Genomic DNA, 288358 nt, shown 5'->3' with positions numbered 1-288358 from the left:
ACCATTGTCTAGCTAGCAGTTAGGTTGTACTTGCCATTGCCTGCCCATTTGCATTCTTGGTAATGGGTTTTAATATCATTTCCATTGAGTTATGTCACTAGACGTGTTGAGTTTAATTGCTTTACAATTTTTTCAGTAATTACAGTATCATTTGCTTTGAAATATAGAATTACTTGGGCATGAAAATACAGCAGTAGGACATAAATTTAATGCTATTCATTAGGGGCATAACTTCGCGATTTGATGCAAAGAAATACAAAAATGCTTCATGAGACTTTAGAGAAATTCCCATCATAAATAGATGTTGCCATTTTTGATTTTTGTTGCATCCTTTTTAAATTGCCTAATATACTCCAAGCAATGTCACTCTAGGCAGGAGAAATTTCCAAGTCACTTGGAAGAGAAAACTTCAAAGGAAAAATAAGCTGCTGTGACCAGATAATGTGTCAGGCAATATATCGTAATTTAATTTGTGACATACTTCTCCCATAATTGTTTTAATATGTCTTACAAGTGATGCTGTCTTAGATTTGAAGAAACGTGGCATTTGCTTCTAAGCAACCGTAATTTCAGGCATTATCTAACATATTTTACTCACATATATGATTACAGACCTCTTATGCTTTACAGTCTTTTAAAATTATGTTAAGTTCACAACATATTGGAAAAAACGATTCATATTGAAAAACAACATATTGGAAAAGACAATTTATAATTTTTTTATGGGGAGAAGTATAGTTTTAGGTTGTACAATAGCACAATGAACTTACAAGCAAACTGTAAACAAAGACTGAAACACTAGGGATTTTTTTCTTGAGCTGCACTGACCTTTGTGAATTGTTAAATATAAAGATTTTTCTGCCATGAATTCAGTTGTGATGATCATACACAGAAAATTATGATCAGAGGCTAAATATAATCCTTGCATCAGCAATCTTGATAACTTTTATAACTTTCAATGAGTTTTCAGATTCCTAAGGAAATATTCCAGGTTACTCTCAAATTATGAAGTGTTAAACACTGTAGTACCAGAGTAAAGTAGGCATGGTTCTTACCCACCTATTAAAAATAAGGCTTAGGTGGTAAATTGTGAAAAACTGCTTTCTAACATATATACTTTTTAAATAGCCAACTCTGCAACATTTTCTCAAGAGTTGCTTTTCTGTGCTTTGTGCACCAGTTATTTTTCTTCATATGCACCGAAGAGTTTTTTGCAATTATTGGCCAACTTTTACTCCTGATTTCCTTTGTAGAAGATTGATTAGCACAATCAGTCACTGGAAAACAATTTTCATCACCAAAGGCAGCAGCTTTCCTCTCTTGATTAGCAGCCCTACTGCAAGTTATTCAGCAGAAATAGTCTGTAAGGACGCTGCCAGACAACCATTCTGATAAGAGAAAGAGGACTGAACCTGAATATTGCTGACAGTATCTCAGGCAGACAAATGATCAATGAAGCCGTGCTGCCTCGTGTTTCTGTGACATTCCTCTTTTATTTAGAGATCTGGGCCTTCAGTACTGGTTTTTGTCTTTCTCCTTTCTGTATGAATCTTTGGGTCTTTGAGGACACACATTTGTCTGTGATTTGTGTGAAAAGAATGAAAATGCCTGTTATTATCACTATCACAAGCCACTGATTCCATATATATATATATATATATATATATATATATATATATATATATTCTGCCACCCACACTAAAAGCAGTGTCTATCTGAAGAATATGTCAAACGGAATTCAGTTGAACCAGATAATTCTCTGGTTGTTGGTTTTTTTCCCTTTCAATTATGTGCTATTATTTAGTAGCGCTGTTTCCATTTAAAATAAGTTTAGGGAGTAAATATTTATGTTGGCAGCAGAATGATAAAAGGAAAAGTTCAATAATTCGTATCTCCTAATGCTTGCTTTACTTTCTCTTCTCAGAAGGAAGAACACATAGAAAAGCAGGATGATAGAATGGAAAATAGATTTTGCGTTCATGCCTATCAGGTTAAAATCTCCAGCAGGCCTACTTAATAGCTATGGGGCTTTGAACAAGCCAATTAACAATTTGGAACCTCAGTTCTCTCATCTGTAAAATGAACACAATAGTAATTACTTTGTCAGGATTAGAAATGGTTATATACTAAATGTACACAGAGCTGCATTAGATGAAAAAAATAATTGACCATCCAAAACCAATTGTATAGCCATTTCAGTTTTCAAACCTTAGTCTCTAAGGAAATGGCTATGGATGTTTATACTTTTTGATAATCAACGCAGCTTAACACCCTTTTTGTCTTGTATTGACTCACAATATCACATGCATGGCAGCAGGAACGAAGTCTTTCCCTTCCCACTATTAAAATGCTTCCAAACTCTCCAAACCCCAAACCTTCATACAGTCAAATCCATTCTGTCTTCACCACTTACTCTTTGCTGGGTTCAATATAGTTAAAATGTATCCATCTACTATCACCCTTTATCTTGACCATTTTTCAGATTCTGCCAACCAAAGGCCCCAGAACTCTAGGCACAGAGTTGAACTGGGGAGTGGATTGTGATACTTTTTAATTAAATATGTAATATCCTCCAACCCACCGCCATCTCTCTCCCTTTCATCTCCTTGTTGAATACGAATCAAATTTAAAGCGTTAAATTCCTTTGTTTTCTGTTTTGCAGGATATTAGTGAAGGTTCCTCGGGCTATATTAATCCCCTTTATTTATAATTTCCATCAATGTGACAGCAGAAAGCAAAACCAAAGTTTTACATATTACAGAAAACTTAGTACTGATTTAGGCACCCTGTGGGAAAAAATACTGAAAATAGTATGAAGCATTTTTGAGATTGGGACCTATTTTATTGATTGACAGGAAAAGTTCCACTAAATGTATATCTGAATGGACTAAGGCTATGTTTAAAAATGGGTAATAAGGCCAGAATTTTACTTCACAGATAGAAAAGTTAAAGTTTTTTTCTTTTTCTTTTTTTTCTTGGAAGATTAAGAATGGATGTTATTAAAAAAAAACAACCAAACCAGGGATTCTGAACAATTGTGCTTTACATTCACCTCTTTTATGCTTTGGGCCATTTTTAGCTAACACTTTCCACTTCCAGAGAAGATAGGTACAATGTACCAGTCAATTTACTAAATTACAAAATAAAGCCTACTTCATGTATCATCACATATGAAAAAGCTATTAAGAGCTAAGATTGGTTACAGCATAACTTCATCTGAATTACCATGATAATTCAAATTTAAATGGTTCCACAACAGTTTTGCAAGGAAGGAAATGTATGGGGGGGGGGGAATAGCCCAACCTACAACAAACTTAAATTTATGTACTGTCAGCTGTTTGGAAAATGCAAAACTGGACCAAAAGGGAAGCAAGGGCTGTAGAAAATTTTCTGACTGTTTGAGGTTATTATTGTGTATTTTTGCTAATAATGAGTAAAACTAATTTTTACTACTAATAAAGAAGCCCTATCATTGCTTCTTTATTACAATATGTGTGCAATCAATTTCTTAAAATGTATAAATTTAATTAAAAATCACCTGCTGAAACTATGATACTGTTACTCATACTCACCAAGTGGTTAGCATCAGTAGTATATTGCATGCTGACAGAGCTGTGTGTACTGCTCTCAGCCATCACAGCAACCTTTGTACAAAAGATTTATATAATTAATAGAGTGAGTAATATACGATACATATATTAATAATAAGTGTTCTAGGTGGTACAGTTTTAAATTTACAGAGCCCTATTCTTCACTGTAGTAGCAGTAACACAATCAACTGTATGTAGATGTGTGGATGCAAAGGCAATAAAAATTAGACCTGCAGTTTTGGACTTTGTCCCATGAAATTGCATCTTGATCTTACATCGCTTTGATGCATGGAAATATTAGAATCAGATATTCCTTCTGATGATCCAATGGGAAAAGACATTTCAAGTAATTTAGACTTTGACTTGCATGAGGAAATTTATGTAGGTAGTGTCTACTAGGAATTTTATTCTAGAATTCTAATGCTCCTAATTGACACTTCTTCTCTCATTAGACAAATGGATATATTTCCTGACACCTAACCCTTTCCAAAAAAAAGTGTGTTATCTTATATATAATGTGTTTGACGTCCTCAATTTCATAACCTCTTCTAGATTTATGAAAATAAATTCCATCCATTGTTGTCTTTGGAGCTAATCTTCATAAACAACAGAGTAACCTCCTTAAAAATGTGAACCGGATCATGCCATCTTTCAAAACCTTTCCAAGGATTTCCCATTATACCTAACGTAGCATCTTGAATCCTTTGGGAGCTGACCTCTACCTTCTACAAACTCTCTGCACTCCACTCCCCTGCTAACGCCATCCCTATGCTACTCACTCCTGATCTTCTTCCACGTTTTCCAACACCCAAGTTCTCATCTCAGGGCTTTTGTACATTTTCCTCTTTGCCATTTCCATGTCTGGCTTCTCGTAATTGAGGACACACTGTAATGATGACTCTCAGAGAAGCTTTCCTGGAATTTTCAGTGGAAATTACGTCCCCTGTACACTTTAAGAAAACAAACTTACACTTTATACAGCACTCATCATGGCTCTTAACTGTGCCTTATTTATGTGATAATTTGTTTGTCTCTCCAGACAAGGAACTATGGAAGTGCAGAGGCTCATGTATTTCAGTTAGCATAGTATCCTCAGAGGCTAGCACACTGCCAGCATATCTCAAAATGGATGAATCGATGCTGTGTCAACTGTCCTATAAATGGGCTGGAAAAATTCAGTCAATGGATCTGTAAAAAAATCAATATAAATGTCTCCCCCTCCTAGGCTCTTTAGTCCATATGGATTTTGTTTTGCTATTTTTCTTATTTAGGTGGTTATAAGTGGTGGTTATAGAAATAGATATTAGTAAGCTCTTAATTGTTTTCAATACTAGAATAAGAAAATACAGTAGTCTCCCATTATCCAGTTTTGCTTTTCATGGTTTCCGCTATCCAGAGTCAACTTTTTTTTTTTTTTTTCCTGAAGCTGGAAACGGGGAGAGACAGACAGACTCCCTCATGCGCCTGACCGGGATCTACCCAGCACACCCACCAAGGGCGATGCTCTGCTCACCAGGGGGCGATGCTCTGCCCCTCCGGGGCGTCGCTCTGCCGCGACCAGAGCCACTCTAGCGCCTGGGGCAGAGGCCAAGGAGCCATCCCCAGCGCCCGGGCCATCTTTGCTCCAATGGAGCCTTGGCTGCGGGAGGGGAAGAGAGAGACAGAGAGGAAGGAGGGGGGGTAGAGAAGCAAATGGGCGCTTCTCCTATGTGCCCGGCCGGGAATCGAACCCAGGTCCCCCACAAGCCAAGCCGACGCTCTACCCCTGAGCCAACCAGCCAGGGCCCAGAGTCAACTTTTATTCAAAAATATTAAATAGAAAATTTCAGAAGTAAATCAGAATTTTTAAATTATGCACTGTTCTGAGTAGCATGATGAAATCTCTGGCCTTCTCACTCCACACCGTGCAGGACATGAATCATCCTTTTGTCCAACATGTCCACACTGTATATGTTACCTGCCTATTAGTCATTCAGTAGCCATCTTGGATGTCAGATTGACTATCACAGTATTGCAGTTCAAGCAATCTTTATTTTACTTAATAGCGGCCCAAAGCCAGTCACATAACTTTTATTACAAGCTTTTATTTAGTTTTATTATCTCTTTATTTATTACAACTTTATTGGCATAATTGTTCAGCTTATTATTATTCTTGTTAACCTCTTACTGTGCCTAATTTATAAATTAAACTTTATCATAGATATGTATGTATAGGAAAACACATAGTATATATAGGATTTGGTACTATCTGTAGTTTCAGAGATCCACAGGGGGACTTTGAACATATCCCACATGGATAAGGGAGAACTACTGTAGTATCATTGGGGGGAATATCGTTCAATTCATGAGTAGAGGGATTCAGTAATTGTCAAGAGGTCAGAGTGCTATTCGGGGTGGGAGAATTGAGAAGAAATCTCATGTACCTAGATGATGAATAGATTTGAAGGATAAACATATCTAATATGAAATTTCAATTTACTTCGATATATCATACTCATATTATTCAATAGAATTCTTAAAATAATATCTTGTTCATTTTTGGTTTGAGGCTTCAAGAAGTGGGGTATGAGTTTCATATTAGGTTTTTTCTTAGGGTTGAATGAAAGGAACAATTCTGAGACACAGAGTAGAGAATAAGAACTAGTTGAAGACATCCAATTAGACCTGGAATTCCTCTTTTTACTTTGACACTTCTACCAGGAATTTGTAAAAATATTTGATGGGACATTGAACTATCTACAAAGGATTGAGACCAGTATTATCTAGATTTTCGAAAGGCCTGCTAGACCATATACCTAACAAAGAGTTTAGGGTTGTTAAGATTAAGGGAATCATAGAGTTGACCAGGATTACAAGTATAACTTCTTAGATATAAACTCTAGACATGATGTTAGTAATATTGTCTAAAAATTATTTGATGATTCAACTAACACTGTGACATCTCCGCTACAAAATATTCTGTAATCCTATTAAAACCATATGAAAACATGTGTAAAAAGTTCTTTTAGCTCTTTACTCCTTTACAGTTTTTCAGGCTCCAAGAAAGCAGGAGTCTATATTTGTTATTATGTTTTGCAACTATAAATTTAAAAGTACTATATACAGCAAGGTAAACAATATAATGCTTTTGTACTATACATAGACATGCACACAAACAGATATACACATACATACATACACACTATATATAGACATATATAGATGTCTGTGTATACAAAAATATGTATACAGTACATATATAGAGATATATATTTATAGATATGTGTATAAACATCTATACATATATGTGTATATATATGTGTGTGTATACATATCTATACATAAATGCATATCTTATATAAATAAAAACATAGTGGAAATATTATAAATTACTCCTCCAAATAACTTCTAAATGTATAGGCTATTAAAGCTATCACTGAATTTATTTAACCATTTAAAGTAAAATATGAATCTTTGCTCTAACATTTGTTTTAATTAATAGCTTTAAACTATTAATTTTATATTTTTAACATTATAATATTAAAATTAGAAACACTAAGTATCACAGAAAATTAGAAACACTAAGTGCAGTTAAATACCTTCACAATCTCAACTCTTTTCTTGCTAAACATTTAGCTTATTTCATTTCTGTTTTTTTTTTCCCATTAAGTTTGGTGTTGGTTTTTGCTTCCATTTCTTTTCTTTTTCTTTTCTTTTTTTTTTTTTTTTGCATTTAAAAAAGTGTGTTTTCAATGAAGAAATATATAATCTGTTTACAATATAATACTTGAAAAATAAAAGGAGTATAGATAGTATAAGGCAAAGCCAACCCTAGTTATGAGGTACTATATATATTATGTGAAAGCAACAGTCTGATCTCTAGTTTATGAAAACTAGAATTAAAAAGTCACTGTAAAGAAATGTCCAACTTTTCTGCTTGGCAAAGCTTGGATGTAATTTTATGAAATGTTTAATAAGTTGAATTTTTTCTCATTCTGTAAACAAAATGACAAGAGTAAATCAGTGCCTGGCAATTTCAATCTAAATCGACAGCTACACAAAATAACACACACTGTACATTTCGCCTATGAGGAAAACCATATATTTTTAGGCAGTGGGGCGGGGGAGGCAAAGTGACTACAGAGAACAAAAATGTGAGAAAAAAATAGTATGTATTAGGCAGCATAAAGCACTGGGGAAAAGATAGTCTAAGTTAATGCATCTCCGAAGTGTGTAAAGACTATACACCAGCTTTGGGAAATTAATTTCAAAAGCTAGAGAAAGAGTTTGAATAATTGCAATTTAACATTGTAGAGCCAGGAGCCACGGCCAGGGCCACTATCACAGCAGCCTTCTGGCCTATGCAGGTTCGCATTGGATTCGGACAGTCGGTAAAGAAACAACGGAGCCACAAACTGGTGGGCCATCGTCTTTAATCTTAGCTTGCACCCGGCAGGCAAGTAAAAATACACACTGGGCTCCAAAAGCCACTCACATTCAGTGCTCACAAAGCCACTGACTTATCCGAGTTTCCTAGAATCAAAGGTTTCTAGCTCACCAGCCTTATTCTCCTCAGTTCCCCATCTCCTTCCTTATCCCAGATACAAACTCTGTACAAACTGGCATCTCACTCAGCACTCCGTCATCTTGGCTGCTTTTCCTGGCCTACCCCACGTGGCCTCCTTCCGCTGCTGGCTCTACTCTCTCTGCTCTCTCATGATAATCTCAGGAACCAAGAGCCAAGTCCCATTCTGCCCCCATTTTATAGTGTAGCTTCACAACCTCTAATCCAATATACAAAATAGGGAAGTCTCTATACAAAGTCACTTCTCTGAGGCATGATTGGATTGTACCGCCCCACAGCAAAAAGGGTAGAAAAGGCTTAATCCCAAAACCAAGCCCCAGGCTACAAGGATTCTCAACACACATTAATATCACCTGGGCAACGGCCTCTTTAACAAAGTGAGCATAATACATTTTATCTGCCCAACAAACATGAAAAATACACAAATGATAAAGTAGAGTACAATGGAGAATTTATGAAACGTTATTTGAAAAAAAATTGTTCATTTTCATTGTCAAGATTAAGAAAGAGTAACTAAGTTTATCAATATCTGACATCCTTCATACTGTTGTTAGCAAATTAATAATAGACTCCTGGCTCTGCATTTACTAATTAGGACTTTCTAACAAATGCTGATGAGCCTAATGTTGGGGAAAGGAAAATTTCCACCTTCCCTTAGTTCTTCTGCTTGGCTGAATAATTAAAATGACACAAGACAGATTAACAGGAGAAAAAAACAATCAAATTTAATTACTCATGTACTTCGGTGGTTCCATACAAATATGGAGCCCAAGGACAAATAGGGCAGTTGAGACTAATAATGCCATTCTGAAACTAAAAAGAAAAGGAGTTAGTGGTCTGGACTTCAAAGTGTATAAGACAATTCACAAAGAGATGGAAAAGCAGTTGTTAGATAGATAAATACTTCCTGGGTGTTGGTTTTTAAATATAATATGTATGTTTGCTTGCTTATAGTTTGTATTGGGTGTGGGGGACAGGCTGTAAGCAGGCCCTGTCTTTATAGCCTAAGGCTGTTTTAAGACTAACTTTTCCCCACACCCTTGAATGATTACATGATAGGGGGTGGTGCACTCTTATGAGGAATCCCATTATGCCTCACACAAGTGACTGTATCAGAGACTTCCATTTTTTGTATATTGGATTAAAGGTTTTGACTTCTACACTCTAAAATGGGGGCAGACCGGGAGCTTGCTCTCTCTCCATTCCTGAGATTAGCATTAGAGAGGAGAGCAGAGAAAGGCCACGTGGAGGAGGCCAGGAGAAGCAGCCAAGATGGTGGAGCGCTGAGGGAAAAGCCAGTTTGTACAGTTTGTGCAGGGAGAAGGAAGGAGATGGGGAATAGAGGTGAATAAGGCTGGTGAGCTAGGAACCTTTGATTCTAGGAAACTCGGATAAGTCAGTAGCTTTGTGAGCACTGAATGAGTAGGTTTTGGAGCCCGGTGTGTGTTTTTACTTGCCCGCTGGGTGCAAGCTAGGATTAAAGATAATAGCCCACCAGTTCTTTTTTTTTTTTTTTTTTTTTTTTTTTTTTTTTTTTTGCCCATCAGTTCTTGGCTCCATTGTTTCGTTACCAACTGTCCTAATCAAATGCAAACCTGCATGGGCCAGGCGGCTATGATGGTGGCCGTGGCTACTGGCTTTACACTGGGCCATCTTTAACAATGGAACATGCAAAATACTGATCAACAAAGGGGTCTTGCTAAGTTACTCTGGGTCTATCACACACAGTCTGTATTAAACCATAGTTATTAGTGATCATAGTTGTAAAGCCAATGGCCAAGGCCATCATCATAGCTGCCTGGCCAGTGCAGGTTCACATTAGATTTGGACAGATGGTAATGAAACAACAGAGCCAAGAACTGGTGGGCTATTAGCTTTAATCCAAGCTTGTACCCAGCAGGCAAGTAAAAACACACACCGGGCTCCAAAATCCACTCATTCAGTGACTTATCTGAGTTTCCTAGAATCAAAGGTTTCTAGCTCACTAGCCTCATTCTCTTTTGTTCCCCATGTCCTTCTCTCTGCACAAACTCTGCACAAACTGGCTTCTATTTCAGCACTCTGCCATCTTGGCTGCCTCTCCTCTCCTCCTCGTGGCCTTACACTGCTCTCCAACCTGTTCTCTGCTCTAATGCTAATCTCAGGAACCGAGAGAGCAAGCTCCCGGTCTGCCCCACTTTATAGTGCAGAAATCAAAACTTTTAATCCAATATACAAAATAGGGAAGTATCTGATACAAAGTCCACCCCACATCAAAAAGGGTGGGAAAGGCTTAGTCCTAAAACCAAGCCCCAGGCTACAAGGATCCTGCCTGCCCACAGCCTGCCCCAACACACATTAATACAATTAAGCCCATTCCAAGCATAAAGGCAACTAATATCATCACCTGGGTGATGGGCTCAGGAGGACAGTGCCATCTTTAACAAAATGAGCATAATATATTTTATCTGCCCAACAAGGGGGAAGCTCAAAGTTTCTTCCTGAGTGTTTTGTTTCTAAAAAATAACCAGCTTAAAGCCTGACCTGTAGTGATGCAGTGGAACACTGAGGTTGCAGAGGATTTGAAATCCTGGGCTTGCCGGGTCAAGGAACATGTGGGAGTTGATGCTTCTTGTGTTTTAAAGTATGTACCTTAATTCCGTGGGTTACGTAGAGACACCAAGGCAGGATACAAAAGAAATTTTAGGAGATTTATTAATAAGGTGGCTACATATGACTTACATGGGGTATAGCTAACCCAAATCGTACAGCCTCGAATATAGCTCTGAGGCTAGTTATATAGACGTGATCACATACAGATTGGGGGAGCATAACACAATAGTTAATTACTAACAAGTTTGCAACATTCATCTATGAATAAAAATACATATTATACAATACATTTTAAAATAAAATATGTATTTCTGATGGCTTTAGGCGACCCCTGTGTTTTAGTCGTTCGACCCCCGCCGGGGTCGCGACCCACAGGTTGAGAACCGCTGATCTATAGAATCTATTAAAAAGAAAAAGCATTGCTATATATGAAAATTTACAAGGTAACAATAGTGAAAAATGTCGTTTTACATATCAACACAGTAGCGATAAATGTCGTTTTACATATCAAAAGACATTCCCAGATCTTCTAGTGTCTCCCCCCCCCCCATCCCTGTCCCCACAGCCAAATGGTTAGCTTAGGATAAGGAGAGAGGCCAAATGAAAATACCCTAGGAAACCTAACTATCTACTCCCCGCTTGTTTAGTTTACAAGTTTTTATACATATAAAAGATTTCAAGAGGAATGATTATTATAAAGCATATAAAATGTTATAGAATGCAGGTTTTTCAAGCAAGGGGGAGTGGTCTTGTGATCCCTTTGTCTAGAGGTAGATACATCAATCACACAATTTCAGGATGGGAGGGGTTTACATGATGTCAGAGGATAAGCATTTGTAAATTGCCCATTAAGGAGAAAGAAAGGTGAGAGAAAAGGGCTACTTAAATCTCTCTTTCCTCTCCCTCATTCCTAGCTGGCTGTTTACCTTCTTCCTCACAGGTGTGGGGAAACGAGGGGGTCCAATTCTCCTTCCTCCTTCCATTCAAAACCTAGTACAAAAACCTCTCCATTTACAATGTAACAGCCCTTCCTAAGCAGGAATGTCATCGGCCATCTTGAGCTGGGATAAATCACACACAAGTATAAAAATCATATTTACAAAATCTCTTTGAACACTTGGCCTAAATCATAAAATGCTTTTAAAAGCCTCTTAGTAAAAGGAGGTTTCTATCTCAGTACATAGTATGTCCTTGTAAGCCAGGAAGCTCCCACATTCCTCTCCCTCCATTCTCCACAGAAAGGACAGGGCAAGAAGCCTGACTTTTCCTCTTTAAAATGGCATTGCCAATACTAACTTTTACAGTTCTTTGGCACCTTATCACACTTGCTCCCCTCTTCTCTCTCTCTCTCTCTCTCTTTCTTTTCTAAAAAGAATAAAGTAAATCTTAAAAAAAGAAATACTTAATGTAAGGTATTTCCCACCGAGGAAAATACTGGCTGAAAGTTGTCTTTTTTCAAAATGCTCCTGGGCCGTTTCTTTTGGCAGTCATAGGCATGGGCCTATAATAAGGTTCCTCATTAGACCTTCCCCCATTGCCAACCACCTCACAGTCTGACCTTTTATGTTAGATAGGGGTGCAGCTATTCATCTGGCTACTTCCTACTGGTTAGGGGCTTTGTGGGGAAGGGAGGTTGGAAGGTGGTGGCAAATTCCCTGTGGGAAGGAAAGGAGTAAGAGGAGGATCTGCAGGGCCCAATTTTTTAGTGAGCCAGAGACGAGAGGGTCCCAGTGGTTCTGACTGCCAGTGGTCCTGTATGGAGGCAAGCTTGAGGCAGGAAACATGGTACGAAGCTGTTTGCCCTAGGAGCTTGGCTGCGGTAGGAGTAGTCGGTATTATCGTATGGGGTCCCATCCACTTGGGCTGTAGGGAGCCGGGTTGGAGTTCTCTAAGAAGAACTTTATCCCCTGGTTGGAGGGGGACTGCTGGATGAGCTTCACTTGGACCCCCATGGGAGGGAGAGTCTAGTCTGCATGTTCCCTAAGAAGATGGTGGAGTAAAGACAGAAAGGGGAGGTACGTGGCAAGAGGAAGGGGGTTGACAGGTAAGTTGTGATTGATTAGGAATGGTTTACTGTAAACCAGCTCAAAGGGGCTGAGTCCAGTGGGGTTTCGCGGGGTTGCTCTGATTCTGGTGAGTGCCAGGGGGAGGAGGTTCAGCCAGGAGAGTCTGGTCTCAATAGAGAGTTAAGTTAGTTGACCCTTCAGGATGCCATGGACCCTTTCCACCTTACTTGACGATTGAGGGTGATAGGATATGTGGAGCTTCCAGGTGATGTTGAGAGAGATGTGACCTGCTGGACTACTTGGGCACTGAAGGCCGGGCCGTTGTCTGACTGGATGGTAGTCAGCAGTCCAAATTGTGGGATGATGCGTTCAATGAGAATGGAGGCAACAGTGTCTGCTATTTCTCGAGAGGTGGGAAAGGCTTCTATCCACCCTGAAAAGGTATCAACAAAAGTTAGGAGATAGAGTTTTTTGTGACGGGGCATGTGAGTGAAGTTAATTTTCCAATCTTGGCCCAGTAAGTGCCCCCTCAGCTGATCAGTAGGGAAGCGGGAGTGAAGACTCCCTTGCGTAGAGGTTTTGGAACAGATTGTCCATACTGCGTGTACCTTTTCAATAGTTTGCTGGAGACGTGGGAAGAAAAAGAGAGATTGCAAGAACTGAAAGAGAGCTTTTGGCCCTATATGTAAGGATCAGTGAATATCAGAAAGGAGAGTTTCAGCCTGTCCTTTTGGTAAGGCAATTCTATCTCCGAGAAATATCCATGCCTGGTTGCACACACCTCCACCTTTTCTGAGGAGGGCCTGTTCTCCCTCAGCAATGTAGGAAGGTTTCAAGGAGGTGGAGAGAAACATGAGAGGAGTGGGGGAGGTCCCCGTGGTGACCATAGCATCAGCGAGGCAGTTCAAAAAGAGGGCCAGATTTTCCTCAGGTCCTTGAGTGATTTCTCTCAATTTGTCATAGTTAACTATCTTTTGTTCTGCGCTCTGAATACCAGCTATGAGACATTCAATCATTTGATCTCCTTGCCTCCTACCTGTTTGTCCCGTCTGGAAATCCCAGCTGGGGTTTGTGTCAGGAACCACCTATACCCCAACTGACATTTGGTAGTTTGTGAGGTGAATCTGATCAGTATGAGTCTGTGCTGCCGTCCAGACTGGGTCCCGTTCGTCAGGAGTAAGGGTAGAAGGCATGATAACATAGAGATCATGCCAAGTGAGGTCATATGCCTGAGTGAGATATTGGAATTCCTTGGTATAGGTGATAGGATTAGAAGACAAGGAAGCCAAATGCTTTTCGATTGCAAACAGATCAGAGAGGGAAAAAGGAACATGAACCCAAACAACTTCCACTCCAGCCACCTTGCGGAGAGGACAGAGAAGGCTGTCTCCCTCTTCTGGCTTGGAGCGGGATCTGGTGTGAGCACTGACAGGAGAGGAGAGAGAGGGACTGGTATCTGCACGCAAATGAGAAACAGGATCCAGCAAAGGGAAAGGAGGACCCTGATAGGGTGGAGGGGGTCATGCAGGAGGGGAGAGAGTTCCTCAAGGGGGTCAGCAAAGGAGGAAAGATCATGAGCGGAAGGTTTAGCTGAGGTTTCTCTGGCTAAAAGGACCTGTGCGGTAGAACAGGTGGCACAGAGATTAGGATGGGAGCACAAATACCAGAAGCCCTGAATATAAGGGATCTCTGACTATTTCCCAGTTCTCTGGCAATAGTTCTGTAAATCGGTGAGGGTGTTAAAGTTGAAAGTCCCTTCAGGAGGCCACCTGGTCTTGTTATCCAGTGGGTATCATGGCCAGGCCACAGTGGAGAAGATCAATTTCTTCTTCTTTAGGGAGGGATCTATGTTTGAGAGATTCTGGATAATGCACCGTAGAGGTATTTTTGAGTCAGGTTTAGATTCCTGTGCCCCCATGGCCGCCCTCAGCCTTGGGATGATCAGAGATGAGAATTGGCATCCCACAACTCAATCTCTGGCCACTGGACAGTCAGGCAGAGTGGGAATGTCCGGGATGTCTCCATGAACACACACACATTCAGAAAGGGTAGGAGGTCCCTGATGCAGCTGCGATTATGGACAGGGAGTCTCAGAGCTGGAAAGAACTGAGGGGAGGCTGGAGGCAGGGGACTTATCGCACCATGTGCCAAAGTGGGTGGGAGGTTGGAGGTCCTGGTCTTCCTCAGAAGGAAAGGGGAGAGGAGTGGCCCTTGTGGGCTCAAGCTCCTCCCGGGTTTCGGCACCAAATGTAAGGTATTTTCCATCGAGGAAGAAAGAAGGATGTAGCCACCAAGTGTGGACAAGCAAAAGCTTTATTTAGAGCACTCCTGGGCAAGGTTCACTGGTCTGCAAGACAGGGGCCAGGGAAGTCGCACAGCTTCTCCCACCTGGGGGGGAGTAATTTATAGTGCTGGTAGGGTGGTGGTGAGGTGATAGGTCATGGCGAAATTTCATTGGCTGACAGAGAGTTGTCTTTTTTCAAAATGCTCCTGGGCCGTTCCTTTTGGAGGTCATGGGTGGGGATAGTTTCTCATGTGACCTTCCCCCATTGCCAACTGACCTCACACTTATTAAAAATATAACCAGCTTAAAATAATCAATATCCCAAAGAGGCATATTTTGGGGTGGAAAACTTTGCTCTCCTTCACTAGTTAAGGGAAGTCACCAAATAATTAATCATTTTTTAGTAATGTCTAATCTTTCACTCTCTGTTCTCCTTTTAATAGCATTTGAAGAAAACAGGTTGAGTTGGAAGATATGGCTTTTGGCCCCTGAAGTTGTTTTGACCAGTTAAATTTCAGTTTTATTGCATGCATATTACAGGAATAGGATTTTCAAGGAGACCTGAAAGGTCTGTACTAGATATTTTCTGAGAAGCTAACAGTGAAACCCTTTAGTTTTTAGATGAGTCATATTTTTCTTTATATAAAGTTATTCTTTTATTTTTGTTTTCTCATGCCCACTCAAAACAAGACCATGAGCATCTTCACTTTTTTTATTCTCTTCTGCTTTTGTTTTCTTGGGATGTTCTTCTTTATGAGGTGATCGTTTTCTTTTTTTTTCTTTTTTTTAAGTGAGAAGAGGAAGATAATGAGACAGACTCCCACATGAGCCCCAACTGGGGATATACCCAGCAACCCCCATCTGGAACCGATGCTCAAATGAATCAAGCTAATTTTAGGGCCTGAGGCTGATGCTAGGACCAACTGAGCTATCCTCTGTGCCTGGGACTAATGCTCTAACCCAGTGGTAGTCAACCTGGTCCCTAGTGCCCACTAGTGGAAGTTCCAACTTTCATGGTGGGCGGTAGTGGAGCAACCAAAGTATAAATAAAAAGATTTAACTAGAGTAAGTTGTTTTATAAAGATTTATTCTGCCAAACAGCAAAAATCCTACATAAAGTACTTGGTAAGTAATTATTACTATATGCTTTAACTTGCTGTAACTCTGCTTTATAAATTTTATAAAGTAAAATTACTTCCCTACTTTATAAATCGCCATTACTGTGGAACCGGTGGGCGGTTAGGAAATTTTACTACTAACAGAGATAGAAAAGTGAGCGGTAGGTATAAAATGTTGACTATCCCTGCTCTAACCAATCGAGCCACCAGCTGAAGGAGAAGAAGAGGGAGAGAATAGGGAGAGAGGGAGTTAATCAGAAGGTTGCTTCTCCTGTGTGCCCTGACTGCAAATCAAACCTGGGATGTCCATACACCAGGCTGACACTCAATCCACTGAGCCAACTGGCAAGGACAGAGGATATTCTTTTCATGCATACTATAGGATTAGGTATTTTCATTGCTACAGTCTCTAAAGCTCTTCTTGGTAGTTAGCTTACCAGACATGTTGAAGAATGGACTATAGGCTTTGGTGGTGAAATGGTTGAGTGGCAGTTTGAGGAATGTTTACTTTCGATGTATGCCCTGAATTTTCACTGGAATTTACTTGTGGCATAGAAACTTCAATAGTCGGTATGTTGGTCACACATGCTGCTGTTACAACTGGAGCAAGACTGTTTCTGTCCTGGGGGTTGTCAGAACAGTTTGATGGAACAGTCTTCAGAGCACTAGTAGTTTAAAGAACAGGCATGTAGGTATCACTGTTTTTTGGTAAGTAGAGTCTACAACACTCAGAGATGTCAATCTGACACCTGTTAAATGATTTTGCCTTTTATGAAGCACATAATTAGGTAGTAGTTGAAGCTGATTTGTATTTACATGCCCCTGGATGAAATCTGTGACATGCCCTTTAGTTTTTCCAGTCCCTCTTTAAATAAATACAGTGTGTCCGTAAAGTCATGGTGCACTTTTGACTGGTCACAGGAAAGCAACAAAAGACTATAGAGGCCCTGGCCGGTTGGCTCAGTGGTAGAGAGTAGGCCTGGCATGCGGGAGTCCAGGGTTCGATTCCCATTCAGGGCACACAGGGGAAGCGCCCATCTACTTCTCCACCCCTCCCCCTCTCCTTCCTCTCTGTCTCTCTCTTCCCCTCCCGCAGCCCAGGCTCCATTGGAGCAAAGTTGGCCTGGGCGCTGAGGATGGCTCTGTGGCCTCTGCCTCAGGTGATAGAATGGCTCTGATTGCAGCAGAGCGATGCCCCAGATGGGCAGAGCATCGCCCCCTGGTGGGCATGCCGGGTGGATCCCGGTCGGGCGCATGCGGGAGTCTATCTGACTGCCTCCCCATTTCCAACTTCGGAAAAATACAAAAAAAAAAGACTATAGAAATGTAAAATCTGCACCAAATAAAAGAAAAACCCTCCCAGTTTCTGTAGGATGATGTGGCAACGTGTGCACATGTGCAGATGACGTAACACCGTGTATACAGCAGAGCAGCCTACAGCCATGCCAGTCGAGATGTGGACGGTACAGAGGAAGGTTCAGTGTGTTCTGTGGCTCGCTAAATTCCAATCCGTGACCAAAGTGCAACGTGAATATTCGCGCGTTTATAATGAAGCGCCACCACATAGGAATAACATTACTTGGTGGGATAAGCAGTTGAAGGAAACCCCGTTCTGGTAGGCCATCAGTCAGTGATGAGTCTGTAGAGGCTATACGGGATAGCTACCTAAGGAGCCCTAAAAAATCTGTGCATGAGCCCACATCGAACTGCACTGAATAGGTATGAAACTGGGAGAGTTTTCCTTTTATTTGGTGCAGATTTCACATTTCTACCATCTTTTATTGCTTTCCTGTGACCGGTCAAAAGTGCACCATGACTTTATGGACACACTGTATATATCTGAATCTCTTTAAAGCATTGACAAGTTCAATCTCATCCCATGACTTAGCTTCAGTCTTGTCTAGTGTTATTTCAAATGCCAAACATATTCAGAATTAAACTTTTCCTTAAGCACAGCCCTTCCTGAGTACTAGAAACCTACAGAAGGAGAAGGAAAGGAACTAGCTTCTCTTAACCATTTGCTAATTATTACATGGTTGACCTTAGTGCAGTGGTGAAAAGGGCAAGAGTTTAGTTGCCCTAAAGTGGCTGGGTCAGTTGGATTTGGTGTTAGGGCACTCTGGTGATAATATATTTCCAGTTATGCCTTTTCCCTTCCTGTTGGGGTACATTTATGGGGTCCTTAGTAATTTTCCTATTGGAGACCACATACTTCAACTCTTTGGTGAGGTGAATGCCTTTTGTCTGGCTGGCTGTATATGACTTAAGGCTTGGTCCCTGGGCTTTTAGCTGTTTATAACCTACATAAAGGGAGTTCTCAGGTTACAAGTCTTGACACAGGATGTTTCAAGTTTATGATGCTCACTCCCATAAAAATTTTAAAAAATTGAGACGTGAGTGTTTCAGCTTACAGCATGATACTTTTTTTACACTAATTTTTTTTAGCATTTCTGTTACTGTGGTACAATGTACAGTACAGTATATTTATGTCCCTTTCCCTTTTCTGTGTCTTTGTTGCATTTTTATGTTCTAGATTATGATTTTACAACTGTGTTAGGATAGGTAAGTGACTTAGGCTAGGGTGTGTTTCGACTTACACCAAAATTCGGCTTACGTCTCTGTCATAAGAACAGAACTGTGTTGTAAACCGAGGACCCCCTGTACCTCTAATCAATCTTCTGGATTGGAGTAAATATGGGAAAAACCCAGAAAGAGTCCCTATATACCTCTAATCAATTATCTGGATTGGAGTAAATTTAGGGAAAACCCAGATTAAATCCCTTTCTCAAAGTCATATTTGGTCCTCAGGAAACCTAAACCTCTGGCCCACATGTGTTGGAAGAGGAGCTGGCTCCTAGGACATCCCTCTCCACTCTGCTAGTTGCAAGAGGCAGTGCCAGCTGTCAGGGTTCTGGGAAGGCTGCCTCAAGATTCCCCACAAAGGCATATGATTATTTTGAACCAAAATCACCTAAGAAGCAACATGAGAAAGGAAGAAATCTTTGACTCTTCTCTGTCCCTCCAAAATCAGAAGATAAATTTCCATGATAGGTGTACTCCCCATTCCTGAAGGGCTAAGAGACAACCTCATCACAAGAGTTATACAATCTACAGTAAAAAAAAAAAAAAAAAGTCTATATGAACAAACTTTGTTATGCCATTACTAATTTGCTTCCTAAGCCCAAACCTTACTTAGGTTCCTCTCTAATGAACACTGACTTTCTTTGTTCTGTCAATTTCTCACAGATTGTTTCTTTGTTTAAAAAGTGTAGAAAGGTGCCTGGTTTGATCACTTCTTTGTGCCTCATTTTATAATCTGAGCATTATATTGTGATTCTCTTGTGTGAAAATACTAAATTTTTTTCCCTCCTGTTAATATGGTTTTGTTTCAATTTTATTAATTATTGGTCTAGCCATAAGAACTAAAGAAGGGTAGATGATAAGAATTCTCTCCCCATGCAAAACAGCCACAGAGCATGCCTTGAGAATTCATAGGCAGAAGTCAGATGCTTGTCCTCTTGTTCTTCAAGCTCTTAGAAAGACACTTGAAGGTTTTCTTGTAGATCCCAAAGCTCCTCTTATTTGAGTTCAGGAGAAGTGAAGCACAGTACAATGAAATTTTCTTGAAATAAATCCTCTCACTGCTGCATATTCCATACACCCACCGGAGTGACTAAAATGAAAATGAAAATACTAAGTGCTAGTGAAAATGTGGGGCACCTGGAGCTCTCATACACTATTGGTGGGACTATAAATTGGTATAGTTACTGGAAAATGCCTTGGCATTATACACTACCCCTAAATACATCTATTCTCTATGACCTAACAATCCTACTCTTTAGGAATATATCTAACAGAAATGTACAAATATGTTCAACAAAAGTATGTTTGTAGAAGCCATATTTGTAATAGCCCCAAACTGAAAATTGTCCAGTTGTTCATCAATAATAGAAAGAAAAGATAAATGGAATATAGCACACAATGGAATGCTATACAGTATTGAAGGTTGCTTATTCTGCAAATGCACACATTAAAATATTAGGAACATGATGTTGAGCAGATGAAGCCAGGTACAAGAGTACATACTGTATGACACCATTTATATAAAATCCTTAACTTAAGCTAAGTTACTCTGTTATATTGGAGGTTGAGAATAGTAGGGTGACGCCTAGGACAGTGGTAGTCAACCTGGTCCCTACTGCCCACTAGTGGGCGTTTCAGCTTTCATGGTGGGTGGTAGCAGAGCAACCAAAGATAAATAAAAAGATAGATTTAACTATAGTAAGTTGTTTTATAAAGATTTATTCTGCCAAACTTAGCGAGAATCCGACATTAAGTACTTGGTAAGTAATTATTATTATATCCTTTAACTTGCTGTAACTCTGCTTTATAAATTTTATAAAGCAAAGTTACTTCCCTACTTTATAAATCACCATTACTGTGGAACCAGTGGGTGGTTAGAAAATTTTACTACTAACAGAGATACAAAAGTGGGAGGTAGGTATACAACGATTGACTACCCCTGGCCTAGAAGGAGCTTGAAGGAGGAATTTGTGATGCTGATAATGTTCTATTTGTTGATCTGGTGCTAGTATTATGGCTAAATTTAGTTCCTAAAACTTTTATTGAGCTATACACTAATATGTGCCCTTCTTTTTTGGATATAAAATTTCAGTAGGAATTATAAAACAAAGCAAACAGCAAAAATGAGATTATCTTAATTTTTTAATCTCACTCATTTATCTGAACTGCAGATCACTGCTCTATTCATGCTAGAAGACTCAGCTTTGGGCCACCCCCTTTGCAAATTTGCATAGATGAGCCAGCCCCTTTGGCTTTAGTGTGGTTACCAGGCAATTATTATTCTCTTTTCAACCTTTGTGTCCTCATTCTGATCTTATAGGAAGACTTGCATTTATCATCCTGTTACATGAATGATACATTTGGTGCAAAGCTATAGAAATCTTGAGGACTTAAATGAAGACTCTGCACATGTTCATTGGCAGGTACTGTAGATCGCAAAGGTACCAAAGCCTTAAAAACAGTAAAACCTTACCAAACGATACCTGAAATGATAATTGTTTTTACATTAGCCTTGAAAGTCACAATTCCAAATGCTTTCTGCCAAGACCTTTTGGTAATATCTTTATTAATTCACATGGGGTATGGATTGATGTGGCAATAAAGCTGAATTGGGAGGGCTTTGTATAAAGTGTTAGAGGAGAAAAGAGATTTAATCTACATTAGTCTTTGTTAATTTTTTTTTATCATGATGCAGGCAGAAACTCTGGAATTGGCAAACATTTAAGATTTTTTGAGTCAGATTGCTCTTTCTCATATCTACACATACCCTGGACCCCAAAGAGGCTGCATCTATTAAAGTAATACCCAAGTAGCAGGATATTTGAACAGACTCTCTAAAAGACAATTATTAGTCACGGGCATGAAAATTTTTGTTTCAAGTTAAACATGGACAAATTGTTTTCCATTTAGCAATATCAGCAGCAACATGTGATATTATCAAATTTCGAACATCCGCAGCAGCATTAGGTAATATAATTTACTTACATATATGCATATATGTTGTATATGTACCTATATGCATATATGTGTATGTACATACATTTTATATAAAATTTACAGGTAGAAATGGCCCTTCCAACACTTTAAATTTAAAGAGAGAGAAAGCGTATTGTCCATAATTTTATCTTTTACTTAAAAAAAAAATCAGCACAAAATGACTGTTTTATTGAGTTGCTGTTGTTCTGAAAAAATATGAAATTGAGCTTCTGATCAATCTTTAGCAAAGAAATTTGGTAAGGGAACATAAAGACAGTGGTCTTGGGTTTTTCAATTACTTTAAAAATTGACAAATACATTAATCTCAGAAGACCTTGGTAGATACTATCTGCATGGTATTCACTGTTTTGTTCAGTGCATCACATATCTGCTGCCAAGCTAATGCCAGAGTAAATTATTAATAATTATTTTGCTCCCTTTCAATAGCTAGAACATGGAATAATTTCTATGCTTTTCTAATATGTAGTTTATTAGAAAACATGCAATTTTGGAAAAGATTCTCTTATAACTATCTGAAATTATTATCATGATTTATGTGACCATTTCCAAATGGGAACAATTTTAAGATATACCAAAGAAAATAATGGGATTCTTAGACTTTTCTAATTCACTATATTATGAAGCAATAAAAGATGTGCTTTATAGAACTTACTTAGAATCTTACAAAGCATTTCAAGATGCTTCATACTTTAAGAGAAGTTAATTATATAGAGCTAATGTTTATTCTGTGTTAGTTTTCTTACTCATATTTTTAATTTTTTTTTTTTTTTACAGAAACAGAGAGAGAGTCAGAGAGAGGGATAGACAGGGACAGACAGACAGGAATGGAGAGATGAGAAGCATCAATCATTAGTTTTTCGTTGTGCGTTGCGACACCTTAGTTGTTTATTGATTGCTTTCTCATATGTGCCTTGACCGCGGGCCTTCAGCAGACCGAGTAACTCCTTGCTCGAGCCAGCTACCTTGGGTCCAAGCTGGTGAGCTTTTGCTCAAAGCAGATGAGCCCGCGCTCAAGCTGGTGACCTTGGGGTCTCGAACTTGGGTCCTCGGCATCCCAGTCCAACACTCTATTCACTGAGCCACCGCCTGGTCAGGTCTTACTCATATTTTTATACTCTTATCATAAACCAATTTTATTTTGTGGTCAAAGACAGAGAAAGGGACAGATACACAAGAAGGGAGAGAGATGAGAAGCATCAATTCTTTGTTGTGGCACCTTAGTTGTTCATTGATTGCTTTCTCATATGTGCCTTGACCAGAGGACTACAGCAGACTGAGTGACCCCTTGCTCAAGCCAGCGTCCTTGGGCTCAAGCTGGTGAGCTTTGCTCAAGTCAGATGAGCCCACACTCAAGCTGACGACCTCGGGGTTTCAAATTTGGATCCTCTGCGTCCCAGTCCAATGCTCTATCCACTGCGCCACTGCTTGGTCAGGCCATATACCAATTTTTAACAACTTTATTCAGAGATATTTATATTGTATATAATTCTCCAATTCTAAGTGTATACTTAAAGTTCTTTTAGTAAGTAATAGTGTTGTGCAACCATAACTACAATCTAAAATGATCCCACCTGCCCATTTAAGTTCACTCCATAGTCTCACCCCCAGTCCTTGTCAGTTACTAACCTGTTTTGTGTCTCTATAGATTTGCCTTTTCTGGGCATTCTATGTTAAGTGAAATCATACAATACATGATGACCTTTGCTATTGGTGTCTTTCATTTTTTTAAAGATTCAATTATGTTGTAGCATGTAGCAGTAGCTCATTCTTTTTTGCTGCTGAATGTTTGATTTGATGTATCTACCATATTTCATATATAGATTCAGCAATTGATGGATATTTGGGTTATTTTTAGTTTTTTGACTATTATATAGAATGCTATATGAATATTTGTGTACAAGTCTGTGTGCTCATCCCTTTTGGGTAGATACTTAGGAATGAAATTGCTGAATTGTACTGTAAATTGCTCCATCCAATATCATAACTTAGACAGCTATGACATTTGCCCTTTCTACTCATTTCTCACCAAGATAGCTATTGTTTCAGACAAAGTCTTTGCATGTAGTTTACCAGATCAGGTCAGCCTCCACTGGTAGTGAAGCTCCTGATGATTGTGGCTTGCCCACCCTAGAATTACTATCCAAAATGAGCTGAGTAAGGGGCAGAGGAAGAAATGGAGCAGGCACTGATGAAAATGCCATAGACTTACACTGTTTGTAGCTGAAGCCCAAATTTCAGCTGTTTTTTAAGCATAAACAAATGATTCGCAGATAGTTGTATGCCTTTGGTTGATTTCCAAACAACACTGAAATAATTTTTTTTGACAATTGTGTCCAGTTGTATCATTGTGTGTTGATTTGCTTGTCTCCTGACTCTACCATTCTGGAAGTCTTGTCTCTTCCAAATACCAATTTCTTTTTTTAAAAAACACAAAGATATCCAGGCACCTTCTTCAGAGATATATATGTATACATATAAAGTTTACTGAGAATCTTATACATTTTTTATAAAGAGCCTTAGGAAAAATAGTTATAGAGAGTGGGTAGGCTAGACAATATTAGTTCATAAAAATATACTAAGTTTAGAATACAATAAAATATAAAGAACTTCCCACATGTCATGCTACCTCCATGTAAAAAAAAATAAACATGAATCTTACCTCGCACCAATGATGAAGCAACACTTAATGTTCTTACATTAGTTTAGAATTCTTCCTTATCCTATTCCCAAGTTCTCCACCTGCACACACACACAGACACACACACACATCTTTCTATTAATAGTGACAGTTAATTAATCATGTATGTGATTTCCAATGGCTAATGTGGATTACCTCATTAATGTCAGTAGGGCTTCATACTTGCATAATACTGGCATGTTTTTTCTAGGAAGAAAAGGTAAGAACAAGAAGTGTTTAGGCTTCACTGCTGAGCTCCCAGAAGCCATTTAAAAATAGACAACTAATGTTCCCTTGGAAATCTCTCGTTATATGTCTCTCTCTCTCTTTCTCTCACACACACATGTGTGCACACAGTTTGTCAGTTAATTGCCTGTAGTGAAAGTTAATGTTCTAAAAAAAAAAAAAAAAGAAAGTTAATGTTCTAATAAACTAGGTGTTAACTGGTGTAATTAATGGTATCATGTAGGTTATTGCCATTATAAGTTTTACTTAACAATTTAGAAAATCAATAACATATTAAGCAAAAATTAGGCTCTGGAAGAGTTCCTTGGCAAACGGTTGTTTTCTGACAGATTGTGACTGAGTTTTCTGCTTCTTGGAAGGTGGAACATGTTGTGCTGCCTTAGTAACTATTAAGAGTTTGTGTGTATGGCAATATATATATATATATATATATATATATATATATACACACAAAATATATATATGCAGGCATCAATGAGCCATAGAACCGTATCTCAACTCCCAGCATGACACTGCTCATTTGTAGATCTATAGATTAGGGAGGAGGCAGGGAAGGGGAGGGTGGCCAAAATCCAAGCCTGATGCTTCTTTCCTTTACTTTACTCACACACAAACCCATTTATTCATTAAAGATAAATAAATAGCAAGCAAGGAATAAGGTGACATATGTGGGAGTTGTTCTTTTTAAATGTGAGTTTGCTGTCTCCAGTGATCAGGAGTAGTGCTAATCTGGCGAATATGATCTTCATGCTGTGACTTCTACTAAACATTGCTGCTTATAAACATCATCTTGAATCTGCCAGTTAGAGAACCACAGATTCTCAGAAGACTTAGTGGCAAGACTGTGCACTGTCTAAATATAATATATTCCCTTACCTGAGTTTATGGAGAGTCAAGTTAGGCAGAGAACAACTGGAAAATATTTGTGATGACAATAAATAGAAAAGAGCTGATGTTGTCTGATCATTCTTGAAAGAATGAGTTCATGGCCTATACAGAAATGCATGCTATTTGTATTGGGATCTCCTACCTCACACTCCAAGGCCCATCATTAAGTAAATCTGTAGGTTTTATCCTTTATGCATAAAGCCAGAGACAGATTAAGGTCTGTTGAGGCCCCGGGTGCAGAAGAAAATATTGGGACCCTTAAAAAAAAGAGAGAGACAGGAAAAATAAATATACATATTAACTATGTTTTTAAATAAATAAAAAATATTATGTACTATTGATGTTAAAATTGCACATATGAAACCAAACTTGGTGTCATTCGAAAAAAGTGTACAATTGGGTTTTCGCCGGGCCCTTCAAAAGTTGGGGCCCAGGGCATGCACCTAGTGCTCCAGCTATTAAATCACCTCTGCATAAACCTCATTTTATGTTTACTTTTCCCTCTTCTCTACTATGTGTTCTACAGAAGAAAGTTGTTAACATGAACACATATCTTATTAATGCACCATTGTGACAAGGTGACGGGTATTTATGAAAAGATCAAGTAATGTAGAATGAAAAATGTTCACCTGGGAGACAGAAAACCTGTGTTCCTCTTCTAAGCTTGTGACTGAACTATTGGGTAACCATGAGGAAATGACTACATCCCTGTACCTAAAGTTTCTCACATGTACAACAAAGAATTGCCCCCAAGATCTTAGCTAGGTCACCTCCAGTATAACATTGCATTTCAGTGAGCACTGTGTAATTTCTATGGGCTAGTCACTATGCTGAATACTTTCCTATTTTATTTGATCTTCACAGCATCCTTGTGAGGTATGTATCATCACCCCATTTCACTGCTTGGAGAGAAAAAGGAATGTGATGTCGACACAGCTTGTAAGTGGCTTGGATAGTGCTCTGTATTCTAATGTCTATTCTGCACTGCTCAACTGACTGAAAATATTGTTAATGGGCAAAGCTTTTGTCATTAAAGATACCCCTCTAGGGCCTTGGATTTAAGATCTAATTCCTGAGAGGTGGTACTAGATCTTATATCAATATATTGAGGCGTTTGGGTACCAGTTGATTATTAGCCACTTCTCAGACCTTCTCCTTGTTGCTTTAGACATCCTTCCTCACTACCATATAATGCATTCAGCAGCTAAGGGGGCATGCCTGCAATTACCTAGAGGACCCTCTTCAGCATTCAAACCTGTTTCTATTTTGCCTGGAAACTACACTGTAATACTGGCTTTAAATAGTACCCTTGAAATTACCATCAGAGCTACCCTTCTTTCCTTTTACCTACAGGGCTAGACAGGATGAGCTGATTTCAGCCCTAAGATGCTTTTCAAAGCTGCTGTAGAGGGTGAATGTAAATTTAGAGTTGAAGTTAATTTGTCTGAGTTGTTCCAAATCTGCTTCTTAAGTTTTTTTGCCTGGGTTCTGTCACGGTTACTGTGATCCTGTCTGGGGATCTGTCTGGGGATTTAATAGGAGACTGGGTTCAAGTATGCCTGTTCTTGCCTTATCTTTTATATGTGCCTGACATTTCCTCCCCTTCTGACTACCAGGTTTTTAGATCTCTTCCTTGCTTTTATTTTCTTTCTGACCTTACCCAACACTGATTTTTGGTAGAATTCACTCCCTCTTTGGTGGATTTGGCTGCTCTGAGGCCCCTGAGTTATGTTCTACCTGAGGTTAGACAGTAGTGGGGAGATGTTACCTGCAGATGGGTCTGTCCATCTGAGAAACTTTCTCAATTTCATTTTGGGACTTGAAAATATAGAAGTGAGAAATCTATGAAGTGTTTTCCAGTCTTACTAATATTGTATTTACCCTACTATCTTAAAAGTAACAACAGTATTTCCTTCTTCTCCCCCCCCCATTTTTTTTGTAATCCAGTTGTTACCACTCTTCACCTTACTTATTTGTCTTGCTTATTGTCTGTCTCCTTAGAACATAAGCTTTATTAGGGTAGGACTTCTTTCTTATCTTGTCCATTGATGTATCTCAGGTACTTGAAACAACGTCTAGCATAAAAGTAGGTCCTTGGAAAATATATTTTTTTAAATGGTGACCGAATGAATAGAACCAGGCCTTAGTGTCTTGCTGTTTTTAACAATTAAATTACAGAAGTCATTTTCTAATAGTTTTAAAGCGGAATGAACTAAGAAGAAACAAATTACTGTATCAAAGTAGACAATAATTTGTGGATAAAGTTATTACCTAAACTAGACAGTGTTGTGCTTCGTCAGGGCACTGGCATATTTGACTGAGTGCATAAATTCTGTGAGCTGAGTCAGTGGGGGGCAAGAGGCCAGAGTCGCTATTGTCCTAATTACTCATCCTCCAAACCTCATGGAATTGGCCTGTAAATACCATACTCATCAGCTTCACAGACTTCTCTGCACAGATGGTTTCATTTGAATTTGAGCTCTCATGCCCATTTCTAGGAGGTTTATGTGGATGATCTTTGGCATGCCTGCCTGTTTTGTGGAGCTAATTCTCCTTCAGGAAGATGCATGCCACACAGGCAATGGAAGCTAGAGTTCAGGTTCACTCCTTCCTTTGCCGCGTCCGAGGCTAACTGCCATCAAGACAGTTTCATGGAAACATTTTTATTTTATAGTTGTAGAATTTCCTTTGAATCAATTATTATCATTATATTGATGATTGTAATCAAACCACAACAAAAATTCTTAAAGTAAGTAGTCTTAAGAAAAACACAGATGTATACATTACCAGCCAAACTCACAAAAATCAATAACAAGTATTTACCATGGTCATTTCTGATATAAATGGACAGTGGATCAGTATTGTAAAAACCTGTATTTATTTCTTACATTGTGGAGTGGTACTAAACAGCCCTGCCTCTTCATCAGGATATTGCTTCCTCATAGCCTCTGCTACTTTGATAGAAAGATTTTGTAACATAAACTCATGTTCAGATCATGGTAAGGTAGTAAGGAGAGAGCATCTGACTGAAGACTCATTAATCCATGAATAGCCCTGTAGCTATGTGGTTTGGTAGGAAAATTATGCCAACCTGATTTTTTCTCAAGAGTTTGAACACAGAGAGTCAGAAAGAATTTATCAATCAGACTGGAGGCAGAAGCTAAAGGAATGTGGTGATACTATAAAAGCTAATATTTATTGAGTCCTTACTATGTGCCTGACACTATCTAGCATATTACATGGGCTATCTTTTAAATGCCCATAACAGCTCCATGACCTAGACACTGTTCTTAATTTGTAGGCCTATGGAAGGTAAGTTACTTCATTATGTAATAACTGGTGGGGTCATGATTCGAACTGAGGTCTACATGATTCCAGAGCCTCTTCTCTTAATCACTGCATGACGCTGACTACACATGAGAGTGAACTGGTAAAGGCCATGTTATAGTTAAGAGGGAAGAGAACCCATAATAAGCAAATAGAAAATGCCAGTTTTCTGGGAACAGAAAACAGAATAGAATGGACCAAAAGGAGCAAGGATAGTTTGTGGAAAAACATTTTTCAGGTGAAAGAAAACAGAGGCTGGTCTTAAAAACTGGCTTAAGTTAGAATGGTGTTACCTTGTTATGTCCAATTTCAAACCACCTGTACCTTAATCTACATATTACTTGAGAAATTCTCTTTTGCTGATAAAAGAATCTTAAGAAGTTGTATGTACTAATCAACACCATAGTAGTCTACTTTAGAAGGAGAACAAACACAGTTATAACATGTGTGCTTCAAGTGTCCAGTTCTTTCCTCCTGTTTCTATGCTCAGTTTCCAACGTGTCTCTCTCAGGAAGACTGACATGGAGGTGGGCCCCAGGGAGCCATGGCAAGAAGATTTGATTCTCATTTCTTGTTTGGATATTCCCCCAATGGATGGGGTCTTAACAATGAGGAAGACTGTAACCTCAACAAAGCATCCAGAAACCAAGGCCAGCTTTGTTGTTGTTATGCCAGAAGACTTCATTCAGTGCCTCATTGTGGTGACTCAGGCTCTTCCTAGAAAAACCAACTTGTGAGGAGATCCCAAGCCTACAGAAAAGTACAGTTCTGCTCAGAAGGAGGCCTACATTTCCTGACCTAGCAAGGGAAATCAATCACATATGCATATATGCCATGCGCTTCTGTTGGGAAGCTTTGATTCTGGGAGGCCATTCAACCAAGAATGTGTGTTTCTCACAGTATACACAAGCAGCTCTCCTTTGTCATGAATGTTGCTGAAACTCAAGATTGAGGAACCCAGGAAGTTCTCGGATGAACTCTGAACTCCTAACATCCATTAATCTAAGAGCCCTCTCTACTTATGGAATAAGATTTTGACCTCCTACAATGAAGTTCCCTGTGAATTCCTTTTCCTCATGTTTAGATCCCTTCATTTTGTTTATTGCCTTCACTTTGTTCATTTGACAAGACTGGGTTAGGTTTTAAACTTATCATCTGGAGCACCTTAGAATCCTGTTCCTTTTAAAATTATAAATTAAGAAATATTCTATAAAAGAAAGACTAGAATTATCTAGTCAACGATTGAATTGATTCTTTTCTTTTTACAAGGTTCCAGTAACCTCACATCGATTAAATGGCAACGCACTTAATGGTTGGAAGGTGCTATGATAAAATAGATCTCTAAATGTCATATGAAAGCAGGGCTCTCCAGAATGTCCTGAGATATTCCCTGGGCTTGTGTGTGTATATGTGTCTGGGGATAATATGCATGCTGGCTTATTATAAAAAGTAGAAGAAACTGCAAAATTCTTCTCCATTATTTAGATTATGAATGGTTGATCAACACAACGACACTATCCAATCCATCAAAAGACATTTTTAAAAATCAAAGTAATAAATAATTAGAAGAATACAGGACATGGTTTAATTTTAAAATATATTATTATACAAGTAAAACCTATTTTTGTGAGTTTAAAGAGTAATACATTTGTGTGCTGTATTTTTATGTGCCATGAGTACGTGTTCTTTTTATTTTTTTAATTCAAGTTTATTGAGATTGATTTAGATACTACAGAATTCATCAAGTTGGGTCCCGTAGCTTGATGAATTTTGACAAACATAAAGTGATGTACCCCTACTATAACCATAAGCTAAAGCACTTCCCAAAAGCTCCTTTATGCCCCTTTGTAGTCAATCCCCTCATCCAATAACCAACACTGGTCTGATTTCTGTTCTTATAGTTTTGCCTTTTCCAGGATGATATCCTACAATAGAATCATATAGTATGTTAGCCTTTTGTGACTGGCTTTCCTCACCTCAAGGCATTTTAAATTCTTTCATATTCTTGCCTGTACTAGCACCTTCCTCCTTTTTAATGCTGAGTAGCATTCCATTGTCCAATGTATCATAATTAGTTTAATAACTCACCAGTGGAAAGACATTGAAGTTATTTCCATTTTTTGGCTGTTACAAACAAAGCTACTGTGAAGATTGGTGTATAAATTTTTGTGTGAACATGTTTCGTTTCTCTTGGGAAAATACCTAAGAGAGGGCATTAATTTTATTTTCAAATGAATATGCATACATATAAAATAATACATCAAAACTGTAATTATATGTATGAAAGAAGCTATAACATCCACTATATAATTCCATTGTCGCAGATGAGACAAATTTATTCATTAGCTGGAAACGCTTAATTGTTACATGAACTAAGTTTTTCATTTTTTCAAGAATAACATGTATTTAATGTTTGATATTTGGGTCCTGCTGAAATTTTCAGAGAAATAATTCCAAACTTTCAATGCACCTAAGCTTTTCAAAGTTAAGATATATTATTTTTAACTTTTCTGAGAGGAGGGGAGATAGACAGACAGACTCCCGCATGTGCCCAGACCAGGATCCACCCCACAACTCCCATCTGGGGTCGATGTTCAAATCAAATGAGCTGTCCTTAGGACTTGACGCCAACACTCAGAAAAATTGAGCCACTGGCTGAGAGAGGGAAAGAGAGAGAGGAGGGGGAGAGGGCGGGGAAGAGAAGCAGATGGTTGCTTCTCATGTGTGCTCTAACCAGGAATCAAACCTGGGACATCCATAAGTCGGGCTAATGCTCTATACACTGAGCCAGCTGGCAAGGGCCAAGATTTTGCTCTTGTTTTTATATTTTAGACAGGTTTAATATGTGTTACCTGAACCAGAAACTTGCTCGTTTTCAAGGACTTTAAATTTGACTTTCAAATATTTGAAAACTTTCTTAAAACAATACATTTTCAGTTGTTTTTTTATAGAATAATAAAAATTAACCACTTTTTTTTTTCCATTATAAGCAGAAGTCCTAAAGATAAAAGTTGTCAATAGAGCAAAAATATAAATTTAGATTTATTATCCTTTAATACAGGGTTGACAAGCAATGTGTAGTAGTGAGAAATTTGAGTGAGTACCTGCCAACTCTTAGTAGTTCATTACTTCACCTCTCTTATTTTGGAATTTGGATGAGGGGTGGACATATAGACTTATCTAGACCAATCAAATGTTCTTCCACAGAAATCTGGATTGAGAGTGAGCTAAGGCTCTTTGTGTGGGTGTGTCTGAGTCATTATGTTCAGGGACTGTGAGACAGCTATTTTTTTACTATTTAACTGAGAAGCAGAGAATGCTCATCTGCAAGGAGGTTTAAAGCAGATGTGCAGAGGAACCAAGAAGTGAGATGAATGCTCCCAGTGACTTTCTTAGTCCTGATGTTAGTCTGCAGATTCCAATAGTTCATAAGGCCCAGAACAGTCTTTTTCTTGTGATCTGTGAAACATTTAAAGAACAATTCTTTTTTTAAGTGAGAGAAGGGGAAGATAGAGAGACAGACCCCTACATGTGCCGACCAGGATCCACCCAGTAACCCTCATCTGAGGCGGGTGCTTGAATAAACTGAGCTGTCCCCCATGCCTGAGTCCAGCACTCAGACCAAACAGCTATTGTCAATGCCTGGGGCTGACACTCGAACCAATCAAGCCACTGGTTGTGAGAGGGAAAGAGAGAGAAAAGGGGTAGAAGAAGGAGAAAAGAAGCAGATGGTCACTTGTTTTGTGTGCCCTGACCAGGAATCAAACCCAGGACATCTGCCAAGCCAGCACTCTATCCACTGAGCAAACCAGCCAGGGCCAAACAAAGTTGTTTTAACTGAACTTGATATGGTTTCTGTCTGCATCTTGTAGCATCTTAGCTGCAAACATTTTCACAGCATTACTAACTGGCTGTAAGGCAATTTTGCCTTTAAAAAGATAACAGATACAAACAGTAGGGTGATTTCCAGAGAGAAAGAGGAATGGAGAAGGTAAGAGAGGGTAAAGAGGTGATAAAGGGTACTGGAAAAACTTGACTTGGCTTATGAACAGACAATAAAATATACAGATGATATGTTATAGAATTGTATACTTGAAACATAATTTTATTAACCAATGTCACTCTAATAAATTCAATAAAAGGATAAGATAACTTGTTGACAGTTTGGTCTTTTCTTTCTTTCTTTGGTTTCATTTTTCCACAGATACATCAACTGTCTTCAGCGGACCTAAGTTACTAAAGATAGTTGTCAGGTTAGTTTAGTTTCCCCATTGATGAAGTTCTTTCAGATATTATATTATATTATATTATATTATATTATATTATATTATATTATATTATATTATATTATATTATATTTAAATCTTAGCTAGCTAGCTATCATAATGGTTTATACAGTGATGAGGAGATGTGGTGGTGGTCTTAAAATAGCATTTCTTCCTGATGACTATGATTTGCCCCAAGAGTTGGTTTCTTATTTTGGAACATACTACATCGGGAAGATAAAGAGAGGCCGAGGGATCTCTTTGAGGGTGCAGAGTTGAATCCACATTTCCATAGAATGAAGACATCTCCTTAGGTACAATCAACAAAATAAAATCAGTTATTTATGCTGTATTGCCTTGAATCTATACACATTTTAAATGTATGCAAATATTTTGTATTTTATAATAAGGTCTTCCTAATTTTGTTATTTATTTTTCATGTTTAATTATTTTCTTTTTTAATGTCCCCCTTTTTTTAGCAAGAGGGAAAGAGGCAAACAGAAGGACAGGAAGGGAGAGAGATTAGAAATATTAACTCATAGTTGTGGCACTTTAGTTGTTCATTGATTGCTTTCTCATATGTGCCTTGACTGGGGGACTCCAGCAGAGTGAGTAACTCCTTGCTCAAGCCAGCGACCTTGGGCTGAAGTCACCGACCTTGAGCTTCAAGTCAGTGACCTCTGGGCTCAAGCCAGCGACCATGGGCCATGTCTATGATCCCACCCTCAAACCAGTGACCCTGCACTCAAGCTGGTGAGCCTGTGCTCAAACCAGTGAACTCAGGGTTTCAAACTTGAGACGTCAACATCCCAGGTTGACACTCTGCCTACTGTGTCATCACCAGTCAGATTTTAATGTCCCTTTTTCATGTGTTGTGATTTTAGCCTTTTTTACAACAAAATTGCCTTACAATCAATTAGTTATGCAGCAAAAATGCTTTGGGCAAAGATATCTACAGCAAAGATGGTTATGGCAAAAGTGCCTAGGAGTAGTTTCTGTCACTTGCCTTCAAAGAACTTCTAAGTATTAGAACCAGGGTCTTCCACTACACTCCTCACTAACTAGTAATGGGATTAGATAAGAGTCTCACATTCTTTAGGCTCTGGTGTTTTCTGGGCTTGGTATATAAGAACAAAGGATTTGGTGTCAGTCAAAACTGACTTCAGATGTGGATTTTACCACCTTTCTGTGAGTTGAGGAAAATTTAACTCTTTAAGTTCAATTTTTTTCTACTGCAAGATAGAGATAAAATATGTTAGAGTTTCTCTGAGACTTTCATGAGGAAATATTTATTAAAAAAAGGTAATTTCTATTGTATAGCAAGGAGCCAATAAAGTAAAATCAATAGTTATTCTATAAATCTGTAAGTTTTTTCTTCCTTCTTTCGTTTCCTCCCTCTTTTTCATCCTCTCATAAATATCTTATTTTTTAATGTGAAAAGTCTGGTGTTGAGAATACTTCATCTGAATAAAGGTTAAACACACACTCCCTGAAAGAACTGGAATTCTCACTGGGAAGACAGACTCATGAACAGAGTCATGCTGTCACTTACATCAGGTGCAATAACAGATGTGTATAAGAGAGTACTCATCCATAAGACAAGCTAAGGAGTGATGCAGCCAGATTTCATATAGTCTTTTCCAAATTTCATCACCAATGAAAAACTAGATGTGGCACACAAGGGGTGTCGTTGGTAACAGCATTTCCTGACTTGAAAGCCTGCGGGGTAAGCTCTTTATGAAGTGCATCTTGATATCTGGCAATGCTAATTTAGTCCCTGAGGTCAGATATATCCTGATGGTGTCAAACTCCTGGGAAGAATTAGTCTGGGTTGTGGGCTGCTAAGGTTCCTGACCTAGCCATTCTAAAAATGACAAAAGGTTACCATATGGTCAACAGGCAAATGACCAAATGGTCTCCGATAGGCTTCCTCTAATAGCCTGTAAAATTCACTTGATCTTTGTTGTTCCAAAGGCAAACATTTTCTTAACTTACAACCTAAGGCCTGTATTCCAATGACAAGTGCCTGTTGCTCAATTTCAGAGAACTCTTAGGCAGCATTCAAACAAATCAGCAACACGGGTCAAACTAAGATTGATTCCATAAAAGTTCACCTCTAAACTAAAGTGTTCCACTTCCTATACAATTAATAATGAGTGCTACATTTTGGTGGCCTTTCAAATAAAATAAAATTACTCTTTTTGTCTATTCTCTGTCAGAAGTATCTTGCTCTACCTATCAGCTTTCTTCCAAACATGCTGACATTGGTGCAGAATTATGTATATGAAATAAAAACAGGCTTGTCCACATGGGTCATGGTGAATGTGTCTGTTTGTCCAGTTGCTGGTAGCAGCTTCACATATGTAGTGCCCACCTTAGCCTGCCCATAGTAACTCCAACTCCAACATTCTCTTCATAAACTCTCTAAGAGTTCTCTGTAGAACAGCACTGAGCTGTTTCTGTTGATAGTGGCAGTAACTTGAGGGAAAGAAATTGGTCTTTCTCATTTGTATCGTAAGAACACCTTGTAGGCAGTTCTGCTTCTACACAGTACTCAATGAATACGACTGGCAGAATCTCCTCAGGGGCAAATTGGGGATAAAAGGTTGGCTGCTTCTGCAGCCTGTATTTCTTCTTGAGGCTCCAAAGGGGAAATTGAACTTCAATGAAACTGGAGCTTCATTCTTCACTTTTCAGACTGTTTCTTCAAGTCCGTGTAGCATCTGCAGCTCCGATGGAAATGTGGATGCCTGACGACTGGTGGCTGCAATGACTTTATTAGTCTGAGAGATCCTGGCATCTCTATCCTGCTTTGGAAGCCATGTACTTTATTTTAAGCACAGCTCAGGGGAAGATCTCCTATTTTCCTTTTCTCTTAAGAGTGACTATCATTTCTGAGTCAAATGGTTCCTCTGAAAAGTATGATTTAGTAAATCCTTATGTTTTTTGTGGGAGCTGTTTTATAGGAGTATTGTGGAAAATCTACTGGAAATAATGAAATTCATCCAACAAAGTTTCCAGTTATGTTCTATTTCAACAGTCAAGAAGCCTGTGTCCCTGCCAGTGACGTAGGCCTTCTCAGAGTCTATGGAGACTACCTCATCCTTAGTTAGTTATATAAAAGGAAATTAGTTACTGCAGATAGTGGTCTAGATATATAAACCCCCCCAAAATAGGTATTGAATCCCAAATTCTAATGAGAAGCTAAGCCAGTTTAAGTTCATTTCTTCATTCTTCATTCAGCCCTTTCACTTGAGCCCTATGAAGAAAGTTGAGATGTATTAATTACAGATTAAAATGGTAGCAGCTCTTTCACATTTCCTTTCATGTCAAAATACACCATATGTAGGAGGCAAGGGTTCTCGTTTTTAATTGATGGTTCTCATTAATAATACTGTAAATCTATCACTTTCTACAAAGAATTTCAGTGTGTTTTATCTCACTTGATTTTCACAACAACATTACAGGCAATACATTCTATGGGAATTTAATTTCACTTGGTGGTTTCAGTTCCAGGAAGGCTTCAAACAGAAGATGGAATTTGAGTTGCCCCTTGTGAGAGGAGGCATGAAATGTACTTTTCAGTGAGAAGACTGCATCTCTCTACATCTGAGGGCTGTAGACCCTCACACAGTGCTGTCCATACCAATGCAGGTGCACAGTTCATACCTCCCTCTTCTGCCCTTTCATCCTTTCTCATAATGGATGTGCAATGGCCTTTCCTCTTGCAACTATAACCCCTGCCCCCAGGCCTCTTCCATATGGGACCGTGGCAGAGGATTGTGTGGGGCTATGCCTAGACAGGGAGTCCAAAGGCTTAAAATCCAACCTCTAACCCTAATTTGCAATAGCTGTACAATATTTGACTATTTTAACTATTTAAAAAAGGAGGGTGAGGCCCTGGCCTGTTGGCTCAGTGGTAGAGTGTTGGCCTGGCGTGCAGGAGTCCTGGGTTCGATTCCCGGCCACAGTACACAGGAGAAGCGCCCATCTGCTTCTCCACCCCTCCCCCATCCTTCCTCTCTGTCTCTCTCTTCCCCTCCCGCAGCCAAGGCTCCATTGGAGCAAAGTTGGCCGGGGCACTGAGGATGGCTCTGTGGTCTCTGCCTCAGGCACTAGAATGGCTCTGGTTGCAACAGAGCGATGCCCCAGATGGGCAGAGCATTGCCCCCTGGTGGGTGTGCCAGGTGGATCCCAGTCAGGTGCATGCCGGAGTCTGTCTGACTGCCTCCCCGTTTCCAACTTCAGAAAAATTAAAATAAATAAATAAATAAAAAGGAAGGTGATTGAAAAGGTGATCCCTTTAGTGACTTCCTTCAGTGTAGGGCTATTTACAGAGATGTGAGCAGGGTTAGGGAGGGATGTTGAGGCACCCAAGGACCCGCAATGACAGAAGCCTTTACCACACCTGAAAGGAAAGACATTCTGGCAGCTGGATGAGAGAGGGGGCTTTGCGGGAGGGATCACTCACAGGAGCTTTACCTGTGGAAGTGGACAGTCACTGACATAATTGCCTTGGTCAGGAAGAGGTGAGAGGAGTAAATCCATGACCTTGCTTCCTTCCTGCCCTCCAAACTGCCACTGACATTTCCCATTGGCCAGAAGCCAGGGCACAAGGAGCCCAGATGATGTGCATGGCAGGGCTCAGCCTACGGGGACACAGAGAACAGCAGAGAATGACTTTCAGTGGGTGTAGGGACAGTTGGAACATATCCCCCGAAGACCTTATATCATGAATTGGTCATCCTTTTTGCAAAGTGACAAGTTCTAGCTGTCATTTACTTACTTCTTTATTCATTTAACTGGCCTTTCTTTCTCCTCTATTCACAAATGTTCTCTGGTTATCAGTCCTCTGATAGAGTATCTGTTTTGAAAACCAGCCATTTGAAATGTGTTGTTTTTTAAGCCTATGTTTTTAAAATTTTACAAATAATATTGGGTGACTTCTCTCTTCAAGCCTTCCCAAGGGACCTGCCTCGTATAATAATAGAACAAATGGTTCTGTCCGTGGTTGGGGATGGGGACACAATTGACATATAGATTTTCATGTGGTTTCCCCTGAGAATGTCATGCTATGAGGAGCAGTGCAGCTGCCAAATGGAAAGGCAGGGAACCAACAAAAGTGCCCAGTCCGTAAAGGTGAATTTGGGGAAGCTGTATAGCAAGGACCATGCAAAGTGAAAAAACCCCCCCAAAAACAAACAAGGGACACATCATGCAGTCAAAGTGGAGAATAGGTTTGGAGGGATAAGCCTTGAGCCCCCTGTGCTATTCCCCACTTTTCACAGGAGACTGTTTCTGCCTCGAGATGCTACGGTTTCAGACCATGTGCAAGAGGTATGTGGAGGCGTCCACGGTGTCCACATACGTGACTAGCTAGTCAGGGAAAACAGGAGGGAAAGGGCACATACGTACTTTCTACTCAGGTCTTCAGTGCTCATGATGCAGTGGCTACTGAGATCTGATTTAATGTCACTCTAGCCAGGGTAGTAAGCTGTGGTTTACGAGATATCATCCGGGTGATTCCAGGACAGGTGTCCCTGTTCCCAACCACCTTCAACATACAACTCTCCCATGCCCTCTCACCCCTTGTTACCTCTCCTCTACCTCTGTAAAGTTCCATATTATCACCTCCCGTAAGGAAAAAGCACCTGAAGTTTCCTATTCGCATGTATAGATGCTGGGCTGCATGGGGTCACAGATCAGCAAACACTCAAATCTGGAGCATGAATAGTTTTGATTAGTGAGACACTACCTGCTGTGGTATGGAGAGAATATGACACAGGCAGGGACACTACAACTGGAGAGGAGAGGCAGATATTGTACCTCAAACTCGGGGTAGCCAGGACAATAAGGACTTGACTCTCAATGGACAATGGGACGTAGAGATTAGAGACGGGGAGGAGCTCTGACAGGACGAGTCTCCTGGAACTCCGCTGGGCTCAGCTATCCCATGGCCATGGAACTCACAGGGACACAGTCCAGCAGTGGGGCCTCTGAAACAGACCTGAAAAGGCAAACACATGCCTGTTCAACCTCATCCCTGAGTCAGTCACCTACTGGGATTTCTGAGCCCTGTGTTCTCTTGTGTCCCTTGGTGCTGCATCACCCTTATTCTTTTGTGATGAGCATCCTCCCTCTCCTTTCAGGAGGTGTTTGGGGATAAACAAACAGGAGATCTGTGAGCGTCCCTTAAATTCATGTGTTGCATTGTCATATCATGTGGTTTGTTTAAAGCCACGTGGGGCTTGAGCAACCTGCCCATCAGATGGCATGTGCTTGTCTAGGGCTTAAATGTGGGGTGAAGTTAGGAAGCAAAGCAAAGCACAAGAGCCTTTTCCTTTCTTGAGAATCTTTGTGCTTGCATGTATGTGTGCATGGGTGTGTGTCTGAAGGGAAAAGTAAGGTCTTCGAACTTCACGTATATAACTAGTATCTTTTCAGGTTACAATTTGATACATGACCAATTTTTTAATCCTTTTATGGTAAAACAAAAAAATATTGGAATGTCAATACTCTATTTTTAAATATCGTAACCTATTAAAATGAACAGATTAAGAATGAGCTAATTACACTGAAGTTGTTAAGTGTTGGCAGTCTGCTCTACACACCCTGTTGTGGTCTTATGAAATACAGAATTGTAGAATTGCTTGAGTTGATATTGATAAACTTTTTGTTTATAACTATGATTTATAAATGCTAACCTTTACCTGAGTTTAAATGCAGTTTCTTTCTTTTTTTTTTTTTTTTTTGCTTATTTATATATGTAATTTTTCAGGTAACTTATTTATATATCAAAACCTAAAAATTTCTAATTTACTATTTGGATTTACACATCCCTGACTTTATTAACTTCTTGATTTATAAGCAATGGACCAAAAGTCCCACTTGATAAATGCAAAATTTTCTCCTAGATTTATGCATCTAACCACGAGCCCTGCTGTAAATCACTGTCACGTTTGCAAATGTTCCCATTAGTTAGTGCTTTGGCTGTCTGATTTGAAAACACCTTCTCTCTTTACTATTTAATTCTGATTTATCTTTTTAATATATGGCACATTCTGATAATTCGTTACTACCAAGAATTGATTTATAAGGGCACTGTAATAAATTTTATAACATAAATTTTCAAGGCTTTGAATTAAGTATACCACATTTTTGAAAGATTTATGGCTCAAAACAATTCTCAGAAGCAAGAAGTAAATTTTAGATCCTACATAACAAAACATGGAGCATTGGTCATAAGACTGTTTGTCTTTTCTCTGTGTACTGTCTTTCCACCGCTTGCATTAAGACTTCCCTTTTTAAACAAGTGTGTATAGTTTATTGGTTGGACTTAAGCAGACTTCCAAGGGCAGAAATATTAGTGTTTGAGCTGAACAGATTGATATGATTACTATGTACTAAGCCTCTTGTTGAATTTGGGGGATTGGGGCTGCAGATTTTATCTTGGTTATCTCTTCTCTCTGGGCTTTTCATCTGCTGGGGTCACACTGGTCCATGTTAGGACTTAAACACCTGCTTGGGTAGCTCAGAACACTTGCTGGGCAGCCTGTTAATTACATATCTGTTGAAGTCATTCATGTTTCCCTAACTAAGGCTTTAAGGACTGATGTTTATTAGTTTTATGCCCTTGCCTGTTGGTGACTGAACTGCTGCCCACGGCCAGCGAGAATTGCTCCCACAGGGGATCAGGGCAAGGCCTGAGGGCACTGAGGAAGGTTTAGCATTTTAGAATGATAGTGTTCTCAGAGTTGTTATGCACAATAAAGGAAATGGATTATTTTCCTCTTGCTTATATCAAATCTAGAGGTGTGTGCTTCACATTGTTCCTTAGATTTATGGATTTTATGTTTATAATTTTCTGGAGGGGATAAAATTACTGCAAATATTTCATCTTCCTGAATTTCCAAGAGCTGAAAACTAAAGCGGGCAATTAAAATTGTTACCATGTACCCTCTATATTGCCCTGATATTTATAAGAATCTGGGAGATTTGGGGCAAGAGAAAGATTATAGGTGGACATTTTATAAGGCAGTAGTTAGATTTGACCATAAAACATTTTTTTTTCTATAAAGCATTTTTAACAACACAATTTTTAGAATAAAGTTATATATATGATTTCATTTATATGTGGACAAATTAAACTGGCAAACAAAATAGAAACAGAGACATGGATACATGGAAGAGACTGACAGCTGTCAGAGGGGAGGGAGGTTGGAGGACTGGATGATAGAAGGTGAAGGGATTAAGCAAAACAGAACAAAACAAAAACCCAACCATATATATAACACATAGACATTGACAACAGTGTGCTGATAGCCAGAGAAGGAAGTGGGTAGAAAGGTAGGTGAAAGTGGGCAAAACGAGGGGAATGGAGACAAAGACACTTTGGCTGGGGCGATGAGCACATGATGCAATGTGCAGATGCTGCTTTATTGAGTTTCTCACCTGAACATGTACCCTAATAAATTCAATTAAAAATAAATATTTTTAAAAAAGATCTCCTTTGGAGATATTTCTGAGCCAGTATTTGGACTGAAATGGAGTATGTAGAGGAACAAAGACAATGTTCTAGATGTCCAGCACATGGTTTGTGTCTTCAAGGGCAAGTCAAGGAAACAAGGCAAGATTAGAATATTAAATAGTTAATAAATGACACAAGATTTTTACTGCGAGACCCAGGGCTTCATCTTGGTTTCCCTGCTGAGTAGCTATGTGAGCCACACTGCGTATCATGTCAGTTTTTCAGGGTCTCAGTTCTTCTACCTTACATAAAGAAACTGAAATATTCAGTGAGTACATTTTATGTCCCAAGCATTGTCAAAATTATTGGAGACTGAGTGACCAATAAAACTATAGTCAACTTCGTGGAAGTAAAGCCTAGAAAAGAAGGGAGAAATATCTGTAAGTAATGTTTAAAAACAAAATTTAACTGAATAAAGGTCAAATTGGCTTTATTAAGCAATTCATGAATTGGGCAGCATGCCATCTAGCAATTAAAAGAGTGCTCCTAGAGGTTGTACAAAATGGAACGTTTTTACATGAAGAAGAGAGGGGTAAAGAAGCTATTAAGAAAATAAGAGAGACCCTGGATTGTGGTGCACACAATGGATAGAGTGCCATCCAGGAGCACCAAGGTCGCAGGCTTGATAGCTGGCTTGCCCATCCTGGGGTGACAGACAATCCTGGGGTTGCTACCTTGATCTGAGTGCACCAGCCACATCCCCCCCAGACCCCAGATAGAGCTGACCTCCAAGAGCAGGGGCTGGATCCCAAGGGCACTGGCTTGACCCTGGAGGTCATGGTTTGGAGCCTTACTCAGGGCACAAATGAGAAGCAATCAGTGGCACAACTAAAGTGGAACAACGGGTTGATGCTTCTTTCTTCCCTCTGTCGCTTTCAAAAAAATTTTTTTTTTAGATCAGGGCATCTTATGGGGAGAAAGGAATGGCAAGGGTTTTTATCATGTAGATTACTTCTTCTGTTCAACTTGCCCATGTAAAAAATTACCTCACTGACGTTGACCAGGAAATTCCGACTGGTTGACTATTCTTATGTTTCTGGGAGAGGTTGAGACAGCAATTAGGTCAGATATTAAATCTGGGTTTGGTCATGGGCTTTCAGCATGAATGATGCCATTTTGGGCCTGTAGTTTTCTCTTTAACGCTAATAAGGTCATATATGTTAGAAAAATTTAAATAGTGTAGAAGAGGAAAAAATACCTAAAGTTCCTTTCAGCCTTGTAGTATTAGCGATTTTGTGATAGATGCTTATAAATCCATAGGTGAATGTTATACACATTACTTTTACTTGTTCATTTACTTCACATATAAAAGCTTACCTTTACATGTAGAAATTATACACAGAAAATATCCCTCCTATTGTCACAATATTTTTGCAGAATCATGTTATTAAACTAGGTAATTAGTGCATAGATTCAGTGTTTCAAACAGGAAAAAGTGGGAGAAATAAAATTGAGGCAAAGAAGAAAATGAAGTATAAAGAAAAAATAATATCTGATATTTATTTTTTGCATGCAAGAAAAATGGCAGTGGTGTACCCCATTGCAATATCAACATTAGATCACGATGGGCAAGCATTTTGGTCATATTGTAACTGGAAGAACCAGTAGTTGTCAACCAAAAAAAAAAAAACCCAAAAAACCTCCAAAATAATTTTATAAAAAAGAACTTCATTGCAAGCCACTAAGCAAAGACACATTGAGGGTCGCTTCCCAAAGCTGCATGTTATGGAACAAAGGATCTGATTCATCTTTATTCAGGGAAATCATGCCTAAGTATCAAGGTGATATTTCCTGCTCTTGTGCCGTTAAAAAACATGCCTATATATACATCACATGTTCAAAATGGCAGAAAAATCTCCATCCTTGGGAGGAGATTTTAGTATTATAATAATAAGGGCATAAGAAAAAAGTTCACGAGGAGGTCACTAGAAGGTCTTTCAAGCCATTTTGGATGGCCTCAGGCGATCTCTGATTATCAAGCCCCTAGTGCTGCAAAATGCCTGGGCATATTTCTAAAAAACAGTGCTGGCAACCATCACTGTCAAGAATGGCGTAGGTATGAAAGAAAATTTAAGTCTCATCTTTTCTGTTAAACTTTTAGCAAATTACAGAATATGGTTACATAAAACTTACAATCAAAGAAAGTTATGAATTCTAAATAAAAGTTAGTTTATCCTAGACTATATGTATGGGTTAGTTACAACATTGTTATACCTTAAAATATGAATGAATTTGGTAAAATAACCAGGAACTGGGTTTCTTTTCTTTTTTATTTATTTATTTATTTAAGTAAGAGGAGCGGAGATAGGGAGACAGACTCTCACGTGTGTCTTGACTGGGATCCACCTGGCAAGCCCCATCTGTGGCCAATGCTCTGCTCATCTAGGACTGATGCTCACATCTGAGCTATTTTCAGTGCCAGAGGTAGAAGCTCCATGGAGCTATTCTCAGTGCTTGGGGCCAATGTGCTTGAATCAATTGAGCCATGGCTGTGGGAGAGAAATAAAGAGAGAGAGAGAGAGAGAGAGAGAGAGAAGCAGAGGAGAAGGAGAAGAGAAACAGATGACTACCTCTCCTGTGTGCCCTGACCAGGAATTGAATCCTGGACTTGCACACACCGGGTCGATGCTCTTTTACTGAGCCAATCAGCCAGGGCTGGGTTTCTTATTTTGAACAATATTTTAGGTGAACAATAGGACCATGCAGTGATGCCTCGAAGAACAACAACTGACCAAGAAGTACTGTCCTCCCGAGAAGGTTCTGGCAGTTATGAGTATGTGAAAATAGAGTTTATTTTTGTATTATTATTTATTGTAGTATTTTATTATGTATGTGTATTATAACTGTAAACCTACTTTTGCCCACTCTTGTATTTGAGCATTACAGACCTTTCCTGTAGTTGTGCTTCCTCCTCTTTTATGGAAAGATTTGGGATTACCTCATCTTCCTGATATTACATAACACATATTCCTCAGTGCTTCAGAGATACAATTGTCATGGATTTAGCCCCTCAAAGTTGGGTGTGTTCAAATTCAATACCTGCTTTGCTATGACCATTGGAGGATTAACCTAATTATAATGTTTTAAAAATAACTCTCACTGACACTAAAGCAAATTTCCAAATGACAGCTTAAATGAGAAAAAGAAATAAGTCCCTTCTTTACATTAAAAATAGGAAACTTTAAATTAAAAGCAAAAAAAAAAAAAGGTGGTTTTATACCTAAACTTATTCTGGACTGGTCTTTAAGACCACAAATATATGTGTGCATTAAAGCAGTAGTCCCCAACCTTTTTTGGGCCATGGACCGGTTTAATGTCAGAAAATATTTTCACGGACCAGCCTTTAAGGTGGGACAGATAAATGTATCACGTGACCGAGACAAACATCAAGAGTGAGTCTTACATGGATGTAACAGAGGAAATTTGGTCATTTTTAAAAAATAAAACATCGTTCAGACTTAAATATAAATAAAACGAAAATAATATAAGTTATTTATTCTTTCTCTGCGGACCGGTACCAAATGGCCCACGGACCGGTACTGGTCTGTGGCCCGGGGGTTGGGGACCACTGCATTAAAGTACTCATTTTCTTTGTATTCAATATCATTCTACTTTCTTCTGAATTCAATACATTTATTAGACATAAGCATTTTGAATATATTCATGAAAATATAAGCATGAAAACACAGTTACCAAAATGACTTAAAAAATATCAGGTGGCAGATGACCTTTTCGATAGAAAGGAACAATAGTAGCTAATAAAGCTGTCAAGTAGATATGAGAAATTCACTGCTTTCTGCAAATCTAAGAAAAAGGGCATTTTTAATTATTCAGTACATTGATGTTCAGGAAAAAATAGATTAAGGGCATCTCATTTTATGAGAATTTAATTCAATTTATATGTTGTCCTTCTCTACTATCTTTCCCATGAGGCCTGTTTAACTATAGATCTGTGTGAAAAATAGCTACTTTCTTCCTTCCATTAGTGTTTCTTCCTGCCACAATCATCTCATATAGCCCACGCCTCATCTAGTGACATCAGACGCATTTCAATTCAGGATCATGGTTTTCCTGATAAAAAGCAAGACAGCATTATAAACAAAATGATGTCCATCTTCTGACAAGATGTTTGTGGCACAGACATGTACTTGGGTTTGAATATGTCCTGTTTAACATTTTAGTACGTAAGTTGAATGTACTCATAGAAAGGATGTATGTTTGTTAAATGCATGAATGATGCAGAAATGGAAGAGTCAGCTGATATATTAATAGATGACAGAATCATGGGTCCAAAAGATTTTGACAGTTTGGAAGTATGAGCTGGAATTAGCAAAATAATGCATTTATATCTTGCAACTTCTTCACTCAAGATAAAAATAATCAATTGCATATATTAACAAGTAGGAGACACCTTGACAATTGGTAGATTATAATAAAGCAACCACCACAGCAACAATAACATCAGCAGCACAAAAGGAACCTGAAATTTTAGTTGACTTGAAGTTAAATATGAGTCACTAGTTATAAGCCTACTGCCATGAAACTCAACAAAATGTGATAAGCTATATAGTAAAAGTACTTTGGGGGATGAAATGCATTCTAGAAATGCTCTACTAGAATATTCTTTTTTTTAATGTATGACCTCCTGAACTGCAGATACCTTATTTGTCAGAGGAAACCAGCAACACTGAATACAAAAATATAAGGAATTAACACCAGAAATTCTGATTATCTGTTTCTTCCATAGCTTCTTCATTTACTGAAATGCCTCACTTTGCTAAACTAATGTGGAACTAATAATGACTACTTTTCAGGGTTTGTGTAAGGATCAGTTTGATAGAGAGAATAAAATTGCATTAAAATCCAATATATATCTGCTGAATATTTTAAATTATATCTTTCTATAGTTCTATCCTTAGTAGGAACATGTTAATATTTTAGCACACATAGGGAAACAGGGTTTTTATACTCTCATATACTGTTGGAGAAATATAAATTAACCTTGGCGACTTTTATGTAACCTGCAAAATTTTCAGTGCACATGTTTTTTGATCAAATAATTCCATTTCTGTTTATTTTTCCTACAGAAATACTCAGACATATACACAAAGATATATATAAAGGTTATTTTTCCCAGAATTTTTGTAATAGTAAAACATTGGGAAATATTTAAAAACTAATTCATTGGGAAATAGCTCAGAACTTATAAAAATCCATGTATAGAAATACTATGGAATACTATGTCATTTCTAAAAAGAATGAGGTATACTGAGAAGGAAATATTACCATGAAGAAAACGTATTACAAAATTATACTAAAATTGATTCAATGTATGCAAAAATTAACTTTTTTGAGTATGAAGAATGTACATATTTTATATGTGTGTGTATATATGTATATGGCAGACACGTATCCACAGAGCTCTCACATTTTACACTCTTATATAAGCTTTTGTTTTGGACTATCTTTCAATGATGTTTGTACAGCAAATACCCTTGGGAGACAGAAATAGTATCTTCCTCTGGGGTAGGAGGCAGAGGACAGAGGTATTTTTATTTATTGATTTATTGATTATATAGAGAGAGGCAGAAAGAGAGAGAAAGAAACATAGCTTTTTTGTTCCACTTATCTATGCACTCATTGGTTGGTTCTTGTGCGTGCCCTGATGGAGAATCAAATCTGCAACTTTTGCATTTTGGGACAGTTCTCTAACAAAATGAGCCACTCAACAGGGGCAGAGGACCGATGTTTTTAGCTCCTCAGAATAAAAAAAAAATGTTTCTTTCAGAGTAAAGTCTGAGCTGGTTCACAAAGAGTCCCTTATAAAAGATTGTGGTTTCCTAAAGTCAGGTTTCCTCATGCATTCAGATGTTACCTTTGGTTACCTCTGTGTGCATCTGTTGGGGAGAGAGTAGTGACCAATTTTTCTACCTAATGTAATAGAGGGAGTAAATCTTAAATTCTAGCCACTTTATGCATAACTATTGCATTGGCTTTACCTGCTTACATCCAGAGGGCAGAGCTAGAAGAAATCGTTGAGATTGAAAACTAAGAGGATTCTACAGTCAAGGACCACCAAAGAACCCACACTGAGACTGGTAGTAAAGGCAGAGACGCAGAAAGGGCTGCCCCACTCCTGGGAGCGAGCAACAGCCGGAAGGGACTCTTGCAAAAGGGAGGGTTGCCCAGCAAGTTGTGGGTCCTTAGCCCCGAAACCAGAATCCCAGCCTAGAACCCTGGAGCCTGGAAGGGGCTAATGGACTATATTTGGTTGAGAAAGGAGCCTAAATACTGTTTGAGAGGAGGCAGAACTCTCAGACCCAGGCTCTGTATTAAAGGGACTGCACAGAAAGCCTTGTTCACAACCACTTTCCTGGAGCTCCAGAAGTGGAGAGCTCTGGGAGGACTGGAGTTGCCAGGGGAGAAAGTGGTCTCAGAGGCACAGGAAGAGACACTTTGAGGGATGGACACCCTAAGCCCTGGGCTGAGACATTCCCCAAATATAAAGTGAACATTTTTCTTGGGAACAGCATCACCAGCAAAGGGAAGAAATTACCTCATCCAATGGAGGCTCTCCTGCCCCAGTTAGAATAGAGGAGGTGCTTAGACACAGGTAGCATGTTAGGAACACAAACAGTGAGTGCAGAGGTCTAAGCTACATCACTCCTTGTGCTGCTGAACGCTTGCCAGAGGTGGGCAGGCCAGAGGCAGCAGGGCATGGCTGCATAAACCAGGGTGCAGCTGCAGAGGCCAGGGTGGTTGAACAAGTGCCTGTGAACTGGCCCATGGAGGCAGAAAATGCAGTGGCCACTGCAGAGGTCCGGGCTTCCACACAGTCCTACCTGTGGCGTGGGCACACCCTTGCTGGGGGCAGAGGCCCAAGAAACAGTGGAGAGGGTTTGCACAGATGTGTGAGCCTGCCAACCCAAGAAGACTTAGAAATAACACAACTGAAAATTAGATGCAGACAATGCCAACCCTAGACTTAGCTAGCTTCATAAACAACACACCCAAATGAGGAGTGTATCACAGAGAAAATGGGAAGACAAAGAAACGCAATCCAAATGAATCAACAAGAGAAATCCCCAGAAAAAGAACTGAGTGAGATGGAAATAACCAAACTATTGTATGCAGAGTATAAAATAATGATTATTAGAATGCTCAAAGATCTTAGAGCAACAATGAATGGACATAATGAGCACCTAAATAAAGAGATAACAAACATCAAAAAGGACATTTAAATAATAAAGAAGAACCAGTCAGAAATGACAAATACAATATCAGAAATGAAGACTACACTAGAAGGAATTAAAAGCTGACTGGATGAAGCAGAGAATCAAATCAGTGATTTAGAAGACAAGATAAATGAAAGCATGAAAGCAGAGCAGAAAAAAGAAAAGAGGCTCAAAAAGTCTAAGGAAATTCTAAGAGAGCTCTGTGACAGGGGTTCCTGAAGAAGAAGAAAAAGAACAAGAGAGAACTCGTTTGAAGAAATCATAGCTGAAAACTTCCATAATGGATGCAAGAAAAAGTCACATAAGTTTAAGAAGCACAGAGAATTCCATTGAAGAGAAACCCAAAAAAACCTACACAATGGCACATCATAATTAAAATACCAAAGCTAAGAGATGAAGAAAAAAATACTAAAAGCTGCAAGAGAAAAAAAGTCAATCACCTACAAAGAAGCCCCCATAAGGATGACATCCATCTTTTCACCAGAAACACTTAAGGCCAGTAGGGAATGGCAAGAAATATTCAAAGTAATGCAGAACAAAAGCCTACAACCAAGATTTTTTTATCCAGCAAGGCTATAGTTTAAAATTGAAGGAGAAATAAAAAGCTTCCCAGACCCCCTCCCCAAATATACAAAAAACCTCAAGGAATTTATTACAGCCAAACCAATCCTGCAAGAAATGTTAAGGGGCCTCTTGTAAACAGAACAAAGGGGAGAAAATATAGTAAAAAGGAATGTACATTTAAAGAATAAAATGGCAATAACAATCACATGACATAGGGTAGCTGCATAGATAAGAAAACAGAACCCATATATATGCTGTCTACAAGAGACACAACTCAAAACAAAAGATACATGTAGACTGAAACTAAAAGTTTGGAAAAAGATATTTCATGCAAATGGAAATAAAGAAAAAGCAAGTGTAGCAATATTTATATCTGATAAAATAGACTTTAAAACAAAGGCTATAGTGAGGGATAAAGAAGGTCACTACATAATGATAAAGGGAGCAATCCAATAGGAAGATATAACCATTATAAATGTCTATGCACCTAATATAGGAGCACTTAAATATATAAAGCAGACTTTGATGGACATAAAGGGCGAGATCAACAGCAATACTATAATAATAGGGGATTTCAATACCCCACTAACATCACTAGATAGATCCTCAAGAAAGAAAATTAACAAAGCCACAGCAGACTTAAAGGACACACTAGATTAACAGGATTTGATAGATATCTTCAGAACCTTTCACCCTAAAGCAGCAAAATATACATTCTTTTCAAGTGCTCATGGTACATTCTCTAGGATAGACCACATGTTAGGGCACAAAAGGGGTCTCAACAAATTTAAGAAGATTGAAATCATATCAAGCATCTTCTCTGATCACAATGGCATGAAACTAGAAATCAACTACAACAGATAAACTGAAAAATACTCGAACACTTGAAAACTAAATAGCATGTTATTAAATAATGAATGGTTTAACAATGAGATCAAAGAAGAAATAAAAAATTCCTAGAAATGAATGAACATGAGCATAAAACAACTCAAAATTGATGGGACACAGCAAAAGCAGTGCTGAGAAGGAAATTCATAGCATTACAGGCATACCTCAAGAAGCTAGAAAAAGCTCAAACACACAACTTAACCCTGCATCTAAAGGAACTAGAAAAAGAACAGCAATTAAGCCCAGAGGAAGTAGAAGAAAAGAAATAATAATGATCAGAGTGGAAATAAATTATATAGAAGCTAAAAACAATACAGAGGATCAATGAAACCAAGAACTGATTCTTCGAAAAGGTAAAAAATATCAACGAACCCTTAAGCAGATTCACCAAGAAAAAAAGAGAGAGGACACAAATAAATAAAATTAGAAATGGGAATGGAGAAATAACAACTGACACAACAGAAATACAAAGGATTGTAAGAAAATAATATGAAGACCTGTATGCCAAAAAATTAAGCAAACTAGGTGAAATGGACAAACTCCTTGAAACATATAATCTTTCAAAAATCAATCTGGAAGGATCAGAAAACCTAAACAGACTGATTACAACAAATGAGATCAAAACAGTTATAAAAAAACTCCCAATCAATAAAAGCCCTGAGCAGATGGCTTCACAAGCAAATTCTACAACATATTCAAATAAGAACTAACTCCAATCCTTCTGAAACTGTTTCAAAAAATTCAAGAGGAAGGAAGACTTGTAAGCTCCTTTTATGAGGCGAGCATAATCATCATTTCAAAACCAGGCAAAGACAACACAAATAAAGAAAATTATAAGCCAATATCCCTGATGAATTTAGATACTAAAATCCTCATCAAAATATTAGCAAACCAGATCCAGCAATATTTATATATATATAAATCATACATCATGATCAATGGGATTTATTCTGGGGAGGCAAGGTTGGTATAATATTCACAAATCAATCAAAGTGATTCATCACATAAAAAAAGGAAGGAGAAAATCCACATGATAATATTAATAGATGCAGAAAAAGCATTTGATAAAATCCAGCACCTATGATCAAAACTCTTAGCAAAGTGGGAATACAGGGAACATACCTCAACATGATAAAGGTCATCTATGACAAACACACAGCCAACATCATACTCAGTGCACAAAAGTTAAAAGCAATTCCCCTAAGATCAGCAACAAGGCAGGGGTGCCCCCTTTCACCACTCTTATTCAACATACTTCTGGAAGTCCTAGCCACAACAATCTGAAAAGAAGAAGAAATAAAAGGCATCCAAATTGGAAAAGAAGAACTTAAACTATCATTATTTTCAGATGATATGATACTGTATATAGAAAACCCTAAAGTATCAGTAAAAAACTACTGGACCTGATAAATGAATTCAGTAAGGTGGCAGGATATAAAATTAATACTCAGAAATCAGAGGCATTTTTATACACTAACAATGAACTGTCAGAATGAGAAATTAAGGAAGCAATTCCCTTCACTATTGCAACAAAATAAATAAAGTACCTAAGAGTTAATTTAACCAAGGAGATTAAAGACTTTTACTCAGAAAATTATACAACACTGATAAAAGAAATCAAGGAAGATACAAACAAGTGGCAGCATATACCAAGTTCATGGATAAGAAGAATAAACATCATTAAAATGTCTATGTTACCCAAAACAATTTATAAATTCAATGCAATGCCAATTAAAATACCAATGACATACTCCAAAGATATAGAACACATACAGTAGTATCTTGAGATACTAACAGACCAACATATAAATTTTTTATTTTATTTTATAATTTTATTTTTTTAATGGAGTGACATCAATAAATCAGGATACATATATTTAAAGATAACATGTTCAGGTTATCTTGTCGTTCAATTATGTTGCATACCCATCACCCAAAGTCAGATTGTCCTCTGTCACCTTCTATCTAGTTTTCTTTATGCCCCTCCCCCTCCCCCTTTCCCTTTCCTTCTCCCCCCTCCCCCGGAACCACTACACTCTTTTCAATGTCTCTTAGTCTCACTTTTATGTCCCACCTACATATGGAATAATGCAGTTCCTGGTTTTTTCTGATTTACTTATTTCACTTTGGACAAGACAGGGTTGTCCACTCTCTCCACTCTTATTTAATGTGGTACTAGAGGTTCTAGCCAGAGCAATCAGACAAGACAAAGAAATAAAAGGCATCCATATCGGAAAAGAAGAAGTAAAGGTATCACTTTTGGCAGTTGAAATTTTTTAAGATATGAGCTGCAACTCGGTCCATATTTTTGTTCGACATCCGAGTGAAATTCCGAGATACGAGTCATGATTCAGGAAGCTGCCACTAATTGGCACATTGGTGCACGGGTTCAGTGTCTGCAGTTTCATATACGAGTTGACTGACTTACTAGCTTGGTTATAGAATGAGTTAAATTTATATCTCAAGGTACCACTGTATTCCAAAAATTTATATGGAACCAAAAAAGAACAGGAATAGCCTCAGCAATCTTGAAAAAGTAGAATAAAGTGGGAGGTATCACACTTCCTGAGATCAAGTAATACTACAAGGCTATTGTACTCAAAATAGCTTGGTACTGGCATAAGAACACATATATAGATAAATGGAACTGAACAGAGAACACAGAAATGAACCCACACATTTATGGACAATTGATATTTGACAAAGGAGTTAAGATCATACGATGGAGTAAAGTCAGCCTCTTTAACAAATCGTGTTGAGAAAATTGGACAGCTCTCTGCAAAAAACTGAAACTAGACGACCAACTTAGACCATTCACAAAAATCAACTCAAAATGGATTAAAGACTTAAATGTAAGTCGTAAAACTGTAAGCATCTTAGAAGAAAACATAGACAGTAAGTTCTCTGACATCTCTTGCAGCAATGTATTTGCTGATTTATCTCCACAGGCAAGTAAAAGAAAAGACAGGATAAACAAATGGGACTATATCAAGCTAAAAAGCTTTTGCACAGCTAAAGACAATATGAACAGAATAAAAAGACAAACCACACAATGGGAGAACATATTTGACAATACGTCTGATAAGTGGTTAATAACCAAAATTTATAAAGAACTTGTAATACTAAACACCAGGAAGATAAACAATCCAATCAAAAATGGGCAATAGAAATAAATAGACATTTCTCCAAAGAGGACATACAGATGGTCAATAGGCAGATGAAAAAATGTTCAACATCAATAATTATTAAAGAAATGAAAATTAAAACCATAGGAGATGTCACCTCACACGTCAGAATGGCGATCATCAACAAAACAACACATAATAAGTGCTGGCGAGGATGGGGAGGAAAGGGAACTCTCCTGCATTGCTTGTGGGAATGCAGATTGGTGCAGCCACTGTGGAAAACAGTATGGAGATTCCTCAAAAAATTGAAAATCGAACTGCCTTTTGACCCAGCCATTCCACTTTAGGAATATATCTCAGGAATACCATAGCACTATTTCAAAAGGAGACATGCACCCTTGTGTTTATGGCAGCATTGTTCACAATAGCGAAGATCTGGGAACAGCCCAAGTGTTTGTCAGTGGATGAGTGGATTAAAAAGCAGTGGTACATATATACAATGGAATACTATGGGACCATGAAAAAGAAGGAAATCTTACCTTTTGCGACAACATGGATGGACTTGGAAACTATTATATTAAGTGAAATAAGCCAGGCAGAGAAAGAAAAATATCATATGACCTCACTCATTTGAGGAATAAAATGAACAATGTGAACTGAGGAACGGAATTTAGATAGAGGAGGGATCAAAGAGACCAGAGGAAAAGAGGACAGAGGGAAAGGGGATGATAGGATGGGATAATCCTGAAAGGAAGGGGGGAGGGCGCTGTGGGGAGGGTGGAACGAGAGATGTTGAGGGAATATGGGGGAGGGAGGATGCATTCAGTGCGACACTAGAATCTATGTAATCACAATAAATTAAAATCAAGAAAAAAAAAGAAATCATTGAGAGGAAGTTACAAAGGAAGGACATATAATTTGGAGTATTGAAAGGAGAAATTTTCAAATGTTAAATGAAATAAATAGATAACTTTCCAATTAGTGAAAAAAACCTTCGATTGTGGGGCCCTTTACACCAGAAGGCTTCTCAGTCTGTTTGATTCTGGACTATTTTACCTCTAGTCCAGGGGTCGGGAACCTTTTTGGCTGAGAGAGCCATGAACGCCACATATTTTAAAATGTAATTCCGTGAGAGCCATATAATATGTTTAACACCAAATACAACTAAATGTGTGCATTTTATGTAAGATCAACACTTTTTAAAATTAATTTTAGTTGGGTGACTTTGATAAATCAGGGTACATATGTTCAGAGAAAAAATCTTGATTATTTTGACATTTGATTATGTTGCATACCCCTCACCCTAAGACCAACACTTTTAAAGTACAATAAGTCTCTGAATTCTTTTTAATAATGTTGTTATGCTGTTGCTAACCAATGATGAATAAAGTACTTCTTACCATTAATGCAACTTCTGGTGCTACATGTTTTTGCTGATGGCTTTGTAGTCTGGTTGATACGTGGTGAGGTTAAGCTTCATGCAGGCATTGAGACTTCCATCTATTAAACGTGATAGTAGGTTAGTCTTAACATTCTTTAGATGTGAGAAAGACTGCTCACATGCATACGTAAAGCCAAACATTGTCAGTACAGTAATACTCACATGCTGCAGTGTGTGGTATGTGATGGGAAGCGCGTTCCAAGTTTTGACTATCAGCTGGTCTGTGGGTTGAAGTTTTTTCATTTCTTCCCACTTGCGTTTGCTCGCCAACTCTGCTTGCTGTCATGCAAGTGTTTCCAAATCTTCCTTCAGTGACTTGAACTTATTCACCCACATGGCTGAGGCCTTCATGTCAGCAGCTTGTAGCTCAAAATCTCTGACGGAGACACCGGGGATGTAACTCAGGTCGGCGCTGTCCACTGCACACTCGTGTGAATGCGTGATGAACTTAAAAAGACGAGTGCACTCAAAATATTCTCCAAAGCACACTTTGAATGACTGCAGGAGATTAGATGTGAAGCCCGCTAGCTGCTGGAGATCAAGATGTTGAGCAGGGTCACTTGCTGTGCGTGCATCTTTAAACTCTCCCAGTTTTTCAAAGTGTAGTAAATGACCTGTTTCAATGTCGGTGATGAAGAGTTCCAGCTTGTTTTCAAATGCAAACACTGCTTGTTGAAGGGATAAGACTGTATTTCCAATGCCTTGCATTTTCACAGTGAGCTGGTTCAGATGTTCAGTCATGTCCACGAGATATTAGAACTTCAGGAGCCACTCAGTGTTAGCTAACTCAGGATGCTCAATGTTTTTCTTTTCAAGAAAAGTCCGGATTTCACTCAGACAAGCCGCAAAACGACTGAGCACCTTCCCTCTTGACAACCAACGCACATTGCTTTGCAGAAGCAGACCAGGATAATTATTCCCAACTTCATCCAGCAGTGTTTTAAACTGGCGATCATTTAAAGCTCGGGCAACAATTAAGTTGACCATCTGAATGACCAGCGACATCACCTCACCAAGCTTCTCGCCACACATCTGAGCACAAAGCGCCTCCTGATGTAGAATGCAGTGAAAACTTAGGATGAGTCTCTTTTCATGTTCAGGAAGAAGCACTACGAATCCTCTGTTTTTCCTCACCATGAACGGAGCACCATCAGTACACACCAAAATAAGTTTATCCATCAGTAGATTTTTTTCTTTAGCGAACTCAGTGAAAGACTTGAGTAAATCCTCCCCTCTTGTTGTCTCTTTCATAGACAAAACAGCAAGACTTTCCTCACACAGTGTATCACCAACAGCAAACCTTGCAATCACATTGAACTGGAATAAATGGCTTATGTCTATTGACTCATTCAAAGCGAGAGAAAAGAATGGTGCTGCATTTATGTCCTTTATTTGTGTTGCCTCAATTTGATTTGCCATCATGATGGTATGATTGTGAACAGTTCTTGCTGACAGAGGCTGTCTTTTATTTCTTTGATTACCTTGTCTTTATCCAAAAAGTTGTCAAAAAGTTCATTGGCAACATTAAGCAAGAATGTTTTGGCATACTCCCCATCTGTGAATGGCTTTCTGTTTCTCACAATTGCTAAAGCACCAGCAAAGCTAGCCGAATTCCAGTCACCTTGTTGGGTCCAAACACGGAGTTGCTGCTGACTAGCTTGCACTCTGCACAGTAGCTCTTGACATGCTTTCTTCCTGCTGTCCCCTACTGGATATTTTGATGCAAATGTAGTATGGTGTGTGTCAAAGTGCTGCTTTATATTTGACTGTTTCATCGATGCAATTTTTTCATTGCATATTAGACACACTGCAGAACCTGCTCTCTCCACAAAGGCTAATTCCTCGTCCATTCCTGATGAAAAGTACGATACTCCTCATCTTTTTTTCTTTTAGCCATCTTCTTCGTCAAAAGGGTTTCTGCAATTAGCTAGCTGACTACTTGATTAAAAAGAGGGATGTTTACTTCCTGACCTCACAACAACCAATATACATTACGCATTATCCAATAAAAATTTGGTGTTGTCCTGGAGGACAGCTGTGATTGGCTCCAGCCACCCGCAACCATGAACATGAGCGGAAGGAAATGAATGGATTGTAATACATGAGAATGTTTTATATTTTTAACGTTATTATTATTATATTTTTCTTTGTGTATTTTTCTGAAGCTGGAAACGGGGAGAGACAGTCAGACAGACTCCTGCATGCGCCTGACCGGGATCCACCCAGCACGCCCACCAGGGGCAAGGCTCTGCCCACCAGGGGGCGATGCTCTGCCCCTCCGGGGCCTCACTCTGCCGCGACCAGAGCCACTCCAGCGCCTGGGGCAGAGGCCAAGGAGCCATCCCCAGCGCCCAGGCCATCTTTGCTCCAATGGAGCCCTGGCTGCGGGAGGGGAAGAGAGAGACAGAGAGGAAGGGGGGGGGTGGAGAAGCAAATGGGCGCTTCTCCTATGTGCCCTGGCCTGGAATCGAACCCCGGTCCCCCGCACGCCAGGCCGACGCTCTACCGCTGAGCCAACCGGCCAGGGCCACATTATATTTTTTATTAAAGATTTGTTTGCAAGCTGGATGCAGCCATCAAAAGAGCCACATCTGGTCGTGAGCCATAGGTTCCCAACCCCTGCTTTAGTCCAAAGGATCATGGAGCCTACCAAGTAGTTTGGTAGTAGTACTCTACCCTGAGGTTCAGGGTCAAAGCCCCATTGAATAATAAAGGATCTCTGTATTTTCTGCGCTACTTTTGAAACTTCCCTATAAAGGTGATAGGGAATATCTTGCTGGGCTAGGCAGGTGTGAAGTAATTCTGAGTCCTAGGCCCAGCATTATAACACCATATTCCTAACAGGACCTAAGTCATTTCTGTTTATCAACAAATATTGAAAGGAATACTGGTGAAGATTATCTTCTATTGGGCTGGAGAGGTTAGAGTGGAGGCCTTGCATGAAGTGTCAAACAAAGTAGTTCATTTATAGAAGAATTATGTTTTGTTTTAGCTTCACATACCACAGATATTAGTAAAATTAACTTTAAAAAATGAAGGGAGGAATAAAAATTTAAATGCTTATCTGCAAACACATACATCTTAAAATGTATTTTGTTGTGTTAATGTTTTATAAACCAAATTAGAAGTGAATTTTGTGTAAAGGAGCTTTGAAAGATAAATATCAGATGAATTTCAAGTATGTTTCAACATCATTTTGTCAAAAGAGTAATAGCTTTGTGTTAACAGCAGTAAGCAATACACTAGTTTGTTTCCTTCTTGTGATTTTTTCATTCTTCCTTTTCCCTATGTAAAAAATAGCCATAATGTCTGCGTGTTTCTCAAAGTAATTGTATTGGAGTTCTGACCTTTACCATTGGCATCTTTACCTTCCTTTTGAGCCTGTTTTCATTTCATAAAGACATCATGCTATCAAACTCTCCAGACAGAGAAATGGGGATGGCTTGTCGTCCTCCAGCAATATTAATAGACTCTTAATACCATTTGTTAACTTTTTTGGAAATACTAAGCAATGATTTACAACTCCCTACTCTGTAGGGCCTTTGTTGAGCAGTCACCCAGATGGCTTGAAACACTATCAAACAATGCAATGCAGGATGCAAGGCTATGGACCTCATGAATGTCTTGCAGCCTTTGTGCACTTAGGACAAGGCATGAAACATCCATAAAAATGAGGATAAAGGAAAAAAATAATGAAACCCAAACTTGAAGCCTGTACTTCAGAATTCTTGAGAGTAAAGCTGTACAAACAAAACATAGCCTCCAGTTTTGTAATGTGATGTTTAATTGGAACTGAAGAAATAATATATCAAATAAGCACATTAAAGGTAAAATAAGATTATAGATATCCTCATATATGAACACATACATTACACATGCTAAATATAATATATGCAGTCATTCCTCCTTGGGGTGGTATTCAAAATTTAGCATATTTTAGGGAAACGATCATCAATCTTTTTCTAAAAAGGGACAGATAGTGTATAGTTTATGTTTTGCAAGCTATAGCAAGTCTGTATCTCAACTGCTCACCTCTGGTGGTATATCTGGAAAGTAGCCATAAACAATATGCAAGTGAATGTGTGTGGCTGGGTTCTGACAACTATTTATCAACCTTGATATTTGAATATCGCAATTTCCATATCATTAGATATTATTCTCCTTTTAATTTTGTTCAACCATCTAAAAATATAAAAGCCATGCTTAGGTTGATGACTACAAAAACAAGAGATGAGCTGGATCTGGCCCTTAGGTTATAGTTTGTTGATCCTTGCTTTAGAGGGTCAAGATCTGTGGGATAAAATAAAATTTTATGACATCTAATATTTGGCAGTATTTTAGTTTGAGAAAATCTCCAATACTTATTATAATTCACTTATTTTAAAGGATGTGGCTATTTTAAAAAGCTAAACTTATCACGAATTAGGTCTGTATCTTAAACGTTTGTTTTCTCCACAGTTTCTTATACAGCATGTTTCTCATCCTCTGCCAAGCTTCCAGAAATTCTTACTATTTTGTACCAGAAAGACATCACTTCCATTTGAAATTCAATAATATGCATTGAAAATAACTACAATAAACAGCTATAAACTTAGATTACTAAATAAAACTAAAAACAAAGAAATCCACATTGTGTCTTTATCATATAAATGTCAGTACACTTGACTTTCCATTTGTGAAACAATTCTTACTATTTAACCACCTCCAGGCAAGTTCTGTTCACCATAACCTTCTCATTGCTGGAGTTTTAAAGTGAAAACAAACACTTGGAGCCTGATCTGTGGTGGTGCACTGGATAAAGCATAGACCTGGAACTCTGAGGTCGCTGTTTCAAAACCTTGGTTTCCCTGGTCAAGGCACATACAGGAGTTGATGCTTTCTGCTCCTCCTCTCCTTCTCTCTCTCTCTCCTCTGTAAAATGAATAAATAAAATATTTAAAAACAAAAACAAAAAAACCACTTAAATTAAAATTAACATGGTATTAACCTAGTCCCCCAAATACAAAAAAAAAAAGAAAAGTTTGAAAGAAATCAATGGCTCAAAGAGAAAACAAGAAAATGTGAAATAAAATTTATAAATTGTAATACTGTTAATTAAAGGCATGTGTTTACTCTTCTTGTGTTTCTTTCCTTCTTTTTTCCCCTAATGGCACTTGTATTAGTTATCAGTCACTGCATAATAAATGATCATAAATATAAAGGCTTAAAACAGTGCTTTACTAAATGGTACTCTCAAAACATAGCAGCTTACTTCTTTAATACCAGCAGGAGACTTTCTTGCTCCAGTGTGTTAGGAGGGAGTCTTATGTACTTGACATAAATAAGGGAGTGACTATCCCATCACCTTTGCTATATTTTATTGACTTGAAGAAAATTACAGGTTCCAGCTTATCTCAAGGGAAAGGGATTTTATAAATACATGACTCATTGAAGGTCACTTTAGGGTATGTCCACTACAATACTACCAATACTAAGCTATAATGAATTATCTGTGTGACTCAAAATTAGTCACATTAGAATGATATTGGAGTATGCCCTTAGAGAGTGGCTATACACTGGTCCTACAACATAATCTGTAAATATTTCTTCTTTTTTTTTTTTTATTTCTGAAGCTGGAAACGGGGAGAGACAGTCAGACAGACTCCCGCATGTGCCCGACCGGGATCCACCCAGCATGCCCACCAGGGGTGGATGCTCTGCCCACCAGGGGGCAATGCTCTGCCCCTCTGGGGTGTCACTCTGCCTCAACCAGAGCCACTCTAGCACCTGGGGCAGAGGCCAAGGAGCCATCCCCAGCGCATGGGCCATCTTGGCTCCAATGGAGCCTTGGCTGCGAGAAGGGAAGAGAGAGACAGCGAGGAAGGGGGGGGGGGTGGAGAAGCAAATGGGCGCTTCTCCTATGTGCCCTGGCCGGGAATCGAACCCGGGTCCCCCACAGGCCAGGCCGACGCTCTACCGCTGAGCAAACCGGCCAGGACCTGTAAATATTTCTTAAGAGCTCTCCAATTAGAATGCAGAACTATAGATCAGATTTTCTCAGTCCATGCACTATTGTTATTTTGGTGGGACAGTTTTCTGTTGTGAAGCCATGCATTGTAGGATGCTTTGTAGTATGTCTAGCCTCTACCAACTTCATTATGTGACAGTAGTGCTCCCTTCATTAGTTTGACAACCAAAGATGTGTCCAGATATTGTCAAATGTCCTCTGGGGAGAAAAATCATCCATAGTTGAAAAGCACTGCTATTGATAATTCCGGTCTACACTTTTGTAAGAGTAATCTGAGCCATTCTTAGAATCATTGAACCCTACCACAGGAATGCTCCAGTGATCTTTAGCATGATTTCAGAGAACAAAGAGAGAAGTAAATGAATTGAGGATGTATTTTGAATATTTTTAAGGTGTAGAAGGGAAAGAAATCTAAGGAGAACATATGTCTGGATTGGTTAGACTTATAAATGGTAATACTATTAACTGAAAAGCGGTATACAAGAAGAGGCACACATTTTAAGGCTATATAGGGGAAGAAAAGAAAAGAAAGAAGGTAGGAAAGAAAGACAATGACATGCAAGAAGGTAGGAAAGAAAGACAATGACATGCTGTATTTGCCTGGTTTATGGAACATCCAAGTGGATATATGCAACAAACTGTTGTATATATAAATCTGAAGATCTGAGATCTAATAGGACCAAGGGTGATTGGTATTTAAATTGTAGTTAAAAGGAAGAAAAGGGTGAATAAAATCAGTAAGATGTAGCATGTACAAGGAACAGAGCAATGATCTGGATAGAACTTTTGGGATATAAAATATAAGGTAGGAGGTAGGAAGAGAGAAGTCAATTATAGATTTCCAAATAGGAAAAATAAGAGTTAGAATGAGAAACAGAAGAAAAAGAGAATGATACTTTGAAATTAAAGATAATTGATAGTTTCCAAAGAAATGTGATAACTAGTACCAAATTTCACATCAAATTCCAGCAAGATATCTATTAGAATTGACAGTATGAAATCCAGTTTCTTGGATTTTTTCATGTGATGTCTGGAGGGGTATTGTTCAAAGCCCGCTGAAGTCTCTTTATTTGATGGTAACTTGCTTCAGTCAGGCCAGTTCATACTGACATCTCTCAAAGCCCCTGCCATAAAATAATACTACACAATTTTTCATTTTATCATTGTTTTAGCACATATTTTGGCCTTCAGTTCAAAGAAATCTCAAAGTAGTTGTATAACTCCTTTTGGTCAACTTTTGGCCAGAGTTTTACAGAGACCTCCATAAAGAAAGTCTTGTGTAAAGCTTACTTAAGACCTTAGTTGTAAAGGGCAGAGAGAGAGAATCAAAGTTTAAGACTGCTGATTTCTAAAGAACACTACTGATTTTTAATTCATTGTTCTTTATTCTTGGCCATATATCCATGTATATACCTTTAAGTGTTTGCATTCCAGTAGTCTTTATAGGAGCTGCCAAGTGTTTTATTTGGGTTTTTATAAGAAAATAGTATGTGTTTCTAGAAATGTATTATTTTCAATCTCAGTTTTTAAAAATCCAGTCATTTGGCCCTGGCCAGTTGGTTCAGTGGTAGAGCATCAACCAAATGTGTGGATATCCCAGGCTTGATTCCCAGTCAAGGCACACAGAAGAGGCGATCATCTTCTTCTCTCCCTCTTCTCTCTCTTTCTTTCTCTTTCCCTCCTGCAGCCATGGCCCAATTGATTTGAGCATGTTGGTCTGGATGCTGAGAATGGCTCTGTTGAGCCTCCACCTCAGGCACTAAAAATAGCTTGGTGGAGAGCATGGCCCCAGATGGGCAGAACATCGGCCCCAGGTGGGGTTGCTGGGTGGATCCTGGTCAGGGCACATGCTGAAGTCTGTCTCTGTATATCCTCACCTCTCACTTAAAATATATAACCAGTCATTTAATTGAATAAATTATATATGCTTATTATATTAATATTACCAGAGGGTCTAACATAAAATTCAAGGTCTCTTCCTCAATCACACTCTAATTCCACCCTTGCAATGTAACCATTGTTTGGAATCTCATGCATTTTATTTCAATCTTTCCTCATGTAACTGTTTAAAACCAAATATATCTTTATGCAGTTGGGAATGAAAAAATAAATTTTATAAAATTAGTATGATAAAATACATATTATTGTGCATCATTTAAAAAAATTAACTGTCAGGCAGGCATATCCCTTCAAATCAATACATCTGGTTCTACCACATTTAATGTGTGGTATTTCAAAGCATTGATGTGAAGTTATTAATTTAGTCACTTATCCATTGATGCATATGCATGTAGTTTTCAATTTGTTATAAACAATGCTTTAATACTAGTTTATATCAGTATATTCAAATATTATTATAGTGTTTTTTATATTTAAAATGTTGTGCCCTGGCCAGTTGGCTCAGTGGTAGAGTGTCGGCCTGGCGTGCAGGAGTCCCAGATTGATTCTCGGCCAGGGCACACAGGAGAGGCGCCCATCTGCTTCTCCACCCTTCCTCCTCTCCTTCCTCTCTGTCTCTCTCTCTTCCCCTCCCGCAGCCGAGGCTCCATTGGAGCAAAGATGGCCCGGGCGCTGAGGATGGCTCTGTGGCGTCTGCCTCAGGTGCTAGGGTGGCTCTGGATGCAACAGAGCGACGCCCCAGAGGGGCAGAGCATAGCCCCTGGTGGGCATGCCAGGTGGATCCTGGTCGGGCGCATGCGGGAGTCTGTCTGACTGCCTCCCTGTTTCCAGCTTCGGAAAAATGAAAAAAAAAAAAATGGTTGTTATATTAATCTAGCTATTCTTTCTGTCTTCTTTTACTTTCTGGACCTCCACTAATTTTTATTGGCTTCTGAGTAGATTTTACATCCTTAGTTCAGTCATCTACCAATCATAGCAGGCTTTAAAGGTTGAGTTTTAAGATTAGATATTGTTTGAAATTATTTGTTGCTAATATTCTTAGTTATTTAAACTTTTCCCTATGTTTTGGTATTTCTTTTTTTTCCAAGGAGAGGAGGGAGATAGAGAGACAGACAGACACCCATGTGCACCCTGACTAAGATCCACCCTACAACTGCTGTCTGGGGTTGTAACCCAGCAATTTTTAGTGCTAGAGGAGGAGAAACCAAGGAGCCATCTGCAGAACTAGGGGCTGATGCACTTGAACTAATCAAGCCATGGTTGTGGGAGGGGGAAAAGAGAGAAAGAGAGAAGGAGAGAGAGAGAAGGTGGAGGGGGAGGAGTGGGGAAGCATATGGTTGCTTCTCCTATGTGCCCTGACCAGGAATCAAACCCAAGACATCCACACTCTGGGCCAACACTCTACCACTGAGCCAACTGGCCAAGGCCTGTTTTTGTATTTCTTGACGTACCAGGTGTTTACAGTACCACTAGCTTATGCCCAGGTAACCAAGATTTTCCAATCTATAGCACCTAAAAACTGTATGTGTTTAGTGCCTCTAGTGTTAATGTAAAATCTGGGCATAGATAGTCTTACTGAAATAACTATGCTAAAATAAAATCCACTCCTTTCATTGATTTTAGCTGCTATCATTTATGTCACTCATTATGGAATGCTTTGGAAGAATGTAAATACTTGGCTAATGGTTTTATTCTGCTACAATATTTTTCAACCAGTTTTTACATTTTAAAAGGGTTTCTTTCTTATTCTTCATCAGATTTTAGGAAGTTGGAGAGTTTATCAAAGGCTATAATATTAGAATACTGGAAAAATAAGGTCCCAGGAAACTGAAAAAATTACTTAAAGAAATCCTGCTTAGAATAAATATTTCCTGTGTCACTTCCAGAATCCACTTTTACTATGTTAAATTCCTTGATGTGGTCAGGTATTCAAATCTTGAAAATCTATTGGAATTTTCAGGAAGACAAATCTCCTTGATGCTCATTCATTCTTTTTCATGCCACAAAATTGGTAATAACTGGTTCTTAGTACAATTTAAATATCAGATTTTGTGTGGAACATAGGAAGAACTGAATTACATACTATATTTCTCTTTAATAATTTTTTTTTTACAAAGACAGAGAGAGAGTCAGAGAGAGGGATAGATAGGGACAGACAGACAGGAATGGAGAAAGATGAGAACCATCAAACATTAGTTTTTTGTTGCGACACCTTAGTTGTTCATTGATTGCTTTCTCATATGTGCCTTGACAATGGGGCTACAGCAGAATGAGTAACCCCTTGCTCAAGCCAGCAACCTTGGGTCCAAGCTGGTGAGCTTTTTGCTCAAACCAGATGAACCCGCCCTCAAGCTGGTGACCTCGGGGTCTCGAACCTTGGTCCTCCGCATCCCAGTCCAGCACTCTATCCACTGCGCCTGGTCAGGCAATATAATTGTCTTTATGTAAAAGATCAAAGAGCTCCGACTTGGGCTCTAGTTGGAGTATTTACTATCCATGGTCAAATCATTTAACCTCTTTCAGGCCTTCGTTTCTTAATATATAAATTCAGAGGGAGGGAAATAGATTGTCTAGAGAAGCACCTAACTTTAAATTGTATTACCTTTTAATTCTATTGAGGATAGAATCTCATTAAATTTGGACCAGTGGCATTCTCTTAAAATGAAAATGTCTTAGTATGATTGCCATTGTAATGTGCAAATGTTCTGAAATTAAATCAATAAAGTGAAATCCTTGATGCTCTTTTGTATGCATGGTTATACTGTGTGATGTTAAACAGCTGTTGTATTATATCCTGGCTGTAGCCCTTCAGTTCTGGTTGAAATAACTCCTGTGAGTATACTGGGAAATAAGGCTAATGCATGATTCAGCACCTTTATAAATCAAAGATTCTATTACAGGCAGAAAATAGCCCAACAATAGCTATTCTGTTACACTTCAGTGCCATTATAAAAGAAGAAATACATCAAGTGTAGGACATAGGTCCTCCCTTTTAATTCTGCAATAAAATAAAAATGATGTGTAGATTTTAGTAGTTTCTTCTGTCCAGTGGTTAGTGCATTGACACCTATGTTGAGTGACATCTAAGATGTGCCTCTATTATTTCAGAATATCAATTCTCTTCTAAGCTTTGGTAAAGAAACTGACTCTACTATTATAGAGTACAGTAGATTGTTTTTTCAATTTAGCTCAATTGGAATTTTACTTCTCAATGTCTAAAAGGAAACAACTGCACAAAATATATATGCCTTTCTGTATTTCTATATAACATTAGTTAATTTGATAAATAAATTTTGTTATATAAAATTTTAGGTGTAAAATGTTCTTAAAGGCATTATTGTTGTGTCCTCTAGTACTACTCATCCAGTTACACCCAAAAGCCCCAGGCTTATGTTTCATGATATGAAGATGAGTTAGGGCCTTAGCCAGTTGGCTCAGTGGTAGAGCATCGGCCCGGTGTGTGAATGTCCCATGTTTGCTTCCTGGTCAAGGCACACAGGAGAAGTGACCACCTGCTTCTCCACCCCTCCCCCTTCTCTCTCTCTTTCTTTCCCTCCTGCAGCCATGGCTCAATTAGTTCGAGCACATTGGCCTTGGGTGTTGAGGATGGCTCCATGGAGCCTCTGCCCCAGGCTCTAACAATAGCTCGGTTGTGAGCATGACCCCAGATGGACAGAGCGTCAACCCCAGACAGAGGTCACCAGGTGGATCCCGGCCAGAGCTCATGCAGCAGGAGTCAGTCTCTCTATCTCCCTTCCTCTCATTTGGAAAAAAAAAGAGAATAAGAATAAGAATAAGAATAAGAATAAGGAGGAGGAGGAGGAGGAGGAGGAGGAGGAGGAGGAGGAGGAGGAGGAGAAGAAGAAGAAGAAGAAGAAGAAGAAGAACAAGAACAAGAACAAGAACAAGAACAAGAACAACAAGAAGAACAAGAAGAAGAAGAAAGATGAGTTAGATATTTATCCTTAATGTTTCCTCCACCAACAATTTTAGGTCTTCTCTATAGTAGGTTGAGTAAGTCGTTTCATCTCAGTCAGAATTTCAAGCTTACAAAATTTATTTGGTATAGGTAATCAATTAATTTTTAAAAAGGCATGATATTAATAAATTATTTAATGAATAAAATCTGCTCATTACAGATTAGACCATCACACATTAGATGGCAGAAACTATCAAAAATAGGAGTCACCCATTACAAAATTTCAAAATTTATATGATAGAAATCAGAAGAGATAGAGCTAAGCCCAATTTATAGAAAATTGTAGGAGACGCAAGGGTTTGAGAATAAAATTGTGAGAGATGGGGGTAAAAATAAGTACTCTCAAAATTATAACTCCCAGCAGGTCCTAATCTTGTGGTTACCTTGATTATTTCATTAAAATCGTTCAGTTTTGAATGCTTACATTAAAATAATTTAGTTTTAAATGTAGACATTCGGAATACTTTATGAGAAAATAGTGTTTTCTTGAAAATTGTTAGACTATGTCTACTCTCTAAAAATAGAAATTCATGTGCTACTATGTTTTATTTTTGTTCTCTTTTGCAGTTAATATTTATGAATATAGAAACTATTTCTTGTTGTCCCTGGACAGCAACATACTTAACTTCTGTTCTTATTATGAGCAGGATAAATAATGTTTTTTGTTTGTTTGTTTGTTTTTGTATTTTTCTGAAGCTGGAAACGGGGAGAGACAGTCAGACAGACTCCCGCATGTGCCCGACCGGGATCCACCCAGCACGCCCACCAGGGGGCTATGCTCTGCCCCTCCAGGGCGTCGCTCTGCCGCGACCAGAGCCACTCTAGCACCTGGGGCAGAGGCCAAGGAGCCATCCCCAGCGCCAGGGCCATCTTTGCTCCAATGGAGCCTTGGCTGCGGGAGGGGAAGAGAGAGACAGAGAGGAAGGAGGGGGGGGGTGGAGAAGCAAATGGGCGCTTCTCCTATGTGCCCTGACCGGTAATCGAACCTGGGTCCCCCATATGCCAGGCCGACGCTCTACGGCTGAGCCAACTGGCCAGGGCTTAAATAATGTTTTAATGTCAACTTAGAAAGTGGAATTTACACATGTATCCTAATATTTCAATTAACATTTTTATATGATAATAGATTAAAATAATGTACTTGGCCAGTTGGAGGTATTGTCTTAGGATCTACATAAAATTAACCTGACACATTAAAGTAGTCCTCAAGTATCTAATTCCAAACAATATTATTAAATAGATAGGCATGAAATAATTTAGTAATTTACAACTAGAGTTGACTTCACTGTTTCATTTTTATGGTGAAATAAATTTATTATTTCTGAAACCCAAAGACATGACACATTAACATACCCTCAGTGAACTAAAATGAATCCTACAGGTCACTGCTTGACTTTCTGAGTTAAAATTGCTTTCAAAATCTTATTATTAGCACCATTGCATTGGAGACTTCTAACTCCATTACCATAGAGGTGAGATTTCATAATGGCTTGTTACTTTTCAAAATGAAAAGTTTGAAGCATAGACCATGTTGAGTAGATCGATTTTACTAAATTGAAAGAGAGATTGAGCTCACTGCCAGTAACTTATCTAAAAGGCAAACTTCAAAAATTTACAAGTTATAGAAAAATGCTGGAAGAATAATGTAAATGAATCACTGGCATATTTAAGGATGAAATGTTTTTTAAATAAATTGCTGTGTTTACGGTTGGCTCATTTACCTTCTATAAAACCCTCTTAATTTAGAGCTCCCAAATGATGGAGGAGAATAGATGAGAAGACCCACTTCTGTCATTTAATTTTACTGACAAATCTATGCTCTAATTTCTTTTCCTCATGCTGTTTTCCAAATGTCATGAGATTAGAAAGCTATTTGTTTTTACTCAATTTTAAGTGTTTATGCATATGAGAAATGAATTGCATTATGTGTGTGCACACCCAGTACATCTCCAAGGGAAACAATGGCAAAAATAACTTACCAATCAACAGGTTTGAAATCTAATAGAAATGTTTTAGATGTAATGCAGTCCTTTACCATGGTGTTGAGTGAAACATGTTTACTTACCTCTATTTCTTTATTCCTTTTCATTTCCATATGAAAAATAAATTTTGTTTTAATCTTTTTTTTTAATTTATGTGTGCATTAAATCAAGAAACTCTATGCTAGAACTTATGCATTTTGGGACTGATAGAATACTGCTATTAACTCAAAACAATGCTTATATATTGTCATAACTGTCTATCAACAGAGTAAAAAAGATTATATATTATTCTTGAAGTAGAATCTTTAACAGGGCTTGGTTTGTTTATTATCCAAAATAATTTCATCACTCTCTATCATACTTTAACTAAATATCTTTCTCTGAATAGGATAATTGAAGAATTACTTTGTTTAAATAGAACATCTTGTTTCATTAAGGAAACTAATTTCTGCTCCTCAGAAATCTTCAACTGAACCTCTGGCAGTATTATATACAAAATTTAAAAAGGAAAAAAGAAAGGTGTGTCTTCCTCATATTTAATTTTCTTATTTTAATTGTATTATTCCAATTTAGGAAATTTACTTTTAAGCTACATCTGCATGGCATAAAGTTGAAAAAAATTACTTGAAATTATCTAATAGATTTGAATTTAAATAGAAAATCTAAGAAAAAAATCAGATATCAACGTCCCCTATTTGGAAGACATTACATCCAGCCTAGACTAAATTGTGATCCTTGCACAGAAATCTAGGCAGCTGAGGAACTGAGATAAGGTGAGAGAGTTCAGAGTTTGCCACCCCAAAATATGCCTTTTTTGGGATATTATTTTCAGCTAGTTACTTTTTAAGAAACAAAGAAATAAAAAAGATCCTTTTACCTTCCCCTTACTGGTGTAAAAGAAATCAGATAAAAAAAACTTGCTCCTGGAAGGGAGACCATGTTATGGCATAGTGTGAACTAAATCTGACAGATGATGAAGAATCCAGTAAAGTCTGTTTCACTCCCCTTTCTATCCCATTGTTCTGGGTAGCCCAGTAAAAATTTGTTTACCACATCTTTGCTCTTTCTTCTCTGTGAGTGGCCTACTTTCCCTTTGAAGCCCCAGACCCTGCCTCTGTATCCTTAGTCTAGAATGGCATGTAAAGTTCAACTGCCCATTGTGTCCTCAGGTCTCATATTCTCATGGACTCCCTTATGTTCATACATAATAAATTTGGTTATTTTTTTCCTGTTAATCTGTCTCATGTCAATTTGATTAAACCAGCCAGAAAAATGTATAAGGTAGAAGGAAAATTATTTTTTCCTCTCTAAAAAGGCAAGAGGAAGAAACTAGCAGAAACATTGGGAAAATACTGCAGTAGAAGTTTTGGTGCTTACTAATCATGAAGAAAAATTTATGGTGTGTTGAGTTCATAACAAATGTCAATTAGGAATTTTGACAGCAGTTATTTCTAGCACATTTCCTGTACCTGTATTTATCAGTAATTCAACTTCAACTTCTTTTATTTAAATTTCAAACTTCTTCACAAACACTAATCTTCTATAAAACTGGTGTCTCTTAAGGTTACTATATATGGTGTGAAGACTACTTATTGCAGAGTGACCAGTTTCATCCACGCTGGTGCTGGGCTGCAGCCACCAGGATGCACATACAGGTATTGTGTGGGCCAGCAGCTTCCTGCCTCTATCTCAAGGATAATTGCTTCTTTTGTAACATGCTTTCTTGGATGGCTGGTGACCATTGTGCAGGCTTCCTGGCTCATAGTTTCTTATAAAAGAACATTTCAGGAATATGAAGCTCTCAAATCTGTCTGCAAGTAGGTGACCATGTATTCTGGTTTGCCTGGGCAGTCCTCATTTGCCCCTATTGTTGCTATGTAATTATTCACAGTGCTCTTTCTCACTGTATATAATAGGCTGAATAACACCCCATCATTCCATTTACAGGTCTTGCCAGAAAGGCCAAGCCATTATTAGAAGTTTGGAACAGTTAACCTTACCCCTCACCTTTTTGGAAAGGAAGAAAGACTGATGATTGAGTTAATGATCAATCATGCCTACATAATGAAACCTCCATAAAAATCTCCAAAGTATGGGGTTCAGGGAGCTTCCAGGATGGTAAACACATCTACTTGTTGGGAGGTGGTGTATGCCAACTCCATGGGGACAGAAGCCCCTAAGCTTTTTTTATACTGTGCCCTCTATGTATCCCTTCATCTGGCTGTTCCTTTGTATTCTTTAAAATATCCTTTGTAATAATGTAAATTGGCAACAAAAAGTAAACTGTTTTCCTGAGTTCTTTGAGCTATTTTAGCAAATTATCAATCTTAAAGAGTGGATCATGGGAACTCCTGATTTTTAGCCAAGTTAGACAGAAGTTGTGATTAACCTAGGAACCTACTAGTTATAACTGGCATCAGAAGTGGGGGGCAATCTTGTGGGACTGAGCCCTTAACCTATGGGGTCCTTGCTAACTCCAGTTACTATCAGGTTTGAACTGAATTGCTGAACTCTCAGCAGGTGTTGGAAAGTTGGACAGTGTAGGGAAAAACACACATCTGGTGCCAGAAGTATTGTGTGTGAGTAAAGGAAAAGTGTGCTTTTCCCTAGACACAAACTTTAACAGCTATTTCTTGATTTATCCGTTTTAGCAAGTACTCTCAGCTTTCAATTCAGAAATTGAATATGCTGATTAACCTCTGTTTCCTTCTTTAGGTCCAATCTCTGTCTCTCTGTTCTGTTCTGTGTCTTAGGAGGATGACCTTTGTGAACTGGATCACTAGAGCCCCTTTATTCTTTGGTTGATGATTGCATTTTGCCAATGACAGATATTGGAAGGAGATTTAAATTCAGGAGCACAGAGAAGTCAGGTATCTATTCCTGGTCCCGAATTGTCATTCCTTGTCAGATTACAGTTTAATAGTGGTTGTGTTTTCCTACCTGTGGCCATCACTCATGTTGGGGGGCCCTTTCCAACAGTTATAGGTCTTACCAGTTCCAGTAACACTGGTTTTTCTCATGTTTGCTCTTGTAAGGCTATGAATAACTTCCTACTGCTGTTAGTCTCTAGGTGCATCACCACTTCTATTGGGTTCCTTAATCCTCCCCTCGACCTTATAGTCTTTCCATTAAATTCTCTTCAATTACTTTTTGAATAAGCTATCTGTTTTCTGTAGAAACCATGACTAAATATACAGCTTCCACATTTCTCACACACTTACCCTCCTCCTCCCATTCTTTCAGCATAATCATTTACTAGTTCGAATACAACCAAACAAAATATATATATGACTAAAGAAAAAATATAGATCCTAGCTGGTGCCTCAGTGAATAGAGCATCAACCCAGTGTATGGACACCTGGGTTCGATTTCCAGTCCCAGCACACTGGAGAGGTGACCATCTGCTTTCTTCCCCCTTCCACTCCCCCTCCACTCCCTTTTCTCCTTCTGCAGCCAGTGGCTTAATTGGTTTGAATGTTGGCCCTGGGCACTGAGGATAGCTTGGCTGGTCCAAGCACGTCAGCCTCAGGTGCTGAGGATAGCTCTGTTGGTCTGAGCATCTGCATGGGTGCTGAGGATAGCTCAGCTGATTTGAGTATTGCCCCAGACAGGGGATGCTGGGTGGATACTGGTCAGGGAGCATGTGGGAGTCTGCCTCATTATCTCCCCTTCTCTCACTTAAAACGAAAAAAAAAATTAAATAAGTATTTAAGCAGAGGGAGTTTAATTCAGGGAACTGACTACTCAATTTATGGAATTTGGGGGAACCCAAAACTGGAAGGAGGTCTGGCAACACAGAGATTACTATCAGCAGGAAGCAATTACCACCCCTAGGTTAGCAGGACAAAATCAGTGTGGTGTTACTAGTGTCCAGGGCCCAAAATTACTTGGTAAATGTTGGAACCATGGCAGGACCATCTGGGAGGGCCACTGGAGGAAAGAAGGAGATGCAGACATTGCCATAGAAGCCAGCTGAAGCATACAGGAAGCAGAAGAAACCTAGACTCTCGTTATTTCCTGCCCTCCAATCTTGCTTATGTGCCTCCCAGTGGCTGAACCAACATGGATGGCAGAGGCCAAGTACACTTAAATATGTACTTTGCAAGAGTCATGCCTCTGAGATGCAGAAAAATTAACCCAGTGAAAATCTAGGGCATTTGAACTATTTTCTGTAGGGTGCCATTGAATCCAGGTTTTGACAAACTGTTAGATCCACTTTCAGATGCTTCCTTCACCTTCCCCATTCAATGCCAAATCTCAGGTGAATTTACCCATATTGATAAATTTTACCTGATTTAACCTTATGTTCTATTTTTTTCAGCCCAGCAAAGTTAAAATTCACTCCCACAATACTTCCTGATTTCTTGCTTATACAAATTAGCAAGAACTTGAAATTACATTGGATGTAAGTGCTATGTCCTCCCCAGATCTTGAAATTCTCCCTGGGCCATGATAGAAACGAGTTTTCAAGGGCAGTGTGGAGGCAATGTGAGTGGTGGGGTTTGCTCTTGGGGAGTTCTTCATTCACAAGGCAGCTGCCTCTGTGAACTCATTAAGGGTTCTTTTATTCCCTTTTTAAATCAACTTTATTTTTAATATCCAGAACCTGGAAACAACTTAAATGTTTATCAACAACTGATGCATAAGCAATTGTATTATTATATTCATACATAGTGAAATATTTTATTTCTCAGCAACAAAAAAGGAATAACCTATTGATATTCTCAACAGTAACAAATCTCAAAAACAATTATGCTTACTGAAAGGATGTAGAAAAAAAGTAAGTACATATTTATATAAAAAGATAAGTATTAAGTTTATGTAAAATTCTATAAAATGCAAACCAACATACACTAATGAAGTCCACGCTTAATATCATTGATAGATTCCTGGTAATTGTGGCTGTAAGCAAAATGACATACAACTAAACAAATTTTGCCATACATTAGTTAATATAAATAAGACTTAAGGTCCTATGACATTTTTCTTGCCACAAAAACATCACCAAACTTCTAAACAAAGACCAAAAAGCTTCTAAAATTAAACACTGAAATAAATGTGAGCTTTACATACATTTAAGAAAGATTAATAATAACAAGTAAAAACATTATTTTCCAACCCACTTATTCTAGTTCAGAGTTGCAGGTGGCTGGAGCTTATCCTGGTAGCTCAGGGTGCAAGGCAGGAACCAACCCTGGACAGGAAACTCTCCCATTGCAAGGCTTACTCACCCCCACACCTACTTGGACTATGACAATTTAGACAGGAAAATTCACCTAACGTGTACATGTATGGGATGTGTGAGGAAACTGAAAAATCCCATGCAGACATGGGGAGAACATACAAATTCCACACAGTCATTAGTTGGGAATCAACTTTTCTTTTTAATCAACATTATATCAAAATAACGTTGAACAAAATTACATTATTTAAGTACTTGTTATATTGTGAAATAAAACAAACCAATGGTTGCATGGGGGTGAGGGATCAGGAAGGGTAAGAAGAGAGCATTGAGAGGTCAAGAAAGGACAAGGAGAGATTAAGGGGTGTGAGAAAACAGTTTGGGGTAATGAGATGTTGATTAGCTTAAGTGTGTTGATGGTGTTACAAGTGTACACATGCCAAAATTTAGAAAATTGTATAATTTAAATATGTGCAGTTTACTGTATTTCATTTCTATACCAATAAAACTGTTAAGAGATTAAGTAGTTATACATAAAAATCTGGATTTTCATTTCTCCTGGAAAATCAACCAACTGTATATTGACTCAAACATCTCCCACTTTCTATATTTTGGTAGGGTCAGCCCTGCCTCAGTGGCAGCAAAAGCTGGAGATCAATTAAAATCAATTCTACTCAAACACTGGCTGGGTCACAGGACCCACCTGAGACTTCAAGATCTCTCTTCTCTGCCCTGGGGTTCCTGCTTGTGCAGCAATGGCCATAAGGTCAATAGCCCAGGGAGGTACAGGAATACAGAAAACCTTTAGATTATTTATTTTGACACTGACCTCAGCCACAAGAGATAAAGAAGTCTGTAGGTCTTGAGAATTTCTGTATATCTTTAACCCACAAAGACATGGTCACATGAAATTTGTGTATGCCCTTGCCAGCAGATGCATACCTCTAGTTTGCCACAATCTCCATCATTCCCTACTATTAATGTTTCTATACACAGTGTTTATATATATCTGAAAGGTGTATTTTATTAATTTTATTTTTTGAAATATTTTTTCTCTAAATAAAATACAAATGTAATAGGATATAATCAGCTTGACCAGTGGTGGTGCAGTGGATAAAACAAGGGTGTTGCTGGCTCAAAACCCCAAGGTCGCCTGCTCTGAGTGTGAGCTTGTCAGCGTGAGGTCACTGGCTTGAGCAGGGAAATCGTCAAAACGATCCCAAAGCTTGCCAGCTTGAACTCGCTGGTGTGAAAAACACAAGGTCACTAGCTTGAACAAAGGGACACTGGCTTGGCCTTGGTCAAGGAGCATAGAAGAAGCAGTCAATGCACAAGTAAAGTGAAAGTAACTACCAGTTGATGCATCTTATTCTTTTTCTCCCTTTCTGTTTCCCTCCCTCTCTCTGTCTCAAAAATATTTATACATAATCAAAACTATTTTAGGATTTATAAGTAAAACAATATTTACCAGTGTTATTCTTACTAAATGTTAAGGATTACATTTTTATAAAGTAGAAATAAGATTTTTATTAATAAATCTGAACATCAGGAAAGACGACAACATGTTATGCACTAAAACAAGAAATATATTAATTATGTTTCCCACTTAGCCACTCTAGGTCTTATCTGCCCATCAAATTTAGACTTAACAGGGGTCATGACTTCTGGGTAGGTTTTGTGAGGCAGCTACACTTCAATAGTGTTAGAAAAATGTGAAACATCCTCTGGGAAAAAGGGACAACTCATTCTGTTCCCAGAAGCTCTGGATGTTGTCATACCAATTATTCCTCAACAGGGTTAGCATAAGTCTCAAAGGAGAACCTGACATCTAGGTCATAAGGTCAGCCCCAAAACACCGGACAGTTTTTCTTAAGAGTGCTTAGCCAGCATTGCCAATTAGATGAAGAGCTGTTCCCGGTCATCCTGCTATTTTTTCTGAGGCACATAAGTTAGGGACCCCCGCAAAAGAGTTTCTACCTTCATGCCAACAAAGCCCATTGATTACTTTTTACTTTTAACAACACTTTATTTAACCTAACATATCCAAAATGTTATCATTTTAACATATAGGCAATATAAAGATTATAAAGAGATGTTTTACATTCTCTCTCCTTTTTTAAAGTATAGTCTTGAGAATCCAGTGTTCACTTTATACTTATAGTATATCTCAGTTCAGTTCAGGGACATTTCTAGTGCTCAATATTCATATGTGGCTAGTGCCTACCACATTGGATGGCACAATTCTTCTAGATATTTAGTTCAGCCCAGAGTCCTAGTTTTCTTCCTAACTGTGGAAAAGAACACCCTTGTAGGTGTGAAGGGAAGAAATGAGCTCAGTGAGTGATGACCTGTTTCACAAAAGCCCATTTCTTTTCTCAGTCAACCCCAAACAGTGAACAGAACAGAGTAAAAGCTTGAACAGTAAGGTTTTTTTTCACTGCACAAATCAGATCAGTGTGAGGTAGGCAGTTCCAAGATTGGGTGATTTAGCAACTATCTCATGTGGAGTCTATACTGTTTTTGAAAGCAGAAACCTCTGGAAAATTGCAGCAGACTCCAGCTCTTCTTTTTGGCAGGAGCTAGATCATGTCCATACTAAAACCACCAGGAGTTAGGGAATGAGGAACTCCAGTGGATTCAGATCATTGATGATTCTGTCAAGGAAACAGGAGGGACAGTGCAGGTCTGACTTATTTGAGTACACTGGGATGACTGATGCACAGTGTAGAAACCGACTGCTGGCAGAAATGAGATGGTTTCCGCAATAAACATTGGCAATAACATAACTCAGGCCAAGGGAAGGTCCTGGGAAGGTTAGAAAGTATAAAGCATCTCTGGCCAATTGGCTCAGTGATAGATTGTCAGCCTGGCATATGTATATCCCAGGTTCAATTCCTGGTCAGAGCACACAGGAGAAGCGACCATCTTCTTCTCCATCCCTCTCCCTCTTCCTTCTCTGTATCTCTCTCTTCTTTTCCTGCAACCATGCTTGTTTGGAGCAAGTAGGCCCTGGGTGCTAAAGATGGCTCCATGGTCTCACCTCAGGTACTAAAAATAGTTCAGTTGCTGAGCAATGGAGCAATGGCCCCAGATGGGAAAACATCCCCCGGTAGATCTTGGTTGGGGTGCATGCAGGAGTCTCTCTGCCTCCTTGCTTCTCACTTAGGAAAAAAAAAAAGAAAATGTAAAGCATCTTTTGAAAGCTTCACACTTGTAGTTATCTGCATTGTGGATACCTGGATATATAAAGTTCAATTTCTGGTGTTGATTTCATTTTAAAGGCTACTTTTCAGAGTCATAATATGTTGAGCAAAGAGAAAGCATGATACTAGTTCTTAGGGCCTCTCTTGAGTGTGAAGGTTCTGGTGCTAAATGAAGTTAAACAATGTAAAGAGTCACCAAAAACGGTTATTCTCATGAGGTCTTTTTTTGATGTGAACTTTTCATTTACCACACAAGGTGGAAGTGTCTTATGTAGGCTCTCCCACATTTGCTGAACACATAAGGCCTTGCTCCAGTGTTTTGTCTGTGGTGTATGATGAGGCTAAAGTTACCAACAATGAGTTTCCCATATTCTTTTCAATCCCAGGTCTTACTCTGTTGTGAACTTTCTTGTGTTGAGTAAAGTGGGATTTAGAGAAATAGCTTTTCCCACATTCATTCATTCATTCATTCATTCATTCATTCATTGCATTAGTAAGGTGTGGTTGCACTGAATTTTCTTATGCGCTTTAAGGGAGGCATTGCAGCTAAATAAATTCCCACATTCAGCGCTGGCCAGTTGGCTCAGTGGTAGAGCATTATCTCAGCGTGTGGATGTCCCAGGTTTGACTCCTGGTCACACAGCACACGAGAGAAGCACCCCTCTGCTTCTCCAACCTTCCCTCTCTTGCTTCTCTCTCTGTCTCTTCCCCTACTGTAGCCATGACTCAATTGGAGTGTGTTGGCCCTGGGGGCTGAGGATGGTTCCATGGGCTCTGCCTCAGGCACTAAGAAGAGCTTGGTTGCTGAGCAACTGAATAATGCCCCAGATGGGCAGAGCATTACCCCCTAGTGGGTTTGCTGGATGGATCCGGGTCTGGGCACATATGGAAATATGTCTCTGCCTTCCCTCCTCTCACTGAATAAAAAAAGAAAAAAAAAAGAAAAAAATTCTCCACATTCATCACTCTTAAAAAACTTGTCTCTAGTGTGGACTCTCTGGTGATCTCTAAGTGCATATCTATTGTAAAAAGCTATATCACATCTGTTGCAAGGAAAAGGCTTGTTTCCACTGTGAAGTTTCTGGTGCTGATTAAGTGTGTTTTCGCAGACAAAGGTTTTGTGACATTCACTGCACTTATATGGTTTCACTCCAGTGTGAATTTTCTGGTGCTCAGGTGAGACTTTCTACCAGAGGTTTTCCCACATTCAGTACACAGAAAAGGCCTTAATAATCCCACGTGAATTTTCAGGTGTACTTCAAGTTTGGACCTACAGGTAAAATATTTTTCACATTTACTGCACTGATACAATATAACTTTGAGGTTTTTTTTGTGTAATGTAAAGTAAGAGTGGTTTCTTAAAAAATTGCCATATTTGCTGCACTCATAAGGCTCTTTTTCCATCTGGTTACTCTGGTTATGGCCACATTTGTCTGTGGCTAAAAAATTGCCCACAGTTACTGTACTTGTAATCACTTTGTTCAGTGCAAAAGGCCTCATCATAGCGCTCCAACATGGCTTCTCCGCATTGTCAATGCCATGGTGTTGGACAAATCCAGAGCTGGCAGAGAAGTCCTCCCCACCTTTCCTGCAAGTGAAGGCCTTCTCTAACACTTGACATTTGCAACTCCTATCAAACTGGGTCTGGCTCTTTTTCTTACTACAGTAGATCTCTTTATTTTGCTGCCTTGGGGTTTGGTCAAGGTTTACACTGAACCAGAAGGTTCTGCCACATGACTCACATGGGTATGACGGCTGCCCAGGGGATGTTCCCTGCTGGCTAGCCAGATGCAAAATGTCTTTTAAGATTGGGTTACATGCCTGATCAGGCGGTGGCACATTGGATAGAGCATCAGACTGGGATGCGGAGGACCCAGGTTCGAGATCCCGAGGTCGCCAGCTTAAGCACGGGCTTATCTGGTTTGAACAGAGTCACCAGCTTGGACCCAAGGTCGCTGGCTCGAGCAAGGGGTTACTGGGTCTGCTGAAGGTCCACGGTCAAGGCACATATGAGAAAGCAATCAATGAACAACTAAGGTGTCACAACGAAAAACTAATGATTGATGCTTCTCTTCTCTCTTCGTTCCTGTCTGTCTGTCCCTATCTATGACTCTCTCTCTGTCTCTGTAAAAAAAAAAAAAAAAAAGGGTCGCACATGTGACACTGGTGACCCTTCTGGATAAAAGGAGCCACCTTGAGACTTCTCATATGTGATATTCTAACTGAAAAATCCCTCTCAAAAAATGCATTTTCATCCTTCACTCTATTCCCACAACCAGGGCCAGATCTCCCTTGTATTATCGTTGTACTGTCTGGAGCTATGTCTACCCTGTCAGGAACATGGGGTTGTCTCACTGGCCTAGGTCGGGGATAATTATAGGGTGTCTGCACAGTTCAAGTCCAACTGAGGACTCCTATTGAAAGCTCCTCTGCATCACAGGATAGTACAGCTGTCTCTGAGCCTTATCAAGTAGCTTCCACTCCTCTGGGATAAAGCTAATGTACACATCATCGGAAGTCACAAAATTTTGGGTAGGGTTCTGTGCTGCAGTGCCAGCTATTGCTACAGTACCAAGGCCCTGAGAGGGTGAGCTTCTGCTAGCAAACTCGAGGCCTGAGGTCATATAAGTTTGTGCTAGTTAGGAACAGGAAGTCTCATGCAACTCAGAAGTCAGTTGAGAAGCACTCAACCTAGAAACTGCCCTCTGCTGGGTGTAAAAGAGCCAAAGAAGAAGGCTCTGCCTCGTCTCTTAATGGAAAAAAGGGTCTTTTTTTTTTTCTGAAGTGAGAAGCTGGGGGGCAGAGAGACAGACTCCGGCATGTGCCTGACCAGGATCCACCCGGCCTGCCCACTAGGGGACGATGCTTTGCAGATCTGGGCCATTACTTCCTTGCAACTAGAGCCATTATAGCACCTGAGGTGGAGGCCAAGGAGCCATCCTCAGCGCCCAGGCTAACTTTGCTTCAATGGAGACTTGGCTGTGGGAGGGGAAGAGAGAGACAGAGAGGAAGGAGAGCGGGGAGGGTGGAGAAGCAGATGGGCACTTCTCCTGTGTGCCCTGTCTGGGAATCGAACCTGTGACTTCCACACGCTGGGCCAACGCTCTACTGCTGAGCAAACCGGCCAGGGCTGGAAAAAGGAATTTTTATGGCATAAGACTGAAAGTCCCACGTGACACTGTCTTAAATTTAGCCTTAGATTGGAGGGACGGAAGATGGCTGCACTGGCAAAGATGATGAGGTAATTTTGAAGTTTATAATTTTCAACTTCATTCAAATCCATACAACTATCTACATTCCAAATGTCATAGTCTCATTTTCATTTGCATCTGTAGTTAATAATGTCCTGATATTATGAATTTTTTTTCTTTTTTTCTAAATGCCAGGAGGGGAGACAGAGACAGAATCCTACATGCATCTCTCCCGGGATCCACCCGGCAAGCCTCATACCAATGATCTGTCCATCTGAGGCCATTGCTGGGCAACTGAGCTATTTTTAGTGCCTGAGGTTGTCCCTCCAGGGAGCCGTGCTGAACACCTGGGGCCAACTGACTGGAACCAATTGATCCATGGCTATGGGAGAGTAACAGAGGATGAAAGAGAGAAGGGGGAAGGGAAGGATTGGAGAAGCAGATGATTGCTTGAGCCAACTGGCCAGGGCCTGAATTGTTTTTTTCTTTAGTGTATCTCGTTGTTTTATGTGGTAGCTATTAATTTTTATTTCCTTGTAGTTAAGCACTGTTAAATTCCTTTTTAGTGCTCTTTTCTTGGTTGAGTATTTTGAATTGGTTATATAGATGTTCATATTTTCTGCAAATCATATCTTATTTCATACTTTCTAATTTTTTAAATCAATTCTCTATGTTTTACTTTTCTCTCATCTTATTACAATTGTTAGAACCTTTAGAACAATATTGATAAGTAGTGATGGTAAGAGGTGACTTTTCTAAATTTAATATAAATTATTCTAGACTTTGCATCTTATACTGTACATGTATTTGTTATAAGTATCTGGTGTTACATTTATAGAAGTTCTTTGCCAAGATTATTTATTTTTTTATCATGGATGATTGCTAGTTATCATTCAATGGTATGATATATTGACATATAGTCAGTCAATTGATTATATGTATTTTTATCTTTAGATATATTATTTTAGTGAATTAGCTTTATTGATAAATTTTCTTAAATTGGGCTCTCCTTGCAATTTTGATATTAGACCCTTGGTCATGATGTCATTATTATAATGAAATGTTGATTATGTTTTGCTGATATTCTATTTAGAATTTTTGCTTCAGGGTTTATAAATTTGATTAATATATGTTTTTACTTTCTTGTACTTTTCCGACTTGGGGGCCCACCATCATTGCTAACCTCAGAAAATTAGGAATTATCTGTTTTCTGTTCTACATATTAGAATAGTTTTTGTGCAGTTGAAATGAATTTTTAAAAAATTTACTGGGATGGTTTTGGTTTGCAAAACCATATAAGTTTCAAGTGTATAACTCAATACAACACCATATGCCCACTGCATTGTGCACCTTCCACCCCTAACAAAGTGTCTTTCCATCCCCATCTCCTCCATTTTGCCAACCTCCACCTACCTCACCTTTCCCTCTGGCTATTGCCCTTTGTTGTCTGTGTCTATATATTATGTATGTATTTTTTTTGGCTAATCTCAAATACCATGATATCACTTCTATGTGGAATCTAATGGACATAACAAATGACGTACAAAATAAAAACAGAGATATGGATACATGGACATATGTCAGAAGGGAGGGGATAGACAGAACTGGATTAAATGAAATTTAAAAAAAAATTAGGATATCTAATATCTTTTTGGTTGAAGAAATTTAACTACTCTGTATTTGATTTTTGATTTTATGATTTTTTTCTTGATGGCCACTTTGCTGTTTCGTATTTCCCTAAAATTTTTCCATGTTATCTAAATTTTTATATATATACTTATAATGTTGATCACTGTCTTATATTATCTTTACCTTTATTCCAGTTTTATTGAGGTATAATTGACATAAAATTATATATTGATATGTTTAAAGTCTGTAATGTGATGAGTAGACATACATAGAGGGGGACAAAAGTAGGTTTACAGTTGTTTGTATGGAAAATAATACAAAAATTAACAACACAAAGTAAACTGTATTTTGTGTACTCACTGCTATAAACCTACTTTTGCCTCACCCTGTGTATAGGGTGAAATGACTCCCACAATCAAGTCAATTAACACGTTCATCATCTTAAGTAGTTACTTTTTGTGTGTGAGTACAGTGAGAATGCTCAAGATCTGTTATCTTAGAAAATATAATGTGTAAGATACAGTATTATTTTAAAATATTTTTCACTTAATGATTTTAGATAGTAGAAGGAATAGAGAGAGAGAGAGAAAAAAAAAAGAGCGCGTGAGAGAAACATTGATTTGTTGTTCCACTCATTTATGCATTCATTGGTTGATTCTTGTATGCACCCTGTCCAGGGATTGAACCTGCAACTTTGTCGTATCAGGATGATGCTCTAACCACTGAGTTAACTGGCAAGGGCCTCAATACAGTATTATTAAGTATAGTACTATGCTGTACATTTGATCTCAAGAACTTATAACTGAGTTTTTGACCCTGTAACCAACATCTCCCTATTTCCCCCATTATCTAGCCCCTGGCACCTACTATTCTACTGTCTGTTTTCATGAGTTTGACTTTTTTTTTCTAGATTCTGCATATAAGTACATACAGTATTTGTCTTTCTGTGATCGTCTTACATTTTTAACATAGGTCTTCCAGGTTTAGTCATATTGTTAAACATGACAGCATTTCCTTTTTTATGGCCAGATAATATTCCATTGTATATACAGAATACATTTACTTTATCTATTCATCTGTGATTGACATATAGGTTGTTTCAGTAGCTTTGCTATTGTGAATAGTGTTGCAGTGAATATGGGAGTGCAGAAATCACTTAGAAATACTGATTTCTTCCTTTCCTTTTAAAAAAAATATCCAGAAACAGAATTTCTGGATCATATGGTATTTTATTTATAGTAGTAATTTAACAATTACACAAATTTTTCATTATTGATGAGTTTATTCACACTTTCTTTCTCTTTTTAAAAATTTTTATTGATTTTAATTTATTGTGTTTACATAGATTGAAGTCCCCACCGACTATATCTCCCCCACCCCCTTGTTCCCCTTGAGACCCCCTTTGTCACCTACCCCCAACTTCTTCTTCCCTTCCCTCCAGGATTTGCTGTCTTGCTCCCTATAACACTGTGTTATGTATATATAATTTCACAAATCTCTTTCCCTTCTCTGATCCCATCCTCTCATCCCCTTTTCCTCTGACTGCTTTCCCTCTGGTCCCTTTGATCCCACCTCTGCCTCTATTCTGTTCCTCAGTTCACACTGTCCATTAGATTCTTAAAATGAGTGAGGTCTTATGATATTTTCCTTTCTCTGCCTGGCTTATTTTAATTAGCATAATAGTTTCCAGGTCCTTCCATGTTGTTGCTAAAGGTAAGATTTCCTTCTTTATCACAACTGCGTAGTATTCCATTGTGTATATCTACCACAGCTTTTTAGTCCACTTGTCCACTGACGGACACTTGGACTGTTTCCAGATCTTGGCTATTATAAACAATGCTGCAATAAACATGGGGGTACATTTCTTCTTTGGATCAGTAATTTGGTGTTCTTAGGATATATTCCTAAAAGTAGGATAGCTGGGTCAAAAGGCAGTTCTATTTTTAATTTTTTGAAGAATCTCCATACTGTTTTCCACAGTGGCTATACCAGCAGTGCAGGAGGGTTCCATTTTCTCCACATCCTCGCCAGCACTTATTATGTGCTGTTTTGTTAATGAGCACCATTCTGACAGATATGAGGTGGTATCTCATTGTGGTTTTAATTTGCATTTCTCTAATGATTAGTGATGTTGAACATTTTCTCATATACCCATTGGCCATCTGTATGTCCTCTTTGGAGACGTGTCTATTCATTTCTTTTGCCCATTTTTTGAATGGATTGTTTACCTTCCTGGTATTGAGTTTTACAAGTTCTTTATAAATTTGGTTATTAACCCCTTATCAAAAGTATTGTCGAATATGTTCTCCCATTGTGTGGTTTGTCTTTTTATTCTGTTCATATTGTCTTTAGCTGTGAAAAAAGCTTTTTAGTTTGATACAGTCCAATTTGTGCATCCTGTCCTTTATTTTACTTACCTGTGGAGATAAATCAGCAAATTATTGCTGCGAGAGATGTCGGAGAGTTTACTTCCTATGTTTTCTTCCAAGATGATTATGGTTTCATGACTTACATTTATGTCTTTTATCTATTTTGAGTTTATTTTTGTGAATGGTGTAATTTGGTGGTCTAGTTTCATTTTTTTTTTTTTTTTTGCAAATACCTGTCCAATTTTCCCAACATGATTTGTTAAAGAGGCTGTCTTTATTCCATTGTATGCTCTTACCTCCTTTGTCAAATATCAATTGTCCATAAAGGTGTGGGTATATTTCTGGATTCTCTGTTCTGTTCCATTGATCTATATACCTGTTCTTATGCCAGTACCAAGCTGTTTTGAGTACAATGGCCTTGAAGTATAACTTGATATCAGGAAGTGTGATACCACCCACTTTATTCTTCTTTTTCAAGATTGCTGAGGCTATTCGTGTTCTTTTTTTGGATCCATATACATTTTTGGAATATTTCTTCTATATCTTTGAAGTATGCCATTGGTATTTTAAGAAGAATGGCATTGAATTTATAGTTGTTGTTTTTTTGGTAATATAGACATTTTAATGATGTTTATTTTTTCTATCCACGAACATAGTATATGCTGTCACTTGTTTGTATCTTCCTTGATTTTTTTTTTATCAATGCTTTATAGTTTTCCGAGTACAAGTCTTTAACCTCCTTGGTTAAATTTACTTCTAGGTACTTTATTTTTTTGTTTCAATAGTGAAGGGAATTGTTTTCTTAATTTCTCTTTGAGAGAGTTTATTGTTGGTATATAAAAATGCCTTCGATTTTTTTTTTTGTATTTTTTTGAAGTTGGAAATGGGGAGGAAGTCAGACAGACTCCTACATGCGCCCGACCAGGATCCACCCGGCATGTCCACCAGGGGGCGATGCTCTGCCCATCTGAGGCGTTGCTTGTTGCGACCAGAGCCATTCTAGCACCTGAGGCAGAGGCCATGGAGCCATCCTCAGTGCCCAGGCCAACTTTGCTCCAATGGAGCCTCGGCTGCGGGAAGGGAAGAAAGAGACAGAGAGGAAGGAGAAGGGCAGGAGTGGAGAAGCAGATGGGCGCTTCTCCTGTGTGCCCTGGCCTGGAATTGAACCCAGGACTCCTGCATGCCAGTCTGATGCTCTACCACTGAGCAAACTGGCCAGGGCCTTTTGATTTCTGAATATTAATTTTATATCCTGCCACCTTGCTGAATTCATTTATTAGGTCCAGTATTTTTTTTGACTGAGACTTTAGGGTTTTCTATATACAGTATCATATCATCAGCAAATAATGATAGTGTTACTTCTTCTTTTCCCATTTGTATAATTTTATTTCTTCTTTTTGTCTGATTGCTGTGGCTAGGACTTCCAGTAATATATTGAATAAGAGTGGTGAAAGGAGGCACCCCTGCCTTGTTCCTGATATTAAGGGAATTGTTTTTAATTTTTGCCCATTGAGTATGATGTTGGCTGTGGATTTGTCATAGATGTCTTTTATCATGTTGAGATATATTCCTTGTATTGCTATTTTGCTGAGCGTTTTGATCATAAGTGAGTGCTGGATTTTATCAAATGTTATTTCTGCATCTATTGATATTATCATGTGATTTTTCACCTTCCTTTTTTTATGTGATGAGTCACATTGATTGATTTGTGTATATTGTACCACCCTTGACTCTCCAGAATAAATCCCACTTGATCATGATGTATGATTTTTTTCATGTATTTCTAGTTCTGGTTTGCTAATATTTTGTTGAGAATTTTAGCATCTATATTCATCAGAAATATTGGCTTATAATTTTTTTTCTTTGTAGTGTCTTTGCCTGGTTTTGGAATGAGGATTATGCTTGCCTCATAAAAGGAGCTTGGAAGTCTTCCCTCCTTTTGAATTTTTTGAAATAGCTTGAGAGGGACAGGAGTTACTTCTTCTTTGAATATTTGGTAGAATTCTCCTGTGAAGCCATCTGGCCCAAGAATTTTGTTTGTTGGGAGTTTTTTGATAACTGTTTCAATCTCATTTGTTGTAATCAGTCTGTTTAGGTTTTCTGATTCTTCCAGATTTATTTTTGAAAGATTATAGGTTTCTAGGAATTTATCCATTTCACCTAGGTTGTCAAATTTATTGGTATATAGTTTGTCATATAGTATTTTCTTACAATCTTTTGTATTTCTGTGATGTCAGTTCATACTTCTCTTTTTTTTAAATTCTAATTTTATTTATTTGGATCCTTTCTCTTTTTTTCTTTTTTTTTATTAAATTTAATGCAGTGACATTGATAAATCAGGGTACATATGTTGAGAGAAAATATCTCTAGATTATTTTGACATTTGATTGTGCTTGTATACCCCTCCCGCAAAGTTAAATTGTCTTCTGTCACCTTCTATCTGGTTTTCTTTGTGCCCCTCCCCTCCCCTCTCTTTTTTTCTTGATGAGGCTGGTTAAAGGTTCGTCAATCTTGTTTACCTTTTCAAAGAACTAGCTCTTGGTTTCATTCATCTTTTGTATTGTTTTCTTTTTTAGTCTCTATGTCATTTCTTTTTGCTGATCTTTAATATTTCCTTTCTTCTACTGCCTCTTGGCTTTGTTTTTTGTTCTTTTTTTTCTAGTTCTTTTAGGTGCAGAGTTAGATTATTAATTTGAGATTTTTCTTGCTTATTTATTATTATTTTTTTATCAAGTGAGAGGCAGGAAAGTGGAGAGACAGACTCTCACATGTGCCTCCAGAAACCCTCATTGAGGACTGATGTTATGCCCATCTGGAGCTGCTGTTTTGTTGCTCAGTAACTGAGCTATTTTATCACATGAAGAGAGGCTGTGGTGCCATCCTCAGTGCTCAGGGCCAACTTGCTCATTTGAACCATGGCTGAAGGAGGAGAACAGAGAGAGAGAGAGAGAGATAGAGATAGAGAGAGAGAGAGAGAGAGATTTAGAATGTAAAAAACTAGAGAAGCAGATGGTTGCTTCTCCTGTGTGCCCTGGCCAGGACTTCCACACAGCAGGCTGATGCTCTACTACTGAGCTAACCGGTGAGGGCTTTTGCTTCTGAAGGTATGCCTATAATACTATGAACTTCCTTGTCAGGACTGCTTTCACTGTGTTGCCATGACCAGCATGAGGAACTGAAGATCTGAGTGCGGGCAGCGGAGCATTAAAGAAAACATGTACATAGAGTTTAAACCAGGTGGGACACCGTGCTCTGAGGGAGACACAATAGCACTGAGCCTGGAAATCCCGTTTATTTTATATACTTGAACAAGATGGTATTGTGCTGGGCATTGGAGTTGATCATTATGTAACTCTCTATCCTACAAGCATATCAGGACATCCTGAGCCTGCAGTAGCAATGCGTGCTTGCTGCCTTGCTTCTGGCATCAATGCCATGACCTTGCCTTACCAGGTCACTCAAGGTCGAGCAGGTCCCATCCTCTGCTCTCAGCTGCACGTTGGCCAGACACATTCAGATGCAGTGGCTTTCTACACTGTCCCATAGCTTTTGGGTTGTTGTATGTTCCTTTTCATTTTTTGCAGGGAAATTTTTATTTCTTGCTTGATTTTACTGTTAATCCATTCATTATTTAATAACCTGTTATTTAGCCTCCAAGTGTTTAAATGTTTTTCAGTTTTTCTATTGTAGTTGATTTCTTATTTCATGCCACTGTGGTCACAGAAGGTACTTGATAAAATTTCAATCTTCTTAAATTTACTGAGACTTGTTTTGTGTCCTAACATGGGGTCTAAACCAGAAAATGTACCGTGAACACTTGAAAATAATGTATATTCTACAGATTTAGGGTAAAATATTTTGAAGATGTCAATTAAATCTGGTTGATCTAGTGTGTCATTTAAGGCCACTGTTTCTTTGTTGATTTTCTGTCTGGAGGATCTATCCATTGATGTTAGTGGGTTATTAAAATCCCATACTATTATTGTACTGCTATCAGTCTCTGCCTTTATGTCCATCCAAATCTGCTTTATATATTTTGGTTCTCTTATATTGGGTGCATAAATATTTACATTGGTCATATCCTCCTGTTGAATTGCTCCCTTTATCATTATGTAGTGACATCTTTGTCCTTTATAGCCTTTGTTTTAGAGGCTATTTTCTCAGATCTCAGTATTGCTACCCCAGTTTTATTTTTTCATTTTCATATGAATGGAATATTTTTTTCCATCCTTTCACTTTCAGTCTATATGTATCTTTTTTTCTGAGGTGGGTCTCTTGTAGACAGCATATATATGGGTCTTACATTGTTATCCATACAGCGATTGAGAGAAAATATCTCCACATCCTTTAGACAGTCGATTATACTATATACTCATCACTCAAATCAAATCATCCTCTGTCACCCTATATTTTGTTTCTCTTTAATCGTCTCTCTTCCCCCGGTAACCACTGCATTTTATCTATGTCTGTGAGTCTCAATTTTGTGTTCCACCTATGTATGGAGTTATACAGTTCTTAGCTTTTTCTGATTTACTTATTTCACTCAGTATAATGTTATCAAGGTCCAGCTATGTTGTTGTAAATGATACTATGTCATTATTTCTTATGGCTGAGTAGTATTGCGTTTGCATATATATACCACATCTTCTTTATGCAATTCTCTATTGAAAGGCATTTTGGATGTTTCCATGTCTTGGCCACCTTGAACAATGCTGCGATGAACATGGGAGTGCATGTCTTTTACCTACCCATGTTTTCAAGTTATGGGGGTATATTCCCAGTAGAGGGATTGCTGGGTCATATGGTAGTTCTATTTTTAATTTTTTAAGGAACCACCATACTTTCTTCCATAATGATTGTACTGCTTTACATTCTCACCAACAGTGAATGAGGGTTCCTTTTTCTCTGCAGCCTTTCCAACACTTTATTACCTGTCTTGTTGATAATAGCTAATCTAACAGGTGTGAGGTGGTATCTCATTGTAGTTTTGATTTGCATTTCTCTCATAGCTAGTGAATATGCACATTTTTTCATATATCTATTGGCCAATTGTATTTCTTCTTGGCAGAAGTGTCTGTTCATGTCCTCATCCCATTTTTTTATTGGACTGTTTGCTTGTTTGTTTCTGAGTTTTGTGAGTTCTTTAAATATTTTGAATATTAGCCCTTTGTCTGAGCTGAGTTGGCTGTTTGTTTTGTTTCCAGTTTCTTTTGCTGTGCAGAAGCATCCTAGTTTGATGTAGTTCCATTTATTTATATTTGCTTTTACTTCCCTTGCCTTTAGGGTCAAACTCATAAAATATTCTTTACAGCCAAGGTACATGAATTTAGTACCTATGTTTTCTTCTGTGTAATTTATTGTTTCAGATCTTATATTTAGGTCTGTGATTAATTTGGAATTAATTTTTGTTCAAGGAAACAAACTGTAGTCAAGTTTCATTCCTTTGCATGTGGTTTTCTAATTTTCCCAGCACCATTTATTGAAGAGGCTCTCTTTTCTTCATTGTATGTTTTTGGCTCCTTTATCAAACATGATTTGAACATATATATATGTGGTTTTATTTCTAGGCTCTCTATTGTGTTCCATTGGTCTGTGTGTCGATTTTTCTCCAGGTTCCATGCTGTTTTGATTATTGTGGCTCTGTAGTATAATTTGAAGTCAGATATTGTAATGCCTCCAGCTTTGTTTTATTTCCTTACTTTGGTTATTCAAGGTTTTTTCTGGTTCAGTATAAACCTGGTGATTTTGTTTTGTTCCATTTCTTTAAAAAATGACATTGGAATTTTGATGGGAATTGCAATAAATTTGTATATAGCTTTGGGTAATATGGCCATTTTAACTATATTTATTTTTCTTTCCATTTCATTGTGTCTTTTTCCATTTCCTTTAATAATGCTTTGTAGTTTTCCGTATATAGGTCATTTACATTCTTTGTTATGTTTATTCCTAGGTATTTTATATTTTTTTGTTGCAACTGTAAAAGGGATTATTTTTTTAGTTTTTTTCCCAAAGTTTCATTGTTGGCATATAAGAAAGCAATTGACTTCTGTATGTTAATATTGTATCCTGCGACTTTACTGTATTGGTTTATTGTTTCTAATAGCTTTTCTGTGGATTCTTTGGGGTTTTCTATATACAAGATCATATCATCTGCATAAAGTGAAACCTTTACTTTTTCTTTCCCAATATGAATACATTTTATTTCTTTTTCTTGTCTGATTGCTCTGGCTAGAACTTCCAGCATTATGTTGAATAGGGATGGAGAGAGTGGGCAGCCTTGTCTTTTTCCTGATTTTAGAGGAAAAGTTTTCAGTTTTTTACCATTTACTATGATGTTAACTGATGGTTTATCATAAATGGCTTTTATTATGTTGAGGTATTTTCCTTCTACACCCATTTTCTTGAGTGTTTTTTTTTTTTTTTCTTGAGTGTTTTAAACATAAAAATATGTTGTATTTTATCAAATGCCTTTTCTGCATCTATTGACAGGATCTTGTGGTTTTTGTTCTTTGTTTTTTTGATATGTTGTATTACATTAATCGTTTTACATATGTTGAACCATCCTTGTGTTTTGGGGATGAGTCCCACTGGAACATGATGAATTACTTTTTTAATGTGTTGTTGTATTCGATTTGCTAGTATTTTGTTTAGGATTTTTGCATCTGTATTCATTACAGATATTGTTTTATAGTTTTCTTTTTTTGTGTTGTCCTTGCCAGGTTTTGGTATGAGAGTTTTGTTGGATTCAGAAAATACGTTTGGAAGTATTGTTTCTTCTTCAATTTTTTGGAAGACTTTGAGAAGGATAGGAACCAAATCTTCTTTGAATGTTTGGAAGAATTCACTAGTATAACCATCTGGCCCAGAGTTTTATTTTTGGGGAGGTTTTTGATAGTTGTTTCTATTTACCTCCCTGCTTATTGGTCTACTTAGGCTTTAAAATTGTTCCTGATTCAGGAACAAGACAGGGTTGTCCACTCTCTCCACTCTTATTTAATGTGGTACTAGAGGTTCTAGCCAGAGCAATCAGACAAGACAAAGAAATAAAAGGCATCCATATCGGAAAAGAAGAAGTAAAGGTATCACTTTTTGCAGATGATATGATCCTATACATCGAAAACCCCAAAGAATCCACAAAAAGACTACTAGAAACAATAAGCCAATACAGTAAGGTCGCAGGATACAAAATTAACATACAGAAGTCAATAGCCTTTCTATATGCCAACAATGAAACAACTGAGAAGGAACTCAAAAGAATAATCCCCTTCACGATTGCAACAAAAAAAATAAAATACTTAGGAATAAACATAACAAAGAATGTAAAGGACTTATATAATGAAAACTATAAACCATTGTTAAGGGAAATCGAAAAAGATATAATGAGATGGAAGAATATACCTTGTTCTTGGCTAGGAAGAATAAATATAATCAAGATGGCTATATTACCCAAAGCAATATACAAATTTAATGCAATTCCCATCAAAATTCCAATGACATTTTTTAAAGAAATAGAGCAAAAAATCATCAGATTTATATGGAACTATAAAAAACCCCGAATAGCCAAAGCAATCCTAAAGAAAAAGAATGAAGCTGGGGGCATAACAATACCTGACTTCAAACTCTATTATAGGGCCACGACAATCAAAACAGCATGGTATTGGCAGAAAAATAGACACTCAGACCAATGGAACAGAATAGAAAGTCCAGAAATAAAACCACATATATATAGTCAAATAATTTTTGATAAAGGGGCCAACAACACACAATGGAGAAAAGAAAGCCTCTTCAATAAATGGTGCTGGGAAAACTGGAAAGCCACATGCAAAAGAATGAAACTGGACTACAGTCTCTCCCCCTGTACAAAAATTAACTCAAAATGGATCAAAGATCTAAACATAAGACCTGAAACAATTAAGTACATAGAAGAAGACATAGGTACTCAACTCATGGACCTGGGTTTTAAAGAGCATTTTATGAATTTGACTCCAATGGCAAGAGAAGTGAAGGCAAAAATTAATGAATGGGACTACATCAGACTAAGAAGTTTTTGCTCAGCAAGGGAAACTGATAACAAAATAAACAGAAAGCCAACTAAATGGGAAATGATATTTTCAAACAACAGCTCAGATAAGGGCCTAATATCCAAAATATACAAAGAACTCATAAAACTCAACAACAAACAAACAAGCAATCCAATAAAAAAATGGGAAGAGGATATGAATAGACACTTCTCCCAGGAAGAAATACAAATGGCCAACAGATATATGAAAAGATGCTCATCTTCTTTAGCTATTAGAGAAATGCAAATCAAAACGGCAATGAGATACCACCTCACACCTGTTCGATTAGCTGTTATTAGCAAGTCAGGTAATAGCAAATGTTGGAGAGGCTGTGGAGAAAAAGGAACCCTCATACACTGTTGGTGGGAATGTAAAGTAGTACAACCATTATGGAAGAAAGTATGGTGGTTCCTCAAAAAACTGAAAATAGAACTACCTTATGACCCAGCAATCCCTCTACTGGGTATATATCCCCAAAACTCAGAAACATTGATACGTAAAGACACATGCAGCCCCATGTTTATTGCAGCATTGTTCACAGTGGCCAGGACATGGAAACAACCAAAAAGCCCATCAATAGATGACTGGATAAAGAAGATGTGGCACATATACACTATGGAATACTACTCAGCCATAAGAAATGATGACATCGGAACATTTACAGCAAAATGGTGGGATCTTGATAACATGATACGAAGCGAAATAAGTAAATCAGAAAAAAACAGGAACTGTATTATTCCATACGTAGGTGGGACATAATAGTGAAACTAAGAGACATTGATAAGAGTGTGGTGGTTACGGGGGGGAGGGGGGAATGGGAGAGGGATAGGGGGTGGGAGGGGCACAAAGAAAACAAGATAGAAGGTGACAGAGGACAATCTGACTTTGGGTGGTGGGTATGCAACATAATTGAACGACAAGATAACCTGGACTTGTTATCTTTGAATATATGTATCCTGATTTATTGATGTCACCCCATTAAAAAAGAAATTTACAAAAAAAAAAAAAATTGTTCCTGATTCAATCTAGGAAGATTGTATTGTTCTAGGAGTTTATTCATTTCTTCTAGATTTTGAATTTGGTGGCATATAGTTTTTCATAGTATTCTAAAAATATCCTTTGTATATCTATGATATGTGTGGTAACTTCTCTTCTCTCATTTTGGATTTTGTTTATATGAGTCCTTTCTATTTTTTCTTTACTGAGTCTTTTCAGGTGTTTGTCAATTTTGTTGATCTTTTCAGAGAACAAACTCTTAGATGTATTAAGTTTTTCTATAGTTTTTCTGGTTTCTATTTCATTTCTCTTTATTTTTTATTATATCTTTTCTTCTGCTGATTTTGGGTTGCCTTTGTTTTTCTTTTTCTAGTTCCATAAAATGTGATGTCAGGTTGTTTACTTGGGCTTTCTCTTATTTTTCCATATAATCCTCTAATGATATGAACTTCCTTCTTATTACTGCCTTCACTGCATCCCAAAGATTCTCATATATTGTGTTGTCATTTTCATCTGTCTGTATATATATCTTTGATCTCTTCTTTTATTTCTTCTTTGACCCAGTCATTTTTTATTTTTTTAAATTATTTTTATTTATTTATTCATTTTAGAGGAGAGAGAGAGAGAGAGAGAAGGAGGGGAGGAGCAGGAAGCTTCAACTCCCATATGTGCCTTGACCAGGCAAGCCCAAGGTTTTGAATTGACGACCTCAGAGTTCCAGGTCGACACTTTATCCACTATGCCACCACAGGTCAGGCAACTCCAGTCATTTTTTAGAAGTATGTTGTTTTATTTCCACATTTTTGTGGGTTTGTTTACTTCTTTTTCAAAGTTGAATTCTAGTTTTAAAGACTTATAGTCAAAGTATGCTTGGTATAACTTCAATCTTTCAGAATTTGTTGATGTTAGTTTTGTGGCACAGCATATGGTCTATTCTTGAGAATGTGCCATGTACACTGGAAAAAATGCATACTCTGAGTTTTTGGGATGAAATGTCCTGTAGATGTCTATTGTGTCCATTTGTTCTAGTATTTTATTTAAGGCTGACATTTCTTTATTCATTTTGTGTTTGGATGAATGATCTAAAGCCATCAGTGGTTTATTGATTACACTAAGTATGATTATATATTTTTTTTGGTTTGTACTTTTAGATCAGTTAGTAGATGTCTTATATATTTTGGTTCTCCCTGGTTAGGTGCATATATAGATATATTAAGAAGTGTCATGTCTTCTTGATACAATGTCGCCTTAATCATTCATTATAAAATGTCCATCTTTGTTTTTGATTACCTTTGTTGTCTTCTAGTCAGCATTGTCAGATATGAGTATGGCTACTCCTACTTTTCTTTGGATATTATTTGTTTGGAGAATTGTTTTCCAACCTTTCATTTTGAATCTATTTTTATACTTGTAGCTTAGATGTGTTTCTTGAAGGTAGCATACTGTTGGGTTTCACTTCTTGATCCAATCTGCCACTCTGTGCCTCTTTATTGGTGAGTTCAATTTATTTACATTTAGTGTAATTATTGACATTTGAGGAATTCCTATTGCCGTTTTATATACTGCTGTCTTGTTTGGTTCTTCTTTTTTGTTTTTCGGACAGTTGTTTTTGTTTGGTGGTATTTCATACTTCTATCTTCTGTTTCTTCTTTTTATAAACTATGTGTTTCAGTAGTGGCATTAGGTTATTAAAAGAAAAATTATCATATTTATTAGAGTCCATTATCTCATGAGTGCTTCTGCATTCCATCTTCCGTTGTTACTGCTGATCTTTATCCTCTCCCCTTTTATGTTATTGTTGTCACAGATTATCCTTGTTTTTATTGTGTTCTTGTTGGAGTTTTTACTTGTAGTTTTGTTTTGTTCTTTGTATCTGGTCAGATAACCCCTTTAGTATTTTCTGTAGTGGGGGCTTTTTCGTGATAAATTCCCTCATGATGCTGTTTCTCTTCAAGTTGTCACAGAGGTCTCTTATAGTTTTCTTAGCCTTTTTAAGCCTCTTTTCTTTTTGCTGTTCTGCTTCTGTCCTTATGTTTATCTTGTCCTCTGAATTGCTGATTCAGTCCTCTGCTTCAGCCTACCTGTTGTTAATTCCTTCTAGTGGAGTCTTCATTTCAGATATTGTATTCACTATTTCTTACTGCTTTTCTTTTTATGGTTTCAATGTCCTTTTTAATGCTTGCTTTGTTCTCATTGTGATCATCCACTCTTACTCTAAGATCCCTGAACATCCTAATAATTATCATTTTAAATTGTGTCTTGCAGTTTGGTTACTTCTATTTCATTTAGTTATTTTCTGGGGATTTCTCTTGTTGATTCATTTGGGTCATATTTATTTGTCTGCTCATTTTTGTCTGTGCATTAGGTATCTCTGCTCTGGCTCCCAAATTTGATCTGGCATCTTTATTAATAAGGTGGGTTCAGTAGTATTAATCTCTAAGCCACCTGAGCTCCTAGCTCTAGCAATGTTTCTTGAGGGTTATATTTATCCTCTTTTTGTATGTGAGTCTTGAATGGAGTTGGCCTTCTTGTGGGTATAGTTAACCCTTCAGGCTTGCTGGCTTTAAGGTTCAACTTTGATCTCATGTACTAGGCACTGAGCAGTGTTTATCTTATGGGGTGTTGTTATTCTCATCAGTGCCTAGTGCCTTCTGAACTCCTTCTTTGGGCATGCCACTTGTGGGCAAGTTGAGTCAACTATTGGTGCTTTTGCCCAAACACTACTGATTGTGTTGATTCTGGGTCCTCTTGGGTGGTGTTCTGGTACAGTTTGATGTTAGACTGTTTTTAACCCACCATGGGCCATTGTTCTGGAGCTACTGCTCTGTTTCCTATTTTATCTGCTTTTTATGTGCCTGGGTGTGTATGTGGGAGGAGTGAAGCTGTCTATAAACATTGATATCCTCTTACTGACAGCAAATTCAAAAAAACCCAAGTTCTTTATGATTTGCCTCCACTTTTCTGTTCTTTTACCTAGTCTTCACATAGTCTTCTGTAGATAAACTGTAGAGTGAGCACAAACTGACCTCACTCCACCAACCTGTCAGCAGTTTGAATGAAGTATTGGTGTGTAAGGGCAGCTGACATTAGGATGTCATAATTATTTGGACCCCCTACTTTGGGGGTTTCTTAATCAGGAGGTCAGAATGGGAAAAATAGCCCCTACTTTAGAACTTAATCCCTCAGCCATGGCTGAATTTTCCAATTCTATTTGTCCTCAGCATGGTGTGCAGCAGGTTCACTTTGGTTGGGGTCAACAGTTCCCTCTATAGAAATTCTTTCAGCTGGAGAGCCCCTGGTCTCAAGGAGAAAGACTGAGAGAGTCTTACATTGGAACTGATTGTGTACCCCTCAGAAGGTGGCTTAACTCCTTGTCTAGTCCCATTAATAGGCTCCAATGAGCTTATTCTTTGAATGTTTGTGCTATAAATCTCTCTCCCTTCCCCCAGCAAAGCAGGACATCCAGGACTTGGATTAGCTGAATGTGAAGCTCTAGTTCAGGGGTCCCCAAACTTTTTACACAGGGGGACAGTTCACTGTCCCTCGAACATTGGAGGGCCGCCACATACAGTTCTCCTTTCACTGACCACCAATGAAAGAGGTGCCCCTTCTGGAAGTGCAGTGGGCGGCTGGATAAATGGCCTCAGGGGGCCACATGCGGCCCATGGGCCGTAGTTTGGGGATGCCTGCTCTAGTTCATCTAATGTGTAGGATCTGCTGTACATGTGTTAAGCACAGAAAACTTAATCCCTCTGAGCTGGGTTTGGTGTCTGAGGAACTCTCCTGATGAGTGTGCTGCTAGAAAGACTAGTCCTACTCTGATTTAGTTTGTAGCTGGCCACTGGATGTGTTAACCCTTGGCCTCTTAGGAGGGAACCTGGTGCAGACCAGTGTAAGACACTTCCCATGACTGGTCCTCAGAAAAATTTTAGGAGCTATAAAAAATTTGTGGTTGCCTCTGTTGTTCTTTGATGCACATGGAAACACCAAGTTGCATACCTAGACTGACTTTTACCAGCACTGGGCCTGGGGGCAAGTCAGCAAAAGGCCCAAGGTTTCCTGAGAGCCACCTCCTACTGCTTCTGTCTGCTGGATATTTGTTGGGCTTGGGCCCTGAAAAAACCTCTGGTAGAGTCTAGTGCCTGAAGCAATTCAGGCATCAGGAAAGCTGGTGGGTCTGGCTCCCACACCAGCACCCCACATGTCAGTCTGTCCTGAATTTTTTCAAACCTCGGTAGGGTGTGGCCACCAGGAGTCTAGTGGGTGTGGCCTCTGAAACCCAGAGATTTGGCCTGCCCACAGTCTGGAAAGTTTCTCCTGAATCTCCTTTGAGGCAGATACACCAGTCATTTTTTTGGGAAATTGCAGGGGGGGAGCTCTGGTCTCAATGCCAGACAACTGAGTCACTGTCATGCCCCCTTCTTTCTGGACAAGGCTGCTTACTTCTCAGCAGGGCCCAATCTCCATAGGGTAGATAAAGAGAGATTCCTGAGGGCGGGGCAGTTACTTTTCCCTAGTCTGAGGCCACATGGATGAGACTGCTCCATCCAAGAAATATTATGACTACAGTATTGGTGAAAGATTCAGCACAGGGGTTCAAGTGGGTGTCCCCACTACACTGCTCCTGAGACCATCAGTTTCACAGTCTCTTCATACAACTAGTTTTCTCAACTCTTCCTTCACCAGAGCTGTGAACAAGGCTTTAAGCATTGGCCCTTTAAGAGAGTCCTTGCATTTTTGAGAGCTCCCGTCTCTTTCTAGCAGACAGAAACCTCGCCTCTTTTCACTGCCATATACTCTATGGGCACCTCTTACAGGCTCTGGTGTGCTAGACTGGGGTGCCGGGCCTAAGTCTTAGGACCCACACCTCTCAGGGAAAATCTCCCCACAAGTAAGAGTCCCTCCAGATCCTCAGGTGCTGTTCACTGCTGAGAGCAGTGACAGCCCTTTGTGTGTCACCACCCTTCTTACCAATCTTGATGTGGTTTCTTCTGTGACTCCTTGGTTATATACACCTCTTCATTTACTCCTAAATTGTTTTTTTTCAGGATTATTGTTCTTAAATTTAGTTATAACTTCAGTTTGGACCTGGGAGGTGGCAAATGGAATGTCTGTATACTCCATCACCATCTTGGAATCCCAAAATTTGATTAATTTTAATGTCCCCCTCTTCCCACATGCAATGACTATCTGATTGAATAAGTATAATAAAGGGTAGAAATAAAATTCAGAATGAGAGGAAAATATTTAGTTCTTAAATATCCTATTCCTTTCCTGGTGCTAACTGCACTCTGTTTCTTTTTCATGACCTGTTCTTTCGCGACTACACTTCTTTTTCCTACTCTAACCCAATCAGTCACTCTGAAGAATTAAAAACTAAAACAAAATATTCATGACTTTTATAAAATGGAGATTTACCACACTGATCATTCAGCAGAAGAAATTGTAAAATGGAACTTTTAATATTTTAAAACCATTTGGGTTACAGTCCGTATGAATGATTCTCTTAGTGTAGAAATTGGTGGAGAGATGATGACCCTGGAGAATTTGCACTGAGAGCCATGGGAGGAGGACATGTAAGAGTAACTTTTAATTGCATATTTAATTAACTTTGCAGCCAAACGAACCTCACATTTTGTACTAAATACAATTACATAAATATTTAAAAATATTGTTATCTAAAGAAGTTACTCATACTATTTTATGGTATTATTAGAATCATATAATGCCTATACTTTGTATTCTTTTGACAGTGCTTGAGATAACCACTACCCTGCCTTATAAAAGAAGAGTGGTAAGAGATAAAAATAAAGGATACATATCTATCAGTATTTTTAGTAATTTATGATAAATAACTTTACCAATTATTCACTGAATAGCTTTCAGACATTATTTTTGAAACTATCAGATTAATAATTATAATTAATACAGCTAAGATGTGCAATTTTAAGACTTATTGCTTTTCCAGTTAATTAGATATTAATGTAACTTGCAACAAATAAAGTCAGTGATTTTTCACATATGTTTTCAATTTGAGTAGCACTAAAGAAATTGATGTTTTAGAGAAAAACATTTCTGTATTTTTCAGGGGTTCTTGTCATAAGAAACTTTTAAATATGTCTTTCACGGATTAAAAAGTTAACATATTCAGAAAAAGGCATTGGCTTCTATAAAAATAGAATCCAGCCAAGGTCTTGTGTATAAGGGGAAATAGAAAGATAATTTTAGATGTTATAAGTTCAGAAATAATCACTGTTTAATATGAGAGAAAGCACAGGTATTTTCTCAGATGCAGAAAATAGACCAGGCAGTCATTTGCCATAATTAGTGATGATTTGGGGTGAAAATAGAGAGTTCTAAGGGCACATGGGAGTTAAAGTCTATAAGAAGTGCAGCTCAGCTCTTTATGAGTACATTTTAGAATTATGTAGGTTACAGTGATGATTCCAAATATAAGCTACAAAACATCTGGTAATGTTTAATGCCACAGCCCATCTGCTGCCATCTTAGCTGGCATTACAAGAAATAGTGTCCGGTTCACAGGAGGGGAAAGTCCTACTATAATGATCAGAAACTACTTTTCTGAATTGATCCTAAAAGAAGTAACCCAGAGCAACGATGCAAACAAGGAATTATTTATTTATTTTTACGTAGGCCAAGTTTACAAAAATTGTCTGTGTTGTAAAATTTATATAATTAAGAAATAAAAACAAAAAAAATTATGACCATGCAACTCCTTGACAACAACCTGAGCATTTTCTAAGAATTACCTTGTTATAGGCAGAGCTGGTGGTTCAGGTGAGGCCTGGAGCCTATTATGAGTAACAGGAGGGTGCATGGCTTGTTGTCATCCATGCATGGGGCAGTGGCTTGTCACATAGTTGCCATTTAATACTTCACAGTGCTCAGTAATGAAGGTAGTATTAGAAATAATTAAGAAAACTGTCTTTGGGGATTAAAAGATGGTAATAGAGTAGGTAGACATTCCAACTACCATCTCTGAGGACCAAATTAGAGTTTCAACTAAATTTAAGAACAATCATCTTGAGACTAAATGAAGAGGAGCCCATAACCAATGAGTCACAGAAGCCACATTGAGACTGGGAGGAAGGGTGGATATGGGGAAAGGGCTACCCTGCTCCCAGAAGCAAGCGCTGGCTGAGGATCTAGAGGGACTCTCAGCTGTGGGGAGAGTCTAGGCCAGGTGCCCCAACCTAGAGCCCTAGAGCCTACAAGAGATGCCCACATAGAATTTGGCAGTGAAAAGAGATGAGGTATCTGTCCGCAAGAAAAAGACAAGAGCTCTTGGAGGCGTAGGCTCCATCTTAAAGGGCCCACCCAGAAATTCTCATTCACAGCCACTTACTCAGGGCTCTGATGAAGGGAGGGCTGAAAGGAATAGAGTTGCTGAGGAGAGTGTGAAGCTAGAGGCCCAGGTAGAGACACTGTGGGGGACTATAAGGCCAGGAGCCGTCATCGTGGCCATGTTCATGCAGGTTCCCATTGGATTTGGGCAGACGGTAAAGAAATGGCGGAGTCAGAGGATGGTAGGATGGTGGACCATTCTGTTTATTGGTGTCTCAACAAGACAGGCAAGACACAAGAAAAGACAAGGGAAAAGCAGAAGACTTGCTTTTCTCATGAAGTGCAAGGGATCAGGGAGGCCCCTGCAATGGTGACAGCAGGAACAGAGAGAGAGAAAGCTCCCGGTCTGCCCCACATTATAGTATAGAAATCAAAACCTTTAATCCAATATACAAACAAGAAAGTCTAATACAAAGTCACTTATCTGAAGCATAATGGGATTCCTCATGAGAGTGCACCACCCCACATCATGCAATCAGTCAGGGGTGTGGGGAAAAGCTTAGTCTTAAAACTAAGCCTTAGGCTATAGTGACCTGGCCTGCTTACAGCCTGTCCCCCACACCCATTAGTGGGCGGGAGGGACCAGGTTGACCAGCACTGCAAAAGTGGGCAGTTTTTATAAAAAGGTTTGCCATCACGGGCCTGGGGGAAAGCAATTTCCCCACCATCAGGAATCCCTCTTGAGACTGGGCCATTCTGAGAAGACAGGAAGCAGGAAGCTTGTCAGTGACTCAGTTTTCTGGTGTTGAGGCCAGAGCTTTCCCCACACACTTCTGAGTCTATGAATGGTGCTTCCACCTCATGGGAGACTCAGTGGAAACTGTTGGAGAGTGGGCAGGCCACACCTCCGGATCACAGAGGCCATACCCACTAAACTCCAAGTGTTACAACTTATTGAGGTCTGTGAAAAAATTCAATACAAGCTGACACCAGAGGCTGAGGGGCAGAGCCATACCCATCACCCTTCTTAATCCTTGAATTGCCACAAACTCTAGCCTCTATCAGAGGTTTTTTTTGGTGGCTGAGCCCAACAAGCAGCCAGCAGACTGAGGCTGCAAGAAGCAGACTCCGAGCACATTGGGCCCTTTGCTGACCTGCCACAAGGCCCAGTATGAGTAAAAGCCAGTCCAGTTGTGCTGCTTGGTATTTCTATGTGTATTTGGGTCCAGCAGAGGCAGCCACAAACTCTGTATTGCTTGTAGCTCCAATAAGGTTGTTGAGGGCCAGTCACGGGCAGTGTCCTGCACTGGTCTGAATGAGGTTCCCTCCAGGGAGGCTGAGGTCCAGCATATACAGTTGCCAGCTGTGGAGAAAATCAGAGCAGGTCCCAACTACCCTTGCAGGCAATGTGTACAAAGGGAGGGCTCTTTGGACACTGGGCCCAGCTGAGGCAAGATCCAATTTCTGTGGCCAGCACCTGTATAGCAGCTCACACATGCATTGGACGAGGTGGAGCTTCACAGTTGGCCAGGCAAGGTCCCAGATATCCTGCCCTGCAGAGCTAGGTTCTACAGGGGGAAGGGAGAGAAGCTTGAGGCACAGACATTTAAGGTGTGGGTTCCTTTTCCCTGGAGCCTATTTTTGAGACTGGTTAAGGGGCTTAGCCACTTTCTGGGGGGGGCACAGTAAGTTCCAGTAGAGGACTCTCTGGTCTTCCTCCTTGAGTCCAGGGACTCCATAGCTAAAAGAACTTCTGCAGAGGAGAATGTTGACCCCACCCAATGTGAACCTGCTGCTCACCTCACTTGGGAGAGATAGAAGTGGAGTATGCTGCAGTGTCTGAGGGATTAAACTCTGGAGTAGAGGCTACTTTTCCTGTACTGAGCTCATGACCAAGAGACCTTTGAAGTATGGGATCCCACTAACATTGTCATCCTGAGTTTAGCTGGCCCAATACACTAAGCTTGTAACCTGTGGAGGGGTTGGTGGGGTGATGCCAGTCAGAGCCCACACCACAGTTTTTCTACAGAAGACTCTGTGGGAAGACCAGACAGCTGCAAGAGGAGGTGGAGCAGCTGAAAAATGGGGGCAAATCTTATGGAGCTTGGGCTCATTTATGGAGTTGCTTTCAGCTCTAAACAGGAGGAAGCTAATCCTTATACATGGATTGGCCTCTCCTACAATACCCAGGCAGAGAAAAGGCAGACACAAAGAGCCAACAGAACAGTAGCTTTAGAAGGGTAGACCATGGCATGTTACAAACAACAGCTGATGCCAACTCATAACCTAACCCTGACCAATAGGACCCAGAACCAATACAACCAGTAGTGGGTAGCAGACCACACTAACATTAGACTTAGCTAACTATACAAAGAGCACACCCAAATCAGGAGTTCAAGAAGCATCAGAAATTGCTAAGAATAATTACACCTCATAAGACAGACACTGCACAGTGTCTCATACACGTGATAAATGTTGACCCTTATAACCAGCCAGCCTGCAGGAATAACTCTTCTCATGAAAGGGCCAACTGCTTTCAAGACTCACATACAACAGGAGGATAAATATAACCATCAAGAAGCATTCCTAGAACAAGGAACTCAGGCGGTTTTGGAGTTAATATCACTGAACCAACCTTCTTCAGAAGGCCACCATAACAAATTTAAAAGTCAGAGCAGAGCTGCATAATACACAGATAAATAATTATGACCCAAATTAATCAATAGAAGAAACCCCAGAAAATAACTAAATGAAAAAGAAGTAACCAAACAACCAGACACAGAGTTTAAAATGATGGTTATTAGGATGCTCAAGAATCTTAAAGTAAGAATAGATGATAACAATGAGAATTTAAACAAAGGGATAGTAAGCATTAAAAAAAATCAAAATAAAAAAAAAACAGTCAGAAATGACAAATATAATATCTGAATTGAAGACTGCAAAAGAAGGAATCAACAGCAGATGAAGTAGAGGATCGAATCAGTGATTTGGAGGACAAGATAGACATAACCACAGAAGCAGAGAAGCAAAAAAAAAAAAAAGGCTCAAAAAAGCTGAGGAAACTATGTGACAACATGAAGAGAAACACCATCGGCATCATAGGGGTTCCTGGAAGAGAAGAGAATAAACAAGGAAACAAGGGATAGACACTGTGTTTGAAGAAATTGTAGCCAAAAACTTTCTTAATTTGATGAAGGAAAAAGTCAAACAAGTTCAAGAAGCACAGAGAGCTCCATTTAAGTTGAACCCAAGAATGCCCACACCAAGACACATACTAATTAAAATGCCAAAGTAGCCCTGGCCGGTTGGCTCAGCGGTAGAGCGTCGGCCTAGCGTGCGGAGGACCCGGGTTCGATTCCCAGCCAGGGCACACAGGAGAAGCGCCCATTTGCTTCTCCACCCCTCCGTCGCGCTTTCCTCTCTGTCTCTCTCATCCCCTCCCGCAGCCAAGGCTCCATTGGAGCAAAGATGGCCCGGGCGCTGGGGATGGCTCTGTGGCCTCTGCCCCAGGCGCTAGAGTGGCTCTGGTCGCAACATGGCGATGCCCAGGATGGGCAGAGCATCGCCTCCTGGTGGGCAGAGCTTCGCCCCTGGTGGGCGTGCCGGGTGGATCCCGGTCAGGCGCATGCGGGAGTCTGTCTGTCTCTCCCTGTTTCCAGCTTCAGAAAAATGAAAAGAAAAAAAAAAGCCAAAGTAAAGAGACAAAGAAAAAACACTAAAAGTTACAAGAGAAAAGCAGTTAATTGCCTACAAAGGAGCCGCCATAAGGCTGACATATGACTTCTCAGCAGAAACACTTCATGCCAGAAGGGATTGGCAAGTTATATTGAAAATGATGCAAAACAAGAACTTACAACCAAGACTACTCTATCCAGCAAAGTTGTCATTTGAAATTGAAAGAGAAATAAAGAGTTTTCCAGAAATAAAGGCTCAAGGAGCTCATTACCACGAAACCAGTACTGCAACAAAAAAAAAAAGTTAAGTACCTGGTATAACAAGAGGAAGAAAAAAAAAGAAATAAAGAGAAAGAGGATTATAGGTTAAAAAACAAAATGGCAATAAATAAGTACATATCAATAATTACCTTAAATGTAAATGGATTAAATATTCCATTCAAAAGACATTGGGTATGGATAAGAAAGCAAGTTCCATATATATGTATTCTATAAGAGACCTACCTCAGAACAAAAGGTACACATGGACCGAAAGTGAAGAAATGGAAAAAATGTTCCATGCAGATGAAAATTAAAAAAAAAAAGCTGGGGTAGCAATATTGATATCTAATGAAATAGCTTTTAAAACAAAGGCTATATAGTAAGGCACAAAGAAGGTCACTACATAATGATAAAGGGAGCAATCCAATAAGAGGATATGGTCATTGTAAATATTTATGCACCCAGTATAGAAGAACCAAAATATATAAAGCAGATTTAGATGGACATAAAGACATAAAGGGAGAGATTGACAGCAGTACAATAGTAGTAGGGGGTTTTAGTACTCCACTAACATCAGTGGGTAGATCCTCCAGACAGAAAATCAACAAAGAAACAGTGGCCTTAAATGACACACTAGATCAACTAGCTTTAATTGACATCTTCAAAATATTTCACCCCAAAGCTGCAAAATATACATTCTTTTCAAGTGTTCATGGTACATTTTTTTAGGATAAATCTCATATTAGAACATACAAGTCTCAATAAATTTAAGAAGATTAAAATTCTATCAAGCATCTTCTCTGACCACAGTGGCGTGAAACAAGAAATCAACTACAACAGAAAATCTGAAAAACATTCAAACACTTGGAGGCTAAACAGCATGTTATTAAATAATGGATAGAATAACAATGAGATCAAGCAAGAAATCAAAAATTTCCTTGCAAGAAACGAAAAGGAACATACAACAATCCCAAATCTATGGGACAGATCAAAAGCAGTCATGAGAAGGAAGTTCATAGCATTACAAGCATATGTTAAGAAGCAAAAAAGAGCTCAAATAAACAATCTAACCCTGCACCTAAAAGAACTAGAAAAATAAAAACAAATAAAGCTCAGAGGAAGTAAAGGAAGAAAATAATTACATCAATAGCATAATAAATAAGATAGAAACTAAAAAAATAATACAAAAGATCAATGAAACCAAGAATTGGTTCTTTGAAAAGGTAAAAAAGATTGAGAAGCCCTGGCCGGTTAGCTCAGTGGTAGAGCATCGGCCTGGCGTGCGGGGGACCCGAGTTCGATTCCCGGCCAGGGCACATAGGAGAAGCGCCCATTTGCTTCTCCACCCCCCCCTCCTTCCTCTCTGTCTCTCTCTTCCCCTCCCGCAGCCAAGGCTCCATTGGAGTAAAGATAGCCCAGGCGCTGGGGATGGCTCCTTGGCCTCTGCCCCAGGCGTTAGAGTGGCTCTGGTCGTGGCAGAGCAATGCCCCGGAGGGGCAGAGCATCGCCCCTGGTGGGCAGAGCGGTGCCCCTGGTGGGCGTGCCGGGGGGGATCCCAGTCGGGCGCATGCAGGAGTCTGTCTGACTGTCTCTCCCCGTTTCCAGCTTCAGAAAAAACAAAAAATCAAAAAAACAAAAAAAACAAGATTGAGGAACCTTTAAGCAGACTCATCAAGAAAAAAGAGAGGACCCAAATAAATAAAATTAGAAATGAAAGAGAAGTAACAACAGACATCAGAGAAATACATAACATTGTAATAAAATACTATGAAGAAGTATATGACAAAAAATTGGACAACCTAGGCAAAATAGATAATTTTCTAGAAACATACAATCTTCCAAATCTGAATCTGGAAGAATCAGAAAACCTTATCTGGCCCATTACAAGAAATGAAATTGAAACAGTTATTAAAAAACTCCCAGGCCCTGTCTGGTTGGCTGAGTGGTAGAGCATTGGCCAGATGTGTGGATATCTAGGCTTTAATTCCCAGTCAGGGCACACAGATGAAGCACTCATCTGCTTCTCTACCTCTCCCCTCCCCCTTATTTCTCTCTCTCTCTCCCTCTCTTTCTCTCTATTCTTCTTACAGCCAAGGCTCCATTGGAGCAAGTTGGCCTCAGGCACTGACGATGGTTCCATGGCCTCCATCTCTGGAGCTAAGAAGAGCTTGGTTTCTGAGCAATGTAACAATGCCCCAGATGGGCAAAGCATCACCACCCCCTAGTGGGCTTGCCAGGTAGACCCCAGTTGGAGAGCATGTGGTAGTCTGTCTCTGCCTCCCCTCCTTTCACTGAATAAAAAACTAAAAAACAAACAAAAACTCCCAGCAAACAAAAGTCCTGGACCACATGGCTTCACAGGTAAATTTTACCAAACATCCAAAAAGAAATAACACCTATTCTTTTTGAGCTATTCTACAAAATTCAAGAGGAGGGATGACTTCCAAGCTCATTTTATGACGTAAAAATTATCTTAATTCCAAAAGTAGATAAAGACACTATAAAAAGAAAACTATAGGTCAACATTCCTGATGAACACAGATTTAAAAATTCTCAACAAAATATTAGCAAATGAGCTCCAGCTATATGTTTAAAAGATTATACATCATGATCAAGTGGAATTTATTACAGGGAGGCAAGGCAGGTACAATATTTGCAAATCAATAAACATGATTCATCACATAAACAAAATGAAAGATAAAAATCACAGGATCATATCAATAGATGCAGAAAAAGCATTTGATAAAATCCAGCATTTATTTATCTTCAAAACACTCAGTAAAATGGGAATACAGGGAACATACCTCAACATAATAAAGGCCACATATGACAAATCTATAGCCAACATCACACTCAATGTGTAACAATTAAAAGCTGTTCACTTAAGATCAGGAACAAGACTGGATGTGTCCTTTCACCATTCCTATTTAACATAGTTCTGGTAATCGTAGCCATAGCAATTAGACAAGAAGAAGAAATAAAAGGCATCCAAGTTGGAAAAGAAGAAGTGAAACTGTCATTACTTGCTGATGACATGATACTGTACATAGAAAACCCTAACGTCTCAGCTATAAAACTACTAGGTCTGATAAGTGAATTAAGCAAGGTATCATGATATAAAATTAATATTCAGAAATCAGTGTCATTTTGATACACCAACAATAAACTATCAAAAAGTGAAATTAAGGAAGCAATCCCTTTCACTATTGCAACAAAAAAAATAAAATACTTAAAAATACATTTAATTAAGGATGTAAAAGACTTGTACTCAGAAAATTATAAGACATCGTAAAGAGAAATCAAGGAAGATATAAAGAAGTAAAAGCAAATACTATGTTCATGGATAAGAATTAACATCACTAAAATATCCATACTGCCCAAAACAATCTATAGATTCAATGTAATTCCTATTAAAATACCTATAGCATACTTCAGAGATCTAGGACAAATACTCCAAAAATTTATATGGAACCAAAAAGGGACCTGATAGCCTCAGTAATCTTGAAAATGATGAACAAAATGGGAGGTATCACACTTACTGATATCAAGTTATACTACAAGACCCTTGTAATCAAAACAGCTTGGTACTGGCATAAGAAGAGGCACACGGATCAATGGAAAAGAACAGAGCATCCAGATATAAACTCACACCTTTATGATCTATTAATATTTGACAAAAAAGGCAAGTAAAGACTATCTCTTTAATAAATGGTGTTGGGAAATTGGACAGGTACATGCATAAAAAGTGAAACTAGACTACCAACTTATACCATTCACAAAAAGAAACTCAAAATAGACAAAAGACTTAAATGTAAGTTGCAATATCATAAAAATCTTGGAAGAAAACATAGGCAATAGACTCTCAGATATCTCTCATAGCAATATTTGTGTTAGTATACCCCATGGGCAAGTGAAATAAAGGACAAGATAAAAAAATGGGATTATATCAAACTAAAAAGCTTTTGCACAGCAAAAGACACCATTAACAAAATTAAAAGACCACCCACTCAACAGTAGAATGAATTTGTTGATACTTTTAGTAAGTGTTAATAACAAAAATTTATAAAGAATTCCTAAAACTCAATACCAGGAAGGTAAACCATCCAATTAAAAGATGAGCAAAGGACCTGAATAGACACTTCTCCAAAGAGGACATACAGAAGACCAATAAGCATATAAAAATGCTCAATATCACTAATCAAATAAGTGCAAATTAAAACCACACTGCGATTTCACCTCACACCTGTGAGAATGGCTCTCATTAAGAAATCGAGGATGTGGAGAAAAGGGAACCCTCCTGCACTGTTGGTGGGAATGCAGACTGGTGCAGCCACTGTGGAAAACAGTATGGAGATTCCTCAAAAAACTGAAAATCGAACTGCCTTTTGACCCAGCTATTCCACTTTTAGGAATATACCCCAAGGACACCATAGAACGGCTCCAAAAGGAGAAATGCACCCCCATGTTTATGGCAGCATTGTTCACAATAGCGAAGATCTGGAAACAGCCCAAGTGTCCGTCAGAGGACGAGTGGATTAAAAAGCTTGGTACATATATACTATGGAATACTACTCAGCCATAAGAAATGATGACATCGGATCATTTACAATAACATGGATGGACCTTGATAACATTATACGGAGTGAAATAAGTAAATCCTAAAAAAAACTAAGAACTATATGAATCCATACATAGAAGGGACATAAAAATGAGACTCAGAGACATGAACAAGAATGTGATGGAAACAGGGGTGGGGGTGGGGGGAGGGGGGATGGGGCGAAGAAGGAGTGAGGGGTTGGGGGAGGGGAGGGGCACAAAGAAAACCAGATAGAAGGTGACAGAAGACAATTTGACTCTGGGTGAGGGGTATACAGCACAATCAAAGGTCAAAATAATCTGGAGATGTTTTCTCTCAACATATGTACCCTGATGTATCAATGTCACTGCATTAAATTTAATAATAATAATAATAATAAAAGAAATCAACACACAACAAGGGTTGGTGAGGTTGTGGAGAAAAGGGAACCCTCTTGCACTGCTGGTGGGAGTGCAGACTTGTGCAGCCACTGTGGAAAACAGTATAGCATTCCCTCAAAAAATTAAAAATGAAACTGTGTTATGACTCAGCTGTTCCACTTTTAAGAATATATCCTAAGAATCCCAAAACTCTAATTTGAAAGAAGATATCCACACTGATGTTTATTGCAGCATTGTTTACCATAGGCAAGATCTGGAAACAACCCAAGTGTCTGTCAGTGGACTAGTGGATAAAAAAGCTGTGGTACATATACACAATGGAATAGTACGCAGCTGTGAAAAGGAAAGAAATCTTACGTTTTGTGACAGTATGGATGGACTTGGAGACTATTATGCTAAGTGAAATAAGCCAGGCAGAGAAAGACAAATATCATACAGTCTCATATGTGGAATATGATGAACACAGTAAACTGAAATACAAAATAGAAACAGAGGCAGGGTCACAAAGAACAGAGAGAAAGGGTGTTAGGGGACAGGATCAAAGAAGGTGAAGGGATTAGCCAAATTATTTATACATAACACATAGATACAGATAACAGATAGCAAGTCCCAGAGGGAAAGGAGGGATGGAAGTACAGGGTGTGGTGGCAAAGTGGGTGAAATGGCAATGCAATAGACCTTCATGGGACATGAGGGTCATGATGCTGGGGGTCAAGGGTATTCTATTGAGTGAGACACTTGACACCATGCTAACACAATAAATTAAAATTAAAAATTAAAAAGAAGAAAACTTTTTTCAGCTCTTTGACGGTTTCTGCTTTCTTTCTTTCCCAATACTTTTTTTAAAATTTATTTTATTTTATTTATTCACTTTTAGAGAGGAGAGAGACAGAGAGGGAGAGAGAGAAGAGAGAGAGACAGAGAGAGAGAAGGGGGAGGAGCTGGAAGCATCAACTCCTATATGTGCCTTGACCAGGCAAGCCCAGGGTTTCAAACCAGCGACCTCAGCATTTCTAGGTCGACGCTTTATCCACTGCACCACCACAAGTCAGACCCCAATACTTCTTATTTAGTTGAAACAGCTTAGTGAATTTCACATCTTCCTTTTCTGGTATGTGACATTTGAACTCTGCTCAGTATGTCAGTAATTCTCATTGGTTTTTCAGTTCATTTCAAAGTTTATTCTTTCCTGAATTTTGAGCCAATAATTACTGAGAACCTATTACTCCTTCACTATGGGGCAAAGAACGATCCTTCTTCACAAAGAACATAAATAATTAGAATTCAAGTTGGTATCTCAAAAAAGGAGGGGGTGGCAAGTGGAAATTTAACAATGAGAGCTTGCCTCCACTTCGTGAGATTAAAGGTGGCTTCGGGGCTTCTTAACTAGACCTTAAAAATGAGCAAAGCACTGACAAATGTATGTGGCAGAGTTGCTTTGACTTCCTATGTTTACTTCCTTCTGTTGAATGAATGGCATCAGTCTTTAGTCTCTATTGTCTAAACCCACTTGTTATAGCTACCTTCAATTACTGACAATATTTTGTTTCTATATTCCAAATAAATCTTTCATTTTCTTCCTTCATAAGACTTCTACCTTCACTTCCCCAGCCTAAGACACAATCATCTTTTAGACTATTCCTGTATCCTTCTCATCTGTCTCCTATATTCAGTTTTTCCACCACCCTACAGTCTTTATACACTTGCGAAATGATCCATCTTAAAAATAAATAAAATTATGTCACTCCTCTGCTTTCAATTCTCCAAATATTCTCCATCACACTGAGAATAAAACTCATATCTTTGCCATAGTTCATAACCTTAGGACTTGACTTCTGGTTACTCTGATCTCATTTTCTACCTTCTTTCTTGAAACTGCTTAGTCAGGGTACCTTAGCCATACTGGTTTCCTTGCTATTCCTCTAATTCAGGGGTCAGGAACCTATGGCTCGCGAGCCAGATGTGGCTTTTTTGATGGCTGCATCTGGCTCACAGACAAATCTTTAATAAAAAAATAATAATGTTAAAAATATAAAATATTCTCATGTATTACAATCCATTCATTTCCTACCGCTCATGTTCATGGTTGCAGGTGGCTGGAGCCAATCACAGCTGTCCTTCAGGACACCACCAAATTTTTATTGTATATTGCATAAGGTATGTGGGCCATTGTATGGATCTCATAGAATTACATTTTAAAATATGTGGCGTTCATGGCTCTCTCAGTCAAAAAGTTTCCCGACCCCTGCTCTAATTCCTCAGGGGCCTTTTACCTTCTATTGGTATGCTCTCTAAACTGAACCCTCTCCTGGTTTCCTGCTGTACATTCAATCTGCAGTGGAGGCTTGTAATGGGGGTTTGTGGTGTTCTGTGTAGGTGCACATCTTGAAGGGCTAGTTATAAGAGCTATAAGTGAGCATGGTAGTGGAGGCCAATGACAGAAGACAGGGCCTTATCTGGGCCCTCAGTACTGTCTTTCTCGGGTGGGAGAGGTTCACACTACAATAGAAGCTGGTGATGTGAGCTGAAGCAATGGTTTGCAAGTGCACAGCTCGGGGGGGGGGCTAGCCCTGATCACTTGCAGGGCAGTGGGGGGTCAGCTACTGAAGTGTAGGCTGTCATCTTGCACTCTCACAGCTGCAGAAGCCTGAGCTAGTTGCCAGTATTGTTCCTGGGTTCCCTCAGGGGCTGAAGGCAAGGCGGTAGTGAGGAACTCAGGAGGCTGGCATCAATGAACGTGAATACCAGTGAGGTGAAAGTTGATTAAATCTGAGGGTAGTGTACTGTGGCTGTGTTAGCTGCAGGTTTCATGAGTGGTGAAATTTTCTGGGTTTGTCTGCAGAGAAGGTTATTGTGAAAAGCAGTGGTTCCTGCTGTGTCTGCTATTAGTAGCTCTTGCTTTTCTTCCTTGTTCTTCACTATCTCTATGCATCTCATCTTTCTGGTCTGAGTAAAGTTAACCTAAAGCAAGGCCATTGTGCAGTGCCCCAATAGGCTGGAGAAACTGATTGCTCACGCCACCCTTTCTTTCCTGCTGAGGGGAACTCTTCCTAGTTGGGAAGTTTCTCTTGGCACTGAACAATTCTAGCTTGGGGGATGGGGTGATGCTGGCAAAACAAAACTGTCTTCCTTCTCTTCTTATGAGATTATTCTCAAGATTTTTGTTCGACTGTGTTGCTTAAATATCTTTTTTGTTTGTTTGTTTGTATTTTTCTGAACCTGGAAAGGGGGAGAGACAGTCAGACAGACTCTCGCATGCGCCCGACCGGGATCCACCCGGCATGCCCACCAGGGGGCGACGCTCTGCCCACCAGGGGCAGATGCTCTGCCCCTCCGGGGCATCGCCCTGCCGCGACCAGAGCCACTCTAGCGCCTGGGGCAGAGGTCAAGGAGCCATCCCCAGCGCCCGGGCCATCTTTGCTCCAATGGAGCCTTGGCTGCGGGAGGGGAAGAGAGAGACAGAGAAGAAGGGGGAGGTGGAGAAGCAAATGGGCACTTCTCCTATGTGCCCTGGCCGGGAATCGAACCTGGGTCCCCTGCATGCCAGGCCGACGCTCTACCGCTGAGCCAACCGGCCAGGGCCTCTTAAATTTCTTAATGGGACTCTAGAGATCTCCTGATCTGTTTTTGTTTGTGATACATATTTCACTGTTGATTTTTTTGAGGGGGGAGGATGAATGTATGGAGGCTGGAGTGGCCTATATCACCATTTTGGCGATGCCACTCTTAAAGGTGGAATTTGAATGTTTGCAAATGTGAAGGAAAAAATAATATAATTTATTTCTAAACATAATTAAAAAGGACTTCATCTATATGAATCTGACTTTTGACAGTGTGGTGATTTGCTTCAGGCATAAAGTGGGAATGATCATCCTCTACTAGTCAATGATGTCTGCCTTTCAATATGTAAATGGTAACTTTTATAGTAGAATGTGTTTTTTCTTTCTTTTTTAATTTGAATTATTATTTTTATTTTTTTACTCTTCAACCAAAGTAACAAGAAGAGTGTCTGCGTCAAAGGTGTTTGGATGGACAGATGAGTGGATAGAAGCAGATGTAATGACTCTTTTGATGATGTCTGTTTTCTCAGTGGAATAGCTAAGAGTAAGCAAAAGTGACTACTGGAGATGTAAAAAAAATTTTAAAAATGATATAGTTGATTAGATGAGTTGGAAACTAAATGAACTAGGAAAAATATTTTACTGATCTGAAAAATTCAGTGATGAATGAGATAATTTAGAAATATTGCTCAACTTATGTTGTCCAAGGTTATTTCATTATTTTGAAACTTCAGTGAAAGCTAAAAGGCTTTTCAAAGAAATATTCCCAGAATATTTTTCTGTGCTTCCAGAGCATTACCTGAATAGTATATGCTTATATGTAGAATTTTAGAGAGATCATGATTGGTCTTTCAGAATCACTACCTACTAGTCATGTAGTGGTTGGTGTCATGTGAGAGAGACCCTGCTAAGATGAAAATGGTATGTAGACCATAAAAATCATCTAAGGGTGTGATAATAAGGATTTGGACTAGATGATGGTAGTGAGAAAAGGAAAGAAATTATAATAATAGTAACACATTTTATATCAGGCACTTTTTTTTTTATTTTACAAAAAAATTAGGTCATTTTTTAAATCATTTCAAGTCTATGACATTTTGTACTATTTTCGACCCTTTTTTTCAGATGAGGAAACAGAAGTACAAAGTATTGCTAGGAGAATCCTAACCCTGGAAACTCCTGTTAGAAATATTCCCCCCAATGAGTCTTACTTAAGCCCCTAGGTGACTTTCCCAAAAGAGCATAATTATTTAGTGGCAGAGCAGGAGATAGGGTTCACATGCCCTCATTATCTTACTCTCTTTCATGACCAGTATTGAAATTGGCAAAATTCAGTGCATTCTACATGGATTTCCCTGAAGCCTACTTCAGGGCTAGTCCCATCTCTGCAGAGGGTGTCCCACCCTCCTAGAATTGCAGAGGCCAGCCAGTTGAGAAGCCAGAGTGCTCACCTCATCAATCAGGCTTTTCCAGACACGGTACTGTGTTCTACTTCTCTTCTCATGTCCAGGAAGCCTACAGACACCCCATTCCTCCATGTTTTATAAGTTATACTGAATTGCAGTCTTTCAAATCTCTTTTTTTTTCCCATGGGGGTTAGGGGCACCTTCTGTCTGTATGGCCCCATCTGTCTGGATCTCTTGTGTACTGGGACTTTCCTTATGGTTTGGCTTTTAGAAGTCTAAACCTGAGACCCAGCCTTAGCTAGTTCTTGCCATGTTCTTTGCTGAACCTTTCTTAGAATCGCCCGAACATGTGAGTGATATGTTCATGTTTCAAGTGAGCCTTGTCTGTGAATGTGAGCTTTGCCCTTCTTTTCCCTTGTGTAATCCAGCAGTTTATTGGGAACTTGATCTTTGTCTAAAATTAGAAAGAATTTGCCAAGGGTCAGAAAGACTACATTTGTGATTGCTGGTCCCATTTTGAGCAGACTATGCTATTTCATTCCCTCATGACAATCCCACTTCCCAGTACTCCCTCCCTCCAATTTGTTCTCTCTGCTCCTTGGATGTTCTTTTATATATAATTTATTGGGGTGACATTGACTAATAAAATTATAAAGGTTTAAGGTATCCAATTCTATAATACATCATCTGTATATTGTATTGTAAGTTCGCCATTTCAAGTCAAATCTTCTGTCACCATTTGTCCCTCCTTTACTCTCTTTTACTTCTCCCCACTCCCCTTTTCCTCTTGTAACCACACTACTGTTGTCTGTGTCTATGAGTTTTTTTCTTTGCTTAATCTCTTCACCTTTTACACCCAGCTGTCAATCCCCATCCTGCTGACGGTTGTCACTCTGTTCTCCATACCTATGAGTCTGTTTCTATTCTGTTAGTTTATTTTGTTCATTAGATTCCAAATATAAGTGAAATCATATGGAACCATCTTCCTCTGATTGGTTTATTTCACTTAGCTTGATACTTCCCAGGTCCATCCATGCTGTTGCAAAAGGTAAGATTTCTCTCTTTTTCATGGCTGAGTAGTAAAATGTGAATCTGATCAGTATGCTTCAAAACAGAATAGCTGAAGTACACATTTTAACATTGTTTACTATAAGATTAAAAACATAATAAGGAAGGTATATTTATTCCAATTCCAAAATGTCTTACCATACTTAATTGTAATAAATGGACAACTTTTTTAATGCAATTTTGTTGTTTTTACTCAAAATAATTTCTAAAGCCCAAATGGTTTCCTGGCTGGGTCCATTACTGGAAATTATTCTAAACATAATGCTGAGCTAAACATGAATATAAGATGTGAAAAGACAGTATGTCATTGTGTAGATTGGGATGGAAAGTGTGCTTTTACCCAAGTGTCTAGTAGTTTCTATTAGAGAGAAGAATAAACTATTTGTTGATATATTTAAATTCTTTTATTCTTCAGTTTTTTTAAAATAAAGTCAATATCTGGAGTTAACAATAGACTTGATATACTTTTACTTGATTAATTAATTAAATATCCAAGTACAATAAACTTTTTGAATATTAAATAAACATCTCATTTATTTTTACAATCTGATTTATATTTGGTTATTCCAAAATAAGGTCTTATGACTAGGAAAAATCTTAAGCTCTATTTTTTATTGATATAAAATAAGTTTGTGATATTATATAAGTTTCAGATGTACATTGTAATTTGATGTCTGTATGCATTACAAAATGATCACCATCAAAAGTCTAGTTGCTATCTTTCATCATATAATTGACCCCTTTCATCCATTTTACATCCTTCCCTGACCCACTTTCCCTCTGATAATCACCAATCTGTTCTTTGTATCTATGGATTTTTTTTTAAAGTTTTTTTTTAAATTTTATTTCATTTTTTTTAATTTAATTTTTTTTTAGTTTATTCATTTTTAGAGAGAAGAGAGAGAGGACAGAGAGACAGAGAGAGAAGGTGGGGAGGAGCTGGAAGCATCAACTCCCATATGTGCCTTGACCAGGCAAGCCCAGGGTTTTGAACCGGCGACCTCAGCATTTCCAGGTCGACGCTTTATCCACTGTGCCACCACAGGTCAGGCCTCTATGGATTTTTTTAAATTTATTTTTTCAGGGTTTTTTTTTTGTTGTTGTTGTTTTTTAGGTTCCACATATGAATGAAATCATATGGTACTTGTTTTTCTCCATCAGACTTATTTCACCTTCAAGGTATATCCATGTTGTCATAAATGGTAAGATTTTATTCTTTTATATGGTTGAGTATATGTATATCACATTTCCTTTATCCATCCATCCATCGATGGACATAGGTTACTTTCATATCTTGGCTATTGTAAATAATGCCATAAGGGTACATATATCTCTTTTAGTTAGGGTTTTTATGTTATTTAGAAAAATACCCAGAAGTAGAATTGCTGGATCATATGGTAGTTCTATTTTTAGCTTTTTGACAAACCTTTATATTGTCTTCTATAGTGGCTGTTCCAATTTACTTTCGCACAAGCAATGCACATGAGTTCAGTTTTCTTCACATCCTCAGCACTTGTTATTTCTTGTCTTTTTGATAATAGTCATTGTAACAGGTATGTGGTGATATCTCATTTCTGGGTTCTCTATTCTTTTCTATTGATCTATATATCTGTTTTTATGCCAGTACCGTGATGATATGATTACTAAGGCCTTGTAGTATTGTTTGATATCAGGTAATATGATAGCTTCAACTTTGTTCTTCTTTTTCCAATATTGCTGAATATATATATATATAATTTATTATAGCATAATATGAATATTATAATATACTATATACTATGTGTGTGTGTGTGTGTGTGTATATATATAGTACCATATATATTTTGGGATTATTTGTCCTAGTTCTGCAAAATATGACATTGATATTTTGCAAAGATTGTATTGAATATATAGGTTGTTTTAGGTAGTATAAACAATTTAATGAAGTAATTCTTTCTGTACATGAACGCAATATAAGCTTCCATTTATTACTGTCTTCTTAGATTTCTTTCTCAAGTGTGTTATAATTTTCTGAGTAAAGGTCTTTTACCTCCTAGGTTAAATTTTTTTTTCCAGGAGTTTTATATTTTTGGTACAATTGTAAATAAAATTGTTTTATTAGTTTCCCTTTCTGATAGCTCTTTTTTGGTATATACAAATGCAACCAATTTCTGGATATGTATTTTGTATCCTGCTACTTTACTTAATTCATTTTTCAGTTCTAGTAGTTTTTTGATGGAATCTTTGGATTCTCTCTATAGAGCATCATGTCATCTGCAAATAATGAGAGCTCACTTCTTCCTTTCCAATTTGGATGTCTTTTATTTCTTACACTTTTATGACTGCTGTGGTTAGGACTTCTAGTACTATATTTAATAAGAATGGTGACAGCAGACATACCTGTCTTGTTCCTGATCTTAAAGGAAATGCTTTTAGTTTCTTCCCATTAAGTGAAATGTCAGGTCTGGGTTTGTCATATATGTCATTTATTATGTTGTAGTATGTTCCCTCTATTCCCACATTGCTAAGAGTTTTTATCATAAATTGTTGCTGGATTTTATCAAATGATTTTCCTGTGTCCATTGATATTATCATGTGATTTTTTTGTGTCTGTATGTGTGTGTGTGTGTGGCAGAGACAGAGAGAGAGTCAGAGAGAGGGACAGACAGACAGGAGGGGAGAGAGATGAGAAACATCAATTCTTTGTTGCAGTTCCTTAGTTGTTCATTGATTGATTTCTCATATGTGCCTTGACCGGGGGGCTACAGCAGACCGAGTGACCCCTTGCTCAAGCCAGCGACCTTGGGCTCAAGGTGGTGAGCCTTGCTCAAACCCGATGAACCCGTGCTCAAGCTGGCGACCTCGGGGTCTCTAACCTGGGTCCTCTGCTTCCCAGTCCAATGATCTATTCACTGCGACACTGCCTGGCCAGGCTATCATGTGATTTTTAAACTTTATTTTGTTTATGTGGTGTATAATGTTAATTGAACTGCAGGTATTGTATCAACCTTGCATGCCAGGAATAAGTCCCACTTGATCACAGTGTATGGCTTTTTTAAATTGAATTTATTGGGGTACAGGTTAAGATATGAAACACAATAAAGCATCATCTACACACTGCATTATATGCCCATTGCCCCAAGCAAAGTCTCTTTCATCCCCAATTTCTCTCCATTAAACCCATTTCCTTCTACTCCATCCCTTTTTCCTCCTGGATATCACTACACTGTTGTTTTTTTGTTTTGTTTTGTTTTTTGTATTTTTCTGAAGTTGGAAATGGGGAGGCAGTCAGACAGACTCCCGCATGCGCCCGACCGGGATCCACTCGGCAAGCCCACCAGGGGGCGATGCTCTGCCCATCTGGGGCATCGCTCTGTTGCAATCAGAGCCATTCTAGCGCCTGAGGCAGAGGCCACAGAGCCATCCTCAGCGCCCGGGCAAACTTTGCTCCAATGGAGCCTCGGCTGCGGGAGGGGAAGAAAGAGACAGAGAGGAAGGAGAGGGGGAGGGGTGGAGAAGCAGATGGGCGCTTCTCCTGTGTGCCCTGGCCGGGAATTGAACCAGGGACTCCTGCAGGCCAGGCCGATGCTCTACCACTGAGCCAACCGTCCAGGGCCTACACTGTTGTCTTTATATGATATGTGTGCATGTGTGTGTGTGTGTGTATATACACACAAACATATATATAAACATACATATATAAATACATATATATACATTTGTTTACATATATGTATATATATATGTATTTTTTGCTTAATCCCTTTACTTCTGTCATCCATTCCCAACTGCCCTCCTCTCTCATAGCCATCATCAGTCTGTTCCATGTATCCATGTCTCTGCTTCAATTTTGTTCATCAGTTTAATTTGTTCATTATATCCCACATGCAAGTAGTAGTTTCAGGAAACCTAAAACTTTATTTTTGCTTTTATTCATGTTTGTGTAAATTTCTGCATATGCATGGAGATAATTTTTTTCCCCTCATCTGGGAACATATTTAATAGATGTACTAGCTTAAGGCTGGCATTGGGTTTCTGAGATGTGCATTTCCTTTTTCCTTTTCAGTTAATCTTTTAGTTCTAAATTTTGCCTGATTAAATTAGAATGGAAGGTTTTACTTGAGGCTGACTCACCAACACAGAGTTTATTTTAAATCTTAACCATTTAGCAACAGTAAAATAACTAAACTACCTCTTATGTTGGTGGTCTCTATTAGTCTCTGTTCCTGTCTGTTGTTCATTCCAGGTTGGGTTCTTTCTTCCTAATTTCCAATACCTGACAGATCTTTCTCACTCTTTACCTTTCCTTTATCACTAGTCTCAGCCAAAGAAGGGTTTTTTGTTGTTTGTTTGTTTGTTTCACTTTGAGGAAGTAGAAAGCTAGAAGAGAAGCTATTAAATTATTTTTATGGATAACTTCAAATATATAGACTTTGAATAAAAATGATTCCTGCTTCTTTTTTTTTGAACCTAGATGTTTGAAATTATAAAGATAGTGCTAGTGGTTTTCCCATGGCGGGTGGCGGGACTGCTACTCTGGCTGCAGAGGTCTGATCACTCCAGGGCTGGTGCTGGGTTGGGCTACTATAGCTATAGGTATGCTGAGTGCTCTGGGTTAGTGCTAGGTAAGGTTACTATAGCTGCCTGTAGTGTGAGGGGGTGTTGGGTTTGGGGGGTACTTATAATAGTATGCGGGGTGGAGCAGTCCAGACCAGTGGATGCCTGGGCTCCTCTGGTAAACAGTGGATGGGGAGGTGAAGTGGTCTCTGCCCTAGAACCACAGAACTCTATCTCTGATTCTCTTAGCTCATCCTCAAGATATCTTCAACAGAGTCTATACCACAGGCTCAGGCAGCAGACTCCTCTATAGGGCATGGGCTTGGGTAGGGTGACAGAGGAGCCAGGGAGTGAGGCTTGTTTAGTGTCCCTTGGCAGATTGAAAGGGAGTATTTCCCCAGGAAAAATGATGTCTGTGGGAAGTGTGTGAGAGAGACTCAGTACAGGGATCGGGTGGGGGGTGTCCCTTCAGTTCTCTTTCTGGAGCCACACAGCCCAGTATGTTCTTGTGAGACTGTAGTTCACACTAACCTGCCCTCCCTCTGCCAAATCCCAGGGTGAGTGGCTGCAAAGGAGATTTTTGTGTATTGTCTCTTTAAGAGGGCAGTTGAGTTGCTAGAGCTTCCTGTCATGTCTCTCTTTGTTAGACAGAATCCCTGTTGATTTTCAGAGTTGTATGTTATATGGGTACCTCTTCTCAGCTCTGTTGCTGTGGGCTGGAACCTGCTGTGAGATTGAGACCCTACATCCCTCTGGGGTCTTTTACAGCTGAGATATCCCTCTGAATTCCCAGCCATCACAAGTGGCTGTGGGGCTAGCATTTTACACATCTCTACTCTTCCTACCACTCTCACATAGCATCTTCTGTAAATTCTTGGTTTTAAGACTTCTGTTCACTTCATCTTCAGTTGGTTATTCAGGCTGATTTTTCTATAATTTAGTTGAAATTCCAGTTCAGGGCTAGGAGGAGGTAGGTGTAACATCTATCTACTCTGCTACTATCTTCTTTCAGCTTTAATCTTATGGTATCACTGTCACATATGCAATTTGTCATTCAAGGAAATGTCATTATAGAATGCATAACTGTAGTTTGAAATCAAGAAATATGATACTTCCAGATATTTTTTCAAGATTGCTTTGGAAATTCAGGATCTTTTGTACTTCCATAAAAATTTTAGAATTATTTTTTTCTTCCCGGGTTCAATCCTTGGTTAGGGCACATATGAGAAGTGACCATCTGTTTCTCTTCTCCATCTTCCTTTCCCTCTCTCTCCCCCTTTTATAGCCAATGTCTCGATTGGTTCGAGTGTTGGCCCTAAGCGCTGAGGAGTTCAGTTGATTTGAGCATCGGCCCCAGACAAGGTTTGCTGGGTGGATCCTGGTCAGGGTGAATGCTGGAATCTGTCTCTCTATTTCCCCGCCTCTCACTTAAAAAAATTATTTATTCTACTTCAGTGAAAAATGCTATTGGAATTTTGATAGGAATCACATTGAATCTGCATATTACCTTCGGTAGTATGGACATTTTAACATTATTAATTCTTCCAATCCATAAGCATGGAATATCTTTCCATTTATTTGTGTCTTCTTCACTTTTCTTTATCATTGTCTTATAGTTTTTGTATATAGGTCTTTCATCTCCTTGGTTAAATTTATTCCTAGCTTTTAAATTATTTCTGGTGCAATCATACATAAGTATGGTTATTTTCTTAATTTCTCTTTCAGATAGCTCATTATTAATGTATAGAAACTCCACAAATTTCTATATGTTAATTTTGTACTCTACAACTTCACCAAATCCATTTATTAACTCTACAACTTTTTTGTTTGTGTCTTCAGGATTTTGTCATGTCATTGTCTATCATGTCATGTCACGTGCAAACAGTGAGCGATTTACTTCTTTCTTTTTGATTTGGATGTATTTTATTTATTTTTTTCTTCTTACTTGCTATAGCTTGGACTTTGAATACTATGCTGAATAAAAGTGGTAGGGAGTGGGCATCTTTTTCCTTTACCTGAGAGGAAAAGCTTTAAACTTTTCTCTATTGAGTATGATGTTAGTTAAAAGTTTTTCTTATATGACCTTTATTGTGTTGAGGTGATGTTCCCCTTTTACTCATTTTGCTGAGAGATTTTTAAAATCAAATTAGATGTTGAATTTTTTCAAATGCTTTTCTGCATCTATTGAGGTGATCACATGATTTTTATCTTTCATTTGGTTATTGTGGGTGTATCATGTTGTTTGATTTACAGATGTTAACTCATCTTTGCATCACTGAGATAAGTTCTGTTTGAACATGGTATATGATTCTTTTAATGTATTGTTGAATTTAGTTTGCTAATATTTTATTGAGGATATTTACATTGATTTTTTATTGAGGATATTGGCCTGTGATTTTCTTTGGTGGTGTAGTTGTGTGGTTTTGGTATCAGGGTAACACTGGCATTGTAAAAGGAGTTTGGAATCATTCCCTCCACTTCAATTTTTTGGAAGAGTTTGAGTATAGGCATTAAATATTTGAATGTTTGGTAAAGTTCACTCACTGGTGAAACCACTGGTTCTGGTTGCATTACCTAGAGATGTAGGAAATAGACTAGCTCTTAAATATTTTTACCAATTGACCCCTTTGTTACTTTTAGGACAACTGAGCAGAGTCCTGAATTTTATGGTTTGTTGCAGATCACTGGCCATTTTCTTCAATTTCAAGACTACAAATTGCCAAACCAAATTTGGAAAATAATAAACTGATATGGTTCATTTCTTGAAGAGAAAGTTTTCTATGACATACTCCATTTTTCTTAAAGCTAGTGTATTTTTATGTAGTCAGGAGACATTTTTAGTGAAAATGATCTATTTATTCACTAACTACATCTCCTTGACCTCATAATTATCAAAGAAGAAGGACAACACAAATTCAAAGCCTGGAACTCTAGTTTGCAAATTTAAAGAAAGGGTGCAATATTCTGATTATACAGTCCTTCCATGCTAAGGGAAGCATATGTTCTTTTTACCATAAGCAAAACTAGAGTTTTCTGGTAAACATATAAATATATATACAACATGGGGCCTAAAAAATGAATATAATCAAAATATTTTTGAAATAATGCTTGATTTTATTAGTTGTGCCAGCTTATTTCTAAGCCATAGTAGGGCTTTATTCTTGTGTAACTACAGAAGATGCTATAGATGAGGCTAAAGTCACCATCAAGTTCCCACATATTTCCCCCCCACAAAGTAAAAAATGAAATTAAAAATGAAATTATATATAAATAAAATTTAACTCAAATTATTGGCCAAACTTGATATGTGCTTTAACAATCTGGATTCTTACTTCACTTCCTCCCCAAATGGAATTCCATATAAAGCTAGCTTTTTTTAAAAAAATAAAATAGATACATTGGTAGATTACTATCATTTTTGGACTGTTCAATATTATCTAAAACTATTATTTTAAACTTCAAACCTATTTATCTTACATTGATAACAAAAATTTGGAACAATCAATAGTTCAAGTTAATGTTTCTAAGTCTTAAATGTGAGCTTTCTAAATAGTTGTCTATAGTGAAATTATTTTAAAATTTATCATATTAAAGTGGATAAATATCAAATTCTTGCCTCTTGCCTCCCTTCCTTTTGAATTGTTCTGAGTATGTCATTATTTTGAGTTTCATATAGTCTTTCAGCTAGTATTCTCTTTTGTTTTTGTCACAAAAGATCAATGAAAAAAATGTCTTGAGATGGAGGTAGGTAAAGGAAAGGCACATTTACAGAACTAAATTTTCAATTCCCTGGTTGTATATTTCTCTAGTTCACCATCAGGTTTTTGTTTCTTAATTCAGTGTTGCAAAAAATATCTATTCCAATTTTTAAAATATGTATCATGGCAGCAAAGATATAAATTTTTAGATATTTCTTCTAGAGTTCTGATTTAGATTGTACCCAGACCAATAAAATGTAAACTCTGGGAGACTTATAACGCAACACAGAGAACAAAGTTTAAACTTCAGAGAAGCCAAGTTGTACCAGATCACATAGCAGTACTAAGAGAGGCACGCCATCAGAGTAGGTTTTCAAACTGAAATGAGAAAGGACTGTCATTATTTGTGTCCACTGAGTACTTATAATATGTAATGGACTGTAGTGTGGTCAGTGAGTCATACAGAATTGAGAAAGATGTGGTTCCTGCACTGGAGGAGTGTAAAATCTCTTGGAGGAAGTGTGTATACTTGCAAATAACTCAGATAAATAAGATATAATGAGGTGCAGAAAGTGAATGGCTGGATGTGCACTCTGAATAAAGAAGAAAAAGTCTTCAAGGTTCCAAATTGAAACATTGTTGTCATGACAAGATATTAAAGAGACTGTGTTTAATGCTAGATATTTGTATCAAAAGTTTTCTGGAAGCTGTGGGGTACAATGTGGTAGTAACTAGCCACATGTGGCTGTTTAAGTTTAATCTAATTAAAAATAAAAATTCAGTTCCTCACTCATACTAGTCACATTTTAAGTGCTTTTTATGGCTAGTGCCTACTATATCGAACAGAACAGATATAGAACATTTATATCATTTCAGAAAGTTCTATTGAACAGCAGTGTCCTAGAGCCTCTTTTTTCTATATTAGAGATTAACTGAATTTATTACTCTGGACATGTGATTATTCAAAATACTGAGAGGTCATGTCATTTTATAAATTGCAAGACTCACATTTTTAAAAATATGTGGAAATATTTTTAGAATCTAAGAACAGATGAGTTAAAAGAACAGGAAATATAAATTGTCTAAAAATGTATCTATTAACTTAAAAATTTTTAAGTATAAAGTATGACTATGTAATTTTAAAAATGCATATATTTCAGATATTATAAATATTAATCAGATATTATAAATATTAACATTATTTATAAAATAGTCCTAATTTAATAGAAAATTATCCTCAGCCAAATATAATTGACTTCGAGATGAGACATAGCACTAATGTACTTGACTGTAATGAACATGATTGTTTCCATGGGAACATTCCTGGAGTGACTTCTCTCTAAAAGGGATGTTCAGGGCAATTATACAGAAGATTTGGTGGTATTTATGCAGCTGATCCAGATTCCAATCAAGAGTTGATTTTAATTTTATTTATTCATAAAATTTTAAACTACAATAAAAGTAAAATGTACCTATATGCATTGCAACAAAGTAGAATATATAGCTTTATAATGCAGTGGTAGTTTTTGGAAGAATTAACACCAGCAGTTACAGCAGAAATTTGCCTTGGGCTGGCTGGATGACAGGAGGCAATCTGCATTTGCATGGTGTCTGGATGGAACAAATTGGTAGAAAGGAAAGGTTGGAGACAATTCTTGTAGGCCACGTCATGGACACTTTATATGGAAAAGTGAAAAGATTGTGTATATAGCAAGTAGAGCCTTCAACCAGAAGAGTAGCATTCCAGAAAAATTTCTGTGATTCAAGAGTCAAATGGGACACATATATAAAGTTCAGCTGGACCTGGGAAGAGGGATATCTAGCCAATAGTCCAGAGGTTAGTCTCCCTCTACATGGCTTAAGGATTGTTACCTACCAAGTCTTTACACAGTAAAAAGTAGAGGTTGACATTAGAAATCTTACTATGTATATATTTTGTAATTGTACATATTTTATGAGTAGTTTGATATTTAAGTAGCTCCCAAATCAAGTTATAGTTTCAATCATTATCACAAATCCTTTTGTCATCTTAAGGTCTTTATTTTAATCAGAGCCCCAAACCCAGATATAGTTCTTCAAAAACATGATGGTGAAGCCACATACACAGTGAAGCTGAAATAGATTCTGATACATTTAATTAGTACAGCACCTCTATGGGAATATACCATTATTATTCAGGAATTACAGATGTGAAAACCGAGGCCTCGCTATATATATTAACCTTTTGCCTGAAGTTACACAATATGTGACAAAACCAGAAACGAAACTACATTTTACCTGATTATAAAGAAAGTGTGTATGCTAATCACTACAATCTATTCTTTTCTTTCTATGTAGCAAAAGGAGAAAAATATACGGTTAAAAAAATAGAGTCTCACAGGCCTATTGTTGATGTTCTGATCCTCCCTCCAAATTTTCTGCTACCTGAAAACACCTGCAAAGTAGAAAGATATTAAAATATTCTTTTTTATTTTCATGGTCATTTGGGGAAGGATTTGACTGTTTATGAAAATGTGAAACCCTGTGTGAGGATTGTAATATTACGTTGAAAGAAATTACTTTATACACATAAACATACACACACTACTTGGGCATACAATTATATTATATATATATATATATATATATATATATATATATATATAAAATAGAAAATATTTGTTACAAAATGTTATCTACACAACATGAGTTCATTTATTTAAAAAAAAATTTAAGTGAGAGGAGGAGAGATAGTGAGAGAGACTCCTGTAGACAAACTGACCAGGATCCACTCAGCAACCTTTGCCTGGGGCCAATGCTTTGCCCATCTGAGACTGATGCTCATAACTGAGCTACTTCTAGTGCCTGAAGCAGAGGCTCCATGGAGCTATACTCAGTGCCCCAGGTGACACGCTCCAACAATTGAGCCATGGCTGCAGGAGGGGGAGGGAGAGAGATGAAGAAGGGGGTAGGGGAGAGGAAGCAGATGGTTGCTTCTATGTACCCTGACCAGGAATTGAATCTGAGACATCCACACACTGGGTCGATGCTCTACCACTGAGCCAACCAGTCAGGGCTGGCAGCCAAAGTCCATTTATATAAGGGATATGATGTGTAAGGCAGGGGAAAAAAATTCTCAAGGGAAATATATTAAATATTATTATTATTATTATTTTGTATTTTTCTGAAGCTGGAAACGGGGAGAGACAGTCAGACTCCCGCACGCGCCCGACCGGGATCCACCCGGCACGCCCACCAGGGGCTGACGCTCTGCCCACCAGGGGGCGATGCTCTGCCCCTCCGGGTCGTCACTCTGCCGCGACCAGAGCCACTCTAGCACCTGGGGCAGAGGCCAAGGAGCCATCCCCAGCGCCCGGGCCATCTTTGCTCCAATGGAGCCTTGGCTGCGGGAGGGGAAGAGAGAGACAGAGAGGAAGGAGGGCTGGGGGTGGAGAAGCAAATGGGCACTTCTCCTATGTGCCCTGGCCGGGAATCGAACCCGGGTCCCCCGCACGCCAGGCCGATGCTCTACCGCTGAGCCAACCAGCCAGGCCATCAAATATTATTAATGGTTATTAATAATGGTAGAAGGACTAGAATTGATGTTTAATTTTATTGTGATTATCTTTTATTTTTCCAAAATTTTATTACAAAAAATTTCAAACATACTGTAAAGTTGAAAGAATTTTACAGTTTTATTTGTTTATCTTTTTTTTTTTTTTTTTTGTATTTTTCTGAAGCTAGAAACTGGGAGAGACTGACAGACTCCCGCATGCGCCCGACCGGGATCCACCCGGCACGCCCACCAGGGGGCGATTCTCTGCCCCTCCGGGGTGTCGCTCTGTTGCGACCAGAGCCACTGTAGTGCCTGGGGCAGAAGCCGAGGAGCCATCCCCAGCACCCGGGCCATCTTTGCTCCAATGGAGCCTCACTGCGGGAAGGGAAGAGAGAGACAGAGAGGAAGGAGAGGGGGAGGGGTGGAGAAGCAGATGGGCGCTTCTCCTGTGTGCCCTGGCCGGGAATCGAACCCGGGACCTCTGCATGCCAGGCCGACGCTCTACCACTGAGCCAACCGGCCAGGGCCCTTTTTTTAAGATTGAGTTTTTAGGGTGACACTAGCTAAAATAATTATACAGCCTGACCAGGTGGTGATGTAGTGGATAGAGTGTGGACTGGGATGCTGAGGACCCAGGTTCGAGACCCTGAGGTTGCCAGCTTGAGCGCGGGCTCATCTGGCTTGAGCAAAAAGCTCACCATCTTGGACCCAAGGTCGCTAGCTCGAGCAAGGGGTTACTCGGTCTGCTGAAGGCCCGCGGTCAAGGCACATATGAGAAAGCAATCAATGAACAACTAAGGTGTTGTAACGAAAAACTGATGATTGATGCTTCTCATCTCTCTCCGTTCCTGTCTATCCCTATCTATCCCTCTCTCTGACTCTCTCTCTGTCCCTGTAAAAAAATAAAAAATAAAAAAAAATAATTATACAGGTTTCAGATGCTCAATCATAAAACACATTTCTGTATACCTTTTTCTATATATGCACCCCTGTGTTCATTGCTTAACTTTTTATCAGAATTTTCTATGATGTATTTGTAAAATAAGTACACAAACTTTATTTTTACTTTTTTTTTTTTTTTTTTTTTTTTGCATTTTCTGAAGCTGGAAACAGGGAGAGATAGTCAGACAGACTCCCGCATGCGCCCGACCGGGATCCACCCAGCACGCCCACCAGGGGCGACGCTCTGCCCACCAGGGGGCGATGCTCTGCCCATCCTGGGCGTCGCCATGTTGCGACCAGAGCCACTCTAGCGCCTGAGGCAGAGGCCACAGAGCCATCCCCAGCGCCCGGGCCATCTTTGCTCCAATGGAGCCTTGGCTGCAGGAGGGGAAGAGAGAGACAGAGGGGAAGGCGCGGCGGAGGGGTGGAGAAGCAAATGGGTGCTTCTCCTGTGTGCCCTGGCCGGGAATCAAACCCAGGTCCTCCGCACGCTAGGCCGACGCTCTACCACTGAGCCAACTGGCCAGGGCCCACAAACTTTATTTTTAAAAATGAGGTAGATTACTCTTTCCTTTTCTTCTACTTTTTTAATATTTTCATTTTCTGAAATATTTTTACTCCACTATATTTTTTTCAAAAAAGGCCTAGAGCCCTATAAACTGACAAGATTCATCTATAAATCTCAACCTCATTCTTGCAGTCTACTGGGAGCAACTTGGAGGGCTCTTCTCACAATGGATTTTCCCTCTTACCTTTAGGTGGGAAGGTAAGGTGCTAATGTGATTGTCAGACTGTGATATCTGAGGATATTATTGGCCTAACCACACCTGGTTCACAGTAGATAAGCTGACATAATTGGGTACTTACTCTTTTGGATACACAGAGTTAGAAAAACCATAACTATCTTCTACTTCCACTTGAGTTGAAGGAAGAGCCAGGCCAGGCCGATTGACCTCGTTGACTTTTTAACCTTAAGAAAATACATGCTGGTACCATTGCTTGGGAAAGAGATACCTGGCAAAAATCATTTCTGAGTTAGCAGAAAGAGATGTTCTTTATGTCAATATAGTGAAGGGCTTTGTTGCATTTTTTGCCATCACTTATCACCTCTGACATCACCTGGCCACCCAAATCTGGGATAATGTGTCTCTGCAGCATGCATACTGTCACAGAGTCTGCAGTTCAGTTTTGTCCCCTCCTTGTGCTCCTCTTGATGCATAATTAGGTGAGGGTACTGTTATCAATGTTTAAGCTGCCACTCGTTGTGGTTATTTCTTTTAGTTTAGAGAATCAGAGAAATGAGGCTGTGTAAATAAGACTTAACTATTTTCATAGGAATTAAATTATTCTTATGCTAAAATTGTGTGGTTTTCTTTTTTAACCTTAATAAATCAGCATTTTGTGAAATGTGTACTATAAAATATTAGAATGATTAATAACTTTTACTCAGATAAGTAATAAGGGGCTAAGGTTAGATATGATTGCAGAATACTGGATTATGCAAAGTTCAACAGTTTGCTGTACCCAGAGGCTTTAATATCTTTATGTTCATAATGCTTTTGAAGAAGACAGCTATGTATTGATCATTTTTCCAAACCAAATTCACTTGAGGAATTTCTCCTTTGACAACCACTGCTAAGCAGAAATACTCTTTTAGAAAGAGTAGTTTTTAAAGGAAACCTTGCCACATAAAGGGTGGTCTGAGGAAACAGCAGAATCAGCATTTCCTGGGAGATAATGCAAAATGAAAAAATCTCAGACCCCATCTCAGACTTGCTGAATTTACACACTTCTCAAGTGATTCATATAGGTGCCTTAATGAATTTTCAATACACATTTATTGAACACTTACTGTAGTCAGATATTGCAATAAAGTTTTAGATATATCATTTACTCCTCATTATCAAACACAGACTTAAATGTTCTTACATGACTTAAAATTAATTTTACAGTAGTAAAGGAGAGATACACTTCAAAGTTGTAGCCTATTAGTAAATAGACCTTTTCCACACGCATCATTGCTAACTTTGAATTTTTTAAATAGCCTTTTTATTTTTTAAGAACAGTTTTAGATTCACTGCAAAAGTAAAGTGAAAATCCACAGTTGTCATATAGCCTCTGCCCTTTCCCCCTACATGCACAGCTTCCCCCACTGTTAACATACTGCACCTTCATTGACACATCATTATCATTCCAAGTACAGAGTTTCCATTACGATTCACTTTTGGTGTTGTACATTCTATGGGTTTTGACATATGTATAATGACATAAATCTACCATAATAGTATCATACAGAATAGTCTTATGGTAGAAACTTAGACAGACATGAGCAGAGCAAAGATGATGGGCCAGGTGCAGAATGGCACTGGGACAGAAAGTACTGGGTGCCTAGCAATGGGAAAAACTAGGAAAACAAGGACCTTGTCCCTCAAGGTGACCTTTTGTCCCATATCTGGTCATGTGATTTAGACCTCTTGATTTTATATATCTGGTCATGTGGTTCAGACACTCTCCTGATGTTTTCTTCCCTGGCATGTTGTTAGTCATATGGGCTAGACCTCTTAAAGGGGAACAAATAAAGGGACTGGAACGTAGCCTTTAAGCATTAAATCCTACAGATAACACGTAGGCCTCAGTTGTGTTTCAGGTCCAGAAAAGCAGCAAAGCCAGACAAACAGAAGCTATGGTTGACCTCAGGACCAGATGAATTGACTAGTGACCTCCTAAGAAGACACACCTGGAAAGCTGATGAATATTCTATTGAGATCCTTTCCTGGGGCTTCTCCTAAAATCCCCACCCTTAAAATCTCTTAAGACAAGGGTCCCTTCTGGGAATATATCGGCACCTTTCCTTTCCTCCTTATCCTTTTTTTTTATTTACCCCAGGCACGTTTTCCTTGCCCCTCTTTTTCTCCTAAGTTCTAAGGGACCCCACAGGACTTTTAACCAGGGGAGCAGTGAGCAGCAGCAGCTCATCTCAGTATAACCCACTGAAACTGTCTCGAAGGTCTTTTTTTTCTCTTTCTTCCTGCACAGTCAATGAATTCTTCCTACACTTGTACTTTGTCACTTTTTAAAGTATATTTTTCCGAAGTTAGAAGTGGGGAGGCAGTGAGACAGTCTCCTGCATGTGCCCAACTGGGTTCCACCTGATGTTCTCACCAGGGGGCGATGCTCTGCCCATTTGGGGCTTTGCTCCGTTGCAACCAGAGCCATTCTAACACCTGAGGTGGAGGCCATAGAGCCGTCCTCAGCGCCCAGGCCAACTTTGCTCCAATGGAGCCTTGATTGTAGGAAGGGAAGAGAGAGACAGAGAGGAAGGAAAGGGGGAGGGGTGGAGAAGCAGATGGGTGCTTCTCTTGTGTGCCCTGGCCGGGAATCGAACCTTGGACTTCCACACACTAGGCCAACAGGCCGGGGCCACACTTTGTCTCTTGATTGAATTCTTTCCTTCAAGAAGACAAGAGTCAAGGTCTCATTGTTTTACCCTGTAATATCTTTTTGGTGCTGTGACTCTTGGTTTTCTTTTGGTAAATTCTCTGCCTTAAAGATCCTCTGTGTTTCACTTATTCATCCCTCCTCCTCCCAACCCCTGGTAATCACTGAACTTTTTACTGTATTCATAGCCTTTTCCAGACTGCCATATCTTTGGAATTATATACAGTATATAGCATTTTCATATTGGCTTCTTTCACTTAGTAATATGCATTTAAGATTCCACCATATCTCTTCATGGTTTAATAGTATATTTCCTTTTTGCATGAATATCAGTCAGTTGTCAGGATGTATCACAACTTGTTTATTCATTCACCTACTTAAGGACACTTTGGTTGTTTCCAAGTTTTGGCAATTATGAGTAAAGTTTCTATAAATGCAGGGATTTTTTTTTATGGACATAAGTTTTAAGTTCATTTGAATAAATACCAAGGAGTACAACTGTTGGATGGTGTGGTAAGAATATGTTGAGTTTTGTATGAAATTGCCAAACTGTCTTCCTAGGTATCTTTCCTTGAGTTGCAATACCACCAGTAATGATCAAGAGGTCTTGAAATTTAATTTTAATAAGAACATTAGTAATCATTGCTTAAGGAACCCTGGAGATTACTTAATGTTCTAATTATTATTCTTAAATGTAATTCAAGAAAGAATTTTTATTTGATGGAAACTAAATACTTGAATGACAATTCATAGTTTTGTTTACCTATTGTCATAAGGATGTACATAATAAAAGTTTTTTACCAGAAGATAAAATATCAAAATATACACCTACATTCAATAAAAGAGATGCACAGTGTGTAAATAGGTAACTCCATATGTAGTGTTGACATTCTTAAAATTGTAACATTATTTGTGAGTTATCAGTGGTGAGTTCCTACACTTCTCAGATTATCTCAAATATCTCCGATTAGGCGTATAGTAGAAGCAAGTACAGGTAATTTTTTGTTTGATTAAAAATGTAAAAGCCTTTAAATTTTATAAATTGGCCGGAAGACCTTTATGAAAGTAAGTAAAAAGATAACAGCCCAGCTTAAGTTTCAAAGTAGAAATACTTACATGGGTACCAATTCCTTCTAGTGACCAATAGCATCAAGAAGAAAAGGAAATATTTGTTCTTTTCTTCCTGAATGAACGTCATTTCATTTATGAGGTAAAGATTTTCCTTATAGAAAAATTCTAGTTAATAATTGTGCTGGCATGACAATGTTAAAATTAGAAACTCACCACTTTGCAATCTTAAATACAATATTGGGTTTAGGAAACTATCTTTAATGAATAAAACCATTGAATAAGTTCATTAAGAGTGAACTTTGGCAACAAAGGGATCAGGCTGTCCTCACCTTATATATCACTATATTTTTATTAGCTATGTTGGAGAGCAGGATTTTGCTACCCAAAATATCTCCCTTTGGTGTGAAGATTAGTTTAGGCTAATTATTTTTAAGAAACAAAAAGTTTAGAAAGAGCTTTTTACTTCCTTGTTACCTGTCTAAAAGAATTTAGATAAAGGGCCTGGTCCAAGAAGAGCACCATCAGCAGCATAATCTACAATATGTGCTAAATGTGGTAGCAGGAACTCGGCAAGGCTTGGGGACCCAAGGTTTCTCTGTAGTGTCCCACTGTCTCTGCATGGTATAGTAAATATTTGTTTACCAATCATTTTTTTAATCTCCATGTGAATTTCCTTCTTTCCTTTGAAGTGCCAGACACCTACTCCTCTCTCCTTAGCTCAGGGTGGCATATAAGAATCAATTGCCAAACTGCTTATGGGCTCATATTCTTATAGAGCCTTGTACCTACATAATTAAATTGCTTTTTATTCTGTTGATTGGTCTATGTTAATTTAATTCTTATTCCAGCCAGAAGAACTTAGAAGGATAGATATATTTTTTTCTCCCCAACAGCCTTAACACTAGTCATTCAAACAACATTGCATATACCTGGTATGTTAAATGTGACACTCAGCCACCACCTGTGAAATGTTCTTACAAAAATATGAATTTGGAATCAAATCAAGCCTCTAACATCTTGCTTCCATTCTAGGGCAATATGATAGAAGAACATGACAAATAACATCACAAGAAAAAAAATCAGACGAATCCAAATTCTGGGATATTATGCAGGGCAATTTTCCCAGTTTCTGATTCAAATCAATGTCATAAAGGAAAAAAAGAGTGGAGAGAGCATGCTCTTGATTAAAAATGCTAAGAAACATATCAACAAAATGAGAAGTAAAAATCTTATTTAGATACTGATTCAACCAAAACAAGTATTGGGAGAAATATTGTGACATTTAGGAATTTGTTAATGGAAAAGGTGTTAGATGATAGAAAGTAATTATTGTTTTAATTTTTTTTGTAACAGAGACAGAGAGAGACAGAGAGAGGGACAGATAGGAATAGAGAGGTGAGAAACATCAATTCTTCATTGAGGCACCTTAGTTGATCATTGATTGCTTTCTCATATGTGACTTGGCTGGGGGGCTACAGCAGACCAAATGACTCCTTGCTCAAGCCAGCAACCTTAGGCTCAAGGTGGTGAGCCTTGCTCAAACCAGATGAGCCCGTGCTCAAGCTGACAACCTTAGGGTTTCGGACCTGGATCCTCCACGTTCCAGTCTGACATTCTATTCACTGTGTCACCACCTGGTCAGGCTTATTTTTTCAGTTTTAATAGTTGTGATATTTTTACTGTGTTTGTGTAAAAATGCTCATAATAGAATTTTATTTTTTAGAGATCCATACTGAAATAAATAGAGGGTAAATGATATTCAACTCTTGGGTATGTCCTTATAGTCACTATGCACAGGCAACACTGACTTCTTGCCTCTCTCTTCTGTTTTTCCTACACTACTTCATTCACATTCCTGTACTCACTATGACCTCACCACCGCAATGGTTTAGGAAGGCCACTCCCCATGTGAAGCTCTCTGTCTAAACCATTTAGACTTTCACAATGCTTACACAGTCATCTGAGTCCACCTCAAACTTACTTTCTCTATACAACCATGTATGTTTATCCTTGGGCATCTCCTTCTCAACACTTTACTATAAATTTTCTATATTATTAATTTGGTATTTAGCATGTTCTGTTTCTACTGTTAGTTACTATTTATTTATCTACTTAAATATTTATGCAATACTATGTGGCAGGTGCTATTCTAGGAGATGGCTATATAATAGTGAACAAAACAGATCCCTGCCTTCTGGGATATAATATTAAAATCATGTGAGAGAAGAGAATAATTATATGAATTATTTAGTGGGAAATAGTGGCAAGTGGTATGGCAATAATAGAAGCGAATAAAGGAAGTGGGATTTGGGGGCACAAGAGTATAATTTGGAATTTGAAACAATGTTCAACATAGAACTCCCTTAGAAGAACATCACTGAGAATGCCTCATGTCAGCAAACATGTGAAGGATGTGAAAAACTTAACGATATGTTTATCTGAGGTCAAAAAGTTTCAGGCAATGGGGTCTTCCAGTACAGAGATGCTTAGATGAGAGCTTTCTGTAAGTTTTCCAAGAATATCAAGGAATTCATTGAGGCTGGATGAGCAGAAGAGTGAGAAAAGAGAAAGTCAGGAGATAATAGTAGGGATGGTAAGGGAGGTAAGAGAGGGATTGGGATGTCCATCCTGTAGGGAGTTGTAGGCTCTGCTAAGAACTTGGCATTTTATTCTGAGGGAAATTTGAATCCAATTAAGGAATTTTGATCATATATTTATTTGTCATGTGTCCCTAGCTAGTGAAATCACTGACAAATGGATCTGTTTGATTTTATTTTTTTGCATTGTCCTCATCACCTAACCTTTTGCATTTCATAATATAGTGACTAAAATAAATGGCTGCCAGTTGATTACTGATTGACTGTTTTTAGAACTTAAATAGAGGCTTCATCTCTCTTATAAAGAATGTATAAACACATAAAACTTGGCTGTGCTCGAAATGTAATAATTTTTATTTTTACCACCAATCCCACCTATTATATTTATTTTACTGTTACTGAATTTCATTGTTTTAACAGAATTTAAAAGTGTCATTTATCCCTCTAGCAAGTATCGTTGAAATAATGTGCATTGCAGGGAACGGGAGGGGGGAGGTTCAAAACCAATGATGTATATTCTGAACTGCTGTGTAGTCAAAATCAGTCATGTTGCTGGATGTCATAAATATCCCAATAGCAATTCAGTTCTCTTCCATGTGATAAAAATTGGAGCTCAATATTCTTCAACCAATGAAGAGAAATAAAATGATTCTTACTCCTCTACAGTGTAGAGAGCTCCATAAAGCCTGTCATGTATCTGTAGAGAAACTAGCTGACATTTACCTTCCTTACCTCATGTGCACTCATTCCACTGATGTCCACTGAATCACATGGAGAAAAATGCAAATTGATGTATGTTGTCATTTTGATGTGGTTGATTATATTTAAATATATTAGCTGAAAATACACATGCTATTACATGATATAGATTATTTAATATGACAGAGCACATTAGTGTTCAATGTATGTAACTTTAAAACTCGAAATTCTAGTTCTGCCTTCAGGCTTTAGCCTAATGCAAGAGATAACGATGATAAAGATCAGATATTGTCCAGGCAATTGGAGCAGTATGGCTGCTCCCTGAATCTGCCTAACTATTTTTAGTCTAAAAATTATAATATACTGTCCATAAATTAATAATTCACTGTAAAATTAAACTTTCTACTATGAACAAGCTCCAAATTAATTTTCTCTTGTTTCTATTTTGCATCTTTGCAAGATTATTCTATTACTTTTTCACTTAGGCCTTGAAGACAGCCCATTAAATTGTAAATGGCTTCGGAAGACAGGGAGTCCTGCATGCTAAGTCCAGCCTTAACAATCAGGAGTTAAAATAATTCTCAAAAGTTTTTTTTTAACATTTTTGGGTTTCAATTTGGTTGTCTATAAACTGAAGGTTAAGGGCTTATTGTTGCAAACATATAATAGTATGTAGTTTACATAAATTATAGGATATAAATGATCTGTACCTATATAATATAAACATACATATTATAGAATATAAATTATATATTTGTTCTTAAGTGTCAGTTCTATGCTTTACCTTCATATCTATGTATTTTAAAAATCTCTGCCATATAAGAGCTTTATGTTAAATATTAGTTCCACAAATGTATAACCTTGAACCTATAGTTATTATATGGTTTATGTTTGTAATATAGTGTAATATAAAATTTGTAAGCATACAGATTTATGCAGATTTTAACAGAAGAATAGGTAAAAATTATCATGATGCACATGTTTAAATTAATATAGTATCTTAGGAGTTCAAAGTACCCAATATTTATATAATGCAATATTATCTTCTTTGTTACTATGTTTATCTTTAGCTCAAAATTTTTGTTAAGTTTTGGAGAAAAGATGAAAGAAAAGAAGCTTACTTTTATTTTAATATCTATTGTTACAATGTAGGTTATATTTATCTTTTCATATTAAAATCAGGGGTCAGATTTTCACTTTCAATTCTAAATGAAAATTATGTGAAGTTCTCAGGGAACCATACTCACTGAAGCTTATAAATCAAGGTCTTTATGTTTGGTTCACATTAAAACATGACAGGATGCACTACTGTATGCATAATAGGCAATGTACATAAATAATTTAACCTTGAAAGATTAAGATATGGAAGAAAAATGGCAAGCCATTTCATGGGATACAGGTTTGAACTCTGGATTTAGAACAAATTGGTTTTAATTCTTAGTTCTACTTATTCTCTTTGTGGAGGGTTAAGCGAATTACTTAACCTTCCTGGACCTCAATTACTCCTTCTGCAAATGAGATAATTGAAGCAATTAGTCCTCAGTTTTGTTCTACTCAGTCATTATATCTATTGTACATGGCACTGCTTGTACATTGCTTGGCTTTTAGCAATCCTTAGCAAATGATACCTACTCCCCTAACTATTTAGAAAAGTTTGAAAATCAAATTTTATAACCAAAGAGTTTATTATCAAGAATTTTATGACCAACCAACTTATTTCATAATGTTTCCCTTTTTTGGAAATCATATGGAGAAAAAAATAAAGAAAAAAAACCTTAAACTATATTTTCAGCAAAACTCGGAGATAGAAAACTCATAGACCCCCAGTTGCATATAGCTGACATTGTAGGTGAAGCCACACAGGAAACAGATGATTGTTAGAGGACTGAGAGGTAAAAATAGGGTGGCCAGTGGGGTTCAAAGGGTTGGAGGATCTCAGCTATTCCACCAAATAGTTGCTTCCCAAATGAGAGCATTCTATCTGAGAGGATACTAATGTGAGCATAACTGAGATTGAGCACCTCAATAACACTGGGGAAGAAGAGAGAAACAAGGTACAGAGAGTATTCGTGAGCCAAGAGGTGGCAGATAGTAGAATATGACAGCAAGAAACAGTTTCTTGAATCATGGTGAAAAAAAGTGCTAGAGAGGGAGCTAGAAAATCCAGGGCTGGTGGGAGAAGTTCACCTGAACCAGGCTGGGCTCTAAAGAGTCAGAGCAGCCTTAACCTTAACTGTAGTGACAGAGGAGGGAGGTGTGAGCTATGAAGCTTGGGATGATATCCTAGCAGCTACGACATCCATGCATCCCCAACACCCTCCTCCCGCAAGAAGTCTGGGAAAGTCCATCCCCTTTAAATGTAGTAACAGGAAAAGAAGAAGAGGAAGCTCTGTCTGTACACAAGGATACTATAGCGTACAACATGAACGAGAGCTACTTTGGATCCTATAGATAACAGAAATACTCATCTGCAAATGCTTTCCAAAAGCAAATGAAAATTCTAACATCAAAACAAGGACTAAAAGCAAATCCACAGAAAACTAACAGAAACAGATTCTTGAAAGAGCAATTATACTTATGCAGGAACACTATGAAAGAGCAATTATAGTTATGCAGGAGCACTACAAAGCACAAATGGAAGAACCCAAAGAAAAGGTGACCTGAAAACGGGAAACAATGGCTTGAAAACAGGAGGATATGAAATATAAAGCAACCTACCTCATTAAATAGAAAAACAAAATTCTAAATGAAGATTAAATTACAAGCAGCACATTGAAGAATAGCCACTGCAGAAAGCCCGGCAGGGGATAGAGAGGAAATGAATGAAATGTAGTCTAGGGAAACAGAAGCAAAAAAGATTTAAAAAAATTAAAACCGGGACGTCTCGTAGAAACAGCTGATTATATATCTGGGATGAGGATGTAGAAAGTGAGCCAAAAACATTGGTTTACACTAGAAAGAATGGACATTATTAAATAATATTAAACCACAGTAGCAACGTGGCCAGCTACAATACTTGCTTCTTCAGACATCCTTGCAACAAGAGGTGCCTTTGCAAATAATTTTCATCAATGAGATATTAGTTCTGGCTTACTGTGAAAACTTTACTTTTCCAATATAGCTGTCACACTTTTCTGCTTCAATTCCCTTTCTTCCTGGCTATCAAATGAATACAAGGCTAACATGAAATAACCATTTCATACTTTCCAGGCAAGCAATGTGGGTAAAGAAACTGTCAGTGAGGGGGAAAATTTACCCTATCTCTCTTGGTTCTTGTGGCTAATAATTAAATTGACACGAAATAGATTAACAGGAAGGAAAAAAAACATTTAATTTGTATGTATGGGAACCTCACATAGACATGAGAGGGTCAAGGACGTGATCAAAGCAGAGAGCTTTTATACCTTTTAGACCAAGAAACAAACCATAAGTTTGTGAAGAAGTGACAAGACAAAGATACTTAGATTTGAGTACTAAATTAGTAAAGAAGGTAATAAATAAGGTTTATTTATATTTACAACCTCCTTAGCCCTGAATTCCCTATCTCTGATGATAAGGATGTCTCTCGACCTGCTGGTATAGGGAGAATACTTTTCATATGAGACACTTATTTCATGCTTTTGGGGAGGCAGGAAGGAAGATCTCAGTGTGTCCTTCTTACATTTGCTGCTTATCAAGTAACTTTAATTCAAAATAATCACTATGTGACTGGCAAATTTGGGGTGATCTTCCCTGAGTCTTATCAAAGCCAACATTTTAAGGGAGAAGGCAACGAAATAACAGAAAGTCTTGAATTTTCTGTAAGTCTTGAGTGTTTTACAGACAGACAATATTGAAGTATTGTTGGAATTAAAGAATACAGCATATGTTGTATACCCTGGGAAGTCTCTAGTGCTTACTAAATTATACCATTAATATCAGTTCCTTTTCATAACCCTTCCTATTCTTTCATGTACAGCTGAGCATTAACAATTACTTTCCTTTTTGTGTTTCATTCTTTCAAAATGAGGATTTTTTAAAAACTAAAAATAGTCACACATAATGGACACCTGAAAGAAGTTGTGAGATGAACAGTGTGGTACAATAAAAAGAGTGTAGAATTCTGCATCAGAAAACCGGGACTTTGAATCCCAGCATAGATCTAAAGGTTGAGTGTTCATTCAGAGCTTATTTAATTTAATCCCTTTTCACATCAGTTTCTTCAAGATGATTTATGTGAAGCTCTTCACATCATGGTCTGGCGATAAGTGATGTTCAGTTAATTTTAACGATGATGGCGACAGTTTGATGTACTCTAGGAGTCTTAAGAATTACCACCTTAATTACACAGGTACTTTTTGGGGAAAATAGTTAAACACTCCACATCTTGGATTCCTTATTTGTAAAAGAAGAGGTTAACTACAGTATTTTATCAACTGTATTGAGGATTAAATAGTATATTTTATACATATGTATATTCCATACATTTCCATAGAGGAAATATCTAATAAATGCTAGTTCTTATGATTATCATTATTATTTCTCTGAAGAATTGACTTGGCTTCTGTTGTGTGTGTGTGTATGTATCTTTGCTTTTTAAAGTTTTTATTAAATTTATTGGGGTTGATTAATAAAATTATATAGGTTTCAGGTATACCTCTCAAACTATAGAAATGTTCTCTGAAACTATAGTCTTAAGTGTACAATTCTATAATACATCACCTGTATATTATACTATATTATACTGTGTATTTACCATTGAAAGTCAAGTCTCCTTCCATCACTATTTATCTTCCCTTGCCTCTTCTATCTCACCCTACCTCCCTTTCCCTCTAGTAATCACCATACTGTTGTTTATGTCTATGAGTTGTGTTTTTTTTGTTTTGTATTTTTCTGAAGCTAGAAACAGGGAGAGACAGTCAGACATACTCCCACATGCACCTGACCGGGATCCACCCGGCATGCCCACCAGGGGGCAATGCTCTGTCCACCAGGGGGCGATGCTCTGCCCCTCCGGGGCGTCGCTCCGTCATGACCAGAGCCACTCTAGTGCCTGGGGCAGAGGCCAAGGAGCCATCCCCAGCACCCGGGCCATCTTTGCTCCAATGGCTGCGGGAGGGGACGAGAGAGACAGAGAGGAAGGAGAGGGGGAGGGGTGGAGAAGCAGATGGGCGCCTCTCCTGTGTGCCCTGGCCGGGAATTGAACCCAGGACTTCTGCACGCCAGGCCGACGCTCTACCACTGAGCCAACCAGCCAGGGCCGTCTATGAGTTGTTTTAAGAGCTCATAGAATCTACTCTTTAAAAAAAGGAGATGATATACCACCAAACCAAACCCAAAACTTCCTGACAAATGTGTATGTTGGTTAGACTGGAGCCTCCCATGACTTGTTTCTGCATTAGCTTCCATACTGAGAGTTTCGAATTGTCTTATTGAATTCCTGTGGTGTGATCTGTAGAAGGCACATAATTCTCTATACAGTGCATGCAGTGAGAATGCCATCTCCCTTTCCACCTGAGGCTTAACCATCAGTTATCAAATAAGTCACTTTCTGTCTCCCAGGGCATTCTAAATGTCCAGTTGCCAAAAGTACAGCAATGTTAGGAACAGACACATGTTGACATTAAAGACATATACACATGCAAAGATTCCAAGAAATTTAGAAAACCCTAAGGAAAAAAACCAAGCATCTGTGCTTCCTGGACCTGTGGGAAGATTTAGAATTACAAGTTTGTACAATCAAGTTCAATATTATCTTTTTTTTTTTTTTTTAACAGTTCTTCTGTATATTGTACTGGTTCTCACTCTGTCGAACTGAAATTGTAAAATGGATAGGAAGTCTTAAACAGAAACAAGTTTCCAAGAGCCTAGGCACTTGAATTTAAAGCCACGCTTTTATGCTGGATTTTTGTTCATTAGCTCTCTAGTGCTTGAGGACTTATTTAGCTGGTAATGGCAAGATCAAGGAGGAGGAAACAATAAAATATCTATTTAACATAGGAACACATTCTTCTTTTTGATTTTCTGTCAAATGAGTTCAGAGATTATCCCTGTGAACAGCACTCCATCCATCTATATAGTCCCTGAGGTCTGATCCCTAATTTTGGCTAATTCTCAGAAATATAAGTGTGAAAAACATAGGGCCAAAATTGCTTCTCCCTCATAAGGATGCATTGAGTTTTCAAACCTGTTAGTTTCAGTCTTAAAGTTCTCTTTGAAAAGATAAAAGTGTCTGAAGGTACTCAAGAATCTAGAGCTTCTATGGGACCAAACCCAGTCCCAAGTTCCCCTCCCGCCTGAATATAATCATCCTTTGTGAGAAAAAAAAAAAAGTATTTATTTTTTGTTGAAGGAGACATGACAAAGACCTTCATGCAGTTGGCCCAACTCCAGACCAACTCTTTAGTCTTCATATTGCCCAGCAGTAACAGAAATGATTTAATTATTCTGTGAGATATGATTAATAGTTTTTATTCTAAAAGAGTTTGCAATTTCAATCCCTATTAGGAAAGTTTAATGCTGATGACAGGAAAGACAAGAAATTCTTTGGGAAATTGGCTACAAAGCTAGATGATCTTTATTTTGAGCTTTATTTGGATATGGCTGAGCCTGAGAGAATAGAAAGCCACCTATTAATTTGAACAGCAGTGACTTCAGGAATATATATTATTCAAGCATAGCCCATTCTGTTGCAAGTGCTTACAGCAGTTTTAGAAAAACAATTTGGAAATCTTAGTAAGCACTGTCCCAGAAAATGATAAGACTTTAGCAAAAATCCAGAGGTGAGGAAAAAAAAAACAATAGATGTTGCCTTAAAACAATTTACCTTTTTCAGTATGAAGATAAGGTAATGGATTAGAATATTGTTACATAATAGTGGTAGACACTCAGTTGTCCCTTATGTGTCTTAAGAGATTTCAGGAAGAGAAGGAATAATAAAGACTGCTTTATTCTTTGCTGCCAGTGTGTTGGATATTTTTCATTGTTCATTGTCCTTCCTGACCCAATCTTTTCCTCCATCATGCTCTGTACTGTCCCCAAATCTAACTTCAATGGACTGTATTCATTGGGCTCCATTGCTTTTTGGCAAACAGAGATACCAACAGGTGATCAGGGTATTTATATTCTCAGTCGTTTCCCTCCTCGGCCAAGAATTGGCAATGGCTGTTTCCTATTCCAAGGACTCCAGTTCTTTTGGGTGCCATTGCCTCTACCTATATGTTTTCTTAGTGTTCAAGTGGTTGATTCCCTTTGCTTCTTCAAGCCTAGCTGCTATTTGTGCTCTCTGTTACTAGCTTGGGCTCCTTCACCATCCTTTGTGGTATCTCTTAGCTTTCCCATGTATTTCCTTCATTAAACTTTTTTCAGTTCTCCTTCTCTACATGTGACATTTACTTCCTGCCAGGAAACTGACTGATACCTTTCCCTACAAGACATAGTACCTAGCCCATAATCAGTGCTTAACAAATGCTTCTCTTTATTATTATTTTTATATGCACAACATGATTACTACATTTAAATTAGATTTTGTCTAATTTCAAGCCAGGGGCATTTTCACCGTACAATATTTCCAGCAATGGAGAATGTCTACTAGCTGTTTATCTTTTATAAAACCTCAGTTTAAAGACTATGATTAAGAAAACTTGAAGGGCTGATATATGGTAGCATTTTTGAAAATTCAAAGATTAGAACAGAAGAATCATTTAAAGTCTCATTCATATAAACTCTAATAATTTTTATTGTAGCAAAAATTCATTAAAACAATTTTTACTGAGATTATATGTCCAGTTGTCCAAGGTATAAAAGTCTTTGCATTTTCACTTTATTAGTTTCAGTGACATATTCACTATTATAAGATCTGGCTTTGAGGTTCTAAGACCCATGTCTATATGAGCCAGAAAAAAAGAAGCTTGGCCTTAACCAAAGGCGAAAGTTGGCCTTTTATTCAATGATGTTATAAGGAGTGAATTTTGGGGAGGAAAAGTTTTTCTTCTATCCTTCTAAATTCTTCTGCCTTGTCTAAGAATTAAAGTGACATGACATAGATAAAAAGGAAAAAAAATAATTACATAAAATAAAAAAAATCCAAGTAAACACAAGAGATTCCAAAGACAGGCAAAATGAGGTTCATATGTTACTTTGAGTTAAGAGGAAGGGAGTAAGGGTCTGGGACTTCAAAAGGAGAGAAGGCAATTCACAGGAAGAAGAAAAGAGCAGATGTTTTGTAAACAGATACTTGTTGGACCATGCAGAAACAAAAGGACACAGAGAGGAATTTTAACAAACTTCCTAGATTTGTCCCTGTGTACCGCACCTAGTTTATAATATAATATAGTTATCTATGCTGATAGCTCCCTTCCTGGAGCAGGTTCTGTACCTAAATTCTTTTAGGTGTCCAGGGAAAGGTCAAAGGTTCTTCCTGAGTCTTTTGTTCTTTAAAAATAACGAGCCTAAAATGATTCTCATGCCAAAGAGACACATTTTGTGGTGGTAAATTTATACATCTGTGTGGTGAAATATGTCTTCTCCTCAGATAGGAATTTCATCAACTAGGAAAATTGCATGACTTAATTATATTTAAAGAGAAAAACTAGTATTGAAGAATTGTTGCATGTAATTAGATCCATGTTTCTAAAAATATTCTCTAGAGACAGCTGATACCACATCATATAAAGATTACATTTTATTTAGAAATTAACTTTATCAGGGTGACATTGATCAATAAGAGTACATAGGTTTCAGGCAAACATTTCTATAGCATTTGAACTGTTGATTTTGTTGTGTGCCCATCACCCGAAGTCAAATCATTTTCCATCACCTTATATTTGTCCCTCTTTACTCCCTTCTCCCCAGCCCCTCCCTCACATCCCCCTCTGCCAGATCACTTTGATCTATGTCCATGAGTTTCAGTTTTATATCCCACCTATGTGTGAAATCATACAGTTCTTAGCTTTTTCTAATTTACTTATTTCACTCAGGATAATGTTCTCGGGGTCCACCCATGTTGTTGTAAATGTCACTATGTCATCATTTCTTATTGCTGAGTAGTATTTCATTGTATATATGTACCACATCTTAAACCTTTGAGTAGTATGAACGCTCATGTACGTCCTCATGCCTCCTGACCATCCAGAGTACAATTAATTTGTTTTAAAAATGTGTAAGGCAACATTAAAAAAAGCCAAAAATGTATGTTCTTGCTTCTATAAATTGGTTATCAAACAAACATGATTTTAAGTTAATAAAACTGTAAATGGAACTAATTTCATTTTTTGAAAAAAAAAATCACTCCTAGGGATCAGCAAGTATGGAAAAACCTCACTACTCAAAGGGTTAAAGATTATTTTATTATTTTTTTTTCTGAAGCTGGAAACGGGGAGGCAGTCAGACTCCCACATGCACCTGACCGGGATCCACCTGGCACACCCACCAGGGGGCAATGCTCTGCCCATCCAGGGCATCACTCTGTTGCGACCAGAGCCATTCTAGCTTCTGAGGCAGAGGCCATGGAGCCATCCCCAGTGGCCTGGGCCATCTTTGCTCCAATGGAGCCTTGGCTGTGGGAGGGGAAGAGAGAGACAGAGAGGAAGGAGAGGGGGAGGGGTGGAGAAGCTGATGGGTGCCTCTCCTGTGTGCCCTGGACAGGAATCGAACCCAGGACTTCCACACACCAGGCCGATGCTCTACCACTGAGCCAACTGGCCAGGGCCTAAAGATTATTTTTTAAATGAAGATTACCTTGCTCTTACTTACCAGGACCTACTGAATCCAAATACTTAAAGCAGTGGTAGTCAACCTGGTCCCTACTGCCTATTAGTGGGCATTCCAGCTTTCATGGTGGGCGGTAGCAGAGCAACCAAAGTATAAATAAAAAGATAGATTTAACTATAGTAAGTTGTTTTATAAAAATTTATTCTGCCAAACTTAGCGACAATCCAACATAAAGTACTTGGTAAGTAATTATTATTATATGCTTTAACTTGCTGTAACTCTGCTTTATAAGTTTTATAAAGTAAAGTTACTTCCCTACTTTATAAATCACCATTACTGTAGAACCAGTGGGTGGTTAGAAAATTTTACTACGAACAGAGACACAAAAGAGGATGGTAGATATAAAAAGGTTGACTACCCCTGACTTAAAGTATGACCTCTGTAAATTGAGTATTAATTTTATTAACTACCCCAGGTTATATTTCTGTATATCAAATTTAAGAACCATTGCAATAATAAGCAATATCAAAGTACTCTTTCTGTGGGATGATATTTAAAAATTCTCTTTCTGTGGGATGGTATCTAAAAATGGATTTATCTAAATATAAGGGAAACTTTAACAATATGAAATGAAGTTAAAAAAATACAAAAATTTTGGAATCACAATACTTATATACTTTTCTATATACTTAGATTGATTTTTTAAATTTAAAATTAACAATTATTTAAATTATGAGCTGCCTACAATTCTGTAACAAACAAAACTGCCATAGGGTGTTATATAAGAAATTTAACCTCCTCATCATAACATAGTTTTTTTTAACCTCCTGTTAGTTATTTTTGCACGTGCCTAATCTTTATTGGTAGTTTGTGATCTCCTTGAAAGAAGGAATCATGTCTTTTATATTTTATATGGTTCTTAACACAATATCTGACACTGGCAGGATGGTAACTGAATAGACATTTATTGAAATAATGAATGAGTGGAGGCTATGCTATTTTGTGGATAAGGTTAAATGTACAATTTTGTAGCCCTGGTCAATTAGCTCAGCTGGTTAAGAGTGTCATTTTGAAATGACAAGGTTGCAGATTGAATCCCCGGTCAGGGCACACACAGGAAACAACCAAAGAATGCACGACCGAGTGGAACAACAAATGCTTCCCTTCTCCTTCTCTTCTCTCCCACTTTCTCTCTGTGTCTATAAATAAAAGCTATTAAGTTCTGGTTGGAGTGCTGAGTCGGTTGAAGTGTCCTCCTGAAGAGCAGAGGTTGTCAGTTCAGTTCTCAGGTGAGGGCATATATTGGAGCAGCTCGGTGTTCCTGTCTCTCTCTCTCCTGGCCTCTCCCATAAAAGAAAATAATAAAATAAATAAAATACAATTGTGTGTGTGTATATGAGATGTTTAGGTAATATTAAAAGATTCAATAACAGTGCTAAACTCTATGATATAGAGTTCTCAGAGAATGCTTTATGGTAGCTAGAATATTCATACCGTGGCGAACCTAAAACTTCTTTAAAATATACAAAGCCTAGTAAAAAAAGTTCACGTTGAGTTGTACCTTTAAGTTTGTAGGAAATCTGGCTAAAAGAAGAGGTTCAGGAAGGGAATTATATGCAACTGTCAGAAGATGATGGCTCCAGGTCAGTCCTGTGTCATGCAAAAAGTGTGGATACAAATAATGATAAATAAAAAGTTGAATACTTGGCAGGATGTCAGCCTGAAGAGAGAGAGAGAGAGTTAAGGAAGTGAAGGTTGTTAGGGTTTGGAGATTTGAAGAGGCTGAGCATGTACTCTCAAAGCCAGGCTTGATCTTGTGGACAACCACAGTGTATTCTGAAGGAACAGGGCAGGATTTGGGTATAATTGTCTTGTCCCTTGATAGAAGTGTTATAGGGGTAAGACACCAGAAGAGACATAATAAATTTTATTATTTTTTTTATTTTTATTTTTTTGGACAGAGACAGAATCAGAGAGAAGGACAGATAGGGACAGGCAGACAAGAAGGGAGAGAGATGAGAAGCATCAGTTCTTTGTTGCAGCTCCTTAGTTGTTCATTGATTGCTCATATATGCCTTGACCGGGGGTTACAGCAGAGTGAGTGAACCCTTGCTCAAACCAGCAACCTTGGGCTCAAGCCAGCAACCATGGGTTTCAAACAAGATGAGCCCACAGTCAAGCCAGCGACCTCAGGGTTTTGAACCTGGTTCCTCCGCAGCATCACCGTCCAACGCTCTATCCACTGCGCCACCGCCTGGTCAGGCTATTATTATTATTATTATTATTATTATTATTTTAGTGAGAGAAGAGAAGCAGAGAAACAGACTGCTGCATGCACTCTGACCAGGATCTACCTGGTAAGCCTACTAGGGGGCCATTGCTCCCTTGCAACTAAAGCCACTTTTTAGTGCCTGAGGTGTAGGCCATGGAGCCATCCTCAGTGTGGCCGAGGCCAATTTGCTCAAGTCAATCAAGCCTTGGTGGCTGGGAGGTGGAGGAAGAGAGAGAGAGAAGCGAAAGGCGTGGAGAAGCAGATGGTTGCTTCTCCCGTGTGCCCTGACTGGAAATGGAACCCAAGAAATCCACATGCCAGGCTGATGTTTTACCACTTAGCCAACTGGCCAGGGCCATGAATTTTAAATAATAGAGATTTCATGGTCACTTTCAAATGAGTCCAAATGAATAAGAAAGAAATAATGTTTCTTCATGTCTTCCTCCTCATTCTGGGTCCCAGAGCAGTGGGCTAGGATTGAAGGCTAGAAACTCTGTGGATAAATTAAAGCAACACAAACTAGCTTTTGGACTCTACCTTTTTAGAAACCCACTCTTCCTTTAAATCCCCCAAATCTATGAGAACATAAACTTCTGCAGGGAATAATTTGAAAAGAAAACCAATAATTTTTAAGAAATTGGAGAAGCACAGAAATTCTTTTTTTTTCCAAATAACTCTATTTTATTTTAATCTCTGTTAAATAGTTGCACAAAGTAAAGTGGGCAGTGTTAGAATCATAATATTTTCCCCTCCACAAATCCAATCTTATGAGTAATGTAAGCCTGACTAAATGGCAAACACGTTCCCTTTGTGGAGAAGCCCAAGAGTGTCACGCATCTTGAACAAGAGCACAAGTTGTAGAACAAGATATGCCATAGTGAGGGTGGGTAACATTAGGAAAATAGAAAATGACAGTTATATGAGTGGGTCTACCACCCCAACAAGATGCGACTGCCTTCTTTCTGTCATGTGTCCTGTTTCTACTGTACTCGCCAAGCTGAGCTCCTGAGTCAGGCCCAAAGTGTTTAGTCTAACGTGGTTCTCAAACAGGCAGCACAACCCACCTGCTTGTTACACATGTGCCTGACTGGCGGCAGCCAATAAATGTACCACATGCCTGTGTTTTCACGGGAGAGAGGGAAGGAAATGTCACTATTGCCTAAGGGAAGGGAATGAATGTAAACATGTCACCGAGTCTAACTCTGAGCAAGGTTAAGGCCAGGAAAGGAGCCTTCTGGGACTGTGTGAAGTCTAATCCCTCAGTATCTGGGAGCTCAGAAATCTTCTCATTCCAATTCACAGTGCTGTCTGGTGACAGAAGTTTCTCAGCATTCCTGCAATTTAGGGAACAATCAGACAGACAATATGGGAGTGCTCACGATGAGACACCTGCTGCTGAGATAACGTCCAGCTGTGATTTTATTTCTCTCTGTTTGGATAATACAATTCCTTCTTACTGCATTAACTGAAATAGACTGCCAAAGAAAGGGCCGGTTTGAAAGAACACACATTGAAAAATCAACATTTCTGACTCCTCTTGAGATCACCGCGGCAACAGGAACATATTTCCAAAGAGCCAGAATAAAACAGCAGTAAGTCTAACAGAGATTTGGTCCTGCCAGATTGTGGCATCATCTCAGATGAACACACAGAACTGTGAGGATGAGGAGGGGAATGAGACTTCCACTGCAAAATTATGGAGTCCTTGGAAACATCAAATGTTGAGCTCAATACAATCCTTGCTGCAGTCACCCATCTTTCAATAACTTACTATTATTTCCTTCTCTCCCAGTTCATTTTTTTTGAAATTATATATATATATAGTATATATAGAATGCATAGTATAATATAGATTTTATGTTATATACAATAAATACACACATGCAGACATGCAGACATAAAACACATATAGACAAGACTAGAAAGATACATGTAAAATATAAAACACTATTACAGTAAGGCTGTAATAAATAGTTTCAAGTTTTTTTGCTTGCACAAAATAAAAAAGAAACCACATTGGTTTCATTTTTAAATCCTAATATTAGGCAATATGTATGCCCCTCAGGAAATGGGTTTGGCCATATGAAAAGTTTTGTTAATTTTTTTCTCTTAATATGGATGTGATTAATCAAAATACAGGGTGTTCTTATTGTCATATTTGTGGCAAAGCTCAATGATTATTACACAGCTGATTTCTGCAACAATGATTGCTTTTGTTTAAAGCATGTCATAGCTTTCTGTAGGGTGGATGATGTGCAGGATTTAGGCAGTGATAGGGATGAAAAAATTCAGGGTTTGCAATGGTATTTTGCCACATGAATTACCTCTATTTCTTAAGCATATCCAATAGAATTAACGTAGGAGATCCCTACACAAAAGCCTAACTACTTATATCTTATCTTCAGTACAGGCAAAATGTTGAAGGAAACATAGCTTGGGATATTTATCATTCCTTCATGGCACAAACCCCTGCAACTCCCCCCCCCATTAACGATGTTTCAGCTATGATTTTGTAGATGAGACACAACTTTTAAGTGTTCCACATATGGCAACGATGTCATGCTTTTTCACCATGGAAAGCCTTCTTCCTTGATTTTTCCTATGGAAAATCTGTGGAACAGAAAATATAAAATGTAAATAAAAGCAGAAATATTTATGGTCTGTATGCTGTCACTCAATATTGTTTACATATCTTCAGCTAATGCTGTATTTTATGTTTTCTGTCAGAAAGTTATAAATTTCCTATGTAAACAGATAGACATAAAAGAAACTAAGAATATTACTGAATTGAGTTTGAAAATCTGGAATATACATTTATAAATTGATAGAATCTACCTACAAAAGAATTGGTTAACAGGTTGATCAAAAGCAAAAGACTAACATGAAAAGGGAACTGAAGGATGATGTATTTCTCATTCTTTTGAAATATGACTAAAATATGACTCACAGCCTCCTACCCTATGTTCCACAGTGCTGTCACTCTGTGAGTTAACATTCAATTACTGCTGGAGTTAACATTCAATAAGAATCTGAGGGAGAAAGGAAGAGGATAAACATGTGACGGGTACAGGGCTATTTCTTCTCTATAGCATCACTGAGCTCATACTGGGCAGTTAGATTCTTTCTTTTCTATAACATCTAGAAATTTTAGCACAAGGACATTTTAGAATTATTAAATCCATTTTTAAAACAACGCTGATGTGAATTCAGTCATTAGAGATAGCAGTTTTCCTCCATTAAAGAAATTACCCTGCTTCTCTTGTTATTTCATTCCTTTGATGCTTGAGTTGGTGCTTTCAATCTCTGTCCACTGCTCCAGGGAGGGAGCGTCAGGACTGAAGACTCTGGTTTGTAATCCAAGATTTCATGCTCCAGCTGCTGAGGTTACCAAAGGAGGGTTTAGGGATCAAAGAAACCTACTCATGCCTGTTAGATGAGAATGAACAGCTGATTCCCAGAGCTACGGCTGGGCCGCCTCAAACTGGAGCAATTCATTGGAAGAAAGAGTTGGTGTGTCAGCCAGGATAAGGGTAATTGTAAAGATAAAAGGAATTCTTATGGCCAAGCAGAATAGCAGAGCGGGTACCTACTCAGAACTGGGGAAGCTCAAAAGACAGATTGGAAACAAAAGGGATTATAGATTCAGAATGAACAAGGGAGTCATTTCCCATTGTGTGTTGCTGAAATAATGCTGGAGTAAAGGACTCCCCACAATGAAATAAGGCTGAAAGAGGACGTTAAGAGAACTCTAGTCGTATATTCTGCTCCCATATCTTTTCTTTTTTTCCCCCTTTGAAACAATAATGAAATACGATAATTATTTCTTTTGTTTTGTTTTGCTTTGGGGAGGGGTTGTCGGCTTCATTATTCCCAATAAGAAGAAACAAATATTAGTAAAGGGAATTTGAAAGACTTTTGGCTGTAAAACTTTTGAATATCTTTGCTACCCATATATACTTTTTACATTTTATCCACTTTTAATATTTATAGACAGTACAAATCATACTTGTGCATTTCTAGGATTTTGACAAATGAATACAGTTGATTAGCAATCTCTAGAAATAAATACAAGTTGTATCAACCTTGTGCTGCCATTTAAAATCAGTTCCCCTTCAGCCTCTGGAAAATTCTGAATGTTTGATGTTTCTATATATAAATATTTACCTTTTCCAAAATGTCATATAAATGGATTTATACAGTATGTAGCTCATTCAGTCTGACATCTTTTATTTAGCACTTGAAATTCATCATGTTATTGTGTATATCAATTTGTGTATATCAGAAATTTGTCCTTTTTCTGGCTGAGTAGTGTTCCATGGTATGGATGTATTACAGTTAGTTGAAGGACATTGGGGTTGTTTCCAATTTCTGGTGATTATGAATAAAGCTATTTTTCATTCCATTAAAATATTTCCTAGTTTTCCTTTTGACCTTCTCTTTGAATAATTTATTTTAGGTCTCTAAATATTTAGTGATTTCCCATATATCTTTTTGTTACTCATTTTCAGTTAATTTTGTTAGGATCATAGGACATATTTTGGATAATAGCTATCCTTACAAAATTGCTGTGGTTTGCCTTATGACTTAAGACATGATCTATTTTGGTGCTTATTCCATGTGACCATGAGAATAATGTGTATTCTGCTGATGCTGGATGGTTTATTCTGTAAATGGTAATTAGGTTAGGTTGAGAGTATTTTTTTTTTGTTTTCTCTATTCTTACACTTTCTTTATCTTATACTTACTACTAATTATTCAATGAATAGAGTGTAGTGTGGAAGTTTCCAATAGTAATGGTGATTCATTCATCTCTTCTTTCAGTTCTATCAGTATTTTCTTAATGTGTTTTTAATTTTATTTTTAGGTTGAGGCACATTCAGGATTGTTACATCTCTTTACTGTGTGGATACCTCCCCTATCCTTACTAATAAGAGATACGTTTTGTCTTTATGTCACATGTAACAGTAAAGATAACTGTATAGATACTATTACCAATGAGGATGTTATAATATGTTAAAAAAGAAAAAAAACTCACCTTTAACATTATGAAAATATAGAAGAGGAATATAAAAAAGGAGAAGCTGAGAAAATTTCACAGAGGTAACAGCATTTAGGCTAGGCCTTAAAAGAAGAATAGCTATAAAACACTTTCAAACAGCTTAGAAAAGCACTGTAAGCTGAAAACAAAAATAAAATAAAAACCAAACATTAACACTGCATGATCAACATAAGTGGGAAGTTTCAGCATATACATAGAAGTCTGTGTAAAACTGTATACATCTATAGTCAACAATGTATGTCTAACAAACTAGTTTCAGAATCTGGCAATTAACAGGGTAATGAATTTTAAAAACTGCATTCTAAATAGATAAATAGTAAAACATTCCTGTTCCATGTTATACTGCAGTTCAGTTGGTACTCTGAATCTTGTTCTCATTAGAAATATTCAGATAATTCCAAAACATACTATCTGGGCCCCTCTCCTAGAGTCTGAGTTAGTTGTTTTGGATGGAAGTATGAGCATTGGGATTTTCTTTAAATTTCTTAGCTAATTACTATGTGCAACCAAAGTTGAGATCCATCGCACTAAAGGTAGTGAATTATTTCTCTGGGAAAGACTCTTATTCATGCAAACTTTGAGAGAGAAAAGCAGAGCAAGAGGTAGTTCATAATTCCTAAAATGCATACAGAGGAGTTGAGAATGGAAAATACCAGTCCTCTCAGAAGGTAAATACACTAAATACCTCATGTGGCAGAATAAGATTCTCTTTGTTCTAGCAAATAAGGCTTTGCAGCTATTTCCTACCTAGAACCCTTTGCCAGTCTCTTGACACTGTCTGCCTCTGCATACACCAAGCCTGGAGTTATTGCTGCGGGTGGGGTAGCTACAAAGAAAACCTCTATATCAGTTGTGTTGTATCACCAACATAATCTTTATTTCACAAAATTAATTGAAAATCAAGAATCCTTGTATATGGAGTAAAACCAACAGCATTAAAAAGAAATGCTCTCTCCTTGGGAAGAAAAGGAAAAAAAGATCTTGACTATGAAACAGAGAATTTAGAATTAGAACGGATATTCTAAGATACTAATTAGTCCTCTCAGATAAATTTTAAGATGTTAGATGCAAGAATAAACTGCAATAAAAAAGTGAGGAAAAAGATAAGAGATTCTCATAAAAATACACGAGTGTGAATATGGTGAGTTTAAAAATATGATATGTAGAATGAAAACAATAAATTAGGAATATGAAGGTAAAAACAAAATACTCATAAGCAAAAAAGAAAGAGGCATGAAAATATGGAAAAAAAAACCCAAATGTATCTAGACATGGAGAGTCAGCCTTTAACTTTCAGAATGTGTGAAATTCCAGAAGGCAAAAATGAAATCAAATTTAAATAAAAAGAAATACTCTACTAATAAATAAAAGAAAAGCATTTGTAAGAGTTGGAAACAAATAAAATCTGGGGGTTGAGTTAATTAAATTAGGGTGAATGTAAAAAGACCCAGTACTAGTGGCATAATCTAGCAAACTTTTAGAACTTTAAGAAACAAGGAGAAATTCTAAAAACATGGGGAGATGTGTCAAGAAAAAGCCTAACTATAAAACTGTGAAAATCTATTTGGTATCAGACTTATCATCATTGACAATAGAAGCTAAAAGACAATCATCAAACATCTTCAAAGTTTGAGATAAAATGATTTTGTACTTCTTATTCAATGCCAAACCAACAAAGCAAAAGAATGGTATTTTCATCTGATAAATATTAAAAATGTTAGTACTTGTACACTTTATATTTAAGAATTATCCAACATATAAAAGTCAACAAAAAACCAAAAATATAAGAAATAAGATACAGTAGTGAGATATACACCAGTGATAAAATGCTAATTAATTAGACAATTACTGCTTTATAATGTTAAAAAATGCCAATCAGGAAAATAATCCATATAAATAAAAATGTAAATGTTTGTTTGTTCAAAATCTTAAATCTCTGAAAGTTCTTCACCAATTGCTTTGAAATTTTGACACAACGTTGCATTTGAATACGCACATGTTTTTATTTTTTTATATACCTTCTATTATATAGATGTCACATCTGTGACAGGTAAAAACATGCTTTTTTTGAAAGACAGCGCAATCTGTTGGACATAAAAGCAACATACGCTATACTAAATATTTTATTATTTCATTTCAATGTTATGGGAGAAATACAAATTGCACATGGCTGAAGATATTTTCTGTCGAATATGCAAAGAAAATCCAAATATGAACATGGATTTCACAGCAAAAATCTACAACGAAGCATTGATAATGATTGAAGATTTGTGCTTAAAAATTGTGAACAAAGTTCTCAATCAGTTGAGAATGCCATCACCTAATCAATCTGCTGCTGCTTCGTTCGATGTAGAATTGAGTTGTGAACAAAATTACAACATGGGTGATATTTTGTCGTATGTGCAATCAAATATTCCTAAGCTAACACTTGAGCAAAAAGGCATTTACGATCAAATAATGCAAACTGTCAATAACGGGGTTGGAGAAATCTCCTTCTTAAATGCGCCAGCAGGAACTGGTAAAACGTTCCTAATTAGATTGATTCTCCAGCAATTTGATCCCAAAATGACATAGCCTTAGCTCTTGCATTGTTCGGAATAGCTGCGACATTGCTACCAGGTAGAAGAACTGCTCATTCCGCTTTGAAATCGCCACTGAACATGCAATTCATTGAAACTCCCACGTGCAACATTTCCAAAGCATCTGGCATGGGAAAAGTATTGCAGAAACGCAAACATATTGTTTGGGATGAATGCACAATGGCGCACAAAAAATCGCTCGAGGCTCTTGATCGATCATTGCAAGATTTGCGTGGAAACATCAGACCATTTGGGAATGCATTAATATTGCTTGCAGGAGATTTCAGGCAAACATTACCTGTAATTCCTCGATTGACACCAGCGGATGAAATAAATGCTTGTCTTAAATACTCTACTTTGTGGCGACACGTAAAGACATTAAAATTAACTACAAATATGCATGTCCAGCTGCAAAACTATCGATCAGCTGAGATATTTTCACATCAATGGCTGGAAATTGGGAACAGAAAGGTGCCAGTTGATCTGACCTCAGGACGAATTTCATTGCCTTATAACTTCTGCAATTTAGTGACGTCAAAAGGAGAATTGGTTGAAAAAGTATTTCCCAATATTCAAATCAATTATAAGAATCACAATTGGCGGAGTGAATGAGCTATTCTTGCGGCCAAGAACAAAGATGTCTACGAACTTAACAATATTATTCAGTCTGATATTCAAAGCGAGGCAGTCACATATAAGTCTGTCGACATTGTTGTGGAAGCAGATGAAGTGGTTAATTATCCAACAGAATTTTTGAATTTACTCGATCTGCCTGGGATGCCACTGCAAGTACTGCAATTGAAAATCGGCGTGCCAATTATCATGTTGTGAAATATCAACCAGCCAAAGCTTTGCAACAGCAAGCGGCTTGCAGTAAAAAAAATAATGAGCAACGTTGTAGAAGCAACAATCTTGACAGGACCTTTCAAAGGTGAAGATGTCTTCATTCCTCTCATTCCTGTGATTCCAACGGATATACCATTTCAATTTAAGAGATTGCAGTTCCCAATTCGATTGGCGTTTGCAATCACCACCAACAAAGCTCAGGGCCAATCTTTAGAATTGTGTGGTTTAGATCTAGACACAGATTGCTTCTCACATGGACAATTATACGTTGTGTGTTCTAGAGTCGGCATACCAGACAATCTCTATATCTGCACAGACAATGGAACAACAAAAAATACTGTATACCCACAAGCATTGTGAAATTAAACATATTAGAAATTAAACATATTAAACATTTCTCTTTTCTTTCTTTTCCAGTTAACCAGACTGAGCCACAGCAACGTGTGGCTGAGTACAGCTAGTAATGTAAAGCCAGAAGCCACGGCCACCATCACAGCAGCCTGGCCCATGCAGGTTCGCATTGGATTCGGACAGTCGGTAAAAAACCAACAGAGCCAAAAACTGGTGGGCCAACATCTTTAATCCTAGCTTTCACCCGGTGGGCAAGTAAAACACACACTGGGCTCCAAAACCCACTCACATTCAGTGCTCACAAAGCTACTGACTTATTTGAGTTTCCTAGAATCAAAGGTTTCTTGTTCACCAGACTTATTCTCCTCTGTTCCCCATCTCCTTCCTTCTCCCTGCACAAACTCTGCATAAACTGGCTTCTCACTCAACACTCTGCCATCTTGGCTGCTTCTCCTGGCCTCCTCCACGTGGCCTTTCTCTGTTCTCCTCTCTGCTCTCTCCTCTAATGATAATTTCAGGAACCAAGAGAGCAAGCTCCTGTTCGGCCCCCATTTTATAGTGTAGAAATCAAAACCTTTAATCCAATATACAAAATAGGGAAGTCTCTAATATAAAGTCCCTTATCTGGGGCATGATGAGATTGTACCACCCCACATCAAAAAGGGTGGGAAAGGCTTAGTCCTAAAACCAAGCCCCAGGCTACAAGGATCCTGCCTGCCCACAGCCCACAGAGACACACATTAATATCATCTGGGCAACAGCCTCCATGTGGGCAGTGCCATCTTTAACAAAGTGAGCATAATACATTTTACCCGTCCAACTGTATTTTACTAAAAATATTGAAACTTCTGGTTGAGGAAATCAAAGAGTGATAGTATGTTATGATTATTGTGGTTTTCAGAAGGAAAACATAGCTATTGATTTTATTTTGATAGTAGTAGTACAATGGAAATTTAAATATTCATTCAAAGTAGTAGCATAGAAAATGAAAAAAATGTTAATATATGTTAAATTTAATAATGGTAATATGTTATATAATTTCATGTTAATTAAATTAATAACTGAAGATGAAAAAGGCCCTGGTCGGTGGTTCAGTGGATAGAGCATTGGCCTAGTGTATGGATGTCCTAGGTTTGATTCCCAGTCAGGGCACACAGGAGGAGTGACCATCTGCTTCTCCCCCTTCCCTCTCTCCCTTCTCTCCCTCTTCTTCTCATGCAGCCAGTGGTTAAATTGGTTTGAGGGTAGCCCCAGGTGCTGAGGATAGCTGTGTTGGAAAACATCAACCTCAGGTACTAAAAATAGCTTGGTACTCGAGCATTGGCCTCATAGTGTTGCCAGATGGATCCCGGTTGGGGTGAATGTGGGTGACTGACTCATTGTTTCCCCTCCTCTCATCTAAAAAAAAAAGGCGACAAATGAATTAAATAGAATAATAAGTAATTACAATTGTCAACATAAAGAGCTTAAAATGGTATAATTGAAATTGATAAATTATAAGATATTTACTTTTGCTTACAAAAGGAAAATGGATAGTGCATTACTGATCTCAAATAAGATAGAACTCATGATGAATGCATTAGGTAAACATAATAGTTTATTTCATAGTGATAAAAATTTCAGTCCAAGAAAACAAAGTGGTCTTGAATTGTTTTCCCCTAATAATATGTCTTTAAAATATTTAAGGCAAAATATGAATAATAATTTTAAGGAGAAATTAACTGATCTATGATCTTAGTGGGACATCAATGTACAATAAAAAATTATAGATTAAGTAGACGAGAATAATTAATGATATTGAGGATTTAATACTATGAGTAAGAAACAAAAGTAGTAAGAACAAAATTTTTTCAAACATGTTTGGAAAATCATCTCTGTGCAATAAATTAAAACAATCTCAAAAAATTAGAAAAAAAGGTAAAAGAATAAAAAGGATAAAGAAAGGAGAAACCTCTAAAGCTTACATGCACTTAAGTCAGTTGTTCTCCAAGTTTGTGCCAGGGCACACTGGTGCACTCTAGAAAATTTTCAGGTGCATCCTATGGTATTCCAGAGAAATATGTGCTTGTTGGGGACCAAACAACCAACAGGGTTTTTGGAGTTTACATTTTTGGGGGACAGAAATGTGGAGAATTGGCTGTAAGCTGACAGTCTGGACAACCCCCCACCTCACTTGCCTGATAGGTTGCAAAAGGCTGTTAAGCTGTGGTGCTGGATTGTTTACACTACCCCCCATGTTCTCCGGAAAGACTGGAGGCACGTTTCTTCTATCCTTTGGTGTAAAGTTAAGATGATATGTATGGTGGGGGTTTTCTGCACTCAACACAATTAAGAGTAAAAGAGAGGAATTCTTCAATGTATTGATGAGGAAATGAGAGTTTGCCTTTCAACTCTATGCCCAAACACTGAAGAAATCCCTACAAACATCAGGCTCATGTTTCTCATAAACACAAGAATTAAAAAACTTAACACATTGTTGGTCAAGTGGGTTTGTGGACGTGATATATATGTTTGCTCGCTTGTGACTTATAGTGGGTATGGGGGACAGGCTGTGGGCAGGCCAGGTTGTTGTAGCCTGAGGTTTGGTTTTGGGACTAAGCTTTTCCCCACACCCTTGACCGATTGTATGATCTGGGTGGTGCACTCTCATGAGAAATCCAATTATGCCTTGGATAAGTGACTTTGTATCGGAGACTTCCTTGTTTGTATATTGGATTAAGGGATTTTGGTTTTCTACACTATAAAGTGGGACAGACCAGGAGCTCAGACACACAGTTCCTGCTATCACAATTGCAGGGGCTCCCCTGATCCCTTGCCCTTCATGGGAAGAGCTGGTTTTCTGCTTTTCCCTTGTCTTCTTTTGTGGTTTGCCTGTCTTGGTGAGACACCAATAAATAGGATGGCCCCCCATCCTCTGACTCTGCCATTTCTTTATCGCCTGCCCGAATCCAATGGGAACCTGCATGTGAATGGTCACGATGACGGCTCCTGGCCTTACAACTGGCGTAGTTTCCGGCAGGATTCAGAGATTGGTATGGAGCCACCACCCTTGATGGGTGGGATAGAGTACTGGTTGCTGCTCTGGCTCCCCATGGCTGTCCTTTTAGGGGCCATGGGCTACATGTTTTTTACTCAAGAGGAAACTGCCCGAGGTCAAAAGCTTCAGCATGAATTGCAAACAGAACGGCAGAAAAGGCTGGAACTGGAGCAAGCACTGGAGAAGGAATTATGGGTTCGAGAGTTGCAGTTTACCCTGGAAGCTGAACGTCTTCACCGGCAGTTGTTGGAGAAACAACTCCGGATTCAAGAGCTCGAGTCTCAGCTTCTGGCCAAAAGCCAGCAGCCACAGGAGCCTAAACGGTCACCAAAGGAGCAGCAGCATCCGTGCCGGTGGATTGGCTTTGAGTCAGCGGGAGCAGGCGCTTGCGACTCCTCTTCTGAGGATGAGAAGGCTCAGGCTGAAGCTGCCATACGCACACTGAGAGCCCGACCAGTTGTCGCCAAGAAGGTAAAAACCCAGCAACAAAGAGTCCCTCAGGGGCAGCCACAGCCTCCTGCCCAGGTAATGGAACACTCTGTGGTCCGGCCCTATACCCAGGCAGAGCTGATGGAGTTGGGGGCACAATTTAGGCAGAAACCTACTGAATCCCTGGTAGCCTGGTTACTACGATTATGGGATATAGGGGTGGATGGCATCATGCTCTCCGGAACAGAGATGGAGAAATTGGCCGCCATTACCACACACTCTTCCTTGAGGCAGCGTCTTCAGAACTGCCATGGCAACCCAGGAGACCATACCCTATTAGAATGGGTGATGGCTGCCATTCGTATGGTCTGGCAGAATGCTGGAGAACTGCCGGGGGCAATGAGTCGGTGGCAGTGCTACAGTGAGTTAGTAAAGGTCCTTCGAGAACTAGGTATGAAGAATGCTGTTTTCAACCCTGGGTCTCGTGGGCCAGACGAAGAAGTGTTTACGGCCAAAATGAGGGAATTTGTCCTTGCTAGCGCCCCGTCAGCCCTTTTTGGGTCACTTGTGGCTATCTTGGGCCCCTGTGTGGGGCAGCCCATCAATGCAGTTACACAGATGGTAGCAGATTTGGGAGAGCTGGAGGCCGCTCGGGATCATAAAGCAGTGAGGGCTGCTGCCTATGTTTCCCCCCCAACTAACAAGGGAAACGGGCCTGTAAAGGTTACCCGAACGCAGATGTGGGTAGACTTGATTGCGGCTGGAGCAGATAAGGGGAAATTGGATGGCCAGTCTAATAAAATTCTTTTGGAGCTTTGGCGGCAGCTTAAACCAGAACAGAAGTTCCAGCCACTGAGACGAAAGGCCCCAGCAGCTACCAATAAAACGTTTGGTGCGCGCACAGCTCGGTTACAAGATTATATGATAGAGACAGCCGAGGGAGAGGGGAACTCCCAAGACCCATTGTACCAGTTTGAATAGGAAAAAGGCCGAGGGACCCGTCTAACGGGGATGGGCGGGGACCGGAGGCCACATGTGGAACTGGCTATCCACTGGTCCCCTTCCAACGTACAACAGATGTTGGCCTTGGTGGATACAGGTGCAGAATATTCCCTTCTCTATGGAAACCCAGAGCGGTTTGCTGGGATCCCAGTGGCCATTGACGGTTATGGGGGCCAAACTGTCCAAGTGAAGCCAATAACTATTCCATTGGGGATAGGGAGACTGCCTCCTAAGCCATATAAGGTGTATGTATCTCCTATTCCTGAATATATTTTGGGGGTAGATGTCTTGCAAGGACTGTGGTTGGAAACTACAGCTGGGGAGTTCCGGCTGTGGATCAGGGTTGTGAAGGTAGTATTGCGGGGACATGCATCACATTCCCCTTTGCAATTACCCATCCCTCGGCGTGTGACTAACACCAAGCAGTACCGCCTGCCAGGTGGTTATGAAGAAGTCACAGGGACAATCCTTGAACTAGAAAAGGTGGGGATCATCCGGCCAGCACACAGTCCTTACAACTCCCCAGTATGGCCTGTGCGCAAAGCGGATGGAACCTGGAGAATGACAGTAGATTACAGGGAACTTAATAAAGTTGTTCCCCCTTTGCACGCTGCTGTTCCCTCGATAGCTAACATGATGGATCGGCCAAGCCATGAGTTGGGGACATACCACTTTGTGGCAGACTTGGCCAATGCTTTTTTCTCTATTGATATAGCCGCAGAGAGTCAAGACCAATTTGCCTTCAGTTGGGAAGGGAGACAATGGACCTTTACAGTGTTACCCCAGGGCTATTTGTATAGCCCCACCTTGTGCCATGGGCTGGTGGCTGCTGACCTGGCTAAATGGAAACAGCCAGAGGTAGTCCGCATGTACCATTATATTGATGATATTATGCTAACTAGTGATTCTCTTTCAGAATTGGAGCAAGCAGTCCCTACCCTGCTATCCCATTTGAAAGCATGTGGCTGGGCAGTTAACGAGAACAAATTACAAGGACCTGGGTTATCTGTTAAATTCTTGGGAGTTGTCTGGTCGGGTAAGACAAAAGTTATCCCTGACGCAGTTATAGATAAGATGCAAGCATACCCCGTGCCCACTACGGTAAAACAGTTACAGGAATTCTTAGGTTTGTTGGGGTATTGGCGAGCATTTATACCGCATTTGGCTCAGTTACTACGCCCCTTGTACAACCTTATTCGAAAGGGGGTTCGCTGGGATTGGACTGAGCAGGCGCAAGGTTCATTTGCAGCTGCTAAGAGAGCTGTCAAGGTGGCACAGGCCTTGAATGTGTTTGATCCTGCCAGGCCCTGTGAGCTGGATGTTCATGTAACCTCGGAGGGGTTTGGATGGGGCTTGTGGCAGCGGACAGAGCGCCTACGGCAACCTATTGGATTTTGGTCCCAATTGTGGAAAGGTGCTGAAGTTCGTTACTCATTAGTAGAGAAGCAGCTGGCAGCTGTGTATGCTGCCCTCCTGGCAACTGAGAGTATTACAACCACAACACCAGTTACAGTCAAAACAACATACCCTATAGCTGGATGGGTGAGAGATTGGGCAACTAAACCACGTAGTGGTATGGCCCAAATGTCTACCCTGGCCAAGTGGGGTGCCTATCTGCAACAACGCTGTGCTCTTAGCACCAGCCCATTGAGGGCAGAACTGCAGGAGGTCTTGGGTCCAGTCACCTATGCGACCTTAGAGTCAGGTGCAACTGGGGCTCAGGAGGCAGAACCTGAGGTCAGTCCTTACCAGGAGGGGCGGGTGCCCATCCCCGAAGATGCCTGGTATACTGATGGTTCCAGCAGGGGCCAACCTGCCAAATGGACGGCTATCGCCTTCCATCTGGCCACTGAGACTATTTGGATGGACACGGGTACAGGCCAAAGCAGCCAATGGGCAGAATTAAGAGCTGTTTGGCTAGTTGCCCATAATGAACCTTCACCTCTGGTCATCTGTACTGACAGTTGGGCTGTCTATCGTGGACTGACCCTTTGGATTGCTACTTGGCACATTAACCAGTGGATGGTAATGCACCGTCCATTATGGGGTCAGGCCATGTGGCAGGACTTATGGGAAATAGGACACCAGAAGCAGGTGACAGTATATCATGTCACAGGGCATGCCCCTCTAGCCCATCCTGGGAATGATGAGGCAGATACGTTGGCAAGGGTGCGATGGTTGGAGACTGCACCTGCAGGTGATGTGGCACAGTGGCTCCACCGGCGCCTGCTCCATGCAGGACAGAAAACTATGTGGGCTACGGTTAAGGCTTGGAACTTGCCTGTGTCCTATGCAGAGGTACTTGCAGCCTGTGAGCAATGTGCAGTATGTTCCAAGGAACACCCTCGGAGACCACTGGTGTCACCTGGACAGATCCAGAGGGGTCATGTCCCACTGACACGATGGCAGATAGACATCATTGGACCCTTACCAAAGTCAGAAGGGTACCAGTATGCAGTCACTTGTGTAGATACTGCCACCGGGCTGCTTGCTGCTTACCCCGCTCGTACCCTGACCAGAGGGCAGTCATACAGGCTCTGGACCGCCTGAGTGCTGCATACGGGCGACCGCTGGTCCTTGAAAGTGACAATGGTACCCACTTCACTGGTTTAACGGTGAGGCAATGGGCTCAAAAGCTGGGGGTGGACTGGAAGTACCATGTTCCCTACCACCCCCAGGCTGCTGGCATCATTGAGCGTTATAATGGACTCTTAAAGCAGGGACTACGACAGGAGGGGGGCACCGGCTCTCTTACTGGATGGACACGCCGCTTATGGACAGTACTTCGGATTTTGAATGAGCGACCTCGACGGGGAAGCCCAGCTCCAGTAGAGGCCCTCCTGCATCGGACAGCTGCCCCTATTCAGTTGCAGATACGCACCAAGGACATTTTACTCAAGCCAGGTTTCGGACAGCAGGGCAATGTGCTCTTGCCTGCTCCAACAGCCCTTCTTAAAGGACAACGGCTTCAGTGGACTTGGCCCTGGACTGTACAGGCCCCCCATCTGAGATGGGTGGCCTTGTTGGCACCATGGGGAAAGGGGTTAGAGGTGAACCTCCAGTTAACTCCTTGGGTAACCAGCACCTGGCCACCTAAGGTAGAAGTGTATTATCCCTTGAGTGCTCAAGGGGACAGCATTTTGAAGGGCACCTTTGTAATCTCTTTATGGCCAATAATGAGTTCCCCTATTTTACTACACATAGAACCAGCAGATGCTGGTGTATTGGCCAATAAGGTTTGGTACTCCCGCTCAGGGTGGCCTCTGGTGCCAGCTACAGTGCTGTCTGCAGATAAAACTCTGGCCTGTATTCTGCCAGAGGGAAAAGATTTGCCTCTCTTGGTGCCACTGACAGCTCTCTCATTTCGCCCATAGTTTTTGATCTGTTAATCCTATTGCTGTAGTTGGTACTATTTCTGTTTATGCAATGTATCCTACTCTTTGCACAGTGACCATCATGGAAGATGCCTGTGGTTTAGATTGTAAAGCGAGCAAAAGGGGTGGAATGTTGGTCAAGTGGTTTTGTGGACGTGATATATATGTTTGCTCGCTTGTGACTTATAGTGGGTGTGGGGGACAGGCTGTGGGCAGGCCAGGTTGTTGTAGCCTGAGGTTTGGTTTTGGGACTAAGCTTTTCCCCACACCCTTGACCGATTGTATGATCTGGGTGGTGCACTCTCATGAGAAATCCAATTATGCCTTGGATAAGTGACTTTGTATCGGAGACTTCCTTGTTTGTATATTGGATTAAGGGATTTTGGTTTTCTACACTATAAAGTGGGACAGACCAGGAGCTCAGACACACAGTTCCTGCTATCACAATTGCAGGGGCTCCCCTGATCCCTTGCCCTTCATGGGAAGAGCTGGTTTTCTGCTTTTCCCTTGTCTTCTTTTGTGGTTTGCCTGTCTTGGTGAGACACCAATAAATAGGATGGCCCCCCATCCTCTGACTCCGCCATTTCTTTATCGCCTGCCCGAATCCAATGGGAGCCTACATGTGAATGGTCACGATGACGGCTCCTGGCCTTACACACATTCATACCTGGACCTGCCGAATTTACTAAATCTTACGAAGAATGTATCTATATATATAAAAAGATAACTTTTTTGTCGTTTTTTAAAAATTTTTAACCCCTTTTTTTTTGAATTCTACAAAGCATAACTCAAAAAATGTAACATAAAAATGTTTTTTAATGTCAGAATAAATTTAATTTTGTTGTATTTATTTCATTTAATTATCATAAAAGCATGCTTGGACTTTATATATTTTTTCTTTAATATTTGACTTAATTATTAAAACATATTTCTCAGAAATTTGTATATAGTGTGCCTACAATTATTTATAGGATTTTAAAAGCACCCCGACTTCAAAAAGTTTGAGAACCACTGAGTCTTAATGTAATGCAATAAAATCAGAAAATAAAAACAGCATAGCACTAAACTCTCAGCTGTGCTTTATAAAAGTTAATAATTAATAATAATAATGTTAACTAAAATAAGATATTAAAATTATAATGGAAATTATAAACAATATTGTTGGGCAGATAAAATATATTATGCTCACTTTGTTAAAGATGGCGCTACCCAGGTGGAGGCCGTTGCCCAGGTGATATTGATGTGTGTTGGGGGCGGGCTGTGGGCAGGCAGGATTGTTGTAGCCTGGGGCTTGGTTTTGGGATTAAGCCTTTCCCACCCTTTTTTAATGTGGGGTGGTACAATCCAATCATGCCTCAGAGAAGTGATTTTGTATTAGAGACTTCCCTATTTTGTATATTGGATTAAAGGTTTGTCTTTCTACACTATAAAATAGGGGCAGAGCGGGAGCTTGTTCTTGGTTCCTGAGATTATCATTAGAGGAGAGAGCAGAGAGGAGAGCAGAAGGAGGCCACGTGGAAGAGGCCAGGAGAAGCAGCCAAGATGGCGGAGTGCTGAGTGAGAAGAGAGTTAGTGCAGAGTTTGTACAGGGAGAAGGAAGGAGATGGGGAACAGAGGTGAATAAGTCTGGTGAGCTAGAAACCTTTGATTCTAGGAAACTCGGATAAGTCAGTAGCTTTGTGAGCACTGAATGTGAGTGGGTTTTGGAGCCCAGTGTGTGTTTTTACTTGCCCGCTGGGTGCAAGCTAGAATTAAAGATGACAGCCCATCAGTTCTTGGCTCCGTTGTTTCTTTACCAACTGTCCGAATCCAATGCGAACCTGCATGGGCCAGGCTGCTTTGATGGTGGCCTTGGCTGCTGGCTTTACAAATATGAACATGAAAATATTTCATTTCCAAACTTTAGAGTGAAGACAAAGAGGAAGTCAGGGAAATATGTAGGATCTCAAACATTTACAAAAAGGTATAGCTTCAAACACATATTAAAATATGTTTTAAATATATGAACCATGAAAATGAAGCAAATATTGGAAGATAAGTTTATTATTGAGAAAAAATGATAGGGGAACCAAAAGTTGTTTATTTGGGAAAATCAATATAACAGTTAAAGTTTTATTAGGTTTATTTTGAGAATTGGGATGAACAAGGAAAGAGAAGGATGCAGAATCAGAGAAAGAGACAGAGCATGCACACAGAATGAGAAAAGACTCATAGCAAAATAATGGAAAATCCCATAAAGTTTAAAAATTTGTTCTTTCTATTATGTCATCAAGGCAAATGAAGATTTAGAAAAATTATCATTTTCTGAGAAAAAAATAAATCATTCAAATTAGGGCAAAGTGAGAAAAAAGTTCTATATATAAAGACATCAGACAACAAATGGAAAAGTTGGCAAAATTTCTTCCGTAAATGGTCACCAGAACCAGACAGTGTTTAAAGGTCTGCTAATCTTTTAATGAGGATGGTATACAAGTATTTTTCAGAGCGTAGAAAAAGAGATTGACATTTATTCACGCTCATTCTTTGAGGCTTGCCCATAAGTAAAAGAGTGAATTGATAAGGACAAATGACACATACAACACACACATAAGCAGGAACATATGCACTTAGACCTATATTTCATTCAAACAATGACAATTAGGGTGAAAGTTCTAAATATAATAATAACACATTGAATCATCTCTGTATTATGGTAAAAAATTCATTCTTAGAATACAAGATTGAATATTGAAAAATTCTTTATTGTTCATTGTTACATTTTGAAACTAAAAGAGAGGGAAATATAAATGTTAAAAAAGCATTTTAGCCTGACAAGTGATGGTGCAGAGCATGGCCCTGGGACACTGAAGACCCAGGTTTGAAATCCCTGAGGTCGTTGGCTTGAGCACAGGCTCACCAGTTTGAGCATGGGATCGCCAGCATGAGTATGGGATTATAGACATAATCCCAAGGTCGCTGGTTTGAGCAAGGGATCATTGGCTCAGCTGGAGCCCTCCAGTTAAGGCACATATGAAAAGGAATCAATGAACAACTAAAGTGCCACAACTACAAGTTGGTGTTTTTCATCTCTTCTTTCATGTCTGTCTGTCAGTCTCTCTCACTCTGTTTCTCTTGCTTAAGAAAAAAAAAGAAGCATTTTATAAAAATGTTTCATATCTTTATTTTTAAAAAGATATTAGGACAAATCAGGAATAAAAAGAACTTCCTTAATTTGATGAATCAAATCTACCAAATTTTATCAAATAACACAATTTTTTTCAACATTAAAAGATGCTTCTCCATAAAAATTAGGAACCAAACAAAGTTACCTCCTACTGTTAAATATTACATAGATAACCCATGGAAATAATATAAAATAAGAAAAATAAAAGAGTACAATTATTAGAAAGGAAGAGAGAAAAATATCATCCTTTGCAGATTATATGATTTTTATGCATAATATCCCAAAGAATTAAATTAAAAATGCAACTCTTACAAAAAAATTAGATGCTTAAATATAAGAAAAATATACATACCACCTTTTCCTATATACTAGCACCAATAATTGTTTGAAAACTAAAATTTGGGATTAAATAAAAAATGTGATATACATAAGAATAAATTGATTGAAAACTGTGAAAAATCTTTATAGACACATGAATAAAGCCACATTGATGGGTATAAAGGAAGAACCTAAAAACAAAAAGAGAAAACATAGCTTTATATGGAAGACCCGAAAGTAAGTTTATCCACACTGTCAAAACTATGGGAAAATTTAAGCTCCTTGGCTTCAATGTACTGCAAACATAATGGTTACGATTCTTTAAAAAGAGTGGAAATGAAACCACTGAATCAATGCAAAACAAATACAGATTTAATAAAAGAAAGTTGTACACAGCCTGCTAGGGTTCTAAAATTATCTTAAAGAAAGGTTATTCAAAACTAATCCACTATACATATATTTACATTTTTAAATAAAAAATAAAGAATTTTCCACTATGCTTAAAGATAGTATAAAGAAACATTATTAAAACTGTGTGCTAGTACTAAAAGTATAAAAAGTAGAACAATGGAATGGAGTAGAAATTTTAGCCACAAACTCATATGTACATTTGTAAATATATCTACATATGTATATGAGGATATATAAATTTTTTTTTTTTTTTTTTTAATTTTATTTTTTTAATGGGGTGACATCAATAAATCAGGATACATATATTCAAAGATAACAAGTCCAGGTTATCTTGTCGTTCAATTATGTTGCATACCCACCACCCAAAGTCAGATTGTCCTCTGTCACCTTCTATCTTGTTTTCTTTGTGCCCCTCCCACCCCCTATCCCTCTCCCATTCCCCCCTCCCCCCCGTAACCACCACACTCTTGTCAATGTCTCTTAGTCTCACTTTTATGTCCCACCTACGTATGGAATAATACAGTTCCTGTTTTTTTCTGATTTACTTATTTCGCTTCGTATCATGTTATCAAGATCCCACCATTTTGCTGTAAATGTTCCGATGTCATCATTTCTTATGGCTGAGTAGTATTCCATAGTGTATATGTGCCACATCTTCTTTATCCAGTCATCTATTGATGGGCTTTTTGGTTGTTTCCATGTCCTGGCCACTGTGAACAATGCTGCAATAAACATGGGGCTGCATGTGTCTTTACGTATCAATGTTTCTGAGTTTTGGGGATATATACCCAGTAGAGGGATTGCTGGGTCATAAGGTAGTTCTATTTTCAGTTTTTTGAGGAACCACCATACTTTCTTCCATAATGGTTGTACTACTTTACATTCCCACCAACAGTGTATGAGGGTTCCTTTTTCTCCACAGCCTCTCCAACATTTGCTATTACCTGACTTGCTAATAACAGCTAATCGAACAGGTGTGAGGTGGTATCTCATTGCCGTTTTGATTTGCATTTCTCTAATAGCTAAAGAAGATGAGCATCTTTTCATATATCTGTTGGCCATTTGTATTTCTTCCTGGGAGAAGTGTCTATTCATATCCTCTTCCCATTTTTTTATTGGATTGTTTGTTTGTTTGTTGTTGAGTTTTATGAGTTCTTTGTATATTTTGGATATTAGGCCCTTATCTGAGCTGTTGTTTGAAAATATCATTTCCCATTTAGTTGGCTTTCTGTTTATTTTGTTATCAGTTTCCCTTGCTGAGCAAAAACTTCTTAGTCTGATGTAGTCCCATTCATTAATTTTTGCCTTCACTTCTCTTGCCATTGGAGTCAAATTCATAAAATGCTCTTTAAAACCCAGGTCCATGAGTTGAGTACCTATGTCTTCTTCTATGTACTTAATTGTTTCAGGTCTTATGTTTAGATCTTTGATCCATTTTGAGTTAATTTTTGTACAGGGGGAGAGACTGTAGTCCAGTTTCATTCTTTTGCATGTGGCTTTCCAGTTTTCCCAACACCATTTATTGAAGAGGCTTTCTTTTCTCCATTGTGTGTTGTTGGCCCCTTTATCAAAAATTATTTGACTATATATATGTGGTTTTATTTCTGGACTTTCTATTCTGTTCCATTGGTCTGAGTGTCTATTTTTCTGCCAATACCATGCTGTTTTGATTGTCGTGGCCCTATAATAGAGTTTGAAGTCAGGTATTGTTATGCCCCCAGCTTCATTCTTTTTCTTTAGGATTGCTTTGGCTATTCGGGGTTTTTTATAGTTCCATATAAATCTGATGATTTTTTGCTCTATTTCTTTAAAAAATGTCATTGGAATTTTGATGGGAATTGCATTAAATTTGTATATTGCTTTGGGTAATATAGCCATCTTGATTATATTTATTCTTCCTAGCCAAGAACAAGGTATATTCTTCCATCTCATTATATCTTTTTCGATTTCCCTTAACAATGGTTTATAGTTTTCATTATATAAGTCCTTTACATTCTTTGTTATGTTTATTCCTAAGTATTTTATTTTTTTTGTTGCAATTGTGAAGGGGATTATTCTTTTGAGTTCCTTCTCAGTTGTTTCATTGTTGGCATATAGAAAGGCTATTGACTTCTGTATGTTAATTTTGTATCCTGCGACCTTACTGTATTGGCTTATTGTTTCTAGTAGTCTTTTTGTGGATTCTTTGGGGTTTTCGATGTATAGGATCATATCATCTGCAAAAAGTGATACCTTTACTTCTTCTTTTCCGATATGGATGCCTTTTATTTCTTTGTCTAGTCTGATTGCTCTGGCTAGAACCTCTAGTACCACATTAAATAAGAGTGGAGAGAGTGGACAACCCTGTCTTGTTCCTGATTTAAGGGGGAAAGCCTTCAGTTTAGTGCCATTTAATATGATGTTAGCTGATGGTTTATCATATATGGCCTTTATCATGTTGAGATATTTTCCTTCTATACCCATTTTGTTGAGAGTCTTAAACATAAAATTGTGTTGTATTTTATCGAAAGCCTTTTCTGCGTCTATTGATAAGATCATGTGGTTTTTGTTCTTTGTTTTGTTGATATGGTGTATTACATTAACCGTTTTACGTATGTTGAACCATCCTTGAGATTCTGGGATGAATCCCACTTGATCATGATGTATTATTTTTTTAATATGTTGTTGTATTCGATTTGCTAGTATTTTGTTTAGTATTTTAGCATCTGTATTCATTAGAGATATTGGTCTGTAGTTTTCTTTTTTTGTGCCATCCTTGCCTGGTTTTGGTATGAGGGTTATGTTGGCCTCATAAAATGTGTTTGGAAGTATTGCTTCTTCTTCAATTTTTTGGAAGACTTTGAGTAGAATAGGAACCAAGTCTTCTTTGAATGTTTGATAAAATTCGCTGGTATAGCCGTCAGGGCCTGGACTTTTATTTTTGGGGAGGTTTTTAATGGTTTTTTCTATTTCTTCTCTACTGATAGGTCTGTTTAGGCTTTCTGCTTCTTCTTGACTCAGTCTAGGAAGGTTGTATTGTTCTAGGAATTTATCCATTTCTTCTAGGTTGTTGAATTTAGTGGCATAAAGTTTTTCATAGTATTCTACAATAATTCTTTGTATATCTACGGTGTCCGTGGTGATTTCTCCTCTTTCATTTTGTATTTTGTTTATATGAGTTCTTTCTCTTTTTTCCTTGGTAAGTCTTGCCAAGGGTTTGTCAATTTTGTTGATCTTTTCAAAGAACCAGCTCCTTGTTCTATTAATTTTTTCTATAGTTTTTCTGTTCTCTAGTTCATTTATTTCTGCTCTGATTTTTATTATCTCCTTTCTTCGGCTGGTTTTGGGTTGTCTTTGTTCTTCTTTTTCTAGTTCCTTAAGGTGGGAAGTTAAGTGGTTCACTTGGGCTCTCTCTTGTTTGTTCATATATGCCTGAAGCGATATGAACTTCCCTCTTATCACTGCTTTTGCTGCATCCCATAGATTCTGATATGTCGTATTGTCATTTTCATTAGTCTGTATATATCTTTTGATCTCTGCACTTATTTCTTCTTTGACCCATTCATTTTTTAAAAGTATGTTGTTTAGTTTCCACATTTTTGTGGGATTTTTTTCCTCTTTTTTGCAGTTGAATTCTAGTTTCAAGGCTTTATGATCAGAAAATATGCTTGGTACAACTTCAATTTTTCTGAATTTGCTGATATTGTTTTTGTGGCCCAACATATGGTCAATTCTTGAGAATGATCCATGTACACTGGAGAAAAATGTATACTCAGTCACTTTGGGATGAAATGTCCTGTAGATGTCTATCATATCCAGGTGCTCTAGTGTTTTGTTTAAGGCCACTATGTCTTTGTTGATTCTCTGTTTGGATGACCGATCTAGAGCCGTCAGCGGTGTATTGAGGTCTCCAAGTATGATTGTATTTTTGTCAGTTTTTGTTTTAAGATCAATAAGTAGCTGTCTTATATATTTTGGTGCTCCTTGGTTTGGTGCATATATATTAAGAATTGTTATGTGTTCTTGATTCAGTGTCCCCTTAGCCATTATGAAATGGCCATTTTTGTCTCTAAGTACTTTTCCTGTCTTGTAGTCAGCATTATCCGATATGAGTATTGCTACACCTGCTTTTTTTTGGATGTTATTTGCTTGGAGTATTGTTTTCCAGCCTTTCACTTTGAATTTGTTTTTATCCTTGTTACTTAGATGAGTTTCCTGTAGGCAGCATACAGTTGGATTTTCTTTTTTAATCCATTCTGCTACTCTGTGCCTTTTTATTGGTGAGTTTAATCCATTTACATTTAGTGTAATTATTGATACTTGTGAGTTCCCTATTGCCATTTTATATCTTGCTTTCTGTTAGTTTTGTGTCTTGTTTGATCCTTCTCTTTCGTTTTTCTATCTTTTGTTTTTATTTGGTTGTATTCCATACATCTTTCCTCTGTTGCTATCTTTTTTATCTCATGTGCTTCTGTGGTGGTTTTTTCAATGGTGGTTACCTTTGAGTAATGAAAAGGGTCCCTACCCTGTTCATTGTAGTGAACTATTTTGTGAGTACTTTTGCACTCCATCGTCCTTTGCTACTGTTAATCTCCGTCTTCTCCCCCTCTTTCTTTTTGTTGTTGTCACAGTTTAAATTTGGTTTTATTGTGTTCTTCTTGGAGCTTTTACTTGTGGCTCTGTTTTTTTTTTGTTCTTTGTATCTGATTGGAGAACCCCCTTTAGTAATTCCTGGAGTGGGGGTTTTCTGATGATAAATTCCCTCATCTTTTCTGTATCTGTGAATGTTTTTATTTCTCCTTCGTATTTGAAGGATAGCTTTGATGGGTATAGTATTCGTGGCTGAAAGTTCGTCTCTTTCAGGACTTTAAATATTGGGGTCCACTCTCTTCTAGCTTGTAGAGTTTCTGCTGAGAAATCTGATGATAATCTAATGGGCCTTCCTTTATATGTTGTATTCTTCTTTTCCCTGGCTGCCTTGAGAATTTTTTCTTTGCTGTTGGTTTGTGTCAATTTCATTATGATATGCCTTGGAGTAGGTTTGTTGGGGTTAAGAAAACTTGGAGTTCTGTTTGCTTCTTGAACTTGAGGCTTTAGTTCTTTCCACAGGCTTGGGAAGTTCTCATCAATTATTTGTTTAAGTATGTTCTCCATTCCATTTTCTCTCTCTTCTCCCTCTGATATACCTATTATTCTTATGTTATTCTTTTTGATGGAGTCAGATAATTCTTGTAAGGCTATCTCATTTTTTTTTAATTTTTGAGTCTCTTTCTTCTTCTCTCTGTTGTGCCTCAAGTTGCTTGTCTTCTATTTCACTAATCCTCTCTTCTATCTGACCTGTTCTATTAGCTAAGCTTGTTACTTCGTTTTTCAGCTCGTGAATTGATTTTTTCATCTCTGTTTGATTTGTTTTTATAGTTTCAATTTCCTTGGACATATATTCTTTGTGTTCATGGAGTTGTTTTCTGATTTCCCTATATTGCCTTTCTGTGTTTTCTTGTATATCTCGGAGGATTTTTAGGATTTCTATCTTGAATTCTCTGTCATTTAGCTCCAAGGTTTCCAATATATTAAATTTTTTCTCCATAGATTTTTCCTCATCTAGCTGTGTTACCTCTCTTTCTTTTGTATCCATGATATTCGATTTTCTCTTCCTTAATGGCATCTGAGGGTGGTTTTGTTGATAGTATTAATGAGATTTAATAAAGAATAAAAAGTTAAAAAAAATAAAAAAATAACAAATCGAAAAGAGTTGTTTTTTTAAAAAAAATTAATAATGAAATAAAGAAAAATAAAATAAAATAAAAATTTTTAAAAAAGGAAATTATTCCCCCCCTCTTTTTTTCCTCTCCTCTCCTCTCCCCTCTTTCTTGAGAAAATCTTGTGGTGGACTGTGAGTTATAACAAACAATGCCTGTGATGGAGGGCCTGAATTGGGGAAAAGTAATAAAGGGGCAAAAAAGAGAGAAAGAAAAAAAAAAAGGAAAAAAAATAAAAGAAAAAAGAAAAAAAAAAGAGCGTATGGACCTACAAAAAGCAAATAAGGAAAAAATTTGGATCAAGAATAAAATGATTTGCTTTTAGGTGTTGGTTTTCTAAGAGTTATGATGAGAGGAATAAGAGGAAAATGGAAAAATGGGGGGACAAATTAAAAACTTACTATTGTATTTAGTGGAACAAGAACTAGATAATATGGAGAGCCAGGGATGGGAGCACTGCTAGTGAGTTAAAAAGGTGAAGTAAAAACCCCCCAAAATGCCACAAACATAGGTTTGAGTCCCAGATAAGATAATTTGTTTGTTATTGAGGTTTGAATGAGAGGAGATGTAAAGGAGAAAGGAAGAAACTAATATAGAGGGAGAAAAGAAAGAGAGAGAGAAAAAAAAAGAGGGAACCACTAAAAGACGAAAAAAGAAAGGAGAGAGAGAGAGAGTTAAGGGTTTTGGAGTGCAACCCTCATAGAGAGAAAGGAAGAGAAGAGAAATGATAATGGGAGATGTAACACTTATGGGTAGTGTAGTTCAAGGAGAGGAGAGAGTAAGACCGGTAGAGAGTTAATCGGCCAAATTGGAGGAGGAAAAAAAAGTCTCAAGAATGAAGATAAGAGAAACAAACGAACAAATATAATAAAATGGGATAGGTTATAAAGTCTGCAGATTATTCTTGATTTTGAGAGGTTATCTTCTTGCTTTTTCTTTTTTTCTCCCTCTTCCTGGTCGGTGACTCTGTACCCCGGGTTCTGCCCCTTTGGCACGCTCAGGTAGAGGTTTGCAGTTGATAAGTCTCTATGGCAATGTCATGTATTGTGCTTTATTCTCGTTGGGAGTCGAGGCTCATTAGCATTTATAGGCTCCGACAGTGAGAGAGTCCGTGTTCCTGGAGCCTTTCTCCTAGTCTTTCCTTCCTCAATTAGTAGCCTGATAGTCCAGGTATGGGGTTGGTGCTGCCTCTGCCTGGATAGTAAGAGGCTCAAATTGCTGGCAACTCCCCACTCTATTTCCACTCAGCACAGGGCTCTGGGTAAGGCTCAGTCAGTCAGAGCTGCTAGCATAATCAGGCGGGCTTTCCGCCCACTCGAAGACCTCTGGCTCTGCCACTCTATCCGGTAACACAAGCGGGCGCCCACTTCCGGGGCGCTTGGAGGAAACTCTCACTCACTGTCTGCAACCAGGATATCCGGCCAGCAGTCTCACGCTCTGAGTGAAACCCCCAACCGCAGGGAAAAGTTGCAGCGTTGGAATTGAGTCTCGCTCCGTCCCCGTGTGCGGCTTTTGCAAGGCGCTGGGGCGGCCCGAGATTCCGCTTTGGCCCACACAAAGGCCCCTGACTCTGCCCCTCTCTGCGATAACACGGGCGCGCACTGCCGAGGCACTCGGAGGAATCGCTCACTCCTTATCTGCGCGCGCAAACCAGGATATGAGGCCGGCCGTGGTTCCCTCTGAGTGAAACAGCCTCCAGCACGGAAAATCTCCACCGTTGGAATTAGTTCTCACTCCCTCCCGTGCGTGGCTTTCCCAGGGCGCTGGGGCTGCCCAGAGACTCTGCCCTCAGCCCACAGAAAGGCCTCTGACCCTGCCTCTCCGTGGGGCAACACGGGCACCCACTTCCGCGGCTTAGGAAGAAATCTCTCTTCCACTAACTGCGCACCGACCAGGAGACCGGGTAAAATGGCCGCTCCGCTTGTCTTTCTTTGTTTGGGTTTGGCGCGAGTGTTAGCTTGTATTGCCCGGGTTGCCACAGGATCAGATTTTCCTCGGCTTGGATCTCTGAGCCACAGCCTGGTTGGGCCGTTTTTGCTGCGGGGGCCTGGATCTATTCACCCCCTTTGCCCGCCTCAGTTTCTATATTCACAGTTACCAGAGAAAGCCGCCCTGTTTAGGTTAGTGAGGAAGGCGGAGCATTTCTTACTCCCTATTTCCTTCGGGGTTTGGTTATATATTTAGCCAATTTTTCACTCAATCATACCTTTGGGTGTATTGCGAAGAATCTGGAAGCTCCAAGTATAGGTTTTTCTGTTTCTGGTTGAAGATCTTGTTGAGTTTTGGGGGAGATTTATCGGTATCGCTTCCTACTCCGCCATTACTCTGACGTCATCCGAGGATATATAAATTTTTTAAAGACTTTATTCATTTTAGAGAGAAGAGGGAGAGAGAAAGAAGAGTGGGGAGGAACAGGAATCATCAACCCCCATATGTGCCTTGACCAGGCAAGCCCAGGGTTTCAAACTGGCGACATCAGCATTCTAGGTCCATCCTTTATCCACTGCACCACCACAGATTAGGCCTATATAATTTTTAATAAATGGTTAAGATGTTATTTTATATAAAATGAGCAAAGGAGAGAATAATTCATGGTGTAACAATTTGGCCATACTCTTAGAAAGTAAATCTTAATTACCTACCTCACTCCATTTACAACACATTGTAGATCAGCAATTTTCAACCTATGTGCAGCGGCAGGCACACTAGTATACTACAAGAATTTTTAAAACATGCAATACCTGACTATATAGTTAGGGCACTGACCTCTTTTCCCTTACATTGTCAAATAAAATATATAACAGCCAATACGGAAATAACAGTCTGGTGTTAATGAACCTATTGTTTTTGTCAGATCGGCAAAAATATATTATTGTGTGTGCCACAGAATGTTAGTAATTAGTTTATGTGTTCCATGAATGAAAAAAGGTTGAAAATCGCTGTTTTAGCTGGAGTCTATGCTTAAACAATTTTTATTATCAATAAATAAAAATATGAGAAAGTAGTTTTACTATTGTTGAATTTGATTTTTTAAGTGATACTCCAAATCTCAAAGACAAGAAAAAAAAAGAGTTAAATTTTATGATACAAAAAAAAACTATTTTTGTCTGATCAAAGCAAATACAAAATTATGTGTAAAGTGGAACAAATATTTGCAACATATTCGGCAAAGAATAAATATTCAGACTATTATTGAGACAGTATTGAATTACAGTAGAGAAAACAGTATGATTCAATTCAATTTCATATGGAAAAACAATAGACAATCAGTGGAAGAGTATGATCAGGATAGATCAGCAGAAGTTTTCAAAGGGCTAGTATGTTTCTGGAAATGTGTACAGCATCACAGGTAAGACCAGAAATGCACACTCATATTTGTCTGCACACAATAGTTGTTTTTTTTTGTGTGTGTGTGTATTTTTCTGAAGTTGGAAACGGGGAGGCAGTCAGACAGACTCCTGCATGAGCCAGACTGGGATCCACCCAGCATGCCCACCAGGGAGCAATGCTCTGCCCATCTGGGGCATTGCTCTGTTGCAACCAGAGCCACTCCAGCGCCTGAGGCAGAGGCCAAGGAGCCATCCCCAGCACCCAGGCCATCTTTGCTCTAATGGAGCCTTGGCTGCGGGAGGGGAAGAGAGAGACAGAGAGGAAGGAGAGGGGGAGGGGTGGAGAAGCAGAGGGGTGCTTCTCCTGTGTGCCCTGGCTGGGAATCAAACCCGGGACTCCTGCACGCCAGGCCGACGCTCTACCACTGAGCCAACCGGCCAGGGCTGCACACAATAGTTTTTAAAGACTGGCAGTGCAAACAAGGGGGTGAGGCTATGTGGATTCTCACACACTTGATTTGAGTATACATTGGTATAAACTCTGAGGAGGACATTGGTAAAATTTCGTAAAGTTTTAAATGTGTGTGCATTTATCCACCAATTTCAGTTCTCGATATCTACATTAAGAATTACTAACAATATGCTCAGTGATGCATAGGTTGTTTTATCAATGCTCATTGCAAGAGAGAGTAAATATTTTGACTGAAATGCTGATTTGTTATTGCAAAGGAAGGGTGATTTTACATTTTTACTTCATCTTCATCTGTTCTGTTTGAACTTTCTGAAAGCCTTTCAAAAACAATTTGACATCGAAAATATATCTGAAAACCGCTTATTATCTTGAGAATTTGTTCAAGCTGGATAAATGGAATACAGTGGACTTCATTGATTTTATTGCCTTTCTGTAATTTGTTGATGGGGCTAGGGAATTTTAAGTAGTGAAAAGATTATCTGGAGTGCTGTAAATTAACATTTAATAAAAGGATTGTTTAAATGATGCTATTTATGGAAGAGTCTTGAAATTTTTGGAAATGGCTTCTGTTCCCAGAAGAGCTTCCTCCTTGGTTAAGTCTGAGATCTTTTACTTCTGTTAATGTTAGAGGCTGCACAACTAGAGGTCTTGCTATGGTATCACACAGACAATGACTTGTGAGATGGAAATTAGAATAGAACTGAAAATGGGAAATGGTACCTTTGACAAGTGAGTATTTCCAATTTATGTAGTACATTCTGGAGTTAAAAGAGAAGTAATGGAAATTTCTTTCAAATTCAGATTGGTTTTTCAACCAGCCTTATAAAATTACTACCATCACATCCGTATTGAGAGGCAGAATAATTTTGTCTATAGAAAGCAGGTTTAAACACTTATTTTGTTTTAGGATGTCATTTTATTCTACTCTGGTGTGTTCATTATTATTTAAAATTATATGTGTCTACAATGTTTAATGGTACTTAATGTTTTTGCACATTATGTATTTGAAGTGATCATAGATAAAAGCTACCTGAGTATAAATACCAGGTGATTCCATTTTAAAAGTGAAGTCTAAACAACTCTATCACTGGCACTCAAAAGTATAAAATTACTGCATGAAAAAGACCGCACTCATCAACAGAGGTTGGAAGTGCAAGGAGGACCAGATTACTACCTAATGTTATTTTGAGTAGTAAAGAAAACAGAAAATTTATTTATAAGCTTTCCTGATATCTGTATCTTGAATTATGAAACTTGTATCACTGCCTTATAAGAACCTAATATTTAATTTATGACTCACAAAGAAAATGGAGATCTTCCCTGAGTTTGCACAATAGATTTTATAAAATAGTTACTGTATAACGCAGCAACCCCTTTTCTAGGTACAGGAGGTCCTCGGGTTATGACAGTCTCAACATATGATGCTTTGAGTTTATGATGCTCAGTCTGAGGTGGATTTAATGGCGGGCGCACCAGGCACGTGCCCTGGGCCCCGACTTCTGAAGGGCTCGCAAACCCCCAACTTCACACTTTTTTCTAATGACACCAAGTTTGGTTTCATATGTGCAATTTGACCATTAAAAGTACATAATATTTTTTTACTTATTTAAAAATATGGTTAACATGTGTTTTTATTTTCCCTCTCTTTTTTTAAGGGGCTCAACATTTTCTTCTACGCCCAGGGTCTCAATTGACCTTAATCTGCCTCTGTGCTCACTCTTATACAAATTTTAAAAAATTGAGATGGGAGTGGCTTACGCCATTAGCATTGTACTTATGAGTTACATGGGCAAACTAGTTTGGTTTCGCATGGACAAAGAATATGCAGTAACACAGCATATGAGTGAGGGAATTGGTGCCCCCCAGTACGCTTACCTACACCATTTTGGACTGTTAAAAGTGCAAGTGTTCCATTTGTGTTGCTTTGGTGACTTTTTGGCCCTTATCATGGCTCCTGAACTAAAGTCAGAGCTACCAGCATCACATGGAGAGGAGCTGTCTGCTGAGGACCTCATTCAGCTGGAGAAGCTGCTGATTGAAGAGGAAGCCATAGAAAGCCCAGACTCCAAGAGATTTACTACTAAGGGTTTGGCAGAGGATTTTTATGGTAGATGATTGGTTAGCAAAATTTCACGCTGAGGACCCCAGTGATGCCAGATTCTATAAGGTCTACAGAGCTGTTATCGATGCCTTGCAATGCTATAGGCAGATTTTGGAAGCAAAGAAGTCATCAATCTTCCAGACTAGACTGGAACAAGTCTTTAAGAAGGTCGAGAGGCCTGTAGCAGATTCTGTACCCTTTGCATCAGCTGCTTCTTGAGATGAAACACCTGTAGTACAGGTAGAGTCATCACCAGCATCTCTTGCATGTTCCTTAGGCAATCCTGATTCACCTGACCCAGTATCTCCAGCACCTTTCGCAGGTTCTCCTGCCTCTCCAGCTTCCTCCTTCCAATAGGTCATTCTTTCTCACCCTGAAATGCCCCTTCCAGTGTGCAAGCCAACCACAGGAATAAAGGTAAGGAATTTTTTTTACATTCCTTTTTTGTCACTTTTTTTCATTACTACAGTACAATGTACGGTATAGTATGTTTATGTTCTTTTCCTTTCTCTGTGGCTTAGTTGCATTTTTATGTTTTAGATTATGATTTTTTAACTGTGTTAGGATAAGTGACATAGGCTAGGGTGCCATAACCCAAGGACCCCCTGTGTTTACCTTAAAATTTTGTAAATATTCATTCTCAAAGATATACATATGTACCTTTAACTTCATTGCAGCATTATTCATAGTAGCCAAGACATGGAAACAACCTCAGTGTTCTTTAATAGATGATTGAATAGAGATGTGGTACATATATACAATGGAATACTACTCAGCCATAAGAAAACATGAAATAAGACCATTTGCAACAACACAGAGGGGTTTTGAAAATATTATGTGAAGCAAAGTAAGTCAGATAGAAAAAGTCAAGGACCATATGTTTTCATTCAATGTGTGATATAAAACTGAAAGCAACAAGTGAATAAACAAACAAAAAACAATAAAACCCCCTAAAACTCAGACACAGACAACAGTATGGTGGTTACCAGAAGGAAGGGAGTGGGGATATATAACAGGGAAAAGGGTGTCAAATATATGGTGACAGAAAATTGGACTTTGGGTGGTAAACACACAGTGCAATATACAGTTGATGTACCATATAATTGTACACTTGAAATCTATATAATTTTATTAACCCATGTAATCCCCAAAAATTGAATGAAAAATAAATATAAAAATAAATTAAGGGATCACCTAATTAGGTCAGACCCAGCTAAAATTTTCTTATAATTATTTTTTTTCTGGGCCTGACCTGTGGTGGTGCAGTGGATAAAGCGTCGACCTGGAAATGCTGAGGTTGCCGGTTCAAAACCCTGGGCTTGCCTGGTCAAGGCACATATGGGAGTTGATGCTTCCAGCTCCTCCTCCCTTCTCTCTCTCTCTCTCTGTCTCTCTCTCCTCTCTCTGTCTCTGTCTCTGTCTCTCTCTGTCATCTCTAAAAAAAAAAAAAAAAAAAAAAAAAATGAATAAATAATTATTTTTTTCTGGTTCATGGGAAAATAAAATCTTTCTCTATCTTTTGTAGATTCTACAAAGGAATTTATTTGTTTATGAGAGCCATGATTTGGTACTTTAAAAAGTTCTGGGAATATGATTTGGGAAGAAATATAGTGAGAGGGCAAGATTCAGTACTCCAAGATGTTAAAGATACGCACAAACTCTCTTGGATGAACTCTGCTCTGATTTCAGGCCAAAGTTCCCTGCCTGACAGCTCAGTGGTTGAAAAGCCCTGGCCGGGGAGAATTTATTTAGAACCTTTCTTCTTTTTCTTCTTCCTCACTGCTATTTCATTTAGCATAACATCCACTGCCACCTCAACTTGCTTTTGTAGCTTTTTGTATTTGTTTTCTCTTTTTTTGTGGTGGTGGTGGGGGTGCTCTGGTTGTAAGTCCTGGTCATCCTGTGGCCACACATAATCCTTCTCATGTCAGCAGAAATATCAAAATTCTTGTCTCAACTAGGGTCTCCAAACTGTTGCTCAAGTTGGTCTCTGTTTTTCTTGGTGTTTGATTGGGTGTAATTCTCCACAGTTTTATGTTTTGTCTCTTTATTTCTTTTTTTTTTTTCTGTTTGAGTCTCTGGAAGGTCAGGCCCTGCAGCCATGGCTTATGGCTTGTTCTCTAGTTCTGCCATCTGTTTGATGAAGTACTCCTGCAAGATGAAGGCACTGGCTGCGGTAATGGATGTTTCATTCCCATCTGGAGTGGTGTGGCTGAAATAATCCTCAGGAGTCTTCTTACTTTGTCTTGTCCCAAAAATACAGTCAAGATTTGTTTTGCTTTGAGATGATAGATCCTTCCCTTTTTGAATTTCATGTAATGAATACAGCTTTTGGAGATTTTGGACTTCTCTTCAAGGCTGAAAGATTCCTTTGCCTTGCTGTCCTAGGAGGAGTCTGCTGTTTCTGGCCCATGGCAAATGTTCAGTTCAGTCAGAAGCTGGTTTAAATCATCCTGATGAGCAATCCAGTTGTCTTCATTATTGATTATGGCTCCAAGTCCCAGGTGGTTGTTTTTAACTTAAACGTTAATATGATCTGTGGCTCTTTTCTTTTGAGCCCCTGAACCATTTCCTTTAGACCACTCCATATTCTCCAGCATCCTTTCTCCAAACTTGGAATCATTCTTACTCCATGCAGCGTTTCTTGATCCACAGCCCACTTCTGCTTCCGCCCACGCTTAGCCAGCATTGATATTATGCAGAGTCTGTGATGCCTCTGGCCTCCAGACCTGAACAACTGGGCTACCCGGCATCTGGCTCACAGAGACGTTGGAAGCACCTGACCTGCATGGCAGGTGAACTGCAGCCATAGAATATCTTTTTCATGTCATTAGTTATTCACGATTTTTCTTGTGTTACACACACACATTTGTGTGTCAATATCTATATGTATATCTACTGTATATCTTTATTTTGTATATTAATATTAATATTGAGTCCGTTAGAATTGGGATTCCTCCAAGCGTCTTTTCTCACACTATCACTCATATTCTAACTTGATTCATGGCATCTTTTGAAGGAAGATTTTAATTTTGCCAAAAAGTATTTATAGTTTTTTATTCTCGATTCTTCTTTTTTGTTTTCTCTTTTACATGTTTCATATATTTTAAAAATATTTTTATAGCCCTGGCCGGTTGGCTCAGCGGTAGAGCGTCGGCCTGGCGTGCGGGGGACCCGAGTTCGATTCCCGGCCAGGGCACATAGGAGAAGTGCCCATTTGCTTCTCCACCCCTGCCCCCCCTCCTTCCTCTCTGTCCCTCTCTTCCCCTCCCGCAGCCAAGGCTCTATTGGAGCAAAGGTGGCCCGGGCACTGGGGATGGCTCCTTGGCCTCTGCCCCAGGTGCTAGAGTGGCTCTGGTCGCGGCAGAGCGATGCCCCGGAGGGGCAGAGCATCACCCCCTGGTGGGCAGAGCGTCGCCCCTGGTGGGCGTGCCGGGTGGATCCCGGTCCAGCGCATGCGTGAGTCTGTCTGACTGTCTCTCCCCGTTTCCGGCTTCAGAAAAGAAAAAAAGAAAAAATAAATAATATTTTTATATTTTAACTTTTCTTAACAGATTTTAATTCATATTTAATTTGTGTAATGTACACACTGAAAGAAAAATGTATTTCCACATGAAAAGCCAGATGTATCACTGTCCTTTATAATCAAATAGAGCAGTCTCTCCCCCATGCATTTGTAATGAAATCTGTCTTATAACAAATTTTTGTTTTGTACACATAGATGTGTATACATGTTAACAAAGTTTTATACTCTATTTTTTGCCATTGTTATGTTGATTATCCCTAAATTATTGCCAATATCACATTTTAAAAATTACTATTTGCTTTTAATAAAACTTAATGTTCTGTATAGAGTATCACTCCTCGAGTTCTTCAAAATTGTATTACTATTATGGCCCTTTTAAATTTCCATATGTGCCTGACCAAGGGGTGGCACAGTGAAAGAGTGTCAGATTGGGACGCTGAGGACCTAGGTTCAAAACCAGGAGGTCACCAACTTGAGCGTGGGTTCATCCAGCTTGAGCACAGGGTAGCTGGCTTGAGCATGGGATCATAGACATGACCCCATGGTCTCTGGCTTGAGTCCAAGGTCGCTGGCATGAGCAGGGGGTCACTGGCTCAGCTGTAGCCCTCTGCTACACATATGATAAAGCAATCAGTGAACAACTGAGGTGCTACAACTATGCTTCTTTCATCTCTCTCCCTTCCTGTGGGTTTTTCCCTGTCTCTCTCTCTCTCTCTCTCTCTCTCTCTCTCTCTCTCTCACACACACACACACACACACACACACACACACACACAAAATTCTGTATGTATTTTTAATTAAATTTACTGGAGTAAAATTGGTTAATAACATTTTATAACTTTCAGGTGTACAACTTTATAATGCAATATCTGTATATTCTGTCGTGTGCTTACCATCGGAAGCTTAGTCTACTTTCATATGCATTTTTGTTTCAGCTTCTCAGTTCCTACAAAAATATTGTTTGTTTAAAATGCAGTGAATTCAAAGATTTATTAGAAAGGTTGACATATTTACAATAAATGGTCTCCCTATCAATGCAAATAATCTACCCATCTAAAATGTTAGCTCTTCCTTTGCTATATCAATAAACCTTTATTAATTTCTTCATTATGTGTGACATCTTTTATTAGATTTATTCCTAGATACCTTTTTTAAAATATTTTTTTTAGATTTTATTTATTGATCTTTGGAGAAAGGGTGGGAGAGAGAGAAAGAGAGGGAAAGAGAGAAGGAGGGGAGAAGCAGGAAGCATCTATTCATAATAGTTGCTTCCTGTATGTGCCTTGACCAGGCAAGCCCAAGGCTTTGAACCAGCGACCTCAGCATTCCAGGTCGATGTTTTATCCACTGCACCACCACAGGTCAGGCAGATTTATTCCTAAATATCTTTTAAATATTATCAATGTTATTTTATTTTTATTATTTTTTAAAATTTTTAAAAGATTTTATTTATTCATTATAGAGAGGAGAGAGAGAGAGAGAGAGAGAGAGAGAGAGAAAGAGAGAAGCAGAAAGCATCAACTCCCATATGTACCTTGACCAAGCAAGCCCAGGGTTTTGAACCGGCAACCTCAGGGTTTCCAGGTTGATGCTTTATCCACTGTGCCACCACAGGTCAGGCCTGTTATTTTAAAATATAGGTCTAATTGGTTGTCTACATTTTCCAATACAATGAAATAGCAGTTTATTACTTGCAAAGTTATGAATATGCTTTAGACAAAACAACATGTGATAGTGTAGTACCTCTGGGCTGGAAACAGGGGAGAGCTTATACTGCCACATGGATGGAGCTGTTTGAGAGGAACTGTGGATTCCCATAGGGAAAAGCAGGGAAGCCACAGGAGCCTGTGGGAGGGAGTTTGGGAGGTGATTCAGGGAATTCAGTACTCTGCCCTCACTTTTTTTGTCCTCCTGCTTCTTGCTAGTATCTCTCCTTGGCTGAACCCAGCTCAAAGCCTGAAGACTTGGGGAGGCTGTGAATTCAGTTCATAAAGAAAAACCTCTTCAGACACAAAGCAGAGTGGAGAAGGATCTAGAGTAGATCTTGGGGGCATACAGAAGATAAACAATACTCTTCTATTTGTATTAGTCAGGGTTCTTTGGAGAAGGTGAACCCATAGGATATAGGTATTGACTGATGCAGTAATGGAGGCTGAGAAGTCCCATGTTCTTCTCTCTGGAAGCTGAAAAAGCTAATGATCTAGCCTTAAGTCATGAGGACCAGAAAGCTGATGATAGAAATTCTAGTCTGGGTCAGAAGGTCTGAGAACCAGCTCAAAGAATCAGGCAGGGCGCAGTGAACATTCTTCCACTTTTTGCATCAGGCTTTCAAGGGAATAGAAGATGCCTACCCACATAGGGGAGGACTATCTACTTCACTAAATCTGTCAATTGGGATGCTAATCTCTTCCAGAAACACCCTCACAAACACACCCAGAAATAACAATTAACCAGTTCTTTGGTCATCCCTTGACCCAGTCAAGTTAACATAAAATTAACCATCCCATATTAACATATTAACTTAATAATCACAACACTCCTATGGAATAAATACTTTAATAGTCATCTTATAAATAAAGAAATTGAGATACTGTAAAGCCAGAAGCCATGGCCAGGGCCACCATCAGAGCAGCCGCCTGGCCCATGCAGGTTCGCATTGGATTCGGACAGTCGGTAAAGAAACAATGGAGCCAAGAACTGGTGGGCCATAGTCTTTAATCCTAGCTTGCACCCAGCGGGCAAGTAAAAATACACACTGGGCTCCAAAAGCCACTCACATTCAGTGCTCACAAAGCCACTGACTTATCCGAGTTTCCTAGAATCAAAGGTTTCTAGCTCACCAGCCTTATTCTCCTCAGTTCCCCATCTCCTTCCTTATCCCAGATACAAACTCTGCATAGACTGGCATCTCACTCAGCACTCCGCCATCTTGGCTGCTTCTCCTGGCCTACTCCCTTCCACAGAGCTCTCAGTTTCCTCATGCATGGCTGTAAAAGTCAGCCAGCCTACAATCCCCAAGAGGACAGCCATGGGGAACCCTAACACTAGCCAGTCCTCTACTCCACCACTCAAAGGCTCCTTGCCGATCTGTATCAAATCCTGCCACAGACTACGCCAAATGCATAGGCCAGGAGGCTGCTGTGATAGTGGCCCTGGCCCTAGCTCCTGGCTTTACATTTGGCGTAGTCTGTGGCAGGATTCAATACAGATCGGCAAGGAGCCTTTGAGCGGTGGAGTAGAGGACTGGCTAGTGTTAGGGTTCCCCATGGCTGTCCTTTTGGGGATTGTAGGCTGGCTGACTTTTACAGCCATGCATGAGGAAACCGAGAGCTCTGTGGAAGAGGTTGCCTGGGACCTGCAAACCGAGCAGTGGAAGGAGTGGGAGCAAACGCAGGAGAAACCGATGCTGACCCTAGAGCTGGAGGAAATGCTGGAGGAGGAGGCCGACCAGGTTTGCGAGATTCGCCTGGAAATGGAGCAGCTGCTGGAGGAGGATTCACAGGTTCGTGAGTTGCAGCTTGCCCTGGATGTTGCGGAGAGCCAGCAGCGGCAGGAGGCTGGGGCTGAGGCTGAGGCTGAACCTGAGATCCGGTCCGGAGCTGCAAGGTCTGCGGAGCAGAAGGCTGCGGCAGCCCAGGACTCGAGCCCGGCAGTGGGAGCTGGTGTTTTCAGTTCCTCTTTGGAGGATGAGGAGAATCGGGCTGGAGTTGCAATCTGCAGCCTCCAGAAGATGAGAGCCCAGCTGGAAGGAGCACCTACTGCGGCCCTGGTAGGTCTGCGATTTTGGGGACATAGGATGGATGCTATCATGCTCTCCAGAGCCAAGATGGAAATGCTGACTGCCATTGCCACGTGCCCCTCTTTGGGACAGTGTAAGACCTGCCAGGATGGCAGGGATGAGGGGGGTGGCTGACGCCCTATGTGCGTGGACTGATTTCCTGGACTACGACCGGAGTGGGCATTGGCTCCTTTGTTGGATGGATTTACGGATTATGGATTTTGGACAATGTGAAATACCCTGATGGGGGTGGGGGGTGGCTTTGCTGGAAGCACTCCCCTGCCCCGGGAAGCTTTTCCCATAGGCCGAGGACATTTTGCGCTTTGGGCAAAGTGCTCAGAGACTGGTGAAGTGTACCTTTGTGATTGTTGAAACTGTATGATTTGTGCTGTTGTAATTTGTGTAATGTGCTAATTTCCTTACACAGGGATGCCGGTGGTATAGATTGTGGGTAGTAAAGTGAGCATAGGGGTGGATTATTGGGCAGATAAAATGTATTATGCTCACTTTGTTAAAGATGACGCCGCCCACGTAGAGGCCGTCGCCCAGGTGATATTAATGTGTGTTGGGGGCAGGCGGTGGGCAAGCAGAATCCTTGTAGCCTGGGGCTTGGTTTTGGGATTAAACCTTTCCCACCCGTTTTGATGTGGGGTGGTACAATCCAATCATGCCTCAGAGAAGTGACTTTGTATTAGAGACTTCCCTATTCTGTATATTGGATTAAAGGTTTTGAATCTACACTATAAAATGGGGGCAGAACGGGAGTTTGCGCTCTTGGTTCCTGAGATTATCATTAGAGGAGAGAGCGGAGAGGAGAGCAAAAAGAGGCCATGTGGCCAGGAGAAGCAGCCAAGATGGCGGAGTGCTGAGTGAGAAGCCAGTTTGTACAGAGTTTGTGCAGGGAGAAGGAAGGAGATGAGGAACTGAGGAGAATAAGGCTGGTGAGCTAGAAACCTTTGATTCTAGGAAACTCGGATAAGTCAGTGGCTTTGTGAGCACTGAATGTGAGTGGGTTCTGGAGCCCAGTGTGTATTTTTACTTGCCCGCCTGGTGCAAGCTAGGATTAAAGACTATGGCCTACCAGTATTTGGCTCCATTGTTTCTTTACCGGCTGTCCGAATCCAATGCAAACCTGCATGGGCCAGGGGGCTGCTGTGATAGTGGCCGTGGCTTCTGGCTTTACAGATACAGACAGGGTAAGCAAATTTACTGAAATCTCAACATCAATAAGTGGGGAACTAGGCTTTGAACCCAGGCTTACTGATTGCCAGAGTATAAACTCCTAAACATATTTTCTTTATGTTTTATCTGGTGATTGTGAAATAACATTAATAACATGAATAAATATTGTACTATTCTTTCATACCAGATAAAATTTTGATTGAAATTAAATTGAAACTATAAAGTAATGTGGGGGTAATTTACATTTTTATGTTATTGTGTTTTCCAAATGGCACTCTATCTATTCATTTAGCTTTTCTTTAATAGGAAGCTTTATAATTACCTCTAAAAAGGCCTTGCACAAATTTGTTAGATTTATTTTAGCTATATTTTTGCTATGTTGTAAACTTTAAAAAAATAACTACAGAATTTATGTGTGTACAAATTAAGTTGTACTTGACTTTTGTATATTAAGTTCCAGAAAATCTGCTAAACTTTCATATTCATTATGTGACTGTAGCTATATAGTTACTTTTGGGTTTCTATACACACAATTACTTTCAGTGAATAAGGATAATTTTCTATATTTCTTCCCAATCATTCTATTTTTAATTTGTTTTTTCCTTATATGTGGTGCTAGTTGAGTCTTCCATTACAATGCTTAACAGAAGTTGGGGAAGCGGGCATTATTGTCCTATTCATTATCTTAAAAGGAATTTTTTTTTTCATTTCACCATTGATATGGATGTTTGCTTTTTAAAAAATAAGTTCTTTTATATACCAAATTGCTTGTAGATTCTTTTCTTATAAATTGTATTTAAATTTTACTAAAATTCATATGACTTTCTCTTTAATTCTGCCACTGAAGTGAATTTTATCTCTGAACGAAACCTAATTTAACTATATTTTGTTTTTCTCTATATTGCTTGATTCAACTTTTGTCTTAGTTTGGGAAACTACAAGCAGACAGATGTTCAGCTGCAAATTATTGAGAGAGTTCTCTATAGGAGAGAGGGGGACAGAACCAAGCCAGGATGTGGCCTTGGAATAGCAGCCCAGATTTCCAGCCTTGGGACAGGTGGGCTGAGTTTTTGTAATCAGTATCAGTTCAGTTCATCAATGGCTGCTCCCAGGAGGACAGCACATGTGCAGAAAATGTAGATGGTAGGGCATGGGTGCAACCTGTTTTTGTAAATAATGTTTTATTGAAACACAGCAGTGCTCATTCATTTACATATTGTCTATGGTTCTGTGCAACAAGGGCATAAACTACTAGATGTAATTGGGACTATGTAGCCCACAAAGCCTAAATTATTCCATCTGGCCCTTTTCAGAAAAAGGTTGCAAACCATTTGTCTCGATTCATATTGAGATTGCTCTTTTTTTAACACTTTCTTTTTGTTTGTTTGTTTGTTTGATTTATGGTTACAAGTTTATAATAATTTTGATTATTATAATCAAGTGTCCTGCTCTGTCTTCTTCTAGACTTTGGAATATTTTGAATTAGTTGGTAAAATTTTTTTTAGAGCTCACAGGTAAACTTGTTGACCATGGAGTCTATTTAGCTATTTTAAAAGACTATGTTTTTTTATACTTTTGAGTCAATATTGTTTAATAATATTTTTATAAATGTTTATGTGAGCTAAGTTTTATGTTTATTGACAAGTAGTTATTTCACCTTCTCAACTTTTTATTTTCTGTAACACTTCTACTGTCTCTCTTCTTTTTTAAAAGTTTTATCTAGGCTTACTACTATCCTGTCATTTTTATTAATCTTTTCAAATTATTAATATTGTTCATTTTCTTTGTTTTATCATTTTACTTGTTTCTAATGTAATAAGTTGCCCTTATACCTGTATTATGTCTTCATCTTACTTTCCTTAGATTCTGTTCTTTTTCTAACCTTTTCAGTTATATGATTGGATCTTAAATTTCAACCTTTCTATGTCCCAATATTTATGCTTGATTTATAGTATTTTAAGTATTTTTATTGTATCTATTATTTATCTTTCTGATACAGTTAATTCATTTACCCATGAGATTTTTTTTTTAAATTTTTTAAATTCATTTTAGAGAGGAGAGAGAAAGGGAGAGAGAGAGACAGAGAGGGAGAGAGAGAGAGAGAGGAGAGAGAGAGAGAGAGAGAGAGAGAGAAGGTGGGGAGGAGCTTGAAGCATCAACTCCCATATATGCCTTGACCAGGCAAGCCCAGGGCTTCGAACCGGCGACCTCAGCATTCCAGGTCGACGCTTTATCCACTGTGCCACCACAGGTCAGGCTTACCCATGAGAATTTTGAAATATGTTTATTATTTATAAATATACAATGCTTCTTTAATTATCATTTATTACTGATTTTAACTTAATTGTTTTGTATTAGAGAACACATTGTAAATGATTGTAACTTATTAACATTTTTATTTGCTTCACAATAAAATATATGGCTGTTAAATGTGTTTCATGGCCTGACCTGTGGTGCCGCAGTGGATAAAGCGTCGACCTGGAAATGCTGAGGTCACTAGTTCAAAACCCTGGGCTTGCCTGGTCAAGGCACATATGGGAGTTGATGCTTCCAGCTCCTCCCCACCTTCTCTCTCTCTGTCTTTCCTCTCTTTCTCTCTCTCTGTCTCTCCCTCTCCTCTCTAAAATGAATAAATAAAAAATAAATAAAAATTTTTTTAAAAATGTGTTTCATGTATAACTGAATGACTTTGAGGTTTGATGAATTTCAATAATTCTGGAAAATTCTCTGCTAATATATCTCTCTAATTAGATTTCCAGAGGGAGAGGATAAAGAAAATGAAAGAACATTATTCAAAGATATTAAATCTTCTTAGAATATCTTTAACTTCTCTTAATATCTAATATATTTACTACCTTTTTCTCTTTTTTTTTTGCATTTTTTTTTCTTTTTCTCTATTATACATTCTGGAAAATTTTTTCATATGTATCAATTATTAATTTTCCTTATCTTTGTTGACTATTTTTTAGTTGATCTTAAGTTATAGTTAAGTTCAAATTTTATAGTATATTAAATTTTGAGATAGTCTTTTTGATTGTTTTTTGTAACTTGTTTAGTTGCTTTTATTGATTCTTGCTGGTATTTTTAATTTCTTCTTTTATTTCTTCAGCTATTTAGAAAGCATTTTTTTTTTTTTTTTTTTGCCTGACTGGGCGGTGGCACAGTGGATAAAGCATCGGACTGGAATGCGGAGGACCCAGATTTGAGACCCCGAGGTTGCCAGTTTCAGTGAGAGCTCATCTGGTTTGAGCAAAAGCTCACCAGCTTGAGCCCAAGGTCGCTGGCTCAAGCAAGGGGTTACTCGGTCTGCTTAAGGCCCGCGGTCAAGGCACATATGAGAAGGCAATCAATGAACAATTAAGGTGTTGCAATGCGCAATGAAAAACTAATGATTGATGCTTGTCATCTCTCTGTTCCTGTCTATCCCTCTCTGACTCTCTCTCTATCTCTGTACAAAAAAAAATTTTTTTAAAGCATTTTTTCTATTGTATGTCTGGTGAATCCTACATATGAATTACTGTATATCTGCTTCTATATTTTTCTGACTTTATCATAGTGCTTTATTTACTTGTATATCTTATGGATTTTTAATTATCTGAACAAACTCTTTGCAACACTGTGTCTGTGCGGGTATTCCTTGGGGTTACCCACAGGCTTGGAGTGGAGGTTATTCCTCCAGGAGGATTTATGTTTCTTTGCAAGTAGTGTGAAATTGAGCGTTAAACCCACCTGCTTCGGATCAGTGTGTGTTTAGAAATTCCAAGGGAGAGTATTTCCCCTCCTCCTCAAAGCAAAAGTTCAGTATATGGCTTCTGCTTAAAAGCTGCTTTCTAAAGTTGCTCATTTCTATATAGTTCATCTTTCAATTTCCTTATGGCATTTGATAATTCATTACATTCTTTCTCAGCTGAATAGTGGCTAAAAAAATACTATCATGCATTGTTTTGATTTTCATGGTAGGATTGTTCAATATACTAATGGAAATGGAATCCTTGCTTAATACAATGATACACTCAGTTTTCAAATATACCATTTAGAATTTAATATTACATTTCTAAATGAGATTGCTATATTATTGTATTTACCTTACTATCTTTTAAATGTTAGATTATCAAAGTTAGGATGAGAGATGAGAATCAAATAATAATATTAAAATTTTATTAACAACAGAAAAAATATTAAGGATATTCCCATAACAATTCTCCCTGTATATTTTGCCATTAAAAATTAAAAAGCAGGATATACTCCTTTTAACTTTTTTTTTTTAAATTACCCTAGCTTTAGAAAATATATTAGAGTAATTTTCTTTTTTTATGCTTTTTAGAACAATATTTTTTCTAGGTAGGGCTTCTGGGTTTGGTGAAGTATACTTCTTGTCTTTTGATACATACCACAGGTGTTTCATATACTTGTTGAATAGTGGGATTCTTATTTGTTTGTTTGTTTATTTTCCTTAAGAAGCAGAGAGGCAGAGAGACAAAATTCTGCACGTGCCCTGACCAAGATCCACCCAGCAAGCCCCGTATGTGGTGGTGCTCTGCCTACCTGGGGCCACTGCTCTGATACTTGGCAACCAAGCTGTTTTAGCACCTGAGGTGAGGCCATGGAGCCAACCTCAGTGCCCCAGGGCCAACTTGCTCCAGCCAAGCCATCATTTTGGGAAGGGAAGAGAGAAATAGAGAAAGAAAAAGGAGAAGGAGAGGGGTGGAAAACCAGATGGTTGTTTCTCCTGTGTGCTCTGACCGGATTTGAACCCGGGACATCCACATGCTAGGCCAACACTCTACCACTGAGCCAACCAGCCAGGGTCATGTAGAATTCTTTTCTTTCACAAGAGATATAGATTTGCATCTCCACTCATGTGTGGCAGAATCTAAAATTTTGATTTCTCAGAGATGTCTTAATTATTTCCAAGCTGGAAGACTAGGCAAGTGACAATTATTCTTGTCGCTTCCCTGCCCCAGAAAGTGTGGTTTTTCAATCCCCTTTAATAGCTGTCTGCTGGCATTTCAGTTCCATTTCCTCACGTGACACTTTATACAGACATAAGAGCACATCCTCTGTGGGCATTATAAGCCCAGCCTTGTGTGACCAGGACCTATTTTCAGGTTTGATAACATCCTGAAGCATTGTGGTGTCAACCTCTAGAGTTAACACTGGGGTATTGACTTGCCTTTCTGCTTCTGGAAACTAGAGGAATATCTTTCTCTATATATAGCTAAGCTGTGAATGAACAATTTTGTCTGAGACTCTCACATTCCTGGAGTGGAGGAGTATCAATGCCATTCATTACCTTGTGCTACCAGAAGCAGCTGACCTTACATTTTCTGCTAGTTGAAGGGACGCTCTTGATGTGTTGCCTAAATCTCTTCATTAGTGAAATGGGGGGAAATATTGTCATTTTACCTAATAGTATCATATGGGAGAATGACTGAAATCATTATAAAATCACATTCTATGAATAGTGTTCTAAATGAATGCCAAAGGCATTGATACTTTATTTTTCTCTTTTGTGTTTTTTCCCCTATAGTGTCTGCCTTTTAAACCCTGGCTTAATGCCCACTAATGTAAAGTTTTCACTTATGTCATTTTCTGATTATTGCATTTCATGTTTCTCAGTCCAAAGAAAATTTTCACACAAAATTTTACTTCAGTAATATCCTCATATACCTATTTGGAAAGTAATGTGATTTTTATTTTAACTGTTTTGCCACTATAGATGATGGTCCTAAAGCCATTTGAGTTTTCTTCACTTATAAATTCATTACATATCTATATATCTATATCTACAGATATTTATCTATCCTAACAGATAAAATGGATATCTTCCAAGAATGAGATAATCAAACTACAAAATTTTGTGCATTATGATGAAAGCATTATCTCAGCCTGTGCTTACTACTCCTCTAAGGACACTTTGATCTCATTATTGTTGGCCCAAGCTCTGCCTTCTCACTAAAGAAATTCACATATTAAAATTTCTATCTTTATTGACTTTCAAAATAGCTTACTTAATATTTAGGAAAAAGCACAATTTCCCCAAAGTAAATTCATTGAGATAATTCCATAAGGACAAACTAAATTCATTGAGATAATTCTATAAAGACAAACATGGATACAAATATTGTATACTTAAAATATGCTAAAAGAGTAGATCTTAAATGCTCTCCATATACAAACAAAAGTGGTTACGATGTGAGGTAATAGATGTTTTAACTAACTTGACTGTGGTAATTCTTTTACAATATATATGAATATCATATCATATTGTACACCTTAAATATACAATTTTACCGTGTTCCCTGGTGGTCTAGTGGTTAGGATTCGGCGCTCTCACCACCATGGCCCAGGTTTGGTTCCTGGTCAGGGAAGTTTTCCTCACACATTGATTGACATCCCGCTTTTAGCCTTATGACCTGACCTGTGGTGGCACAGAGGATAAAGCGTCGACCTGGAAATGCTGAGGTTGCTGGTTCGAAACCCAGGGCTTGCCTGGTCAAGACACATATGAGAGTAGAGGCTTCCTGCTCCTCCCCCCTTCTCTCTCTTTCTCTCCTCTCTCTCTCTCCTTTCTAAAATGAATAAAAAATAAAAAAGTACCCTTTTAAAAAATATATACAATTTTATTTATCTATACCTCAGAAAAACTAAAAAAAAAGAAAGTAAACAAACTTTAACATGCTTGATTAGATTTTGGCTTATATACGTATAACGCACAAGTTAATATTGGATATCATTCAATTTTTTTCAATAGTCTTTAATCTATTGTATATGTATGTTTACTTTCAGAAAACATAATATCAAGAGAGGTTCAGCTCATAGTTTTAGATACTTTAATAGGTATTCATGACTGTATGAATCTCTAGGTGACCTCAGGAAAGTGTATTGGAAGCATGTAGATATTTAGATTTCAAGTCAACCTCAGTCTTTTACAAAAAAATACAAATGTATTCCATACATTTTGAGTGTGGATGATAAATGCTTTTCATATGAACTGCATCTGTTGGGAGAACGCATTAGTGGTGAAATACTAATAAATCAGCTATTCTTCAGAATGTATTTTGTTCTTTGTTTCTTTATGGAAGAATAATGTCCACATTAGGGAATTGATAAATCCAGAATATTATTATTCCTCAGGCCATATATGACATGTTGGGCTAAGTTCTGGGTGCCACATTTTACAGGATCTTTGAAAGACTGGAATATGTTCAAAGGAAGCTGAGTGGAGGTTGAAGTGATGACATATGAAGAATAAGTGAAAATGTTTAGCTTGGAGATCAGAGCATAGAGAAAGCACATAGAGAGTTCATTAAAAATTGTAAAGGTTGCCAGTCATTCAGAACATTGGCCTTGAGCAAATATTTCACATCAGGTTTTGAGTATGGGGCACTGAATCGAGCAATTATGAATAAGAAGGAGCTTCTCTTTTTAAGGAATTATTAAAGTATATATTAAATTACTTCAGATTTTATAACTAGGGACAATGGATTAAAGAAATAAGATATATTTTCAAAAACAATATAATGAAGGTAGTTTTCATGATTCTGTTAGTTTTACAAAGAATATGCACTGAGCTAAGTGTTGTATGAACTGAAAATTGTCACTACAATCTTCATAGTTGATACTATTATGATCAGTTTCACAGATGAGGAACCAAAGGCACAGAAAGTTTAAGTGACTTGCTCATAGGTCACATAGCTAGCATGCAATAGAATTACAGTTTAGATCCAGATAGTCTAGCTCCAGAAAACATATTCTTACCACCACACAATACTGCTTCTCCAGATAGATCATTGGTTTCCATCACAGGACATTTTCTTGCACAATCTCTATGCTTATCTGTTAAAAATGATACTTCCCAGATGGAGAGGATGTTCTAACTGACCTTTGAGAACTTTCTGATAATTATGAGTCTGTGATGGTGCTGACATAAGCTTATGGATAATCAGTAGTCATTAGTTTACAAACTAAGGGTAATATATTATATCTTTATTTTAAACCAGATCAAGAAACTGTATCTTTAGACTTGTAGCTAAGATAGATATCTGTATATTCCTATTGCTTGCCAGTTAGTGTTTTTATTTTCTAGGCAGCACAACTTTTTTTTTTCCTCTCAATGAAAATCTTGATATTCTACTGCCTGAGGATATATTACTTCTGACAAACACCAATGTTGCATTCCTTATTGCTTACCAGTGTGCTTGCCTACAATTTCCTTTTGTCCTTCATGCCTTAACTGAGGTCTCCAAGAGCAAGCTGTTCAGCTGGATTCCTAACATTTATCTTCTAAAGAAATATGTTTGAAACTCATTGAGCCTGGTTGCAGCAATTTTTTTTCTTATATATTGATGGACTAGCACTCTTCCAAAGATAAACTATTGAAAGTTTTTCATCTTAAAAGAGTACTTCGTTTTAGCTATTTGGTGAAGTTTATAAAAATATTCTATGTGACAGGTAGCTGTGATGGATCCATGTCTCAGTTGCCAAAAGGATGGCCCATCACTACACAGGAAGTTCAGTCATTTGCTCTGGAGCCAAACGTTCTTCCCATTTCAGTGACTGTGAAAGAAGATCATTGCCACAAACTTCCACTACTGCTACCTACATCTGTACTAACATGCCCTGCTTTCTTTTTGGACACTGTGAACTAATTTTTCTCCCAACAAAATTTAACACTTACATTTGTGCCCTAGATCTAGTTTCTTTCTATTCCAGGACTTTAGAGTAGTAATTGCTCCTCTTTTCTCTGATGTAAATTTATTTATTAAAACTGGAAAGTGTTAGGGAGAACAGGTATGGTAGAGGATAAAATAAAGAACTCTCTTTTGGAATGTTCTGTGAAGTACCTTCCCACTCTAATACCTTAAGTGGATGTATAAAATTGGTAGATGTATAGATGAGTCTGGTATACCAAGCAGGTCTCAAGAACAACCAGGTAACTTGCAAGTCATAAGTAAGTAAATGGTATTAAAAGAGAACAGACTAACAGCTGTCATAAGGGAAGGGGGATAGGAGCTAGGTGAAAAGGTGAAAGGATTTAGCAAAGAAAAGTCCATAGACACAGACAACAGAATGGTGATTATGGGAAGAAAAGGGGGTGGATGAGAAAGAAGAGGGTAAAGGGGAGATAAATGGTGATGAAATGAGATTTGCTTTGGGGTGGTGGACGCACAATACAATATACAGATGATGGCACACTTGAAACCTGTGTAATTTTATTAACCAATGTCTCCCCAATAAATTCAATGAAAAATTAAATAAATAAAACCTAAGTTTTATTTTCTTTTAAAGAAGTACATAAATAGCATTAAAAGCCACAAGATATAACTGGATAGGTACGAAAAATTAGATCCTTGCCAATTGAGTCTTAGAGACCTCATAGAGAAGTCAGGAAAGCAGAATGAGTTGGAGTGCCCTATCAGGCAGAAAGATGTATAACGTAATGAAGGACAAGGAAGGGTGTGATTAATGATACTGTTACTGATATATATAATAGAAATATGAATGTTGGATTTAATAACAACAAAGTCATCTTTTTTTGACATTTGAGTTATGGAGGAATGATAGAGACACAAAGTCCAAAATTTTTCCAAAAAAAGTTCTGTAAAGAAGAAAAGAGAAACTGGGTGGTCCAAGGGGACAGGGTACCTCTTGTCAAGAGAAAGTTAAGGAATTAAATGTTTGGGAAATAATTATAGAACTGACAAACCAGTGGAGAAGTTATATAAAGGATTATGCAAGATAATCCTTTAAGGGCTAAAAATTGTGAAGAAATATAAATATCCCACCCATATTAAGGTATTTTAAGAAGTCAATCTATAAAATTGACAAAATTTTTCAAAACAATGGACAAAGAAGAGCTCTGAGTAATATTTCCTGGAATAGGTAGAGACAGACTGGTTTTCTACAAGGACATTCAATATTATTGATGACTCCAAAATTTATCTTTAACACACCTGTTACTAAGAAATATTATGTCCTTTAATTTAACTTCAGGAAAAGATATATACCTTCTTAGAGCATATATTTACTTCCAAAATTAAACAAAAATGCACGGGGAGTTTAATATAAAAAATCATAGAATGGATTCTTTTTTCACTATTTTCTTTAATGGAATTCCAAATACTGAAAATGAAATAAAACTCTCACTAGGCCAAATGGTGGACTACAACATTTACAGTGATCACCTCACATTATTTAGGTTACTATTGTGTTTTTTTTTTATTTTACATGCATTTGTTTGTTGATTAAAAAAGTTATTTTCCCTGCTTCATAGGTATAAATTAAAGACATATCAAACATCACAGAAAAAATTAAAATTTAGCAGATTCCAAGGTTAGGTGAGAAACTTAATTTTATCCTAGCTTAGCTGATTATAAACATTGATATAATAATCAGTAATTTACACTGTTCTTATTATTAATTAACATTATTGAAAATCAACAATGATGATGATTATTATTATGTGTAGGACTGTTCTTTGTACATAATAAATGAGCAATGAAAATTGGTAATTTTATTTCAAAAAGAAGTACTTAGAGTTTATGGCAAGACTTTTTTTTTTTACTTATTCAAAACCAGTATAATTTGTTGCATGTTAGGTCTCTCTAAACAGTGAGCTATTTGGGCTAATCTAAATATTAGGAAGCATAATTTTAAATGTACAAGAGGTAAGAGAAGGTGGGGAACAGACAGGGACAGACAGGAAGGGAGAGAGATGAGAAGCGTCAATTCTTTGTTGTGGCATCTTAGTTGTTCATTGATTGTTTTCTCATATGTGACCCCTTGCTCAAGCCAGTGACGTTGGACTCAAGCCAGCGAGGATGGATCATGTCTGTGATCCCATGCTCGAGCCAGCAATACTGTGCTCAAGCTGGTGAACCCATGTTCAAACCAGATGAGCCCAGGCTCACGCTGGCAACCTCAGGGTTTCAACCTGGGTTGTCAGTATCCCAGTTGGATGCTCTATCCGCTGCGCCACTGCCTGGTCATGCAAAAACTATTTTAAAAATCATACTGGGAAATAACTCCAAGATTAGTGTAAACTGAAGAGTGAAAGATAAAATTTGAATATAAAAGTGAGGTAGTTATAGGAATATAATTAACAATCTTTGCATTATACTGATCTTGATTATCTCTTTTATCCTCTATTTCTATTATCCATATAGTCACCCTACCTGAAAAAGAGGGCCAATGTGAAAGACTTGCCTTTCTCTCCAGTCTCCTATCCTCACCTCTCGAGTATTAAGGAGGGTAACACACTGCTTTAGAAAACACAAATTGCACCAGAATTTTTAGGAATATTAATTTAGAACATCTGCTGGGCATCTGTGGGCTCAAAACATAAATATCTGGGAGATGGCTACAATTTCTCTTAAATACATTCATTTAGGGAGAGAGTTGTCCATCCTTTAAGGCAGGGGTAGTCAACCTTTTTATACCTACTGCCCACTTTCGTATCTCTGTTAATAGTAAAATTTTCTAACTGCTTACTGGTTCCATAGTAATGGTGATTTATAAAGTAGGAAAGTAACTTTACTTTATAAAATTTATAAAGCAGAGTTACAGCAAGTTAAAGCATATAATAATAATTACTTTATGTCGAATTTTCACAAAGTTTGGCAGAATAAATCTTTATATATATATATATATATATATATATATATATTTTTTTTTTTTTTTTCTTTTTCTGAAGCTGGAAACGGGGAGAGACAGTCAGACAGACTCCCGCATGCGCCCGACCGGGATCCACCCGGCATGCCCACCAGGGGGCGACACTCTGCCCACCAGGGGACGATGCTCTGCCCCTCCCGGGCGTCACTCTGCCGTGACCAGAGCCACTCTAGTGCCTGGGGCAGAGGCCAAGGAGCCATCCCCAGTGCCCGGGCCATCTTTGCTCCAATGGAGCCTTGGCTGTGGGAGGGGAAGAGAGAGACAGAGAGGAAGGAGGGGTAGGGGGTAGAGAAGCAAATGGGCGCTTCTCCTATGTGCCCTGGCCAGGAATCGAACCCGGGTCCCCCGCACGCCAGGCCGACGCTCTACCACTGAGCCAACCGGCCAGGGCCAGAATAAATCTTTATAAAACAACTTACTATAGTTAAATCTATCTTTTTATTTATACTTTGGTTGCTCTGCTACCGCCCACCATGAAAGCTGGAATGCCCACCAGTGGGCGGTAAGGACCAGGTTGACTACCACTGCTTTAAGGTGATATTAACCATCACAGTGAGTTCTACTTATTTATACTTCTTTTTTAACAATGATGTGAAAGCAAGTGAGTATATTTGCAAGTAATTTCTAACAAATTGACAAGGAGATACATGATTACAAAATTACCATAAGCCTGTTTCAGTTTCATCTGGGAAATGAGAAAACAATGATACAATTTTCATATTAATACAAGTAATTCCACTCAAAGCTCTGTAGCCTGACATTGATCATTGAATCAAATATCAAAAGCTAGGCCCTGGCCGGTTGGCTCAGCGGTAGAGCGTCGGCCTGGCGTGCGGGGACCCGGGTTCGATTCCCGGCCAGGGAACATAGGAGAAGTGCCCATTTACTTCTCCACTCCCCTTTCCTCTCTGTCTCTCTCTTCCCCTCCCACAGCCAAGGCTCCATTGGAGCAAAGATGGCCCGGGCGCTGGGGATGGCTCCTTGGCCTCTGCCCCAGGCGCTAGAGTGGCTCTGGTTGCGGCAGAGCGACGCCACGAAGGGGCAGAGCGTAGCCCCTGGTGGGCGTACCGGGTGGATCCCAGTCGGGCACATGCGGGAGTCTGTCTGACTGTCTCTTCCCGTTTCCGGCTTCAGAAAAATACAAAAAAAAAAAAAAAAAAATCAAAAGCTAGTTTATTTGTTATTGTTTCCAGTCTCTTTTTTAATGTGAGTACTTTGAGAAAGCTGTGATATTTCCCTTAGCTTCAGTTGCCTAATCTACAAAATGGAAATAACATAGCTGTTCTAACTGTATCTCATAATTATTGTAAGGGTCAAATATGTTAATTCATGAAAAGGTGATATATAAGTTATAAAGTATTAAAATATAAGGTCTTATTTTTATTAACACTAAATGAGTTTAGCTTTTCTTTATTCTACAAATTGCCTTAAAATGTTAATATTATGAAAGATGAGCCTGACCTGTAGTGGCACAGTGGATAAAGCACTGACCTGGAATGCTGATGTTGCCGGTTTGAAACCCTGCACTTCTCTGGTCAAGGCACAAGGCACATATGGGAGTTGATGCTTCCTGCTCCTTTCTCCTTTCTCTCTCTCTCTCTCTCTCTCTCTCTGTCTCTTCTCTCTCACTCTTTCTTCTCTAAAATGAATAAATAAAGAATTTAAAAAATAATCTATAAATTTAAATCAATTAAAAATTTATGAAAGATGAACTTCAGCTTGTTAGCCCAGCTTTTATAGCCATTTATTTATTCTGAGGCAAGTAATTTTCCAAAGAAAAAAATCTAAGGTCATTGCATTTTATAAAGGTGATAATACACTATGAAAGTATTATAAATATTAAACAACTATATAAGATATTTGGAAATATCTACTGAAATACTTTGATGTATCTCTGAAACACCCCTTAGCATACTTTGAGAAATTAATAGATGGTTTTTTAAAATAATGACAGTAATGTGAAGCTCATTCATGTCTTTCAAAGTCTTTGGGATTCCTGAGGTAATATTAATAGGAATATGCTATGCAGAAAAACAAAAAGCAACAAGGACTCACTCATGCATGATACCACATATGAGTGCAAGTTCACTGGGACATTATCTTCTCAAGAAAGGTTGCTCACTGCTAGGAGTGAGGATGACATTGAAGCTTAACAGAAAAGATTGATTTTTTTTATTTTTAAACATTTTTTAAATTAAATTTAATGCAGTGACATTGATAAATCAGGGTACATATGTTGAGAGAAAATATCTCTAGATTATTTTGACATTTGATTGTGCTGTATACCCCTCCCGCAAAGTTAAATTGTCTTCTGTCACCTTCTGTCTGGTTTTCTTTGTGCCCCTCCCCTCCCCTAACCCCTCTCTCCTTCTTCACCCCCTCCCCCCTCCCCCAACCCCCCGCCCCTGTTGCCATCACATTCTTGTTCATGTCTCTGAGTCTCATTTTTATGTCCCTTCTATGTATGGATTCATCTTAGTTTTTTTTCTGATTTACTTATTTCACTCTGTATAATGTTGTCAAGGTCCATCCATGTTATTGTAAATGATCCGATGTCATCATTTCTTATGGCTGAGTAGTATTCCACAGTATATATGTACCAAAGCTTTTTAATCCACTCGTCCTCTGACGGACACTTGGGCTGTTACCAGATCTTCGCTATTGTGAACAATGCTGCCACAAACATGCGGGTGCATTTCTCCTTTTCGAGCCATTCTATGGTGTCCTTGGGGTATATTCCTAAAAGTGGGATAGCTGGGTCAAAAGGCAGTTCGATTTTCAGTTTTTTGAGGAATCTCCATACTGTTTTCCACAGTGGCTGCACCAGTCTGCATTCCCACCAGCAGTGCAGGAGGGTTCCCTAGAAAAGATTGATTTGATTTTTCTCTAATCAAAATGTCTTCCTTCCCATGATCCACAAATAGGTATCAATTGCATATTAGTGCAAATGCCATCATTTGGTTATTGCTAAATTGCAAGTAATAAGAAATGTAACCAATGCAGCATGGAAAGAAAAGATTCCAAGAGAGGAAGCAGCTTTTTCTAAAGGAAAAAAAAATACTAAAGTAAATACAGAAATCCTTGAAACATCAAAGAAATGACTATTTAATTGTGCACCTTAGACATGGAGGCAAAGAAGCTCCGGAAGAACTATCAATGGCCATCTAGATAAATCCCTGTCTTTTGACTATGAAGTATTATAGTTCAATCCTGGTTTTATAGATAAGGTAACTTATCTAAACTAAGATGTGATTAGTCTCAAGACCACAAATTAAGTAGTGGAATGCAAAGTGATGAAAAATCAGCCCAATGATGTTTAGAGAGAATCTGAAGTCACTTGTTGGATAAATGCTGGAAAGTGTCAACTAAAGGGCATTTAAGAATTTCTGACCCTAAGCACCACACCGCCATACTAATATTCTATTGGACACATATGAGGGGCTCTGTACATGAATGTTCTTAGTGCCTTTCCAAATTAGCTTTTGAAGATTTCTTACTTATGACCTATGTAATTCCAACCTCCTTTCTGCTGAGTATTTGGAATCTCTTCTCCTAGTCTGAGTCTCAAAAGAGATTCTCTTCACTGTTGACCACCAGGCAAGTATTAGAATGAGTCTCTGGTCATCCTATGTTGTAATGAAATTTGTAATTTTGGTGTGTTAAAGATTGGTGTGTATTGGATCCAAGCCTCTGGCTGGAATAATTGATCTCTCCTTCCTTCTTACAATGCAGTTTCTTTTCTTCCTTCCCTTCCCTTCCCTTCCCTTCCCTTCCCTTCCCTTCCCTTCCCTTCCCTTCCCTTCCCTTCCCTTCCCTTCCCTTCCCTTCCCTTTCCTTCTCTTCTTTTATTTTTCAGCAAAAATAGCAGCACAACTTATTTCAGTAGCTTTATTGAAGTATACTTTATATAAAAAGCTGCACATATTTAGTGCATACACGTTGATGATTTTAGACATATGCATTGCTCATGAAACCATCACCACAATCAAAGCAGAAGATATACCCATCACCTCCAAAAGTTTCCTGATGCACTTCCTTCTGGTGATAAGAACACTTAGTATGACATCTGATCTCTTTGTATGCAATTTATTTTCTTAACATCTTTTTATTTTGGAATTTGCATTCAGATTTACGGAAAAGTTGCAAAGATAGTACAGACAGTGCCCACATACCTTTCAGTTAGTTTTCCTAATGTTAACATCTTACATAACCATCCATATCACTTTTATCAACACTAAGAAATTAACATTGATGCAATTCTATTGACTGTCATTAACAGACATTATTAGTCTGATTTACCAGACTTACCAGTTTTTTCACTAATGTCTTGTTTACAAATGTCTGTTCCAGGTTCAAAGAGATGCTTTGAAAACTTAAGTTGCATGATGTGTCTCCTTTGCTCAAAACCCAACAATGTCTCATGTCTCAATGTTACACTCAAAATAGAAGACAACTACATCATCTTTTTGTTTGTTTGTTTGTTAGAAGAAGGGAGACAGAAAGACTCCCGCATAAGGCCCGACCAGGATCCACCTGGAATCCCCATCTGGGGCCAATGCTTGAGTACCTACTGAGCTATTTTTAGCATCCGAGGCTGACACTTAGACCAACCAAGTTATCTTCTGTGCCCAGAGAGTTGCTTGAACCACTTGAGACACTGGCTGCAAGACGAGAAAAGAGAGAGAGAAGGGTGAGAAGGAGGGGGAAAGAAGCAAATGGTCGCTTCTTCTGTGTGTACTGACCAGAAATTGAACCAAGGATGTCCATATGCCAGGCTGACACTCTATCCACTGAGCCACCAGCCAACGCCTACATCTTCTTTTCTACAATTTAATTTTTTCCAGCTATTTCTCTTAACTCTTCTGCCTCCTGCTCACCATGGTCCCTGTGCTGAATTTATAATCGACCTTTCTGCTGTTTTCTAAATATGCCAGTTATACCTCTGCCTCAGGCCTTTGCATCGAGGTTTCCCTCTGATTGTGGCACTCTTCCTCAGTAATTTGTAAGCTAACTTTCTCATCCCCTTCACATCTTTGTTTAAATTCACTATCGCCTGACCTGTGGTGGCATAGTGGATAAAGCGTCAACCTGGTTCAAAACCCTGGGCTTGCCTGGTCAAGGCACATGTGGGACTTGATGTTTCTTGCTCCTCCCCAAGTTCTCTCTCTCTCTCTCTCTCTCTCTCTCTCTCTCATCTTTAAAATAAATAAAAAAAACCTAAATGTCACTTTTTCCGTGATACTTACTCCCAATTTTTAATCCTTCCTTACGTTGCATTTCCCATTTTTGCTGTTACATTTACTTAACTCCAAAACACTTTTCTACTTTTTTAAGTAAACTTCTTTATTTCAGAATATGTTTAGATTTACAGAAAAGTTTCAAAAATAGTACAGATAATTCCAATATACCCTACAGCCAGTTTCTCTCATCCTTAACATCTTACATTATTATGGTGCATTAGTTACAACTAAGAACCCAACACTGGTACAATAAGATAAACTCCATATCTTATTTGGATTTTGTTAGTTTTTTTTTAATATACTTTGCCTGTTCCATGATCACATGTAGGATATTGCATTATATTTAGTCATGTCTCCTTCATCTCCTCTGATGTTTAACAGTTAGTTCCTCAGACTTTTATTAGTTTGTATTGCTTTGACAGTTTTGAGAAATGCTCATCCGATTTTGTAGATTGCCCTTCAGTTTGGGTTTGAGATTTTTCTCATGGTTAGACAGGGATTATGTGTTTATGGGAGAAGAACCACAGCAGTAAAGTGCCATTTTCTTCACATCACATCCAGGGAACATACTGTTGAGATGACTTATCACTATTGATGTTGACTTTGGCCACCCTGCTGAGGTAGAATTTGTAAGATTTTTGTTTTGTTTTGTTTTTTTACTGTAAAGTTACTCATTTTCTCTTTTTTCATGCTCCAATCTTTGAAGGAACTTCTTACATGCAGCCCAAACTTAAAGAGAACAGTTATGTTCTACCTCCTTGAAGGTGGAGTATCTATGTAAATTATTTGGAATTCTTCTGCATGGGAGATTTGTCTGCTCTCTCTCATTTATTTATCTATTCAGTCATTTATTTGTAGCAGTATGGACTTAGAGAAATTTATTTTATACTTTGGGTTATAATCCAGTGCCACTGCTTTTCTTCTGTTGCTCATGTTTTCCCAGCTTTGGCCATTGGGAGCTCTTTCATTTAGCTCCTACGTTCCTTTGACATGCCTGAAACTTTTGTTTTATAAAGACTTCCATACTTTCTGGTATTACAAGATGCTCCAGGCTCATTCTGTACATATATTTTTAGCCTGTGCCTTACCATCAGCCATTTCCTCAAGAAACCCTGGTTCTTTTTGTTGGAGAATGATACTAGAAATCAAGATCTGGCTGCTGATTATGTTCATTGTTACTGGAGATGCAATTGCTTCTAGGAACTCTAGTGAGTAGAGCTAAGAATATATGTATATTTATAGTTTTTCATCAGTGTTTTTGTAGTTTTACACACATAAGTCTTGTATTTATTTTGTTAATTTTATACCTAAGTTCTTTTTTTGATATTATTATAAATGGTATACCTATATTTTTTAAATTTCAAAATTCCATTTGTTTTTTGCTGGTATATGGAGAAGCTATTGATTTTTGTGTCCTGTGCCTTTCTTAAGCTTCTTTATTATTTGCAGGGTTGCAGGGTTTCTTTTTATTTTTTTGGTAGTTTCTTTGGGGTTTTCTCAATAGATACTCATGTAATCTGCAAATAAAGGCAGTATTACTTCTTCCTCTCTGATCTGTATAATAAATTTTAGTTATTTCCCTTGCCTTACTGCACTAGCTTGTACCTCTACTACAATGTAGAACAAGATTTGTAGGTGAGATCCTTGCCTTTTGCCTGACCTAAGGGAGAATGCATCAGTCTCTCACCATTAAGGGTGATGATAGCTGAAAGATTTTCATGACTACCCTTTATTAGGTTAAGAAATGTCCTTCTAGTCCTAGGTTCTTGCGAATTTTTATATGCATGGGTATTACATATTATTTACTAGTTTTCTTCATCTATTAGTATAATCATGAGATTTTTTTGCTTAGTCTGTTAATATGATGAAATAAATTGATTGATATAAACCTCACTAGACCATGATACATAATTCTTTTTATACATTTTAAAATTTAATTTTCTAATATTTTATTGAGATTTTACCTCTGTGTTCATAGTAGTCTAGTCCTGGTGCTGACCCGTTTGTTCAGTGGATAGAGTGTCAGCCTGGCGTATGGATGTCCTGGGTTCTATTCCTGGTTTGGACACACAAAAGAAGTGACTATCTGCTTCTGTCTCCCTTCTTCTTCCCCACCAGTGGTTTGACTGGTTCAAGCGTGGGGCCAGAGAGTTGAGGATAGCTTGGTTGGTCTGAGCTCAGGTGCTAAAAATAGCTCAGTTGATTTGAGCATCAGCCCCAGACAGGGGTTGCTGGGTAGATCTGAGTTGGGGCACATGCAAGAGTCTATCTCACTATCTCTCTTCTCCTCACTTAAAAAAAAAAGTTTGTTCCTTTTTCTTGTATGTCTTATTCTGTTTTCAGTATGAAGATACTGCTGACCTCATAAAATGAGTTGAGAAATATTCCCTCTTCTCCTATTTTCTAGAGAAGATTGTGTATTATTAGAGTTATTTATTCTTTAAATGTTTGGTAGATTTTACCAGTTAACTTATCTAGGCCTGGCGTTTTGGTGGGATAGATTTTTAGCTATTAATTCAATATTTTTGGTAAATGTAAGTTCATTTAGGTTATCTATTTCTTATTCAGTGAATTTTGGTTAGTTGTGTCTTTTATGTAATTGGTGTATTTCATCTACGTTACTAACTTTATGGACATAGAATTGTTCATATTATTTATTCCCGTACCCTCCTTTTAATGTTCTGTGATCAGAAATAATGACCTTTCTTTTACTACTGATACTGGTACATTGTATCTTTCCTCTTTTTAATTTTCTTAGGTTGTCCTTGACTGCTAAAATTTTATACATTTTATTGATCTTTACTAAAACTTTTTGAAAAAATTGTCTTTGCCTTTAATTTTCTGAGTTGGAATATGTGTGTTTTTGTTTTCCCTGTATTCTGCTTGGTGTTCTGTGTTTATCACTAATTTTTAGAAAAATTTTAGCCATTATTTTTTTCAAATATAATTTTTTAAGATTCTTTCTTTTTCTAATATTCTAATTTTGCACATGTTACTTTGTTTTATATTGTACAACAGTTCCTGGATGTCTTTTTTTCCCCCAAATTTTATTCTCTTTGTATTTTAGTTTGGGAATTTTTTTTTTCTACAGAGACAGAGAGAGAGTCAGAGGGATAGGTAGGGACATACAGTCAGGAACGGAGAGAATTGAGAAGCATCAATCATCAGTTTTTCATTGTGGTACTTTAGTTGTTCATTGATTGCTTTCTCGTATGTGCCTTGACTGTGGGGCTACAGCAGACTGAGTAACTCCTTGCTTGAGTCAGCGACCTTGGGTCCAAGCTGGTGAGCTTTGCTCAAAATCAGATGAGCCCGCGTTTAAGCTGGCCACCTCGGGGTCTTGAACCTGGGTTTTCCACATCCCAGTCCGACGCTCTATCCACTGCGCCACTGCCCGGTCAGGCTAGTTTGGGAAATTTTTATTGAACTTTCTCTAAGGTCACTGATTTATTCCTCATCCTTATCAAGCATACTCAAAAAAGTTCCTGAAAGAAATATTTCCTCTGTTATTATGGGGTATTTGTTTGTTTCTAGAATATTCTTTTTGGTACTTTCTCATAGTTACCATCTTTGTGCTGACGTCTGCTTTTGCTTAATGTCTACCTTTTCTGTTATACCCTTAAAATATTAATCATAGTTTATCTGACGATTCTAACATTGATGTCATATATGAGTCTAGTTCTGCTGACTGCTTTGTGTCTTCAGACTGTTTTATTATAATTATTATTTTGTTTTGCTTGAAGTAAGACATACTTTGTAGGTTGTTAAATACTGAGACCCCTAATGTTATTATTTATTTTGATCCATCCAGGTGTTAGGCTATATTTGGTGTTTGTTGTATTACAGGTACCAGAGGTTTTAAATTCCTCCAGTGTTCTTGTTTTTGTCTCCCCTCTTGCTTTTGTGGGGCTCCTCAGCATGTTGGCCTCTTCCTGTTCTCCCATCTGTAATTCACTATTGCTCTTCCTGGATGCTTATTATTATGGCAGTTGTACAGTGTGGGGGAGAGGATGTTTTCTCCAGACATTTGATCAAATCCCAGTGTGAGTGTACTATGGCCCTGGGATATGGTTTTCACAAATGTTTCTGTTACTTCTATAGGCACAAAGCTTTTTCACCCCCTGCTTTCTAATCCTTCCCATGCTGTAGTGGTTGTCCTCCAGTGCCCACAGTCTGTAATTGAGGTCCTGTCCTCTGTACGTTTAATCTTTTCTTTTTTCTTTAAGTAACACAGGGAGGCTGAGGCAGCACAGAGCTCCCACCAGCCAGCTTAAATGACATTTCCCTGATGTCAACTGTCAATGTCAGACCTCCTGAAATTTAAGCCTTTTGTTCCCTAAGAGAGAAGGGTCTGGGTGGATTTTACAATTGTTGCTCTTCCCCATCTATCAGCTAGGGTCATTTGATAGGGGCAGAAGGGTAGCTTTGTTAAGATTCTTGATTCTGTGAAAGCCTGGTTCTCATAAATGTGTGCCCCCCCATGACTTCAACTCCCAGGAACTTCTCACTCTCATGCTCAACCTCCAGCAACTTATCAAATTTTCTGATTCAATGTACCTTCCAGCTTATATGACATCTGTCCAGTAGCTTCTGCTTTAGATAAGTAAATGCCTGAGTTGTCTTCCTAGAGAAGCCCCTCTCTCTAGCATTTGGGATGGTGGTTTGCCTTGTAATCTGAGTACTCTGACGTATCCAAAAAAAAAAAAATTGGATAGTCAGCTTGTCCAGCATTATTTTGTTGCAAAGATGGGAATGATGTGTTCCAGGTTCTTTATATTTCTGAGCTGAAAGCAAAGTCCTTGCAATGAAGTTTTAATAAATGATGGCATCTTCTTTTTAAAATATCAGTCAGTGGTTAGCTGTCTTTTTTTTTTTTTTACAATATTTTTTTCAATGAAAGTTTACATTTAATATTATTTTGTATTTGTTTCAGTTGTGCAGTGTAGTGGTTAGACATTCATGAAATCTACAAAGTGTTTCCTCTGATAGATACTTCCAGTGCCCTCTTGGCACCGCACATAGTTATTCCAGTATTACTGACTGTATTCCCTAGGCTGTACTTTACATCCCATGGCTATTTTGTAACTACTGATCTGTACTTCTCAATCCCTTCACTTTTCTTCTAATTCAGATTCTACTGTACTCCGAGATTCAAACATTCATTATGCAAAACCACAGTATATACAATATCCACAAAATAGTTTCCAAAGTCATTGAATTAGTTGATTATTATTTAAGTTAAGAATTGAAATAAGCCTGACCTGTGGTGTCACAGTGGATAAAGCATCGACCTGAAATGCTGAGATTGCTGGTTTGAAACCTGGGGCTTGCCTGGTCAAGGCACATACAGGAAGCAACTATATAAGTTGATGCTTCCTGTCTCCCTCCCCTTTCTTCTCTCTCTCTCTCTCTCTCTCTCTCTCTCTCTCTCTCTCTCTCGTTCTCTTTCTCTCCTCTCTCTAAAAATCAATAAATAAAATAAAAAAAGAATTGAAATAAGTTGAGCAGAGTATTTCTCCCATCTCTTTCATGTTAGATTATCTCTTCTATCCCTTTCATACTACATATTTTCAAATTGATTTTGCCTGTATGACCCACTAAGGTCATTCAGAGTTCATGACAGTTGAAAGTCTGGCTTACTCCCTGATCTACTAACTACAGGATTGACTAAAAAGTACATTACCTGCTATATTCCCATTTATAGAAGTTGTAATTTTAAACAAACTTATGTTTAACTCCTTTATCAGTCTTATATTGTACTAAGTACTAGTTATTTTAAAAATGACATCTTATATTCAGATAAAACCTTTTTAAGTATGTTGTACCTTCGACCTTTTTTGTGATACAGTCATAAGGAATTCTTATTTTTAGTGAGTTTTAAATTTTTACTGGAATTCTAAGAAGGTAAATGATTTGTTCAAATACATGAGAGGAGGCCCTGGCCGGTTGGCTCAGTGGTAGAGCGTCGGCCTGGTGTGCAAGGGGTCCCGGGTTCGATTCCCTGCCAGGGCACACAGGAGAGGCGCCCATCTGCTTCTCCACCCCTCCCCCTCTCCTTCCTCTCTGTCTCTCTCTTTCCCTCCCGCGGCCGAGGCTCCATTGGAGCAAAGATGGCCCGGGCGCTGGGGATGGCTCCTTGGCCTCTGCCCCAGGCGCTACAGTGGCTCTGGTCGCAACAGAGCGACGCCCTGGAGGGGCAGAGCATCACCCCCTGGTGGGCAGAGCATCGCCCCCTGGTGGGCGTGCCGGGTGGATCCCGGTCGGCGCATGCGGGAGTCTGTCTGTCTCTCCCCGTTTCCAGCTTCGGAAAAATACAAAAAAAAAAAAAAAATACATGAGAGGAAACAGAGGAAACAACAGGACTAAAACTCAGTTCTTATAGTTTTAACCCATACAGATTCTTCTCCAATTGAGAAAACAGCTGTCTTTAGCATGATACTGACAATTTTATGTAACTGCTTGCACTATTCTTAGTCCAAAATGCACACCTGCTTCTCAGTTTTACAAAGTGTGCTTCCCAGGGCAACCTCTTGCACAAGGTGATTGCTCAAAAATGTTGGCCATTAATCAACTGCACTCTTTATGTGCTGTTAATTTTAAATACTGCACTGTTAAACACAATAGGAAACATACAAGAACGTACTTTGTAATATTTAATATTACTGGGCTTTTTTGCAGTGGTGTTTAAATATTCATTCAAGTTAACTATTTGTACCAAGTTTTTGTTTTCTAGTTTAGATATAATTACTTTTGCTCCAACTTACTATTTGTTCTTCTACTATAAGCTTGCTATCTATGTTTTGAATTGTGGTAAATTGTAGAGAAAGACAGTTATGTTTCAGACTGGAAACATTTTTTTTTTTTTTTTTGCATTTTTCTGAAGCTGGAAACAGGGAGAGACAGTCAGACAGACTCCTGCATGCACCCGACCGGGATCCACCCGGCACGCCCATCATGGGGCCATGCTCTGCCCACCAGGGGGCGATGCTCTGCCCATCCTGGGCGTCGCCATGTTGCGACCAGAGCCACTCTAGCGCCTGAGGCAGAGGCCACAGAGCCATCCCCAGCGCCCAGGCCATCTTTGCTCCAATGGAGCCTTGGCTGCGGGAGGGGAAGAGAGAGACAGAGAGGAAGGAGAGGGGGGTGGAGAAGCAAATGGGCGCTTCTCCTGTGTACCCTGGCCGGGAATCGAACCCGGGTCCTCCGCACGCTAGGCCGACACTCTACCGCTGAGCCAACCGGCCAGGGCGACTGGAAACATTTTAAGAAAAAATATCATATCTTATTTATGATTGTATACATAAAGTTTAATAAATTGACTTACTCAGCATGGATAATCACTAACACTAGTTTTTAGGGAAGTGTCTCGGTTTGTATTATATTTAGTAGATTATATTAGGTTTTACTTCTCAGAAAAGATGTTTCTGACAGTATAAGACCCTTGAAGCATCAAACGTCCCAGTTAATTTCTGCCCAAGTAAACTCTGGGGCAGTGGTAGGATGGGGGGGTATGGAAATCTTAAAACTCCAGTGTCTTGCATACACAGCATAAAAAAGATGTGAGGAGGTTAGAGGAAACTCACCAAAGCCCACATTCAAAGAATATCTCTCCTCTTATCTGCTGGCATCTGATTAAACCCTGAAGCTAAGTAGTCTTATTAAACTTATCCGCTCTGTTTCCTACCAAAAATTATGTGACTATTTTAACTTCACACTCCATCTATAGGCCTGGCATGGAGTGAGATACCGCAGAACTGAAGTTTTAATACTAATTCAGTGGGGAAAAGCTCCAAAAACAACAATGTTATCTGCAAAATACCATGGAATATTCTTCTACTAAATTCCATTATAGGAATAAAACAATTTCACTTTCTTAAAATATTACTTCATACAAAGAACACTCCTAAAAAGTGTTATTGTATGTATATTTTGTAAATATATATATTTTTCCAATTTTTTTTTCATTACTATGCATTCATTAGTAGTTTATTCAATTTTGTCATCCAACTTTGTAATACATTACACATCTTGACTGAACTATGTAAAGGAACATAATTATCTGGATTGCACCCTCTAATAGTCAATTTAAGAATATTCATGTAAGAATACCTACAAAAGTTCTTTAATGCTTTGTTTATTTAGCCCTGGAAGGTGTTTACACAGACACACACACATGCACACACATACCTATACAACTGTATATGAATATAAATGATATATATTTTTACAATGCATTTTTTCCTTTTGATTTTTTATTTGTTGCTTCTTTTCTCCTCTTATCTTTCTTAATCCCATTTTATTTATTTCCCAAGAAAATAACCCATGTTAACAACTTTGAATATCTTATTATTCTCCACACTACCTTACCATATATTAGGATATATGTAGTGCTATGAATTCTCTATCATTGTTTTAAAAAACTAGGATCATGAAGTTTTCTGCATCTTGAATTTTTACTCATTTTCATTGATCTTGTAGAGTACCCTCCATGTGAACTGATCCAACTCTAATTCATTATTTTAAAATATTTCTTCAATCATTGTATATAATGCATTGTGTGAATTTGTCATGATTCCTCAATTCATGAAATTCAGTTTGTTTTCAAAATTAAGATAAAAATATCTTAATTTTCCTATATCCTGAAAATAAGTTTTGGGTTTTTTTCCTATGGAAAAGATTTCCAGAAGTGGAATTGATTGCTGGGGCAAAGTTACCTGCAAGTTTTAACATTTAATTGATTATTATGGGTCCTCTAAAAAATATATTAACGTCCTAATCTGGCATTGCAGATGTAATCAAAATAAGATGAGGTCATACTGGATTAGGGTGGGCCATATTCCAATGACTGCTGTCCTGATAAGAAAGAAAAGGGACATTTGGAAACAAGTAGAGTAGAATGCCATGTGAAGATGGAAGCAGAATTTGGAATAATTCATCTTCAAGCCGGGGAGCATCAAGGATTGCCAACAAGCACTAGAAGCAAGAAGGCCTTTTAAGAGCATAGCCCTGCCAATATCTTGATTTTGGACTACTGGCCTCTGAAACTGTGAGACAAAGCATCTCTATTGTTTAAAACTTGTTTACATTGTTTGTGAGACTTTGTTATAGCAGATGCAGAAAACTAACACAGATGTTGCGAGAATAGTGTTTCTAACAACAGGTGTTGTTTTATTTCCTAATTTGTAGTGGCATTTGTTTCAGTGACTACCATTTGGTGTATATTTTTTGTTGGTTTTAACAAGAAGTGTACCACGCTTAGTGTCCTTTTGTCACCCCCTTATTGCTTTAGAGTCTATGCTACCCAATAACCATAGAGCTAGCATGATTAATAATGATGACAGCATACTAAATTTTTGGACTAATGTGTCTTTATAAAATACATATTTAAAGACAATGGTATTTAACTTTCTTGTAAGGGCAATTTGGAAATTAACTGCAGTTGTTCCTTGAACAATGCATAGAATTGAGGCGCCAACCCCTATACAGTTGGGAATTTGCATATAAATTAATTAACTAATTAATGAGTTAATTTTCCCATTCCTTCACCACGTTCCTTTTTAGCAACCATCAGCTTGTTCTCTATATTTATAAGTCTGTTCCTGATTTGTTTTGTCCATTCATTTTATATTTTAGATTCTATATATAAGTGAAATTACACAGTATTAGACTTTCTCTATATGACTTATTTCATTTAGCATAATACCCTCTAAGTATTTTGATTCAAATGGCAAGATTTCATTCTTCATTATTGCTGAATAATATTTTATTGTATATATGTACATATGTGTGTTTGGGTATATATGTAGTAAATATTATGTCTTCTTTATCCAGTCATCTCCTGATAGATATCTACGTTACTTCCATATCTTGGGTATAGTAATGCTGTAATGTACACAGAAGTACATATATCTTTTCAAATTAGTGTTTTTATTTTCTTTGAGTAAAGACCCAGAAATGGAATTGCTAGATCATATGGCAGCTGTATTTTTAATTTTTTTTTTTGTATTTTTCTGAAGCTGGAAACGGGGAGAGACAGTCAGACAGACTCCTGCATGCGCCCGACCGGGATCCACCCGGCACGCCCACCAGGGGCGACGCTCTGCCCACCAGGGGGCGATGCTCTGCCCCTCCAGGGCGTCGCTCTGTCACAACCAGAGCCACTCTAGTGCCTGGGGCAGAGGCCAAGGAGCCATCCCCAGCACCCAGGCCATCTTTGCTCCAATGGAGCCTTGGCTGCGGGAGGGGAAGAGAGAGACAGAGAGGAAGGAGGGGGGGGTGGAGAAGCAAATGGGTGCTTCTCCTATGTGCCCTGGCCGGGAATTGAACCCGGGTCCCCTGCACGCCAGGCCGACGCTCTACCGCTGAGCCAACCGGCGCCTGTATTTTTAATTTTTTGAGGAATTTCCATACTGTTTTTTGTAGTGGCTATACTAATTTACAATCCCACCAACAGTGTATGTCAGCTTCCTTTTGTCCATGTCCTAATCAATGCTTGGTTTTTGGGGTTTTTTTTGTTTTTGTTTTTGTTTTGCGGCAGAAACAGAGCGAGGTACAGATAGGTAAAGACAGACAGGAAGGGAGAAAGATGAAGAGCATCAACTCTTTGTTGCAGCTCCTTAGTTGTTCATTGATTGCTTTCTCATATGTGCCTTGATTAGGGGGCTACAACAAGTGACCCCTTGCTCAAGCCAGAGACCTTGGGCTCAAGCTGTGAGCCTTGCTTAAGTCAGATGAGCCCATGCTCAAGCCGGCAAACTTGGGATTTCGAACCTAGGTCCTCTGCGTCCCAGTCTGTTGCTCTATCCACTGTGCCACAGCCTGGTCAGGCTGTTTTTTATATTAATGATATCCATTATGACAGGTGTGAAGAGATATCTTGTGGTTTAAATTTGCAGTTTTCTCATAATTGATGATATTAATAATTTTTCTAATGTTTACTGACCTGCTGTATGTCCTTTTTAAAGAAGTGTTTATTCAGGTCCTCTGCCCATTTTTAATTGGATATTTTTGTTGTTGTTAAGATGTATCAGTTTCTTATATATTATGGATATTAACCTCTTATTGAATGTATCATTGACAAATTTCTTATTCTACTTAGTAGGTCATATTTTTGTGTTTCTGATGGTTTTCCTTGCTATGCAAAAACTTTTTAGTTTGATATACTCTTATTTGTTTACTTTTATTTTTGTAGACCTTGCACTAAGAAACATATCCGTAAAGATTTTGCTAAGAGAGATGCCATTGAGTTTACTACCTATGTTTTCTTCCGAGAGCTTTATGGTTTCAGGTCTTAGGTTTAAGTCTTTAATCCAATTTTAATTTATTGTTGTATATGGTGTAATAAAGTGGCTTAATTTCTCTTTTTTTCATGTATTTATCAAATTTTCTCAACATCACTTATTGAAGAGACTGTCTTTACCTCATCATATGTTCTTTATTTTATAGGTAAATTTTAAAATTGAATTTATTGAGGTGACATTGGTTAACATAATTATACAGGATATTAAGTGCTCAATTCTACAGCACATGTCTGTACATTACATTATGTGTTTCTTCCCCCAAGTCAAATATGTGTCCATCAACATTTACTCCCCCTTGCCCTCCTCCAATTCCCTCTGCCAGCAGTCACCACACTGGTGTCCATGTCCATGAATTTTTCTTTTATATTTTTGTCCTAGACAAAGTAGAATAAACATTACCAAGACATACTGTGCTATTATTCCAACTTTATTTCCTAATATTTTATTTTGAATACTTCATCTCTGTCCATATATTATGTTGGCCTACTTTTAACCATTATTATCAGGTTTAATATTCAAGTCTTGTAGGCTTCATACAACATACTGAAGAGTTTTTCATTCTTTTGTATTTCTCTGTAATATTTTAACTTATAGAGGAATGAACTTTTCCCCTTTCATGCCACATAGAACTCACCAGTAAACCACTTTTGTTCCTATGACTTAAAAAAAATGTTCATTTGAAAGTATTTAAACCTTTACTAGAGTGGAAAGTATTATATAACATACCAAGCTTTAACTTAAATTAGAGTTTAATTGAAGAGAAATTGAATGCCAAATTTTGGTTTCTGAGTTTTTAAATAAATTTTATGATACCAGTGGGTTTCAATTATTTTACAAAATTTAGACATTTTTCTCAGATTATAAATTTGAAATAATCTGTTACTTCCCCACTTGTCTTCTTAAATAAGGTTATCAAACATTAATTGATGGTATTAGAATGGCACACCTTGTGTTCAGAGGGTGAGTACAAAAGGCTTGAATTGACTTCTCAAGTCCTGGCTTCATAAAGTACTAGTAATTGGATTTCAAATTTCTAATCTGTAAAGTGGGGAAAGAATAATCTCTATGTTGTAGTATGGCTATGACGATTAGGTGATATAGTACATATAAGGCACATAGGTTATTTGCTGTACATCACCACACAGATAACCACTTCAGGACTGAGGCACTGATACTCAACAGCTGGTGGGAATAGGCTGCTGATGGCTCACAAATGAGTCCTCCTATGGGACTTGTCCTTACCTGAAGAGAACTGTGTTGAACAAGTTTATGCCCCATCGTGAGGGTTGTCAGCACAGGGCCAAAAGATATTTAATTCTGTCTGGTCCTCTTGCCTCAATTAAGGAAAACTCTGAAGGGCCATCCAGTTTCCAAGATTCCCACAGCATTGGCAGAAACCTCTTTTGCAGTTGTTGTGCTCAAATTCTCTTGGACCTCAGTCCTGTTTATCTCATTGCCTCACAGCATTTCATAGTAACTTCCAATAAAACTATTACCCACAAGTTCTTCCTCAGAGTTCTGGGGGAGTGTAGACTAAGACAGTGCTTAAAAAAGGGCCTGGTAAACATTCAACAAGTGCTGTTATTCTGAACTACCATTAGAACTATAATAAATCTTAGATAGTGCTCAGCCTTTCCTGCTAACCTCAGAAAGCCTGCCCATTGGTACAGTGGTGAGTTTCCCTCTCTATCCTGGTATCACGTTTGCTTCACACTGGCTTTTTGTAGTCTGTGAGTAGAGTGATGATGTAAGAACTTATATAGCTCTTAACATAGAAAGGATTTCTCCATCTGACCAGAATAATAGCATTTTTATGCAATACCATTAAATGTCCACCAAGAAGCAATAGAATTGGGTATTTGTGTTCAGTAATTCAGTGTTCAATATGTTGTAGACTATGTTGGTGCAAGCTGGCAGATGAATTCATATGATGCCAAAAGCTAAAGGAAAAAAATATATGTAATTAAAATATTAATAAAATATTAACATTTTTTATAATTCTGAGTTTAGTCATGAACCTACTCAGTCTGGCTTATAGAAGCCTACATTGAAATCTGTGTGTGTGGACTGTGGCCTTATGTAAGTACAGACTACTTGAAATATAAATGTATATATATTTGATTCATCAAATGTACATCAAAGAAGAGAATCAGTTAATTATGTGGTTACTGTGAATAATTCAAAATAGGTGCTGGGGACTATATTTAGTGTGAGGGGTGAAGTATTTTTGGTATTATGACTTTTCCTCCCTAAACTGCCTACAGAGCAGATCCAACATCCATCCCAAAATACTCTCAATAGTAATATATAGAAGTTTCAGCAAAACCTGATAGTCTAACAAATTGACATTGACATAATTTAAAAATATTATTACTATTATTTATTTAATTTTTAAATTTAAACTTTTAACTCATCAGCCCTGGCCTGCAGTAGAATGTCGGCCATTGTGTTGAAGTCCTGGGATCGATTCCTGGCCAGGGCACACAGGAGAAGCGCCTATCTGCTTCTCCACCCTTCACCCTCTCTTTCCTCTCTATTTCTCTCTTCCCCTCCTACAGCCAAGGGTCCATTGAAACAAAGTTGGCCTGGGCACTGAGGACGGCTCCATGGCCTCTGCCTCAGGTGCTAGAATGGCTCTGGCTACAATGGAACAATGCCCCAGATGGGCAGAGCATGAACTCTTGGTGGGCATGTGGGGTGAATCCCAGTCAGGTGTATGTGGGAGTCTGTCTGACTGCTCCCCAACTTCTAACTTTTGAAAAATACAAAAAATAAAAAAATAAAATAAAAATAAATTTTTAACTCATCAAAATTATTATATGGTCCAATTATGGTATGGAAATTCATTTGTATGGAAAGGAAAATTTTGAATAGACATGAGAGCATTTTTTTACATACACTGCTCACAAAAATTAGGGGATCAAAGAATGTGCAGATATTCTAGTACTTTCAGCCTTTAGTATACTGTATTTTGACCAATGAAATGAAAGTTGGTTTTGCATCTAATTTTCATAATCAAACAACTTTCTTCGACTTGTTTGCTTTTCTCATATTCTTGTTCAATAAAAAGAAATCAAATGCTTCTTTTTTTATCACTTCATATTCATTTTGAAACATCCCCTAATATTTGTGAGCAGTATACTTTTGAAAGCTCCTTTTTAAAGTTTGATTATCTATTTCTGATACTTGTGTTGGAATTTAATGGTTTAATTATGTCATCAGTCAATTAAATCTGTATTGATAACCTTTTAAAGAATCCTTAAAATCTTCAGCAATGCTGAAAGGACAACTGAAACTGATAAGGCAAAGGATATATATATGGACCCAAGAAACATAATATTTGTATTTTATATGAAGATTTTCAAGAGGAAAAGTTAATATTAATGTCTTTAATTATGTAAACTAGAGATATATAGATAATGAAGAAATGAAGAACAGGATCTGTAATCTCTATCAAAACATTTGATGATGTCACAAATAAAGTTCCCACATTATAAGCATACTGCCAAAAGAACACACAATTATTACTTTTTTAAAGCCAATATAATAAAAGCATTATGAGTTTTTAAAAAGTACACAACAACTTTTTGGTAATAATTCAGTACAAAAATGTTGTTCCTAGTAGGCTTCAATGGTTCTGCAAATTTTAATGTCAGACAAATTGATAAACATCATGCCTGGCCTTTGAAACACATTTAAATTTTAAAATACTCTACTTGTCCCTAAAATAACAGTTTTATTGCATGAATATTATGGATGAGCCCTGGAAACACAATAAAACTATCTCCATTGGTAGATTTGCTTGAAATTTGATGATTACAATCATACTCCAATTTAGGCATCTTCAAATAATGAGTTAGGAGTAAGAGAAAGGAATTAGAAGAAAGTTGGGAAGTGAAAAACAGTCTCTAGGTACATATACTTCTGCAAGATTGCAGTAATATTTTTAAACATTTTATTCAAAAGGATCTGAAATGATTTTAATTATAATTCAGGTACATTTTCTTCTAAAAAAAATCTGGGTGAACTCTAGTAAGAGTGATAGACATATTATAATTACAAGTCAGCAAATATTAAGTAGTCACTTGTTATGAATAGGGAGGAGATAAAAATTCTAATATTTATGGGGTGTGTAATTCATGCTGGACTTATCTTAGAAAATTTGACATAGACCATATTAATTACTTCTTACAGAAATTCATGGAGGCCTGAATATGGGTCCTCATTTTGACACTTGAGAAAAATGAGGTTTAGAGAGTCACAAGCTGAGAATCAGGAACCACTTTTAGTGTGATGTAATATAAGCAGCGTACCACCTTCCTGAAAGATCTTTGGACTGATTGGAAGGAGGAAACACAGATATTTGAAATAGGAAATTACATATCTATGTCAGAGTGGACATTTAATTGACAGGGAGTTCTTGACATATCATCTGGCATATAGTATTTATACTACATTTGAGAGAAACAGGAGTTCATAAAGAACTGTCCTGATGTTCAGGAAAGATACAGTGGACAAAATAAGATTCAAATTCAACAGAGTCCTTGAAAAATTAGTAGAATTTATTTAAGCAGAGAGAATATGAGAGACATTGCCAATGTTTGAACTCATGTCCCAAAAGACATAGATGGATCATCAAAAGTGGGATAGACAAGCCCTGGCCAGTTGGCTCAGCAGTAGAGCATCGGCTCAGCAGTAGAGCATCAGCTCGGCATGTGGAAGTCCCAGGTTCAATTCCTGGTCAGGGCACACAGGAGAAGCACCCATCTACTTCTCCACCCTTCCCCTTCTCCTTCCTCTCTGTCTCTCTCTTCCTCTCCCACAGCCAAGGCTCCATTGGAGCAAAGTTGGCCCGGGTGCTGAGGATGGCTCTATGGCCTCCACCTCAGGTGCTAGAATGGCTCCAGCCACAATGAATGATGCCCCAGATGGGTAGAGCATCGCCCCCTGGTGGGCATGCAGGGTGGATCCCTGTTGGGTGCATGTGAGAGTCTGTCTGACTGCCTCCCTGCTTCTAACTTCAGAAAAATGCAAAAAAAAAAATTGGGTTAGACAGAAAATGGTTGATCTGTGTGATTGTAAGAGCTTAGTGGGAGGAATCCACCGACCATACTCTGACCTCCACTTTCCTTTCACGTTTTCTTTTCTGACTTCGATTATCCTGACTTTCTTTTTCCTTTATAAGGATTCTTATGATTAAATTGAGTCCATCCAGATAATCTAATATCCCCATCTCAAGGCCCTTAATCATATATATTCATGTAAGGCAACATATTCAGTTTCTTGAGATTAGGACATGGACATCTTTGGATGGCCATTATTTTGCCTATCATACTACCACATGGGAAAAATATGTTCTACTTCTTTAAATTAATCCATTGATTCATTCATTTATCTACCCATCCATTCACTCTAAATGGGGAAATGCAGCATATACCAGATGTGAATTGACTGTTCTTACCTCTGTCTTGAATGTGTCACTTTGAACATCCATTAAAACCTTTGAGCCTCTACACAACCATTTGAAAAACCGAGGTATTTTACCCATCTCTAAATTCTGTTGTGGAGATTAATGAGATAATGTGAGTGAAAATATATAAAGCTGTACCTATTACAAGTTATTAACAAAAGTAGTAATGATAATAGTAACAATAGCATTCTATAGTGAGTGCCAAAAATTTTTAATAAACATCAGCTTTACATCAGCACATAATATAGGCCAGTGTTTTTCAACCACCAACCCATGGAACGGCTGCCAGAAATTTTGTGCTTGTCCACAAAAGAGTTAACCACCCTGGTCTTGTATGAAGATTATAGACCCAATGATCTTAGTAAAATTTGCTTATGCTCAGGGTGATTTTTGCCTTAGCAGTTCCAGAAATAATTCTTCTATTTTCACTTGTCTCCAAGTGCAAAAAGTTTGAAAACCACTGATACAGGCCACAAAAATATGATCAATTAATTTATGATAAGAGCCAAGAGTTTAAACTGGAAAAAGATCATCCTCTTCAATAAATGGTGTTTGGAAAGTGGACAACCACATGCAGAAGAATGAAACCACAGTGGTGGTTACCAGTTGCTAGAGCAAAGGAAAAAAGGGGAGATGTTGGTCAAAGGGTACAAGATTCTAGTTGTTAAGATAAATAGGTTCTGAGGATTTAATATATAGCATATTGATTATAGCTAATAATGCTATAATATATACTTGAAAATTGTTACAAGAAAGATCTTGAGTATTCTCAACAGACACATACACATACACTTCTATGTGAAGTGATTGGTATGTCAATTAGCTTTGTTGTGGTGATCATTTCACAGTGCATACATGTATCAAAACACCATGCTGTACACGTTAAAAATACAATTTTTATTTGTCAGTTATACCTCAATTAATCTGGAATTAAAAAAATAAAGTTATTATACACACACATGAAAGGTTATCCCTGGACAGGTAGCTTAAGTACTTATAGCATAGTCTTGATATGCCAAGGTCGTGGATTTGATCCACTGTCAGGGCTATACAAGAAACAACCAATGAATGCATAAGAGGATGAAACAGAAGATTAATGTTGCTTTCTCTACTTCTCTCTCTAAGTCAATAAATAAAATTACAAAAAAATAATAAAAGTGCGTGGACATGGCCCCTGATGTGGAAGGCTATTTAAAAAAATGCAGGAATAAATTACTCTTATTGTCATGGCTGCGATGCCATTGTTGGGCTGAGGAACACAAAAGATTTACTGCAAGACTATGCTCTCTTTGAGGTAGTAAATTTGAGATCCCCTCTAGGATGTCTAAATAAGAATGTTCATTAAGCAGTTTAAGTGCTAGGATGGAGCTCAAGAGAAAGGTCTGAGCTAATAATAGACTTTTTTTTTTTGTAACAGAGACAGAGAGAGGGACAGATAGGGACAGACAGACAGGAATGGAGAGAGATGAGAAGCGTCAATTAGCAGTTTTTTGTTGCAACACCTTAGTTGTTCATTGATTGCTTTCTCATATGTTCCTTGACCAGGGGGCTACAGCAGAGCAAGTGACCTCTTTTGTTTGTTTGTTTGTTTGTTTGTTTGTTTGTTTGTTTGCAAGTGACCTCTTGTTCAAGCCAGCAACCTTGGCCTCAAGCTAGTGAGCTTTGCTCAAATCAGATGAGCCTGCACTCAAGCCAGTGACCTCAGGGTTTCAAACCTGGGTCCTCCACATCCCAGTCTGATGCTCTATCTACTGTGCCACTGCCTGGTCAGGTTAATGATAGACATTTAATAGTCATCAATATATGTGGTGGTGAAACCGTTAGCATGGATGATATTTGCATAAGGAATGTGTGTATAGTGACAAAGCTAAGGACAAAAATTTGGCTAATAACCCTTTAGGTGCAGGTTAAGTTAGTGAGACTGCAAAGAGAATTGGAAAAATATGATCAGAAAGGTAGGAAGAAAATTAGGAGATAGTGTACTGAGAAGGCTTCAAGTTATATTTTAGACTTGATGGTCATTACAGTTTTAAGTATGGCTGTGTACCTGGGAAATTAAGAAGCTTGGTGAGTAGGAAATTGGATGGAAATGCATATGGGCATGGAGTCCCTCTAGTATGATGCTGGAGCTTGGTGTAGAGAACAGAACTGTTAATCAAGTACTAAAGTCTATACCAGGTTGATGAGAATGATAGAGGCCTATTTAGATGTATCAGAAGATATTTTTAGCATTAAAGTGTTACATTTTCCCCTTAGAGTTGTTACAAACTTATCAGTATTTATTTCACATTAGAGATAATGGAAACTAAGTTTCTTTTGAGGAGAGTTATAATCATAAGAGAAACAAGATTCTTTGTCTAGCTATTGGAATACATCCTTTTATTTCTCCAAACCTATCATACAATTTCATACCTCTTTATGTCCAGATCTACTCTGTTTCTACTATTCTTTGCCCAGATTTATTTATTAACTAATTATTCTTTTGTTTACAGCTTTTTAAAATTTAAGATACAATTTACATATGTTGATGCTTAGAAATATTAAATACAGTGGTACCTTGAGATACGAATTTAATTCGTTCTGTAACTGAGCTCATAAATCAGTCAACTTGTATATCAAACTGCCGATACTGGACCCCTGTGCCAATGCACCAACTAGCAGCAGCTTCCCAAATCACGACTCGTATCTCGAAATTTCACTTGGATCTCAAACAGAAATACGGACTGAGTCACAGCTTGTATCTTTAAAAAATTTGTATGTTGGTCTGTTTGTATCTCAAGGTACCACTGTAGATACTTGTTAAGCTTTAAAAAATGCATACATCTATGTAATCCAAACTTCTATCAAGATATAGAATATTACCATCACTGCAATAGATAACCTCATATTTCTCTGTCAAATCTTACATATACACACCAGAGGAAACCACTGTCTTGATTTTTTAACATGACAAATTAGTTTTTCCTGTCTGGAACTTTGTACTATGAATAATTATATCATTTTATGAATAAACCCCTGGGAGATTTCCATTTTGGGCTTATTACAAATAAAGCTTCTATAAACATTCAAGTGAAAATGTTTTTTTGTGGACAGTTGTGTGCATTTCACTTAAGTTAATTGCTAGGAAAGAAACTGCTGAGTCTGAGAGTAGGTGAGTGTTCAGTTTCATAAGCAACTGTCAGAACTTTTACCAAAGTAGTTGTACCACTTTTTACTGTCATCAGCAATATATGAGAGTTGTAGCTGCTCCATGTCTTTGTCAATACTTGGTAATGTCCATCTTATTAATTTTAACCATTATGGTGGATAACGTCTTGGGATTTAATTTGCATTTTTTAAAGACTAATGATGTTGAAGATCTTCATGTTTATTGGCCATTTGGATACCATCTTTTGTGAAGTATTTGGTTAAATCTTTGCCCCATTTTCCCCCCACTAGCTATCTTTTCATTATTGAGTTGTAGGAGTTTATTTACCCTGGTTACTAGTTCTTATTTGATACATGTTTAGGAATATTACCTCCCAGTTTGTGGCTTACTTACTTTTAAAATAATATTTTTATTTCATGAAAATTTTTATATTAAATGCCTAAAATATATTTATTTTAAATTTTTTGTTGTAAGAACTTTAATGACATTTTTATATGTTTTGCTGCAAAAAAGTGCTTATTGCCTTAAAAAAATAAACTAAAAGAAGATAATAATCACATATCAACACACCACCACTGAGAGGAACATTTTGGACTATTTTCCAATTATTTTTAATTCATATGCATATACATACATCACCTACACATGATTATCCAATAGCTTTTTTTCAATGTATTTATTGATTTTAGAGAGGGAATAAGGGCTCAGAGAGACAGACGGAAACATTGATCTGTTCTTGTATGTGCCCTGACTGGGGATTGAACCCACAACCTTTGCATATTGGGACAAAGCTCTAACCAACTGAGCTATCCAGCCTGGTCTCCAATAGCTCTTTATGTGTAACAAACTATTCCAAATTTTGTGACTTAAAACAACAACCGTGCATTTTGATCATATATTCGTCAGCTTTGTCTGCTGTTACAAAATACCACAGACTCAGTGACTTGAACAACAGATATTTATTTTTTCACAGTTTTGGAAGCTGGAGGACTGAGAACAAAGTACTAGCAGGGGTGGATTCTGGTGTCAGCTCTATTTTTGGCCTGTAGATAGCTGCCTTCTCCCTGCTCAAAAACCTCGAAGATTCTTTGTTTGATTTAGTACAGATTCCAGCAGAGTAAAAGAGATAGAAAAAAGTATTCACCTATATAGATTCTAATAAATCGATTGTTTTTAGAATTTATAGCATTAATGAAAACAGTAAAGACAGTGAAACAAACTGATCAGCAAATCTTGAAACCTTTCTTTTTGCAAGTATGAATAGGTGAAGGGAAGCAATAATTTTATCAAGGACACCTTGAGAGCCAGAGCCATGGAAAAAGGATGCCTGAAGGGGGCTGCAGCCACATGACCAGGACAGAAGTGCTTACTTCTTCATTCTCCTTCCAGTGCTTCCTTCCAACTGGCCAGACCCAAATCCAAGCTGCAAGTTAAGGATCCAGGGTGGTGCAGTCTACAGATTCTACCTCTCATGGCAGAACAGAGATGGCTGGAAAAGGGGTTTGTAGAGGCAAACAGGGCATGCCCACTTCAGGAGGATAAAAGCCACAGCCCTTTGTGCAACATGCAAAGCCTTATACATACATCCTTAATTATCCATTCTCCCTTTACTTTTTGTTTTATTTCTCTACTAGTCCACCCCTCCAAAAAAAAACCTTGTAGTTCCTGTAATTCCTTGTAGTTTTTGCAGTATACACCAGCTACCCTCCTTCATCATGGCTTTTATATAGGCTTTCTTCTGCACTCAATATGTTTCCCTTAAGTATGTCCTTGTGTCTTACACACTAACCTATTTTAGGGCTATATATATTTTTTTAGTTTTAGTTTTAATTTATTGTGTTGACATGGTTTCAAGTGTCCCACTCATACAACACCCTCTACCCCCCATATTGTGCTCCTCATGACCCATACAAAGTCTGTTTCCATTTCCATTTCACTTCCTTTGCCCCTACTCCCCCTACCTCCATCTCCCCTTTCCCTCTGGGAATTGCTAACCTATTGTCTGTATCTATCTATCTATCTATCTATCTATCTATCTATCTATCTATCTATCTCTATCTATATATATAATTTTGCTATATTTTAATGTTACTCCTTTTCCCTGACTAACTTCTTTAAAATCTAATCATATCTCTTCTCCACTCTTAATCATTCTTCCCAGACAAAATTTTTTCTATGGCACTTACCTACATCTAGTATAACATATATATTGTTTGTTCTTTGTTTTTGTTTTCCCCCACAAAAATGTACACTCCAGGAATTATGTCTACTTTTTTCACTGCTTTACATAGCTCCTGAAACAATGACTGGCTCATAGTAAGTGCTCTATAAATATTTATTTCTGTTCTGCTTGTTTGTTTATTTTGTTTTTAGATTCAATTGTTGCCATTTTATTGTTCATATATATATTTTTCTTCTTCTAAAAAAAGACCTTTAATATTTCATGTAGTACTGGTTTGGTGGTGATGACCTTTTTACTTTTTTGTTTGGGAGGCTCTTTATCTGTCCTTAAATTTTAAATAATAGCTTTTCTGGGTAGAGTAATCTTGGTTGTAGGACCTTGCTTTTCATACATTGAGTATATCATGCCACTCTCTTCTGCCCTGCAAAGTTTCTGTTGAGAAAGCAACTGACAGTCTTACGGGAGCTACTTTGTAGTAAATAACTGCTTTTTTCTTGCTGCTTTTAAAATTCTCTCTTTTTAGTTTATCACCAGGAAACTTCCACTTCTAGAAACACTAAAGGGGGATATCTGACCAGATACAAAGAACAAAACAAAACAAAACTAAAAGTAATAACTCCAACAAGAACACAGTAAAAATAAGGATAATCTGCCACAACAATACAATAAAAGGGGAGAGGACAAAGATCAGCAGTAGCGAAGGAGAATGTAGTGCAGAAGAACTCATGAAATAATGGACTCTAATGAATACGATAATTTTTCTTTTAATAACCTAATGGTAACCACCCCTGAAAATACCACTACTGAAACACATAGCTTAAAAAAAGAAGAAACAGAAGAAAGAAGTATGGAATACCACCAAACAAAAACAAATGACAGAAAAACAAAAGAGAAGAACCAAACAAGACACAGAGCTATCAGAAAGCAACATATAACATGGCAATAGGAAACCCTCAAGTGTCAATAATTACATTAAATGTAAATCAATTGAACTCACCAATAAAGAGGCTTAGAGTAGCAGATTGGATCAAAAACCAAAACCCAACTATATGCTGCCTTCAAGAGAAACATCTAAGGTACAAGGATAAAATAGATTCTAAGTGAAAGGTTGAAAAACAATTCTCCAAACAAATAATATCCAAAGAAAAGTAGGTGTAGCCATACTCATATCTAACATTGCTGACTACAAGAAAACAAAGTAACCAGAGACAAAGATGTTAATTTCATAATGATAAAGGGGACACTGTATCAAGAAGACATACCACTTTTTAGTATATATATATACCAAACCAGGGAGCACCAAAATATATATCTACTAACTATTCTAAAAATAGAAACCGACAAAAATATAATCATACTGGGAGATCTTAATATATCACTGATGGTTCTTGATCATTCATCCAAACATGAAATCTATAAAGAAATATTGGCCTTAAATCAAACAGTAGACCAAATGGATATAATAGGCATCTACAAGACATTTCATGCGCTAATATCAGAGTATACATTTTTCTCCAGTGTACATAGAATATTCTCAAAAATAGAACATATGTTGTGCCACAAAACTAAAAGTAACAAATTCAGAAAGATTCAATTTATACCAGGCATATTTTCTGACCATAAGGCTTTGAAACTAAAATTCAACTGCAAAAAAGAACTAAACAAACCCACAAAAATGTGGAAATTAAACAACGTACTTTAAAAAAATGACTGAGTCACCTGACCAAGTGGTAGCACAGTGGATAGAGTGTTGGACTGGGATGCAGAAGACCCAGGTTTGGAACACCGAGGTTATCAGCATGAGCTCAGGCTCATCAGCTTGAGCACGGGGTCACTGGCTTGAGCAGTGGACCATAGCCATGACCCCATGGTCACTGGCTTGACCCCAAATGATGCTGGTTTGAAGCCCAAGATTGCTGGCTTGAGCAACGGGTCACTAGCTCTGCTGTAGCCCCCTGGTCAAGGTACATATGAGAAAGCAATTAATGAACAACTAAGGAGCCACAATGAAAAACTGATGCTTCTCATCTCTCTCCCTTCCTGTCTGTCTGTCTTTATCTGTCCATCTCTCTGTCTCTGTCACCAAATTAAAAAAAAGTGACTGAGTCAAAGAAAAAAAAGCGGAAATTAAAAGATATATACAGACAAATAAAAATGACAACATGACATATCAGAATCTCTGTGATGCAGTAAAAGCAGTAATAATAGGAAAGTTTCTATCATTACAGGCTTATATATAAAAAAAAAAACAAGAGAAAGTGCAAGTAAACAACTTAACATCTTATCTTATGGAACTAGAAAAAAAAACAACAAAACGAAGGCAACCCAAAACCAGCAGGAGAAAGGAAATATTAAAAATTAGAGCAGAAAGAAATGAAGAAGAAAACAGAAAAACTATAGAAAAAATTAATAAAACAAGAAGCTGGTTCTTTGAAAAGATCAACAAAAATGACAAACCCTTGGCAAGACTCACTCAGGAAAAAATAGAAAGGACTCATATAAACAAAATCCAAAATTAAAGAGGAGAAATTACCTCAGATATCATAGATATACAAAGAATCATTGTAGAGTACTATGAAAAACTATATGCCACCAAATTCAACAATCTAGAAGAAATGGGTAAATTTTGAGAACTATACAATCTTCCTAGACTGAATCATGAAGAAGTAGAAAGCCTAAATAGACCCATAAGCAGGGAAGAAATAGAAACAACCATCAAAAACATCCTCAAAAATAAAAATCTGTGGCCAGACGGCTACACTGGTGAATTCTACCAAACATTCAAAGATTTCTTTCATATCCTTTTCAAAGTTTTCCAAAAAATTGAAGAAGTAATACTTTCAAACACATTTTATGAGGCCAACATAAGCCTCTTTTGTATTGTCCTGGCAAGGACAATACAAAAAAAGAAAACTATAGACCAATATCTCTAATGAATACAGGTACAAAAATCCTAAACAAAATACTAGCAAATTAAATAGAACACATTAAAAAAATACATCACAATCAAGTGGGATTCATCCCAGAAGCACAAGGATGGTTCAACATATGTAAAATGATTTAACAAAGAACAAAAACCATGTGATGTTATCAATAGATGCAGAAAAGGCTTTTGATAAAATACAACATATTTTTATACTTAAAACACTCAATAAAATGGGTATAGAAGGAAAATACTTCAACATAATAAAAGCCATATATGACAAACTATCAGCTAACATCATATTAAATGGTAAAAAACTGAAAACTTTTCCTCTAAGATCAGGAACAAGATGAAGTTGCCCATTCTCTCCACTCCTATTCATGATAGTGCTGGAAGTTCTAGCCAGAGCAATCAGACAAGAGAAAGAAATGAAAGGCATCCATATCAGGAAAGAAGAAGTAAAGATATCACTTTTGCAGATGACATGATCCTGTATATAGAAAACCCCAAAGACTGGCATATAGTTTTTTATAGTATTCTATATTGACTCCACAGAGAGACTATTAGAAACAATCCACTAATACAGTAAGGTTGCAAGATACAAAATCAATATGCAGGAATCTATTGCTTTCATATATGCCAACAACAAAACTTCAGAAAATGAACTAAAAAAAATAATCCCTTTTACAGTTGCAACAACAAAAAAATACCTATGCATAAACATAACAAAAGATTTAAAAAACCTAAATACTAAAAACTACAAAGCATTACTAAAGGAAATCAAAAAAGACACAATGAAATGAAAAAATACCCCATGTTCTTGGATAGAAAGAATAAATATAGTTAAAATGGCCATATTACCCAAAGCAATATACAAATTTCATGCAATTCCCATCAAAATTCAAATGTCACTTTTTAAAGAAATGGAACAAAAAATCATAAGGTTTGTATGGAACCATTAAAGATCCCGAATAACCAAAATAATCCTGAAGGGGGGGGAGAATCTAGAGGCATTACAATATCTGACTTCACATTATACTACAGAGCCATGACAATCAAAACAGGATGATATTGGCAGAAAAATGGACACACAAACCAATGAAACAGAATCAAGAGCCCAGAAATAAAACCACATGTAGATGGACAAAAAAATCTTTGATAAAGGAGCCAAAAACACACAATGGAGAAAAGAAAGCTTCTTCAATAAATGGTACTGGGAAAATTGGAAAGCCACATACAAAAGAATGAAACTTGACTACAGTTTGTCTCCCTGAACAAAAATTAATTCAAAATGTATCAAAGACCTAAATATAAGACCTGAAACAATAAATTGCATAGAAAAAAAACAGGTACTAAACTCATGGACCTTGGACACCGAACATTTTATGAATTTGACCTCAAAGGCAAGGGAAGTAAAGGCAAAGATAAATGAGTGAGACTACATCAAACTACGAAGCTTCTGCACAGCAAAAGTAACTGACAACAAAACAGACAGTCAACTAAATGGGAGATTATACTTGCAAACAACAGCTCAGATATGGGGTTAATATCCAAAATATATAAAGAACTCACCAAACTCAGCAACAAACAAGCAAACAATTCAATAAAAAATGGGGAGAAGACATGAACAGACACGTCTCCCAAGAAGAAATACAAATAGCCAACAGATATATGAATATATGCTCATCTTCACTAGCTATTTGAGAAATGCAAATCAAAACTTCAATGAGATACTGCCTCACACCTGTTAGATTAGCTATTATCAACAAAACAGGTCATAAGAAGTGCTGGAGAGGCTGTAGAGAAAAAGGAATTTTCATTCAGTGTTGGTGGGAATGTAAACTAGTACAGCCAATAGGGAAGAAAGTATGGTGGTTCCTAAAAAAAATTAAGACTAGAACTACCATATGACCCAGCAACCCCTCTACTCAGTATATACCCCCAAAACTTGAAAACATGGGTACATAAAGACAAATGCACCCCCATGTTCATCGCAGCAGTCTTCACAGTGGCCAAGAAAATGAAACAACGAAAGTGCCCTTCAATAGAGGATTAGATAAAGAATATGTGTTACATTTACACAATGGAATGCTATTCAGCCATAAGAAATGATGACATAGTATCATTTACGACAGGGGTCCCCAAACTATGGCCCGCGGGCCACATGCGGCCCCCTGAGGCCATTTATCCAGCCCCCGCCACACTTCTGGAAGGGGCACCTCTTTCATTGGTGGTCAGTGAGAGGAGCATAGTTCCCATTGAAATACTGGTCAGTTGGTTGATTTAAATTTACTTGTTCTTTATTTTAAATATTGTATTTGTTCCCGTTTTGTTTTTTTTACTTTAAAATAAGATCTGTGCAGTGTGCATAGGGATTTGTTCATAGGTTTTTTTTATAGTCTGGCCCTCCAATGGTCTGAGGGACAGTGAAGTGGCTCCCTGTGTAAAAAGTTTGGGGACCCCTGATTTACGACAACATGGTTGGATCTTGATAACATTATACTCAGTGAAATAAGTAAATCAGAAAGAACTAAGAACTATATGATTCCATAAATAGGTGGGACACAAAATTGAGACTCATGGACATAAATAGGAGTGCAGTGGTTACCAGGGGGAGGGGGGGGAAGGGAGAGGGATGATGAGATGGGGAAGGACATAAAGAAGGACAAATATAAGGTGACAGAGGATGATTTGACTTTGGGTGATGGATATACAACACAATCGACTGTCCAAATGATGTGGAGATGTTTGCCCAAAATCTATGTACTCTAGTTGACCAATGCCACCCTGTTAAATTTAATCATCTAAATAAAAATACAAATAAAAAAAATCTCTCTTTTTGTTTAACCTTTTTCATTTTAATTATGACGTGTCTTGGTGTGAGACTCTTTGGGTTCATCTTATTTAGGACTCTGCATTTCCTCGACTTGTATATATATTTTCTTTCCCAAATTAGGGACATTTTCTGTCATTATTTTTTAAAATAGATTTTCAATTTCTTGCTCTCTCTTCTCCTTCTAGTACCCTCATGATCCAAATGTTGGTACACTTGAAGTTGTGCCAGAGGCTCCTTACATTATCCTCATTTTTTGGACTCTTTTTTCTTTTTATTGTCCTGATTGGGTATTTTTTGCTTCCTTATATTCCAGATTGCTGATTTGATTCTTGGCTTTATCTACTGTACTGTTGATTCCTTGTAAATTATTCTTCATTTCAGTTAGTGCACCTTTCATTTCTGATGGGTCTTTTTTTATGCTGTTGATGTTCTCACTGTGTTCACTGAGCATCCTTATAACAAGTGTTTTGAACTCTGCATCTAGTAGATTGCTTGTCTCTAATTGGTTAACTTTTTTTCCTGGTGTTTTGTTCTGTTCTTTCATGTGGGACATGATTCTTTGTCTCCTCATTTTGGTGGCCTCCTCGTGTTTGTTTCTATATATTAGGTAGAGTTGCTACATCTCTTAATCTTAGTAAGGTGGTCTAATGAAGTAGGTGTTTTGTAGTGTCCATTGGCACAACTTCCCTGATCACCCAAGCTGGGCACTTATGATGTGCCCCACCGTGTGGGCTGTGTACATGCTGCTATTGTAGTAGAGTCTTTATTGTTGTTAGCACATCAATGAGAATGATTTACCCCTAGGCCCGTCAGCTGCAAGGATTGGCTATGACCTACAACTCCTGACCACTATGGAGGATCAACTGTGCAGGGGCCAACCCACAGAACAGGACTTACTTCAACAAGGTTTTGGTGCCTGCTGAGTTAACTCCTTGAGAGTATTGCTTGTTGAAGTGGTTTGGTAGTGGTGCACTGATGTTGTCTAAAGTTGTCCACTGGGTGCTCTTGTTCTGGTGCCTCCTAAAAGGTATAGGCCAAAGTCAGATGCCACCTATGTTATGCTTGGGGCACCTGGCATGAGCTATAAAGTGATCTGCAAATGGCTGCTACTTATGCAGAGCCTGGAGGCTACCAGAAAAAAAATTGTTGATTGAATGTATGTAGTGAAGCCAAACACACTCATTTTATAGTCAAGTAAACTCAGTTCAGAAGAGAAAATCAAGATAAACCAGAGCACACTCTTGTACATATGTAGAAAAATCCCTAATAAGTAGTCCAGCATAAGCACATAAGGATATTTGTGTCATCCTTACTACTGTCTAATACCACTGCTTCTGTACTGCAACTGACCCTTTATGCCAACCTACCTAGAGTCTCTCTGTCTTCCTATCAGCAAGCCTTATATACTGGTTTCAAGGGCAGTATTACCAAATTGTTCCCATTCTGCCTGTGGGTCTTTAACAACAGATTCTTGATGCCCAACATACACACTATTGGAAACAGAGGACAGCTCTCATTAATGACCCTCATGTTACAAAAACGAAAGCTACATCTCAGTACTTACCTTATTTAGCAGTAGATTTTGCTATTGGTGGTCACAATCTCCTTCTTGCCACACTTTCTTTTCTTGGATTCTAAGACAGTGTAGTTTTATGAATTCCTTCCTACTTTTCTAACTACTACATTTTAGTTTGTTTTACTGGTTCCTTGTTTGCTCGCAAGACATCTAGATGTTAGAATGCCCCAGGGCATTGTCCCTGAATCTCTTTTCTAGCTATGTTTATTTTTTAGGTAATTGATAAAACTGCCTGACTGATGACTATTTAATTTCTGCCTCTAGTTCGTATTTCTCCCATGAACTCCAGACTGGTGTATCTAGTTGCTGTGTGTGTAAACTTAGTATGTCCTGAACTGAGTTCCTGATATACTTCCTAGTAAACAGCAATTGCTATGGTCCCCTCATCATGGTTAATAGCAATGCCATTCTTCTAATCGCTTAAGCCAAAACCTTGCTGATGCCTCTTTTTGCTCATATTCCATATCTAAAAATGTCAGGAAATTCTGTCAGCTCTTCTCCTTTTGGGGGTATTAAAAATGTTACAGTGAATAACCTTATTCACATCATATCTTTCTTACAATAAATTCCTTAAAAATATAATATGAACAAAGGCTCTAAATTTATTTTACTGCTTTTGAAAATTGACTAATGGCATTTCATTCATTCATTCATTTATCCATTCAACAAATATTTCTTGAGATGTGATGTCCAGGTAATTCTTTTAATTTTCAACAATAAAGCTGAAGCCTGGACCTTCATCATAATTACCAGCTTGTATGTAAGACAGAATGTCAAGTAAATAATGACAAACTTGGATAAGAGTTATAAAATAAACCAAAAAACTGATATAAAATATAACTGGAGAACATTCAGATTATAGAGAAGTATTAAATATCTCATTATCCTGCATAGTGTTCCCCCTTAGTATTATAACCAATTGTGCCATTTGTTTATTATTTGTTATTTTAAATGCCAGTTTGAGAGATGAAAAATTTTAAAAATTTCCTTCAAATATGAATACATTGGGATTCTTCATTCTCAGTCCTGGTAATCTAAGATTTAGCCTTGAACTTTAATGTTTTAAAACTAATTAAATACAAAATAATACATATAACCTTATAAATATTGAGGCAACTATGAATGATCAAAGAATAAACATTGCTTCTATTCTTGCGACCATAAAATAAATGTTTTCAAAAGATATAAATAAACATGAGAGGGAGACAATGAAACTGTGGTGATATCAAAGTAAGTACTGAAATTGCTTATGTTGTGAAAAGACAGAATTATTTAGCCACAATCAAACCATGTACCTGTGAGTCTCAGCAGTGACCTCATATTCATAATCATAATCTACCACTGCTCTGTAACTGCTTTTAGCATATAGAGGGAATTTATTACAGTATAGATAGAAAATTAAAATTTCTAAGGAGAAGGTAGTCAGATGTAATTGTGTCTTCTCATGGGACATATGATTTCACTGAAATGACAACTACATCCCAAAGAACGAAAGCTAGCTGTGTTTTCTATTTCTTCTAACACTATCAACTGACAAATGGTACGGGATTTATAAAACAATTTTTAAACAAAATATCTTCTTGTTAAAATTACTTTAAAAACTTTGCATTTGCTGTGAGAAGGATGTCAGTTGGCTGAGGGCATCCTTCTTGTCATATGTGAAAGCTAAACTTGGCTGTGACTCAGGGAAATTCTGGCTGCCCTTTCAGCATGAATTCACAGGTGGGGATGGATTTGGTACAGTCAAAAATGACTTGAACCAGATGGTTACAAACAAGCCAAGTGTCCTATGCCTATTCAGCTCTTCATTTGGGTCTGGAATAGAAGGCTTGCTGGCTCAGTACAAATAAAACTTTTTTTTTTAATGAAAGGGAGGTCAAACACTCAGCCACTGCACCTGGTACCATTAAAAGAACCAGCTTGAGCTGACCATGTTCGAATGAATACTTTGTCTATAAAATCAACAGAACTAAAGGAGAGAGAGAAAATTCATGTTATAACAGAGACAACTAAAATAACCTTGGTAGAGGTTAGCAGTGGTGTCCATCTGGGATTATAAATTTCAAAAGGGTGATTGCTTCTTTTTGCATTTCTTTGTAGCAAATCAGAATGAGGCACAGGTACATAAGGCCTTAGTAAATGAATTTTTTTTTTTTTTTTTAAAAAAGAAAGAAACCAAGAATGAATGAAGAGAACTAGTGTCCTACGGGTCTGAAAATCCTTCCAAGCCTAGTGACAGCCACTTTTTTAGATCTAAATTGGAGTTTTAGTTGTTAGGGAAAATGCAATGCTAAGTGATTGGGATTTTTGTTTTATAACTTTCAAGATATCAATAAATCTTCATTCTTTTCCAAAGGCTATGCAGTTGTCCAATGTCAAGTTGAAATAATCTGCGACTCTTCACTTGTCTTCTTAAGTAAATTCATTAAACACCTAGAAGACTGCTTTGTTCAAGGTCAGAAGGAAGTATGTATTGTGTCTAAATATAAGTAATCAGAAGTAGCATTTATATTATATTAAACATTTTCTGTGATTCAAGTTTGAGAGACAGGGAGAGAATCCAGGAAGCTAGATTCACTGGGATGTTTTGGGGCTGCATAATAGGGTCAACTCAGAGAATGTGGATTAATACAAAGAGATACCCTCACTGATAACCTGAAGGCCAGATTGCAGAGAAAATTCTGATTAAAGACAGGCCATTTTCTAATAAAAGCTGGGGGAAAAATTGGTCTTTAGTTTATCTACTGAGTTTGTCATCTTCCATTTTAAACTCTTCAGAGACCAGTGCATAATCTTGTCGCCAAAATGATGGGTATTTTAGACACAACTATTTTCTGTGTAATTTTAATGTTTTCTGTTGTATTTTACATGTGATTATTTATATTTATAACTTTTAGTTCATTATTAGAAAATGAGAAGCTTTATCTTTGATTAAAAAAACAATTAAGTTTTTATGGTCCATTGAAGAAAGTCTATTTTGAAGCTCAGAGCAACCTTGCTGGATTAGAAGAGATTGAAAAGAAGAGCAAATGGCCTGGGTGGCTTGGAGTTGCTGAGAGAGCACTGGATGAAATAACTGGGAATTCATCATATATCACAAATTCTATATTTTTCCCTTCTACTTTCCATTTTTTTATTTTGATTTTCTTACTTACCACAGAAAGCAGGTGTCATATCTACTTTTTTGTTCTTTTTGAAATTGAGGAGGTGAGATATTTTGCTCGTGTAGATAAATAGTAAATGGAGAGAGAAAAAATAAAATAAAGAAAATGACGGTACTAAAATTTAAAGCACAGAGGAACTAAAGAAATAAGATTTCCAGTGCCTTTCTGAATACTTGATTGCAAATTTAGATTCATAGTTTTTGTGCAATAGTTCCCTTTACCTGTCAGAATAGGAGATGAAATGTATCAAAGAACATTTGTCTCTGCCAGAAGAAGAATGAGTGCTATTATTATCATGTTTATTATGACAGCTATTTCTGATCATGCTAAAGCAAGTATATACTCTGAAACATAAACTAGTTCTAATATACTCAAGGAGCAGCCAATTTCCACAACAGCTGGTAAAGAAAATGAAATCCACTCCATTGAACCAGCTGAACCGTGAGAGAGGCTTTTTCTACCCCACTAGCTGACACAGCATGTAGATCAAACTGGCAGCTGTATTTTAGGGAAAATATGTCACAACAGACAAATGTAAGAAAAGGACAGATTTACAAAGAAGATGTTCTGCATATGAATCATACTAGTAGGAAAACTGCAGAATAAGTAGTAAAAAGAGAGGTATCATCCCCTTAATATTTAGAAAGCCCCTCATACTCACTACACCCAGCAAAAGATAAAGTAAATTTTTAGAATTCTTTCTCACAGAAACAGAAATCATGAGCCAGAATCTCCTAAGTATATTCACCACCATTGGTCTCTTTGCTTTGTTGCTCTGTCTTTAGATGTAAAACTCACAGAATCGTCAATAATGAAATCCACATAAAATAAAATAACCCTCAATAGTGTGTGTGTGTGTGTGTGTGTGTGTGTGTGTGTGTATGTATGGCTATGGCATGTGGCTACTCAGGACATACTACAACTTCACACTTTAGAAATGCACTGACTATAAACCTGTTGTCAAAATGACCTTGGCATATTTGCCAAGTGATGGATGCATTGTATTGAGTTTATAATTGATGAGGGAATGATTACAGAGTGCTTAAGTAGTTTTCCGAAGGCAACACTCAGATTTGAACCTAGATCACTGAGATTCAAAAGGTCGGAATCTTTATCTCATTTTACTATCCCTCGTGTATCTAGTTTTATTTGAACCCCCCAGAGAGGTTGCTCTGGAGTTCCCACTTTCCTGAGGCTGTGTTCAAACTTGAGCCATTCAGAATAATTCTGTCTTCTCTTTTCATTGTTCACGGCAAGAAGTTTTGTTTTTGTTTTTTTCATTTTTCCGAAGCTGGAAACCGGGAGGCAGTCATACAGACTCCCGCATGCGCCCGACCGGGATCCACCTGGCATGCCCACCAGGGGGCGATGCTCTGCCCCTCTGGGGCATTGCTCTGTTGCATCCAGAGCCATTCTAGCACCTGAGGCAGAGGCCACAGAGCCATCCCCAGCTCCCAGGCCGTGGGAGGGGAAGAGAGAGACAGAGAGGAAGGAGAGGGGGAGGGGTGGAGAAGCAGATGGGCGCTTCTCCTGTGTGCCCTGGCCAGGAATCGAACCTGGGACTCCTGCACGCCAGGCCGACGCTCTACCACTGAGCCAACCGGCCAGAGCCCATGGCAAGAAGTTTTGTAACCATAAAGCTCCAATCTAATCTTTCTTTTGAATTACACTCATCCATCCTTTTGTAGGTGCCATTAGCCTGATTCCATTTTGAATGTTTACTTATCAATGAATCCTCCAGCTTTTTCTTATGTGGTGAGTATTGGGTCTCTGACTTTCTGGCTATTGGGAATGTCACATATTCTCTATGCTTCAGTATTTTCAACTCTAAAATGGGGACCATAATATGTTTTACAACTGAAATTTGTTGAGAAAATTTAATATTGAAATAATATATGTAAAACTCTTAGTTGCTGGCACATAGCCAGTGCCCCAAAATGTTTGTTATTACTGTTATTATCATTTCCCATAGGGCTAGTGTGATGATTAAAATGTAATCACATAGTAAAGCCTCAGCACAGAACATGTGACAATTAAATTAATCAGTATATGTAAAGTTTATCACTGTTCCCCTAAGCATCTAATGTACGGATGGGCTTCATGACTCCTTTCATTATTGTGAGCGTTTATTTTCTAATTTTTTACATTTGATGGTTTGCTGCTACAATAGACCGAACTTCCACTTTTGTATTAGCAATAGATTTTTGTTATGTATATTTTTTCTTAGACTACTATGACCTCCGACTTCATAGTGAATGCCATTGTATTCTATTACACATCTGCATAAAAAAAAAGAACAATCTGCTACAAAGCCTTGATAAATGTATTCTTCCATGGGCCATTTATAAAGATTCTGGAATGTCTGAAGAATGTTCTTGAAGACAGTGGCAGACATTCTCCATGCCTACCAGTAGGTCAGTACCAGGATTTTGGTAATGAATGTCTGTCACAGGACAGATACTCTGGATTTTCATTAAGTTCCACAGCTGCAACATTTCAAGGGATAAACATAATTGTGAGAATCTCCATGCTAAACAATAAACAGATTTTGCTGAGAATATTCATAATGTCATTTTCTAGGCTACTTGTTCTGATTTCCTTATTGATTTGATTAACTGAATAATGCATAAAACTATGTCATATATGTATGCAGTGTGGGAAAAAGAAAAAGAAAGCAGGGCATCTGCCCTGTTCACTCAATAACCTCCATGAAGCATGTGCATGAGAGAAAAGTCCAAGAGTAGCTGAGTGTTGAGCAAGTGGTCTGGTACTACCAGTGGTAAGAAGGCCTACATCATGGCCACTATCAAGGATATATTGTAATTCCATTATAAATAGTCTTCATGAAGACAGGTCATGGGAAGTATGGGTGTTTTTCTGTTTGGAGAAGGAAGAATTCCATCACTTATTCTGACAAAAATCATCCGCTTTCTTTTACTACTGCTTTAATATATATTAAAATATATATTAGTGAACACACTAACAGCATTTTATTAATGTTAATTAATATTGATTTTTGGTTCCCAAAGTACATATGACTGCTAACCTTTAAGTCCTTAACATGTTTGTTATTTTCATAACTATATAAAAATAATTTCCCTAGCGGGGTAGCTTTATTGGTTAGACTATCCCAATATACCAAGGTTGTCAGACTTTCCCAATATGCCAAGGTTGCCAAGGTTGTGGGTTTGATTCCAGGTCAGGGCACATACAAGAAACAACCAATGAATGCATAAATGGGTAGAACAACAAATCGATCTCAATCTCTCTCTCTCTCTCTCTCCTTTCATCTTTCTGTAAAATCAATCAATAAATTTAAAAAATATTTAAAAATTAATTCAATCCTGGTGTTCTACATAAACCCTTCAACACACAAATGCTTTCAACTACCACCATTGGTATTTTCTGACCATAGATGTTTTCACGCATGCTCTGACAGACTTTGCTGTATGATTTCCCTAGAATGGATTAAACAGAATTGATTCATACAGTCTGATGTATGTGGACAAACTGTCTCATTTCCTGAAATTCATTTGGAGGTTGGTATTCAGCTTTATCTTTAATAAGTCCTTTAAATTTATTGCTTTTTTACACTGGACATACATGGGATATAGTTCTTTTAAATTTATTTTATGGCCCTTTTCCTCCTTTATCTATGAAGAATTCATAACTTATTTTGCTGTCTGTACATTGTAGGTGCTTGTTGCCTTGGCCATCCACACTTACACCCTCACCAACCCCAAATTATCTCGGCACTCTTAGTTGAAAGCAAAGAATGGTTTGGTGGAGTTGTGTTTTAATGGTAGCCAAGATTTTTATGTTTGTTTGTTTGTTTGTTTTAAGTGAGAGGAAGAGAGATAGAGAGACAGACTCTGGCATGCAACCCAACTGGTTCCACCTGGCATCCCTCCTCTGAGGCTGATGTTGGAATCAACCAAGCTATCCTCAGTACCTGAGGCCAACACTCAGACCAAGCTATGCTCAGCACCCAGGGGCAATGGTTGGACCAATGGAGCCACTGGCTGTGAGAGGGAGAGAGAAAAAGAGGGAGGTGAAGAGAAGCAAATGGCCGATTTTCATGTGTGCCCTGACTGCAGATCGACCAGTGTCCTCTGCACACCAGCCTGACACTCTATCCACTGAGAAAACCAGCGAGGGCCAGGATTTGTTTTAATAAAAGTCATGATTAATATTGGTTGATGTTTAAAGTGAGAAAGACACCTTACCTGTATGACTTATTTGTGAGCTCATTCAGGAAGAAATTTTATTTTACATCATTACATGTACAGTGAGAGCACAGAGCCTGGCCCACAGGAAGTGATTATAGATATTTGATGTTAGGACCGAAGATGCACTATTCATAAGTTTTTCTTTATTCTTGAAATTTATAAAACTATAATATTTGGATTGGGAAAAAAAGGCCAAGATAAACCTTATTTTATTTATCTAATAATATCAGTAATCTGTCACATTTTTCTGTGTACCTCAGATTCACTAATTACCTACATATGTTTCTAAATAATTAACACATAAATTTCAAATGGCACATATAGGACTCAGTGTCTCAGATTGCTGATAAGCTTTAACTTCCTTCCTGACCTGCCTCCCTTCCTAAATCTGTAAGGAACTCCCTTTTAGCATCTGTGTATCTATTTGTGTTCACACAATAGAGTTTAGATGATCCAATATATCTATCAGATAGTCTTATAACACCAGGTGAGTGTATCAGACTAAATAACAAAAACTAATTTAAATTACTATTGTCAAAAAGATTGGAAGCAACAGGCTCCTCTTTAATAAGTAAATGCAGCCCTGCCCAGTTGGTTCAGCTGTAGAGTGTCAACTGGGCATGAGGAAGTCTCAGGTTAGATTCCTGGTGAGGCACCCAGGAGAGGCAACCAACTACTCCCCCCATACCCTCCCATTCTCTCACTCTCTCTCTCTCTCTTCCTCTCCCAGAGCCATGGCTTGATTGATTTGAGCACATTGGCCCCAGTTGCTGAGGATGGCTCTGTCAAACCTTGGTCTCTGGCACTAAAAATAGCTAGGTTCAAGTGGCCCCAGGTGGGCAAAGCATTGGCCCCAGTTGGAGGTTGCTGAGTGCATCCTGGTTGAGGTGCATACGGTAGTCTGTCTCTGTATCTCCCCTACTCTCACTTTAAAAAAATGAGCAAATGCAAGTTCTTTTCATTTTTAAAAGGATATTTTGGGGATAATTAAATCAAAAAATTTTGTCAAGCATTCATTATTCCTTAACTTTTCAAAATTAGATAATCTTTAAAGGAAATTGAGTACCTTCAATTTAAGTTCATTGCATATTATATTATCAAGTTATGGGCTTATAAAAGCTGTTTCACATTCTATAAAAACCTTTGAAATTTATTACTAATAAGTTTTCTTTTATTAAAAAAAGAAAAATATTTTAAAGAAAAATATTGCCAAAATTTGAACCATAATAATTACTAAATACACCTCCTTTATGTGATAAGAATCAAGAAATCCTTGTTTTTTTTCCAAGAAGGGAACTAAAGTTTGATTTTTACCTTGGGAGGGGGTTATTTTGGTTTTGTTTTCGGTTTATAGACATAGAAGTGTATGTTCTAAATAAACCAAATCTCCTGATATGGTAACTCTAGTGACAGGCCTTGAGTCCCATATTTGTAATCTCCATTGTTTGAGGATGACCTATGAATCAACATTTGAGGACTTGCAAAAGCTGCATGGCATGGTCAAAACTTGTAACTAAATCAGGAGACAGTCCCACTGTACCCTAAAGTGTGATCTGAGGCTGCTTGTTGAACCTCTTGGTATCTCTGAATGGAAATAACATGGACTCAATTATCTCTAAACTCTGTTTTAAAATAATGGTTATAAGTAGGGGTATTATTATTTTTTTTTAATTTTTTTTTAAGATACATTTATTTATTTATTTATTCATTTTTAGAGAGGAGAGAGAGAGAGAGAGAGAGAGGAGAGAGAGACAGAGAGAGAGAGAGAAAGGGGAGGAGCTGGAAGCATCAACTCCCATATGTGCCTTGACCAGGCAAGCCCAGGGTTTCGAACCAGCGACCTCAGCATTTCCAGGTCGACGCTTTATCCACTGCGCCACCACAGGTCAGGCAGTAGGGGTATTAATATAGGTATAAAATGAGATATTGAGAGTCTGAATGGGCTGAAGGATCCTACTGAGGTTAAATATATCCTCAGAAGTACATAAACTACAAAGGGCAACACTTCTTACATGTAATATATTGATCTCCTAGAATCAATTGGATTCCAGGAATTCTCACCCATAAGCCAATATCAACTTGGAGTAAGATGATCCATCAGCGTATTCCTTAATTTACTGCATTATATTATTATTATTATTATTGTTTTTGACAGAGAGAGGAACAGAGAGGGACAGACAGTAAGGAAGAAAGATGAGAAGCATCAATTCTTCGTTGCAGCACCTTAGTTGTTCATTGATTGCTTTCTCATATGTGCCTTGACCAGGGGCTACAGCAGACTGAGTGACCCTTTGCTCAAGCCAGCGACCTTGGGCCCAAGCTGGTGAGCCTTGCTCAAACCAGATGAAGCCACGCTTATGCTGGTGACATCGGGATTTTGATCCTGGGTCTTCTGCATCCCATCCCGATGCTCTATCCACTGTGCTACCACCTGGTCAGGTCATGACATTATTATTAATTGTTACAGAAACACCTAGGAAACATGTTTTTTGTATAAGTATATTTAAGAAGGGAATGAAGTTAGTTTTACAAATAGTACATATAAACACTTAAACAACTTTAAACAGTTGCAAAAATATTTTTGAAAATGGACCCTATATACGAAGTAGTACATTGGGAAGCAAATATTCCACTAATTTTAAGATGTTGAACCAATAATGGAATAAAAGCAGCTTATTACTCTTCTTTATTAAACCTTTCAATCAGTCATCAAGGACTTTAAATGCTATTTAGCCTTCCATTCTGGCTCTTGCTCCCCACCTAATTTCTTGTTACTCTCTCCCTTTGTTTCCTCTGCCTCCATCAATATGCTAAGTATGTCATCCTGGGGACCTTCTTTGAATCCCAGATTAGATTATATCTACCCCATTACATTCTCTCTTGATGATATTCTGTGTTTCATAAGAATCATCATGATTTCAATGAAACGTTTAATGTCCATCTTCCCTCATATAATATAAGCTCAAGAAGCAATGATTAATGCCTGGGTGTTTGATGAGACATACCCCAATGGTTTAGCACAGCATCTGCTATATGATATGCACTTGGTAGATGTGCTGAAATAAATTTGTACCTGTTGTTAAGTCTAATCTAGTTGTCTAGACTTGCAAACAGTACCTAATGACTTGTAAGTTAAAGCTGGAAAGGAAAATTTTAAGTCCTTACTCCAATTCCCTAGTCCCCTTAAGTGGAAGAGGATGTCAACATAAAGAAAAACAAGATTGCCTGACTAGGCGGTGGTGCTGTGTACAGAACGTCGGACTGGGACATGGAGGACCCAGGTTCGGAAACCCCGAGGTCGCTAGCTTGAACACAGGCTCATTTGATTTGAACAAGGCTCACCAGCTTGAGCCCAAGGTTGCTGGCTTGAGCAAGGGGTCATTCACTCTGCTGTAGCCCACCGGTCAAGGGAAATATAAGAAAGCAATCAATGAACTAAGGTTCCGCAAAGAAGAATTGATGCTTCTCATCTCTCTCCCTTACTGTCTGTCTGTCCCTATCTGTCCCTCTCTCTGTTTCTGTCACACACATAAAAAAAAAAAAGAAAAACAAGATTTATGAGAAAAGAGAGAAAGAGAGAGAGAGAGAGAGAGAGAGAGAGAGAGGGAGAGAGAGAAAGTGTGTGTTGGATGATGGTTAGAAGGAAGGAGTTTAGGTAGAGAATATCCCAGATCCCTGTGACATTTTTACATGACTGACATAGATAAAATATAATCATGTGCTATTTTGGGGAGCACATAAGCCAAACTCGGTTAGTTATAGAACAAATAAATAAAAAGCAATTTACTGATGGCTGAAGGAAATAGAGTATAAATCTGTAGGAAGGAAAGATAATTACATACTTTTTATGTTTTATTTCTTGTTTAGTCTGTGTATGCTGCCTCTTGGCATACTTATTTTCTTTGTTTAACAAGCAAGGTTTCTAATGTCATATCAAAATATTTTTTTTAAACTTAGTATGCAAAATGGTTTATCTCTGGGATGTTTCTTCCACCAGAAATTTGATTGGCCACACATACTTAGTGGCAGCTGTTGGCCTCAGGAAGTGTCAAGGAGAATAGTAAATGGGAGCTGGTGATTTTGGAGAAGAGGGAGCAGGAGATTGTACTTTTTCTAATTCACTCAAACCCTTAGCAGGTATTCTCAGTACAGGCTGAACTAAATATGTAGTCATAGCCAGTTGTGCATGAATGTACACTGATCATTAGTTTGATGCTTAATCATTGAGTCTTCTGTTAATATCATCCAAACTCAATATTGGGATTCATCGTATATCTGCATAGTGCTAAAGTACTGCACACAAAGGGAAAAATCCAGTTTATAAAACTATCTCTTTTTCTGAGTGATGGCTCAGTATGTTTCCAGAATTAGGTGTATCAGAAACATCTTAGATGGTTATTAAATTACAGAATTTAAGCTTTGTTACAAACATCCTGAATCAGAATCATCAGGCGTATGGCTCAGAAATATGCATTTTATTAATCGGGTAGTGTTGATAAACAATAGAACTAAGCAACTCTTGTCACATAATACAAAATGAGCAATATGACTGATTTTCTAATAATTTTGGGCACTTATTGCTTTCAAAATACTTGTAAAAAGTTAGAAAGCCCAGTTTCCAGATGTTTATTAAGGTAAGCAAATTTTCACAATGAAAAGGAGAACATGCCTGACCTGTGGTAGCACAGTGGATAAAGCGTCGACCTGGAAATGCTGAGGTTACCGGTTCAAAACCCTGGGCTTGCCTGGTCAAGGCACATATGGGAGTTGATGCTTCCAGCTCCTCCCCACCTTCTCTCTCTGTCTCTCTGTCCTCTCTCTCTCCCTCTCTGTCTCTTTCTCTCCCTTTCTCCTCTCAAAAAAATGAATAAAATAAATTTTAAAAAAAGAACAAAAATAAATTAAAGAAAAACAATGTCATAAATAAAATAAAAATTTTATTCATTGAAACGATAATATACTATATATGATAAATGCATAATAAAAACTTTTACAATATTTTATATTGTAATTATGCTTACATGCCTATTAATTTTTAATAATTGTAAGAAAAAAATAATTTTCCATTGAATGAATATTTTTTGTCAATGTATCATCTTGTAACAATATATTGAAAATATCTGAACAAGAAATATCCTTATTATTGAATTTTATGGCAAGTGCTGCAGCTAGAGTATCAACATTTAATCTCGATTTCTCACTTGTCCAAAAATCATTAGCAATTGAAAAAACTCTTTCAACTGCTGCTTTAGTTCCAGGCAGCACAATGTAAATTGAACAAGAATAAATAAATTTCCACATGGAATATGCTCATTTTTGAAATGGCTGAATATTTCCACTCATCTTTTATCAATTTTGATGTGTTCATATTTCCATTGTATTAATTTTTCAGAATTTAAATACACATTTAGTCTTCTAATTTCTTCAAAGAGACAACTATCGTCTATTTTGATGTCTGGCATTTCTTTAGATAAAAACTCAAGACAAGATTTAATATCTGTCCAATATACTTGCAATGAAGTAAAAAAAAACACCATTGAAAACTGTTATTTTCTGTGATGTTTGTTTCAGACCATTCTTCGATATATTGAAAACATGTCTGGTAAAAATTCTGCACCTCTTTGAAAAACTTTCCTGTTATGCCTGGATTTGATTCCTCTAAGTCTGACAATTCTCTTTTCATAATTAAAGGAAGAAATTTTTCTTCCAAACGAGATTTATATTGAAGGATAAAGTCATTCAAAGTAAGGCTAACTTCCATAGCTGAAATGTGCTTGAATCATTTTGTGAAAAATAGATGCTTGATTATGTATAAAATACATTAATATCTCAGATATTTTATTATTGAAAAATAATTCTAGGATTTTAGGACATTTGTCTAAACTTAAAAAATATGAATGGAGAGGCTTAAATAATTGTAGAACATGCTCTAGAGCAGGTGTTAGAGCAAGCTATCTAACTTTTGAATGCCCTAAAAGTTTTTTGTATTCAACATTTGCTTCTTCACAAAATTGTTTTAAAGTGGCAACATGAATGGTAAAACGACTAAATGCAAATAAATTGTAGTTATTATTAATTCTACATCAATTGGCATGGCACATGATTTTGTGTTGATTGCATTTGACAAAATATGTGCATTACAACCTATTCCTAGTATTTTCTTTTGGAGTAACTCTTGTAATTTTATGTACACATTATTCACCCTTTTGCATCTTCACCCACCAAAATTTGTATTTGTATTATCAGCCCTTAGTGCAACAACTTTGGATTTTAAATTGTTTTCATTTATTACTCTGTATAGATGGTTTGACAAAATTTCAGAAGTTTTGTCCTTAATGGATTCTAAATTTAAAATTTTTACTTGAATGCACTTGGTAACATTAAAATATCTTACTATTATTAGATACAATTTAATTTTATTATGATTTGATGCATCAGATAAAATCATTACAAATTCTACAGTTTCCAAGTCCTCTGTAAGTATTTTGTCATGGTAATTTTTAAATACTGATTTCAAAATAGCCTCACATTTTGTCCTGGCATATAAAAATTTTGCATTATGAAACTTTTTCGATAATTTAGTTGTACAATCCATACTATGAAAACTTTGATTGTGAATTATGGTATGAAATGCAAATGTTTCTTCCATTGCAGCCAACTGTTTTTCATCTTCAGAAAAATTTGAAGTTTAAAAAAAACTTTGTTACTTTACAACTGGAAGCTGATGCATCTAATGATTGCTTATATTTGTTGGTGGTCAAGCGTTTCGTTATCGCTGTTCTGCCCCCAACTGCAATACAAAATTCTCCGCTGCAAATATTGCAGAAAACAATGGTATCTTTCTTTGATATGAGGAATGGAAATTATTTTTTCAATTTATCATTGAAATGGCATTTTCTCTTTTTTTGATTTTTGCATTCCTTAAGTGAAATTTAAAGTTAAAAATAAAATATAGAACTACACAAATGATGCAAGCACATTAGGAACTAAAAACATTACATCATGGTAGGCAAATTTTCTGAAAGCTAAATTAAGCAAAACTAAATATAAAAACAATATAAAACAAAACCACTAATTTGGAGTGATATTTGGGTGTATTTATCATTTTCTAATTTAAAAACATCTGATTTATGCAACTATTTATTCAAAATGTGTTATTAACTATTTATTCAAAATGTGTTATTAATAGATATGGTTTGAGGTTAGATTTCCACTTTAAAAATCAAATTTTGGGAAAATACTTGTAAATAAAGTGATATGTATTTGGAAATTATTAAATAGATAATGAATTAATAAAACATGAATTGTGCTTACCTGTCTATGATTGAATATTCACTAAGAAATAATTGTGAGTCTACAATGTCGTGTGTGCCATGTTGTGTTTCAGTAAGAAGTACACAAAGCCATTTGCACACTTGTTATATCGCGTGCTCTCTCAAGGTCTCTCATGCGAAGCACATGCGTCTTATCGTGTCTTACTGCACTGTACTGATCCTTGAAGAATCGTAATGTCAAATATAAATACGTCACATCACATGCAATGGATCAACTCTGCATCGATTGAATATGGACATTTACAGATTAGTCTTCTGATGTCAAAAAGGAGGACATGTAGGAGGACACTTTTAGAGGGAAGATGGAACTTACAAAAGAAGGACTGTCCTCCCTAAGGAGAACGATTGGTCACCTTTGTAAGGTCAGTGAATAATGGGGGATAGTCACGTGGGGAGCCCAGACCTGCGAACTTTGAACTTTGGCCAGGACCGCCCACAACCAAGCACCCCAAAAGAGGCTTCACAGGAACCCTTTGGAAAAAAGCGACTGTCTGCCAGCCAGTGAGATTTCACCACATCATATTAGCTCGACTTCCCTAGAGGGACCCTTTAAATATCTCCCACGTGATTTAATCCTTGCGACTTCCTTGGCCTCCATCTTTCCTTGGGGCCAGGGAATCTCGCAGGGTGGGATGTGCTGTACTTAACAAAGCCTTTTGTTATTCCATGCTTTGTGGCTCCGGCCCCTTCCTTCCTTCTCGGTGGGGAAAAATACCTTACAACCTCATATTGCCATCCTAAAAATTCAATATAGTGAAATGGAAAGGGAACAGGATCTGGTTTAAAAGTGTGGTCCTTGCTTTAAAAAAAATACTGTGACTTTTGAGCAGAAGAGACTAAATATAAAACTATAAATATTTGCATTTTTACCTACAAAATTTTGCTATTTTATATGGTTCCTCTCAATGGTTTTTAACTCCCTGAACATTGTTTTCTGTGTTGTAAATGAGATCATATTATCAGATGACTATTTTTTTAAATTTTTAAAAATATTTTTAATTGATTTTAGAAAGTAGAGAGAGAGAGAGAGAGAGATAGACAGACAGAAAGGCAGGGGAGAGGAGTGAGAAGCATCAGCTCACTGCTTCCTGAATGTGCCTTGACTGTGCAAGCCCAGGATTTCTAACCAACGATCTCAGCATTCAAGGTTGTAGGGAATCACCCATCTAACTTGAACCCTCTATGACAATGCTACTCAAACTTTTTGAAGTTAGGGCGCATTTAAAATCCTACAAATAATTGTAGGTGCACTATATACAAATTTCTGAGAAATATGTTATAATAATTAAGTCAAATATTAAAGAAAAAATATAACATCCAAGCATGCTTTTATGGTAATTAAACAAAATAAATACAACAAAATTAAATTTATTCTGACATTATAAAACATTTTTATGTTACATTTTTTGTTATGCTTTTTAGAATTCATAAAAATGGGGGGTTAAAAAATAAAAAAAATGACAAAAATGTTATCCTTTAATATATATAGATACATTCTTAGTAAGATTTAGTAAATTCGGCAGGTCCAGGTATGAATGTGTTAAGTTTTTTAATTCTTGTGTTTATGAGAAACATGAGCCTGATGTTTGTAGGGATTTCTTCAGTGTTTGGGCATACAGTTGAAAGGCAAACTCTCATTTCCTCATCAATACATTGAAAAATTCCTCTCTTTTTACTCTTAATTGTGTTGAGTGCAGAAAACCCCCACCATACATATCATCTTAACTTCACACCAAACAAAGGATGAAAGAAACTTGCCTCCAGTCTTTCTGGGGAACATGGAGGGTAGTGTAAACAAGCCAGCACCACAGCTTAACAGTCCTTTGCAACCTAATCAGGCAAGTGAGGTGGGTGTTGGGCAGACTGTCAGTTTACAGCCAATTCCCCACACCTCTGTCCCCAAAAAATGTAAACTCCAAAAACCCTGTTGGTTTCTTGGTCCCCCACAGGCATATATCAATATTTCTCTGGAATACCATAGGGCACATCTGGAAATCTTCTAGGGCGCACCAGTACACCCTGGCACACACTTTGAGAACCACTTCTCTGTGATTTGGATTGGGGAACGTTAGTTAAAAACCCTGAGTGAATGTCTCTTGGATGCAAACACCAAGAAACTGTAAGTGAGTGACCTTTGTGCAGACACAAAATAATGGATGTGAATGGGCCTTAGAAAATGAGCCTAGAGATTCTAGATTGCCCTTTCCTTTGTGTTTGTTAATTAGCAAAAGAAAAAAAAATGTACTGACCCAAATTAGCCTTTTCTCCATGTCAGCAAAATGGTCATTAGTCATTCTTTCCCCTTATCACCTGGCCTCCCTTCCTTTTATTCCTGTTACCTCTGTTCTGCTTCTGATCAATAAAAGCTAAGGGAGAAGGAGATTTAGGATGTCTTCTTTGCCTCCCTTGGCAGACCTCCCCCTCTTTCTCTTGACATAAGTTTTTGTTTTGAGTAGGTTTCTTCCACATGACTCTGGTAGTTCCCAGTGGGCTGGGGTATGACACCAGGTCAACACACTATTTACTGTGCCACCACAGGTCAGGCTCAGAAGGCTATTTTTAAGCTTAAATGACCTTTTATAAGTAATTGTACTGTAAAACTATAATGTAAGCTGTTCCTTTATATCCTTTGATGACCACACTACTTGTAAATGCTAATCTTTATATTTGGGCATTATAAACCATTTAAATATGGTCTTCAGTTATTTTTCTTGTATATACACATAAAACCTGCTCCATACAATGGAAAGTTTAATGATGACTCTAAGTGCATGCCATCATATAAGAGTTCTCACAAAGAACTATGGCTTCTTGTTTGCCTTGTCAAGAATAAATTATTGGAGTTGTTGTCTTTCCATAAGTCCTTATGTTATTCCTTCAGCCCTGATTTCCTCTATTTTCTTGACCTAGTAGAGCAGATGCTTCATTATGTTGCTATCCCTCATTGTCAGCTGTATCCAGGGAAGAAATGTTCAATTCCAGTTAGAGCTCTTCAATATAAGCATGCTGGCCAAACTCCAGGACCTCAGAATGGTGATTCCAACCAGCTTCTTAAACTAAAATGAGATTGCAATAAATTACCAAATTACTGCCAATAATCATAGGGCAATCACTGGTACGAAGTGCTGCTGTTTAAAAGAGATGGAAGAGGTTCTGATCTTAAAAAGTTTGAAGCTTATGATTTGTCCAAGAAAAACTACTGGACAAGTAAATTATCAAAACCACCCCCCCAAAAAACTAAGAAAATGATTCAGGCAGAGATGAATTGTAGGTCCTTTGAATTTTACTAGGTAACTTTATTTGACTTCCAATTTAAGACACTTAATAACGTATGTCATAATGTCCCCCTAAATATGTTAGGAAAATATATGTTTGTGATTGAACAGGTAGAATCATAACCAACTGAGAACTGCACTAATTGAATGTTGTCCAGAGAGATCATGCTTTGATATACTAGAACATGCCGGCTCTTGAGAGATTTTTGTACGTATTTCTTCCTAAGGCCTCATTCAGTGATATCGCATTGGTAGGTTGACATTGGCCATGACAGAACTATTCATACCAAGAAAATTTATCAACAGTACAAATCTGGGCATTATTTTCCTCTAGAGAATCAATTATTAAACATTCACCAGTACAGCATCGGGTTTATTTTTATTTTCTCTCAGTTTTCAACTTAGTCACTCAAAAAAATAAATTAATAAATGAAAATCCAAACAAACAAACTATATTTATATGTGAGTGTCCTAGAGTTAGGAGAGGAAAGGATGTCACCTGCCCTTATGCTGAGGCAGCTCATTGTCTAGTATGAGAAAAAGAAGACTTATGTAGTATACTCTCTCGATTTCTTCTTTGCTTTCATCTTGTACCAGATTCTCTACTCTTATACTGTATTCTTAGCTACACAGTTATTTCTGCTATCTTTAATCACCCTAAGCTCATTATTGTGATTCTCTCTATCAGGAACATCCTTCCCCTAGAACTTTACATCACTGGTTTTGTCTGGGTTCAAATATCACTTTCTCAGAAAAGCCTTTCCTGACTACCTCCAGTCAAAAGTAACTAACTCATAGTGCCACTCAGTCATTCTGTTTTTTCAAAACTCAGGTGTTCTTTTAAATATATACAATGAACTACTTAGCCATAAGATATGATGACATATTACCATTTACAACAACATGGGTAGGCCTTTAGAAAATTATACTGAGTGAAATAAGTAAGAAAAAGCTAAGAGCTATACGATTTCACACATAGGTGGGATATAAAACTGAGACTCATGGCCATAGATCAAATTGAAGTCATTACCAGAGGGACTGTGTGGGGGTGTGTGAGGTGTGAGGTGTGGTGAGGGGAGTAAAGAGGAACAAATATACAGTGATGGAAAATGATTTGATTTTGGGTGATGAGTACACAATATAACCAGTCCAAATGCTATGGAAATGTTTACCTGAAACAAACATTATTTATTACTATTAAATCAATTCTGCATTGTACTTAAATTTCACTAGTTTTTACCTAATGTCCTCTTCTGCTCCAAGATCATAGCCAGGATACTGAACTATGTTTAGTCATCATGTTTCCTTAGCCTCTTCTTGTCTTTGATAGTTTCTCATATTTTTCTTATTTTCAGTGATCTTGAAAGTTTTGAGAAGTACTTGTGAGGTATTTTGTAAAAGGTCCCATTGAGGTTTTTTCTGGTTTTCTTTTTTCCCTGAGACAGAGAGAGGGATAGAGAGGGACAGACAGACAGGAACGGAGAGAGATGAGAAGCATCAATCATTAGTTTTTCATTGTGGCACCTTAGTTGTTCATTGATTGCTTTCTCATATGTGCCTTGACTGGAGGGCTATAGCAGACCAAGTAATCCCTTGCTGGAGCCAGCAACCTTGGGTCCAAGCTGGTGAGCTTTTCTCAAACCAGATGAGCCCACATTCAAGCTGGTCTCGAACCTGGGTCCTCCGCATCTCAGTCCGAAGCTCTATCCACTGTGCCACTGCCTGGTCAGGCTCTGAAGTTTTCTTTATGGTTAGTCTGAGGTTCTGGGTTTTAGGGAGGAAGGCCATAAAGATGAAGGTAATTCCCTTTAGATTAGATCAAGAGTACTACATTCTATTAACATGACTTATCACTGATGATAATAACCTTGATCAGCTAGCTGAGACAGTGCTTATCAGGTTTCTTCATTGTTAACTTACTCTTTACTCCCTTCCTCCTTCCTTCACAGTTCTCTTTGGAAGAAAGTTATTAAGTACAGTTCACATTCAAGGGCTGGAGAGGTAACCTCCACTTTCGTGAGTAGGGCGTATCTATATAAATTATTCTTCTGGTCTGACCTGTGGTGGCGCAGAGGATAAAGCGTCGACCTGGAAATGCTGAGGTTGCCGGTTCGAAACTCTGGGCTTGCCTGGTCAAGGCACATATGGGAGTTGATGCTTCTAGCTCCTCCCCCTTCTCTCTCTCTCTGTCTCTCCTCTTTCTCTCTCTTTCTCTCCCTCTCCTCTCTAAAATGAATAAACAAATAAATAAATTAAAATAAAAATAAAAATAAATTATTCTTCTGTACCAGAGACTTGTCCTCTCTTCCCCATTTATTTATTCCATCATTTATTCATATTAAACATTCACCAGCACAACACTGGTTTGTGTTTTTGTATCTCCTCGTGGACATTTATTTAATATTTTGGGTTATAACCCATTGCTATATTAATTTTTGTTGCTCAAATTGTTCCAACTTTGGTCAATGGGAGCTCTTTCACATTGGCTCATACATCCCTTTGATATGTCTTCATCTTTTTTGTTGTTGGAACACTTTCTTACTTTCTGTTAATATAAGATGCTCCAAACTCATCTTATGTATTCTGTGTCCTAGCATTTTTCCAAGAAGCTCCAGTTCCTTAAATTGGAGAATGGTATTAGAAATTATGATCTGGGCATTGACTGTGTTTGTTGCTACAGAGGCACACTTGCTTCTAAATACTGTCAGTGAACAGAGCTAGAAAATGTATGTATGCACATTAAACCATATAAACTCACTAATCTAGATTTTTCTGCATCTGCCCATCTGCATTATATTAAGCCAAAAATGAGTTTGTACTGAAGTTTTCAATTCGAATATTTAAGGGCTTATTCTATTTCCTTACCTATAACTTCCTACTCCGACAGTGAGAAACCTGACTCCTACCATCTGCCATCCATTTACTTGTTTGTTCATTGTCAGTGTACATGGGTAGCAACTTTAGAATTGTTAACCTGTACTCTCATGAAACAACTTTACCAAAAGTAAATTACAGTGTTTATATCCAGTTCCTCTTTTTTTTAGTCTTATACTTTCCAATCAAAAGACCCTTTCCAAGGTCAAAACAGTTTTAAATCACCATAATGCTTTCTGGAATGGCCATATTTATTTATACATTGTTTTCCTAAATAGAATATAAACTTCAGAAGAGCTCACAAACTTGATTTGTCTGTCTTGAAAAACATTCTAACCTCAGTCAGCATATTAAGAACAATACAAAACATAGTTAATATTTATTATACGCAGGGATAAAGTCATATACAATACTACAGACTTTTAACATTTGATTCTATTTACTTGCCCAAGTATAATTAGGTACTAGGTGAACAATACATTCCTTGAAAATGGGGGAAAATGATAAGTAAAATGCTAATGAATTAATTTGTACTGAAAAGTAAGAGTGCCAAAAGACAGAAATACTCATAGCAAATGGTCTGTTTCTTTCTCTGTAGAAAATAATATATAAGCCATACTTATTGTCAAAAATCAAATGAAGGTCATGGAAATCACTGTGACTGGATCTGTGAGGCAGAACCCTGGTGCCTTGGTCACCTGATTCCCTACAAATTTCCACCAATTCAAATAGGTTATTCAAGGAAGCCTTGCCCTTCAAGTAGATGTGTTCTGCCCTCATTCACCTCTCCTGACAGAGAGTATCACTTTATTCCAGTGGATCCATATTATGGTTTCACAAAATAATTTATACCTATTCTGTCTCATTGTTAATGATGGATATTAAACAAATAGTATTTCATAAGTGTTGTTTGAATGACATGGTGCATATTTTTTTTAGATATTTTAAAGTGAATTCTTAGATTGCCATAATAAAAGTTCTTATGCTTAGATCACATTACATTGCTGTCCCTTGTCTCATACAGTCAGAAATGTTTTACCACAAGTCTTATTGAAGGACAGTCCAAGAAACAACCTTGTTAAACTGTGTGGTGCTGTTGCAGGAGCAAACGAATTTGTGAAATTAAAAAATAAAGGGGTAACTTTTTATCTTTTATTTTATATATATCCCCGTTGTTTGCTTATTTTTAGTAAAACTAGTTTCACTTATTTAATTTAAACTGTAAGATAGTACCAAAAAGAAAGAAAAAAGAAATAGTCTAGAACTTGCCTGCATAGTAACTGAAAAGTTGTTCTTTTACAAAATATATGCTTAGATTGATTAATAAGAACTTTTACTCTTTGTTGTTGATGGTAATCTAAATTATTTTGGAGAAGGGGAAAAGAGAGTGAAAGAGGGGGAAGGGAGAGTGAGAGAGGGGGAAGAGAGAGTGAGAGAGGGGGAAGAGAGAGCAAAAGGGAGAATAGAGAGCAGGAGAGAGAGAGAAAGAGAGAGAGAGAGAGAGAGAGAGAGAGAGAGAAAGAGAGAAGAAGAAGGGGGGACAGGAAGCATCAACTCCCTTATGTGCCTTGACCAGGCAAGTCCAGGATATCAAACCAGTGATCTCAGCATTCCAGGTCGATGCTTCATCCACTGTGCCGCCACAAGTCAGGCCAACAATCTAAAATTTTAAGGCCTCTCTGGGTCTAACATGTACATTGATTAGGGCTTCTGGACATTTGTAATAACCCTAATGCCTTTATTTAACTCAGCAAAGTAGAATGTAGTATACAGTGTATTTAATTGTCTTTTTTTTCATCAGTCAATAATATCACCCTGTATACTGTTCCACATTCTTTTCAGTTGGTGAACTGTTTGGTTGAGTAGGGTTAAATCAGAAGATCAATTTATTCGTGACATGGTTCTAAATATTGAAATGTTTGTTTTTCCTGTAAGCACATGAGATCACTAGAGAGAATCAAAGGATTGGCTTTTATGACTCATGCCTCTATATATTATGCTTTCTAGAAATTACTGCCTGGAACAGTATTCCCTGTCCTTTGAAATATAAAACCTTGAAAACATTCTATAGTGCAATCTTGCTGATAGTCAAAGAAAGTCTAGAAATATTTCTGCAGTTAGAGAAGTAATGAGAATTATGGAAATTATAATACAGTATTTTTGTTAAATGCATATTTGGATAGAATATAGTGAATATTTTGCAGGCGTTTTGTGTGCATGTGCATGTAAAAAGGTTTAATGAAAACTGAGCACATTTGCTAAACCATTGATTCTCTATGGCATGTATGTACAACCCAGTTGTTTCCAAATGCATGTAACTTGATCACTTAACTGAGATTAAGGTAATTATGCTATTTGTTACTCTACAATTTAATGTTTTATTGAGACAAGAGTGATTTTTAACCTTTGAACTATGATTTTAAATCAGGTTGGTGTCTTACAGTATGGGGTTTAATTTACTTTAGTTAAAGTAATATATATAATTTGAAAGACAATTCAACTTCTTTTGCTCACCACAGCTGTATGAAATGTCTAATGGAGAAGAAACTTCCCACTGTGTTTAAACTTTGAATGTATTTACAGAGAATTAAAAATACTAGCACTTTACAGTCACATGATGGTGAAAATTGTCTTTAAAATAATTCATGAAGTAAGAAAAAATGGAATTTTAGTAACAAAGAATATAAACCAGTTTTTGTTAAGATTTAGTATTTATACAACATAAGAGAATATTTAGTGTGTAAATATGTTTAATAGTATATTTTTTGTTATGTTAGAGTTTTAATTTATAGACCCCAGAGCATTTTTTTTAATAAATTTTTATTAATGGTAATGGGATGACATTAATAAATCAGGGTACATATATTCAAAGAAAACATGTCTAGGTTATTTTGTCATTAAATTATGTTGCATACCCCTCGCCCAAAGTCAGATTGTCCTCCGCCACCCTCTATCTAGTTCTCTGTGCCCCTCCCCCTCCCCCTAACTCAATCCCTCCCTCCCTCCAATGTCCTCCCTCCCCCCACCCCTGGTAACCACCACACTCTTGTCCATGTCTCTTAGTCTCATTTTTATGTTCCACCAATGTACGGAATCATGTAGTTCTTGTTTTTTTCTGATTTACTTATTTCACTCCTTATAATGTTATCAAGATCCCACCATTTTGCTGTAAATGATCTGATGTCATCATTTCTTATGGCTGAGTAGTATTCCATAGTGTATATGTGCCACATCTTCTTTATCCAGTCTTCTATTGAAGGGCTTTTTGGTTGTTTCCATGTCTTGGCCACTGTGAACAGTGCTGCAATGAACATGGGGCTACATGTGTCTTCACATATCAATGTTTCTGAGGTTTTGGGGTATATACCCAGTAGAGGGATTGCTGGGTCATAAGGTAGTTCTATTTGCAGTTTTTTGAGGAACCACCATACTTTCCTCCATAATGGTTGTACTACTTTACAGTCCCACCAACAGTGAATGAGGGTTCCTTTTTCTCCACAGCCTCTCCAACATTTGCTATTACCCGTCTTGTTGATAATAGCTAATCTAACAGGAGTGAGGTGGTATCTCATTGTAGTTTTGATTTGCATTTCTCTAATAACTAATGAAGCTGAGCATCTTTTCATATATCTGTTGGCCATTTGTATCTCTTCCTGGGAGAAGTGTCTGTTCATGTCTTCTTCCCATTTTTTTATTGGATTGTTTGTTTGTTTGTTGTTGAGTTTTATGAGTTCTTTGTAAATTTTGGATATTAGGCCCTTATCTGAGCTGTTGTTTGAAAATATCATTTCCCATTTAGTTGGCTGTCTGTTTATTTTTATATCAGTTTCTCTTGCTGAGCAAAAACTTTTTATTCTGATGTAGTCCCATTCATTTATCTTTGCCTTCACTTCTCTTGCCATTGGAGTCAAGTTCATAAAATGTTCTTTAAAACCCAGGTCCATGATTTTAGTACCTATGTCTTCTTCTATGTACTTTATTGTTTCAGGTCTTATATTTAGGTCTTTGATCCATTTTGAATTAATTTTAGTACATGGGGATAGGCTGTAGTCGAGTTTCATTCTTTTGCATGTGGCTTTCCAGTTTTCCCAACACCATTTGTTGAAGAGGCTTTCTTTTCTCCATTGTGTGTTGTTGGCCCCTTTATCAAAGATTATTTGACCATATATATGTGGTTTTATTTCTGGGCTTTCTATTCTGTTCCATTGGTCTGAGTGTCTATTTTTCTGCCAATACCATGCTGTTTTGATTATCGTGGCCCTATAATATAGTTTAAAGTCAGGTATTGTAATGCCCCCAGCTTCATTCTTTTTCCTTAGGATTGTTTTGGCTATTCGGGGTTTTTTATAGTTCCATATAAATCTGATGATTTTTTGTTCCATTTCTTTAAAAAATCTCATAGGGATTTTGATGGGAATTGCATTAAATTTGTATATTGCTTTGGGTAATATGGCCATTTTGATTATATTTATTCTTCCTATCCAAGAACAAGGAATATTTTTCCATCTCATTGTATCTTTTTCGATTTCCCTTAACAATGCTTTGTAATTTTCATTATATAGGTCCTTTACGTTCTTTGTTATGTTTATTCCTAGGTATTTTATTTTTTTTGTTGCAATCGTGAAGGGGATTATTTTTTTGAGTTCGTTTTCTAATATTTCATTGTTGGCATATAGAAAGGCTATGGACTTTTGTATGTTAATTTTGTATCCTGCAACCTTACTGTATTGGTTTATTGTTTCTAATAATCTTTTTGTGGAGTCCTTCGGGTTTCCGATGTATAGGATCATATCATCAGCAAAAAGTGATAGCTTTACTTCTTCTTTTCCGATATGGATGCCTTTTATTTCTTTGTCTTGTCTGATTGCTCTGGCCAGAACTTCTAGCACCACGTTAAATAAGAGTGGAGAGAGTGGACAACCCTGTCTTGTTCCTGATTTAAGGTAGAAAGTCCTCAGTTTTATGCCATTTAATAGGATGTTGGCTGATGGTTTATCATATATGGCCTTTATCATGTTGAGATATTTTCCTTCTATACCCATTTTGTTGAGAGTCTTAAACATAAAATTGTGTTGTATTTTATCAAAAGCCTTTTCTGCATCTATTGATAAGATCATGTGGTTTTTGTTCTTTGTTTTGTTGATATGGTGTATTACGTTAACCGTTTTGCGTATGTTGAACCATCCTTGAGATTCTGGGATGAATCCCACTTGATCATGATGTATTATTTTTTTAATATGTTGTTGTATTCGGTTTGCCAGTATTTTGTTTAGTATTTTAGCATCTGTATTCATTAGAGATATTGGTCTGTAGTTTTCTTTCTTTGTGCCATCCTTGCCAGGTTTTGGTATGAGGGTTATGTTGGCCTCATAAAATGTGTTTGGAAGTATTGCTTCTTCTTCAAATTTTTGGAAGACTTTGAGTAGAATAGGAACCAAGTCTTCTTTGAATGTTTGATAGAATTCACTAGTATAACCGTCTGGGCCTGGACTTTTATTTTTGGGGAGATTTTTAATAGTTTTTTCTATTTCCTCCCTGCTGATTGGTCTGTTTAGGCTTTCTGCTTCTTCATGACTCAGTCTAGGAAGGTTGTATTGTTCTAGGAATTTATCCATTTCTTCTAGATTGTTGTATTTGGTGGCATATAATTTTTCATAATATTCTACAATAATTCTTTGTATATCTATGATGTCTGTGGTGATCTCTCCTCTTTCATTTTGGATTTTATTTATTTGAGTCCTGTGTCTTTTTTCCTTGGTGAGTCTTGCCAAGGGTTTGTCAATTTTGTTGATCTTTTCAAAGAACCAGCTCCTTGTTTTATTGATTTTTTCTATAGTTTTTCTGTTCTCTATTTCATTTATTTCTGCTCTGATTTTTATTATCTCCTTTCTTCGGCTGGTTTTGGGTTGTCTTTGTTCTTCTTTTTCTAGTTCCTTAAGGTGTGAAGTTAAGTGGTTTACTTCGGCTCTCTCTTGTTTGTTCATATAGGCCTGAAGTGATATGAACTTTCCTCTTATTACTGCTTTTGCTGCATCCCAGAGATTCTGATATGTCGTATTTTCATTTTCATTTGTCTGTATATATCTTTTGATCTCTGCGCTTATTTCTTCTTTGACCCATTCATTTTTTAGAAGTATGTTGTTTAGTTTCCACATTTTTGTGGGGTTTTCCCCCTCTTTTTTGCAGTTGAATTCTAGTTTCAAGGCTTTATGATCAGAAAATATGCTTGGTACAATTTCAATTTTTCTAAATTTGCTGATATTGTCTTTGTGGCCCAACATATGGTCAATTCTTGAGAATGTTCCATGTACACTAGAGAAAAATGTATACTCTGTCGCTTTGGGATGAAGTGTCCTGTAGATGTCTATCATATCCAGGTGTTCTAGTATTTCGTGTAAGGCCACTATATCTTTATTGATTCTCTGTTTGGATGACCGATCTAGAGCCGTCAGCGGTGTATTGAGGTCTCCAAGTATGATTGTATTTTTGTTAGTTTTTGTTTTAAGGTCAATAAGTAGCTGTCTTATATATTTTGGTGCTCCTTGGTTTGGTGCATATATATTAAGGATTGTTATGTCTTCTTGATTCAACTTCCCCTTAATCATTATGAAATGACCATTTTTGTCTCTGAGTACTTTTTCTGTCTTGTAGTCAGCATCATTAGATATGAATATTGCTACACCTGCTTTTTTTTGGGTGTTGTTTGCTTGGAGTATTGTTTTCCAGCCTTTCACTTTGAATTTGTTTTTATCCTTGTTGATTAGATGTGTTTCTTGTAGGCAGCATATAGTTGGATTTTCTTTTTTAATCCATTCTGCTACTCTGTGTCTTTTTATTGGTAAGTTAAATCCATTTACATTTAGTGTAATTATTGACACTTGTGGGTTCCCTACTGCCATTTTATAAATTGCTTTCTGTTAGTTTTGTATCTAGTTTGATTCTTCTCTTTTGTTTTTCTATCATTTGTTTTTGTTTGTTTGTGTTCCATACTTCTTTCCTCTGTTGCTACCTTTTTTAAGTCAAGTGTTTTTGTGGTGGTTTTTTCAAGGGTGGTTACCATTAAGTAATGAAACGGGTACCTACCATATTCATTGTAGTACCCTATCTTATAAGTATTTCTGCACTTCATCGTCCTTTGCTACTGTTAATCTCCATCCTCTCCCCCCTTTTTTTCCTTTGTTGTCACAGTTTAAGTTTGGTTTTATTGTGTTCTTGGTGGAGCTGTTACTTGTGGTGTTGTTTTCTTTTGTTCTTTGAATCTGGTTGGAAAACCCCCTTTAGTATTTCCTGGAGTGGGGGCTTTCTGTTGATAAATTCTCTCATCTTTTCTGTATTTGTGAATGTTTTTATATCTCCTTCATACTTGAAGGATAGCTTTGATGGGTATAGTATTCTTGGCTGAAAGTTCCTCTCTTTCAGGGCTTTAAATATTGGGGTCCACTCTCTTCTAGCTTGTAGAGTTTCTGCTGAGAAATCTGATGATAATCTAATAGGCCTTCCTTTATATGTTGTACTCTTCTTTTCCCTGGCTGCCTTGAGAATTTTTTCTTTGTCATTGGTTTGTGTCATCTTTATTATGATGTGCCTTGGAGTGGGTTTGTTGGGGTTAAGAAAACTCGGTGTTCTGTTTGCTTCTTGAATTTGAGGCTTTAGTTCTTTCCACAGGCTTGGGAAGTTCTCGTCTATTATTTGTTTGAGTATATTCTCCATTCCATTTTCTTTCTCTTCTCCCTCTGATATACCTATTATTCTTATGTTATTCTTTCTGATGGAGTCAGACAATTCCTGTAGGGCTTTCTCGTTTTTTATTATTTTTGAGTCTCTTTCTTCTTCTCTCTGTTGTGCCTCAAGTTGTTTGTCTTCTATTTCACTAATCCTATCTTCAATCTGGGCTGTTCTGTTAGCTAAGCTTGTTACCTCGTTTTTCAGCTCGTGAATTGAGTTTTTCATTTCTGTTTGATTTGTTTTTATAGTTTCAATTTCCTTGGTAATATATTCTTTGTGTTCATTGAGTTGTTTTCTGATCTCCCTATATTGCCTTTCTGTGTTTTCTTGTATATTTCTGAGTATTTTTAAGATTTCTATTTTAAATTCTCTGTCATTTAGCTCCAAGGCTTCCAATATGTGAAGTCTTTTCTCCATAGATTTTTCCACATCTATTTGTGTTACCTCTCTTTCTTATGTATCCATAATATTCGATTTCCTCTTTCTTATCGGCATCTGAGGGTGGTCTTGTTGATAGCACACAGGCGCACAACCTCGCGGCTTGAATGAATGTCCCTGCGGTAGCTTCCTCTACACCCTCGTCTCTCAGATTCAAGTGATAACAGTCCTTTCGCTATCAGTTTGTGTGGAACTCCGGAATGCTCCGAGGATAAATTTTTCTGTTTCTAGTTGATAAATTTGTTGTGATTTAGGGGAGAGCTGTCGGACGCGCTGCTCACGGCACCATTTCCGTGACGTCACTCGACCCCAGAGCATTTTAAATAGACTTATTAAAATCTTCACTTTTCTGTTTTAATTAGGGAAATGTTCATAGCTTATGCTTGGCATTTTCCTCATAGTTCTAGAGAGACACTATAGAGAATTATAGAGCAAGTGAATCAGATTGTAGATTGGAACAATAAAATCATTAAGATGATTATAGCCAAAATTAAAAAAAAATAAATCCAAAATATAGATATAAAACCTATATTGCCAACCTGTGTTGTGCTCATTGACATGAAAAAAAAAAAAAAAGAGTACATCTCCTGAGATGTAAAACTTTTGCAAGTGTGGATTCTCTCAGTTATCAGTGAAATGTCTCTTCAGCAACAGGAAAAAATAGAAGGATCCATATTCACCCCAAACAACATGTCAAGATACACAATGCTAGAAATCTTAGTTTTTTTCCTTGTTGCTCTTTTACTGTCACATATTGACACCATTAGCCCAACTTCTTTATCAATTATTTCTCCTGAACTATTTCTGTATAAACTACAATTGACTTAGTTTTTCATAGGCATTTATCTGCCTGAAAGGTAATTGTGACTGGTTAAAGAAGACCTAGGTTATAGTTAACAATATTCTAAATTGGATTAACTTACAAACTGGCAGCCCTGCAAATCCAGTATTGTCTGTAGTAAGCATATTTTCCAAATATTAAGCTATGAAGAGTCAACCTAATGAAGCCAGTTCATAGTTATTTCTTACCACACCCATGTAGTACTTTAGGCTCTTATACTTACTCATAATAGTACAAGTGAAATGGAACATAAGGCATTTGTAGAGAAATACTGCCCATTTCTGGTTAGGAAATGGTTGAAAGGAAGTGGAAAATGAGAGACAGTAGGAAAGAAGGAAGTAGTCACCAGTTTGTCAGCTTGTGGCCGCAGGATATAGGAAGGCATACTTTTCATAAATAAGAATCACATTAAAGGCTAAGAAGGAGCTGTTGCTTTCACTTTCCACTGAGAAATTCTAGGAAAAAGTCACTTCTTGGGCTGCCTTTTTCTCACCAACCTTGAACAAGTCTCTAGAAACTTGTCTTATAATAGGATCTGGCAGAAGATCTGAAGTCTTCTTTTCCTGAACCAACCCCAATTCCTAGTGGTACAGGCATTGGGTTGAAATTTGGCTGACCTGATAAGGAGTTTATTGTAGTTGATGAGTCAGTAGATGTGATGGAAGATTAGCTGCAATCAGTAACTTACCACCAGAGAAGACCAAGTTGAGGCCCAATTGTTCTGATCAATTAAAACAGACAAGATCATTAATTGAACCAATCAGAGACTTCAGCATGACAATCAAAAAAGCTAGTCACACTCAGGTTTACAAGGAATCTTCTCCTGGAGCCCAGGAGAATAGAAGGGATCACACCAGAGGGCCTTGGCTCTTTCTCATGTCAAAGGAAATCCTTAAAACTCACCTATCCCTGTACTTTGACACCACCTTCAAGAGAGAAGTAAAGGGTATGGGAGGCTTTCTAAAAGGTTAAATATTTTATTACAAATTTGATAATCTGCTTTTTCTAATGATGCTTGTCAATATTATTTTATTAGTATACGTTTAAACCAGATTGAATATTTCGTGAATTTCCTTCTCTATTAACAAATTGGAGGCTGAAAGTGGATATAAAAAATAATAAAATTCATTTAATTTGTGTTACTTTACCCTGCTAGAGAGGAGAGAAAGTGATCTTGTCAGCTTCCTTCTTTGGCCAGGGATCCCCTCTCTTCTATGTTATGTCAGTGGAGAAAAAAAAAACACTGTAGCATTCTCGTGTTCCTAACATTCTCTGTGACAATATATTGATATGAAATGGTGTACTCATCTTGAGACCAAAGAAATTGCTCTAAGTTGCATCTTTTTAAAATTAATTAATTAATTTAATTTATTGTGTTTACATAGATTCTAGTGTCACCCTGAATGCATCACCCTTTCGCCCATACTCTCCTCAAAATCTCCCTTGCCCCCTTCCCAACATATTCCTCTGCCCTTCCCTTCAGGTTTATCCCATTCTATCATCCCCTTTCACTCTGTTCTCTTTTCTTCTGGTCCCTTTGATCCCTCCTCTGTCTCAATTCCGTTCCTCAGTTCACATTGTTTCTTGGATTCCTCAAATGAGTGAGGACATATATTTTCCTTTCTCTGCCTGGCTTATTTCACTTAACATAATAGTTTCCAGGTCCATTCATGTTGTTGCAAAAGGCAAGATTTTCTTCTTTTTCATGGTCCCAAAGTATTCCATTATGTATATGTCCCACTGCTTTTTAATCCACTTGTCCACTGACAGACACTTGGGCTGTTTTCATATCTTTGCTATTGTGAACAATGCTGCCATAAACATGGGGGTGCATTTCTCCTTTTGAATATGGTGTTCATGGAATATATTCCTAAAAGTGGGATGGTTGGGTCAAAAGGCAGTTTGATTTTTAATTTTTTGAGGAATCTCCATACTGTTTTCCACAGTGCATTCCCACCAGCAGTGCAGGAGGGTTCCCTTTCTCCATATCGTCGCCAGCACTTATTCTGTGTTGTTTCGTTGATGAGCGCCATTCTGACTTGTGTGAGGTAGTATCTCATTGTGGTTTAATTTGCATTTCTCTAATGATTAGTTATGTTAAACATTTTTTCATCTGTCAATTGGCTGTCTGTATGTCCTCTTTGGAGAAGTATCTATTCATTTCTTTTGCCCATTTTTTGATTGGATTGTTTACCTTCCTGGTGTTGAGTTTTACAAGTTCTTTATCAATTTTGGTTATTAACCCTTTATCAGACGTATTGTCGAATATGTTCTCCCATTGTGTGGTTTGTCTTTTTTTTTCTGTTCTTATTGTCTTAGCTGTGCAAAAGCTTTTTAGTTTGATATAGTCCCATTTGTTTATCCTGTCTTTTATTTCACTTGCCTGTGGAAATAAATCAGCAAATATATTGCTGCGAGAGATAGCTGTGAGCTTTCCTATGTTTCCTTCTAAGATGCTTATGGTTTCATGAATTACATTTAAGTCTTCTATCCATTTTGAGTTATTTTTGTGAATGGTGGTCTAGATTAATTTTTTTGCAGGTACATGTCCATTTTTCCGAACACCATTTGTTAAAGAGACTGTCTTTACTCCATTGTATGCTCTTACCTCCTTTGTCAAATATCAATATTCCATAAAGGTGTGGGTTTATTTCTAGGTTCTCTGTTCTGTTCCATTAATCTATATGCCTGTTCTTATACCAGTACCAGGCTGTTTTGAGTACAATAGCCTTGTAGTATAACTTGACTTCCAGAAGTGTGATACCTCCCACTTTATTCTTCTTTTTCAAGATTGCTGAGGCTATTCGAGTTCTTTTTTGGTTCCATATAAATTTTTGGAATATGTGTTCTATTTTTTTTAATAATTTTATTTTTTAATATGTGTTCTATATCTTTGAAGTATGTCATTGGTATTTTAATTGGTATTGCATTGAATTTATAAATTTCTTTGGGTAATACAGACTTTTTTTTTTTTTTTGCATTTTTCTGAAGCTGGAAACAGGGAGAGACAGTCAGACAGACTCCCACATGTGCCCGACCGGGATCCACCCAGCACGCCCACCATGGGGCGATGCTCTGCCCACCAGGGGGCAATGCTCTGCCCATCCTGGGCGTTGCCATGTTGCGACCAGAGCCACTCTAGCGCCTGAGGCAGAGGCCACAGAGCCATCCCCAGCGCCCGGGCCATCTTTGCTCCAATGGAGCCTTGGCTGCGGGAGGGGAAGAGACAGACAGAGAGGAAGGCGCGGCGGAGGGGTGGAGAAGCAAATGGGCGCTTCTCCTGTGTGCCCTGGCCAGGAATCGAACCCGGGTCCTCCGCACACTAGGCCAATGCTCTACTGCTGAGCCAACCGGCCAGGGCAATACAGACATTTTAATGATGTTTATTCTTCCTATCTATGAACACAGTATATGTTTCCACTTGTTTGTATCTTCCTTGATTTTTTATCAATATTTTAAAATTTTCAGGTACAACTTTTTAATCTCCTTGGTTAAATATACTCCTAGATACTTTTTTGTTGTTGTTGCAATAGTTAAGGGGATTGTTTTCTTAATTTCTCTTTCTGATGGTTCATTGTTGGTGTATAAAAATGCTTCTGATTTTTGTGTATTAATTTTATATCCTGACAACTTTTGAATTCATTTATCAAGTCCAGTAGTTTTTTGACTGCGACTTTAGGGTTTTCTATATACAGTATCATATCATCTGAAAACGATAGTTTTACTTCTTCTTTTCCAACTTGGATGCCTTTTATTTCTTCTTATTGTCTAATCGCTGTGGCTAGGACGTCCCGTACTATGTTGAATAACACTGGTGAAAAGAGGCACCCCTTCCTTGTTCCTGATCTTAAGGGGATTGCTTTTAGTTTTGCCATGTTGGCTGTAGGTTTTTCATAAATGGCCTTTATCATGTTGAGGTATGTTCCCTGTATTCTCACTTTGCTGAGAGTTTTGATCATAAATGGGTGCTGGGTTTTATAAAATGCTTTTTCTGCATCTATTGAAATTATCATGTGCTTTTTTCCTCCTTCTTTTTATGTGATGAATCACATTGATTGATTTACAAATATTGTACTATCCTTGCCTCCACAGAATAAATCCCACTTGATCATGATGTATTATTTTTTTCATGTATTGCTGAATCCAGTTTGCTAATATTTTGTTGAGGATTTTAGCATCTAAATTCATCAGGGATATTGGCCTATAATTTTCTTTCTTTGTGTTGTCTTTGCCTGGTTTTAGAATCAGAATTATGCTCGCCTCATAAAAGGAGTTTGGAAGTCTTCCTTCCTCTTGAATTTTTTGAAATAGCTTGAGAAGGATAGGAGTTAGTTCTTTGAATATTAGGTAGAATTCACTTGTGAAGTCATCTGGCCCAGGGCTTTTTTTGGTTGGGAGTTTTTTGATAACCGTTTCTATCTCATTTGTTGTAATTGATCTGTTTAGATTTTCTGATTCTTCCAGGTTGGGTTTTGAAAGACTATATGTTTCAAGAAATTTGTCCATTTCACCTAGGTTGTCTAACTTTTGGCATAATGTTCTTCATAGTATTTTCTTACAATATTTTGTATTGCTGTTGTGTCTGTTGTTATTCCTCCACTCTCATTTCTAATTTTATTTATTTGAATCCTCTCTCTTTTTTTCTTGGAGAGTCTGGTTAAAAGTTTATCAATACTGTTTACCCTTTCAAAGAAACAGCTCTTGGTTTCATTGATCCTCTGTATTGTTTTTTATCCTTTATGTCATTTATTTCCACTCTGATCTTTATTATTTTTTTCCTTCTACTATCTCTGGGATTTACTTGCTGTTCTTTTCCTAGTTCTTTTAGATGCAGGATTAAGTTGTTTATTTGAGCTTTTTCTAGTTTTTTAAAGGTATGCCTGTAATGCTATAAACATCCCTCTCAGTACTGCTTTTTCTGTGTCCTATTTTTTTTTTTTATAGAGCCAGAGAGAAAATCAGAGAGAGGAATAGATAGGGACAAACAGACAGGAACAAAGTGAGATGAGAAGCATCAATCATCAGTTTTTCATTGCGACACCTTAGTTGTTCATTGATTGCTTTCTCATATGTGCCGTGACCATGGGGCTACAGCTGACTGAGTAACCCCTTGCTCGAGTCAGTGACCTTGGGCTCAAGCTGGTGAGCATTTTTGCTCAAACCTGGTTAGCCCACGGTGAAGCTGGTAACCTCGAGGTCTCGAACCTGGGTCCTCCGCATCCTCGTCTGATGCTCTATCCACTGTGCCACTGCATGGTAAGGCTGTGTCCCATGAATTTCGAGTTGTTGTATGCTCATTATCATTTGTTTCTAGGAACTTTTTTTTTATTTCTTCTTTGATCTCATTGTTAACAAATTTGTTATTTAATAACATGTTATTTAGTTTCCATGTGTTTGAGTATTTTTCAGTTTTTCTGTTGTGGTTGATTTCTAGTTTCATGCCATTGTGATCAGAGAAGATACTTGATATGATTTCAATCTTCTTAAATTTTTTGAGACCCCTTTTGTGCCCTAACATGTGGTCTATCCTAGAGAATGTACCATGAGCACTTGAAAAGAATATATATTCTGCTGCTTTAGAGTAAAAGGTTCTGAAGATATCTATTAAATCCAGTTGATCTAGTGTGTCCTTTAAGTCTGCTGTTTCTTTGATAATTTTCTTTCTTGAGGATTTATCTAATGATGTTAGTGGGGTATTGAAATCCCCTGCTATTATAGTATTGCTGTTGATCTCATCCTTTATATCCATCAAATTCTGCTTTACATATTTAGGTGCTCCTATATTAGGTGCGTAGATATTTTTAACGGTTATATCTTCCTATTGGATTGCTCCCTTTATAATTATATAGTGACCTTCTTTGTCTCTTACTATAGCCTTTGTTTTAAAGTCCATTTTGTCTAAGTATTGCTACCCCAGCTTTTTTTTCATTTCCATTTGCATGAAGTATTTTTTCCATCCTTTTACCTTCAGTCTATGTGTATCTCTCGTTTTGAGGCATGTCTCTTGTAGACAGCATATGTACAAGTCTTGTTTTCTTATCCACACAGCTATGTTATGTCTTTTCAATGGTGGTTACCTTTGAGTAATGAAAAGGGTCCCTATCCTGTTCATTGTAGCGAACTATTTTGTGAGTACTTTTGCACTCCATCGTCCTTTGCTACTGTTAATCTCCATCTTCTCCCCCTCTTTCTTTTTGTTGTTGTCACAGTTTAAATTTGGTTTTATTGTGTTCTTCTTGGAGCTTTTACTTGTGGCTCTGTTTTTTTTTTGTTCTTTGTATCTGATTGGAGAACCCCCTTTAGTAATTCCTGGAGTGGGGGTTTTCTGATGATAAATTCCCTCATCTTTTCTGTATCTGTGAATGTTTTTATTTCTCCTTCATATTTGAAGGATAGCTTTGATGGGTATAGTATTCATGGCTGAAAGTTCCTCTCTTTCAGGACTTTAAATATTGGGGTCCACTCTCTTCTAGCTTGTAGAGTTTCTGCTGAGAAATCTGATGATAATCTAATGGGCCTTCCTTTATATGTTGTATTTTTCTTTTCCCTGGCTGCCTTGAGAATTTTTTCTTTGCTATTGGTTTGTGTCAATTTCATTATGATATGCCTTGGAGTAGGTTTGTTGGGGTTAAGAAAACTCGGAGTTCTGTTTGCTTCTTGAACTTGAGGCTTTAGTTCTTTCCACAGGCTTGGGAAGTTCTCATCTATTATTTGTTTGAGTATGTTCTCCATTCCATTTTCTCTCTCTTCTCCCTCTGATATACCTATTATTCTTATGTTATTCTTTTTGATGGAGTCAGATAATTCTTGTAGGGCTATCTCATTTTTTTTAATTTTTGAGTCTCTTTCTTCTTCTCTCTGTTGTGCCTCAAGTTGCTTGTCTTCTATTTCACTAATCCTCTCTTCTATCTGACCTGTTCTATTAGCTAAGCTTGTTACTTCATTTTTCAGCTCGTGAATTGAGTTTTTCATCTCTGTTTGATTTGTTTTTATAGTTTCAATTTCCTTGGACATATATTCTTTGTGTTCATTGAGTTGTTTTCTGAGCTCCCTAAATTGCCTTTCTGTGTTTTCTTGTATATCTCGGAGGATTTTTAGGATTTCTATCTTGAATTCTCTGTCATTTAGCTCCAAGGTTTCCAATATATTAAATTTTTTCTCCATAGATTTTTCCTCATCTAGCTGTGTTACCTCTCTTTCTTTTGTATCCATGATATTCGATTTTCTCTTCCTTAATGGCATCTGAGGGTGGTTTTGTTGATAGTATTAATGAGATTTAATAAAGAATAAAAAGTTAAAAAAAATAAAAAAATAACAAATCGAAAAGAGTTGTTTTTTTTTAAAAAAAATTAATAATGAAATAAAGAAAAATAAAATAAAATAAAAATTAAAAAAAAAGGAAATTATTCCCCCCTCCTTTTTTCCTCTCCTCTCCTCTCGCCTCTTTCTTGAGAAAATCTTGTGGTGAACTGTGATTTATAACAAACAGTGCCTGTGATGGAGGGCCTGAATTGGGGAAAAGTAATAAAGGGGCAAAAAAAAAAAGAAAAAAGAAAAAAGAAAAAAAGTGAAAAAAGAAAAAAAAAGAGCGTATGGACCCACAAAAAGCAAATAAGGAAAAAATTTGGGTCAAGAATAAAATGATTTGCTTTTAGGTGTTGGTTGTCTAAGAGTTATGATGAGAGGAATAAAAGGAAAACGGAAAAATGGGGGGACAAATTAAAAAATTACTATTGTATTTAGTGGAACAAGAACTAGATAATATGGAGAGCCAGGGATGGGTGCACTGCTAGTGAGTTAAAAAGGTGAAGTAAAAACCCCCCAAAATGCCACAAACATAAGTTTGAGTCCCAGATAAGATAATTTGTTTGTTATTGAGGTTTGATTGAGAGGAGACGTAAAGGAGAAAGGAAGAAACTAATATAGAGGGAGAAAAGAAAGAGAGAGAGAGAGTAAAAAAGAGGGAACCACTAAAAGAAGAAAAAAGAAAGGAGAGAGAGAGAGAGAGAGTTAAGGGTTTTGGAGTGCAACCTTCATAGAGAGAAAGGAAGAGAAGAGAAAAGATAATGGGAGATGTAACACTTATGGGTAGTGTAGTTCAAGGAGAGGAGAGAGTAAGACCGGCAGAGAGTTAATCGGCCAAATTAGAGGAGGAAAAAAAGCATCAAGAATGAAGATAAGAGAAACAAACGAACAAATATAATAAAATGGGATAGGTTATAAAGTCTGCAGATTATTCTTAATTTTGAGAGGTTATCTTCTTGCTTTTTCTTTTCTCTCCCTCTTCCTGGTCGGTGACTCTGTACCCCGGGTTCTGCCCCTTTGGCACGCTCAGGTAGAGGTTTGCAGTTGATAAGTCTCTATGGCAATGTCATGTATTGTGCTTTAGTCTCGTTGGCAGTCAAGGCTCATTAGTATTTATAGGCTCCGACAGTGAGAGAGTCCGTGTTCCTGGAGCCTTTCTCCTAGTCTTTCCTTCCTCAATTAGTAGCCTGATAATCCAGCTATGGGGTTGCGGCTGCCTCTGCCTGGATAGTAAGAGGCTCAAATTGCTGGCAACTCCCCACTCTATTTCCACTCAGCACAGGGCTCTGGGTAAGGCTCAGTCAGTCAGAGCTGCTAGCATAATCAGGCGGGCTTTCCACCCACTCAAAGACCTCTGGCTCTGCCACTCTGTCCGGTAACACAGGCAGGCACCCAGTTCCGGGGCACTTGGAGGAAACTCTCATTCACTGTCTGCGACCAGGATATCTGGCCAGCAGTCTCACGCTCTGAGTGAAACCCCCAACCGCAGTGAAAAGTTGCAGTGTTGGAATTGAGTCTCGCTCCGTCCCCGTGCGCGGCTTTTGCAAGGCGCTGGGGCAGCCCGAGATTCCGCTTTGGCCCACACAAAGGCCCCTGACTCTGCCCCTCTGTGCGATGACACGGGCGCGCACTGCCGAGGCACTCGGAGGAATCTCTCATTCACTATCTGTGCGCGCAAACCAGGATATGAGGCCGGCCGCGTTTCCCTCTGAGTGAAACCCCCTCCAGCACGGAAAATCTCCACCGTTGGAATTAGTTCTCACTCCCTCTCATGCGTGGCTTTCCCAGGGCACTGGGGCTGCCCAGAGACTCTGTTCTTGGCCCACAGAAAGGCCTCTGACCCTGCCTCTCCGTGGGGCAACATGGGCACCCACTTCCGGGGCTTAGGAAGAAATCTCTCGCCCACTAACTGCACGCACGCCGACCAGGAGACCGGGTAAAATGGCCGCTCCACTTGTCTTTCTTTGTTTGGGTTTGGCGCGAGTGTTAGCTTGTATTGCCCGGGTTGCCACAGGATCAGTTTTTCCTCGGCTTGGATCTCCATGCCACAGCCTGGTTCGGCCGTTTGTGCCGCGGCCTGGATCTATTCACCCCCTTTGCCCGCCTCAGTTTCTATATTCACAGTTACCAGAGAAAGCCGCCCTGTTTAGGTTAGTGAGGAAGGCGGAGCATTTCTTACTCCCTATTTCCTTTGGGGTTTGGTTATATATTTAGCCAATTTTTCACTCAACCATACCTTTGGGTGTATTGTGAAGCATCTGGAGGCTCCAAGTATAGGTTTTTCTGTTTCTGGTTGAAGATCTTGTTGAGTTTTGGGGGAGATTTATTGGTATCGCTTCCTACCCCTCCATTACTCTGACGTCATCTCCATGTTATGTCTTTTGATTGGATCATTTAATGCATTTACATTTAAGGTTATTATTGACAAGTAGTTGTTTATTGCCATTTTATTCTTTAAAGCTATCTATATTACTCTTTTACTATATTCTTTTCCCTTTTTGTTTTGTTTACAACAGGTCCCTTAACATTTCTGCCAACATTGGTTTGGTTGTAATAAATTCCTCACGTTTTTCTTTTTTTTTTTTTTTTGTCTGGGAAGGTTTTTATTTCTCTTTCAGTTTTAAATGATAGCCTTGCTGGATAAAGAAGTCTTGGTTTTAGGCTCTTGTTCTGCATTACTTTGAATATTTCTTGCCATTCTCTTCTGGCCTCAAGTATTTCTGTTGAGAAGTTGAATGTCATTCTTATGGGGGCTCCTTTGTAGGTGATAGCCTTTTTTTCTCTAGCGGCTTTTAATATTTTCTCTTTATCTCTTAGCTTTAGTATTTTAATTATGATGTGTCTTGGTGTAGTTTTCTTTGGGTTTCTCTTTAATGGAGTTCTCTGTGCTTCTTGAAGTTGTGTGACTTTTTTCTGCATCAGTTTAGGAAAGTTTTCGGTTATGATTTCATTGAACAAGATCGTTATCCCTTGTTCTTTCTCTTCTTCTACAGGAACCCATATGATGCAGATGTTGCTTCTCTTTAGGCTGTCACAGAGCTCTCTTAGAGTTTCCTCAGATTTTTTCAGCCTCTTTTCTTTTTTCTGCTCCACTTTTGTGTTTTTGTTTATCTTGTTTTCTAAATTGCTGATTCAATCCTCTGCTCCATCCAGCCTGCTTTTAATTGTTTCTAGTGTAGTTTTCATTTCTGATATTGTATTTGTCATTTCTGACTGGTTCTTTTTTATTATATCAATGTCCTTTTTGATGCTTGTTATCTCTTTATTTATGTGCTCACTGTGACCATCCACTGTTGTTCTAAGATCTTTCAGCATTCTAATAATTATTATTTTAAACTCTACATCCGGTACTTTGCTTATTTCCAACTCATTCAGTTCATTTTCTGGAGTTTTCTCTTGTTGGTTCATTTGGATAGCACTTCTCTGTCTTCCCATTTTGTCTGTGTATACTCTTCTTGTTTGGGTGTGTTGTTTGTACAGCTGGCTAAGTTGAGGGTTGGTGTAGTCTGCCTCCAATTTTCAGTTGTGTTATTTCTAGGTCTTCTTGGGTTGGCATTGGCTGTTGTTTGTAATCTGTTGTTCGATTTGGCTTTTCTAGTAGAGCCGCTTTGAAGTCTTGATTTATTTGTTTTCTTCTCAGTTTTATTAAATCGGTGGTAATCTTGTTTACTGATCTCAGCAGGGAGCTTATTTGAAACTGTAACCAGGAATGAAGTGGTTGTAACCTGAGACTCTGAAAGAGTGATCTACCAGTTACTCTCTCTGGGGGTGAGGTTTTTTCTCAGCTTCAGTAGGGGGAGGTGTATATCAGATTTCCATGGAGAGCTGAGTTACTGCCCGTCCTCCCCACTTCCTGTTTTCAGCTGCCTTGTTGCACTGATTGGAGCTGGAGAGCTTTCTGGAGGTGGGTCACCTGGAACCACTTTAGGCTTGTGCTGTATGGAGGGATAAACCCCTCCCCCAGCTATGGCCATCTCTGCACTGGGTGAGTGAGCTTCTCAGGTCATCCCATACATTCCTCTGCCCATCACCATCTGTCTCTCTCTCTCCCCACTTTCCTTTTGGAAGACAAGCCAGCCCTTTCAGCACACTTCATTCCCAGGTCCCCAAGCAAGTGGCTGTGAGCAATATTTTCTGCTCTTTTCCTTGGAATGGTAGCCCTTCTGGGCTCTCAGCCTCACTGCCCTTTGCTCCTGGAAGCAGGGGAGCCCCATCACCTTCGTGTTCCCTACCTGTCTTGATGTGGCTTCTTCTTTGCTCCTTGGTTTTTGAGAGCTGTTCTTGTAGTACAAAGTTGGTTTTTCACACTGATTGTTCCTAAATTAATTTTGTAATCCAGTTTGGTGATGTGAGCTGGGAGTCTGTGCATCTGCTTACTCTGCTGCCATTTGGTCTCCCCCTCTAAGTTGCATCTTAAAAATAAAAATTAGTCTTTCATCAGAGTATGGTCTACTGAGTGCAAGAAACTGTGCTTGGGGCTATAAATAATAGTGCTCAGTACATATTGAAATCTGTTTTTGATGTTCCCTTTCCACAATCACTCATACATTAAATAGTTCTTCACCATTGCTGTGATTTTTGTTCACATTTTTTATCTATTAAATAAACCTTTGTGGTTTCACTTGTGCCCTCCTAGTTTGAACTGAAGATTAATTGAGCTATTGATAAAAGTGCAACCTTTTGTGCTCTATGGTGATACCTTCTCACAAGAGACCATGAGAAATACCTGTAGTCAACAAAGTTAACTTTATTGTTGCAACAAGGGAGACTAAACCATGAGGAAAAAGTGGAACACTCTAACAAGGAGTTGGGGGATTACTCTAAGATTTGAGTTTATACTAATTAATTTTAGGGAGGCTACAAGGAAGTGAAATTTTGTTCTAGAGTACATGTTGCAGAAAGCAGATACAGTTTTTTATAGGTGTCAGAAGGAACTAAGTATGGTTAGAATTGTCACTGGGCAGTAGGTAGTGTTCATTTAATTTAGCAGAGAGAGGGGAATATTTGGTCAGTTTTGTAGTTACACAAAGATTTTTTTGTTGTTGTTGCCATTCATATTTCTATTGCAGCACAATCACTGAGTAGTCTTGTTTTTTCACCATCACAGAGAGTCTTTGTCTAATGTTGATATTTAAAAAAACTATATTCAGTGAGAATCTACTATAGCTTATCTGATAGCAACAAAGCCAACTATCAGTTGTGGATGTTTTGGCCTCTTATTTTCTTTCTCATATGGAAATTTTCTCACTCTGAACTACCATATATACCTTGCCAAATACCAATCTCTTGCTATCAAGAGTTGAGCTGAAGAAAGTTGCTATTGTTTGCTTTGAAAATATACTACAAATTAATGTTTTGTAACCCCATGTGTTCTTTCAGTGCTCCTCAACAATAAAAATATATATATATATACTTCTCATTGAATTCCTATTATAATGACCAGAGAAGCCATTTCAAACTCTTTATATACTCAAGAGTGTAATTTATTCACAGCATCTCTTACTCATAATAAATGAATATATCTGCAAAGTAGTTGAATGATTGAGTCCATATAATTAGAAAATCTACTTTCTAATCACTTTCGCTCCTCATTTCCACTATATGCCTCTGTAAAAATTAGCCATCCTCCTCATTTTAGCAGAGAAAGATTCTCACTTTTCTGTCAATGCTAATAATCTGATTCCTTGAAATCTAGCCAATTCCATGATATTGTATCATCAGTTCTTTCCTCTCTACTACCCTCCATCTTTTCATTTTGACAATTATATTTTATCTGCATATATTCTCATCTTTTGCCAAACTAAGAATAAGCTAAGCTCATTTTCCTTGAGCTCTCATTCCTTAACCTACTCATTTTTCTTAATGCCTTCATTTGTTTTTCTATCTTAAAGAAAAGAACCATACAATTACAGAGAAAAACATAATAGCTTCATTTTTACCACCAAGAATTAACAAGCATTCAAATTATTTGTGTTAAATATTTTTTAGAAATAAAAATACTGCTGGAACTCTTACTTTATTGTTTTACGGACACTGAAGGAATTATCCTACTTAAAGGTCAGTATTTCATTTAATAGCAGCTAAATCCTTTCTTGTATTTCTGTTTCTCTCTTAAAATCACTTTGATCTCCAAGTCACTATTTTCTGAAATTCTGTTATTTTGACTTTTGTTTTGTACTTTGCAAGACCAGAGAGTAAATCATACTGAGCTTTTCTTTCTCACGACCATTCACAGTGGTGCTGTCCTTTCTTTTGCCATCATCACATCAAAGCTCAGACCTTACCATTTTATGCGGAAGCTATTTCAATATTTTTCTTATTGGCCCCCACTGTCTCCTATTTCCAGTTAATTTTTTATACTTCCAGATTTTTCTTCATGAAGTGCTTCAAGGAGAGTGTCCATTTTTTAAGTCAAATATACACAAAATATGCTCATATTTTTTTACCCGAGTATCAGAATTTTCCAAAAGTGAATTTCTTCTTTGCTACTCTAGTGCAAGAGCTTTTTGATCCAACTGGACTCAAATATTCACCATTCTCTGATGATGCATTGCTTTTACTGCATTAATTTTTACTCCCATGTTATTTACATTGTATAGAATTCATTGTTCATCATTTCTCTGTTAAAATCTACCCATCCTTAAGGTTAATTGGTTCCCTTCACCTTGTTGGTTTTCCTCATCATTTCAAATCTTGTTAATATATGACTTATTTTGTGCCATTTTATGGCTCTTGTCATTTACTGTCACATAGAAAGAATATTTATTTCTTTCTGATGTAAATATTGGAAAATCTGATTTTAATGTTAGAAATTACCTTAAAGTCTTCATTCTCCCAAATTGCCCAGTTAATACTAATAATTTCTTGGATTAAAATGTCTTCTATTTTTCTCTTATCTAAACTTGCCATCAACATCACACTTACCAAGTGACTGAATATGTTGGATATTTGATTATCTAATTGTGTAGAAAATGAAGTGTACATTATTTCCTCCTTATAAGACTAAAAAAATAATTATTTCAACCATTTAGAATTACTTCTCATGACCAGGCGGTGGTGCAGTGGATAGAGTGTTGGACTGGGATGTGGAAGACCCAGGTTTGAGACCCCAAGGTCGCCAGCTTGAGCACAGGCTCATCTGGTTTGAACAAGCTCACCAGCTTGAGCTCAAGGTTGCTGGCTCGAGCAAGGGGTCACTTGGTCTGCTGTAGCCCCCCGATCAAGTCACATATGAGAAGTCAATCAATTAACAACTAAGGAGCCACAACGAAGAATTGATTTTTCTCATCTCTCTCTCTTCCTGTCTGTCTGTCCCTATCTTTCCCTCTCTCTAACTCTCTCTGACTCTGCCATAAAAAATAAAAAACCCAAAACAACAACAACAACAAAAAACCCCTGGGCTTGCCTGATCAAAGAGCATATGGGAGTTGATGCTTCCTGCTCCTCCCCCTTCTTTCTTTCTCTCTCTCTTTCCAAAATGAATAAAAATAAAATCTTAAAAAAATTAGAATTATTTCCCAAAACATTTTTGATTTTGGGAAATAATACAGGAGAATGAGGGGATCTTCATTTGTAGAGTGGATCTTATTTATCTCAATGTTTGGATAATGCTAAAGTTCAAGAAATTCAAAATATATTCTTGATAGTCAGTCATTGTAAGTTAGTAGCCAAGCTTGAAAACTTAGAAGAACTATCTCTATAACATAGCCTAGAGCTTATGAAGCCCTAATCAAAAGAAAAACAGTGGGGATTTAAATAACTAAGTTATATATTCATTGATACAGATTAGTAAGTAACTTCTAAGATAGATGCTGCTTAACTACAAATCCCTGCTAAGTAGTCATCTTCTTTGGCACTATTGAAATTTTATTTTGTGTTTCACAGTACAGTCCTAAGAATACAAGTTCCCAGGCATCCCTGGATCCTCAACACCAAGAGTCATTGCCAATTTTGGCTGTAGCTCCGCTCTTTTAGTAATTTTTCTCCACAGAACCACAATGAATAACAAAGTGTGTTCTCTGTGCTATTCGGCTCCTACATATCTCTACCCACCTATCTTCTGTTCCAAAACCTAAAATATAAACCTACATACATTTAAAAATACCTTATGGTAGATTTTTTTAGAATTCCATACCAGGATGTTAACATTTTTATTATTTCTCAGAGATATGTTCCAATGCCTTTCTCCTAAAACTAGTCAGAACATCATTTTGCTTTTGTAAATTAATTTGGTATCACTATAAATATTGTTCATCACTTGAAATAAAATTACTCAAACATTGTGGGTTTGTATTGTTGAAATTATTCTTATTTTTAGTACCTTAGCATTAAAAAAGAAAACAGTGAACTTCCTCCAACAAGTTGGGATATAAAAATGGGATGTTATTTACCATGAGTCAGGGAGTTTGAATCACATATATATGCAGAAAATAGATGATTCTCAGTAGTTTAAATATTTGAGCCACCCGTCAAGGAGAGCGTTGACTGGGAAGCATTAAGAGCACTTGATATTCATTGAATAGAGTGAAGTGTTAGGAAAGAAATTAACATTATTTCTCTAAATAGAATTTAGGACTAATTGAGAAAGCATAGGGTTAGAAAATCTTGGTGTAAGCCCTGTAGAGACAGAAAGCTTCCAGTTCATAGGATAATAATAATAGAACAAATTTCAAGAGAAATATAAATTTCTATATCACCATTGCTCATGTCATCTAAGTATGCTGCCCTGCCCATTATTTATCTTTTATTGACTACCAACAATAATTTTTAATTCTGTTGTACTAAGTAGAGTGATGAGAAGATAAAAGTGATGGTAAGTTTTTATAATACATTGTTGAGCTCAAATTAAGCAAATATGACTCCAAAAGACAAATTAGGACCAAAACCAGCCCAATTAGTCAGATTTTCTTTGATACTCACAGTTGTTTGCCAAAGAACAGATTGAAATGTATGTTTTTGCAGAAAATGAGCTCATCTTCACAGTGTGGATGGTAGAGTTTTGTCTCCTTAGACTATATCACTACTGCATTTGTTGACCTAGGGGAGATACATACCAGGGTAAGCATTTGTGCATGTGCGCACGCGTGTGTGTGTGCGCGTGTGTGTACACGTGTACGTGTGTGTATGGCTTAGTTTTCAAATATCATACTATGTCATTTTAATTCAATTACTAGTCTAGAGATTGGCAGAAATCCATTTTCCTTTGCACAGGTTCATTTATAGCCTATATAAAGCATCAAAAGGCAGTGTTACTCTAATATGTTTTTACAAACCCAAGATTATACTGGTAATTTTCCAGTTTCACTTTACAGATGTTCTGAGTCCTTAAGCTAGCTACAGAATATTAAGACAATAAAACAAAACTTCAAGTTTCTAAGGCAATTTTATTATTTATGCACCAAAGACATTAATTAAAGAATTAACATCTCCATGGGCAATAGAAATCTGACACCTTCTTTTTCAGAAGTATGAATAGCCCAAGGCATACATTTCCCTAGGGAAATGAATATCCAATTGAAACAGCACTAAGCAGCTACTATTCTCACAGGCCAGGATCATTACATGGACATACATTACTTATCTGTATATTGTCTTGGTTTCAGTGACGTGCGATACACATCTATCTCAAAAGGTTCCCTTCCAAGATTGTCCCAAATCAATATGATTGAAATTTTTGAAAAATTCTGAAAAGTACAAAATCTATAATCATTTACTCAATTAATCTGTTGAAGTAGGCATTTTGTGGCAAAAATGGGTCACCAGGAAAGTATGGATAGGCATATCCATGGGGTAGAAGAGCCTGGAATCTGTAATCAGTGGATAGAGAAAGAATTGGAAGTTCAAGTTTTCAGTTACTTTAATGGATGTGGTCATAATTTATTTCCTCTTCTCCTTTTGTGTTTCATTATGTAAAAGAAAGTTAAAATGGTAATATAAGAGATTCCATCCTGCCTATCTCGGGTCAGATCCACAGGTTCTCAATTCCTTACATAAAAATACTGTGAAAGTTTCTTCAGCTTTAAATAATCCAGAAACTGGTAGAGAAAGTAAAAAAAAAAAAGTAGACAAAAATTTTTTTTTACTGCTTCTGTGTTTGAGAAACACAAATGACTCAACTATTCTGATAAAATTTAAGATTCATTTAAAGAATATTCATGATCCATCTGCAATTATTTTTTCTATCATAAAACACTTATAATACTGTTCCCAAATAGAAGAGACAAAAATTGTAAGGAAGATACCAGCATATAAATATAATGACTTTGAAAATTATTTTTTTAAAAGCTAACCAAGGCAGCCTGACCAGGCGGTGGTGCAGTGAATAGAGCGTCGGACTGGGATGCAGAGGACCCAGGTTCAAGACCCCGAGGTCGCCAGCTTGAGCGCGGGCTCATCTGGTTTGAGCAAAGGCCCACCAGCTTGAACCCAAGGTCACTGGCTCCCGCAAGGGGTTACTCGGTCTGCTGAAGGCCTGTGGTCAAGGCACATATGAGAAAGCAATCAATGAACAACCAAGGTGTTGCAATGCACAATGAAAAACTAATGATTGATGCTTCTCATCTCTCTCTGTTCCTGTTTTTCTGTCCCTGTCTATCCCTCTCTCTGATTCACTCCTTGTCTCTGTAAAAAATAAATAAATAAATAAAAATTAAAAAAAAGTTAACCAAGGCATAGATTTCAGATAATATGCTAGTCATTGGTTGATATATATATATATATATATATATATATATATATATATGTAAATATTATCATTTTATGGCAACCACATATATTGCTTAGCTGGAGTCAAATTTATTTCTCAACTCTCAAGACAGTAAGTTACATCTGAAATAACCCACAACCTCTTGTAACTAGAACCATTATAAATTTTTTTAAGGTTGAGAAGTAAAAATACTTTTCTCTCTAGTTCAGTGAGTAAACTAAAAATACACTTTTAAAATTTTGTTTGCTTTTCTTTTTCATTTTTTTCTTCTTTATGTCTTTGGAGCAAAAACACTGATTTTTTAGCCCCTGATGACTGTGGTGCCTGCAAAGTGCCTCACTTAACAGTTTGTTTCAATATATTTATTTACAAACGGAGAATGTATGTAGTAGATACTTTGTCACTTTTGCTTGTGAGAACTCTTCATAAAACATGGTCAATTCCTCCTAAACCCAAAAGTCCATAAGTGGAAACTCTTGCTCATGGACACTTTTTCTTTATATTTAATATTATATTATCTGTATTCTTTCAAAAAAAAAAAACACTGCTAAAAGTGACCAACCCCTACACCTTCCTCAAATTTTCTATATTAACTACACAAACAAAATTATGATGAGTAGTTTTTGACAAAGAAACTGAAAATTATCCTAGCTCCAGCAAACTTACAATATAATTAAATATATCTTTTGAATAGGCTGAAATTTTTCATAATTCTATTTTATCAACTTCTGCAATACTTTTACTATTAGTTTGGACACTTCTCAAAATAAAATTTTCCAATGAGTTATAGTGGCAATGGGTTTGTAAATAAGCAAAAAACAACAATCAGTAAGTGTGTTGTGTCAAACTGGACCTGTGTCTCCCCAACTATCAGACTATCTCTCACCTCTTCAAGTTCTTTTAATATTTATTAAGAGAAAAAATTGCTGAAGAGCACAGCAAAACTAAGGTTTAGAAATGTGTTCACCTAAAGAAATGTGGAATAGAAATGCCAGATTATATTGGTCTTGTCTGCATCCTTCCTCCCACTATTTTCTGTTGTTTTTCTGATCTGTTCTTTTCTTCAGCCTACTATGTCTCAGATTTCTAATCAGGCTCCTTTTGATATCTGCCTATTCCTTCACCACCACTTTGTAATCCTAACCAGCGCTCATATTCTGCCCAACACATGATCCAGATCCTTGCTTGTCATCTCCTTGCCTAAACAACACAGGGATGAGTGATTGTATCCTAGTTGTTCTGTTTTCAATTTTTCAGCTCAGAGATTACACAATTCTGATCTAAGCCCTGAGACAGGAGGCTGGCGGGAGTCTTGCTGTGCCAAGTGTGATCTGAGGACCAGCAGCATCTGCTTCTCCTGGGAGCTTGTTAGGAATGCAGAATCTCAGTCCTCTCTCCAGCCCCGCCTCCAAATGAGAATCTGCTTATCTGCATTTTAACAAGAGTCACAAGGTGGTTCTCTCTGTAGTCCAGTATGACAAGCACTGGCCTACGCCAGGGGTCCCCACATTTATTTTTAACAGCACATCCTTCTTAGTAAAACAACCATTGGATAACAATCATTGAATACATTTACCCCAAAACATGTTTGTAGCTGAATATCACAATGGGAGTTTTGAATGAGGCAGCAGGATACAACAAATATGATATTCCAAAGTGTGGTTGTCATACAAATTTCAGTTTTTCAAAGGAACTTAGAACTTCCTCATTTTTTCAAATCTTCAAACTCTCTAAGGATATTAGATAGTTAAATAAATTTTGAAGAGAAAATTGTGAGATTTCTTTAGAGGCAGCTGCTGCCATGCTGTGATCTCACCCATTGCTTCTAACCAATCTTAAAGTGGGCATAGTTGGATCCTACCTCAAGCTTAAGAGAAGGATCTTAAGGGAGCCCAGATATTCATATATGTTCCTTAAGGTTTTCAAGTAACAATAGAGTAGAATTTCATCACTTGCTAGAAACTACAAAGCCAAGTAAGACAAGAAGGTGAGCTCTTTGGTGGCAAAGTGAAGGAGAGAAGATTATACTGGAATCAACTTCCATTCCAAGAGTTTGACAAGAAGAAGAATATGTGTGTCTTCTGTGGTCCACAAGCAAGAAAGAGCTGGGGTTCCTTGGCTCTTGCCCAAGAAACCCAACTGGAAGTGTAAGGAGACTTCTAGATACAGATTCCTAGAGTCTAACAGGAGCATCAGTTGATTTTCAAAGCTGACTTATCAGATCCAGTAAGGAAGAACTCTTATTGATCAAGCAAAGTTTATTAGACTTATTGTAGTAAGTTTATTAGGCTACATATAGAACTTGATGGAGTCATAGTAGTGTCTAAGAAAATAATTTAAGAAAGAATATTTATAGGAGTTTAGTCTGGGTTTGGTGTTTTTTTAAGTTTGTCCTTTTGAAGTGAACTGTTTATGATTGGGCATAGTATATGTTATAAAAACTTTGTACTATTATAGTTGATTCACAGTCTTATATTCCAGGAGAAATTATTTTCTGAACCAAATAGGTGAATATTTTTGCTTATTCTCAGTATATGATCCTTTATTACCAATTGCCAGGGGCTGAAAGTAGGTGGGAATAGAAAGTTACTGGGTACAGGTTTCATGTGGGGTGATGTAAATGTTCTCAAATTAGATTGTGATGATGGCTGGACAACCATGTGAATATAGTGAAAAAGCACTTAATCATACACTGTAATAGGATTAATTTTATGACATATAATAGATAAAATATGAATGTGTGTGTGTCTTTATATATCTGTGAGTTAGGAACTACTGATCGTCACTTATCATCTCTGAAAATGCCAGCACATTAATATCTATCTTTGGTTAAACACACACACACACACACACACACACACACATATTAGGTTTAATTTCAACTATGATTTTTTTGTGTTTTGTCAGGAGTTAACCAGTGAACTTCTGTGGGAGAACAAAAGATATATTTGTGAAAGACATGAAATTCCATTAAAACTCTTCCTTAGTGAGATTTTCAAATAATTTAAGAAATTGATGTCTACTTATTACTTATTGAAGTAACCAGCAGTTCTCAGATTTTATACATGACACATATCTTTTTTCTTTTTTTGTGACAGAGACTGAGAGAGGGACTGATAGCGGCAGACAGACGGGAGAGGAGAGAGATGAGAAGCATCAATTCTTCGTTGTGGCACCTTACTTGTTCATTGATTGATTTCTCATATGTGCCTTGACCATGGGGCTACAGCAGAACGAGTGACCCCTTTGCTCAAGCCAGTGACCTTGGGTTCAAGCTGGTGAGCCTTGCTCAAATCAGATGAGCCTGTGCTCAAGCTGGCAACCTCAAGGTTTTGAACCTGGGTCCTTCAAATCCCAGTCCAACACTGTCACTATTGCACTATGGCCTGGTCAGGTGACACATATCTTTTTCAGCAAAAAAACAACAACAACAAAAACTACCTAGAAATGGGGAATCCCCACAATTTTTTTTGCATTACATTCTTTGCATAGCAAGAGTTATTTTCAACAACACTACTATCTTGTTCATTATAAAAACCAACTTAATATTAAGTGACAGGATACATGTGTAGCATTGATGTGTATGTTTAAATGCTTGAGAGGTAGCACTACTGACAGTCACTGGTCATCCTTGAATGGGTCAACAAATTAACTTTAATCATGTTATTTTAAAAAGTTTATATCTATTTTCAACTACTTTCGTTTTGCACTTTGCAACAGTTAACCAGTGAATCCAATGGGAAATACAGATATTACTCTCATACTCCATTCCAAGAAACAGTGTGAAGATTCACTGTGCCATTTAAGATGATAATATCACATACCTGTGCACAATGTTGAAACCACAATATGTTTCCTGATGTTGAAATTGAAAAAGAATTAGTAAAGTCACAGCTGTGAACAGACTCCAGGTTTTCCTCAGGACACCATGTGACTCTTGAATATCTGAAGACAAACCAAGTGTAAAAGTCATATCTCAGTTATTAGCAAACCTCATTGCTTTCCATTTTTAGACAGAACATTATTACTGGAAGGTCTAATACTTCTCTCCTGCACACCATAAGGTCACCTGAAACATGCCTAAAAATGTGTTCTGAATTTTGGAAATAGAGGATCTAGAGCAGTGGTAGTCAACCTGGTCCCTACCACCTACTAGTGGGCATTCCAGCTTTCATGGTGGGCAGTAGCGGAGCAACCAAAGTATAAATAAAAAGATAGATTTAACTATAGTAAGTTGTTTTATATAGATTTATTCTGCCACACTTAGTGACAATCCGACATAAAGTACTTGGTAAGTAATTATTATTATAAGCTTTAATTTGCTGTAACTCTGCTTTATAAATTTTATAAAGTAAAGTTACTTCCCTACTTAATAAATCACCATTACTGTGGAACTGGTGGGCGGTTAGAAAATTTTACTACTAACAGAGATACAAAAGTGAGCGGTAGATATTAAAATGTTGACTACCCCTGCTCTAGAGCAAGCCCAAGTGGCGGCAGAGAAATTAAGAAGGCTGACACCATCAGCTTGTCAGATCACTGCTGCCAAGCCCCTACTTTTTTCTAGGTTTGATACTCCCCAAAACTCTTATCTATCACTGTCTATTGTGTACTTCACTATCGAGTCCTGACTCTGACAGTTAACGGACCCTGTTTCTATACAAGTATTCCTATCAATGTTCAAGGCTGACTGGTACATTCACACTATGAGACATTGGTTTTCCAAAAACAGAACTTCAACAACTCTGAACAGACTGAACATGATCACATAAAATGACAACAAAGAGTACAGCCAGGAGAACTTCTCAGAAGGTTTAACAATTGTGCATTTTACAAATGACTTAATCCTACAAGTGATTAAAGTTGAAAATTGACCTCTGGGGAGTGCCTTATTCAATGCCACCAGCACAAGGGTGTCCACTAAATGGTTACTGGGTTTTCACATTTTTAACACTAATGAGAACCAAAAAGTAGATAGTGAGCTGTTCTTTGTCTGCTTTTACAATACCAATCAGCAATGTTTAATGTGTGCACAAAGAAAATGAATTTTACTACCCAGGACTACATAAGCATTCATACCAACTTTCATGTCTTAATATCACACTGCTATTCTATCATGCTGATCATTCAGCTTCTCATATAGAGTGATTTCCGGAGGAAAATTTTAACTGCCTTACTCTACTTTTACAAGTGAGATTTTGCCTCTTCAAGAAATCATGTGTTTTCTCCTAAATTGATATGCTGTAGAGCAGGGTCCTCAACCTCAGTGTTGTTATTGACAT

This window comes from Saccopteryx bilineata, chromosome X, assembly GCF_036850765.1.
Source record: "Saccopteryx bilineata isolate mSacBil1 chromosome X, mSacBil1_pri_phased_curated, whole genome shotgun sequence".
Lineage (NCBI taxonomy): Eukaryota > Metazoa > Chordata > Mammalia > Chiroptera > Emballonuridae > Saccopteryx > Saccopteryx bilineata.
This window is presented reverse-complemented; position numbering follows the sequence as displayed.